This window comes from Alternaria infectoria (genome assembly GCF_024043175.1).
Source record: "Alternaria infectoria strain BMP 0036 chromosome Unknown scaffold_35, whole genome shotgun sequence".
In the NCBI taxonomy this organism is placed as follows: Eukaryota; Fungi; Ascomycota; class Dothideomycetes; order Pleosporales; family Pleosporaceae; genus Alternaria; species Alternaria infectoria.
Window position 1 is genome coordinate 1 of NW_026250724.1, and position 238079 is coordinate 238079.

At 51.6% G+C, this 238079-nt stretch overlaps 43 protein-coding genes across 43 annotated transcripts; 21 read left to right on the forward strand and 22 right to left on the reverse strand.

The window, feature by feature from the left end:
• Positions 1-4562: 4562 nt before the first annotated feature.
• J4E92_010358 (uncharacterized protein) lies at positions 4563-5861 on the reverse strand (the record flags this gene model as incomplete). Its single annotated transcript, XM_051501696.1, has 1 exon — positions 4563-5861. One exon carries the CDS (start codon positions 5859-5861, stop codon positions 4563-4565), a length of 1299 nt encoding a protein of 432 aa, XP_051348045.1.
• Positions 5862-19421: 13560 nt separating this feature from the next.
• On the reverse strand, positions 19422-20096 carry J4E92_010359 (uncharacterized protein; the record flags this gene model as incomplete). The annotated part of the gene is made up of 1 exon (XM_051501697.1): positions 19422-20096. The coding sequence occupies one exon, from the start codon at positions 20094-20096 to the stop codon at positions 19422-19424; it is 675 nt and encodes a 224-aa protein (XP_051348046.1).
• Positions 20097-41619: 21523 nt separating this feature from the next.
• J4E92_010360 (uncharacterized protein) lies at positions 41620-42126 on the forward strand (the record flags this gene model as incomplete). The annotated part of the gene is made up of 2 exons (XM_051501698.1): positions 41620-41626; positions 41648-42126. 2 exons carry the CDS (start codon positions 41620-41622, stop codon positions 42124-42126), a joined length of 486 nt encoding a protein of 161 aa, XP_051348047.1.
• A 2376-nt stretch (positions 42127-44502) lies between these two features.
• On the reverse strand, positions 44503-45099 carry J4E92_010361 (uncharacterized protein; the record flags this gene model as incomplete). Its single annotated transcript, XM_051501699.1, has 1 exon — positions 44503-45099. One exon carries the CDS (start codon positions 45097-45099, stop codon positions 44503-44505), a length of 597 nt encoding a protein of 198 aa, XP_051348048.1.
• Positions 45100-46392: 1293 nt separating this feature from the next.
• Positions 46393-47402, forward strand: J4E92_010362 (uncharacterized protein; the record flags this gene model as incomplete). The annotated part of the gene is made up of 3 exons (XM_051501700.1): positions 46393-46405; positions 46475-47238; positions 47340-47402. The coding sequence occupies 3 exons, from the start codon at positions 46393-46395 to the stop codon at positions 47400-47402; spliced, it is 840 nt and encodes a 279-aa protein (XP_051348049.1).
• A 1857-nt stretch (positions 47403-49259) lies between these two features.
• On the reverse strand, positions 49260-50322 carry J4E92_010363 (uncharacterized protein; the record flags this gene model as incomplete). Its single annotated transcript, XM_051501701.1, has 2 exons — positions 49260-50072; positions 50137-50322. 2 exons carry the CDS (start codon positions 50320-50322, stop codon positions 49260-49262), a joined length of 999 nt encoding a protein of 332 aa, XP_051348050.1.
• A 3667-nt stretch (positions 50323-53989) lies between these two features.
• Positions 53990-55065, reverse strand: J4E92_010364 (uncharacterized protein; the record flags this gene model as incomplete). The annotated part of the gene is made up of 4 exons (XM_051501702.1): positions 53990-54119; positions 54172-54249; positions 54300-54719; positions 54755-55065. The coding sequence occupies 4 exons, from the start codon at positions 55063-55065 to the stop codon at positions 53990-53992; spliced, it is 939 nt and encodes a 312-aa protein (XP_051348051.1).
• A 706-nt stretch (positions 55066-55771) lies between these two features.
• J4E92_010365 (uncharacterized protein) lies at positions 55772-57430 on the reverse strand (the record flags this gene model as incomplete). Its single annotated transcript, XM_051501703.1, has 4 exons — positions 55772-56595; positions 56683-56876; positions 56939-57163; positions 57228-57430. The coding sequence occupies 4 exons, from the start codon at positions 57428-57430 to the stop codon at positions 55772-55774; spliced, it is 1446 nt and encodes a 481-aa protein (XP_051348052.1).
• Positions 57431-58104: 674 nt separating this feature from the next.
• Positions 58105-59159, forward strand: J4E92_010366 (uncharacterized protein; the record flags this gene model as incomplete). The annotated part of the gene is made up of 2 exons (XM_051501704.1): positions 58105-58113; positions 58446-59159. The coding sequence occupies 2 exons, from the start codon at positions 58105-58107 to the stop codon at positions 59157-59159; spliced, it is 723 nt and encodes a 240-aa protein (XP_051348053.1).
• Positions 59160-67205: 8046 nt separating this feature from the next.
• J4E92_010367 (uncharacterized protein) lies at positions 67206-68228 on the reverse strand (the record flags this gene model as incomplete). The annotated part of the gene is made up of 1 exon (XM_051501705.1): positions 67206-68228. One exon carries the CDS (start codon positions 68226-68228, stop codon positions 67206-67208), a length of 1023 nt encoding a protein of 340 aa, XP_051348054.1.
• A 3810-nt stretch (positions 68229-72038) lies between these two features.
• On the forward strand, positions 72039-72842 carry J4E92_010368 (uncharacterized protein; the record flags this gene model as incomplete). The annotated part of the gene is made up of 1 exon (XM_051501706.1): positions 72039-72842. The coding sequence occupies one exon, from the start codon at positions 72039-72041 to the stop codon at positions 72840-72842; it is 804 nt and encodes a 267-aa protein (XP_051348055.1).
• Positions 72843-73252: 410 nt separating this feature from the next.
• Positions 73253-74101, forward strand: J4E92_010369 (uncharacterized protein; the record flags this gene model as incomplete). Its single annotated transcript, XM_051501707.1, has 1 exon — positions 73253-74101. One exon carries the CDS (start codon positions 73253-73255, stop codon positions 74099-74101), a length of 849 nt encoding a protein of 282 aa, XP_051348056.1.
• Positions 74102-74404: 303 nt separating this feature from the next.
• On the reverse strand, positions 74405-75571 carry J4E92_010370 (uncharacterized protein; the record flags this gene model as incomplete). The annotated part of the gene is made up of 1 exon (XM_051501708.1): positions 74405-75571. One exon carries the CDS (start codon positions 75569-75571, stop codon positions 74405-74407), a length of 1167 nt encoding a protein of 388 aa, XP_051348057.1.
• Positions 75572-76117: 546 nt separating this feature from the next.
• Positions 76118-79099, reverse strand: J4E92_010371 (uncharacterized protein; the record flags this gene model as incomplete). Its single annotated transcript, XM_051501709.1, has 1 exon — positions 76118-79099. One exon carries the CDS (start codon positions 79097-79099, stop codon positions 76118-76120), a length of 2982 nt encoding a protein of 993 aa, XP_051348058.1.
• Positions 79100-79809: 710 nt separating this feature from the next.
• Positions 79810-81353, forward strand: J4E92_010372 (uncharacterized protein; the record flags this gene model as incomplete). The annotated part of the gene is made up of 2 exons (XM_051501710.1): positions 79810-80352; positions 80400-81353. 2 exons carry the CDS (start codon positions 79810-79812, stop codon positions 81351-81353), a joined length of 1497 nt encoding a protein of 498 aa, XP_051348059.1.
• A 2142-nt stretch (positions 81354-83495) lies between these two features.
• Positions 83496-84071, reverse strand: J4E92_010373 (uncharacterized protein; the record flags this gene model as incomplete). The annotated part of the gene is made up of 1 exon (XM_051501711.1): positions 83496-84071. One exon carries the CDS (start codon positions 84069-84071, stop codon positions 83496-83498), a length of 576 nt encoding a protein of 191 aa, XP_051348060.1.
• Positions 84072-84648: 577 nt separating this feature from the next.
• Positions 84649-85566, forward strand: J4E92_010374 (uncharacterized protein; the record flags this gene model as incomplete). Its single annotated transcript, XM_051501712.1, has 1 exon — positions 84649-85566. One exon carries the CDS (start codon positions 84649-84651, stop codon positions 85564-85566), a length of 918 nt encoding a protein of 305 aa, XP_051348061.1.
• A 1120-nt stretch (positions 85567-86686) lies between these two features.
• Positions 86687-88179, forward strand: J4E92_010375 (uncharacterized protein; the record flags this gene model as incomplete). The annotated part of the gene is made up of 2 exons (XM_051501713.1): positions 86687-86695; positions 86734-88179. 2 exons carry the CDS (start codon positions 86687-86689, stop codon positions 88177-88179), a joined length of 1455 nt encoding a protein of 484 aa, XP_051348062.1.
• Positions 88180-89888: 1709 nt separating this feature from the next.
• On the forward strand, positions 89889-91661 carry J4E92_010376 (uncharacterized protein; the record flags this gene model as incomplete). The annotated part of the gene is made up of 1 exon (XM_051501714.1): positions 89889-91661. One exon carries the CDS (start codon positions 89889-89891, stop codon positions 91659-91661), a length of 1773 nt encoding a protein of 590 aa, XP_051348063.1.
• A 6016-nt stretch (positions 91662-97677) lies between these two features.
• J4E92_010377 (uncharacterized protein) lies at positions 97678-98376 on the forward strand (the record flags this gene model as incomplete). Its single annotated transcript, XM_051501715.1, has 1 exon — positions 97678-98376. The coding sequence occupies one exon, from the start codon at positions 97678-97680 to the stop codon at positions 98374-98376; it is 699 nt and encodes a 232-aa protein (XP_051348064.1).
• Positions 98377-98821: 445 nt separating this feature from the next.
• Positions 98822-100174, reverse strand: J4E92_010378 (uncharacterized protein; the record flags this gene model as incomplete). The annotated part of the gene is made up of 1 exon (XM_051501716.1): positions 98822-100174. One exon carries the CDS (start codon positions 100172-100174, stop codon positions 98822-98824), a length of 1353 nt encoding a protein of 450 aa, XP_051348065.1.
• A 1766-nt stretch (positions 100175-101940) lies between these two features.
• On the reverse strand, positions 101941-103617 carry J4E92_010379 (uncharacterized protein; the record flags this gene model as incomplete). The annotated part of the gene is made up of 2 exons (XM_051501717.1): positions 101941-103035; positions 103099-103617. 2 exons carry the CDS (start codon positions 103615-103617, stop codon positions 101941-101943), a joined length of 1614 nt encoding a protein of 537 aa, XP_051348066.1.
• Positions 103618-104013: 396 nt separating this feature from the next.
• On the reverse strand, positions 104014-104418 carry HH3V_2 (histone H3-like centromeric protein hH3v; the record flags this gene model as incomplete). Its single annotated transcript, XM_051501718.1, has 1 exon — positions 104014-104418. One exon carries the CDS (start codon positions 104416-104418, stop codon positions 104014-104016), a length of 405 nt encoding a protein of 134 aa, XP_051348067.1.
• Positions 104419-105555: 1137 nt separating this feature from the next.
• On the reverse strand, positions 105556-106728 carry J4E92_010381 (uncharacterized protein; the record flags this gene model as incomplete). Its single annotated transcript, XM_051501719.1, has 1 exon — positions 105556-106728. The coding sequence occupies one exon, from the start codon at positions 106726-106728 to the stop codon at positions 105556-105558; it is 1173 nt and encodes a 390-aa protein (XP_051348068.1).
• Positions 106729-108471: 1743 nt separating this feature from the next.
• J4E92_010382 (uncharacterized protein) lies at positions 108472-110198 on the forward strand (the record flags this gene model as incomplete). Its single annotated transcript, XM_051501720.1, has 3 exons — positions 108472-108843; positions 109008-109424; positions 109473-110198. The coding sequence occupies 3 exons, from the start codon at positions 108472-108474 to the stop codon at positions 110196-110198; spliced, it is 1515 nt and encodes a 504-aa protein (XP_051348069.1).
• Positions 110199-110581: 383 nt separating this feature from the next.
• J4E92_010383 (uncharacterized protein) lies at positions 110582-111205 on the reverse strand (the record flags this gene model as incomplete). Its single annotated transcript, XM_051501721.1, has 1 exon — positions 110582-111205. One exon carries the CDS (start codon positions 111203-111205, stop codon positions 110582-110584), a length of 624 nt encoding a protein of 207 aa, XP_051348070.1.
• Positions 111206-114592: 3387 nt separating this feature from the next.
• On the reverse strand, positions 114593-115703 carry J4E92_010384 (uncharacterized protein; the record flags this gene model as incomplete). The annotated part of the gene is made up of 3 exons (XM_051501722.1): positions 114593-114632; positions 115080-115578; positions 115670-115703. 3 exons carry the CDS (start codon positions 115701-115703, stop codon positions 114593-114595), a joined length of 573 nt encoding a protein of 190 aa, XP_051348071.1.
• Positions 115704-117120: 1417 nt separating this feature from the next.
• On the reverse strand, positions 117121-118322 carry J4E92_010385 (uncharacterized protein; the record flags this gene model as incomplete). Its single annotated transcript, XM_051501723.1, has 2 exons — positions 117121-117802; positions 117853-118322. The coding sequence occupies 2 exons, from the start codon at positions 118320-118322 to the stop codon at positions 117121-117123; spliced, it is 1152 nt and encodes a 383-aa protein (XP_051348072.1).
• A 6320-nt stretch (positions 118323-124642) lies between these two features.
• Positions 124643-126109, reverse strand: J4E92_010386 (uncharacterized protein; the record flags this gene model as incomplete). The annotated part of the gene is made up of 1 exon (XM_051501724.1): positions 124643-126109. One exon carries the CDS (start codon positions 126107-126109, stop codon positions 124643-124645), a length of 1467 nt encoding a protein of 488 aa, XP_051348073.1.
• Positions 126110-131841: 5732 nt separating this feature from the next.
• Positions 131842-133005, forward strand: J4E92_010387 (uncharacterized protein; the record flags this gene model as incomplete). The annotated part of the gene is made up of 1 exon (XM_051501725.1): positions 131842-133005. One exon carries the CDS (start codon positions 131842-131844, stop codon positions 133003-133005), a length of 1164 nt encoding a protein of 387 aa, XP_051348074.1.
• A 10092-nt stretch (positions 133006-143097) lies between these two features.
• Positions 143098-146715, forward strand: J4E92_010388 (uncharacterized protein; the record flags this gene model as incomplete). The annotated part of the gene is made up of 3 exons (XM_051501726.1): positions 143098-144918; positions 145550-146530; positions 146599-146715. The coding sequence occupies 3 exons, from the start codon at positions 143098-143100 to the stop codon at positions 146713-146715; spliced, it is 2919 nt and encodes a 972-aa protein (XP_051348075.1).
• A 3130-nt stretch (positions 146716-149845) lies between these two features.
• On the reverse strand, positions 149846-151468 carry J4E92_010389 (uncharacterized protein; the record flags this gene model as incomplete). Its single annotated transcript, XM_051501727.1, has 3 exons — positions 149846-150710; positions 150758-151100; positions 151159-151468. The coding sequence occupies 3 exons, from the start codon at positions 151466-151468 to the stop codon at positions 149846-149848; spliced, it is 1518 nt and encodes a 505-aa protein (XP_051348076.1).
• A 2312-nt stretch (positions 151469-153780) lies between these two features.
• J4E92_010390 (uncharacterized protein) lies at positions 153781-154903 on the reverse strand (the record flags this gene model as incomplete). Its single annotated transcript, XM_051501728.1, has 2 exons — positions 153781-154808; positions 154864-154903. 2 exons carry the CDS (start codon positions 154901-154903, stop codon positions 153781-153783), a joined length of 1068 nt encoding a protein of 355 aa, XP_051348077.1.
• Positions 154904-159064: 4161 nt separating this feature from the next.
• On the forward strand, positions 159065-159823 carry J4E92_010391 (uncharacterized protein; the record flags this gene model as incomplete). The annotated part of the gene is made up of 1 exon (XM_051501729.1): positions 159065-159823. The coding sequence occupies one exon, from the start codon at positions 159065-159067 to the stop codon at positions 159821-159823; it is 759 nt and encodes a 252-aa protein (XP_051348078.1).
• A 424-nt stretch (positions 159824-160247) lies between these two features.
• On the reverse strand, positions 160248-161174 carry J4E92_010392 (uncharacterized protein; the record flags this gene model as incomplete). Its single annotated transcript, XM_051501730.1, has 1 exon — positions 160248-161174. One exon carries the CDS (start codon positions 161172-161174, stop codon positions 160248-160250), a length of 927 nt encoding a protein of 308 aa, XP_051348079.1.
• Positions 161175-168983: 7809 nt separating this feature from the next.
• J4E92_010393 (uncharacterized protein) lies at positions 168984-170360 on the forward strand (the record flags this gene model as incomplete). The annotated part of the gene is made up of 2 exons (XM_051501731.1): positions 168984-169662; positions 169822-170360. The coding sequence occupies 2 exons, from the start codon at positions 168984-168986 to the stop codon at positions 170358-170360; spliced, it is 1218 nt and encodes a 405-aa protein (XP_051348080.1).
• Positions 170361-178029: 7669 nt separating this feature from the next.
• Positions 178030-179073, forward strand: J4E92_010394 (uncharacterized protein; the record flags this gene model as incomplete). The annotated part of the gene is made up of 1 exon (XM_051501732.1): positions 178030-179073. One exon carries the CDS (start codon positions 178030-178032, stop codon positions 179071-179073), a length of 1044 nt encoding a protein of 347 aa, XP_051348081.1.
• A 5599-nt stretch (positions 179074-184672) lies between these two features.
• On the forward strand, positions 184673-185581 carry J4E92_010395 (uncharacterized protein; the record flags this gene model as incomplete). The annotated part of the gene is made up of 1 exon (XM_051501733.1): positions 184673-185581. The coding sequence occupies one exon, from the start codon at positions 184673-184675 to the stop codon at positions 185579-185581; it is 909 nt and encodes a 302-aa protein (XP_051348082.1).
• Positions 185582-191154: 5573 nt separating this feature from the next.
• J4E92_010396 (uncharacterized protein) lies at positions 191155-191586 on the reverse strand (the record flags this gene model as incomplete). The annotated part of the gene is made up of 1 exon (XM_051501734.1): positions 191155-191586. One exon carries the CDS (start codon positions 191584-191586, stop codon positions 191155-191157), a length of 432 nt encoding a protein of 143 aa, XP_051348083.1.
• Positions 191587-194020: 2434 nt separating this feature from the next.
• On the forward strand, positions 194021-195712 carry J4E92_010397 (uncharacterized protein; the record flags this gene model as incomplete). The annotated part of the gene is made up of 2 exons (XM_051501735.1): positions 194021-194165; positions 194217-195712. 2 exons carry the CDS (start codon positions 194021-194023, stop codon positions 195710-195712), a joined length of 1641 nt encoding a protein of 546 aa, XP_051348084.1.
• Positions 195713-203249: 7537 nt separating this feature from the next.
• On the forward strand, positions 203250-204187 carry J4E92_010398 (uncharacterized protein; the record flags this gene model as incomplete). The annotated part of the gene is made up of 2 exons (XM_051501736.1): positions 203250-203581; positions 203980-204187. The coding sequence occupies 2 exons, from the start codon at positions 203250-203252 to the stop codon at positions 204185-204187; spliced, it is 540 nt and encodes a 179-aa protein (XP_051348085.1).
• A 10753-nt stretch (positions 204188-214940) lies between these two features.
• Positions 214941-215274, forward strand: J4E92_010399 (uncharacterized protein; the record flags this gene model as incomplete). The annotated part of the gene is made up of 2 exons (XM_051501737.1): positions 214941-215037; positions 215174-215274. 2 exons carry the CDS (start codon positions 214941-214943, stop codon positions 215272-215274), a joined length of 198 nt encoding a protein of 65 aa, XP_051348086.1.
• Positions 215275-215399: 125 nt separating this feature from the next.
• Positions 215400-215828, forward strand: J4E92_010400 (uncharacterized protein; the record flags this gene model as incomplete). Its single annotated transcript, XM_051501738.1, has 2 exons — positions 215400-215753; positions 215808-215828. 2 exons carry the CDS (start codon positions 215400-215402, stop codon positions 215826-215828), a joined length of 375 nt encoding a protein of 124 aa, XP_051348087.1.
• Between the last annotated feature and the right edge of the window lie 22251 nt (positions 215829-238079).

The window sequence follows — 238079 nt, forward strand, 5'->3', positions numbered from 1 at the left end:
CCCTAACCCTAACCCTAACCCTAACCCTAACCCTAACCCTAACCCTAACCCTAACCCTAACCCTAACCCTAACCCTAAACGACACACAGCGGTTACGGGTCCACGGGTTTTTTCACTAAGTCCACTTCAAAAATTCTTCTTTCGGATATATCTCGGGACCCAGACTAGCTATGACTAAGCGAGGCACACCGTTGAAATCGCAACACTTTTCTCTACAATATAGCTATTTATAATTTCTTCTCTTACTTACAAATACTAAGTGCAGCGCTGTTCTCTTGTCTTGCTGCTTTGTTTGCGCAATATCTCGCTTATCTTACGCGCTAGAGCTAAGCGAGGCGCGGCGTTGGATTCGCGCCACAATTCTGATCAAAATGGTGTGGCTGGAATCTTTCTGCAGTGGCTGTGCGGCTGCAGTCACGTGAGGAACACCAAAACCAACCCCCCAACTTCGCGCCCACATAACTCTTCATCCCGACTAGCTACGGATGATCCGAGGGCAGATTTGGAATCGCACGGCAATTCTGCACAAAATGGCCTCTTCAGAATGTCTGATATCACTTCGGATGGCTGCCGGCAACGGCTTGGGGCCAGGCCTTTGGTTCTACCCTTCGTTCCTTATCAGTTCTTATCGGTACCACCAAAAATCGCTTGGGGCTAGTGGGCCCAAGTACGTTCTCGCGGGTAGTGTCTATTCTAAATTTATTTATAGAGTAGAAGCTAATTCTAAGACTAGAAAACTAGATAGAGATAGTTACTTAATATAATAATAATATTAGTAGTTTTTATAAAGTAGTAGAACTATTACTTATAAGCTATATATAGAAGAAACTCTTTTCTAAGTAGCTATTTCTTAAGATAATTTATAAAAGTAATCTAGAAAACTATCTAGTAGAGTTACTAATATAGCTAGTAGAGAATAAGTTATAGTTTTTTTAAATAGTAGAAGTATATAATTTAGATAATTATAAAAGCGTAGATAGTATAGATATAGCTAGTAATAGTAATAAAAGTAGAAAGTAGAGTATAGATAGAGACTAAAAAAGATAACTATATAATAAAAAGTACTCTATAATATAATATTATACGTAATATACACTACGTAGAGTAGACTTAAAAATATAATATATATAAAGAATAAAAAGTAATAGACTATAATATAAGTACTATTATTAGAACTAGTATAGTATAGTTAATAGAGCGCTATATAAGCTAGCGCTATAAAATAGACTATAAAAGTTATAAACTAAAGAATATAAGTAGATAATACTAATAAGACTAGTATTACTAGTAATAATATATTATAGTATATAGAACTATAGAAGTAGAATAGATCTAACTTAAACTCTAAGCTTTTATTTAAGTAGATAAGTTAAGCTATCTAAGTCTAAGATTATCTAAGATAAAAGATAATAGATATAAAATAGCTATTTTATATATCTTTAGAATAAAATAGACTATATATAATATTATATATCTAGCTTCTTAAGTAGAAAAGAGATTTACTATACTATATAAAAGAAAATCTATAAGTAATAAACTTTTACTAGTATCTTTTTAGGTAAACTATTAGATTATTAGTTACTATTATATTTTTTATTATATAGTGTAGCTATATCTTAGATACTTTTTACTTAAATATAGTAGCTTTCTAATATAGCTTTTTAATATAGTCTTTTAGTATAGTCTTTTAGTATATTCTATCTATCTTTTACTAGAATATAAAAGCCTTTTACTAAAGCTTTATACTATATAGTATATATTTAGAGCCTTTTTATAGCTTATTATAATATTATTATATAGTCTAATACTATAATTTAGAAGTCTTTTACTAGTAGAGTAGAGTCTTTTACTATACGCTATACTATTTTAGATCTAGTATAGAATAAATACTTTAACTAGTTTTTATAGCCTTTAGGTATAGAAGTTAGAATTCTAATATAGTTAGAGAATAAGAAGTAATAGACTATAATATAAGTACTATTATAAAAACTAGTATAGTATAGTTAATAGAGTATAATATAAGCTAGTACTATAGAATAAACTATAAAGGTTATAAGCTAAAGAATATAAATAGATAATACTAATAAGTTAGATATTACTAGTAATAATATATTATAGTGTATAGAACTATAGAAGTAGAATAAATCTAATTTAAACTTTAAGCTTTTATTTAAGTAAATAGATTAAGCTATCTAAGCCTAGAGTTATCTAAGATAAGAAATAATAAATAAAAAATAGCTATTTTATATATTTCTAGAATAGAATAAACTATATATAATATTATATACTTAGCTTCTTAAGTAAAAGAGAGATTTACTATATTATATAGAAGAAAACCTATATATAATAAGTCTTTTACTAGTATCTTTTTAGATAAACTATTAGGTTATTAGTTACTATTATATTCTTTATTATATAGCGTAGCTATACCTTAAATACTTTTTACTTAAATATAGTAGCTTTTTAATATAGCTTTTTAATATAGCCTTTTAGTATAGCTTTTTAGTATATTTTATTTATTTTTTACTAAAATATAAAAGTCTTTTACTAAAGTCTTATACTATATAGTATATATTTAAAGCTTTTTAGTAACTTATTACTATATTATTATATAGTCTAACGCTGTAATTTAGAAGCCTTTTACTAGTAGAGTAGAGCCTTTTACTATACGCTATACTATTTTAGGTCTAGTGTAGAATAAATGCTTTAACTAGTTTTCGCAGCCTTTAGGTGCAGAAATTAGAATTCTAATATAGTTAGTATCGAGCCTCGTAGCTGTTGTCGGCATCGCGTTCCTTGTCGCCGGCCGGTTGCTGCCTCTTGCTGCAAGCGTTGCCTGCTGTGCCTATTGCGTCTTCTTAGCCCCGAGCGTCACCACGGTTGTAGTTGTCGCTATGCTCGCAGCAGTCGCGTTCCTCGCGCTGGTCGTCTCGGCGGTCGCGTTGACGAAAGATGGTTTGTCTGGTCTCTTGCTGAAGACTAGACCGACAATCGTGCTTGCCTTAACAATGGGTATTGGCTATGGCTTCCGAAGCGCAGGCCGAAGATGTGGGTTCGAAAACGTTGCTGACGAGCATGACGGGGCGGAAGTTGTGGAGAAGGCTTTATGGCCATTCGCGGTTGTCTCTTCCGGCAGGACAGTTCGGCGGGCGACGTTGCGGCAGCGGTAGTACTTGGGGACTACACCCTCGATCTTGAGGTCCATCGTCGTCACGTTCTGTCGCTGAAGTCGTGGCGTCCTCGTAGGATTCCCGTTCGCTGGGGTTCATGTGGATCATGAGGCTCTGTCGTGTATCTGCCCAAGAGCGGGCGCGTGCGACGAAGAGTCGGGAGTCACACTGGGGCTGGTCGCGATGATAGCTTGGACTTGAAGCGCGTGCTAGCAAGTCGACGTATCGGAGGCCGCAGAGGACATGCCAATCAATGTCGAGGCTTGATCAGTGTTCATCGCGAGAAGGCCATTGGTGAGAGGCTTGGGCCCTGACGCTGCGGGGACTTTGGTGCGTGAGAAGGCAGCAACGAGGGAAGCTGGCGGTCCCTGAGGCCAATGCGCTCGAACATCATGAGCGCATGATCCAGCTGCCAATGACGTCGCGTGCGAAAGCGTGATGAAACGCGCAGTGAGGAAGCCGGTTGCTGTAGAGGGGAAACGTGTGCGCAGCGGCCGCGCCCAGGGCAGGGCTGCCGACACATGCGCATCCCGCACCTGGGGAAGAGCATGTGACCAGGCAACACCTTCGCGACTGCGTCCGCGTCCGCAGAACGTCTTTGCGGCATACGTTCGCGCCGCCGTTACAACATCCCACCCATATAAGGCGGAGGGCTCTGAACGCAGGCGAATTGCTATATCTCAGCACGCTTGTACTATAGCCCTGGTGCGCTTGAAGGGTGGATGCTGGTGGTCCGACTCGCGTGTTCGGCTGATTTTGGTAGTGGCACTTTCCTTCTCGGTGCGAATCGTGAGGACAGCGTCCCGAAACCAGCCGTTTGGGCAATCGCGAACATTATCAGGCAGTGAAGATTGGATTACTCAGGTACATCAAGCAATAAGACTTATCTCTCCATTCAGTTCGTTCACAGGCGCACGAGGCCAGAGTGTGATGAACCTCCAATGATCTTCGGATCATCTTCCTAGCAGTGAAAGGATGAAACCTTCGAGCACAAAGCTGTCTCGTCGTCCCAAGAGCACCTGCGCGCCTCCATTCCGGCACAAGATATGGAGGTGTTATGATGCTGGAACCGCGGCAACTAGTAGTGTGAGCGCAAATGCCTTGAGTAAGTCGGGTAGCACATAATCGTCGCGTCATGGTCGCGATGCAGTTGACGCGTCGCCTGAGACTCGATTGCATGTTGCCATATTGTGCGGTAATGTTGTCGTACTTCTTCTACAATATGTAATGCGCTTGTGATACAAGAAACATTCCAAATGGTAATCGTCGATGCGCAACAATACAGTTGTGCCCTATCCTTTCGCTGACTGACGAATGCATTCTCCAGAGTACGCGTGTATGGGCCTTCAGCATTGGCACTTTGTGCATGCTGCTGGACGCAAACTTCTCGCATCAACCTTCAACATTTCCGTCTATGTGTGGCCGCTTGATAGGCCGCTTAGTCGAACCGAGCTTGTCAGGTCGCGATGAGGGCGTGGGTGACACGGAGTCCAAGGCGGAGTTATTGATGGTACTGAAGTTGGAACGAGCAGAAGCTCTGGAGGAGGTGGGGGTTCTGAAATTCTTGGAGTTGCGTTTAGCAAAATGAATGCGGAAAGAAGGAAGTGCTTCTTTCAACGAGCGCAGGCGGCCGTCCAGCGCATAGTCGACATGGTTCCATAGCAGCTCTCGCGCTTCGAGAAGGGCCGCCTCATGACGCAAGGTGCAGTCGTAGATGCTCTGCATGTAGTATGTTGCGACGCCGGTATGGTCCAGCTCGCGCCAGTGCAGCCAAATGTTGAGCATCTGGCAATCGCAGGTGAAGGAGATGTGCGCGCATTCGAGCGTTGTCGCAGGTCGATCGTAGGCGATGTTGTAGAACTGCTCGAGGTAGCGGACGATCGCAGTGCCATCGCGTGCGCTCCGTAAATGGGCAATTACCGGCGCTTCGCCAGTAGCGGATGTCCATTGTGAACTGAGGAAAGGGAAGAGGAGTTCAGGGTTGAGCGTGAAGTCGACGAGTGCAGCTTCTTCGTCGGATGCAAAGGCGGCCCTCATGGAGAGACTGATGGCCTGCATAGTAGACATATATCCGATGCAGGTATCGGCCTGAGGCGTCGTCAATGGATCCATGTTGGTGTTGGGAGGCGGAGGGGGCAGGAAGTCTTGGGACAGGTTGAAGTCGAGCTTGCTGGAAACCCTAGCCACTCCATTCCTGACGTTCGAGTTATCTTTGCCAGCGAAGAGCAACAGCGGCTCGAGGATACGTATCGCCGTTGTCTTATTGTCGTACGTGACGGCGAGACGATGCTCTTTGGTGAGGCGGGCGTTGGGTGAGCGAGGGCCGACTCTCTTGCTCTTCAGTACGTTGTTCACATGACTCTTCAGATCTTCCGGCAGGTCGCGTCCTGTATCGACATTGATACCGAAAGCCTGGAGCTTGACGCGCGAGTCCCATTGGAGGCGCGGCGAATATGAAGAGCAGTCAGACGTCGAGTCTTGTGTGGCTGTGCTGGCTGTGCTGAGCGTGTGTTGGCCGAGATTGTCGCTCGTGAGCGGCAGAATAAGCCCTGGGGCATCGAAGTCAGTGTTGACAGGCGACAGCGGGAGACGGCGAGGCGGTATCAGAGGAGCGCGGCGCTTTGCTAGACAGACGTTGTCGTAACAGTCCGACAGAGCAGTGCTGCTTTCGGCGCGCGCGCGCTTTTGCATGTTGACAATCCGGCTAGACCCGAAGGAGGCTCACAGCGCCTACGTCATTCGCGATCGACGGCGTGGTAACTTGACGCTCTCTAGACGGATCCGAGTGTGTTGCGGCGAACCCTGGGGATTGGTGAACCCAACCACTAAAGGTTAAGCTACCTAGGCAGGCAGGACGGTTAGTGAATGGAGATAGCGTCACAGCAGAGTCCCAGGATAACTCCAGCCATGCGCCGAAGAAGCCCTCATCGTTGAACGAGCTCTTTGTCTCTGTCAATTCGTAGGCGTTAGAAGTGTATTGGCTTTTGTTTTGGCGTGCATTAGGCCTCCGCAGGCCACAGATAACGTAGCCTCGCCACGCAAGGAATGCAAGCGGCCAGTTCGCGAACTCCAAGAGACCCAAATTCCAATTTCAAGCTGCTGCCACTTCTTAAGCACATGGCTTAATGACGGGATCTTTATAACCGTTGATCTCCACTATGAAATCTACCGATCTTTGCGCTTGGAGCGATAGAAACAGTGCTTAAGATACCTCGTGTTGATCGAGTTTGGAGCGTAGTCTTTGAGGACTCCAAAGTGGCGCTTCCTAACCGCATTTTCAACAAGACTCAGCACGAATAGATCGATATCGCCTTTCGTTACCTTACAGTGAAGGACACGACTCATAGGTACGCGAGAGGACATCTTCGCCGGCCGCGGGATAATTTTACTACTGCAGCCAACCTTTGCAATCTACTGCGCGAGCTACGTATAGGGACCGACATCTCTTTGGGCTGTGAGTGTGCCGGGGAGGGCTGGAGCGAGAGCTGTAGTATGTGCTATGGCTTGATAGGAACTAGGTCGTTCTGGTGCAAAGTCGCCATCGTCGGTATCAGGTTGGGCATGGTTGTCGTCGAGGTCACGATGTGCCTGCGTGGACTGTGATAAGTCCGTGGCAGTCGCCAAGGTGGGTGAGTGATGGCAGCCCAGCGATTAGACTTTGCAGTCGATCTCGCTGGAGCCTGGTATGAGTAATTGAGGGTGGAGGGACACGGATAGGGTCGCGGTGCAAGGACGACAAGCGGGTGATGTAACGAGCGTTGGGTGCTGTCGGTGAACAGCAGGCGGATGGAAATGGTCCGCAGCCGTGGCAGTCGTTCCAGTTGTAGTAGTCACCGAAGAAGAGGGAACACAATGAACATCGTTCCGGCCGGGGGCGACTGATGTTTCGCTCTCGGGGTGACGAATTTAGACCATGAGGCCGATAGCGCGGTCGCGCGATCACGCGCTCCATCGTCGGAAGGTATGTTTTGATCCAAGGGAAAGAACCTGTTCCCATCCTACTCAACAATAATGGGCTTCGACTAAATTGTTGATACCGGCATTCGGCTTGACGGGAGTGGTGGCGGGCTTGAGGATATATAGGCGATGGAAGATTTAGCAATAGCAAGGTCTCGAGAACTCCTGATCAGCCATTTCCACGTCAGCTGGGCCCTTTCCTCTGGGCCCGTTGGACTCATATCCTGTCGGTCCTTTCCTTTCAGAGTCTGTATCAATACTCTCCCCTTACCCGTCGTCCGTCTCACGTTTATACCCTCATACTCGAACTCCCACCTATGACGACAACTTCCACGATCTTGCTCTTTCATTGCCCGAGAGCGAATGAACCTTCCGCTTGCGGCATTGGAGAAGGAAGCCGACTTGAGCAACATCGAAGTAGGCCTTTAAGTCGCATCCAACTTCTGAACCGCGTCCCTCATCCCGAGATTCTATTCATGAAACCAAGTCGAAGGGAAGTCGTCCCTCCATTGTGCAGTCGCGGCTTGCGAGTTCGAAAGATATCGGCTGGGTAGGTGAATGTGACGGAGGTGGTACGTGCAAGATCCCCACAGAGTATGGCCTCGATGGGAGGACTTTTCGAGGAAAGATGGCATCGCGGCTGGCGTGGAGGTCTGAAGGTCTGTGACGTCAACAACCTGATCATGGGCTCCCTGATGACTCACGGGTGAGTACCGAGAGCGCAATGGCACAATTCAGTCGGTGGAATACGGACGAGACGACCTGCCACAGAAGCGAGCGCGGGGGGGAAGCCCTGAGGAGAATGGGGGCATCTCCTTGGGGAATTGTGACCTGCAATAATCAGAGATCATGGTTGGGGGATACCACTACCAACGACAGCGGGCTGGTCGCACCACCGAGGACGTTGTCGCACCGCTCCCCACACTGCTGCATCCTCGTCATCACAGTACAGCCGGACGTGTGACAAGTCACATCGGCGAGGAGACCAGAGCCCGCGTCCGTCCGCTTATGACATGGCCTTTTGGTCGTCGTGCTCGTTCCGCACTTGTTGCATGGATTGCGATAGAGAGGCTCCCCAAAGCGCAGTCGACTCCATGAAACCGTAGGAAGATTGATAAACGACGAGAAGTTTCAAAGGATCCGTGGCCTACGAGTGTGATGGACTTGCGAAAGCGGCTTACATCCTCATCTCCAAGCGTGCGGAGGATACGGTCGTGATTGTCACCCACAGCGTCTTGAGCGGCGATATCTTAAGAGCTCTGAACGGTAGCAAGCTCGAGAGCATCTTCGTCACCAAGACTATACCCCGTGAGCTCACAAGCTGAACGGCATACGACGAGTCCTCTTTGGAGGTGGTGCCACTGCGAGCTCCAACGCTCATCCATATCTTGCTTCGGCGGACAGCCCACACCTCTCTGTAGGCGCAGCGATGCCGCCAGTAGCTGGTTTGCTCCAGACTGGGTATACGCGTCACTCATGAGGAAACACCGACGTCTGCGCAGAGTGTCCTCCTCACACCAACATAACCATATGCTCCAGCACGAACCGCCCACAGATGACGATGCGCGACTGGTTCTGGGGATCAAAATGTCGTGTTCGCCGCCGATGAAGCTGATGAGCACTGAGGGATGTGCTTGGTAAGTGTCTAAACAGTTAGCATAGAATATTCAAAAGACTGCTCGCGTGTCGTACTCCTCGAAGACATCTCCATTTCACATCACATCAGCAGCACACCACACCCCTTGTCACTCAAGACGTTCAAGTCGTGTTTCCCAAATTTGCCTACCGGTGGTAACCGCCTCGCCATGAGAGTCCTCTAGTTGGTCATCAGCATTGCCTACCCTTCGAATGGCTGAAAACACTGTTTGCAGTCGTGATGCCGAACAGTAGACGAAGCAAGAGGCTTCCGTCGTCCCAAGGTGTTATATAACTCTCTGTGCAACCCTCAAGGCCTCGTCCTTGGTACTAACGTTACCGGTCTTGCTCGTTGACCATTCTCGTCGAGGGCTGAGAGCCCATGATCTTGTAGAAGCCGTAATGCCTAAGGATGACTTGACGCCTTTTAGGATTGCTTGGGTTGTAGGGATTCTTACAAATATCTGGTGACGATAGTAATGGTGCGATGCTCCACCAGGCGCGAATGCATCGTTCTGGGGCGATAGAGCTTGCTTTCCCCGGCGAGAGTATAACCTCCTCCTGGCTTGTTGTCGTTTCAGGGTGCCACGGAGGGGTCGCGATAAGGAGAATTGATGGCAGAAACGCGTGGCCGGGGGTAGTCGAGGGGTATGTGTTGAGACTCTTCACTCATTGTAAGGGCCAGCTGGTTACTGCGCGGCCGGTCCTGGCCTCGAGCGTTGCTGCAGGCGATCACGAACCGTCGTATCGCCATTCAAGTGTCTGAGGGTCCTGCTCCAGGTATAGAGCGTTGGTCGCGAGGAACACAAGGTGTCGGTGACATGGCTGTATGTTGTGTGGGAACGGAAGGACAATGGCGATTGCTGCTGCCGCCGGAGGTTCTGGCGCAGTGCTCAGCGCCTGCCGCCCCGACAGCATTGCCGGACGCTCCAACGTCCGCGCCATGCCGAGAACTCGTACCTGCGCGCCCCGATCGCTAACCTCCAGGGCTGGCTCCCGAATTGCTGTTGGTGTTGGCAGAGAGGGCGGCGTGCTGGCGCGAGAAGATTAAATTGTCGATGAAGGCGTTATGAGGTGCCCCAAAAGCTCTTGCCCGGCTGCTTGGAGCCGGCACCCGGTCTCACTCGAACGCCACACCCAGACGCCACATTATCTCCACGGCGGATACTTCGTTGATTGCAGCGCGCGGGCCATCTTGCACGCAACTGAGCAGGGAGATGACTACCTCATCAACATCTGTGATCGCCTTAACAGTCACCAAGCTTCAGATCGGCGAGCAGAGGTTGACCCTAGAGAAAAAAAAATGAACGAACCGAGGACGACCCGGTTCCTGCAACGAACAAATTCATCGTCTTGCAGGACGCGGATTCTCTTCACACATTCTTCTTCGCTTGCATTCATGGTGCTCTCGTCATCGCAAATGTACGCATGTTTCCTGAAAGTGAGCCGGGAGGTCGACGAGGGGGTCCAGATCACAGGATGGCGAAAGAAGCACAGCCTAGTGTCGACGAGCCCTTCCTCTTCGGCTTGTTAGGCCTCTGCGAAACCGCCTATTCCGATCACTGAATTGTATACATCGCAAACACAAACGACTTTAGCCTCAGCATTGAACTTGGGGTTCACGGGACCGGCACTCGCGTGGACTCGGGAGCTGAGATCGACGAAGCAGGGTCGGTCCAAGCAGAGATCCGTGCGACTCTACCACGCCACCTGACGACATGCTCCAGGCTCTGCAATATGCAATGTGGAGAGCTTAGCTGCAGGACGGTCTGCCTCGCTCAGGTCACCCGTTCGCCGCACGGGATTCAACACATCTCAATGGGGAAGGAAACACATCCGTTGGCAGGCACGAAGTTCGTTGATATAGCAATGACGTCACGGGTCTTTGGAGCCCGTCGCTTGGGGAGCAACGACGCAACGGCGCCACGGCGCGGATGCATGGTTCCAGCTGTGCCGGCACGCCAAAGGCCTACACAAAGCTGAATAGACTATGCAACGGGACATGCGCAGTCGTCACTGCCTGTCGAAGCTATCACCCCGGCATTGGATGAGGACTGAAAGACAAGCTGACCTCTTTCTCATCCCTTCCATTATCCAATGGGCGGATGAGACGAGTTGGACCGCGTCGCAAGAGAATTAGTACGAACAACCAGGACTGCGGGCGCTGCTCGAGGAGTTCACAAGCCTCCGGTGCGACATCAGTCCACATGCAGAAGGATATGTTGCGTGCTCTTATTTTACGACCTTTTTGATGCTGGTAGAGGGCTATACCAGACTTTGACACCTTTTTGATGATACCCACTTGCTTATGTATTCATCTTGATCCAGCAGCGCGATCAGAGAGACGCGTTTGAAGGCACCGCCAACGGTCTGAAATGTGGTTAATGGGACGCTCTCCGATTCTCGTCGTCGTGCTGACCGAAGTAAATCCCTCAGCTTGGCGGGTGTAGAGTCTTCTTCGGTTTCCCCTTCTAGAGGAATGGGAGGATGGTCTTTACTCTCGCGCCCCCTTTGCTGAAGTTGGACAGCAATTGAGCGAAGACGCGGCGTCGAAGCGGGACGGCCAGTCGACATGGAAGTTTGGCAGCCCGTCGAGAAGGCATCGAGCCTGCGAAAGTCCTGCTCATTAACTCCTGTAGATAATCCCGTCCATTCTTTGGAGACTACAACATCATCGGTCCCGTTGCGAGCTTGTTCGTAGCGGATGCTGTCTGAAGGTGGTCTGAGACGAGACCGCGCAATTGCACCTGGCGCACTTGCCTCCAGGAAGTGTGACAGCGACAGTCTTATCCACGGTCGATATACAAGACATTCTGATTGACATGTACAGTAACTCAGACTCCTTGCATGAAGCAGTCACAGCTGCTGACTGGATCCGTGGCATTCATACGCCCTTCTGTTCGGGATACATAGATACAAAGTCGTAATAGGCGACCTGCTACTGAAACGCACTTACAGACGAGTTCTCAACCTGCAGTTCTGGCGAGCTGGGTCTGAAATGAGGAGATCGCATAAAGCTGGATGAATAAGCATCGAACTGGATCAGCATAACGACGGCTCTAGCTAATAGCTGATCTTGGACAACGAACATTGTATGCAGAATGCGGTCAGTCTTCACCTCGCCCACAATGCCCAAATCTGCGCTATCCTGTCCTATGCGCAACTCGGCGCAGTGTATGAACCTGAACAATACACTCACTCTAATACCGAGCGCCTAGACATCCACGCTGGGCACCAGGACATTTGGCTCTGGCCAAGCCTACGGTGGCTACCAGTGACATTGCCGCTACGGCCAGCCAACTGCCCATATCGCTTCAAGAGCGTTTCCACCTTCCCACCAGTGGAACGACAGCATTGAATTGGAGGCGGTTTCAGGAGAGCGTGATACAGGAGTAGTCTACGGTCTATTGCTCGTGTCTTCGTTTCTCTCCGCGGCAGAGCCTAGTAGATTCGGTCAATGTGAGCCTGAAATCCAACTCCGTCAAATGGGCTTGCAGTGAGCGAGGCTTCATATGCCTGACCATCCACTCGGGCGCTTCGAAGTCGCACATCATCTTCATCTTTGTGGGCTTGGTGTACGCGTACATATACAAAGCATCTAGATACGGACGCGAATCGTATCCATGTGAAGAAGGTCATACGCCGATGTCAAAGGCAGAAAGCTCCGCATTTGTGACATCCACCTCCCCGAGACCCTGAATAGACTCTCTCATTGTCGCTTGCGAGTGGTTGCGACATCCAAATAATCAACAATGATGAACATGAAGCTCACATGTGCGTCCATGCCGAACACACGTACGGAAAGGCTGCAGAAGACCGAAGCGAAGCTCCGACTGGGCGCAGCTGCGGGCGGCATTGCTTGAACATGAAGGCGTCTGCTAGACTTGTCTGAAGTATTGATAGCATCTGCGTAGTCTTCATGGACTCGCCGTTGCATGCGGTATGGGGCCAGGGTCGCGAACGGTCAAGAGGAGCCCTTTGTTGGTGGATCAGTTTTGTATCTGCATTGCGCCTGCCCGAATACAGAGCACCGTTTGGATGATGAGAGGGATATTGCATTAGCGACGCGCTTGACGAAGTATCTGGGGTCAATCAGCGAGGCTCGCATCATCTGCTTGTTCCATTGCTCGTACGTCGAAATGCTATACGCCGTGTCAATGAGACTATTGACTGTAGTAGACTACGACAATATAACGGATGGCCTCGCACCAACATGGATTGAGTGCATAGGACTGCGACAGGATGGTGAAAGTCACCTGGCTCTTCGTTGAGCAAGCACGTGCTTGTGTCGTTCATTCCATCTGGTGTACTGCGTCCATGATCCATCGCGTGGAGATTGCGCGTGCATCTTTCACTTATCTAGAATACTTCCTTTCCATGGTGCCAGTGACTTGAAGGCTCCGACACACCCATGCTGTTAGTGACACCGGACGGAAGTTCCTTGGCCGCGGGCTGGGATGCACATACTTCACTCCGAAGTAGATTGACAACGCCGTTGTCACGGAGGAATGAAGCTGTAATTTCCTTAGGTATATACTATCGTACCGCGATGAGCTCATCGACCTCGCGTAGTTCCTGGTCGCTGTGGTTAGGGCAGAGGCAGGGCGTGACGATGTCGTCGTTCCACCCATGTATAGCCAGCTCGGTAGCGAATGTCGGAGCGCGAGCTGTTTACGTCCATCAAAAGCTCGATGAGAGGCTCTCGTATTGGTGATGCGAAAATTCCTCCCGTGGCCGTTCATGTGACCTGCGTCTCGGGCAGCTCAATATTTGGCCCAAAACCTGCTAGCCCAGCTCATTGCGTAAGGTCATTCTTCAGGTCGGAACAGAAAAGATCATCCACAGCAGTCGGCATGTGAGAACGAGCTGGCCGTCATGGCCCTATGATCACTGTTGGTTCTAGTAACTCATCAGGTGGAAATAGGAATCATGGTCTTGAGTGCGGGGTCAAAGACATCTTCACATGACACCAAATTCGGAGAAAAGAGCGGTACATCTCGGACACAGTGGTCGTATCAGAGTGCCAGTGTTGGGTTTGATGGGCCGGCTGATGGGAGTGGCTTTGCCGATTGATGACCCATCGCAACGAGCGACTCACAACATCCGAAATCCATATGTACTCATGCAATCAGGCTACCTCGAAACAAAGAGAAGCATCGTCAAATCAAGAGCTTGTGACTTTGCCGAAGCATCTACCGACGCGCTGTCACCGGCCTCAATTTGATGTCTTACAACAACATCGTCCTAATAGACGGACGGCGCGTCCAGCACTATTCAAGAAAGAACAGGACAGATTGGATGGCACAGATAGTGTCGCGGTCTGAAGCATGAAGACATGTAATAAATCCGGCGCGTACGAGTTCGACGAGGGTGTTGGTGTCGCATGGCTCGAAACGGATGGCGAAATGACGACCCACGACTCCGGGCCAGTGTTGGATCTTTCTACAAGAAGATCCTCTCCAGTGAGGACTGTGGGCGAATCATGCGGTAGAGATATTCTGTGGAGTGAATGAAGATTACACAGCTTGATCTTTGATCTTCTCAAGCATTAAAGGATACTCGGGCTTGCGTTTGGGGCCACGTTGACAGCCCACAACAAGTCACCATCGGTGGCCCAGCGTGGGCTGTGGCTTGTCAGCAATGCTAGTAGCTTACCGAAGTATAACAAGAGGCATCTGGCCCGCAGCATCAACCTTGTCCAGCTGGCTGCCTGTAATACGTAGTGTGACCGACGCTGTTCTTCTGCTGTTAGAAACACGTCTTGCGCTACGGTGATCCGCTAAAGCCCATACAGCGGGTGTCGTGTTGCTATCAGTCGCTGGTGAGTTGTTCGGGATAGTAGCGGCGTATCCGAGTGTTTCTTTGAGGGGAACCCGATATGAGGACGTGTATCAGCGAAAGATCCATTTTGGTGAGCTGCAACCTTGCTGCTATAGCGATGCAGTATGGTGAATAAGGCATGCTGCAATTGTACCCATTGAAGCGCCATTCGGTAGCTCTTTGCGGCGTATTGTACTTGGGTGTGCATGTGAAAACCCACTCTGATTCCCGCAATACTTTCAAGACGGCGACCCTCATTGCACTTACTGACCTATGATGGTGGAAGTAGCGCTGGGATGTTGACTATATCTGCAATATTGAAAGCTTGGTGAGAAGAGCAGGAACTTCGGTATCGAGATGGGGAACATCTACGATACCCATGTTGTCCAGTCACCCAGGCCAGCCGGGGTCAATCTGGTATCTCGAGCGGCGCATTACAACACGTCGACATGACCAAGAAGTTGAGCGTCTGTTACGTTCTTGTCGGGTAGTTCTGCTCTCGTCGACCAATCGAAAAAGGACTCTTCGCTGCTCACATCCATGACACAAATTGCGAATAGTGCTCAGCGATCAGTTGACGTCGCAGCTTCACTTTCAGTCCCAGTCAAGCATATGCTTGCCCATCTTTTAATTGAGAAGCGTGAGTATAAAGAGGCAATCTTGACCCGATTTCTGTGATTACAACGTCGTATACAGGGCATCTTTGCTGGTAGTAGCGAGATGACGCAAGGCGTTCTGCGACTTCTAGTCTGGTAAGGAAAGCAATGGGCAACTCAGGGTAGAGGGATGCAAGACCCCCTTTCGGACCAGATTTTCGCTGCGACTGCTCATATGAAAGCGTAGGTGCGTAGTGTGAGTTCAACTTTGAAGAACATGCGAACGTATCAAGAGATCCTGATCTGCTCTTGATGCAATTAATGGAACCGGTGCGCGAGGTGTCGATGATGAAGGATGATGTTGCCAAGATGGGCGAAGAGGACTCGGCTCGGGAGTGCGGCGGCAACCAATCAGCAACTGGGAAAGTCCGCAGCACTAAGTTACGTGCGCCTTGGCGGCAAGCCCTAGTGCCCGAGTTACGCGGACGCACCTCAACTACCCCACCGTCGCCATTCCTTATACACCGTGCCTTATCCATCTCATTGTGGCAGCAACATGCTCGGCTGCTACATTCGCGCATTTCGCAGTGTCTCTCACGGCGCAGCCAAGAAGATCAGGCTCAGGGCCACGACTATGCCCAGATTTACCCGTCATGAGGATAGCTGGGAGCACCGCTAGCCCAGGCAGTCATTCGCGTCGCATCGCATCGCTCGCAACAACCCAATCCCACCATTTCTACACACCAAGTTCATCCGCAACACGTCCAGTAACGATCGAGGTGGTCAGCGCGACACCCGAGGCCCATGGTCTTCGCGCACCGCTGATCCCTTTGCTGAGTGACTTTGGTCGCGAGGATGTCCACAGCAGTCTCGATCAGCGGTCAGTCACTTCTACAACACTACTTTCAACTCCCTCAGGATTATCTCTAACAGTTGCAGATATGCGCAACAAATCTACATGCTCGCCTCAAAATGCGGCTCTCCACCAACAACACCCACGATCGCGACGCTTCTCCTCCGCACGCACTCTCCTACCACCTCAAAACGACCTGCCCCACCTGCTCGTCGTAACGCAGGATAGATGCGCTGCAGCCGCTACGCCATGTGACGTCTTCCAGATGGAACCTGTGTCACTCTGCCATGGAGTCTGGATGGCAGGCCCGTCAACCACGTCTGCGACCACTACCGCCACCATACAAAAACGGTAGTTCCTCCACGAGAAGCGGGTAGTACCCATAAACGATGCGACGAAATCATTCGGGGCGATTTGGCGTCCCACGCGACAAACACATGGGGGTCATCGGCGGTCGGACCGAGGAGGTGAGCATCTTCGAGATGTTGGCCCATGACGGATTACATGTGCGCGCCATGGCTGCTCGTGTCGGTGTAGACACCTGAGCAGGAAGAACCCAGGCATTGAGTGCGGTCAAAAAAGTGGAACTACTCCCTGTCTCCCGCGTCGCGATCGCTGCAATGCGCACCGGTCCATCGGATAGCCCGGGTGGCCAGGCCAACATCCCCGTCCATCCACCCGCTACAATATCAAACTCCAGAACTCAGGAAGGCGATCACCAAGTGGGCGACTGCCCCAGCAGGTGGCGACTCTTCGACGGTAGAAGGCGGTATCTTGGCTTTCGCAATCTCCGGCGAGGCGGCAGCGCCAGAGAGATTTGGGCGGTGCTTCATGCTGAGACCCCGGCTGACCCCATTGTAGGTTTCGACACATTTGCCGGTGGCCCAGCGACCCAGCGACCAGAACGACTACGCAATGACAAGCCTGCGACTACTCGCTCTCCAACCATGACTTCATCGACCGGAGAGCAATTGCCTTTTAATCTCGATCGCAACCGATGCTCAGAGTCGCCGTCAACAACACACAGCACGCGGAGATGATGTGAGGGCATACGAGGCGACTGCCCCTCGGTGTGCCAATTGCCTGCAGCTGCCACCGGTCCAGCGCAGTCCAGCCATACGCAACCACAGACGACGAGGACAAGGTACACACGGCTCCCGGTGCATGGCCTGATGAGGACTGAACCGGAGCCAGACAGCTAGAGGCTAGCTCATTTGGCCCATACTATCAGGAACACATCTCAGTTTGCTTGTTGCGACAAGATCGGTTGCGCCGTAGCGACTACAATATTGACATCCGGCAGCACGATAGCACGATACGTATGCGACCGCCTTTTACATAACCCCATAGCACCGACAGACCACCGTTCTTGTACGCTCGATCTCGCATACGATTGCGACACTAAGCCTCTTTCCTGAGCCTCCCTCGCCCGAGCCACGACGAACACCTCACCTAGCTGGTCGACACTAGACGTACAAGGATGAGGGATATGACTGTTGGGCTGGAATGGACATTCGTACGTGATCCGGATAGCGAGAGACGACAGTCTCGTCACGATGCAAGCATGGCAGGTCAGCCTTTTGAACGCAAGTGGCACTTGTGCGGCATTTGAGGCTGGACTTCGTTCGACCGCACCACCAGGGAGGGGGTTGGAAGAAGTCCTTGCTTCCGCTGCTGCTGTAGGGGGATGACATGTTCTGCGGGGGTAGTGGCGGGTGGTTGTGCTGCAGCTATGGTGGATGTAGAGTATGCGCGCGTCTGGCAGACTGGATATACGCCCCGTAGCGTAGACTAATTCGGAACCACTGCTGCGTGTCATATTCCTTTCCGACGCCCGCTCTGCTTTCGTCCATTGCGTCCAAAGCTTTGACCCTGTCATTTGCGAGCGTTTATAGCCACGCTGCTGTGCCACATCAACGTCTTTCTTCCTGCTGGCACCAAGTCTGACTGAAGAGCATGCTATCAGGCCTGCTCTCCATCCTCGCATCTCGTCCTCGAACAATCCACATCAGTCTGAATATGCCTCGGTCTCTGTGTCCAGGGCGCGGCATCACACCATCGTCTTTGCGAGCGCGTCAAGTCCCCATCGCAGACGTGTCATGTACTCCGCGTCGAGCCAGTATATCTCCTGCAAAGTTCTTGCACGTTACCAGGAAAATTAAAACTTCAATGGGTACTCGGGCGCTATGCGGAGAGCGTGGTTGCGGGTGAAGGGCAATATCATGAGCGCTTTACATCGACTTCATCTTGGATGTCAAGCTTGGCTTTCGGGTTCGCAGTAATGCAGTGGTTCTCCGCAAGAGCACAATGAGGTGCTTTGTGGTATTTCGCATATGCTCTATAGCATTTGTGAAGACATTGAATTAGTTAGAAAAGGATGCGTTATCGAATTCGAACAAACTTTCAGGGCTGCGTGAGAAAGGCTGAAAGCTTGTAATTAAGTAACTGCAAGGATTGACGACAAAGCTTGAATGCATGCTCCCCGGGTAGACTGTTTCATCAATCCAGGGCACGCTGTTCTTGCTATTCTTGATTTCAGGATCGAGCCAGAGAAGCGCACCAAATGAGAAATATGTCGACATCGGATAATTAAAATGTCTATACACAAATGTTCCGACGATTATGTCACGCGACACACAACGAAACTGTGCGCAGATTAGTTCCTCTCATTTGTCATCGTCGCATTTGTAGTTGCATCAACCTTTTGCGCGGCTTCACGCCAGATGGCTGAGAGAGACTTCGCCACATGTCTGCAGCCTCTACAAGATGCCGGAGCAGATATCGCGCTCGCTTCCGCAACTCCAAATTAACGACTTAAATTGTTCCTTCTTTATATTGGGCTTTTTTATGCTTAGGTCACAGCTCGAATGGTTTCGCGGACTCGGCCACCTCCTCAAGAATATATCAGAGCATCGCGTTCAGCGCAACTTTGTAATCGCATCGTGAGGCCAATGTTCCGTTCCTGCCGACAATATCTTACTGATCAACTTTGATCGACTGCACCAAGACAAACTAGGTGATCTGAGTGTCATCAAGCGCAAGGCTTAGGAGTTTACGGGCGAAGAGTCGATAACGCCGCCACACACCATGCTGCAGATCAAGGCTTCGATATCCTATGCCGGGATATTCTTGCGCGAGAGCTGGGGGGGGACCAACTTAGAACGAGGGTAATCAATGAAGAGTGTGATGTCCACTGATCGTTTTTGCGCATCGGATTCGCAGCCGTCCAGTCAATCACGTACCATCCTTGAGCGGTCAGGGTAAGGACGAGGAAGTGATGTAAGATACGACTCAGCCCGAGAAGCAGTTGGCAGGAACTAATAATAACATCAACATGCGTGAGGTGTCAATATGTCAGGAGGAAGTGTCGTTCATTCATGTTCTTCTGGCTCAACGGCGACGGCGTCGCTTTCCAACACCCTTCGCCAGATCTTCGCCCACCCTCTTCACCCGAGTCTCAGCAGCGCCATCATGACCAACCCACTTCCTCAAGTCCAGCGTGGCTAAACCCCTGTCGACGTTGCTGCGCGTCGCTTTGGTGACATCCGCAGCATCCTGCTTTGCTTTCCACAGCGCAACCTTCTCTGCGGCCGTCTTGCGCTTCTTCGGCTTGCGCTTCTTGGGTGATGGTGATGATGGTGATGGCGATGACATTGAGAGTGGTGGAGACGAGAGACCTGATGAGGTTTCATCCTCATCATCGGGTGGTAGTGGTGTATCGGAGGGTGGGAGGGGAAGCTCTTCATCCCCATCCTCATCCTCAAACGTGCGCCGGATCGGCGAGAGAAGTGAAGGCTCCATGCCCGTAGGCCAATCAACAAATGCAGATGAAGACTCTTCCTGTGGTGGTGTTGAGGCTCGTCGTGCGCGCTCAACGTCGGCTTCGGTCTCACCCTCAGCCCCAGACATCGGCACGCTGCTGCTGCTTGGGTGCGGCGCTGATGACATACGTAATGGCGGGGTCGGCGGTCTTGATGATGGCTTGCGCTTGGCAGCGGTGGAGAGGGTTTGCTGGGCGTGGGAGGGGACTGGTGGACGTGATGGGGTGGAGAGAGAGCTGCCCATCGTGAAGAATTGTGATGAAGGTGAAGTGAAGTGTAGTGCTGGAGAATGCGTACGTCCCGCGGAAATTGCTCATTATATGGTGACGTGTGGGCTCATGCGTCACGCCATAATCTGCTTCGTTGAGGAAGGAAGTGACGCCCTCCTGCCTCAGACTCTGAACGCTGCGTCCTGGAGGCAGGAGGCAACCACCACACAACTGTCTTTGAAGGCACGGAAGACATCTTCAAATTGCACGTCCACACTAAACTCCAATGGATAAGGCAAAACAGGAGAGATGCAGCCTGTGGTCATGCAGCAAAAAGTGCAAAACAGAGAAGACCAAACTGAATCTGCAACTCACTGCCTACCGCCACAAGACTACCTACCAACATCTTAACCCCTACTCTGGTTCGGGTGAAAGACCACAAGACGCAAGCCCGCCATCATGTGTTATCGGCCCAGCAAGCTGGAGTAGATCAAATAGCAGTAGACAGGAGCATTACACCATTACGCGGACAACCCTGCTCCCCAACGCTGACCAGAGCGAAGAGGCCATCAATAGACATTCGAAACTCCACAATGGTCGAACACGAGGCTCGAACAGGGTGCGTCGCTTCTAGCGCCGTCAGTCTGACTGGACATGTTTGAACATGTTCGATGACCGACTCGAGAATTGTTCGGACCATATGCAGCCACCTGTGCACAGGTACCCCGTTCGCACGCAATGCACTGCGAGCTGGTATAACTGTCTGCCCGCTTGCCCTTGCACACATCTCTGCCCGAGTAATATTCCCGTTGAGCTGGAAAGAGGTGGGTGGCTCAAAGCTGTGGCCTGATCTGATGCAGCAGGAGCAGGGTGTGGGCGCGACCTCAACGTCCAGCGGGGCAAGAGCAACGCCATCACCAACATCACAATTTCTGGCCGCTCCGGTGAGTTCGCGTGTCCGGGAAGACCACCATTATGGCCAAAACGGAGAGCTTGATGCGATATTGAGTGATTGTCCAATCACAAACGTATGGCATCTTCTCCTACTGGATCGTGCTGGTGTCGCGAGTGCAGCAAGACGAACTTGGGGTATGCGAACAGCTTTCGTTCGATCACTTGCGCGCTCGCATAGTCCTTCAACAACGTTCATGCTTACGCTGTAACCAAGGCTTCAGCCGCTCGCACCAAGCCGCTTAACGCGTGACATTGCGGCGGGCGGCGTTCAGTACCTGGCGTCATGCGACATCAGATGAGCTAGCGACAATCGCATCCGCCGATGCTTTCGGTTGGTGTTGAGTACGTCCAAGCGGATCATGTCGCTCTCTATGCATTTTTGAACTAACATAAATCCATTGGAGATGCAGCCGCTGATCAAGCCGGAGAAGTCGCACTCGGTCCAGTCTGATATCGTGGAAGATGGCCCAAACGAGTGGCAACCTGCGATCAGGGCTTCATGACCTTGCTAATGGCCTATCATGCGCGGCGATATTGTATCGCCCTTGGAGCTCGATATTGGAGATGCGCACATTCCACGATGCGTTGTGTTCTCGACGTTCGAGGCCTGCGCCAGCCTCAACCACCGGTGAGCAAGTAGCCGAGCTGATGTATTGCAGCACTATGACAAGAGAGAGAATGTACCTGCAGTGTACTTGCACCATTACAGACCGTTCTTGAGCGCTCTTACCAGCTTGTACTGGTCGTCGAAAGCAAATGGCGGTATGTGTAGAGCCATCTTCGCTCCAATGGCTGGTACCACCTCACCAACTACTTTGCTTAGTGTTGCAACACTCAACGTAGGATCAATTCGACTGCAGAGATCAGCCAGGATTGGAGGCCATGGCAGTCCTGCTGTTGCGCGTTTGCACTACGTCCGGCCACGAACCCACCGTCGCTTACATCCTTTTCCGATCTGGGTTCTAGCTCTCGAAGGCAAGGAAGCGATGCAACTTATCTGGGGAGGACATGCATTGGTGCTTGGTTTCTCAACTTTGCAATGGCCAGGTAATTGGATGAACGTTCCTTGTCGGTGGCTAGATGCAGCGTCCGGCGACATCAAGCTGCGGGCAGCCATGAGGAAAGCCGGCAGCCATGAGGAAAGCCGGCAGCCGATCGAAACGACGTGGAAATAAAAGTATCGTCGGCGCAGCTTTTACATGGAAGTAGCGCAAGCGACAGGCGCTTCGGCAACGCGGCGCCTGCTGGTAGGCAGTCATAGAGAGTACGCGACTCCACAGCGAAAGGCCGTCGAAACAGGTGCACTACTCTAGTCTGCCGCCCGGCGGTAGGTGAATGTAGTGACTTGAGGCCTGCGTAGACGTCCTCGTGTGCGTTGGCGGACTGCGAGAGGTGATCTTGGACCATGGCGGTGCGAGGGAAGAGCATGCGTTGACAGGGGGAAGCATCCGGAGACTTCAGTGGCTTCATGTTCGCGTCGCTGCGAGACAAATGCAAGACATCGCGCCGAGGCTCCCAGCTTCTTGAGCCTGAAGCCCATGATGATCTGATGCCTGACCAATCGGCTTTCGACCACCACAAACGCATCTCATACGCGCTGCGCAACTACCCGCATATGAGTTTTGCGTAATGAGTCCATTGCTCGTGTGGCTTGCTCGCTGGTGAGCAGCGTTTTGCCCGGGTAATTCAGAAACTGAGCGTTGAGGACCATTGGTAGCGCAAGCTCGTGAATCGGGCGCAGTGAAAACCCCAACAATATCCCCGCGGTATCACCGCCCCAGGCTCATTCTTTCCATCGTCGACAGATAAGAGGCGGATTCATGATATCGCTACTCCAGGGGATCTGAACGCTCTCCGATTGTAGGTTGTGCGCGCGCGGCAACGTGAGCGGCAATGAGGTGCCTCTGGGTTCTTACGGGGCGCTGCCAAGTCCTATCGCCACAGCCCCTTCATGACGCCGTTGGAACGTCCGCGCTTCGTCGACTCGTGGAGTTACGTCGCCTTCTCTGGGATGCAAAGACGCGATGTTGCTTCCGGGGTGCTGAACTTGCGCTGGTGGTGGTTGGTATGGCACATTATTTTGGACTTGGAAAGTCAAAGTCCTCCAATATGCAGGGTCATCGCGCGAGTCTCGAAACGGCCAAGTCGCTCGCGTGATCAGGTGTCGCGCTCGTGTTCTCGCGTTTCTCGACCGAGGCACCAAGACGTCCTACTCACATCCCAGCGCCTTCAGTGGCGGAGCGATACCACCACACCAGTCGGATCAGGTTGGCCATCTCGAGCGCGCTGCTGTATTGACGAGAAATCTCATTTGCGGTCTACAAGGCTAGTGGTCCACTGTCCAGATGGTCGATCCCAAATCCACCGCTTCGTGGGATACCATGTCAAGCCGAAGTAGTGACTATCGGTACACACCACCTTGCACCGTTGTTGTAACACAGCAAATCTAAAGGTGTCCTCCAAGAACATATGGATATTGGGAAGTAGTGCGGTTAGTTTTTCCATGATGTGCTATGCCGTCGCGCTCTTGCCCGCAATCACCAGGTCTATACAAAGTACCGTGAGACCCATAGCGATTATGTCCGGGCAGAAACAGACTAAGTCAATCTTGCTAAGCGTAATTCATCTACAGATGTTCTTCAGAAGCCGCTCCACGCAGCTGCAGTCTTCAATGTCGACTCTTAACTCCTGCAACTTCATGCCGCACTTGTTAACCAGCGCGCGGCAGAGAAGGCTAAGACAGTATTTAATTCAAGCCATAAATGCTGCATGTTGTGATGTTCATCGCTTCAAGGGGATTTCCGCTAGTAGTGACTAAGTCTTTACTATTCAAGAGACGTTAATCTACTATTGACGTAATAGTAAAAGGCAGTGTATGGAGGCGCATGTCAAACCTCACCACATCAGGAGAAGTTATATCAGAACATTCCGCAAACGAGAAAGGATGTTTCAATACAAGCTCTAATTCTACCTTCTCCCAACATCATCATGACTACCATGCAACAAACTTCGCTCTCCCGAGCAAACTTTCCCCATGTCTCAGACCCGCGTTCAAATCGTGTTAACGCGGGCCTCATACCCCGACTCCAGCGGTTTGACATACTCTACATTACTGTACGAACACCCTGCCACCAGCTCATCCCCTTCGAATGTCGCTTCTTAACGGGCGTCATGTACCTAGGGAGCGGCGGATCGATCCTTTTGCGACAAAAGCCCCTTGAGACATCAGGTGGAGCAGAACCATGGCGTCGTCTACGATCGGTATTGGATGAATGTTCAAGGTTGCTTTCAATGGAGCGCAGGGCGATAGTGCGCTGATAAGTTTGTGTGGCTGGCTGGTAGTCCAAGTAGATGACTATGTCAGAAGATGATGACGATATTGTGGCTATAGATTCATCTTGAGACGGAGTCGCAAAGTACTGCGCTGGTTTGCGTCGAGCTGGCAGGGCATCGGTGACAGATGGAGATGGGCCGGGGCGGATGCTGGCTGGTAGTGGGCTAGATGAGCCAAGTCCGAAGGTACTGGGTATAAGATCGACTTTATTGGGCAATGGAATGGGTGGCGGCTTGTGTGGAGCTTCTGGTCTTCCTTGCGTCGTGGGAGGTGATGGATTAGAAGAAGATGCCTTTGCGCTTGGTGGAGCCGCGGCCGCCCTTCGTCGGGAAGTCGATGGTGGAGTCGGTCGAACGCTTCGTACATTGGTAGATGTTTGAGTACTGGCAGTTTGGCTTGGAGAATGGAGAATGGGGCGATCTGGTTCAGTCTCGTTGGTTGTAGCCTGACTTTCCTTGCCCTCCACAGGCGAACCTGAGAAGTCGTTCAATTGCTCCATGTGGTGCCTGCAACGATTCAGCAGTTCAGAATTCCCCCCGACTTTCGCGCGGCTAGCTGGTAGGCGACAGCGGTGGCCTTTTGCCGTGGTTGCGCGACAGGATGGCATGTTAGGTATCGCGAGCCCGTGAACTTGGCGTTGATGTATAGTCTAAGTATGGAATTGACGTGGCGTCATGTCACATCGTATGCGTTGGCCCTTCCAGAGACATGCGTCCGGTTCATACGATGGTTGTTGGGCATGAAGGCGGATCGAATCGATAGAGACGGATCTCTTTGTTCGAAGTATGCCCTTCCTGTGCGCATGATGGTCGTTTTCGTTATCACCCCGTTTCAGCTCTCTTTGTTTCCCTTGGCTGACCACAGCCAGGAGCTCTCGCATCACCCTGGCGAAGAAAGTCAGTTGGGTATTTGGCACGGTCGAGTGAGAACGCCGACAAAGCAGGTAAGTCAGATGTTGTCCTGCCCCTTGGCGCCGAGCTGATACTCGTGAGATCCTGACGACTTTGCGACGCGGAGGCGGCAGTTCGACTCTACCGACACATAAAAAGAAGGTGTGCGCATAGCTGACTGTAATGATTCATCTATGCTGCTTCATGCGCGACTGATTTGAGCACAACGTAGACCGACCGACGGCTTTGGCCCATGCCCTAACCCTGTTCAGCTGCTGCCCACTCCATCGAGTCCAGCATCGAGAAGATGGTCGACCCAGAAACTCCCCCCAGGCGCCTTGTAAGCCAGTCATTGCTCTAAACGCTCTCGATGGGTGAGCATCTCCGTGACGTCGCGAGACAAGGGCGTCGCATGCCGCAAACTGAAAGGGGCCTTCAAACCCTGGGCCGTCCGTTGAAGAGGCGGGACGCTCGTCGCACGCGGGAAGCTGCTGGACTTCGTTCATGAGATGGTAAGCTGTCCGACCGCCCAGACGCCGCCATCAGCTCAGGGCAGTACATCGGAATTGCAAGCACTCTTCCTCCGGTGCCATCCTCTCCTTGTGACCGCTCTTGTGTACCCCAGGCCTGGTGTCTTCTTCCACCCAGCCGTCCTCCGATCGTATGCGTAAGCGTGAATGTTGCGACGGCGTTGCACCAACGAGATCGGACTTGTACAGGGAGCATGAGGAAACTGAAGTATAGTGTGTTGCGAAGCACTGCGAACTGTTAGCAAGGGTTTGCTCCGCAGGGGAAGGAAGAGACCTACCGGCCATTCTCGCGCCTCTCTCAGCGCATCGCGTTTCTTCTCATCGCAAGGGGAAGACCGTAGAGGGCAACGGCTCTAGTGTGATGTGGCCAATCGCTCGTGCAGCTCCCGGGCGGCGTCACGATCAGGAATTCTTCGAACACGTCGGGCGCCAGATCGAGTGGTTATCCGTATGCTGAACTCCTCTCGACCTGCCACGGCGTCTCCCCGTTGTGCAACTATCACTTTGCCCTGACTACCGGCCGCTGGACATATATGTCGGTAGAAGTGGCGTTGCAGGCCGGTGTACTGACCGTCTCGCAGACAGCCGGGGCGAATGGGACGGAGGGACGATCCGGTGGAGCTGCATCCGCGCTCGTGCAAAGTACGCTCTCCGATGTTGAAGCCCACCGGTTCTGGGATTGTCGACGTTGTTGCTCGTGAACAGCTCCGGCCCGGGAACGGGGCAAAGAAGGGCGTGACCGCCACAAGAAGCATCAGCTCTTGGGAGGGGACCTGTTCCAGGTGGAAGGTGGCAAGCAGCGCTGAACTCATTGCGTACTCATTCCGGATATACGGCCTCTACCCATAGCAGCGAGTCAATTGGTTATCTTCGTGTGCGTATGCTGGCCGTGTGCCATCAGTCGAGGCGACGGGTGAGGCGCGATGATTCGGTGATGCGGCGGACTGGAGGAATTGGACGACGTGTCGTTGCGCATGGTACAGCAGCTCCGTGATGTTATCCCATCGCCGAGTCTCTCCTTGTATCAAGTCTCCATATCTTTGTCGTCGATGTTGGCCATGTGGTGCAAGGAGCTCAATCGCATGGCTGACATTGGCTTCGTACAAACGCCCGGAAACTCGGCACATGCTGGTTCCATACATACATGCACCGAGCGTTCGATCCGACTGATGTTCCGTGGGTGGTCAAGACGTAGCCGTTGCAGACTGCATAGGGTTGCTGAGGGCAGGTCCGGTCAAGGGCAGCCCGCGGGGGTCCTCTCAACCAATGCCTCCTCCCATGGTGAGCGGCATATAGCGATGACGTTGCGCATGGTTCTTGAGATGAATGCCGAAGTCTTCAGGTCCTCAACGGCGTGCGAAGTGGGCGCCAGACCTCGGCGGCGGCAAGGGGTCTGAGGGAGTGGTAGTGTTGACGTCGGCGTATGCGAGGGTGACTTCGCATCGCAGCGAGGGTCTGCGCCAGATGTGATCGTGGCGTATCTCGCGCTTTGCAGCCGCTGTGGAGTCGTGTCGTCAGCCTAGGTGGTGGCAATGGGTGTCGCGTGGAGTGCAGGTGGTCCCCGACAAGCTGGAGGCCTGCAAGATTGCAGGTGTCGATAAGCTAGCCTAGCACGTGACGTTATCGCGGGTTCGCCTACCTAGGTAAGTCCTCGTCTCCAGCCCTGGAAACCTCGATTCTCCCATAACCCCTCCCCACCGTCAAGGAAGGGTCGACAAGCAAGCCAGAGTATACTGCTTCTGTTCGGAATGACGCCCAGTTCCTCGCGCACTGGTCATGGACATCGCACTTGAACTACGCGTCACTTCCCAGTTGAGGAACGAGCATTCAGACTCTACATGTCAGGCACCGCGATCGACTCTACCCGGGCCAAAACCCATTCCAACACATGCTTCTTTACTTCACTAATTGATGTGATAACGCAGCATGCAGATTCCCCGGGGTCGTGGAGGTCCAGCTTGCGTAATGGACAGTGATCAGACTGCGACATTAGAAGTTCCATAGCCACGCGCTGCTGAGCCTGGCATACCGATATGAAGAGTTGTAACCTTACATAGCATACTGACAGTGCGCAATCAAGCTCCCTCCAACAAAGACTTCTCTGCGACGTTGGTGGCGCTCCTTGCACTTTTGCGCGTTACGGCATACTTATTTACCAGCACAGCGGTTCCTGCGTGTGAAGCCTTGCGTCAACTTCTGCATCATCGTCGATTTACCTGGAAAGAATCTCGCTGCAAGTAGTCTAACACTCACGCGAGACAATGCGACAATGCGCTACCAAGATGCACAGAAATGGCGAGTCAGTCGATGTAGTCGGGAGTGCTTGAAGTTGAAAGTGGAACATGCGACATCCCAATCCTGGGCGGCAAAAGGTGACCTTTGGTGGTGTTGTCCAGCCAGCCAGACGACGACAAAGTATACCCGGGCAAAACCATGGCTATCATCACATGTCTTAAAGCTGCGGTATCTTGCGGTGGGGAAGTGACCAGGGCACTGTTCATTGCGGGAACTAGTAGGGGAGGATGTGGGAGAGTTGCAGCGGTTCGGTGTTCTTCGCGACACCTCCCCTTTCTCCGATTGGCTCATTCAGCAAGCGCGTGGCAAGCTAGGCCCCCGAAGCAACCATGACGAGAACACCATCGCGGTAACACCGTCACATTTGATTCTACGCATACTGGAGCTCGTCGTGTCCACTGCTCACTTGATCTATGATATGTTCCGATGATTTCGGTCTGCTTGTACGGCAGCGGCATCTTCTCTAGTGCACAAATCCATGGAGAACCTGACTACCGACCGCCAGTCTACTATACTGAGGGACATCGCAAAACGAAGTCAACGCTTCGAAACGGATGCCAGGACGGGTTCTCGCTACGGACTTACAGATCGAAAGTGTAGAGTAGAAAAAGACGAAGCCTTACCGGATGCGACAAGTGGCTTCTTCAGATTCCACCTTTGAAGCTGGGTACGATGGAAGAAGCCTCCCAGGCAACTCAGCCTCGTCCTCCCATCGAGAGTGCATCATTCCACAATCAATCCAACCACGGGCATCTTCCAGGCCATAGGATCCCGTCCACGCAATCAGTAGATGCCGGCCCATTACTGGATCGCACTTTAGTCCTTGGCATGAGACGGATAGTAATCTGATGATATCCTGTCATCACCATCACGTCAACACCATCGCATCCTTGGATACCGCTGTGGAAGACAGCAGCGATGACATTAGCGTAATGAATACAGGCGGAATTGAGCAGGAAGTGATATGGAATGCCCGTAGAGCAGTTCTGATGGCAAGTTAAGAAGTAGACTGAACGAAAGACATTGCAAGCATCGCAGCAGCACCACACTCGGAGAGCGTTTCGTTTACCACCGCCCTTATCATGTAGCTCCTGGGCTTAGGCTCACAGCACTACGTCATTGCAAACGCATCTCCTCGCTCACCACGATAAACGAAAGCAACGACCAGACTTTGCAACGAAGCGACCGTCTGCTTGATCTCGTTCGACCTTTAGACCTTTCACTAGCGACAACATGATGCGCTGCTCACCAAATATGGCAATCTGGCGTCCTCAAGACAACAGACCACTCAACGACGGCGAGATAACAAAGGTAAATGACTGTTTCCAGTCGTTCATGACCCATCACAACGTAAGGTACTTGCTGACAATCGCAGCGTCGCGATTCCGCCAACATTACTGGGCCCACTCCCCCGTTCCACCGATATAGCCCCATTCATCTAGAAGGGCCTCTCACGTCGCACGCGTCTTCGAAAGGTCCAGACACGCGCCAACCTGTAGCGACACCAAGCTACCAGATCTTGAGCGACGAGGAACACGTGAACAGTGAGGTCGTGAGTGCAGTCGAGCGAGGAGCATCCAGCGAATGTGGCCACCAGCAAGCTCACCATCACCCTTAGGACCGCGAGCTGGAAAATGCCAAAGTGCTAGCTCGCAATGTATCTTGTTCATCACTGAGTAATGCGATCGGTTTGCGCGACAAAGCGAATACCTCGGTCAACGTTTACGGGACTCGGAAGACCGGTATCAATCCCTTTCTGCGCCGACAAGATGGCCGTCGCCTCCGTCAGCATCAACACACTCCACCCTATCTCCGAGAAACGTGGTATACAGTCATACTAGGCGAAGATGGGGACCGAGGAGATAACAATGCTGCTAAACTAGAAAGATCGACTGAGTTGGGTGGTCGCACATTAGAGATGCGCTGGTACAAGAGACGGGGTGCGAATGACGATCTGGCCCAAGACCCGCCCAATTTCCACGCGAGCGGCCACAATATCAAGAAAGAGATGGGTTGATGACCGGAGATTAGGAATATCGTCGGACTCCTCCATTCTAGAGTTGCATCGGCTTCTTGCTGACGAATGGCTCTTCGTTATGTATTCCTTTGTTGGATTTGGAAACAGCTCTCACTGGTCGTTGATTCGACGAGAGACGAGAAGGGCGCGGGCTTTGGAGGATGTCGGGTTGGTGATGAGGCTCACCTCCGGGAAGGGTCCGCGGATGGGCTCGCGGAAGGGCTCGCGGAAGGGCATCCATCGCCAAACTCAGTCTTCTGACATATATGGCGGAGGTACATTTGACCAGCTTATCGTCCATTCCATCACGTCCGAGACGCGCGACATCATCCGTCCATGCCCGGAAGGAGCTGATGTCTTCAGTAACGGAGGTCGTGTGAAACTGTAAACTGTAGCCCAGGCTCCACCTAGAGCCTATTTGTCGTAATATCGTCAATCCGCAATCAATATCCGATCTGTTCCGTGTAGCCCATCATCTCATCAGCGTCGCCCTTCTTTCAATTCGCCTTTTAGCTCTTTCTCCATTTATTATCGCTACTCTTTTAGTACCGCCCTTCTTCTTACTAACACCACTCTTCTTTCGATCTTCTCGCTAGTTTCTCCTACTGACACTAGCGTTCTTCCTTTCGACTTCCAGCTCTTCCTCCCATCAGCATCACCCTTCTTCTCACCAGGACTACTCTGCGTCCGACCAGCACTGGGTTTCTTTCCATTCGACATCTGACCCTTCTCTTCACCAGCGTGTCTCACACCATGTCTTTGCACTACTCACCCGCAATGACTTCCGTTCCTTCTCTCCACCAGCAGCCTCATCTTGCTTTCGCTACCCTTCTTTTCACTCAAACTCTCACCACTCTCTTTACTATCTCTCTTCTTTATCTTCAGCCTCTCCCTGTACTCCGAGGCCTACACTCTTCCTCTTCAACCTCTACCCATCTCCATCTTCTCCTACCATTCTGCTTCATCCTCTGTCTTTCTGCTTCATCCTTCATCCTTCTACACCCAGCTTCCCCAACCCTGCTCTATCCTTCCTGCTCGGCGGCCTCAGTCCGACATAGGTATTTCCGTTCACCTTCCCGCTTTGGCCTGCATGAGCATACAATCCGGTTGCAACGCCCACAGCCCACATGGCGTTAAGAGATGGAGGCATCGAATCGTGCATCCGATACGCCGTCACTTGAAGTGACAGAAACCGGATCCCGATGTGGCATCGTCGTACACGCCCGAGCATCAGCAGCAGGGGCGTTCAGGATACTCTCGTGCGTACATGCTGGTGGATATGATGATGTGTGCGGCTTGGTAGATGATGGCGATGAGGTTCGTTGGTGGGAGCAATAGGACAGGAGTCTAGGCTTGATGCCTGCTTCACTTCGAAATGTGTAAACCGATGACGGATGTTCAAGGGCGTTGGTACTGAGCGAATGTGATCCAGGTGCTTGGTCTGCTCCTTTCCCTTTGCTGCAGCCAGATTGCTCATACCATTCTGAGGAGCGACGAAGTAATAGGCTTGGGCGGTTGATGACTCCTCTCATCGCGTATATGGTGTGCTTCGGAATGCGTCGTTCTCGGTCGACCCGGATGTGTGTTATGTGGCTGCAGCAGCGAGCAGCGGGACAAGGTCGGCGAACTCGTATACGAATGTTGTATGCCTGTCTCCCTGATACTGACATGAGTGAGCAGGAGACGGCGCGTCCAGAGCGTTGGCCACGAAGTATAGGGGCGCCCGGTAAACCGCGATATCGGTACGTGATTGCGCCACACGGCGTGTTGAGAGCTTTAGTCGCAAAGCCATCAGCTATCCAATCAGACCCTCTTCCTTTGCCGCAACCAGGTTGCTCATCAAGGGACGGGGGACTGTCGCGCACAACCTCCAACAGTCCAAGGTGATGAAGTTGTGGGCACCATAGGATGCGACACCTTCCACGGTGGGAAGGAGACCACACTTTGTCTTGTGCATGTTCGTGAGGAGCGCCCACATGCCCGGTGGCTTCTAATCAGCTGCCTTGTTGAGATTGGGGGACGACGCGGACTGGACGGATGGGCGCGTCGAACGATATCGGAAGGGTAGTTGAGGGTGACGCCGGCAATTCACCACACAGTAGTCGCCGGTAGGCATTGACGTGCCCGGTGTCTTGTGTGAACCGCCGTACGGGCTGCCGTGTAGACTGTGGTGTATACCGCTCCGTGATAATCAAGCTCGTTCGTTGCGCTGGTTGAGGGAGAAAGCGAGGCAGATCTGCGCAAACATCAGGAAAGTACTTGATCAGATATGCGATGATTGTGGACATAGCAACCCACGTCACGACTCTCACAATGCGGCCCATACGAGGAATAGGCAGATGACGCAACGATCTTTCGTTGCTCGCATCCTGCCCATTACGCACGGCGTGCTTGCTCGAAATGCCGTCCGCCGTCCGCACGCAGCCCTTGGACTTGTGTAGCTTGCGGGCCACTCTCGAGTACCGCCCCGGCCACCCTGACGGCCGGTTGTCTGTCTGAGGGCCCCGAGGCGCCACTCGACGCGTCGGCGGCGCGTAGCTTCGGGCAGGGAACGTGTTCAAGCCTGAGACATGCGCATCGCTATGTGCCGCATCTTCCGGGGTCTGTTCGCGGTGGGAAGTGGGTGGCTGCGCTGGGCTGGTGGGGAGTGAAGAGGCTTTCGTTCTCCGCAATTCGTATGCGCATTGTAGGCAGCTGGATGTGTGTCGCCGGTGTCCGCTTAAGAACGCTCCAGGGCGCCGGTGCGTCTTCATGGTCATGGTCGATCGGGTGGTGTAGCAAAGTCGTAAGTTTCGTCATGCGGCGCGTTTTCGTGGGTTGCTACATCGTTGGCTTGGCGGTTGGACGCGCCAACGACCCGCCGAAATCCATTGATCAGCGAGGTTTATCCGAGCAGAGAAGCGTTCGTACTTCGAGGAGTGTTTTCACGAGGCCGAGAAGTTTGGCTGGTGTTGGGTCGGGTGAAGTGGAAGAGTACTGCAGACATTTGGTTTGGTGGGGGTAGGTTGGAGCAAGGCTTGGCGCCTCTGCGTGCATCACCATCTCATTCCACCTCCTGCTTCCTACGACATCGTCACCCACTCTCGGCCTTCCGACACGAGTACCAAAAGATACATCTCGATCGAAAATTGTTATCTTCGCCTCGTTATTAGTTGATGGCCGCCCGCGACACAGCACAACGCTGCAGACCGCGGCCCCCAGTTCGAGCAGTGCGCATATGCGGCCACCCACTCCGGCATCTTTGGCAACGATCTCTTTCCATTACAGTTTCATCATACTATCGCATATTTGGGTCGCATACGGTAGGCAGACCGAAAGCCAAAGCAGAGTCCATTTGAACGGTCCCGCTTCATCATGATGAGCCAGAGACAAGCTCATGTGACTGCTATGGCATTCCTATCGCCATCATCAACGACATCATTATATACCGAGAGCCCAGACTGGCTTTTTAGATCGATGCAAGACTTCTGTGCCACGACCGACAGCTTACATTCGTCCGTCAGTTATGATTCTGGAATACTTATACTCGCCACATACAGTGTCACGTCTTAATCTACATGACGGTTGGTAGACTTGTATCCTTTATAATGGTCATCTGCAGCATGTACCCTCTCAGATTATCACCGCTAGTTGCCAAATTCCCCGGACCCCCAAGCAGAAGCAACAAAGTCGACATACTTATCGGCATTATCATCGCTACCCTCATCGAAGTTGTTCTGAACTCACTCAGCATCTACTCACCCAAATAGCTATGCGGGTATCGTGTCGGGTATGCGCTCCAAGGCTTCTCACTACGAGCAGAGGCTAGCCAGAGAGGCGAGGATTGCGTCGATACTAAGAAGATTGCACACCAATAAACGTCACCGCCCTTCCCGCCAAATCCCCAAACACGCCTCAGCAAGCCCGACATCACCGGCCCACAGCGCTTTTACCAGGAATTTGCGCAGCAGTCCTCTTGTCGTTCGTAGCTGGCGGCATAGCTGGCGTAGGCTTACGTCCTGTCGTGTCGAAGAGCCGATCCCGAATGCAACCAAGGAAAGGTGGTGAAGGCTTCTAGCCTTTAACCGCTCGACCACGAAAGAAACGTTTCTATCGAACTTCCTAACCGCCGAAGTGCTGTTCCCGGACCTGACAAAGAAAACATATGGCAAAGTACGTTGGGCACTACTGCTGCTATCGTTGACCGCTCTCCACTCCTCCGCCATGTCGAATTGCCCCTCTTATAGCTTCTCCAGCGTCTCCAGCGTCTTCATCGTCTCCATGAGTCTCTGAACAGTGGGCTTTGTCTTGTTCCATCGAGTTGTGCAATCTTTTGGTGACATTCAGCCTCGGCCAACCATGCCACTTGTACACTGCTCTGGCCCTCGATGTGGGCTGATTGAAGGGGAAGTAGATAATATCCATATCTGGGCTATTAGAGTCACCGCATACCAGGCCTCGGGCGTCTGCTGGTTTGGGAAGTGAGTGGCTGCGTTGGGTCGGCTGACCAATGAACGACAGCGAGGCACTGATTGAGGGTTGGAAAAGCTTCACCGCGCAGCCATACCCATGGACACATTCCCATCGAGCGGACATATTCGAAGTGAGGGTTCTGCTTCGTTCCGTTTTAAGAGGCTCATGGCGCATTGAAGGCGTCTCTGTGTAACCCTCGCTTCTACCAATCCCAGTGTCATATGCTGTCCCATAGCGGCGGGTACCCAGTTCCAAGTACAAGGCCACCTTTCACCCGCTGTGCTCAGCCGTGATTAAGACGACTTGTGTAGCGTAAGTCCTGTTGCTAGTTGGGACTCCTCTCTCACACCACTCATCATCCTCGTGCCAACGTGCCATCTTTCGCGTGCGGCGCATGCCTTGTCACTCAGCACACAACTCGGAAAAACCTACAACTTTCTCCGAAACTCTCTATCTGCTATTTCCTATCGAAGTGGTCATTGAAGCGACCTCAGACACAAGCTGCATGTCTTCACCATGCTCGTCCCCCGTGGCTTGCTAATGCGACCCTCCAGCGACCGAGAATCCTAAGAGCTCAAGAACGCGGCCCGCCTCTATTATTCCACCAAGCTCGACAATAGAAGGCGATCCACTCAAGCAAGCCTGCGCGCCCGTCGGAAAGCTGTCACGATGCAGCAAGATCAGCCCGAAAGGGACAGACAGCGGCGAGCTCCCAACTCGTCGAGCTCACCTGTCCTCGCACCACTCGGTTCCAGACAACACCTTTGCCACCGGTAGTATAGTGCTGCCCGCGCGACGGGCGAGGCTGCGAGCGGCAAGGTCGTGACAGCCACCACGAAGGACGCAACGCGCAAGCGGGCCGACAGGGTCGACCAGAAGGACAGCAAGACCCCCGGCGACCCGCGTATGGCAGTCACAGATCCCCGCTACCACCATGCTACCCAGGCAGACGATGATTACGAGATGCGAGACGATGCAGTAGTCCTTATGGAAATGACAGCCGAAACATCAGCAAGGGTAGCTTCGATCACAGGGATGAAGAGATGGAGACTACTGAACGCGTCCGTCGTTGGATAAACGAGATGCTGCTAGGTGGGTACGACCAAGCGCCTGCTGAGCCACCGCCTGGCTTACTAGCGTAGTGGTGGGCATACGGAGAGTTTCAATATCGATGCCATAGAGCAAGTAATTTTACGAGTGCATGGAACTGAAGAGCGACGGGGCGATGAAATGCACAAAGGGCATCGACTTAGGTCTATCACGGCGATCGATCCTGGTTGGTGACATCCACCGCATTCCACTTTGTTGAGCAGTACACAGAATTCAACGAAAGGTGCATTTCTGGAGCTTTCATGGTAATCGTGGTGGGGGTGGATTGGGCACGAGATGCAGATTGAGCAATTGCTTGAACCTATGGGAGCTTCGATAGTAGTACATAACTCACATTACCTTATCTCACGTACCAAAAGCAGTCAAACAGCGTTGTCCAAGCCCTGAGTTTTGTCGACTAAGTTGACTTGCCGCATGCGCATGTTTACTCTGAGCGAGAACAATGTGTTCTTCGCACTCACAACAAGACACGCAGCGGATCGTGCAACGGAGGATTCGACTGCCCAAATAAACTGACGTCGTTTTTCTCACCATCTGCCTTGATCGACCCTAGAGACGGTCTCCCGCGTGCGAGATACATCTCATATATATATGTATATATGTCGAAGTACTCATCTTACCTCTAACCTCTACCATCCAATCGAATTACGTTTCTACGCCTGTAATGTCCGTGTTACAACCATTTGGTCTCAATCAACCACACCTTCGGCGAGAACTGCCACCTCGCTATCCCCATAAAGCTTTGTCAACTACTGAGGGTATGTTGCTTCCATTCATTCATCAATTCACATAAGCTCATCTTATTGTAGCGCATAGTTCCAGCGGCCGCCGCTCACCTCGACTTTGCTTTCGGTAGGTGCGTGACCACGTGAAACGTAAAGACGCGCTCACCTCACCCGATCTGGGTGGCTAACGTGCGCATTCAGCGTTTGCAATTGCCCAAGTTGCCTCGTCTCCACCGTCTGTACTCGTCGCGGCGTGACAAAGCGGGAATTATGGGTGATGATTACATGAAAACGTGGAGCGTCCAAGCCGACCATGCGAGTCGGGACGCACGCGGCACGCTCTCACAACTACAAGGGCAAGATGCGTAAAATACACGTCCTCAGCCATTCGAAAGCACACCCACCAGACGTTGTCATTCAAACGTCTTCGATCGTGTCGTGATATCAACTGAAGCAGCCGCAAGAGCATACGTTGTCGGCTCGTTTGCAAGAAGTACGCTTCGACCAAGGATAAGCACCAGGTGCCCAGCAAATCATCAGCACACTTGACAGTATGGAACCGCCGGAAACGAAGCCAGCGTAGGACTCTCAGGCATTGGACCAGCTATGCAGATCGGCATTATGAGGCCAGGGCCTAGTCAAGGAAACCAAGACTCGAAAGGTATACGCCAATCCCGCCACCGCCGCTCGACTCATGGCGACCAGAGTCGAAACAACACCGCTATCCCAAGCCGTAATATCGCCCGAATGATCCGCGAGAGTAGCCTTGATAGCGGAGAAGAGAAGATGAAGAAGAGCTTCGAAGTCATCCACGAATGGCTCGATGGCATGGGGTTGGGTGGTGCAAATGACGCGCCTTTACATCCCCCCGATGGTCTATTTGATGAATGGTCGTCATGCGGAGAAGTTCGATACCGGATCTGAGGAGCGCCTTGAGATGAGGTGAACAGTGTGCAGTCCCAACCGGCATGAAATAAACAGTCCATGGACTCGGGTGTCCTATAATTATATTTTCAGGCTAGTGAAGACAGCCGAGAAGCATCAGACAGTGGAGGATGGGTGAGGACTCGTGCGGTTCTCGGTGGATATCGTAGCGTAGCACGTGGAGCACAAATGCTCCAAAAGTTCTAGGCAAATTGGGGTACCTTAGTGCACCAAAAGTAGTTCAACGAATATTTCCAAAATCCTCCGATTAAGTTATTATGCCTCACATCCACAATGGCCTAACAACAAGGATGCCGTTAGTCACCCCGAGTATACGTGCGTTCTAGTCATGGGACACGACAGTGCGGCTGCGGTTTTGTGATGCAATCAGCTCATATCAACAACACATGATTGCTGAGGTTTCCACGAGCTAGCCTAGAGTCATGGCATTTCGTAGATCTCTACCTTTGGCAAGCCACAGCGAAGTCTTCCAAATGTCGACAGCCAGGCACCTTCTAGCATTCATCTTTTGGTGGTTCCCAAAAATGAAGCGCCTCGTTTACGTTCGCACCTCCGTCATGTTGGAGTAAACGCAAACATCAGTAGAGGGCCGACAGCCAAAGGATATAGACTGCGAAGCATGTGAAAGCACTTGAATGAGCTGTCCATTCTGACGGACATCAACACTGCAGAAGAATCAAGACAAGCACGAAGGTCGGCTGGAGTGAAAGTCGGCGCCGGTGAAAGCGCGATCGGTGATCGATTGGTCGCAGGGAGGAGAGCCTCGACCTCGACGTGTTGGTGGATGTGAGTGGAGAGAAGAGACGACAGGCTGAGGTTGGTCTCGACGGCAACTCAAGACATTCATAGCCCGGGAAGAGTAGTTCAGATAGCTTGTACCAAGCGGAGTACCAAGATCCGGCACCACATCCTTAGCCCCTTCTCCAACTCTTGTTTCTACTTCTTCACCAGCTTGCCTGAGTTCTGGTGATTACCGCCAAAAGTTCTTTGCGACCACAAAATCAACACGGCGCAACATTCTAGAGTGGATCTACTACAGGCGCTGGGTCCGAAAGTTCGCGGCTTTGTTTGGCGGCCGAATCCGAGATATCGGATGGTTGTGGGGGAGAGAGGATCTCTTGGGCGGGGGAATCCAACGTTGGAGCGCTGGCACCCTTGGCAGGCTTCGCGCGTCCGGCGTCCGGCGCAGGCCTAATTCAACGACAATGTTGCCCTCCAACTCGGATGGCCCTTTTGCCCTAGGCCTTTTCTACACGACTAAAGTGCGTCGAGACGACATGCTCAGCTGACCTGGACGACACCCGACCTTCATCAGGAACGCGACAGCCAGCACCACGCCCAACCACCCACACCCTTGTGTTCCCACGTCGCTGTCCTAGGGGGATGTTTCGTCGACACCACAACCGCCTCCTCCATGATGACTTGCCTTCGCCCTTACCGCAGCCAGAGCTCGGGCAGTCCTTCTACTATGTACGCCTGCCCGCCCGTCTGACGTAGCCGCCAAGGCCCCGCGCGCGCCAACCCGCTAGCCTTACGATACATTCACACACGCCGAAGAGACAGCCAGTGCGCAATCGCCCTGCAATACACGCATTACATCACCATATAATGCGAGCGACATCGCGATATTCTGGACGTACGAATGGGTACATGCTTACCGCCTTATCCCCAAAGCTACTTCTGTCGCGACTGACACGACACCGTAGGACACATGCCGCGTGTCTTTGGCAAGGCAGTGACAAAGAGCACCGTCAATATGTTGTCGGTATCGTCTCTGACCTCAAGCCCGCCGACTAGACGCCCTCGCTACACATGAACGCCCATGCCGATACTACACTCCACCTCCACCCCGCCCACCTCAGCGCTGCTCAAGCGACGACAACTTGACGCTTCCACCTTATCGCAAGCAGACCGCTCCCCGTCAGCCAATTATCCCTTTCCAGTCCCTGGGCACCTTCGCCCCGTACAAGATGGAACCATCAACACGTAGCCGCAGGCGAGATAGACGGAATCACGAGCACACGCTCGAACGTCATTGCCGGACGCTCTCATCGATTAACCACGTGTATGATCAAGCCTGGTCCGCAGTCGTTACCCAACACTCACACTTCTTTTACGGTCATTCTGCATCTCCTTCCTCGAACAAGAACATATACAAGTGGCGTTTGGAGGGTTTCACCACGTAACGGTGCATGGAAGACTGGACGGTCATGGCAACCTCAATGGACGTGATATACGTGGGCTCACCAAACGTCGTCATCACGGATGTGATGGAGACCTTGCCGTCGCACTTTGGCATCGCGGCCATGGGCGGTACACCAACTCGACCAGGTCCCGACCTAAGTCGGTTGTCCATTCCACCATGAATACCATCGCATCCCTCTCCGTCGCAGCCCTCGACCATCAACACGCCTCACAACGCAGGCCTGCCATCCCGTGGTCCTGCCAACCATGAAGTATGTCGCATCCGTGTCCGCCGCCAAGTCATTCTATCCGGCTTCGCCAATGCCTTCTCAGGTCATCGTGGACGTAGTCGCGGCTAGATGTCCCTATGCCACTCATGGACGACGTGAAGATGACGTCGATGTGGTACGGCGCCGCGATGTTGCTAGCAGCACAGAGGCCGTGAGGAACGACAACAAAAGGGGTATATATGTCCAGCTGCGTCTCCAGTAGCACTACGAACTTGCACTTGACAGATCGAGGTCTTCTCCTTCTCCACGATTGAGTGACCAGCTTAGGCTTAGTGCTGACGGATGCGAAGTTAAATCTGAGTAATGCTTGCCTCTCTTAGAACCTGTTCGGTCTCATGAATATGATCAACTCCTCAATTGGCGAACTTCTGCTAGCGTCTCCTGCGCATGGATATTCGAGATGCTCAAACCATCCACAGCCTAACGCGCAGGTACACCACGACGAACTGATACGTCTCTCATATCGATAAGATCAATGGAACGACTGTTCTGAGCGTCGGGAGTTCTCCGCAACCTCCCGGCATCGTCGCGGACGGTTCTTCAGTCAAGCTATGCTCACTCTTTACTGCCCGTGTAACAACATTCCACTTAACCCACGAACGCTCAAGTTCTCTATAGTCTCGTCTGCTTCTATCACGGCATACTTTAAACCCTATCGTAGAAGAACAGCGTTGCGGCCGCTCTTAGGGACGATACGCCTCTGCGTTCTCCATTTGTCAAGAAAGCGACAAGGATAGTATTAATCAGCAATGCCGTTATAGCCAGTGTTGTATCAAGGGTCTAAGTATTAATTACTGTGCGCAGACGTTGTACTGGGGTTTTACAACAAGTTCGCATGATTATATAGTCAAATACAAGTCTATCCGTTAGCGGAACAAGTATATCTATGCTTCAATCCGATCTATAGCCATGGAAAACGTATTAAAGACAATTACAGACCTAGCGGACGATGTACGCAAGGATTACCCACCACTAGCTTTTTCCTGTCCGGATGCGTATCAGCGCAAGGAACTTTATCTCCGCGCACGTGGGTGCGTTGCTTGTTTCGGTCTTGACAGCGCCCCCGCGGACAACGATCACGGGAAGGATCTGGTACCCGGTCTCGCACGAAATGAAGTCGGCGAGGCTAGCGGCAGCGGCGTCTGGTGTAACTTCGTTGTGTCTGTGCCGCATGAGCCCCAAACGCTGCAACTTGCGCGAACAACAATGGTCGCCGCATCGTACCCTGGTCTTTGCAAACAATGAACGAAGAAATACTAATAATGCAAGGTGCTAGATGAAAGTCGACCTGAGTTTGCGCAGCTTCGATGATACTAGCGAAGGTGCCAAGGTCCGGTACCTGGACGCTTTGCTTCTTATGATGGAGACGGGAGCGAATCCTTCATGTCTCGGCTAGCAGATTGGGCCAAAGGTCGATTGAAGAAGTTCCAGAACACGGACAGTGCTGAGCGTAGCCATACGTTACCCAAAATATGGGTGTCTCTAAGCACAATCGCTGGTTCGATTTGAACGAATGCCGAACGTGCAGCGATATCTGGATAAGAAGTCAGCTCCTGTCCCCCTTCTTCAAGCACGACATCAAAAATATATTCGCCGCTCTTCTCTCCTCACAATCGAGCATTCATCCTGTTAGCCGATCGCACGCGCCCACTATACCAGATCGAAGACAATCTATCAACTGACTGTCATGTCGGGCGTCGACAACGTCGACAGCTCACGCCACGAGGTCTATGAGTTGCAACCTCTCTTCAAACTCGGTGATCCTGACCGGCTGTTCGATAGCCCGCTTGCCGAACGTATCAGCACGCTCTTCACCATGCATGCTTCCAGCAATGGTATGTGACAATTCCGATGCGACAGCCGTACGTGATGGCGAAACTGATGTTGGACCAGAAACTGAAGGAGACCCATACGATGACCTACTGCTCGCAGGCAAGGCAAAACACCCATCGTCGAACCCGTGTGAGAATGATGGCGAGAAGGTGCCCTCTGCGGTCGAAGCCCCAAAGGTAGCGCCGGTGGAAGGTACGATATATCAGCACTTTTACATACGTTTGCTTACATCCGAACTCTCAGCCGCCAGTCAGCACGACCATGCAGAGGCGCAAGTCCCCTCTAAGCGGGTCGAATGTCTTGACAAAGAGGTGAACGTGGCTCTCGCGAAAGCCAAAGCCAAGGTCGTCATCACGATGTTCTGCAGCGTGGTTATCAGTCAGGGTCTCGCCACGATTGTCGCCATGGTCATGGCTGCCGTGGCGATCGGACAGGCCCTGCTTCTCATGTTCTTCTCGCTCATTGTCATGATGTGGTTCATGGAGAGCATCATCAAAGACTTGTAGGTGGTGGACTACGGCTGGCTTTGGAATCGGGATGGTATGCTGCGCTCCGGACCTTCCTCTTCTCTGCGTACGGTTTGGGGTGATAAATGGGCTAGCATCCAGCTCTTTCTCAAACATTTGATGCCGGAATATGGCTTGACTCTTTTGACTTCGTTCCAGCGCATGTGAATTGGCATCGTTGAGTTCATCGTCTTCCGTGCCGTTTACTTCTCTACCGCCGGGGCTGACTAGTCGATTTTATCCGGGCAGAATGTTGAGCAAACATCAATTCTACTATACTTCTATCTTCCCCCGAAATCTTAGACGGAAAAACGAGCTTGGTATAGTGCTGTCGCCCTTCGTTGAAGTTCAGCGCGAACTCTCTAGCGCGGAAGTCAGCTGCCTTGCCTCCGGGGCGGCGCCCAACAAGAATGCAATGGCTCCCGTTTGTGGGTGACAGCGCCGTCATTGGCAGATTAGGTGTTCTTCTATGTGCCGATGGGGTACGAGGATGCGAAAGCACCTGGCACAGGCGCTGAGCCTCGATTGCGGGGAGCCTGGACTCTGCCAAGCTGTCATCATCACGTGCCGACTAGTCAGCTTCCACCCGGGCAAGATCACAGGCCACCGCGCCCCGAGTGCAGATACCGCGTACGTCCGTATGCGCATCTGGTACCTGTGACCCCAGACTGAAATCTCGCTCTACACTACCATCACTGCGTCTCTCTCGAATCGTAACATTGCGATGCGCCATTCGTGATGCGACGTCACTAGCCATGTACGCGCGTATCGCAACACCAAACCACGACACCCAGCAGTGCCAACGGCGCCACAGCCTCTAGTCGTGTTCTCAAATGGGCAAAATGGCATTGTAAGTATTGAGGCGCTTATGAAGGCGCATCAACTGCCATGAGGAGGGTATTGCTATTCGAAGAGCTCGTGCTGCAATGCCATATCACCGCCATATCACCGCCATCCACGGGTACGAACTGCCCAGGCTTCTTTCATCTAGATTGGCTTAACACTGACTCGTGATTTCCAGAAGCGTACCAAGCTGCGACTGTCTTTCATCGTCCGTCAACATGCCCTCTACCGCATACGCACACGCACCTGTCTTCGATTCCACCCCGCATCAACACCCCTTCGACGCGGCTGAGATTAGACAAGCCGACGAAGTGAGAGGGAGAAAGCACGGCTACTGGCGTTGGAACATTTGGCCAGTCTTTCTCGATTGGTCGGTGCAGGAGCTTGAGCCGACACCACAAGATGACAAGATATCGGAGCAGTGCCGGGCAAAGCTAATGCCATCAGATGAGATGTAGAACACAGCGAGTTGGCATCTATCTTCGCGTTCGAAGATCTTGGCGGTTTCACTGCGCTACGCGTTGGTGGTCGAGGCTGATGCTCCCGCCCTCTGCACATCGCTCGCCTCCAATCTTCATCCGCGCCTCCTCCCAGTCGATCCGGGCCAGCCATGCGATTGTCTGCAGCACCTGTTCCAGCCCGCGATGCGCCCACAATGACCCTCTTCAAAATCTGTCCCCTCGACGACGTCCGAATAAGCGAAGCCGCTCTTTGCTATGCCGGCGGGTTGGTGATACACGAGGAGGACGGCACATACATACACCCGGTCACACGGTGTTGGCCTCGCTGGGGTGATGGGCCCGGGAGCTTGATCGTGGATTGTGTCGGGTAGCGGGGAGAGGCGGAGAGGAATGCGCACAACCCGATGGCCCCTCGACGAGCTCAGATGTGGCCCGCATTCCGCACTGGTCCCAAGGTTGCAATACCGGTGCCGCGCCTTAGCAGGCAACAATATCAATGTCAAACCATGTGGGAGGAAGCCGACATGATGTCTCATTGTCAAATGGTAGCGGCCCGAGCTGCTCGTCATACCAGTGTTGGCGTGAATTTCCCGCATTGCTCGACCGATCGACATGTCGGTAGTCTTAATGTACTTGCATTCACATGCGCTTCTTAGACTACAGATCCGGGTTGGGAGTGAGGTTGAAGACCATTGGACTTTCCATTTCCCATGAGGAATGAGGGTCTCGTGTATCACCCTTGGCAGAGAAGACGATGCATCGCAATGAAAACATGTTTGTTGGCTTACTCCCATTCTTTCCGCAACAACTTCGGGTGAAGACAAGCCCAGTATGGAGAAAGCAGTACACTAGCTATAGCTGAATCTTATCTATGACAAATCGCAAAACAAGAGACATTCATTCATTCCGGAAGGAGAACTGACAAGACGCTGGCAGAATCTCTGATGTGCTAGCTAAGTTCCTTCGCAGTGGCTAGTAAGATCTTGGACAGTGATACATGTATAGAGGGAACGTATTCTCCTCCTCGCCAACATCGCCAACAAAGTCCGGGTAGAAGAACATGGTACGTATCCTAGGTGTCTCGTTGCCTGAAAGCCGAGCGGATAGTGTCCAAGCGAGCAATGTACAACTCGAACTCATCGCCACTCTTCCTCCTCAGCTCTTCGATGGTGGTTCTGACCTCGAGCACACTCCTGATGGAAGCCATATCGGGGTCCTTGCGACCATGCATTCTGTCCAGAATCGCCATGATGTCGTTATTGGCGTCGACATAGGCTCGGAGTGCGTTCAGGTTTGCCTGCACCGTATCGGTAGTAGCGTCCGATAGGATGAGCTCGAATTCCTCGTCCTCTTCCTCCCTTAGCGACTCTCGACGATGACGCTCGGCGACAGCCAGCTTATGACTGGCTAGCAACATGCTAGACTTGAGCTTCTCCACGTCTCTGATGACCGATTGTGCCCTCCTCATGATAATGTTGGCAATCAGGATCATGACGAACCCGCTCAGAAGCAACACGCGAGCATCTGTGTCCGACCCCGAGACATAGTGGGCATCCAAGTAGCCGAAACTGTGAAGGATGATCTTGGAGTTACAGACAATGACAGTTGCGAGGTTCGTAAACAATATGATATTGAGCCAGATAGGTAGAGGCGAAGGGCGGCAGTCCATTACGCCTGATCTTGGGAGTCAGCGGAGAAGCACAGGGAAAAAGGGTACGCGGTTGGGTATGATAGACTTACGGATGAGTTACAGGGCAGGTCTGATTGAGGTTTAGCGATATGGAAACCTTGCAACGGTTCTCGCCCGATGGGTAAAGGTAATGTTATAGGGGTTGCGCAATATGTCACGATGAGGAAATCCGGGAGGAAACACGCGATATTTATCATGCCGTCTGGAACGGCCTTCGCTCTATAATCTGGTTGAAACCTTGATGAGGCGTGAAGCAATGATTCCTGGTCTTTGGCTTCGCTCGCAGTGCACTGTGGATGGCATAAATGGCCTCGACATGAGTAGACAATCAGGATATTGGTAGTGCTCTCGATGCCGGCGGACCGTTAGCCAATAGAGAAAGCGATACATCAGGTGCGATGCGAGCACTTGCTTGACCTCGCAACTGCGCTGGCCCTGAACTGATGGGGTGAGAGTAAGGGCGTTGAAACAGTGTCTCATATTTGCCTCGCAGCGACACAAATTCGGAATGACGACAAGAGTTCAGGGAAGTCCAAAGGAAACATAAGCTGAAACCAATGTCTCTGTTTATGCAACCCTCACGCGGTTTCGGCCTCTCGAGCAGCTTTGTGGACGACGGACGGATTGAACAAATGTCATCGACGAACACCTATGCAGACGAGTACACGGTACATTCATCATAATATCGTGCTTCTATCACGAAGATTTAGCGGGTGCGACATCTTATCTCGGTCGACCTGAACATGATCGTGTCGTCGGGTGGAACGAGATGCGTTGCGCGTGGGCTTGCTGGTGAGCTGCGAAACTGTGCCACACGACACCACAACCACGACGGGTAGATATCAGCATCAAAAAAGGGCCAGTACTTCGAGATGACCAATGCGACAAAGAATCCAATTTATGACGGAGACTGGATCGCTTTGCGGCTCTGGAGAGATGTGCGCAGCCAGGGGACTTGGGGCGGGCGTCCCGCAGCCAGAACCGCCGCAGCTCACCAAGACCTCTGCGTGCAGACAGGAACCCAACTCCAAACGACGTCAGCCTTTCTCAATGAATGAATGTGCAAAACTGTACTTAAGTCGACATGCTCTTGCTACCGCGAGAAAATAAACGCTGCTTTCGCGCTTTCCCATGTCGTCGTTGAAAGAAGGTGCTGCGCATCCCTGCCATCTGACATCAGCTTGGCTACATAGCGCTCAGGCAAACTCTCCGGCCCAACCACGATCACTCCTGGCCAGACCAGCAGCGTAGCGCCCACGCTACCCCGCCATCATGACACGCGACAGTATGACCCTTGCTCTGACCCGCTACCGCCATCCGCGTTGTACCTGATCGTCGTACTAACGTCGTGTAGGTGACAACTCCACCACGCCCACGCGCCGCTTGTCCCACCACTCAGCCGCTCGTGGCATGAACTTCTATGAGCCGCGCACTTATCGCACTCGCGCGAAGCTTCGAATCCCGGCGGGTCACACCAAAGAAACTTACGAAGTCGACTGCCTTACCAACAAACGATTCTCAGAGAACTTCGACGAACCGGAGTATCGTGTGCGATGGGCCGGGCTGGACGAGAACGGCAACAAGTGGCCGTCAACCTGGCAGATTGCGAGCGTGATAGAAGATGTCTCGATCGGGCAGTATGAGGCTAGCCACGCGCAGCCTGGGCATGAGGAGATGGACGTCGATACTGCAGCTGAGGCCTCCCCCGAGACTGGTCGCTCTACCATCAACACCGTCCGCGCACTGGCGCTTCCAGCCACGTTAGCTGTGCAGGCAAAGAAGAAGAACAATGCAAAGCACAAAGAGAAGCAGAAAGTGATGATGAGGGCAGTGCAAGACGATAACGGCATGCGGTCAGTTCTGGGAGAGGGTCAAGACAAACAGAAGAAAGGAAAGGGCAAGGAGAAGAAGAAGGCTCAGAAGAGCGCAGGGCCACGTTACAGCGTCTTCGACATGATGCAGAGAAAGGACAAGCGCGACAGTGGAAAAGGCAAAGCCAAGGTGCCGGGCGGAGGGCTGTACGCACATGGGTATACTGCTGAGGACTCCGACGATAGTCTCTCCAGTCCTACATTCAGTTCCTTATACGATTCCGTCAAGCGACGCAGAGCCAAAAGAGTAGGGCGCTTCGCAGCGCTGACTCGCCGGCTAGCTCAACAATGTCGACATCGGCATGCCCCCCTGGTGTCTTTGGACTTTGCTGCTGCTGACTCCCTGAGACGCAGGCTCATGGTCGTATCGATATGGAGGCCGCTCCCGGTGCGCAGATTGGATCATACTAGAGGACAGACGGAAGAAAAAAACACGAATAATGACTACCATGATGATACCCATTCATATCTAGCCATATTGAAAGAGTTAATGAAAACCTTGCTTGACATCATCTGTCCCATCGTGCATTTTGGCCATGATGCATCTGCGATGTGATACGCCGTTCCGTCCTTGATCACAAGGTTGTAACTTCCTAAGTCAGATATAGGTAACAAGAAGCGATGGAAGTGCTCATCATAGCATTTTCTCAACCCAATACTTCGTGGTCGTTTCGTACCATGGCTGCCTTTCTACACACATGAGTTATCAGTTCCGGGACGGGATGTATGCATCGGCTTTGAGTGTTCTTCCGGCTAGAATTCCAATAAGAGGGACCTTTAACAGGTTAACGATGGCGTTTTGCCCGGGTAAACCGAGTGGTAGCCATCCAAAGTCCATTGCCCGTCTGGTGTATTGAAGGTTGGAGGGAAGGAGCGCGGCAGCACGCCACATGTGATGCAGTCTTGCTACCGCTCATCAGGCTGATTCCGTCTTAACACGAACAAATCCAAGCTTTGTGAACACGGTCGTTACACCATCGCGATGTGCCGCACTCCATGTATTGCCGGCACAAGTGCAAAAACTCCTACATGCGACGTGGTGCTTCTCCTATCGCCAGACGCCGGACAAGATTCATGCCAATATCTTGATCAGAGATGTAGGGGGTGCAACATCACTTCGACAGAAAAGCTCCTTCTGGTCCGAGATCGTTGGTTGAGAAGGCATGGCGGCTGTGGGAAACGTCAGACCCCGTGGGTGATGGGTTGTGAAGTTCCCGGGCTGACTCGCGCTCCGCCAATAGCGCTCAAGAGAGCGCCGCGGGAGTGGTCATGTCGCGATAGCTCCGTTTTGGGATCGCCAGCCGCGTCAAAACTCGTAACATTCAACAACACGCGCATCTTCTTCCCTTACGCAAGATCTTCCAACTCAAAGACAGCTCATCAGTATAGGCGCGACGCGATGACAACATTAACAGATCTAGTTGGGCCCCGCGTCCTCGTCTAGGAGAGATGAGCTGGGCATGAAGGTGCGCGTCGCTCGGTGAGGGCAGGAGGCAACTGCGCGTCAAACCCGCTCAACGCGCGCGCGCTTCAGCAGCTGAGTATCGCAATACGTGGAGCTCACTCTTACAATGCGTGTATCGTCAGCAAAATGGAGCATGTGGACGTTGGACTTCGATTCGTTCGTGTACCCTGCTGGATATGACTATCTTTTGGACCAGTGCCGACAACGTCACAAGGACAATGTGCAACCCACGCTTTCAAAAGCCATACGTCTCACATCAGGCAATATCCCTTCCAGGGAGATACATCACCAGCTCAAGCGACCAAACTAGCGAGATCACAATGGGCTGGAAGATACACCTACTTTTCCCATGGACCGAGGTAACACCCAAAGCTTGACTGGCGCCGACAAGGCATGCAGCACTGGAACTTCTCGCTACACCTACTCAGGACCAAGGCACGACTGACAAGATTGGGTGAGCTGTTCATTAATGGAGTGTATCTGTATCCCTCAAACCATCGCGTGCATCAAAGTCATCACCTTCTCGCTACCGCTTAAAACCGCCATCACCAACTCGACCACGCTGATCGCAGCGGATACAGCCAGCTGGGAGTAGTGTCGAGTAGTGATGGGTCGTGCGAGAAGAACAAAATAACATCAAGCCTTTTGACCTCGCCAGACTCCGACATCACCTCACGACAGAACTCAACGCCACGCAACATCAGACCCATAAGACTACATCCTCGACACCATAGCCACACTTCTGATGGGGATTAGTATGTCTCCTTCGCGCTCCATGCAACAAAGGCCGGATAGTTCACTCACTACTCGTCCACCGGTATGTGGATGACTTCGACCGGGCCGTCAGACACCAACTCCCACTTGTTGTTCCTGCACTCTTCGAGCGTCTTGCCGAGATAGTAGACACCAACCGTGTCTGGCTTCCAGAGGTCGTTTAGATCGTACCACCTCGACGGCGACATTTCGTTTTCTTCTTCGTCGTCCTTCAGATCCAGAGGAATGGCGTAGATCCCACTGATGAAACCGTTATCTCCAACCTGCCCTACGGCGGCGTATGGTGTTTGTTGCGTGTTGATGCCGCGGTCCTTGGTGCCCTCCTCGGCGTTGATGATCCCGATATGTACCAACTTTGATTTGTACAGGTTTGGAGATTGCGCGTTCCCGGTTGCATTCGGGTTAGCTTCGAACCGCATCGACTTCGTTTGGTTTAAGGGTCCAAAAGATCCTCCAGACTGTGTTGGTTGGGCGACATCGTCACTGCCGTGTGGCTTTCCCAGATGATGTTTGGCGTATATGAACGGGGTGGAGACCGCGTTGGAGTAATGATTAATCTCGCTCATAGCTGAAGGAGCGTAATGAGCGGTGAGCTCAGCCGGAAGAATCTCTAGATAAAGACGAACGTTGTTGTGGTGGCCCATGGCGTAGATGTGTCGGCTGGGTGGCTGCATTTCAACATCCCGCATACGAGTGACTGTCGACTCTCGGTTGAAGTTCATGCGAAGCACTTTGTCCAGATCGGTCTCTCCGCCCAACTGAGACATCCGTAGTTCCGCGTATTCATCCCATCTCTTCATGTATTCGTCCAAGATGTCACCAAATTTCTGTTCATCTTCAATCTGAGGTGTTGACACATGAAGTCAGTAAGTTTCTTCAAAGCAGCGCATACAAGGTAGTTCTTACATCGACCTTAAAGAACTCGCAGATCTGTTGCTTGAAGGGAAGCGCGTGCTTTTCGTTGCTAGATCGCCACCGCGAGAAATCTGCATACTGTTGGGCCCCAACGTGACGTGCTTTCTCGTTCATGTCAGCCATCCTGCCAAAACCTAGAGTAGGTAGGTGTGGACGTGCGTTCTTGTTTGTCGACATTCGATGATGGTTAAGAAGGCGGGCGGGGAGTGAGAAAGGTGCTGCACGTCGAAGGAGACGGGAGGATGCCATGAGCGCGAAGATTGTTCGGGCTGAGTTGAGGTTTAATACCTAAGCAGGTGAGATACGTGGGCACTAGTGGAGGCAGGCAGGTGCCCAGGGTAAGAGGGGTTCTAATAGGCTAGATGTGAGACTAGCGAAGGGTCTAGCGCGTTGACTGTGATAGCAAAGGTCACGCCCGAATCATCAACGTCGCGATATTATCGTTGAAATCTCGGTAGTGAAGTCATTTCGCACAGATGTTGATCAAATAGTAGACTATTTTGGACAAACTGATCTGCCCAGGCTTCCGAGCGGAGAAATTCATTGTGTTGTGCATAGCGGCTGCAACACCAAACATGGTTCCTGTGCGACTACGTCAAAGCGGCGAACGGTTGTGGAAGCAAATTCACCAGACTGTGGAGTCTACAACATACAACTTAGATGATTGCGCATTCTCTCCCAGTGGCAAGACGGTGGCAAACGCCGCGACAACCTGCGGGTTTCTCCACCACACATGAGCAAAGTCAACACCAGTCTGCATGTGTCTTTGAAGGAATACCAAGTGTTTAGAACCCAGGCAAAGAAAGCACCGGTGTCAACATGTTTTCGCGATGGTAGCCTCACAAACATGCTGAACAAAGCGGTACCAAAACGAATCACGAACAAAGACACCTTTCACGGACGCGCGTGTGTCAACATGTCAAACTCAAGCAAAGTCAATCGTCGCCCAAAGAATGCGTTCAGATCTGACGAGGGCAATCATGCTGAGCGCAGGCGGGTCTACCACTGGCACAAGGAATGCTCCCAGACAAGACGCGTAGCAAGCATGTCGATTCGACGAAGTTCCAACGTCGCAAATCGACAGCGCAAGTTGCTTCTCGCCAGAGCTCATCAAAGAGCCAGTAGCAGGTGTAGCAAGCGGTATCAGGTATTTGGGTCACAGCAAAGTACCTGTAGCAGAGAGTTGGGTTGTATACGCATCTTGAACGGTTCACGATAAGTTTATTGCCAATGGCGCTCATGCAAAGATTGAATTCTGTATCAATCCATCGAAGATACTGCGCATCAATGCTGCTACCCTATCGACCATATCGCTCGTTGCCTGCTGTCAGATGCAAATCTACACTTCCAACGCCCCCAATCGTTGCTCTATCTCCCGATTGCCCTTTGTCCTCGCTGCATCCTAAACCTATTGTACCTTTCATACACCCTACTGGCAGAGCAGTATGTCCAGTTTGTGAACGTATCGCCTCAGTACATTTGGATCAATTTTTTCCGGGCAACAATACTACAAATGACCGCATACCATGCAAGTGCAGAGCAAGTCTTGGTATTGATGCTGTGCGGGATCTGCCATCATGGACGGCGAGTGTCAACCTCGGTTCAATGCCACACGATCCGAAAGATAGTGCCGGAGGATTCGCGCGAGACGCACATACGCTTCTTTCAGTTGGGAGGGCCATCCAGACGCTCGTAAAAGAGAAGGGCTATCTAGATCTATCGCCATCTACCACTCATCTCAACGCCGAATGGGCCAAAAGCGACCCGAATTCCAGCGTTGGAAGACAGTGGTACCCATACATTGACGACGTATCTAGAGCGCTTCGATGGCAAACGTATGGACTCCTCCGTCCGAGGTTTGTCAGTCTCAGGTCCAATGTCATATTCAGGAAAGATGTGCCGAAGATGAATGCGACGATGCAAGCGCTACGGGGGGTGATCAATTCGCTGCGAAAGCTGTTACCAAGGGAGATCCGCCTTCAAGGTGTGGCTCATTGGCATGAGGTGCGAGCATCGCCTCCGGAGATTGCCCTCGAACTTGTTGCTCAAACTGTACATGCCGAAACCGTACATGCCGAAACCCGTCCTAATCTAGAGACACCGGAAGGATGCAAGGCATTTCGTAAGTTCACCATAGCACCCTCCGAAGAACACTGGCTAACAACAAACCTAGTTGGGTCGTTGAAGAAGACTGTGCAAGACCTTGGCCTAGAAAAGAGAGTACTTCCCCGATGTTCTTATGTGGTCTTTCCTCCCAAGGTCGCCCAGCCTAAGCGAGAACTGCATTGGGTCACCGTCCGCTCCACGTTCATGGGGTGGAATCATGAAGGCCAACAAGCATTGTTGAAAGAACGCCGGGACGGCCTCGCAAAGTCGTTCGCTCACCTACCTGCTATGCAGCGCGCCAAACAAGAGCTCATCAACGACTCCATGGAGCAGGACATTCCGCAGGGTACGAGCGCACCCCACCGAAAAGGTCTCCCATACATGAGTCCTGGAATTGCGTTCAATAACAACATCAACCCCCGGCTGCCTTGCCAGATATGCGGGTACTTCCATGACTTTCATCGCTCGCATGAGGTTGATAAGACGAAAAGGATGGACGAGCGCCTTTGGAAGAAGGAAAGGGCGATCTTTTCGTGCGCCGAGCTGGGTGTAGCTGCAGTCATGCATTGCGTTGACGAGTTCGACCGAAGGCGCGAGGGGTCGTAAACATGCTGCAGCCGTGAAAGACGGGCTCTGGCTGTACGGAGCGGGCAGGACTTCAGAGTTGGTAGGAGAAGGTATGGTTTCTCGCCCATCGTCGGGTATGGTGCACTGGTGGATGCTTCTTTTGTGGCTTCTTGTTCAACGTCGTTTGTATGTGGTTTTGATGTCGCTCCTTTCGTCTTTTCTCAAGGTTGGCCTCAATGCGTGCTTCTTCTTTTGCAAGTTAATGTATACATTGTCTTAGTGAGTATTTATCTGCGTATATTTAGATGTGTGTATGGAGCAAAATGCGACGCATATTCTGGCGACACCGAGTGTTGTGTTGCATAAACGCCATGTTGCTCATCGTCCACAGGTTATTGTGGTACTGCGCAATAAGCAGGCTGGAGGACAATGAAGATAGATTGTGAAGGTTGAGGAGCCGAGACGATTAATATACTTAGAAACACACGTGCCGTTCACCGCTACCATGTCCTGTATTAATATGCATACTCTCCAAAGTTCGTTGCGTTCGGCTTACTCTCCATGGCATAGTCGCACTTTGCGTGGTTAATTTCGAATGGGCATGTCGTGGGAAGCTGGCATTATGGAGATGACAGTACCACGCACGAACATCCATCACTATACAACCATGTCGGAGGAGGGTACGACACTCAAGGTCTGTGGCGATGGCTATGCGGGCGCAGTCGGGCTGCGCGGTGACGTGTTGAAGCTACAAAGGTATGATCGACTTCAGCACATCAAAGCACTTTCGGTGTCGTTCGGTGGTGCAAGACGAGTCGCTGAGGGCGAAGCTTCTTAGCCAGGGAAGTGCTGGAAGTTGCGAAGGAGAAGGCGAGGGGGTGACGCGGCGTTCAATGAGCCTTGGGCTCGGGGCTTTCTCGGCCGCGCTAGCACCCGAAAAGGAAGACTTCCGCGGCGATTTCGAACTTCATGAGTCCATCACAGATGCGTTTTCGGGCAGTGTCTTTATGCGATCGAAATTGTATGGATCAGCTTACATACGTGAGTATTTATCACGATCAAAGATATGTGCTGAAGACCAAACTCCTTGTACAACGGCCCGATGTCTGACCCCGTTTACCACGGGCGCTCCCCCAGTCGACCACTGACCAACGCAAGAAGATCGATCATCCTAGTACGCCAAATACTCTGCGACTTCATCTTCATTAGGTATCCACATGTCCAGCTCGTCATCCCCAAGGCTGGGAGCGCTCATTTCGTTCGCGCGAAGCTTGTCAACCTCTTCGAAGTCAACAAGGTAACTACAATGCGAGCGTTAGCATTTTACTCATGGAAAACAGGGAGCTTACTTACCACTTGCAAGTCTCCTGATCCCACATGATATTGTGCAGGCCACGATCGATTGGCATAACCCCACATTTCACCACGGCACTGTTGAAAGGTCAGCACGATAGGCCCGGGATTGGTGGAAGAAAACTTACAGCCATGCAACTTTGAAGGCTTCTCGGACAACCTTCCTCTTCTCAGGAGCCATCTCACAGAACATGTCCATTGACAAAGTCACCCCAGGCAACTTGTTCATGAGCATAAGGACACGATAGCCTCCATCTATGGCTTCATAATGGAAACCCGGGCGCACCGTGCCTTCAGACGTACCACAGAGCCAGGGAGAATGCTGACATTTTTCATGCCCAAGACGGTCAAGAGCTTCTATCTCATTTCTTGTCGCGGGACTCGAAAGTGAAGTGGTAGGTGTGGTGCACAGCTTGAGGTGATCCTTGTATGCAGGCAATCTGGTGCCTCTGGTGTCGTTTTGATCACGTAGCTCCGCCTCGCCATCATCGATCATTTCCTGGTACTCCTCAACTGTACGCCTACTTGCGCGAATTCTGATACTGTTACTAACATGTCTAGGACATTAAGGATTGTTACTTACTGGAACTTGACTTTGACTACACACTCGCCGATGGCTTTCCAGGGCTCATCTAGGCAGACACATGTGTAGACCTGGCGCGCTTCGCAGGGACTGTGGTCATCCTGGAACTCCAGCGTTGATAGCGGTGCGAGTATCTTCCATCGCGCATCCTTGGTGGTGCGGAAGATTTTGCCGACGTATGGATTGTCGCGCAGCCACTTGGGTGACGGCCTTGGCTTGCGGGCTTTCGCACGACTGGGAGCAACATCACTCTCGGGCTTGTGAGAGTCGCTGGAGGAGCTCGAAGTGTTGGAGATGGAACGAGAGGTCATCCTGGAGAGATATCAACGGAGAATACTGCAGCGTGTACAATGATGCGGAGGTGGATCGATGTTAGGGCTTCAGTGTGTTGTTGCACCGGCCGACTACCTGTGCTCCAGTCGGAAATGCGCTAACTCGGGTACTAGCTCAGTCCGACTTAGCGCCATCTTGGATCAGTGATCATTGGCCAATTCAAGGCTCCGCTTTCGAGCTTGAAGTCGAGACGTCTCGCAGTTGATATTGAATGTATTAAACGAAGAGTTATTATTGCATTTTCGAGAAACGTACTACTTCACTTAGAAACCAATTAGTGATTATCATGCCGGGCCGCAATTGAGTAAGCCGGAACAGCGGATTTCAAAAGTGCCGTCCATACACATGAGAGCCGATCAGATCTACTTATAAACTCCGTGGTCCCGCTGCCCATACTTTGAGCTTTTTAGATGTACTGTTGGGTATACACCACTAACATCCCCGAAAATCCGTCTACACACATCAATACGAAGACAGAACTTTTAAGAATGCAAAGTATTACCGACCCTTTCTGACGAACCGTCATTCAATGTTCCAAAGCTGACTACAATATCCCAGATCAGTGTCACCTACTGCGGCCGTGCTGACTTCCAGCCCTGAAAATGGCTGGGGCATCTCTGATCTCTTCTCCGTGCCCGAAATACATTCAGAGCTGCCTTACTGGGCTCAGCTATGATAAACTCTTCACCTTCTACTCAGTGGCGTTGGTGTACTCGGGTCCAGTCTATGCAGCCGAACAAGGTTCTCAGCCTGCGCTCCCGCTTCATCAAACTCATCAGGTCCATCAGTATCGTCAGACGGGTCAAAACCATCATCGATGTATTCGCTATCATCGCCATCGTCGATATCAGCCACCTCAGAACTGCGCCCTGACTCTGTAGCCTCGGAGTTCACGGCACTTTGGGGAGGAGTCTTTGCAAAGCTGACGTTGCGCGGAGACCTGGGCTTCGGTGACGGGCTCTTGTTTGTGTTCTGTGCCCTGGACCGCTTCAAGTTGTCTTTCAGCCCTTTTACCGTCTTTTTGATCGCGTTCGCAGCTTTCATGGGCGATTCTTTGATAGGTGTTAGAACTTTTGAGAGCTGATTCCCGGAACGCAGTCGCCGAATCATGGATTCGGAGGGTAAGGGTGGTGATTCGGAGGGTATTAGTGGTGTTTTGCCGAGGTAGGGCGACCCTACAGCTGCTGAGGGAGTGTCGGCGGCAACCGTCCGAGAGTACCAATCATCTTGCTTCGGAATATCGCTCGCCTTCAACCTCCAGCCTTCACCTCCATCGTCGACGACCTTGTGTAACATAAAGAGAGTTGTGAAGCGAGTACCGAATGTGTGTACGTTGGTCCCCTCGTCCACACAAGTCGGGGTATCGTAGCGGAAGATGGGCGAGTAGTAAAGACCATACTCTTTCGGATTGGATCTGCGCGGTTCGATCCTGAGAAAGATGGTTTCGTTGTAAGTCGAGACGATGCCGTACTTGATCTTGTATTTGTACATGTACTTGGCGGGCTGCCCTGTGATGGGGAGTTAGCGCGATCGAGGACGTTCAATGCTTGGTGTGGCAATGCTGTGCGGACTCGCAGAGACATGTCATAACTCACCAAGAAGGTTGCGCAACGATCCTGCGTTTTTAGAGGCGGGATCCTTGATCATCTTGGCTAGATTATGAGTCGTGCACATCTTGAATTCTCCTATGATGCGCACTGTCTCATCGCCGCCGTTCGAGTCGGAAACATTGAGGATGAGGTCGGGCTCCTGGTCTTTCGGGCGTGATTTGACATCCTCACCTTTAGAGCTGGGAACCGGCGGGTACAACGTCAGTGAATGTTTCACATGCATGTCGCGCAGTGGGCTTACCTGGAGTATTCAATGCGAATGGGCAGGAGCATTGCATCAGCTTCGGATCTGCATTCTGCAAGCGCATGTAAAACCGTTCGCACTGGCGTTGCCAGATTTTGCTTGATGCGCCCATCGACGTCGATTTCTGCCGCCGTTGTTCCCCCCTCGTCTGTGACGAAGTTTGGATGATATACGAGAATCACCGGAGTGTTCACGTTCGTCATGGCTGGGCAGTTATCGAAACTATACGCGGGTGTAGATGGTCAGTGTTTGTCCCCAATGCTGCTCATACAGGGTTACTACTCACCTTGGCTTGATAGCAGCTAAGAAGTCCTCCAGCTCGTCTTGGATGTTCCACTCCCCCAAATGACCCTCGAACATGTGGCGCATGCTGCTCTTTGTCGTGCCCTTTCCTCCATTCTTTACTAACAGGAGCCTTGGAAGCGACGCACAGATAGTCTCCCATGCACTCTCGAAGATATCCGAGAGCTCCAAGGTTTTGGGCGTCATGATTTGCGTGAGCGAATTTGGCTTGTCGATCGTGAGGTCGTAGTACGTGATTCGCAATAAGGACGCGTGCTAAGGAATCACAGCGCAGAGCCGTGTCGCCGTGGATGGTGCGTATAGAATTGTTGCCTAGACAATTTTGACTCCTAGGCGCTCATGATTTGCCCCACCGGTGTTTCCCTCTTCTCCCTCTCTCGCTATACCAATCTCCGCACCTTGATCCGTGCGCGCTTTCTCGCTCCAGAGGAAACCACAGTGACCGCTCCAAGAACGCTTCTCTTGAAAAACTGTGCGGAAGAGATCCACTATGACTTCCACGTCAACCGTTTGATATACTGAGAACACTGCATATATTCTTTATCATTACCCCGTGCACGCGAGCGTGCAGTTCATATGTCGGGCGGTATTGACAATATCCTAACTGTGTGGAGTATCAAAAGCCCGTCGCTCTAGTTCATCTGAACATTCCTCTTCACCTTGCGCTCTCCCTATCGCCCTGCGAGTCCGACCCGCGTTCACTTTTTCCGCGGCCTTTACACCCGGGGCGACAGCAGGGGTATCTCTGCTTGGCGTGTTCACTTCCACAATAAAATGGCGTTCCAGCAAATTCTTTCGTTGTCCTTTCTCTTGCGATTAGAATCGAGAGTATCGTTGCTTGATATACCCCATCAGTCAGCATGGCGCTGGTACGTTGACCCCTCGTGCGCCATTAGTCCACTCGATGTTAACAGGTTGAGTAGAGCAAGTACGGGTTCAGAATCCGAAAACCGGTATGCAGACAGCTTCATCGGCTTCAATGAGTTCTGATCCATGAAATAGTCCTTGTTGCCAAATGCGAAAGCTGCGGCTGGATCTGCAAAGGGGAGTAAGGAGAAGAGCACACCCGGTGCGCGATCCGGACACGGGGCGCCACGCAGTCGAAGAGGCCAGATCAAGAATCGTCCACTGCCCAAGAAAGTGAGAACCATGTGTCAAGGACATGAGCGTTGCCGGTAGCATGGCGCTGATGTAAATGTAGGCAGCACCGTCCGTGGTGCCGAAGGGAAAGAAGACCGCTGGCTTCCGGACTAATGGCCAGCTTCGTATCACGCCGACCTCTCTGAAGTCGCGAGTAACTCTCGATAATATTGCTGAGGGTACGCAAGCCGCGCCCATCTGCATTGACGACGATGGCGATGGTGACATCGGGATCGCCCAACATCGAAGGAGCCCGGTTTCGGTCAACAACGACGCAAAGAGTCAACAGAGTCTTGTAAGAGCGTTTACGCCTCTCTCCATGATCGATCAAAATCGCGAAACCGAAGTTCCGTCTCTTCCCACATCTACACCCGAAGGCGCCGAGCTGAATGAAGACGTGCCTTCCGGTGCTTCGCGCGGCAGCAGCCCCATCGAGATTGCCAGCGAAGATGACGAGCAAGCCTCGGACACGGAGCCTTCTTCCCCCATCGATGGGTATAAGTCTCCGCGGAGAAAGTGCTTGGTCAAACCAGGGCGCTACAGGGCTTTTCGCACGGGTCTGTACACGTTGTTCGCGATTACGAAACCGAAGGCGCGACAGATACCGTTCGACAAAGTCCTCAGAGTCATCAACAACAACCTTTCAGTCGAGAAGCAGTTCTCTCCTCTGGAAGCAAAGCAGGTCCTCAAATATATGAGGGAGAAATTGTTCGACTCGCTGTGCGCCGATCGGGTAGTGGACGTGAATCTGGAGGGGATCAAGTTGTATGCGTAAAGGGGGTGAACGATTTGCCGGAGCAGGGGCGTTAGCTCTATCTTTGAAGCTTTGTATAAGACAAGTTGAGAGCGCGTTCACTTGGAGTCGATTGGATGGTCGGGGCGATTCCGAATTCGTCTTTAATGTACCATTGCCCGATGGCATAACCATGGCGAAACTTCATTCGAATGCGTCATAGCGATGATTGTTGCGTCCCGGTTATCTTGCAAGACACTACCGTCCTCTTGCGCTGATCTGGAGCCACGGTCCGACCTGAACAGCTCATCTTGTGAAGACTTTCTCACTCTGCGTGAAGTCAAGCCATATTCTTATGGTACAGCACATAGCTTGGCCGCAGTTACACTCCACGCCTTCCCGTGTGTATGGTGACGCTGTGTACGTTGGAATATGCGTCGTCTCGTCCGTCGGGCGACCATTGAGGTGTGGGTGGTAATGACATGGGCGCGGGATTGGTGGCTAATCGAGCTCAGCTGCGTCGCGATATAAAAGAGCGTAACCCTGTCGTTGTTAGCATGGCGGAGTGGGAGATGCAAACAGTGACCTGCTTCGTGCCGTCGGAATGGGATATCGCTAGATATCCGATGGCTACTCGAACAGGCGCCATGCAGGGGAGACTGGAGATGCGCGTCCGTTATGATGCATACAGACCCCAACATCATCCATATCCAGCCTACGACGGCGTTCCACCAAGGCGCGATGTGGTCCAGCGTTCCAGACTTCTCAGCACTCCGGGCCAATCCTGCGGCTCCGCATCCCTTGAAAGCTCCACTGGCTTCTCCTCCTCATCCTCAGCCGCCGTAGTATATAGTCGGGCTCGTCCCGATTGCGCGTGCTAGCGTGCGCCATGGGATGTCGGGCTTGGTGTTCGTGTCGTGGATTACGGTGGCTGGCGTGTGGTTCGTCTTGGAGAATATCGATGCGGAGATATAAAGTGAGAGGAAAGTGATTTTGATATCAGTTATCAACTTGATGTCCTACTCATGGTCAGTGATGGTGCATTGGAGGTATCTTGTACGTTCTTACACTGGTGGTGGTCATGTCGATGATGCCCACGAGGGTGCCGGCACGGCTGCACAGGACGACGACCGTTTCATACCGGCTTCGGCCTGGGTGATGCACCTGTTGATTCAATCGCGACGAGTTGAAGCTTTCGCAGGGCGGCAATGTTGCGAATTGCTGGGAAAACGGCTTTATGATGCATCGGACGAGACTGCCCAGGTGGTGAGCAAGGAGCAAGTGACGTCGCGCGATTAGCCCCGCTTATCGCTTATCGCGCTGTCACGTGGATCCTGTGCCGACCACCGGCAACGATCATGGCTGACTTTCAGGCAATCTTATCCGGGCAGAAGCTGTGTCGTCTTGTTTCAAAGTACGTCAATGCACGATTGAACGCAGTGAAATGAGGAAATTCCCCACACTATCTTTTCTGAAAGCTGTGCAGTGGTCCCCACTCATGCGAGATAAAGACGACCGCATCATGATATGGATTTAGGGCTGTAGAAATAGGGTCGCTCCAACACACAGAAGTAACAGCATGCAGCAAGCTATGAGTATATTGAAATGTCTAGGTTCATCCTGGACTAAAGTTCTACGCCATAGATGGCATCTTGGCCGCTGAGCCATCTGCGGTGTGATCGGTACCGGAAAGGTTACAAAAGAGTACAACGCCCAGAGATACCTTTTGGCCGTACATAACCACAGCAGGATGTGTCTAAGAAGTCCTCGTAATGTGTCCACGTAGCTTCTCCATCCAAACTCGTCATGCTTTGACGAACAAGGCGAAGTATGAGCACACGTTCGATTTGAATGAAGTAAATACAGCAGCCTAATCACGTCTGGCATATCGCATGAGGTTAGCGCATGTCTGGCTAGACGACCATTCCAGTGAATGAGAGCTTGGTCGATGACAGAGTTGCAGGAATGAGTCGAGAGTTCCGCGGGAGTCGTCAAGCTGCATTGGAGTTTCGGATGGGTGGCTCATTGATATGAAGTAGACGTCGTAACAAATACTAATTGATGGTCGAATGGCTACACTCCCTATAGTGTGATATTGTTCGGTAGATTCAGACTGAACGTAAACATGGTTGACGGCTATCGCGCAGCAGACATGGAGCTGCCGATTGATGGAGAACCTGATCCTGCATTCATCTTCGGTAAGTTGTCGTTCATGACGAACGCGCAATGCCTGCTGCAAAGCCATAAAGACGACACAGTAGAGCAAGAAGGCCTGCTCATACTACCTCGTGCGTGCCGAGTTTCACCACTTCCTTACCTTCCGTCTACGCCTACGTGATGAGCCCGAAGTCGCGCTGTAGATGCATTCTTGGAGACTATGGCCGAGCTGAGCGTGGCGCAATGCACCCTTATACCGGAGGGCCTCGTCCACGTTTCGGAAAGCGGTGGCCGGGCTTCGGCGTGATATGCCCAGGAGCGGAAGGGTAATCCAACCTGCATTCGACCTCCGAGCGATGGCCAGCACCATGCGACAGCCCAAGTCGCAGCTACAACCGCAAGTCCTCCAAGATTCCTCTGATGTTTGTCCTTGCACCCGTCACATCCGAGCGTCGCAATCGATATCGCAACCTGTCTAGCTTTGCGTCATCATGAAGACAAGCCTGGTTATTCGCAGAGGGTGGAGACATGGTGGTGTCCGTAATTCGCGGTCGCATCGCCTTCGATAGCGTTCCATGCGAAAGAGAGAGGATGAGGAGAGCTGAGAGCTGCGCCAAACAGCATGGTCAGTATATGACTTCGGAGAGAGACGGCGGGGTAACTTACCAGCCAAGCAAGGTGCCATCTCCTTGAGTCAGGCCTTTCCCGAGGCGTTGCGCATCCTGTGTCTGCGCTCCGGCAAAGTCCGCTTCATGCTGTGGGAGTACGACCGTGTCAGCTTTCTTGGTGTGGTGTAGTCTCTTCAGTTGGAATGCCCAGACGCAGCGACAAATGCGAGCTGCGCTTCAGGACGGCTCATGCACTCGTTCGCGTTTCGGAAAGTAGATGCGGGGCGTGGGCTTGAGGTGGTCCGGCCGGTTGACGTCGATGCTTGATGAGAGGCATAGATTCCACAGGAGAGTGGAATGCCAGCGAAGAGCCAACGGGTTGCATCTGGGAGTCAGCGCTCGTTCGTATGGCGACTCCCTTTTGTCGGCAGGGCGTTGTGCAGTTGTCCAACGCAGCCTGTGGTGCGCCAAATGAGCTTTCGTCACTCTGGTATAGCGGGTCCGAGTGCTGAACGTGTGAAGACCTGGCGATGTGCCCGAGGAGCCAGTTCTCGTTACATGAAGCTTACAGTAGATTCTACTACAGCCCCGGTCGAAGTCCTCGCTGGTGCTGTTATTCTGATATTGGGGATCATCGTGAGTATCAATCGGTGCCGCCGGATGCAGCGCAGCGCTGACTCCTGCGTAAACCGTTATACGCGGAGATATAAATGGACTCTTCGCACGTTTGCGACTGGCGCGCAAGAGCTGGATACCCGCAGCCTTGGACTGGTTCAGCCCTGTGGGGTCGTGATGCGCGCAAAGTACTGTGCTAAGGTATGCATTGGTGACAGTGATAATAGGACAATGTGAGAACAGAGTCCGAAGAGCGCGGTTCCAGTGATGTGGTTGGAGAAGTTGTGGTGAGCACGTCTAGGTCGAATCTCCGGGGATGACGTCGGGCCACCGCGGGCTTGGCATCTCCCTATTGGCTGTGAGGAACTGACCACAACAACACCACTTCCGTCTCGTCTTCTTTCGCGAGCCTTTCAATCGTGCATCATCTGTTGCGCAAGTGTCCAGCAACTGCCAGTGTGATGAGGGACGATCTCACTTTTGGATGTCGGGCGCCACCGCGATTCAGTCGTTGACGTTCCTGCGCCCCTTCTGGAAACCGCGAACATAAACTCCGTTTCGGCCAGTCTACTCACCCTCGGGATTCATGAAATCGGCGAACGCTCTTCAGCGGCTGCGACTCAACCATCGGAGCCTGACAATAATGTTGCTGGTTTTTGGACCGATTGGTTAGTTGCGGGATAGCTCATCTTTCGCTTGGCTATCAGCCGTCCTCTGATGAAGAGGTTACCTGTACTGCGCACACTATACACATCCACCCGGCGATCGATATGGAGTATCCGCATTGTGATATCGGCACATCATGTACAAGGTCGCTGGCCAGTGAGTCCCATATCTCAGGCCTCCACGGATCACAGTCAAGGCTATGCCGCGGTGGCTGACTGTATCAGCAGATCTGTTAAGCTCGTACAACCCGATGAAGCGACTGGACTTACTCCCACTAGCCGATGAATGTACTTACAAAATCCACGAATCAACTCATTTCTAGCCCTGGCCGCATTTCACTTCCTTGCGTCGTAAGCCTGGTGCTACGCACGCTGCTGCGGAGCTCTGCGGACTGTTTGCAGCGGATTTGTGGACATGATAATAGCTCCGATGAAGCATTATATCCTAGTTTCGACCTCTTCGTACGTCAAGACGAACTGCAATCGACAGTCTTGAACTTCAGTCACGGGGCTGGGTCGTATCGTCTTATCTCGTCCTTCTAATTTTCATGTTTTTGATGCTGCGACACGAGCTCGTTAGCTTCTTTCTATAACCTTGGTAAGCATTCGCTCCAAGCTTCTAGTCGATTGCAACATGAGTGATCCATCCGCTAATGGGTTTGGTATACGTACTTCACATGTGCTTGAATTGGGGGCTTGATGCATCTGCTAAAGGTTTAGTGATAGCCTACAGCAGTGAAGGATTGAAACCTCGATTGGCGCTAAGGGGCTCAGCAGATATTCGACAACCGCTTCTTCATTACTTTGTCAACACCAAAGATACTGCACGAGCGGTCTTTCCCAGCACGCGCTTATCATACAAGCTGCACCGACGTCACTTCACACATACGCATTGCAACACGCAAACCACTCTGGGCCATGTCTGCCGCATTGAGTAGTCAAAGATCACTTCTTCTGGAGATGCGAGAGATCAAGCGGGAAACCGTACATAGCAATGAAGCCTACGGTGCATATCCAAGAAGCTCCAACCTTTCGATCTCAAGCAGTCAAACCAACAGTCTCGGTCGACGCTACGCATTCGATTGGTCGCAAAGCGTGAGCATCGGTATGCTCTTTTCAACACCAGTTTCACATCAGCCTAACATGACGAAAGGGCAGCTCATGGATACGGCCTTTCGCGACAAGAAAATAGATCTCGAGAGCTTCAGCCGCCTCGTCGTGGAGGTCAAGCAATCCTCGAAAGTCATCCCATCGAGAGCCGACATCAGTCGCAACGGGTCAGAAGTGCAAGTCCCCTGCACTCCATCGTCCTTCGTTCAAGTTCTCTGCACCCCAGACCTGGCAACCACCTGCACTTCGAAGTCTCTGGACGGAAAAGTCAAAGTACTCTGTACACCGTCATTCGTGGAGTATTGTATGAGTAAAGCTACACAAGGTATAGGGAAGACTCCGACATCGGAACAGTAAGTATCAACATTTTTTGGTGGAAATATCATAGCTTACACCGTTAGTAGACCCACTAGCTACTATGAATGGGATTACGTCGGTACCCATGAAAAGCAATACGCAACATTCTCGTTCGTCGAAGATCCAAGGGGCGAGTAGTTTATCGACTATCATCGAATATCCCGTCACTGACAGTCAAATAGTAGTCGGCGCCCCGTCCGTAGCCCCGGCGATGACTGAGCAGTTATGCTCGCTCGATACAGTCCACTGCGATGGGATAGCAACATCCAACGGTTTCGTATTGCCCCTCCCAAGGGGAAACCACGATGAGTTTGATGAATTTCACGACGACACGCTTTCGGACGAAGACTTCCTGGCTCTTTGATAATTCACTGTGTGTCTCGTTCTACATACTACGGTCAGAAAGCATCCTCACTCAAACGTATACCAGGGCAGATCCTTGGACTGCCGACTCGTATCCTGACTTGCACTTTCGTCGTCGCACATTGTAGACAGTACTTGCTTTTGTCCCACAAATGGGGCAGTTCGCCGATAGCGGTGCCGCTGCTGGCGCCCCGGACTTGAGTTGGAGACGAGGAAACATCAATGAAGTGCTTCCACACACACACTTCAAGAAATCCAGGTGGTGTTTATTCCAAGGGCATGAAGTCATCAAGATCAGTGGTTGCGAAGCACGGGAACCCAACAGCAACCAGAGCTACTTACTTTTGCTATTGTAGCCCGTTAATCCGTATGAGAGCCTGATACTGAGTGACGTGACGGCTTCTCCGATGGGATCGATGTGGGCTCGATGTGGGCGAATCTGCTGCGATATGGGCCACATAGCTTCGCAAACACCAAAGCGTTGGAGGTAATATAGTCTGTAAACATGGTGACATGCGCTTTCTTTGCGCACCCCCGCATTGATTATTACCTGATGTTCGATCAACTACATAATATATATCATAAAGAGCGGTCACAAAATTAGCTGTATCCACGGTCAAGGGCACAGCTCATCTTTAATCAAGGGCGCAACGGCAAGTCTATAGATTACTTCTCTCGAGAGGCGAGCGATTGCTGGTATACTCCTCTCAGGTAGCATCAATATCAACACCACGCAACATAGTCAATGCAAATTATGCCGAAGATGAAAAAAAAAACATTGGGTACTAAATTCATATGGTCCCTTCGGACCTGCTATCTAAGTAATGCGCGTGTGGATACAATTTGGTGTCTGCTAGAGCTCAGAACAGCCAATTACATGCGTAACACCGGTGGAATGCCCAGAGTTGCGCGTCATGTCTACTCCGTTGGTGGGATATCTACCGTGATAGTGCTGCTAGCGGGCGCGGTGTTCATTGTCGAAACCCGCAATTGGCGCATTTCGTTGGTTCAAATGGGAAAGTTGGGCTGAGATCTACGATAACAGGTAGTGGACGGCCGGCTCGCTCACCGTCCTTGTAAAGCTTCAGCGGTATTTTTCCTCCGGACTTCGACGACTTGTCTTCCTTACCTTCCAGGGATGGTCCGCTGTATCTTGGCAGCGCAATAGTCATATTCTTGATGTTTCGGTCAAACTCCTGGAACTCCCGAACTTTAACAACGCATTCCGCGCGAATTGTTTTCAGCTTTTCGATATCTAGGAGTATGTCTTCGTAAGCAGTAACGCTTTTCTTTATGTCGTCAACGCTTCCCAAGGAGGTACTGTTGGCCGAAGCTGCATCTAGAGCATTCACTCCAGATCCTAAATGCTCCTTGGCTGTGAGTAGCTCAGCCTTTTTTCCTGCAATATCTTCGTCAGATTCCCGGATCTTGGCAGCTAGAGCAAGATATTGGTGGCGGCGATTATCGCACGCGGCGAAAAGGACATCTTTCAACTGTGCGTCTTCAGCAGTGGTATCCCATTGAGATATAGGTGTGGTGGCGAATCCATTAGCTGGAGATTCGGGGCGACATTCTGGATCCATCGAAATGTTGTTGTATGCGTCGATGGGGAATGTTGAATTGTTGGTGGAAGATAATAAGAGATTACTACTGCACCTTACAGCTTTTATAATATGGGAGGTACTTTGTGAAGTGGTCGGACGGAATTACACATTGAGCTAGATTGTACGGTCACATTTGCGATGTATATCCACACTACGTTGTTTCTCGATCGGCACTTACTTTCGGCCTACGCTGGAAGAAGTTACATTGTGGCTGCATGTTGAATGCAGCGACTCTCCCAGACACCCCAATCTGGATGTTGAGGGCAAGGCGTTGTAAGCGGAGAGCTATAGCAGAAACCACCCTCGGCTTTAGCGCTCGCAATATCTTCAGTTGTCTTAGAGTGTTTCGGGGCTGGTCGCTTGAGCGATTTGAAGCGCGCCGCTGACCCCTAGCGTTGGGTCTTATCCTTGACGTTGACATTACTGTTTACTGGTCTGAGTACATTCAAGCCGTAGGGATGTTATTAGTAGGGTATGGTTTTCGCCTTATATGAAGATAGTAAAGGCGAAATTAGCCTGGGGTTCAAACACATTTTAGGAATATCCTGCATTACATTACGACACAGGCTGGAGTGCCAACCCAGTCGCGCGCTTTTGTTCACTTTGGAGTTACGTAACTAAGCACAGTAGATGTGGATCCTGATGTAGATCAGGCCCACCGCTCTGATATGCTCGCAGGATGCCGGCGTTGCGTTCTTTGACGTTATTGATCATGTGCTCGATGGCATCAGTAGCGTGCTCTTCCAGGCGCTCTTCGTGGGCGGCGTGTGCCTCATCCCGAATCTCATGCAGACGCTTCAGCCAGTACATCCATCGCCACGGCGTAAACCCAATTGGCGAACGCATTCCTAGCTCAGATTCAACAAACTTTTGACCACCCTGACTAAGCGTGCCCGGGCAGTCGTTCCAGAAAGCGTCCGATAACTGGATGAGGCAGTAGTTGGCCTCTTTGATCCATGCGCAAGCAGCTGGCAGCAAATCCGCAACGGTGAGGCTGCGGATGTCACGAGATAGATCTTCCTCGTCTGGCGTCTCTGGGCTGCAAAGGGCTCGTGTCTCCTCAAATGTGGATCGAAACAGGACGAGAGCGATCTGACAGATCTTGTGGTTGGTCACGCGGGTTGACGCCAGCTTGGCCAAGAAGGAGGCAAAGTTGAGGCGATGAACACCGGACATGGGCGCGCAATTGGTGATCCAGAAATCCGTCATGTCCGCGGCCAGGAAGGGAAGGTCATTCCACAGCGTGCCTTGCACTGTTCGTGCGATATCGATGCCGTAGTTTCCTGACACAGGCCTAGTTAGGGGACCAAGTCCCTGGATGCGGATGATATCCAGGACCAGGCGGTCTTGATCAGCGCTTTCGTGAGACGCCAGCCGACCGAGCTGATAGTAGATGTGCCATATAGAATGCAGGTAGCCTTCAAGAGAATCGACTCCGTCGCCCACAGCACAATACCGGTCACTGATGATCCAAGTTCGGTTGGTAAAGGCTCCGAGGCGAAGCTGCTCGATCTCCCCGCGGGCGATGCATTCACGGACGTTCTGCCGGTCGTGGGTGCTGTCGTCTAACTTTGTGATGTCCGATGGGCCTTTGGGAAACGGGCTTAGCAGTGCATCGCGGAAGGTTTCCATGCTAAAAGGGCTGTAGCGTAACTGAATTCGCCGAACAGATGCAGTAGAGAGTTGGAAAGGACAAGCGAAGAAGGCAGGCAGATATGTAGTCCACGTCGATGTTTGTGTTGTCCTCTCATATAGAGCTAGGAGTACTGACGTGTCAAGTCACAAGAGTCATTTGTGAACCCTCTCCTGTAGATAATGCTACGGCACAGTTGTAGACGCGCAGGGTTTGTGGAGTAAGCTACCCAATGTGACCTTGTAAGTCGCGAGTTGGAGCCGGAATGGTGCCGAAGCTAGCTCAGGCTGGGATGTCTCCTCTTCGTGTGGCAGTGCGCAGCCACTAAATCGCCAATAATTCGTGGGGTAGCTGTTAGAGCGACGGTTTTGTTGGTGGGGTTGTGCAGTTAAGGTTTCGTGCACAATGAGGCCACCGCCATCCAAGCGGAGATCGTCAGGCGCGCCGCCACGGTGGCAGCAACATGCCCAGCTACAGGTGCCACCTGCCTCTCTGCGCCATTCGTAGACGCCGGCACGACACGGCACGGCATGCCAGGGCACAGAGTCGCCCGGCCGGTCACGGTAGCACTGGCATCTTTTCCAAAACTGCGAGCAACTAGGGGCGCAGTTGTTGATCAAGCGCTCTTCTGCAGCTCGCTTGCGCGAGGACTTCATAACTCGCCTAGGATAGGATGCGCAGGCGGTGACGATGCACCAGCGGATTCAGGCGTTGTCCTTCGAGGACTTGGATCGCACCCGCGAGCCCAAACAAAGCAACCCCCATTTTGGTGTGGCGGGAGAGTTTCTGCGGCACAAGGCAATTCAGTGCCCACCGAGCTTCCCTGTTCATACCCCACCTCCACCCATATGCAGCTTGTATTCTCCGTGACCTTCACGGTTGACTGTGTAGCGCGGGGCTCTTCGACGTCGCCTGCGGGCGGGGTTATGCGGATGATGGATCGTTCGAGGGGTAAGTTATCGATGAGCGTGTTCACGGGGGACGATGCACGACCTCGGAGGCGGTACGAGCAAGTGAGAATGGAGTGGATGCTGAGACGATGTTAATAAAGAATGTGCCTAGAGAGAACGAGACGACATACCATGCCATGAGACCGACACAGCGGCATGCAGCGCTCGAGTGTTGTCTGGGCAAGCCATCTGATCCCGAACGCTTTCCACTGCATGCAGAAGACACAGTCTGATCGCTCTCCAACTATCAACCGGGGTCGTCAAGCTCAGCCTGTTCAGCGCAGTGACAAAATGTGTGTATGCCTCTGACCCTGAACATGATCAGGCCGCGTGGTGAGACGCGCCGACTTGCATTGTAAGTCTCATGATACGCGATGCCGTCATTGGGCGCGTTGAACGTCTGCAGTTGCTTTTGGAGGGCTCCTTCAGACTGCGGCAGAGTCCTGCTTGCCGAGGCAGCTCGTGGTTGGTATCGTATTCGCGATACGACGTCGGTTGGCGTGGGATGACTGTCGGGTGCATGGCTGGAGTCATTATGGCGTCTGAGTGGGTGGATAGGTCGCAAGCCCGCTCGAAGGCTGGTATGATGTCGGCGTTGCTCGGGGAATGATTAAGCTCTGATTGTTAGCAGATGGTTGGTGAGTTCGCACGTTAGTTGTTGTCACGTATCAGCAATACGATGGGCCTCTTCGGAGATGTGCGGGCAAGAGTCGGCATTATCAATTTTACGTCAATAATACCTGCACGACAAAGAGCAGCATGCTTCAGGTGCGACGACTTTGCGAATCTGATAATCGATCTGAGATGGATATCTTACATGATGGCGCGCGGCTACCTTGCGGCGGGAACGTCGGAGCTTCGGTGGGCCGATGCCCGATGGCACGTCACGTGCCAGCGGACTGGCATCCATGGATACGGACTCGATCTCGTCAGTCTGTACGAACCAGCCGCGACCTCAGCGACCCCTCTACAACCGCATCGTTGTGTGTCCGAGATTCTCCCAATCGCCGATGAAATGCCAATACTTAATGTCGGTATACACAACCCAGCCCTTGCCAAACTCGCCCAAGGCTTGGATTTTCTCGTCTGCCCAGTATCTCGGTTCCGGGAACATTGCCGGCCACAATTTGATCAGCCAGTCATGCCTCGGCAAGATCCACGAAGGGTATCTGCAGCGGCGGCCCAGCGCGCGGAGAAATCGTAATGGAATCCCTGGTTTAGTCTTGTCCATCCCTTTGATGTTCGAAATCTTGCCATAGTATCGGTCTACGCAGGCAGGCGGGATGCGCGACGGAGCGTACGGCTGCAGGTACATTCGCAAGGTCCAGGGGCATGCCTCCTGCAGTGCTGCAAGAGTAGTGTCTTGTGGCCCCGTTGTCCTACCCATGGCAGCGCTCCATGCTCTGGAGGCGTCGTTGGTCAACGCCTGCAGCAGAGTCCTCTTGCCGACACAGGTATCCGCCAACAGTGCTCTTGCGCTTTTATATGCCGGGTCTCGCGTAAGGACAGAGTGCAGCGTACCGCCTGCCTGCCCATAAAGGTCCGTTCTCAATCTGGGGTCCTCCCAATACGACTCGAAGCGCTCGAAAGCCTCTCGCATGAGCTCCCATACCCGCTGGCCTGTCTCTGCGTCTGGCAGTCCGCGTGCCTGCCACATCCGCGGGTTCCACGAGCGGTTCGCTTCTCTCCAATACTTGCGTACCTGCACCAGCGGAGGAACCCATCGGTCGTCAAGAGGCTCCGGCATACTCAGCAGAGTGTAGGCGTTCTTTGCGATAGGTGCTATCGCGGGCTGTGCAGCAGTCAAATAAGAGTAAAGACCCCAGCCGATGCAGCCGATGCAGCCGACGCCGCCGACCACTGCTGCTGCTGCTGCCACCTTCCGCCCGTGGCGTTTGACCACATTTCTTATCCGTCTTCCCAGCTTATGTCTGCGCCGCTCCTCCGAAGGCCTCGCGCCCGATACACTGCGTGTGGCTTCGTGAATATCTCGAGAGGGTAAGCTTGGCTCGCTTCTCGTGCGGCGGCGGTATTTGGAGGATGGCCGAGCAGCTGGAGCATCTGCGCGGTGTACGATGCTGTCCAAGCAGAAGCGCTCCACTGGAATGGAGAAGTCAGTACTCGTTCGATCCGAGATTAGACGTGGGTATGGAGCCAGACGCACCGTTGCTGAGCCTCATGAATCGTCGCGTTTCGCTCATCACCTTGCCAGCCTCATCTCGCGTGACAACTGTCACCCAGGCTCTACTCGACGTTCGATGCGCCATTTCAAAAGATTGCTCGATAGATGTCTTCCGACTCGATAAGTTCAGAAGCTCGCTCCTCACGCCAATGTAACAACGGTCGATGGTTGCCAAAGTTCGCGTAGGGTTGAGAGAGCAAACAAACCTCGGAATGTTACACAAAGAAAAGCTTTATGCCCACACCCCAGAAACCAAAGCTCTTTAATCTTCCTCCTTCCCTTTGTTCCATCACGTTTCGACCTTCCTCGTTCTCGGTTGCCCGAACGAGTGCAGCCGCTCCAATCAAGTACAGCCAACGCGTCGCGCGAGACATCGATCATGGACACAGGTCTACGTCCACGCGAGAGCCACATGTGAATAAAGACAACTACGACTCGGGAAGGCGGGCTAATAGGTACACAGGGCGAGGGGCAAGACGCCAAACTTTTCGCGACGTCGCTCGACCGGGTGGTGTAGCAGGGTCCTCATCTTCCTCGTCTGCCTCTTGGGCGTGGGCATTGCAGTCCTTGCACAGCCCATGTGGTCAATAGGCAAGCCGTCTTGTACTTGCCCTCTCATCGCATGCCCCGACGTATCTCTCCCTAGCGATCAATGCACCGATCCTGCAAGTTTCACAATGCTTAATATACGGAGCAGCCACATCCCGCCTCTGACAGTCAAGCTGTCCATTGAGCTACGCTCAGATGGCCCAGCGTTTGGTGCCAAAGCTATCGACAGACGTCTTGGCCTTATCAACTCCCGCGCTCTATCACTACACGACCTGACTCTTCACCACACCGCACAGTTTCATCGCCTCCAGACTACGATCATTACTGCTATGTCTGATACTTGCTCCAGGATTTGCCGCCCATACCGCTCATGGAAGTTCTGGAGGAACCACAACATGTCCACATTCCTATCGCCTGACGTGCATAACGCCCACCAAGACCAGGCCGTGTTGGATCATCTCCACAAGACCGTCCGCGACGCTGCACGGATCTACCACGACAATGTCGCCTCCAGTCTCGTTTCCGGTATTCACCCTCTCAACGATTCACTCGGCAATGCAATCTTCGAAGCGTACGAAGCTTGGACAAAACCACTGCCGTCGGAAGTGTGCCACGAGATCTTTGCAGCATCCTGTGATGCTACCGACTACTACAAAGAGAAACCTCAGATAACTTGGATGAATCAGTTATTTGTAGCTCTGAAGGGAGAGCAAGACGCACTGAGCATGTCGAAGCACGATCTAGATCATTACTTGGCGGCGGTCGACCCCCAGGCATGGACCACCACACTTCCGGCGCACACCAAAGATATGGATGTAGAGGACAAGAAGCAATGGATATGGAAGGTCGGCAAGCAAGTTCGTCAAGGCGTCAGTATCGGGTCTGCAGACATGAAGCCCCACTTCGATGATGCCAACGACGTTCTGCCATGAGGCCTGATTCACGTGCCCATGCGACCGACTTGAGACCCTTTCAAGTCTCCGGGACTAGTGTGTCCTCGGTTCTTGCTTGTCGAAGGATGGGTGTATGGCGGCATGTCACTTGCCATGGGCAAGGTCTGTCTCATGTGGTCGAACATTACTGTACGTATCTCGAACATGACACACAATGGAAGCTGTTGTCCGATATATCTCCTCATTGTCGGACACATGTCGCAGTCATCCAGCACCACGGTCTTCGACTCATTCATGCTTCCAGCATGTGACAAGGCCTTCGACGTGACGTGAACAAAGAACAGCAAACCCGCTAGAGCAAGCGCAAGCTCGACATATAACAAGGCTCAATGTCTTCCCACTTACACTTCGACGTTTCCCGATATTGGATAATCCCCACGTCTCCGAACATGGAAGCGTACATGGCATGGACGTCCGACAACTTACGACGAGAGATCAACAGGCGCAACCTGAAGCCTACACCAATGCCCTCCAAGAAGGTCGATCGAGCGATTCTTTTGGTCGCTCACGATGAGCGAAAAGCCCAGGTAGGGGCGAGTGGGTTGATTGGAGCGGAAGAGGAGGAGGAGGATCCGGACGATGATGACGATGAATTCCTCGATGCGAATGAAGATGCCGGGGCGGATCATAAGAGCGAGGACGAAGTGGGGGCGGCAACACACCCAGCTAAAGGCGGAGAAGTAAGCAATGACGACACGGAACAAGACGCTGCTCCAACGTCATCCCCGCACCCAAGTCATGGCAAAAAGCGCAAGCAACCACAAACAGGACCGGATGACCGCGGCACCAAACGTCAGCACTACAACAACCCGCCTACAGGTGCAATCCCCAAACCACCATCACCGTCTCCACCAAAATCACCACCGCCATCACCGTCTCCACCAGAATCATCACCGCCATCACCGTCACGCCAGCAGCAAGACGCCGTCATCGCGCTAGACCAAGAGAACATGACCGCTCGCGCCGAACGTGCCTTGCGCCCTGTTGACCGCTCTCTCACCAACCTCAACGCCTGGATAAACGATGTCGTCGGCTTAGGCAACCCTGCACCCGAGGACCCGACCCCAGGCCAGATTTTCAGTGAGGTGGCTGAAGATGTTGGACGCTGGGTGGGGCGGTGGAGTCGTGGGATGGATGCGAGAATAAGGCTGGTGGGTAGAGAAGTCGAGGACATGGCAGATCACCAGCATGAGGAATTTGAAGGAGATGGAGGGGCCGTCAATGGCAATGAGCTGTGAGGCTAAGCGAAAGACGGATGGATCTTCTTTAAGATATGGTATTTGTGAGTACCATGTTGCTATTGTTCATCGCTAATGTTCCGCGAGGGTACGTTGGCATACACGGTTGATGTCAAGTCCAGTTTTCGATCTTTCATATCATCTACTGCGCTGTTTAATACACGTGCCCGAAGTCGCATCCATCCTTTCAGCAATACATCGTTTCCCAAGCTATCCCAAACGCCCAGTTTCATGCCCTACCAGCAACCGCCCCTTCTCACTCGGACCCTCCCCATTCCCGTCTCTCCTACCACCATGGCAACATCAAGTGAAGATGAACTCGTCTTCAATGTTCTTCTCTTTGCCTTTCTCCCTCTTTCTCTGCTCACGCTTCTGATGCTTCGGCTCATCCGCCCCAGCCACGATCTCCAGCGCCTTCTCCAATACCTCAACTCGGAGCAGCAACTCACGTATATCCTCGGCATTCTGAAGACCGGATCGACGTACACTCTCGATTTGCGCAGCAAGAGTAGGATCATTAGGAAGAAGAGGAACTGGTGCCCCATCGAGAACCCGGAGTTCGGGCTGAATGTAGCGCGTACGGGGTGACTTTCGGGTAGGGATGGCGGCGGTACGTGGACGGGTTGGGGGCGAGATGCCGGCTCTTTCGGTTGATGGGATCGGATGCGACGACGATTCTCCCACCTCCGGGCTTCGTACTCGGCTCACAGTCTTGGTGGCTGGCTTCTTGGCGGCGGACTGCTTCCCGGGTTTTGTCGTAGGAGTTGGAGGTCGGGAGGACGAAGCAACTACTGGGATATCCTTTTTGCCATCATTCGAAGGCGGAGGGAAAGATTTCTGGAGTGCGTTGCTGATGGCTTGGTTTGTCGGCTTCTTGCCTTTGGTCGAGAAAGATGCGGTGGTGATGGGCTTCGCAAGCTTGGAAGGCGTGGTGGCAAGGGCTTCTCGGATCGCGTTCGGTTTAGCGGCATTAGCAGTATCATCGACAACAGCTTTGAGCCGGTCGGAGACGGTGCCATATCGGGATGGGGTTGGACTTGGGAACTGGACTCGTTTGCGCGATGAAGGCTGAGGTGGGGCCTCGTCTTCATCTCCAGAGTCAAGTACTACGGGGCGCTTGGATGCAAGGCGTCTAGTACTGACAGATTCATTGGGCTTGACGGTATCTTTCTCTGGCTTTGGTGTATAACGCTTCATGATTCCCTTCGGTTTTGGCGTATCCACGGCTTCGAAGGCTAGTTCATCGTCGCTGCTGGTGTCGCTGATGATGGAGGTACTTGTCGATGGTTTGCGTCTCCTTTGCTCGGTTGTCGCCTTGTTCTTATTGCCGGGAGAAGACGGCATGAAGCTGGATGAGCTTGATGCTGCGACGGGCTTCTTGGAACCTGATGGTGTTGGCTTTTTGGTCGGGGTCTTGTAGTCGTTCTTTTGGTCGACATGCTTTGCGCAACGGTTTGGGGTTGTGTCCATCGCCTTTGACGAGCCGATATCTTCCATGCCAGCAACCCGCGTTGCATGGTTACCGCATGGTGTTCCGTTCTTGCAAGTTCCACGGCAATGGTGGGTAGCCATGAGGGTCGCTCAGAGGAGGTGAACGTTGCAGTTCACTGGAGAGACGTCGAAACTTAGCTGGGCTGGAGCAGGCCTGTTTATATAGCATTTGGTAAGCAGTACAGAATGCGAACATATGCATGCGACGTCGCTCTTCAGGTGTGTGCACGAAGGGGTCACGAGGAGATAGATACGACAGGACTGTGTGCAACACCGACTTCTCATGGATACGCCTCACGTCATGCTCGCACTCATGCATCTTGGTCTGGACTTATTAAGGTGCAATGATGCAATGAAGTCTGTGCTAGGTCTACGGAAATTATCCGCAATGCATGAGCTACTCACGTGATATCAAGAACTTTTGGGGGCTGAATCGCATTTCGTCGTATGGCGAAAGGAATACTTGACGTTCTATACACTACTCGTAGCTATGATAAGGACTTGCTACAGCTATCGCTCAATCTATCACGTGTCGACAGTGCTCTCAAGGCTCAGCTCCCCCATCAAATTGTCGCTGTTCCACTCCCTCCCCGCTTGCAAATTCTCTATCGCTCTCTTCAACAATACCAGATCACTTCGCCCATGAAGCATGGATAGATACTTCCGCATACCCTCGAGACCTTTGAAAAGACGTGCAGAGTCTTCTTCGCGAACCTTCTCTGCTGCTGTCCGCACAGCGTTCTGAGCTTGTAACGTGAAGAGATCAGTAGCAAGGTCCAGCGCGGAAGAAAGATCTCGTCCAAGGGCGCCTGCACGAAGCACAGATGGAAGGGTATGCCCCAAAGCATCAACAGGGAGTGTGATCGACGTATCTTCCGCAGGGCAAATCGGGATATGATTCGAGAGGAGCCGGATATACTCGGCTTGCGACTCGACGAGTTCAAGATTCCAGTCGATGGCTATATCGATCCGCTTGGGCATGAACTGCAATCGCGTTTCTCTCAAGGCATTGCGGCGTCTTTCACAGTGAAGCTCATGTGCCAGGTGCCGTCGATCAGATTCGGCAAAGAGAGCGTCAGCTTCCGCCATTACCCCGGAGATTGCTTCCCACGGGCGAAGCCATGAGCCATCATCTTCACAGAACTGCTCCGCTGGCGCTACATCAACTAAGGAGATCCTGTTGCGACCACGTTGGACTGCTGCGTTGACCAGATACTTCGTGTTGACGGCCCGTTCGTGGGCTAGCTGGGCTTCTAGGTCTCCGATGATGTGAAGTTCAATCTGGCTCTCAACACGACGAGCATCTTCGATCTGGACGAGTAGAAAATCGATCTCTTCGACGCCACTTTGACTAGATTCGGGGCGGGTGAAAGCTACTTGCTGCCCGAGAAGCTCAAACCGCTCGAGCACAGCCATATGATGTTGTTCCATCATTCGGACAACTTCTGGTGAGAGAGACTGAGCACCAGTGGACTGAGCAAGCTGATCTTTTGGCGCATCCAAAGTCATAACATTCGATTCCTCAACAAGGCTGTCGCCCCTGGCCAACTGACTGTGAATCTGCTCCACCATTGTTAAGATCTTGTCGGATACCCCACTTCGAGCCAGTCCTGACGCTTGCTCAGTGACATCTTCCGAGGTTGGTATCCAATGAGTTTCGAGTCTCTCCACTGTCTTTTCGATCATGCTAAGGGTCTGGTAGAGCGTGCGTTCATCTGCCGGCGTATCTCCAAGAGCCGAACTAGGGTTTAGCTGGCTGTAGATACCCTGTATCATGGTCATCATGGTACTTGGATTGACCCCCAGACTAGATACGGTGGGCAGAGATCTGTCGTGGATGTCTTGCAGCTGTTGTGTCGAGGTTTCCTGGCCTTTCTGGACCAGCCTCAGTTCTTGTGCCAACATGGATGAATTGGACAAAATGCCAGCCTGAATTTGACTTCCTTGATGCTGAATGGTTGCCTCGACTCTTTGCAACTCACCCCGTAATCCTTTTAGGCGAGATCTTACATCCATGAACTGAACGTTCTGACGCTTCTGGTTCTTTCGTAACCGCGACTGGATATGGCCACTTGCCGCCTTGATCGAAGTGTTGAGTTTGTTGGTCTGCGCCATGCGTATATCCGATTGGTTCTGGGACTGGGTCGAGATGTGTGCATACAGACTGGTGAGATTCTGGTTAGCTGGCACGACCTGATCACGTAACCATGCACAGTTCTCTCGAACCTGCGTGCTGATCTGGGATTGGAAGTCGCGTATCTGGCCATGGATCTCGGTGGTTGCCGTTTCGACTTTAGTCTCCAATTTTGATGCAGCGCGCGTGACTGAGTCGTCTGTCTTTTGGAACAGCCAGCCACCGGTAGACTGAAGCTGGATCTGCAAATTACTGACATGGCGGTGAATGTCTTCGACGGCTTCCAAGCTGGTCATTCGACGTTTCTTTCTCGGTTCCACCTCGTGAGTGTCATGTCTTGCTCGTCGCAGGCCTACAGGTGATACCGTTGGCTCTCGGTTGATGACGTTGACACTTTCAGCTTCTTGCCAAATCGGGTGGCCAGTAACACTAACGTCGCATGACTGCATAGGGTCAGCTCTGTCGACTGACTGCGCCTTTGTTCGTCGAGTATTGTAGTCGTCAATTCCAATGGGAGGATCAGCATCGGATGTCTGTGAAGGCCTAGACAGCATCGAATCACAGTGTTCTTCGGTAATCGGATGGTCGGTCGACTTGGCGCTACCTTTCGGTGATCTGACCCGCTCCTCCATGGAAGACCAGGCAGACGAAGAACGGGCGAATTTTGGCTGCTTCGTAACGTGGGAAGGACCTGACGTCGCCTGGATCGGAATTGACTTCTTTTGCGCGTCTCTTCCATGCGGTAAGTCATCGTCTATTGTTGGAAACGCACCAGGAACGGGTAGAGATGCGGTGACCGACGAATGTGGACCCTTTTGGTTGACCATTTCTGGACATTCGGGGCATTTCGATCCTGCCCGCTCTGGGTTGATAGTGACAGTGGCGGACGATGGCTTGGTCACCGAACATTTCGAAGTGCTGGCTTGTGTGGGTGTGTTCCGCCTTTGGGTTATACGAGAGCTCGATTGGCGTTGTTCTTGCTGAGCAATCTTGTACGGATGAACTGTTTCGTTGGACCGCGCGTTGATCTCAGGAGCAGTAGCAATACATGATGTTGGCGTGCGAACAGAGGGGCGAAGTATACTCTTGGGCAGACATGACGATCCAGTCACTACGGTATGAATGTCTTCGAGAGCCGATCGTGTTTGGGGTGGTTGACGCTTGGTGTTTTCTTTGTCGTTATCATGCTGCCGAACTTTGATCCCTGATATAATCCGATGAAGTTCGGGCCACGGTCGAAGATCGTCCACAGTGTTCATGAGCTGGCGAATGTAGTTTGAGTCGGATTGATAGATCTGGTCCAGCGTTTGGTTCTGGTAGGGACCGAATGGGATAACGCAGTCCTTAGGACGTAATTGTCGTGTGCTCTCCATCGCTGGTCAGGAGAAGTGAACCTTGTACGCGAATGCGCAAAGCGCGTACATCTAGAAGATTTGTAGGACTTGAAAAGGGCTGTACAAACCTGCGTCATCCTCGCAGGAAACGAATGTATCTGATATGAGTCGAGGCCCAAGCGCGCTCTGTCTCACCACAGCACACAACCTTCACAGATGCACGCATATCGCCACGTGACTCGTCTTTCTTCCGTTGCGTGAACAGATCCATCGCAGCCGATATATGCGCAATGTCTCGGATTTGCTGCGCAGCGACGCAAAATTCCTGATCATCCGCTTCCTGTTGACGGTATGACAAAGATCATGGTTCGCAAGACGGTCCGGCAGACCTTGTCCCAGCTTTGATCACGCACCCCATCACAAACCTCGTCCACAAAAGCGTTTCCACGGATTCCAGGCCGCAGCGAAATCGGCTTTATGTCTTGCGCCAGCTGTTCCACGAGATGGCTCTTCAGGAGTTGCGTCCATGGAGTGCCTTCCTCCGTCGCCAAAGCCCGTCCAGCTCTTCTTGCATCCGGGGTTGCCCATCTTTGTGAAGCCTTCACCACCGTATCTCAACATCCTCTATCTGCTTCCATAATCATTGAATCCGCGAATGGTATTGCTGCCTCAATCATCCGGCGCTTTTCACGACTGCGATAGGCTACACACACACGACATCCACGATGACTGAATGCCCCCATGGAATAATGGAAGGAGTGGAAAAGAATTCGATAGGCTGCAACCCGCATACCTCGAACGACTTGGAAGCGGACCCGACTATGGGTCCACCCTTTGACATCATCACTCCAAAGGATACGGCCGAGATTCACAGCTTTATGAATGAACATGGGGTTCTGGACACCTTCTCGCAACTAGTGGAACTGGCTTCTGGCGGATCATCGTCCACGGGCGACCAGTCCTTCCTTTCCGATCTTGACAGAACTGGATACTCCACGAACGCGGATACAAGCATAGTCGGCTGTGGTGGCCCAATCATACCACCATTCGAACATTGCCAATCAGGAGACGACGTGCAAAACACGCTATCTATCGATCAACAAGTATACCCGAATGACCTCATGGAGCTAAATCTCAGCTCCACGGTCGACGACTTGAGCATGGCTATTTGCCGAAGAATGCCGTCTGTTAGCCCGGGTGTGGACGACCACGCCACGTCATTTCTACTCGACAATACCCCATGTGGTGTTAAAATCAGAGTTGAACAATTCTTCGAAATGTTCGCTGTGGATGTAAGTTCGCATCTCTTGCAGTGATTGATGCTCGCTGATCCACATAGGACGTACTCAATCTTAAACATCTCAACTCGAACGACGAGTGGGACCCGCACACGGTGCAGATCGTGACAGCCTTGATGCCATTTGTGCTTCCAACGTGCGACCAAGGACCAAAGCGAAAGCGTGGCAGCAATGATGACGTTACGTCCCGACCTTCGAAGAAGAGAGACAAGAAGTCAATTGAATGGTGGAGAAGGTGGTCGAGGCTGACGCGCGAAGACATCGCACTCGACTCCGAGCAAGTGACTGTCGTGAACATGGGTCTAGGCGTCCTGCGAGACACCGGCGCTCTGGGTAAGCGAAACAAAGGTACTACCTTTATGGACGTCTACGCCGCGCATGTGGGCAATATGCTCGCTACAGAGCGTGTTACTGCGCTGACCAGCGTCCAATATGTGGTATACGCCATCTTTTTCCACATAGCCTCTACGATGGACCCTGCCAACTGGGTAGCGAGGGGTAACGCTGGTCAAGTAAGAGGGAAGTTCTGTCCCTCTGCGGTACGACGCTTGTTCTCCCATTGTGGCGGTTATGTGCCTGGTGGTATGACGCCGGCTGTTTTCGAGGAGAAGTTACGCGGTTGGCAAGATCATGGGAGAAAGTACGAGTTCATCGGTGTGCACCTTGGCCTTGGAAGCATTGTGCATCTGGGATCGGTATTACACCACACGCAGCTCAAGACGATGACGAAGGGTGGCGAGCAAGCAGTCGATGGTATCAAATCGAGCGAGGTGGCCTTCCGTCATCTGCGAAAACTGGGATTACCGGAACTAGCGAAACATTCAGGTGCTGATGCGCTGATGCATGATCTCCTCTGGGAGATCTTTGGGAGCTTCCTCGACTTCCCGAAGCGAGTGGGTGATTCGCAGTTTCCCGCATTCGTCGAACACGCCCCAGCGCAGCTAAGTGCAAGCATCATCAGTGACAGCGGCAGCGATGATGGCCAATGTGATTGAGGGTCGGCGATCAAAGTGCGCGGAGAGAATTCTTGGGCGATGTTATAAGGGCATGAGGGGTATGTCTACGAGGGAGCGAAAAGACGGAGGGGCGAGAAGACCGTCGGCAGTATTGAAGTACTCAAAATACCAAGTCGTGGCACCGAGAAGCGAAGATATCTTTGCTCCCCAGGACCCTGAGGCATTGTTTCGGTACTGTGGAGAATGTTCTCGACGTCCTCGAAACGTCCACTTGTGTGTCCGAGCAAGCATCATAAACGCCAGCAAACTTCTCTTTGTTCACGACCCCATACTCATCGCCTGAAAGTCGCATTCTTCCCGGCCATACTTCCACCTCTTCTTTCAACTCCCCTGGAAAATAACAACTTTCGTCAATAAAAGAAGCCAACCAATAGGACTTAGCAGATATCTGTCTAGCATGTTGGAATCCGTACTTGAACACGTCGGGAGCAAGGCCGCCATAGGCTCGGCCGTAGCTATAGCCGGAGGTTGGTGGGCGTATACGTCATCTGGCCGTCTTCGGGGATTCCTACGGGCCCTCTTACGAACGAGCTACGCCAAAGTCGCAGTCATCGTGGTGATTGTTCTAGTCGTGTTATGCTGCTCGGCTGATCCAGTCTCGAACCGCACCACGTCGCCGTCTCAGCCACGCGCTCCTATGAATCTGCATGATCGGCATCCCCGGTACAGACCTTACTGGGTGCCAGAGAAGTATTCCGACGAACCTGACGAACCTGACAAAACCAATGCGACCAATGCAACCAATGCAACCAATGCAACCGTCAAACCCAACGAGCGCGACGATACTGAAAGGGCGTAAATTGCGTAAAAGTAGCTTCCAACAAAAAAGGCAAGATGCGAGAAGAGAGTTAACAAGATGCGCGCATGGTAGGAGGTTGCGCGATCTTACTCGGGCAATAAGGGCATAAATAGGAGAGAGGAAACCACTGAAGCTCGTATGTAGTATAGCAGGTAGCAAAAGTGCAGCTCAAAATCGTTTTTGCCCGGGTAATGTCGCGTATATTGCTGGAAAGAAGATATATGCGGAACGCAATCGTTGGCGAAGACTGGTTCCTGCTTCACACGTGAATAGCTGTGCTGTGAACACAATGAGCAGTAAGGCCTCTAGAGTCTCGGCATCTATCGCCATGTTTGTCATCATAGAGACAAGCCTGGGCTGCACGTGTCTGTATTGTAGCGTCATTCGTTGCCACCGTGGTCACGAAGATTGTCACAAACGAATTGCCATTTCTGCCGTACGGAGGGGACGTGGCGAGCTAGACGTTTTCTTTTCGACGGGCGATTCCGTACGCGATCATTGGGTATTTCGTTCGTGGTTTGAGGGATGTGTGTCGAGAGCAAATTTGGAGGAAGGCGAGCTCGACGCCACCTGTAAGCTGAAGCTGTCTGGTTCGGGGATAGCGCATGGGCTGCCCCTCGATATCACGTGTCCCCGGCGATTCTCGAGGTCCCGAGGTTTGTCCTCACCAACCTTAATACCACGCCCAACACCGCTCTCCGACCAGCCCCTTCCTAACGACAACATCACTGGCTTGAGTTCGCCATCAGCGATGACTCAAGTTCTTATGAAGTCTGCCATATTTGACGTGGCAGAGGAGAGCGTGGTGGTTGTCTACTTTCGATGAGTGTCGCGTTCATCCAGATCGGCAAACTCTACGCCGCGCAAGCCATTCCTCTTAGGGGCACCGCGACCCTCGGCAATAAGATTCACTCACTGCGCAATGAATGGTTTGAGAACATTACGGATTCGACGAAGATAAACTTTCTCAGTCTTCCGGAATGGCGCGCCCGAACGCCGTTGGTATCGCGATCCGCCTGCATGGACCAGTAGCTCCGCGGGAGACCTTGATGGCGCTACACCCGCGAATTGCAACGCCGTCTTGAGGTGCAGGCCGCGCCAATGACCGATGTCGCTGAAGAACACGATTCTTGCCAGCACTGCGCATTAAATTTAGGCACAATGTCAGTTGAACTGACGCTTATCGCTCAAATCAAACTTCATCGTTTCACAATACGAACATCGCGGCTTCCGAATACATGCGCCACTATCGAGCCTACCAGAAACTGACTACTACCTAAGAGGTTTTTCCAGCTGACTTTTCTACTGCCCGAATCTCACTCTCAGTCCCTGCCTATCCACGTCAAACCGTGTCTTCCACCGTAACCGCTACCATATTCTCCTACTCCAGGTGGCATCGGCGGCAAAGAGCCTCCCATGCCGAGCCAGCCTACCGAACCCTCTTGGAACCACATGAACTGCCTTGCCAACCTTTTTCCATACGCCCTCTTCTCCTCGTCCGTCATGGCATCCGCAGCGTCATGCAGTCGTCCGAACAACTCTTCGATATACGCTGCGCGAGCGACTTCCGACATACCAGACATCCCTTCGCTACGCTCTCGTACAAAGATGACACCGAATCTTGCCAGCTCACCGCGCAACCTGGTGATCCAAGTCTCACGGTCAGAGGGCTTCATGTCCGCTGGTATGGGCACGCCACGGAGGTACCAGTGAGGACAATTGAACGAGGCGCCATTACGGCCGAAGAAGTAGCCAAGAACGAGGACTAGGCCGAAGAGTAGGGTGTTTTGGATGCCAAGGTAGAGACCGACAGTAGTCGCCAGAAGACTGAACAAGCCAAAGAGAGTATTGGGGTGCATGAGCCACCACAGGCTATCGATAAGGCGGAGATAATCCATGGCTGAAGTCAAGTCTGAAGGGATGACCAAGGACGCGGGACGGAGGCTTCGACGTACAAGAGGCAGGATTCTGCAATCCGAGGTGTGAAATTCCGTTCAGAGATCGTTCGCAAGCTAGCAGGGTTGATGCCGTCCTAATTCAAGAGAAATAACGATGCTTTATGTTCTTGTAGGTCGTATAGAAAGCGTCCACGATGGAAGCAGTGGAGCTCTCGGACAGCGCTCACAGCAAAGAAAAATTTGCATCAGGCAAAATCGACGAGGCCGCGAGTCTTTCTGTTTCACATTTGCGTCGCAGCGAAGCAAATTTTCTAACGTCACGCGTGCCCCTTAGACGACGCTCCTGTTTTTATTCAGAGTGATAATATGTAATGCGGAACTACACGATACTTGAAGCGTTGTTTGACAGACCAAGCTCCTGCTTTCTATCAGCGTGACTATATATTCCCGGGTCGAGGCACCCACGTCGCACTAATCCAATATTCAATTCGTGATCATCAACTATACCACATCCATCACATTAGTCTGAAACAAAAATACCATCCCTTTCATTGCGCGCATCGCCTCCACCAAAGATATGGCATCATCAGGTTCCAAATCTTTCCAGGACCTCCAAAAGGATTTCCTGGAAAGCGAAGCCAGACGTCCCGCGAACGACACCCTTCATTATTACCGGCAACAAAACCAAGCCATCACCACACGCCTGAGCCAGGCTCTCGACAAGTTGAGCGAGTACGACGAGCGCACTAAGGAGGCTCAAGCCAAAGAGCTCGAGCTTATCGATGCCAACGGGCGCATCCAGTTGCTGGAAGAAAACTTCAAAGAGGTCATTCGTCACATCGATCCGATGGTCAAGTGGGAGTCGATGAATAAGGCTGTGCAAGACTTTGTAACTGGAGTTCTTCACGACAACCTGTCAGCCGACGAGGCACACGCAGCAGCGAGTCCTCGTGAGCCGGATCTGGGACGATTCGTCCGCGTCATGTTGACCAAGATTTCGGAATACGAGCATCTTCTTGAACAACAAAATGTCGAGATCGCGAACTTGAAGCTCCAACACGGTCGGGTCAGCCCCAGGACCACGGAAATCATCGAAACCAGGGACTACAAAGACGCCTTTGATCGAATGCACAACATGGGCTTTGTGATGCAGTCTGTATTTGAGTACGCCTACAAGGGCTTCCACCACCGAGAAAACGTCAGTCCCGAGGAAGAAAACTACATGAAATATCTCTGCACACTGTACGCGCGTATCGCACAGGTCATAGAGTTGGGCTGGAAAGACGACAAAAAGAGGAATCTGGGAGAACGCCCTTTGCGATCCGACTTCCACACTAACCATGTTGAGTTCAACGGGGAGGACGGTATGTATTTGACGACGGTGATCGAGGTAGCGCAGGAGGTAAAGGACGATGAAAGATGCGTGGACACTTGGAAGAACCCGCATGGGATCACCGCAGGTCTGGAGGAATTGATGAAGGTCGCGCAGCTGTAGGGCGACTTGAAGGGGGAGAAGACGAGGTCGTATGGATGATCGCGGGATTGAGTCGTTGGAGAGACCGTTCGTAGTTGATCTGGAAGCCGTAGTTGAATGAGAAGAGCACCCTTGCTACTCCCATGCTCCAACCGAAAGTTGCTTCAACGCAAGGTACCAGTTGTCCGCTTGCGTCTTGGAGCCTGCTGTTATGTAGACCCTGTGAATGGAGTCTTTAGCCGGCGATTTATGTCGTAAGGCCACAACCCAATCCGACTGCCATGAGACGAGCATGTCTTTTAACAATAGCTGTGAGGGTATTGTCTTCCCTCGTTCGTCGTCATCCTCCCCTCGCAAGACCAGTCGCTGGTGTGATGCGTCCAGTGAGGCGAGCACTTGAATCGATAGAGCGCGGTCGACGACCGGTGACTTCGAAGCATACAAGCGATGATGAGATGGCGATGCCGATAGTATCGGAAGAAGAGTCTTTGGGTCGGTATGACGTTCCATCAGGTCAACTGGGCGCGGCAACTCTGCGCAGGCCTGCCAGATTATCGATTGACTGCGAGCTATAGGTAGCCAGTCTGGTGGATCGTCTAATATCTGCCTGTGCGAAGAGGGTTTCAGTGTGATGGTAGGATCGATTGCTTGAACAGCTAATGGTGGTATGGCTTCCTTCAAGTGCTTTAGAAATCCAGCGGTTGTTTGCGCGGTCATAATCACAACACGATGGCAGCAACAAGTGGGTGGTATGCAGATTTTATATGAAGTGTGAAGTGTGAACTGTGTAGATAGCTCAACACTAGGCAGATGGCGGAAAGAAGCGTGACCAGTGTCGCCCTTCAACGTTGGGATGGTTTTGAGGCGGCGGAGGTAGCTGTGCGGTGTGAGCACGCTAAGCCGGTAGTGGCTAGACACCTGCAGGGACCAATACCGGCTGTGAGCGTCACGACACGTAACAAAGGCCCTCTAAATTGGATGCAAGACCAGCTACTTACAACGAGGAAACAGCTATTAAAGCGCTCTCGTTCCTGACCGTGATTATGGCATTTCCATGTGCTTTTCGACATGGCCCTCTCCCGAGCCGACGCGTTCAGAGTTGCCAGGAGGGCCACGCAGCTCACGTGTGACGCGATTGAAGATGAGCTCTGTCGACGCGACGTGCTTGGAAAAGATTTGCAAGATCAGTTGGAGGGTCTCGAAAGACGTAAAAAAGAGTTGGAACGTAGGGTTGAAGAGAGCAATGCACATATCATGAGACTGGAAGAGGACAACCGACAGCTAGGGCATGAGCTCGGCGAATTACCTATCCAACTCGACGCAGCCAGAAAAGACGCCACTACCGAGATGAACGAGTCTTTGAAGAAAGCCCGCCAGGCACTCTTCCGTCACGTCAATCCGGTGCTGCTTTACTGCCGCGTGCGGCCCAAATTGCCCGCCCAAGGAGTCGCCAGCAAAGCACCGCCGCAGCCCATCGCGAAATGGACGTGGAACGACTTCTCTATCATCAACGGAACCGGCGAAGCCTACACCTTCTGGCGTGTCTTTGGTCCCCATTGCCCTACTGCCAACGTCTTCGATGAACTCGAACCGATGATCCAGACCGCTTTACACGGACAGCACATCATGCTCATCACTTATGGCGAAACGCAATCTGGCAAAACCCACACTACCATAGAGCCCAATGCAGCTGATCCCTCACTCCTCGATCGCTTTGCTATTCTCGCTTTCCCTCAATTCCAGATCCATGTCTCTTTCGTGGAGGTGTGCTGCAACACGCCCCATGATCTACTGAAACGTGAGGAAGGCAAGCTTGTCGTAGGAAACAGCGAGTCCTCGCGGGCCGATATATTTCTGTATTCCAGCACGGGCCTCTACTTCCGCTACCAAGGAAAAGGCGGCGGGTACATGACACCCACGGTGTGCGACTCCTCCGAAGAACTCAAGAAGCTACGAAGTGAATCTATCCGGCGCCGCGCCAAACACCATGACAAACCTACGTCTTCTCGTGGTCCTTCCTGGCTCGAGCTTCGGGTACACGATCGCAACGACGGCACGCTTAGGGGCATCCTTACCATCGTCGACCTCATGGGCGCGGAAGACTCTGCCAACCAGCTAGGTAAACACAAGAAAGAAGCAGAGACAGGCCGAACGGTCAACTACAAGGTGTCAGAGTATCTGAAGAGTCTGCGCGACCAGCATCGAGTTGCCCGACCTTCCACACTACCCGACCGTACCCCCACACGCAGAAGCAACGCTCATCGTGAGCATCCTGACAACTTCATGCGTATTCTGATCCCCAGTTTCGAGGGTCAAATACTCGACTCGCCAGACCTGCCGCGCGTAGCTGTTCTGGCGCATATATACGAAGCTGCAGAACATGAGAAGCAAAACCAGACCACCATGGACGTGATGGAGGAATGGCGGACCAACCTGTTGGATGAAAAAAGGAGAGGTGGGACGCATGAAGCATGCAACGAATGTGAGGCAAAGGATAGAGAGAATGCGCTTCTGAAGCAACAGATTCATGAGTCGGATGTGGAGAGAGAATCTTGCAGCGAGCTGGAGGATGTGCCGCGCGATGTGAAGGAAGAGAAGTCTTTGAGGGAACGCTTCGCCGAGCAGGCGAAGTAGAATCGAGTTCATCGCCGCCTTTCCCGCTTGTATGACAAAATGAGACCCGTCGTCGTGGCCATACTCCTTTGTAGCCGTCTGGTGTTGTAGTACTTTGGAAGTTCTCGACAGGAGGACAGTCCTCGGATCATGTGATTCGATCGATGCCGATGATTCACTCGCTCAATGTGCACTAACAAGTCCAAATATCCAACATCAAACTTTTTATGCTTGATAACTTCTTTTGTATGTAAACAGTGATGAGAGCCCGGCAAGCACAGTGGAGAAGGGCGGTACCTACAAAAGCTAACGTACTGCTTCCAGCCAGAACTCAAGACAACATCTCTCGAATACACACAACCAACTTGATCGTACCAAGGACCAGGAAAGCACGATGAACCAAACAAACTATACATCCCTATGGAGCCAGGTGCTCTACGACACTCACGAGCAGGGCAGGCAGTTCGCATTACTCATTGACATTCTTCTTTTGGTCAACATGCTATGTTGTACTTCACACCACACATCACGAACCCTGTCTTACTTCAGGATATCCCTACATGAATATCTCATACAAACTGCTAGAGGCCTGAATGACTGGATCAATAAAAAGACAGGACTAGACAAACCAGCGGAGGGTTATAAGAAATACTCGGGGATCGAAGGGTTGGCGCTGGACATCTGCAAGGGTGTGGAAGTTCTGGCGCACATGAGCAATTTTTGTTTTGTTGTTGCCGGTATTGCCTTGGGGCTTGGCATCGACGTCGACCGCGGTACTGTACGCATGTGCATAGTGTGTAGCTGCATGGCTATTATGGTCTACGCAATGGTCGAAGCATCCGTGTTGCGTCGTCTCAATCTCCCGGAAGAGATACGCATTGAAGGAAGTAGGATCGAGCGCTCCATGCTTTTGCCAGCGCTTCGGCTGGACGAGCATTCAACCCGTTCACAGGATGATACCTCTTCCACCACGATCTCCAAATCACAAGCCGAGACGAAAGGGAAGACGGAAGCGCAATGGATACCTGTAGAAGCGGAATTCGGCACAGCTTGGGGTGGACGTCCTAGAGGATCGCAATGATTCAGAACCGGGCGTTACGTCAAGGAAAGTGCTGAAGTTTCTCTGATGCCCGTGTAGCTGATCATGGGTCAGAGCGATGACGGAGAAATCGCGTAGTAGATCTACGCTATCTTACTCATCGGCAGCTCTTCTTGACCTGTTACCCAGTTTGTCCGCTGTTGAGGCCATACACGACGGTTGCCGTTCCGAATTTCCGGAAGGGTGTTATACCGCACAACTTACATTCACGTAGCATTCTCAATTAGTATAGCATCAAATCAAATTACCTACTGCAATAGCTTTCCTTGATCGTAATCGTATGCCGTGTGAATCCTGGTCGTAATTGATCCGTCAGATATTGACGACCTCGGGATGTTGAAGGTTTGTTCAGCTTTCTTGGGTTCATTCATGTGCGCCGCACCATGCCCATGGTGGTGATAAGAATTTCGCAGTCGGCATTAACAGGTATGCCAGTGAATTTCCAGGCAGCAATGTGCTGGAACAATGTGGGCCGTGGTCGCTTTCTTCGTCGCAGTAACTGGCGCGCGCAAGTCGCGTAAATGTCTTGGCACGATCAGTCGAGCTTGTGCAACCTGAACCCCACCCTTCGCTCCCACCACGGTCGCATTGTGCAATCTCTACTGTCACAACTCTTTCGAAAACACTCACGATGCCCCCAAAGAAGAACGCTGGGCTTCAACGGCACACTGCCGACATTGATGTCACCGCCGTCCCGGCGCGAAGGCAGCGCGGGCGACCACGAAAGATCATGGAGGATGCGCCCATAGCTTCGCCCAGCTCTCATCTACCCAAGCGACGTGGGCGTCCGCCCAAAGTCATGTCAGTCGAGCAATCGCCTGCTGCAGTCCCTGCAGTCCCGGAGAAGCGTGATCGATCCCAGGAGAAGGCCCAAGACGACTCGTCAATTATCTTGTTAGGCTACTCCAGGCCACCGAATCCGCAGATGCAACCGGCAGAGAGCGCCCCAGAGAAACAAAGTAGAGGTTTACCAGTCATTCCAGCCCCCGCGGTTCCCAAGAAGCGAGGCCGACCGCCGAAAGTTGCGCCAGAATCGGAAACTTCACCAGCTGATTCGACTCCCCTGATACCGCGAAAACAAGGTCGTCCGCGGAAAGCCATCGCCGAGAAGGAAGCCGCTGCTCCAGCCATTGCAATCGCGACGATACCAAAGAAGCGCGGCCGCCCTCCGAATGTCGCCAAGGCTGAAGCATTTGGAATTACTGCGGCCGTCCCAGTATCCACGGGCGCAAAGAAGAGAGGCCGGCCTCAGAAGCTCGTCCCGGCAGGTGAGCAACTTCCGCCAGTTGCGCTAGCTCGGAAGCGCGGGCGGCCGCCCAAGGTACCGATGCAAACTGAGCAGCCGGTCGATCCGATACAGAATTTAGATCCGGTGGCAGGGGAGCCTACTGATAAGGGTGCAGTGTCTTCCATGATCATTGCTGATCCATTCTCTGACAACGAGGATGGGCAGCCTGCGAAGCGCAGAAGAATGCATCATAGGCAGAGACCAGGCGTTGTCGAGCCTGTTCCCGAAGACGAGCGGCCAAGCTGGGGTACCAGATTCGTTGATGAACTCGGAGAGCATGCTAAGATAAGCGATCAGCGCGGTTCGCCGTCACGGAAGGAGACCGATACGGGAGGTGATGAGGTGCAGGCGGATGTCGAGGTCGATGAAGATCTCGTAATGGGCGAAGATCAAGTCGTGAATATTCCCGGGGGCATTCGTGCGGAGTTTGAGGACAGCGAGGACGAGACGTATCATACTCCAAAGTCGAGTGGAGTGAACCCTCGGCACTACCATGAAGACTCCGTCGTCAGCTTCTTCGATCCGGACGTTGTAAATGATGGAAGCTCACAGGCCGTGATTTATGAGGATGTTGATATGGGCGCCATCGATGTTGCCGAGCAGGACGTCGATGGGATGCGACTCGCAGAAGAAGCGGGGAAGTTGTCGCAAGAAGAGGTCGTTAACCCGAGAGGCGCCCGTCGCGACCATTGGCCAAACAAAATCGAATGCGAGAAGCGTCCCATTTCCACCCCGCAAAGATCCCGCGGATTTCCAGAGACTCAAGAAGAACAGATATCGCCCAGAAACATCCACCAGCTTGCGGAGGTCAGCCAAACTGTGCCAGATACAGCGCGAACAGCGCAAACCGCCACGACCAGCGTCCAAGCAATTTCAATGCCCCCAGAAACCTTGCTAAACGACATCGACCGCCAGACTGCCTTTTTGTCAGTCCCAACGGCACCACTCCATCCAGTATACTTAAGATCTCCGCAGTACCTCCAGATCGCCGTACCAGACATTGATGCCGCAGCTCATCGGGGGACGCTGATCGGGCCTTTGGTTGTTCAGCACGAAGAGTCTCGATATCGCATTACAGTGCATGTAGTGCGAGAGAAGAGACCTGATATCGCGTAGTCGTGGCATGGTAGAAGGGGCGCTTGTGGTTCAGAGAGGGGGACAATGGTGCGAGTGAATGTGACGAGCTAGTTGCGGGACTGGCGTTGAGGGTTTCGGGTCGCGGAGGAGGTGTGGATCCTTAGTATAGAAGACAAAGTCGAAAGGGTTGGGGAAAGGTCAATCGGGATATCGTATTCGGCCGCTGGAAGTGGTATATCGTCTGTCGTACGCTCTTCGTTTAGAATAGAGAGACCTATCAAACACGAGATAATGGGTGCGTCCAATGTCCTCTCTTATTGCCTATGTGAAGGATGAAGTGACAGTGAGTGAAGAGAACTCGTCTTTGGGTACCTTTAGAGAGGAGCGAGATATCCTGAAAACCGGAGGTTTCCACCAAAGAACTCCTGCACTCACTCGCCATTGCGCCGAAGTATGAGACAGAAGACCATGGTATCAGAAGAGGAACATCCAGCCAGCGGCGGTATCCCGCGACCAGATACATTCCGGCGTGCCAACTCCTGTCTCCACGTTGCACCTCGCCGCCATGTGCCTACACACTCCAATCTCGATGCGCCTCAGTATCAGAGCAACGGCATGATGCTCGGCGTATCGATCGCGCGTTGTCGGTCGCGTTCGTGGTCCTCCGCCGTGGGCTCGAGCTGCGCTGCGCGCAAGTATTGGAAGAGAGTGCTGATAAGGACTGTCAGCATAGCTTGACTGACAATGCGCGAGAACTTACTCACAGAAATGGTGGAACCTCGAACATTGCTGGCATCCTACGAGCCAAGGACGCATGCTGAAGTCTGAACAGCGGGAGGTGCACGCGCCCAAGGATGGTGTATTGTGCGGCTGTCTCCACTTGTGCCAACACCACCAGATCATGCAACGTCTGGATCCTGCGCGACTTGGGTTTATCACTCCCAGATCTTCCATCTCGTCGCACCCGTGGTGTGTTACTAGCACATCTCCTTGCTGGATGCACGCCTCTTCATCGGCGCATCTCCATGTCCAAGTCAACAAGTGTCTTGTGCCATCCAAAAGCTCTTGCGCCCCTCATCGTATGACTTCGCTCGCGATTCCAAACAGTCCGACAACTTCGAACATGCTGCCTCTCGTGTTCCACCACCAGCTGCAATCGAAGAAGTATACACCGGGGCATTGCGGCCGAAAGCCGATGTTGACGCGGTAACGTTGCGTTATAGCTTCGGCTCATGCGTGCGTTCATGCGGTAACCCAATGCGTATGAGGGGTATGGGACTCCCGCAAGGTGTATCGGTGTGTATCGCTCGCGCGGAGCTTTGTTGCGAAGGGGCCGGAGGGCATGGCGTCGGGTCTTGACAGTGTTATTGCGACAGGCTCGTGGTGGACGGGGATGCTCTCATCGAGTCACAGCATGCGGTATCGCGAGTGGTCTCCGAGTGAGTGAGGATGTTGTATGAGGGGTGCTGGGTTCGACGATGCGAAGGATGCCTCGAATGGGGGCTTGCATGCTGTCATTCCCAACATCGCTTGTGGTGGCTACTGACCCGTCATGCGGATTGCGGACGTCATGTAGACTTTGACCGGGCAAGACGTAAGGTGTTTGGAAAAGAAGGCCAGTTCTGTTGTGTCAAGGAAGACTCGTTGGCGTGGCTGGAGTAGTTGACGATGACGATGATGCCGTCTGAGGGACGCTAGATCTGGGGATCCTTGGCGCGGGAGCTGTCATGTCCGTTGACGCCGGTGATGACAGCGAACGCCATGCAGATATCACCCGGGCGGAATTGGTGTACATCATACATTAGAGATTGTAGATTGTCTTGAAGCCACTCTAGATGCTGTGGTATCTCGTCGCAGATCGCCCTGATGTTTCCCCAATATGGTGTCTTCAGGCAGTGGGAGAAGGAGGGAATTGAGACGTAACAGCAATGTCGGATATCGGATGTGAAAACTTGCATGATAATATGAACGAGCGTCAGATTTGGGTTAGTCGGAAGCATCAAGAAGAAAAGCCATTTGGTTGTGGTAGTGCGTATGCTCATGCCCTAGTAAGCATGACCGCGCATCTGATGTTTATTCCCAACTTAGCCGTTCTACACACAGCAGCCTTCCTCCGCACACGATCTAATCTAGCCACTTGACTTAACCTAATCTCTAGTTCTTCCTGTACTTGTGTGTCCATGCCCACGTTTATGCGAAATACCGGTTGGGTGGAATGCCCGACGATCGTTTTACACCAGGAGCTGCCGCCCGTGACGGCCCTCTCCTACATCCGGTCGTATCACATCCGCGTTCCGTTGTATATAAGAATGTGTTCTTCGTCGCAGCCTCATCGTTTATATCATTGGGGCTGTTGGCCATATACGTGGACAGAGAGTACGTGTACGGAAGCGTTCGGTGAATATCGCGCGGTATCGACTGCGTTTGAGTGGGGAGGAGAAGACCGCAGGATCTATATGGCCACTTCTATTGCGCATTAGCTCGTGGAATGGTAAGAGGGGATGAAAGGAGTGTACCGGCCACTTGGCCCCACATCATCGCCTCCCCGTTGAGAATCTCGGCTTCACCATGGCTCGCTTGGGTGACATGTCGCGGTTGTAGTATTGGTGGACAGACGTGCTCAGGACTAGCTGATGTGAATGGGACGATGAAGTGGAGTTGTTCTGCGTTCGTGTATGTATGACGCCAATACCGCGTGTGGATGTGACGATTCACCCTCAAGATGGGATATCGGATGCAGTTGTCGCGATTACCCGCGTGGCGCAAGTCTGGTAGGAGGCCTACTGTGCGTTCGACGACTGAGAGAAGGGGTCGAGTTGGGAATGTGAGTTGCACAGCGCCTCCTCATTTCCCCTTTCCCAATGTCATCCAGAGCGAGGTACGCCACCGGCATAACCTGGTCTAGTGAAGAAGTCGCGCTTGAGGTGGGTCGCGGCGTTGAATTATGTATCTTCAGCCGGTGTCAATGTCGTGGGAGATCAGGTTGTTCGGTGTTGATTTTACATCTGCTCCTAGGCAGGATCGATTGGAAGAGGCGTATTGGAGCAACGAAGGCATCTGAGTGGGCGGGACCTTCGTCTTTTTGTCGTGGTGGTGGATCTTCACTGGCCTGATTTGCCGGGGTCAAGACGATGGAGTCAGCCGTATCGATGGCTACCGAAGATGGCAATAGAGGATGGTACCGCGCGCGTCTGCAATGGCTGCTGGGGGAGTGGAGTGATAGAGAGATACTATGGTGTATTGGTGGAGGGACAGAACACAGCGGCGTTGTTATCGCCGGGCGGGTGGGCCATCTTAACTCCGGGCGCCCTCACCATCAGCCTGCGCTGGCTCGGTACGCGATCCACGACCTCACGCGAATTCAGCTGCGCATCGCTTTTGTGGTGTCGCAATAGCTGAGCTGGCATCGCAATGGAGTTGCCATCACGTGCAGCCATGATTTCCAAGACGCCGCCCAGAATGCGGCACCGGGAGGTGAGGCCCGCGATGTGCTGTGCGACCTTCCGTATTGGCCGTATAGTTTCGTTAAGGGTCGCCCTTTGACAGCAGACACGCAGACTCTCAACCACGCCGCTGTGGAGCCCCGACGCTCTCCATGCACGCCACGACTGCACATTCCTGATATTCAGACTCCTGCACTCTGCGCATATGTGCTGCTTCGGTCGCAAGCGCTCTGCGACTACCAAAGACAGACCACGGTACCAAACATGCGCTTCGTCGGCCTTCTTCCGGACTGACAGCTTCAGGACCGCGTCGTCCACCGCAGACTGCAATGTACGCCTCGATACCCCGAAATCAGGCCAGCCCAATCCCTCCTTCTCGACCGAATCACACCTCACCGACACGCCGGAGCAAATCATAGAGCGGGTGGGTGGCCGACTCGTCATCCCATACCCCGAACAGGACGGCTGGCACGAAGGACTGGATTGGCGCGACAAACAAGACACCGAAGATATGGTGACGCCCGACTACCAGAGAGACCTGGGGGCGGACTGGGACAAGGAGTATGAGGCCCTGGCGGGATACAGAGAGCCGGAGCGGCAGCCATCAGGCGGCAAGAAGACGGCGCCGACGGACAGCCTTGCGACGCTCAACCCGCCCGGACGCGCTGAAGGGAGCCAAACGGTGCGGCTAGGGGCAACAGTGAGATCTCTTGTCCCCTCTTGATCTGGCATCCAAGTTGACCATCTCTTTCCAGCCAGCGCACCAGCTCGCGCCCTCCGCCTTCGGCGCATCGACCGCACACTTTAGTCATGACTCGAGCATGACCACATCAACACCAGCTCAACACAGAACGGGCTGAGGTATGATACGCAGAGGGGGAGGACGTGGCGCGGCATACGCTCGATCAGGGCATCTGCTCGATGCGAATTTTTTCGCGTAGAGTACTGCAGTAGAGGGGCGGCGGATCTATAGACGTGGCAGCAATAATGCAAAGTTTAGAGGGATCAAGGCAGTAATGGGCTCACGGATATATCTCGGGGCTATCGAAATCTGTTCTTCACGCGGCGCTTCGTTACCACAACGGGCTACAGTGCAATGCAGAGCATCCTGAATAGGTACGCGGACCGGTCCGAGGTTGCGGGACTCCTCTCGCTCGCGCAGGCTGCAGTAGTGTAACTGGTGGCATCTTGTGTTGCTCGTCGTCCAATCCTCGCTCGTGATGTCAGCATTTTGGGTGGGTGCGGCCACGCTAGATCCATCATCCACGTGGCTTCCAAGGTTGGATCTTCAAGCCTCACGTCATCACCCAACTACACCTCACCACAGCTTTGTTGAGTCTCCTGTCTTCTGCGTATCGTACCACACTCAATATCACAGCACACGTCTGTAACTCGGGTAGCTAGCCTTTTAGATGTTTGTGTCGAGGTGGTCAAATCGGGTGCCATGCCACCAGCCACTGCCTACAAATGGCTGCAGAAGTTGTCCGAGCAGATTTACCTGGGCAGAAACGTCACGAGTACCAAGCTGAGAGGATATGAGCTTATCACCGGCACGAAGAGGTCTGTTTAGCGAGCTTTGATACATACTGATCGCCGTCGGCCGGCATTTTGGCTGGCTGGCTGAGTAGGTGCATACGTTCCATCGGCCATCGAAACTCTCGAAACTACAGGAGTGCCACACACTCCCGACCCTTGAGGCTCGCTCATCCGCTAGACTGCGCGCCCTTTCTCATCAGCTAGGAGCTTCACAACAGCCGTATAGCGCGATAACGAAGCACACGGGTCTCTAGTTCGGACATCTGATTCATCATGCCTGAAGGATCTCAAGACTCCCACATTATTCGCATCTCCCTTCCTGCTTGCCATCAACGGATTGTGTAACAAATCATCGATCTATTTCGGGTCACATTATAATACCATCGCCATCTGCATGCCAGACCAGAACCTAGTGCGAGAGAAGACATTTTTGGACATCTTGGAAGGCGCTCACTCGTGAGTAGAAGTACTGTCTTCTTATTGACAACATCAAGGGCTTTGCGCAGCTTATCGCCGCCCTCTTCACAACATGCTTCGTCATTCTGACTGCATCTTCCAGTGGCGATGAGCTGAGCAGGAACATCGAGCACGGAACGATGGAGATTTCCCCAAGTACCATGACAGGGAGCTCTGCAGGTGTTATCATGTCCAGTCTTCCTTTTCGCAACTCTGTCTTCTTGGCCTGAACCTATAGCTGTCGAACCTGGCATATGCTACCTGAGTGTTGCTTCACTCAACTCGCCCGATCTGGTTAATCGTTCGCGCCAACACGAGCCACACCAATCGCTCGTCTACAAAATTGCTAGACCACCCAACAAAGCTCATACTACGACGTCGTATGTCGATCGTGATCAAATTTGCTAGACGATTAGTCCTCAAAGAGGGTAGTACTGCAGCACGCCGACTTGGTTCTCGAACCGCGACATTCCATCCGCCCGCCGCGCCGACCGATATCCTCGTACGTTCATTCCATCTACCCCGACTTCCGACACACCCACTCACAGTATTACAGGCAAACCGATCGCATCAACAGATAGAAGTAACCGTCCTCTCGATCTTCTCCCTCCTCGTTCGCCATGTCAGCCAACACCACCCCAAAGCGTGCCCCCAAAACCGCGAAACCTCTCCTACCCGCCCCTTCTTCGCCCCTGAGCTTCGCCGCCTCTCCGTCCTCCAGTCCAACCAAGATGACCTGGGACGCCGCCAACGACCGCAAGCTCTTCCTCCTCATCTTCGGCCGCACCGTCACCCCCGCCGAATACCCGCAGCTATCCAAGGTCTTCCCCGGCTCCAGCGTCGGTAGTATCAGGAACCGCATCACCGCTCTTCGGGCTGAGGCGCGCAAGATGCAGGAGGGCTTGGGCTATGAAGTAGGCGCAGGCGCGGCGGCCAAGAAGGTCGCTACTGCTACCCCCAAGAAGCGAGGTGCAGTGGTGGTCAAGAGGGAGGCGGATGATATGGATCTGGATGAGGAAGACGAAGATGAGGATATCGTCCGTGACCCGAGCAAGAGGATCAAGGCCGCTGTGCGCAAGCCACAGGCTAAGAAGGACGGTAGCTCTCGGAAGAAGGGTCGTGGAGGCGCCGGTTCTAGCATTCTTCACCATGGATCGTATGACAGCGAGGATGAGCTTGCCTTGATGGGTGAGGACAAAGTCAAGCGCAGGCCTGTGCCCGCTGGCGTCCCGTACAGGGTGGTCGGAGAGTCAGTCATCAGAGATCCCAGGACTGGCGATGTCATCGTTAATGACGAGGATGTCGAGGATGAAGTCTAGCTATGTACTGACGCAGACCAAACATGCGCTCGTGGACATTGATGAGGGGGATAAGGTGGAATACGTGACGGGGTAATGGAATAGATGCTTTGACGCAAGTCACCCCATCGTAGCTTACTATAGCACTGTTTTCCAAATACATCACCTGTTTCATGTGGTGTCTTCTCTTGAACTATCCGTCTGACACCCGTCAATTTTCTCTGCAGCTCTATCACACGTCTTCACACAAAAGAGGTTTTGCCAAATACAACTGCGTCGGGGGGTGTTCAGGACGATAGAAACCTTGTACGTATGCTCATGGGCTCATGCATCGGGATGAGATGACATGGTACTATCGTGGTCATTTCGTTCATTATCTATCGTTCATCAGAGGGCTGCGCCCGGGGTATCAAGTCTATAGAAGAATATGCGAAGGCCGCTTTCATGGCGAGCCAACCGCGGGGTATCATCTTCGCCTCTTGTGCGGACGAGCCTCCTCCTCGTCGTCCTCCTCGTCTTCAACATCATCCTCCTGGCCTTCAACACTATCCTCCTCGTCCTCAGCATCATTCTCCTCGTTCTCGTCTTCCTCGCTGGTCTCTTCGCTGGTCTCTCCCCCGGCCGACGAACCCCCCCTCTTATCACTGCGACGAGTGACCCGCGAGCCAACCGACGTTGCTTCATCGCTACTAACTCTGCTTTTCCTACCGGAAAAAGTGCCAGTATCATCGGTATCCTGTTCCGGACTCGAGCTGGGCTCCTCTGGCTCTGGAGATGGCGACTCAGAACCAACGTATTTGAGAGGTACTGGAAGTATGTATACGTTCTTGGTCTGCTGTGCCCGCTCTGCTGACGCTACCACGTTGTAGAGATCTTGATGAGTGATGTGTACCGGAAAGTTCAAGAGAACGGGATCATCGGATGTCACAAAGTCGGCCAGAGTCAACCGCACCTTGAAATGCGAGTTGATCACTCCGTTGGCGTTCTTGAATCTCACGGGCTTCTTGCCAGTGGAGATGATTTTGAAGTCATCGCCCATGATCTTGCAGCGGAAGAATTGGTAGGTAGCCCATCGCGGGAGTTCGTTGACTCCATTTCGCCGCACGGGATATTCGAAGTCGATGCCGAGCAGGGTTTTGGTAACACCTCTGGTGCCACTCATGTAGTCTTTGGCTTTGCCTTTGAAATTGCGTTTGCCATGCTCGCCATTCGCAATCTCGGCAATGAAGATTGGTGGCCACTGTCCCAAGGAGAAGGCGATATCTGGGGCGCGGAATGAGCCACTGGCAAGAGGGGTCATTGTATGAGCCCAGTCCTTGAGTGTTTCGAGACTCAAATTTGGTGGAAGACCTTGCCTGATGATTCCTGTTGTGTATGGGGCCATTCTTGCTTCCAGGAGTTTGACGAGGGCGCTCTTGCAACTTTCGTGAATTGCGTCGGCCATCTTGACTTCGAATGTTCCCGCCTCAGCGTCGTAGTTGTAGCGCAGCTTAATATTCGCCCAAGCTCTGGTCTCGCTGCTGAACCTGTCGCCTTTCACGAAGATTTCATCCTTCAGTTCGAGCCAATCGGATGGGGAGACGGTGAACTTGTTCTGGATGTCTTCTTCGACGCTCTCGCCCTCGCTGAGACGCAGGAGAAGGTCGTAGATCTTGGCGAACTCCGTCTTGCGCACGGGAGGGGACGAATCGGGCGAGAGATACGCCTTAGGGGGTCGAACAGAGTCCGCCCGAGGGCAGGGAGAAGGAGGAGATGTAGCAAAAGAGGGACGGAGAGACGAGCGCTCGCTGTCGCTGGAGATGGGCATAGTAGAGTGCATGGTGGGGTGTCGCGCGGAGGAAGTGCGAATTTGCGGTATATAGTCGGTGGTGCGATGCGTACTAGCCGGAATAGTGCATAAGTCGTGAAAGGCAGCAATGTTCATGGGTGGCGTTTTGTACTTGAGCGGCTAGCGTGTGCGTGCCTGGCGTAAACGACCCCACCCCATATTCACTGAGCGTCGCACCCACCTTATGCGAAAATAAGGATAAAATCGTACTGTGCGGTCTACATTAGGACGAGACTAAAGGTTTCACCAACTCTTGAGACAATTTAGCCTCCCCACCTCTGCAGGTCGTGCTCACTGGCAATGAATACACTGGCGTTCACGAAGAGATCAAGGACGTATATCCTCGTTTCGTCGCTGTTGATTGGGGCCCAGTTTCTTCGTTCAGTCTCCGCATTTGCTATTCGACCCACTCGCATTCATGCAGCCCCCAAAACTATCGCAATTGTACCTTATACCAAAGTAGCCAACTAAAATCTCTATGATCCGGCCCGAAGCAGGACCAGACCGCATTCTTGGGCAAAGGAGCACTCCCTTCTTTTTAAACTCATGCAGTATAATGTATGGATACGTGGCACACTCATCCCAGAGATGCCAAAGAAGCAATGTGTACTTTGAGAGCATAACATGGTCTAGTACTTCACTTCATGTCGCGTGGAAACAGTACCTACTTCACTAAGACAACAGAACAAGTTTTGTCAAACGACAGCTTTAAGGTACATACAGTATCTACACCTGAATCTGATAGGATAGTATCTCATGCGCATCGAATGGCAAAGAATAGTGGAATAATGTTCAGCGCTGGGGATATCTGTCTCTTGTATCACAAGCCATACCACGTCATACACAGGACACTATGCGGTCAACGACAGTGTAAAGAGCGTGTAGAACACTCAGTCATCGCTACAAAACTCTCAAGATTTACGAGACGTTGAGTCTTTACGATTTCGATCATGATATCAATAAGAGCTGTTCTGACCCATCAAAGTACCTCAGATTGCCTCCGTGTATGCATGCGGGAAGGAATGATACGTGTAGTCAATGCGGAAGCGCACATCAATGACCTCGACGGTCCTCTCCACTGCGTAGCCCCTGTCTTTACAACATCAAACAAGGCGGAACTGCTCACCACGTCCTACGCTTGTTAATATATACACCAGCGTACGCCTGTAACAATAGAGACCCGACTCCGCACTAGATATAGACACCATATAGCATGCGGTATTGTAGGGACGTTTCAATAGGTAACACGCTATCACATTGTTGTAATACGCGAAATCTATTTCCTGATCATGATCTTACAGCCAAGTGTCGCGCCTGGAGATCGCGACGACCCATCGCAATAGTGTTGATAATGATATTGGTCTAACGCCTATATGTAACCTTCCAGGGGGCATTCTAGCGGGCACCGCCGAGGGTTTATAGCGGTAGCACGCTACCTCCTAGGCCTGTTCAGGGTGAATTAAATACATGTCAAAGGGACGAGGAAGACCTCCGGGTGTCTCTCATGCCCGTTATCGCAATGGTGTTGAACACCAATTTTATCGTTCCGTTGTGCTTGACAGAAATTTCCCTTTTGAAGGCGTTTACGGCATCTGGCGAAGGGGAAAATTGGTTATTGATATCGATGTCAATCGCAGGGAGCACCTAGAGGCTGCCTACTGTGAACGAGTGGGAATTATGGTCTAGATTGCTGAGCAAGGGGTATAAACATGACGAAATCGAAACAACAGGCTTGACGTCTAACACGAAGTCATGATCTACTCTCCTTCCAGCGGTTCCTTGAGAAGATCTTCCAGTACTTCAATGGAGAGTTTAGCGCTTGGTTTGCCCAGCCACAGCTCCGCTATTCGCATCATATCATCCACTGTCAAGAGGACTTGATTTGCCTTTCGAGAACATTCCTTCGCCTCCTCTACCTCCCTCGTTGCGGCGCCCATCTTCTCAGCCCACGCTCCATATTGTGTGACACGATGCTCCATCTGCCTGATTTCCGCTTCGCACGCATCTTTCATGGCTTCTAGTTTGGTCACGTCCTGGGTCGCCGAGGCTACTCCTAAGCTGGCGAAGTTGGTGATCGCCGTGATGTCTCCTGCGAGATGCTCATTGTAGTCCTGGGTAGCCTTGAGCTTAGCGGAGAATTCCGTTTTGATTTGTTCCAGGCTATCTTCGCTTGGCAGTGTACTCAGCTGCAGTGCTTTCTGCGCTTCCAAAGCATGACTACGAGCGGTCTCTTGCGCCTGAGCAAGATGGACTGTAGCTTGGAGGTTGTCTTCCTTGGCTGACCGGATTTCTTTCTTCTTCCTGACAATGATGTGCATAACCGCGCGGAAGTCCGGATCCTGTGCGAGCATTTTGAGTGACATGAGGTCTATACTATGAACCGGGGTGAATGGCTGGATGTTATCGTCGTCCCCAAATGATGGGCCGTCCTCTGTGACACGAGGAGTGTCCAGGTCAGTGATGCTGTTACGCCGGAAGGGACTCTCCTGATCGTTGAGTGTGTCCTGAAGGTCTTCTTCTTGGAGTGTGCTGTCCTGGAATGACAGTGAGTCCCGACGGCCTTCGAAGAGGCTAGTGTCGTCGTCTGGTAATTCCGATGGGCCCCGTCTAGGTCGCTCGACTGATTGCGAACGCGAGTGATCCCGAGGATTAGCTGGTGTCCTTCGTGTCACCGCACGCCGTTTGCGATTCTTCTTCTTGTCAGGTGAGTTGGATGGGCGATTCTGGCGTTTCTCAAGGCGGCGCGCCCGCTCAGAAGACACGTCCGCGGCCAGGGTGGCGTTCAATCGCTTGTCCCTCCACGCGATGAGGTCCTGGAAATATCGCCACGACTTGCAGTCCAGACGCTGAGCCTGTGAAGGTGAGAACGCGCCGTCAGTTTATGTAGCAGGTCCAAGTGCGGCTCAAATACGTACGGTTTGGCCGAAGTGGGTCGGATTCCTAGGATCGTATCTTCGCTGGACACTGATGATATCTTGACGCCTGACCTTGTCGAATGTCTGGAGCTCGGCGACAACGTCCGAGAGCGGTTGCGCAGCTTTCGAGTACTTGTTCAGGTAAACGGCGAGGTTGAACGACGGTACTTGCTGGATCCGGATTTGGTGTCGCTGGAGGACGGTCCACCAGTCTGCCCCCCAGTGTTCGGTGACACCCTTGATATTGTGCCAGACGTCTTGGAAGCTCTTGCAGCCACCTGTCTCTCCGAGTGAAGTTTGAACGCGCTTCTCGAAAGCCTCAAGGTCCTCGCAGTAGTAGTCCTGGAATCCCAGCACGAGCGCGGCAACGCAGACAGCCTCTTTGGTCCATACAAGGTCGTCGAGGGTCCGCAGATCAGCCAGCGGCGTGGGCGCGGCGGTTCGGTCGTGCGGGCTCAGCGCACTCTGGGCAAGGCGAAGCTCAAACACACGGCGGGCGTTGCTGGGTGTGTTCGGCATGATAACGCATGTTGTTCGTGTTGTGAGATGAGGTCGCGTCGCGGCCGATGGCGACCAATGAGAAATACACGCTAACTGAAAGCGGACTAAAGTACGAAACAAGAAGAACAACGCAAAGAAGAAGTGATTTTGGCTGCTAAGGAGCCTGTAGCTGGGCAGACATTACAGCAAGAGTCTCTAGCGCTCGAATGAGGAATGTTGAATGCATAGTCAAACCAGTCTGGGGTGCGGGGCGATAAACATCAGTCGCACCGCCCATTTCCTCGCCTCACCCTATAATCAAGATACTCCCGACAACTACAGCACACGTACCACTCCCCACCACTCGGTCGGTCATCCCGAATTTACTGCGACGCTCTTCGCAGATCGTATGGCCACGGCCGCCTATGCCAACTCTCATACAGGCGCGCCCCAGGCCGCCCTCAACCGCCTCGCAAGCTGAATGTCCTTCTGCTGAATCGTGACGCGCTTGGCGTGAATAGCGCAAAGGTTGGCATCGTGGAACAGGCCTACTAGGAAGGCTTCGCTCGCTTCTTGCAATGCCACGATAGCTTGACTCTGCCAGCGCAATGGGCCATCGATACGCGAGACGCTTAGGGCAACCTCGCGGACTACCCGCTGGAAGGGCAACTTCAGCAGCAGAAGGTCGGTAGATTTCTGGTATCGTTTGATCTCGCGCAGGGCGACAGTGCCGGGCTTGTAGCGTCTCTTTGGCTTGGGAGCGGGTGGAATACCGTGATGATTCCGTGGTTCTACGCGGGCTCCTCGGGCTCCTCGGGCAGGCCTCCTGCTTCCCGTCATTTTATAGATAAGCGTTTGGCGTATTTGATAGCAAGGTATGGGTGACAAGAGAAAGAACGGCCTGGGTGTCTGTATCCGTTATGCCGTGCAAGCAAAAGATCAAGTGCATGGGATCATTCTGGGCGTAAAGTAGACATGGTTCGTGGTCCAAGTACTGTCGCGTTCTTTGTATCTGCATGCGTCCATGGTGTAGCCAAGGCTGGATGTATACCAGGGATGTGCGGATGCGGAGGCCACTGGTCCTCGTGAAACAAGGTATTGTGACAATGGCGGCGGTATCATATGCATCTGCCATGTTGAGCCGACCCATGCTATAGGTTGTGCAGACATGGCCTTAGAAGCGCGCATCGCGAATGAAGGTCGTGGAGGCTGGTAGAAGAGACCCTGCCGTAAGATTAGAGCTCGAGATTGAGCGTGTCGCAGCGGTGCAGTATTTGAGGAGATGTTCTCGCAGCACAGCGCTCCGACGGAGAGACGCTTGTGTTGATCTTGCGGTCGTGCGCGACGGCACAAAGCAAAAACGGGATGGATGTCAAGACGTGGCTGGGCCGGCGAAGTGACGCGCTGAGGTGGGAGCTGGAGTTGCTCCGCGCTAGCTCAAATGCGGCGGCTGCTCGGCTGAGCCGAGGCCCTTCCATCACCTCGCGTGCGCGTTGATTCTCCTGCTCCTTGGAACCATCTCATCACGGCTTTGACCAGATGCCAGGTGGAGCATCTACGAACTAGCGCTCAGGAGTGACATAGACACGTCAAGTTCCGCGTGTCGGGTAAACCTGGGGCGGGCTGAAGAGTATGCCTGGAGGCATCCTCTCATGCCACGCGCGTTGTGGAAGAATGGACAGGTAGCGCTGGAGGTTCTCACCAAGGCTTCCAGCGTCTTGGAAAATCTCACAGATAACCCTGGAGGTATTTGATGATGCTGCGATAGTCACGGAAAAGTTAGTATGAAGGCCTGAGGGTATTTACTGCCTTGTCGAATGTGGGATAGGTGCTGTAAACATTGTGGTATTCTTCAAGTGCTCCTTTCATTCATACTAAAACATCAAGATCATATAGGGTATCATCCAGTCCAACGCCTTCCTCACCAGGTTTATCCTTGCACCATCTCCCAAGTCCGAGATCTATTTCCCTAACCATTCACTCACCCAGATACCTCTTAGTCTTCACCAGAGGCCTTCCCGACCTTCCCACTGGTGCGGGCACAGGTTGGGAAACTACAGGCGGCGTCGAGGACGAGGTCGGCTGACGCTTCTGCTTCTTTGACGGTTGAAGAGGTTTACCGGGACTGAGAGACGCCCTGTCCACATCTTGCTGCCGCTCATCACCTTGTTCCAGGATATCGCGGAGTTCCTCGGCAGTAATCTCGATGGCAGGGAACTTGAAGTCCTTCGGAAACTTCTTGATCTCCTCTATAGGAAGGAAGTCGGCCAAAGTAAGGCGAAGGGTTCGCGTGATTTGCTTGCCTTTTGCTGAGTCGAAGAAAGTGAATGTCTTCTTGTCGTACGAGTCTTTGGTGACGCGGTAGATGGATATAGCCGCCTTCGGTGTACGGGGATTGTCGGCTCTCGTGGCTGGGTTTTGGTATTGCAGATCAACGGTGATGACCGTCTTTGTCTTGCGGCTGCTGTCTTTCATCCAAGATTCCGCCAACTCTGTGAGCTCCTCGCCAACTTGAGAATTGCCGACTTCGATGACGATGGGCATGTTGGAACGATGGCGAAAGTAGAAAGAATTGTCGGGCTGTCGATTGCTCGTCAGTAGGATGTCGACATTGGGGTCACCGGACTTTTCTGTAGCATGAACGATCGCAGGCGATGCAAGATTTGCATATGGACCCTTGATGTTCGCCACGAGAGCTTTGATCTCAGCGGACACGTTCCTCATCCGTTTCAGGGCGACGATCTGGTCGCGAAAGGCTAGGCCTATCTCTGCGGCGACAACGTCGTGAAGGTTGCTAGGCGACATCCTGCGCAGAATGATCTCTCCGGTGAGGGCGTTCCAATCGTATGTCAAATGGTTCACTAGCCACCGGCACAGCTCGTCGTCGAAGGATTTGATGAGATCAACGAACTCAGAGGGAGTCACAACGGCTCGGTACCTTTCCAAGTCGCGGAGAGTAGGATCTTCGAAACGACCGGTATATTGACCGCGAATGAGATCCTCGACAACGGCGATCTTAGACACAGGCTTGCGGCAGTCGCTTTCGTCAGTCGACCTGGATCGCTTGCGCGACTTGGGCAGCGGGAGAAGAGGAGAGGTAGAAGGGTCAGTCGCCATGAGTGCGAGTTTGGCGGGGTTGGTGACGGGCATGGAGAGAAGATATGCTCGACAAACGCTGCGAGCGGTGGGAGAGCGGCGGTGAGGCTGTCACAAGATTCTGTCCGGGTGAGACCCGCGGGACGGATGTGTTGGGCTCGCAAGCTTGCGATCGCTGAGTATGGGCTGTATGTAGACGTGAAGTGTCTGTTTGCGCTTAGAAATTGGTATAGCGTGCGGCCGATATTCGATGCGATTGCGACGTTGGTAGTCGGTGCCGCAGTCTGGGGTTGGTGTGGGTAGTAAATACACCAGCGGCGGCAAAGGCCCGTTACCGAATGCGGCTAGTGCGCCGGCTCCGTTCGCGGTGGGCAGGATCATCGATACCAGCCCAACCCGCAACCTCACCGTTTTACCTGGGCAGAGATTGAGTTGAGTAGATAAGAGAAATGACAGGTCTGTCGTGAGATAGTTCTGCATTGCGCACGCGCCAAAACGCGCGAGTACGCGCGATGATGACTCTCAAGATCCTTCCCAAGACGTAACCCTGCCATCTCAGAAAGTCCTGCGCGGCTGCTCAAACGCAAGTAACTAATCCCAGAAACCTAGTCACGACCTGACCCAACTTTGTCATCATCTTCATCCTCACGCCTGCCGAGCAAACATCTCCGCTCATCCCTATTCAAATAATCTCCGACTCAACCCACGCTCCAATGCATCGCGTCGTGCGTACTTTGTCTCGCTCGGGAGTGAACTCAACGCTTCATTGCTGTTGAAGGTGATACCGCATCCACCTTCAGACACTGACGTGATCGCGGTAGTGGTTCTGGAGGTATATTCAAATCCCTTACACGTTCCACCGCAAGCCCAGACCATCATGTCTACTTCAGAGCCTCCGAGTCTCGTGACAGCAGGATGAAGCAGCCAACGATATAGCAGAAGCTGTAGACTGCGTGCAACGAAGCGTACCGTCGGTATGAGTTCAGTAAAGATTTCCGCCCGGGTAACATGGTCTGCATCGAAGATTACCCAACCTCCTCATGCATGCTGTCCGTTGATCCTGCTCATGCGTGCTATTGTGTCTTGTAGTACCGTCATCACTGTGATGCTCATCCACCTACGACGCGCTTGGCTCTCCGCCCCGACGCATCCAGTTCCCAAAACTGCCTCTCCGTAGCTCGACTTTCTCTGGCTCGCGAGCGGCGGAGCATCGTGGAAGATGGTTGTATGGATGATGACGATTTTCTGCGGCGGGATTTGCGAGCAGCAGCGGTGGGCTTGATAGGCGATGCGGAGGTCGAGTCCCGGCGCTGGGGTGACGTATCGGGCGGAGTCGGAAAGGATGGCGGACTGCGATAGGAGCGTTTGGGCGGTGGTGAGGGCGATGGAGTAGGTGTAAGTTGTGGGGATAGTCGGCCCCAGGCGAGTTCGGGGGTTTTGGCATAGGGCGCCCGTTTGGGTGGTGCCTCGGTGGTGCCGGCCGCCTGCAGCTGGTCTTGCAGCTTCTTCAGTGCCGCCAGCAGGGGTTTCGTGATGTACTGTTCCTCGTAGATTCTAAGCACCGCATCGGGTATCGCCGGCGAGCGCGGCGGCGATGCCAGGTCGTGCTGTAGCGACGCCATGCACAAGCGGTCGGTGGCAGGGTGTTGAAGGGGCGTGTCGAAGTCGTCCCAACACTCCAGGGCTGGCGGCTATTTCACTGGCCGGTCTAACCGTATCGGGTAACCCCCGCCCGCATTACCCAACTCCATACATTCCGAGGCCGCCCCTGACCTCTCCTCTCCTCTCATCACACCAATGTCTTCGCCAGGGGATACTCTGCCAGACGTAACTTCATGGGAGAACGTGCATCACGGAGTGTCCAATGGTGATTTCGCGCGATTGGTGCCGCATTCTCCAGCGGCACGCAGACTCTTTGACCAAGTCGTCCGCCTTCTGGAGTCCGATAGCAGCAAGCTGCATCATGTGCGCCAGTACATTCACTACGAAGTCACGCTGTCCAGCGAAAGTACTGCTGAAAGCAGTTTTGCTGCTTCTACCCCGTCACCTCAGCGCGAAGCCCTCCAAGAATTTTGCGGTTACTACCGCCTCAACATGTCCATTCCTCCTGCGAGTCAAGGCTTAGGCTGGGTTGTGGGAAGCTCAAGACTGAACAAGCCAGATCACTTTGTAGACTTTCTTCTTGCTCCATTCACCACTGAAAATTCTCTTCATTCGCGTCATTGCAGATTGAGACGTCAGCTTGAAACTGGCGTCATGGTTGCCGTGTCTGACGGCAGAAAGGTATTGCACTGTGTCTCTTCAGGGGCGCGTTTTGCTCATGATGGTTGCAGATCACTGTGGACAGCAGAACCTTTCAACGCGACGACATAAAGCAGCAGCACGAACGAGATTTCCAAGCTACCCTTCAACATGGCACCAGCGTCCGGCTGGGTGATCTCACTTACGTACTCGTGTACACCGACTTGAGCCAGGAGCAGAAACAACGAGAACTCGAAGAAGCCCTAGCACAGGTCAACGCTATGCCTCCGAATTCCGTGATGCTGCTTTCGCCAACACCATCCAAGCCAACTATCGACTACCACGGCTACAGCATCTATGATGCTGATCACCATGGCGCCACGAGTTCTGTATCTTTGGGCTTTGACAAGTCTAACGGCAAGCCAGTCGCAGTCAAGATGGTCAAATGCACCGCCTCGCAGTTCGGTGACTTAAGAAGAGAGATTGGCATCTTGAGCCGTATCAGTCATGTATGTCATGCGCTGGATTTGATGAAACGAAACTAAACTTTTGTCTAGGAGAACGTATGCAAGCTTCTTGAGGTCGTAAACTGGGACGCGTCAGCCAATCCACACGAATGGCGACAGAATGAGTGTCTGACTGTGGGTCTCATTATGTCACCACCGGCAACTTCTTCCGCGCTGCAATTACTCCCAATCTGGAAACGTCTTCCGGAGTCTACTACTTTCCTTCGCGAGTCCATACGCCAGATTGGATCCGGTCTTGCACATATTCACAGCCTCAATATACTTCATCGGGACATCAAACCTGAAAACATAGGCTATCGCTCCGAAAGCCCAGTGCACGTCATCATCCTCGACTTTGGTTGCAGCGATCAGGGCCCGCACAGCACTCGCCACAATCGAGGGACGATGACATATCTCGCTCCTGAGGTCATGCGAATAAAGGAAGAAGAGTCTTCGGAGCCCTTCTCGTTTCCATCAGACGTGTGGAGTCTCGGTGTCACTCTGGTCGACTTTCTCACAGGAAAACAAGTTCATCGAAAACTAGGCCAGGCGTCAGTCTACAAATCCTTTAGAGATATCATGGACACAACCGCAGCCAGAGTAGACTACCGAGAATTCTGGGATATTGCGATCGAACTCTTAGCATGGGAGGCAGAGCTCCGACCGACGGCGGAGCAACTAGCTCAACGCTTTTCCCACGAGAAACAAAACGAATCGGAAGTCTCACGTCAACCGTCCCAGAGCGAAGAACAATTGGCCAAGCGTGTGAAGGTATAGAAGTAGAGAGTTGACCCTCTTTCGTTCGCATTGAGAAGTACCTCCTGTCTAATGAGCTGTTTCTGACTTGGGCATGTTTCAGTCTTCCATACAGCTTGGACAGAATCGTTACTCTGAACCACTCTGTCAGCCTCCTAGCTGGATATTCCGTGTTGCACCGCCAGCTCCGTCATAACACATGTCTAATGCATCGTTAGGCGACGACCGGAGACTCGTATGATCCTTGCGCCGGTGACGAACGATGATCGTCGGGAGTGCCAAAGAGGAAACAGAACTAAACAACCACAGTACGCCGCAACGGGGAGCAGCTTCATATCTAACCTTCATGGGCCGCAATCATCGCCTGCACCGCTCGCTGTAGCATGAAAGACCCACCCGCCCGTTCATCCACAGCCAATGCCCCTGTCAGATCCGTTCTCATCTTCGCAGACCGTCATGCACGTGTTCGGGTCGATCAAGCAGAATTCCTCCAGCAAATACAGGGTAGCGTTGACAACAATCTTCGTCTTCTTGCTAATGCTGACGGAGGCTTCGTCCGAGGCGCGTAAGTAATCAATATGACCTTCGAGAGTCTCCGAACCGACACTACTAGGGGCATTCCTCTCGATTACTGCAGTGAAGCACTGGAGAAGATGGATGGCGGCTGCGCGGACTATGCTTATCTTCTCTGCATTCGGAAGCTCCTTCGCACCAAAGACGGCATTGATGTGACTCTTCGTACGCATACGATGGTGGGGACGCTTCCTCGCGCATTCAGGGCCATCGAGCGTCCAGAAGCGCTGTAGAAGATGAGCCACGGCTTCACGGACCGCAGCGATCTTATCCCCAATTGAAAGCTTCTTCGCCTCGACCATGGTGTTGATGTAAACGACCGTTGCATCTTCGGGTGGGATCTTACGATCGGAGGGCCAGTCGTAGAAGAGCTCTACAGTGGAAGGGTGGGAGTGGGTGTCAGAAGATTCGTCGGGCGACTTGCGCTTTCCGGGAGTGACTGGAAGTATCTCCATTTTCGAGGATGACGATATCGGATGCTCGAAGTCGGCGTTAGAGGAAATCGAATTGAGAGAGATGGAAGAGATGATGGCAACAGTATACGGGAAGTATATTGCAGGAGTCACGAACACGACTGCAAATGGAAGGTCATGCCACCTTTATCAAATCTGTGGGAAACCCATCTCGTACGATCGCCTGCACGTCCCTTTCCAACCAACGACAGCGTCAAATCCAGCTTACCCATGCCACATCGTCACGTCACCCGTGTGCCGGATGACAGATATTGGTCGCATTGTCGTATCGCACATGCAAGTCGCCGTAGCACTTCTGGATCCGCGAATGGGGATCTCCATCACTCGCCACAGCGGGAGATACGATATCATATTGCTTGGCGTAGCAAAGCGTCCTGGGTTGCTCACTGCTCGCACGCGCCTGTGTCGCTGCGGGTAGCATAGTCTCAGGTACCGCCCCAACGCGTCGCTCCTACCTATGTACCACACACGACGATCATTGTCTACACAATCGGCATGGTGGTCACGAACTTCACGCCGCATCATCATGTCCATTTCTTCAGGCGTTGCGCTCATTATGTTGTTTCTAGTGTTATTGCGACGAGCAGGCTTCCTTATTCCACGGGCTATCACCCCATCATGATTGTGGTCGAAGCTTTGCGCAAGTGCGGCTCATGTCTCAATCTCATCTCCACGTACCGGCCACGGATATTCTTGTCGTGCGCGTTTCTCCGCAGCGCGGAACTTGACACCCATTACATTCGCTCACCATCCATACGTGCATGGTACCTTTGTCAGGCGCATTATACAACTTGGAAACTGGATGGACGATTTGTGCGTGCAGATAGCATAGTGGTAGTGCGCCAATACCTTGGTGCTGTGAACCACCTGCAATTCCTTTCAATAACAGCTACAGTTTCCTCGTATCCCATGTATTTGCGACCACCCACGTTACTTCTTTTGAAAAGTGCTCATATTTGCCAATGCGCGTTTCCTTGTTCGGATTTGCGATTAGCTCTACCCAGCCATGCTGCCAAGGTAGTCTGTGACAAGCATCGTGATCCGGACTGACGAAGGGTATCTGCGGCGATTGCAACGGCCGTGTTCTCGCCCACCCAGCGGAGTTCTTCAAGCGGCGACATCTCTCATCTGAGGAACTTGGCTGTATAAGAGTGGCATAATATGGAAGTTGTGAGTTGCTGGTTGGCCAAAGGTTGGTCCCACACATCCACACGTACCAATTCTTCTTCCTTATCGATACGTTCCGGTCGAATTAAGTCAGCCTAGCACCAACCGGAACTCACCCATGAATCCACCTAAGAGAGATGATTTATTCAGACGTCGCACTACCATGGTAGGACTGGATCACAACGACCGTATGCTTCTGCGACGCGCACACAACAAAAAAGATTCGCGGCTTATGACCAGATCAAAGACATCCCATTTTCTATCGATACTGGAACTGTCACTGCACACGAACCGCAACGTCGACCATCCTCGTCAACCCACACAAACAAGCCAGCTCTTCGATCAACACATCGCATTTTATACTTGGGGTGCAATAGCCATACCCGCGCATCGAAATGATGGCGTTCCAGGTCTCACCTCTCCAGCAGGGCCGTCGGCAACCACTCCGTCTTATAAACCCAGTCATGGTCGCACAGGAAGCCATTGATCGTTTGAAAAGGTCATTCCAGAAGATGTGCGGTCCGTCAACGTGTGCCCTCGATCTTTCCGCAGAGATTATCTTAATGATCGTAGCGCATCTCGATGAATGCTCTCTAGCGTCTCTTTCGTTGACCTGCAAGAGTCTCCATGGTCTCTGGGATACATGCGATATGCCCCTGATACTATCAGACAAGGAGAAGCTCTTGCTGTCGCTTGAAAGAGACATTCCATACATCTATTACTGTCACCACTGTACGAAGCTGCATCGCTGGCATGGGCGCTGGAGTAGATCGATAGCTCCGTTCTACTTGGAGCGTCTACCATGCAAGCAAAATTCGGACAACCACTTCTACATCCCGGTTACCTGCCAGATTCCTTACCATCATGCGCGCTTGGTCATGAACCGACATCTCTACGGACGCAATCACGGTTTGCCTCTTGACGTGCTTAACGAACGAGCCCAGTCCTCCCATCACCCAGATGGAGTCATAGACTCGAGGCCCCAGCACGCACGCATCTTCAACCAACAACTCCTGATACTATCGACCATATCCATGACTCATCGCCGAGGTGACTCGTTAGCACTCCGAGACCACATCGACCGCGCTGGACACCTAGTGTGCAAACATCTTACTCTTCGGCGAGGATATCCTGATTCATATCCCACACCACTTCCCCAGCTGGCTAAAGGAACCGGTCCAGACGCGTTTCTGGCCTGCAGCCTTGTAAATGGATCATGTAACTCTTGTCTAACAGACTACACCATTGACATAGTCTGGCAAGGTGCAAAGAAAGGGTACAAGATCGAGGTGCTTGTTTATCGCGGGTTGGGTGATTGCCGCACACCGTTCAGCTGGCACTGGCGTACCGCGTCGCGGCTCTTTAGAGATGAACAGCCACGGCTGGCATATTCGTCAGAGTATAGGCTCGGGGGGGTTCGAGAGCAATGGGATAAAGCTGGTTATATCGCGTAGATTACTGGTCGCGCATGACAAAGTACCTATGATGGATATTTTCCTCATTTTTGCGGTACTTCTGGCTGGTGAGCACCTTCGTGCACGTTTCTGTATGTGCCGTGGAAAGACCAAGCAGCTGGCTGACCACTTCCGCGTCACGATTCCATTGAGAGTGCAGGAACGCATGGCACACTTCTTCTCATTTTGTTTCGAGCGTACTACACGATACGAAAAAGCCAAATTCATCTTCAGTATGAAGCGAGGCTGAAAGCCAGGATCGTACTTCCACCCCATTCAAGGGAAAAACCGAACACCCAAGAGCCTACATCAAGATAAAAGCTTGCGAAGGTGGTGGCCTAACGGCGACGTAGGCTCCTGGGTGTTCAGGTTTTCCCCTTGTATCAGGTGCTTCTGCACAACAGGCTCGAAGATCGCCTGCTTTCACCAGATGGCACATGATGTTGCTATCAAATGTTATTGTATTGCTCTTCCTATATGCTTGTGCCTCGCCAGACATGTTTGTCAAGCTTTATAACTGCCGCAAAACCGGTTGCATGCCTGGGCTACATGCTCTGAGTATATGCGATGCCGTTTGGTGTGTTCGATGGATTGGAGTCGTCAAGGTCGTGTCAGTGGTCGTAATCGTCGTGTATGTGTCGGCGAGGGCGTCTCGCTCATAGCTGAAGGTTCGCGAGTGGTTGGTTGCAGTTCGAACTCTTCGAGAGGCTGTCGGCAGTGCGCACACACGTCCGGTTTGTCTGCGCGCTCAAGCCAACTCCGTAAGCAGTTGTGGCAGCTGAGCTTCCCTGGTACAGTCAGTCAAGGTGTTGGTGAGTAGACGAATGGGATACATACCGCAGCAACGTAGCCTCTGGTAGTGAATACCATCCGCTTCAAAAGTCTCGACGCTATCGAAACATATGAAGCATTGACGGTCCAATTCCGTGTTTGCAGCGTTTCGCGCCGACTCCGCCATTACCTCCGCCATTAGCCGATGTAATGACTCAGGCCGTCGTATAGGTGGTGAGCCAGGTCGTCTGCTGGATGGGTAGGGCTGATAACGGTAGACAGCGGAGCGCGGCGTAGGTGTGAAGATGGGTGCCGTCGTCTGCCTAGCACTGAGTGTATAGGGGTGTTCGGTTGAAGGAAGAGGTCGATCGCAGGAGGGTTGGCGAGTACGACGCAAGGACTCGTAAGGTTGATGTAGAAGGCGCATCGCGCGCTCTTCACGCCGGGGAGTTATTGGTTGATACTCGCGCGCAAGTGTGAATTCGTCGTCATCAGAGGCTTCGAGTGTTGCGGCCGAACGAGCAGCCCCGGCGGCGGGAGCATTGGCAGTGTGGGCGACGCGACCATCTCGGACCTCCAGAGCAGCTTCATCGGCCCAAACGCCTTCCACAATGCGACCGGCCTCGGCGGTGCGCTCGGCTTGAGCTCGACGGGTAGCTCCAGATTGACGGGCAGTACGAGCTACGGCAGCATCTCGAGCCCTACGGAGTCTCTTCAGTCTTTCCCAGTCCTTCTTCAACGCGTTGTTTGCTCCGTCGGCCGGGATCCAGCTGGGCTCGTAGTGCAAACCGGTCTTCGGATCGGTGCCAGCCCATTTGACCTCATACCACAGTACGCCATCTTCCCGACGCTCCTCTTGAAGGACGCACTCGGCAAGGTGTTCTTCGTCTTCCGATTCTGGCGACGGTTCGGCGTAGTCGAAGCGTGTGGATGTGCGTGTGGAGCGGCGTGGCTTGCCCGAAGCTGGTGTATGTTAGCAAACACGATTGCGCGCCAACAATGAAGACAAGAAATGCGGAAGGGCTCGTAGATGACGGGAGGGGTAGCGGGCTACGTGCAAGGGCGGTCATACCAGGCAGGGTCGCCATAATGCGATGGGGCTGGCGCCGGCGCTACTTTGTTGGTGTGGGACGATTCTCGTGTTGGTTGGTTCGGAGCTTTGCTAGTCAGGGCGCGTGCCGTCATCGCCAGGGGTTAAGCAAGCTTGGATCCGAGATGCACGTGACTACGCGTTCCGCCAATTAAACAAGGCACATCCGCGGGGTATGCGATCTTCGACGGTTGCATCCTTTGCGACGACAACGTTGCTGCAGTATGCCTTCGTGCCCTCCCCCGATCCTCCATGTAGTCGGTAGCGCAATGAAGTGGATGTACTGGTCGAGAACTGAGTGACGTACCAATTTTCGCTGTGTCGGTAATGAAGACAGATTGCCGTACGAGCAGCACCCGTGCGTCTGCAGTACAACAAGTAGTCAAAAGGCTGTCTATCGATCGAGATTTTATGGGCTGTTGTCGCGTTCGCGAATTCCACCAGGGGAGCTGACGATGTCAGACGTGTTGCAATGTTGAGAGTCCATGTGGTCGGTCGAGAGGATATCTCACTGCTGGGTGTGCGTGTAGAGTCACTCTTTCGGCCGATACCGCGACGAAAAGGTCTATCACAGCTTTCGAGCGAGTGTCAGAAGCTGCGTTGCTCCGCATGATGGCCAAGCGCGAAGCACCCCGAGCTAGATCCGCGCCGTTGAGCTTGAAGATCAACATACGGCCCGCACCGCGACTGCGGCCCCGCCCAGCCCAGGGCAGTGATCCCAATAAGTCCACCAGTGAGGGCGAAGGTTGAGGGGAGCCGTGCAGATCTCTATCGCATACGATCTTGCTAGATCTATTCCGGTTTCTGCCCGAGTAAAATGTAGACGCGAAGGTTCTATGGGAGAGACGAATGGGGCGGGTGGCATGCTGTCTCCGATCTTCCGAGCCTGACCCAATTTTGGCAGCTGCATCCTCGCTCGCCACATGTTCAGCCCCACGAACAAATGTCATAAAGAGACACGATAATGTAAGGAAGGATATGCGCAATGAATCTAGATAGACTTGGGTTATTGCATGCTAGTCAACGAAGGGCGCATACGTCACCTTCATCTGTGCGGACTGCGGTCAGGGCATCTTGAGAAGAAACGGAGAGAAGCTCGGTGCATTGTGTGCTGATATCCATCTTTACATAGTATGAAGACTTAACCAACAACGATGCCATATAACACATTGCTGGGACCTCAAATCGCGTACTCCAAGGCATGAGCTGAAGAGGAGCTCACAATCGAGCGGCGTTCGTGCTTCTCACGATGAGCAGGAGGGCAAAGTCTGCTACAACTTGCGCGACCCCCTTCGTCTCCATCACCTCCACCACTGGTTTGGTGGTCGCTGTCTTCTTGCCTCCGATGGCGGTCGCGCTACCACTGGCACCCGCGTTTCCAGGCGATCTGTGGCGCCCGTGATCTTGAACCTTCTCTAGGACTGTGAGAGCTCGTCAATCTGATCTTGCGGAACATAACTCTCAGCGGAATCTCTCTGCCTCTTTCGGGTTCGTGGTAATGATGTGTGGTTGCTGTTGGTTGCCTTTGACTTCGAGGTCGACTTGGGTGTTGCCACACTCCTACGAGGCGTCTTTGGATTTGCCGTGGCTTGGGTGGTGTGAGAACGGACAAAAACCGATCCGCGAATAGCGAGTGCTGACATGCGTCTAGCCTCTTTCAATTCGTGACTCGCCTTCTCTATAGCGCGAGCCTTTTGCCAAAGGGGAAGTGCGTCCTTGATAGCTTGAAGCCGATCCGCAAGCGCCCAGTCCAGGTGGCTCTTCAGGATCGCTTGGGCCTTCGCGATCTGCTCCTCCATAGACATACTGCACGAGTACAGTTCTTTCATAAAGTATTTTCCATTGTCACCCCCTTCGCTCCAATGTAGCCAGAGCTGTAGCAGCATCATATCGCATGTAACGGACATGTGCATCGTGTAGGCGGAAGTCGCAGGTATGGTATCGCCGTACGCGGACTCGAAGTATTGCCGATGGTAATTTACGATCGTCGCGCCGTGGAGAGCAGACTTCTTCATGGCGTTAAGGATGGAATGTCCGTCTGCTGCTTCCCACTCGGCAGTGAGGAACGGGAAGGATAGTTCGGGGTTCAGCGCGAAACTAGCAATCTAACGTCAGCATGGGAATCTGGCGAGTGATCGTCAACTCACTTCTCCAGGAACTCGTCATCCTTTTCCGTCAACCCTGAGTCTACACGGGTCACGGTATCGCGGGGATTCAAGTACCCAATGGCGAGATCCGGTTTATATCTCAAGGCTTCCGAATCGGAACTTGGTGGGATTGGGACAAAGTCTGTCGTCAGGGTATAGTCGTGGCTGATATCGATGTTGGGTATGCCACGTGCGTAGCCGGTTCGCTCTCCCTGGAAGAGCAACAGCGGCTCCACCATGTCGACGGCACTCTTCTTGTCCCTGGAGCGGGCCTCTCGATGCTGACAGACGATTTCTCGTGCGCTATGAGCCTGTTCGGGCATGACCGGCGTGTTCAGCATTTGCTCCACACGCTCATTCAGCTCTTGTGGGAAGGCCTTGTCGGCACAGTCGACGATCAGATTGTGTTCGACTAGCTCGTCGATCGTGCGCCGGAACCTTTGGGAGGACGGTGTAGTCGGGGGTGCCATGCTGAGCGAAAACGAAGAAATGAGTTGGGCGGGTGGAAAGATCAATGACTGGCTGGCGATGGTCGAGGAGGCGCTTGTCTAGCAGTCACGTCGAGCATTTTGAGCTCAAGGTCGCGAAATGCAATTTGTTTGCGCGATCGCGAGAGATGTGAGCGATACATGGCGCTAACCCCATGATGGACGATGTCTGCAGCTTTCCGCAAGGCGCCCCGTCGTTCTCGCAAGCCTGACCGAATCTTCTGGTGTGGATGGACGAAGGAGCAAGTGTGCCTGTGATTTATATCGTAGCAAGCGAACATGGACGGCAGTGATCTGAGATGCGAGAGTGGTGGCTGAGAATGGAGACGTGGGGTGGAGGAGGACGCGCTGCGCGCCAACCCTGAGAGCCGCCGGCGCACGCCAAGCGAGCTAGTGCGCGTCACCTGTACACTACCACACCACTCGAGATGAACGACATTGACCCGGGCAAGATTGTACGACATGCACCACCAACATATGTGTGGACACTTACGCCGGAATGTGGACAGTGAGCGAAGTGCATCGCCTACGCAAGTCACCATCGCACCTTCCAACAGGCGCCAGATAGCTGGTTGACATGCAGGCATCGATGGAGCCGGAACCAGCTCTCTCGGCGTCAAATCCACGCCGCTTGCCACTTCACAGACCTACGGGCACTCGGCATACCATCACAATAGCTCTGCTGTCAACAAGCTTCATTTATCAGCACTTCCATTCACGACACTGGCGCCACAAGTACCTTTAGCTGCGACACGGCCGAGGCGGACGCTAAAATCAACACTTTCGTCCCATGTTAGAGGCCGACATGACCGGACTGTGAGGCTTCAGCACCTCCGAATATTGAACCCCATCTTTCACACCCAGACGACTACAAAGCGACCAAGAAGGTCATGAGACGTGCTGAAGTGTGTTTCAGAGCAGACAAGCGGTGTAGACGCAAACATTGCTTCTGGGTTGGGTCAACGTCGTCTCCATGGTCGTGGATCGCAAGACCGCACACTCGAACATGGCAAACGGTTGTCAGAGCCTTGCACTGAATGTCAGGGATCGCATCATCAACCGCAACGATATCTTTCCTGGGATTGGAAAAGTATGGGCCTGCATGACATCGGGAGAGGCCTGAGGCCGACCACCTGCGCGTTCGCTATCCTGATCCGCTAAACAAGATGGCCAGAGAAGTGGGAATCCTCAAAGTTCAGAACGACGACAAGCACAAGGTCGAGGCCGCTTTACCACGGGTGAATTTCCACTACTACGAAGCCAACGGGCATTCGCGAGAATTTGATATGGAGAGGGAGGCCACGCGTGACTTCCAAATAAACAGCCTGATACAGCAGAGATCAGGCATCCGCGTGTACAAGGAGGGTTTTACGACTGGCAAAACCTTCGGTATTTTGACGAACATACACTTCAGCATGAAAGGTGCCTAGTATGCACCAGTGAAGCAGGAGGTCAGAGACAAACCCGACGAAAAGCTCAAGATCAAGGATCTCGGTATTTCCTTGGAGAAATTATGGCGGCACGACATGCACAAGTGGGCCGGCATCGTTAGCTGGATCGCTGAATGCACCCCGTTCGCCGCCCCAGGCGACAGTGGTGCTCTGATATATGCAGTGGAAGAGAGTCAAACGGTGCCCTTGCATACACATTGATCGCCTGATGTTCCAGGAAAACCGCAGCATTTTCTTCGGCCTCGAAGCCTGGTTCGTCGAGGGGGAATGCCATCAGCTCAAGTTGCACTTCTGACCAGCTTGCTCGTCGTCGACATCAAACATCATCCCCAAAATTGCACGACGCCCATCATTCCCCAGATTGTGCGACACCCATCATCCCCCAAATTGTGCGACACCCATCATTCCCCAATTGTACGACACCCAAATACCCGTTCATAGACTTAAATAGATGATGTAATAGCACCGGCTGAGCGGCAGACGAGAATGCCACTAATGTTTCCCACACTGAGTCTCAACTTCGCGTGACCCACGTTTGGCCGTCACGCCAGTATCGTACTGATATGAACCCGATTTCGAACAGATGTCCAAACAAGGCTTTTGCGAGTACTGGGCTTGCCTTTACACAAGCGTGACGCCACATGGCGAGTCCGATAAGGGGCTGGCCGCGTGTCTGAGCCTCCTCGTCTACACTGGCGATAAGGAATTTAACATTGCAGGTCGTAGCATGGTATTAGATGCTTCTCCTAATTAAAGCTCAAGGTGGGAGAAGGCTCCATACGCGCACAGGTAGGCAATGCACTTCACTGGGCCCGATACAACGAAGACTCCTACACTCCACTTCCTACCCCACCAATCCATAACTCTTATTTCACACCCACAAACCATATCCAGCCCTGGAGTTATGGTCAACGACAACTCCCTCGAGAAGCTCATCGATGGCTTCTATGGAGTGCCGCTGCCGCCACGACTTCCGCCCGCACCAACCAAGCGTATCTCCGACATCGCATGGAGAGGTGACGTAGTGGATCCGTTTTCCTCGGAAGGTGGATAGTCAACAGAAGCGCCAGACCAGATGCAGTCCATGAAGATTCGTCGTCGTTGCGCAGACCTCAAATACCTTCGCTATAGGCACCTAGACTACTTAGACCCTAGGTTGTTCCTTCGCGTTTAGCCTACATAAGACATCTATAAGACTATATTTACTTAAATATAAATTTTATTACTTAATAGCTACTACTATTTTTATTTTTCTTTATTTTTTAAACTCTTAGTTAACTTATAAACTATAACTATAAAAATAGTTATTAGTATAAACTTTCTAAAGTAAGTAGCTATAAGTATTACTTATAAAGTATAACTTTTTAAAATTTATTAATATATAGCTAAGCTATTTAAGTTAATAAAGAAGATTTTTTACTATATTTTTTTTTTAAAAAAGTCTTTAGCTTAAAAAGTATTACTTATATAGTTAGCTATATTTATAGTAAATAGTAATACTATATACTTTATAAATAGCTATAGTAAATAAAGTTTTTTTAAATTTACTATATATATTAACTAATACTACTAGTATTTTTAAACTTACTATATTTTTAACTTAAATTTTTAATACTTTTTAAAGTACTAAGTATAGTAAAAGTAGTAAAAATACTAAAAGTTAGTACTAGTACTTTATAAAATACTATTATAGTACTTTAAAAAGTAGCTTAAAATATAAAAATTTAAAATACTAATATAGTTATATAAGTTATATAAGTAATAAAAATACTAAAATATATATTTTATATTTTTTTATAGTTAACTTACTTTAGTATATAATTTTAAAGTTTAGTTCTTTTATTTTATTTATAGTACTATAATAATATAAAGTAAAATAAGTTACTTATAATTTTTAAATTATATAACTACTATATATATAAAAGTACTTCTTATTAAATAAAAGAGATTATAATTTTTAGAGTCTACTTAGACTTTACTATTATAATTAGTCTAAAGTCTAACTAAAAAAACTATTTTAAGTTTTAAAAAATAATAAAGTAGAAAGTATTTATTATATATAGTAAGCTAGCTAGTAAGTAGTTTTTTATTACTATAACTTTTAAGACTAATATTTTACTTTATAATATTAAGATAAGTACTTATAATTACTACTAGAGAGACCTAGAACTTAAAATCTCTCTACTACTTATAAAGCTATCTATCTCTTCTTTTTTAAAGTATATTTATAAAGATATTAAGTTTAGTATTAGTATTAATAAAGAGGTTATATTTAATTATTATATAAAGTATAGAGTAATTTACTATCTTATTAAATCTAGAGATTACTTAGAAGTAGACTAAGAATTAGAATATTAGAATATACTAGGTCTATTTTTTCTCTAGAAAAGATATAGTTAAAATAGTAGATATAGCTTATAAGTAGATTATTTTATAATAGCTCTAATATTACTTTTTATTTATTTAAGTCTATAATATATATTTATATACTCTTATATCTACTTTTACTATTTTTTTATATCTAGTTTTATAGTTTTTAAATTTTCTTTAGTATATAATCTAAGTTAAGATATTACTTTTTATAGTTAGTTTAAGCTTTATTTTTTTTTAATAGCTTACTTAGCTTTATTAAATAAGCTTAAAAAAGATTTTAGCTAAAACTATTATTTAAAGCTATACTTATTAACTTAGTTTTATAGCTTTTAAAGTAGTACTTACTATTTTAAAAGTTTTTTTACTTTTTAGTAATAAAAAGTATAAACTAAACTTTAGTCTTTTAAATAAAATTAGAAAAAGTAAAGTTTAACTTTTTATAAATAAAAATTTACTTTTTTTATAATATAGTTAAGAAATTAATTATAGTACTTTTAGTAGCTTTACTATTAATAAGTAAAATAATATAATTATTAAAAGTAGTTATTTATTAGTAAACTAATAATTCTATAGTAAAAGCTAGTCTAAAAAGAGTAAGGTCTATTACTAGTATATAAAAAGACATATTTCTAAAAAGATTAAAATCTTATATTTAGAAGTATAGGTATTAGGTAGACTAAGGCTTAGGTTCTTAGCGCTACTATCTCTAGTGTAGTAGTTAAAGCTTTTAAAATTTAGAGTAGTAAGATAACTATTCTATAAATACTAATATCTACTTATAGTAGAGAGAATTATAATATAATTATATATTTTTAATAGCTTATAACTAATAAAGCTATAAATTACAAAGTAATAAAATACTAAAATATTTAGTAAGTAAAATTATACTTTTACTACACCTATACTCTTTATTTTCTATTTCTATCTCTATTTTTATTCTTATTCTTATTTTATAGCTTATAGTAAATTAGAGATCTAAAGACTTATTAAAGTAAATAGTAGCTTAAATCTAATACTAAAGCTATACTAGTACACTAAATAAGCTCTTAACTATGTTGCTAATACCTCTTTTATAAGTTCTTCTAGTATTAGTAAGTTTATCTAAAGCTAATCTTATTACTAGTTATATTACTTTTATTAATTATATTTTTATACTATATTACGTTACTTATTAAAGCTTCTATAGACTACTCTAAAACTACTACTAAAAAGAAAGCTTTTAGCTAGACTATTTTAAAAATTATTATATAAACTATTATTAAAGCTATTATAAACGCTATTATTAGAGCTTTTAAAGTTTACTTAACTTATTTTATATTATATTTTAAGACTACTAATACTATTAATACTATTAATACTATTAAGATTATTATACTACTACTATAAAAGCTCTTAATAAGTAAACTAAGATTTTTTATAGTTCTCTATTATAGCTAAGCCTTTAAGTAACTTACTAGTAATATATAAAAGTTTTTTTATAAGCTATACTTACTTTAAAAAAAGTAATAGAATAGTTATTATATTACTAGTATTACTTTTTTTACCTAGAGTAATCTATTAATTATTTACACTATTTATACTTATAACTTTATATATAAAATTAAACTATAGTTAGCTCTACTTATAGAGATAAAAGTAGCTATTATATACTAGTATAAGGTATTTATTAGAATTCTTAGCTAAAGTAATAATAAATAGACTAAAAAAAATAAAGTATTTAAAGTCTACTTCTAGTATAATAATACTATTAAATAGATAGTAGCTATATTAGTATTCTACTATTATAGTTACTCTTAAGAACTAAGCTATAATAGAGTAGTTATCTTTATTAGCTACTTAAGTTATATTATATTAATAGCTAAAGATTAAATATAGTAAGGTATTAATAATATAAATATTACTTAATATAAAGTTTACTCTCTTAGTAAGACCTTAAAAGTAATATATTATTAGTTAGAAGCCTTAGTACTAATAGTAATATATACTAAATATATTAAAATTTTAAAATCTTTTAGTAGTTCTAGAATAACTTTAAAAGCTAGGCGTTTTTTAATATCTTTTTACTAAATAGAGTCTATAAAATTAGGTATAAGGTACTGTAAAAGTAGTTATAACTAAGTAATATAATAAATAGAAAGAAGAAGATTAGTTTAGTATATTACTTTTATACTTACTACTACTTATATAACTATAATATAGCTAAAAAAGCTCTATAGTTTATAAAAATATACTTAAAGTACTATTAACTAAACTATAGTTCTACTTTATAAAAAAAGAATAGCCTATATACTTAAATATTAAGGTTAGAATAGGCTAGAATAGACCTAGTAGTAGTAGTACCTATATATAATTGTACGGTTCTACAGCCACCACTAATCTACTTAATAACTTCTCTTCATTCTTGTCCAATGTATACTGTCTGTCCTCGGATGAACCTGCTGCCCATGGAGCGAGCTAAGGGAATTGAACTAGTTCCGCTTAGCCCAGAAACCCGCGAGGATGGTATGCAGTATATGATGTTGGCTCTGGGCTGACATCGCGGAAACTTGCGGCAGTCGACGAAGGGCGAAGACGGTGCCCTTCCCTGTAGTCGGGATTCGAGGAAGACTCGCAAGATGTTTCATCCAGGAAAGGATTTGTCGGGCTGACGGCATAACGACCTCCGGCACTCTTCGGTACGGGGTGCATTTCCTGGTTGTCTTCCAGATCCGAGTCGTCTCCTAGGCGTTGATGATAAGGTCCAGCGTGGCCAAGCTTACCATTGCAGTCGTCGCAACGACGTTTGCCACAGCAGCAGCAAAGATGACGTGACAGCCACGAACGCGGCATGTTGGCGTCCGGGCCGCGGATAAAGCGACCAGGATGGACTACGTTCCACACGAAGATGGCCAACCACATTGGAGCTGACTCCAGAACGTACAGGAGAGGCTCGTTGCTCGGAAGAGGGTTGCTTGCGCCAAGACCAGCGGAGAACTCGGTGAGACGATAGATAATGCGAATAGTGATAGCCAACAAGCATGCGTACAGCGCATACAGCAACCATTTCCAGCCACCAATCTTGTCCGCGGGCAAGCGTCCCACCCTCTCCGCCTGGAGCTGGTCACGGTGAAACTTGACAACCAACCCCAGAAACAGAACAATGAAGCCTTCCTGCATACCGATACCGCCCATGTATATGTTCAAGCCCTTCTTTTGTGCTTCTAGACTCGCGCCTGGACCTGCCATTCCCCCGCCGACGAGCTGGATGACAAACGAGACAATGTCGAGGGTGACGAAGATGAGTGCGAGGATGGAGGGGGAGAAGAACCGGACCTTGCGAGTGGCCGAGTAGAAGTGAACAATGCGGGCGAAGACCATGTAGGCGAAGGCGTTCACCCAGATAGGCGCTACCAACACCAAGATCTGAGCGACCGTTGCGATGCCGGAGGATTGTTGGTCCTTGGAACCAAGAGCGCGAAACGCATATGCGCCAGTTTCCCAAAGAGCTGCGATGATGATAACCCAGCAGAAGCCGTTGCGGTACACGATTGCTTGAACCAGATGTGCGATCGTGAGCATGCCAAACAGCACGGAGAAAGCTACTGCCGCGGCGAAGTTGGGAAAGTATACCCACAACGCATTGCATGCCTCCGCAGGGACGTAGCCATCGAGCCCGGGAGTCGCGTATGAGCTGAAACCAGGCGTGCAGGTCTCAGGTGGAAGGTCGAGTGAGAGAGATGGTATGGACGGTTCTGCGATCGATAATGTAGGAAGGTCTAATGAGAACGGCGCAATGCTTGGTGCGAAGTCGTCATCGCGACGAGAAGGCGGCGCGGTTGCTGATGGCAGCGAGCTGATGGCATCTCTAGCGGCAACGGCTGAGGAGGGGATGGATGTGGGTGTGGGTGAACCGATGCAGTTAGGAAGCAGCAGGAAGGCGCTGAGAAGCGCAAGTGTATATCTCATGATATGAGCAGCACAGGGGGCGAATTTGAATGTCTATGATTCGTTTTGTGGGCGATGAACACACGGGGCATTACACTGTTTATACATGTTGGCAAAAGGAAGCTGTTGTTGATACATACGTAGGCAGTGCTGGTCTAAGTTTGTGGCGAGGCTGAGGATGAAAGACGTACGCACCTCGCAAGCCTGTCTCAATCGGGCGGCTGAGACATGTACTGTAGATGTTGCTTGCGGATGGGGCGTAAATGGCTTGCATAGCGTGGCTGGCGGCTGTAAGCAGCCACCTCCCCATATTTGATGCTGGAGAGTCGCTTGGCCCCTGGTAGGGATCGCGCGTGCAAGAGATTTTGGGTGATAAGATGCAGCTCGTGCTGGAGAATGAATTGCCGTGGACATGGTGGTACAATGGGGTCCGGTGGTGAGAGACGCTGACCGTACAACCACTCCGAACCGATGTGCGTGTTGAGCGCGACACCAGGGTAGCACCCCTTGGAGGAAATCTCCCAACTAACCTGGGAACGAGGCGGAGCGCTACGGTTAATGCGTAGGGCGCCTTACCAGTTGGGCGACGTTCGCAACTCCCGCTCAGTCTTCTGCCCCACGTTTGAACGTGTCCCTCCTCCTGGAAATAGAGCGTCGCAGACGTATCAGCGTGGAAGGTAGGATCTAGAAGCCGTTATGCGGACACCGGTTGCGCGGCCGTTGAACTTGGCAAGGCAGGGACAGGAATACGGCGCGGACAGGGGCGAGCGAGACGGACGCCCAGGTGAAAGCCAGCGCAATTCGAATGAAGAGCGCCGCGAGCCGCGGAGACCGAGCATGAGGGATAGATGAAGATGAGGGTAGGGCCTGGAGGACGAGACGAGGGGCATCGTCCACGCTAGTCCGGTTCTGGCAAAGTCTGTACCGAAAAAAAACCATGGTGTAAACAGTGGTTGCAGAACACATCCGAATGCCACCCTCCGACCGAATACCATGAGATATCCTGGATGTACTTGCAGACACCGATTGACGCCACAATAGAACGCCAATTCGGCGGTAGCGTTGACTGCTGTCAATGTCGCAAGTGGTGCCATGATGTTTGTGTTGCGCCCTTGAACATGGGAAGAGCCACCTGCGCGTACTGAAGCTATCGTGCCTCACTCGGACAGAAGTCGCAGTTTCGATCAAAAATTGAGCGTTTGCAGCGGCCACCTGACTCCACCCACGGCCCCACTCCATGATTCACATTCGGGAGCTGGAGCGGCGGCCTAGACGACATCAATCTCTACACGACCAATGCTTCAATTCGCAACCACCCATAGCTTCCCCACGATGTCCCTCGGCAGCCTCGATACCGATGCGGTATACATGGCAGCGCAGGTAGTTGAAAGACAAGGCCGCTGCCTCATCACTCGACCGGCTACACCGGACTGGGCCGGGTCATACGACTTTGACTTCGTCCTGGATCTTGACGAGAGCCTACGTTTGCTCCTTGATCAAATGGAACATAGAAGAGACCACTACGGCCGTGATGCTATCGAGTCGCGTCCTGCCCATACACCGGAGGCGATTTTGGCGAAGCATTGCGGCACCGAACATGGGAAGGCGCATCGCGAGGGCAGAATGACCATGGGCGCTTCTACACCGGAGGCAGACTACATGCGGGATCTTTGGGAAGGCGTACCTACCAGATACAAAGAAAAGATTCCCTTGCCACAGCTCTACCCCGACTACACCAGGAGCGTCGGCGTCGCAGCCACGGCGCCGCCTTCTCACCAAACCAGCGAATCCACTGTCATCCAAAAGCACTCTCGCGGTTCAAGCAGCAGCGACACCGATGATCAAGACGCCGTCTTCTCTCGGCCACAGCGAGGCGACTGGACCGTACTGACCAGGCCACCCGAAACCCCCAGTCAAGGTACCCTTCTGCACGACTCCACCTGCGTCCCGAGATTCCCCGCGCCTAGGGTCAAAGATGCGTCTCCATGGATGACATCTGGATGAAGCGAGCAAAATCAGAGTCTGAGTTTCCAGCGCACACGATATCGATACTTGCCGAGCTTCCGACATCTGTGGCTGATTACGTCAAGAACACCGGAGAACGATGCGCCGAACGGTTCACAGGCATTTGGGCAAAGAGTGGTACGCGGCACTTGTTTTCACAATGCTATCATGCTCTTACCTCCCTATGTCTCCATTTCCAAGACCAGCATGCGGCGGACGTCAAGTGCCAGGCGCGATCTTTCGATACAGTCGAGATACAGCATGTCATTGGGTCTGGCTCACATGTGTGCGAAGAAAATGAAGTTATCCTCTTTCTACGACACTCTCAGCTAGTAGTTGCGCTTCCTACGCGCTGCTATGATGAGCTGTATCGCTTCATAGCCTTATCACTTGGAAATAATTGGCAGTGGAGATAACGCAAAGACCTCGCCAGTACAACGCACAAAATTGTCATATGCTATGGATACAAGAGATCCAACAAGCTCAAAGCCACAGAGCTATTCAAACCATGAACATGACACACATGCACGTTAGCTAAGAAAAAAACTGAACAGGCCTGCAGCCTACATTAACATGTAAGCGTACAAAACAGATGACCTAGCGTCGATGTAGGCTCTAGACCTGTTCAGTTTTTTCTTGTATGAGGTGCATGTCTCAGCTTCGTGAACTCCTGGTGCGTCATTGTGGCCATTAAATATCAATAGAACCGGACAACCTCACACAATGTATACGGGATCGCGATCTTAGCTCAATAGTGAAGGTCAACTAGACTGTTCTCGTTTGAGGAATACGAGAAAGCGTAATACTTTCGGCATCATCTGATACGGTATTGTATCCAGGAACCGTCTTTCCATGTACGGGTGGTGGTTGTGCCCTCAAGATGCGACCAACTCCCATTCTCGATCCTTTTCAGCTTCTCTTGCATGTCCGTTCACACTCGCATCCATGGACCTGTTCACAGCATCTGTGCTAGCCGCCTGGGCACTGCCACTATGCGCCGACGCCCTCACCGCTTTTCCATCCAACTCCCCACCGCGTCGCCCCACATCCGCGGTGTCAAAGGCGCCGAGCATCCGCGCGTACTTGTTGGCTCCCTCTGCTGTCTTCTTCTACCCTCTGGGTCAGCGCATAGAAGATTTTGGGTGGACCAAGTTCTTACGACAATGGACTCCACCCTGCGTCGGATAGGTAAGCGCTGGTTATGTTCCCCCAACGATTGCTTGCAGTCCATGTGAAAGATGAATTCCTCTGCATCTCGCTGAACGACCCGCAGTTCTTGCCTGATACGCAGCGCGCGTTCGTCAAACTCGTGTAAGAAGGCGCGATCGCGCAGAGTCGCGGCCTGCAGTGCCGCTTCTTCTGCTTCACACTTGGTTTCCAGTGTCGCAAAATGGTCCTCGAGCTTGCGGTAAGAGACACTGGGGTCGGAAGCTGTCGCCATATCCTCGCGATGCACTTGCAGAACGCTCGTGTGTGCAAGTCCGGGGTGTTTGGGGAATGATGTGTCGTGAAGAGAGGGAGAAAAATATGGTCGATGCTAATGGCAATGAGAGTTCAGGAGGATAGAACGATGTAGCTCTTTGATCCCATCGTTCAGATTAGATGTGTGTGAGGTGAGTGAGGATGGAGAATGCCGCGTAACGCTTGTCGTTGTGTAGCAGGTGAAGGTGATGAGTGAGCCGTGAAGGTACCATCAACTACGGTTCCACCCCGTGGAGCAAGGATAGACTGCATACTCAAGTACTGGGGTCAGAACAGGCTGGAATAGACGCAGTAGTAGTAGTGATAGGAGAGAAGAGCACAGTATTTATTCTTCGTAGCTACAACTACCAGAGATATGCGAAAAGAAAAAATAGCATTTCAGAATGAGATCGAGAGTATACGGTTGACGCATGAGATGATGAGGATGAAGATGTCAAGGTCTGGTCAGTCGATGATGTCGCCGATGTGGAGCTAGTCCTTTTACGGCCAAGCTTCAATTTTGCACGTGAGGACGTACGCGAGCGCGAATCTGCCCGGGTGGTCCAACGCGACCCCGCATCGACATCTCGCCACAGCGCTCCCACCTCATACAAGGGATAAATTGAACACGTCTGCAGACTACATCAACATGAGTACATGCAAATCGGGTGTGTTAACATCGATGTAGACCCCACCCAGGGTGTTCACTTTTTCCCTAGGTTGACGTGCTCCTCGTGTGTGCGTGTCCGCCGTCCAAACATCTTTCCCCATCTCACGAATCAAACCGAAGGAAAAATCGCGTCATCGCGGTTCCTCTCCATCAGTCTCGTCGCGCCATGATTATTCGAGCTCGAGCGCGACCCAAGCGAACCGCTGTCGAGCTCCTCCAAAGGAGCCGGAGTGGCTGAATCATGCGCGGATGACTTCATTCATCTACGTAAAGGTGCCGTCTCTACAACTGGTCTTCGAGAGCAATGGCGCTGGTACGACATCTTCCCACCCCAAAAGTGGAATGGCAGCTGCTGACATCCTCACCTAGACGATCTCCACGACTGATGCGATGGCCACAGCCGAGCCGCTTTCCTGAGGACCAGCCTGCAGTAAGTACGACGCGCATGCTTGACGTCTTGCCCCTCGTCGCACACTCGCCTACTTCTCTGCCACGTAACCGCGAACAAGAAATCCGTCAAGAGAGAAATCCGCTATGACCGAGAACGCGCAACAACGAGAACCGATCGGCGACGCGGCGCTTGAGATTGCTGTACGGAGGACAGGCCGTATGAGCTGGAAGGTCATGGCTAGGTGGAATCTGCGTCGCCCTCGTCGAAAGTCTTCCCGCCTTCAGCGACGACGCCCGTCGGCTCCCTGCGATACCTCCTCCCCCACCACAGAAGCAGCCCCTTTTCACGACATACAACACTTTACGGATGCGCCGAAACAAAAGTGGCCGGAGGAATAGAAACATGAGTCGGGTTGGAGTAGTCTTTGGCGGCAGTAGAAGCTCTCAACCATGGCTTCAGCCAGGTCTCGAATGTCGTGGTGCAGGGGCTCAGCGAAGGGATAGGTATGAGCCGCCAGCAGCTCCATGTGATTTTCTCCTCATGTCCCGATCAACACTCTTTCCCTACTCATGCAGCCTGAAAAGCAGCAATCCTGTTCTTGAAGACGTTGACATCTCCATGTATCCTGTTCCCGTGCTTCTGCTTCCACAGGTTGCATGACCTTCTGCCTGGCTAGCATAGTATCAACTACCCTCCTGTCTGGCCTGGATGATGATGAAGGTCGTAATCTGACATCGAATCGTCTTCGATCGCTCCCGCGCGATTACTACTTGTTGCTTCCCTTGAACCTTGTCATAGTGCCGAATCTCATACGATAAGAAACGAGACAATGGTTGACAGTTCGATTAGTGGCGACGTCGCATTCGCGCAAGGGCTGTGCGTTGCTGCCTTCACATGATAGCAGCATCTATTCGAAGAGGTTCTTGCATTTCACCGAAGCCGAGCGTAGTAAGCGTATCAAATCGCTTGTCGGGATCTTCTCATTATGTCGTTCATTTCGGTAGGCACCCAAGAAGATGCACTCACTGCCCAGATGTCGGAGGTCGACCAGATGACGCTGACCCAAAGCAGCCTAGCCTGGGTTGTCGTCACTGCCCTCCATGGCTTTCGTCGTGGCCGTGAGTTCCTTCCCACTCATCCAAGCACGCGGCTCTTCTCTCACTTTTCACCCCACATCATCCAAGCCGCCAACAATGGGCATTCACGGTCCACCTTCTCGCGTATAGCATGGGTACCTCGTTAGCGAAGGATGCCCGAGCACTACAACGCCAGATCTCTACCTTGCACGCAGACTCGGAAGCCACGCTGATTACATACTCCAAGCTACTGCACAAGTACCCCGAAGACCGTCGCGCCTTGCTCGGACTGCTCGACGCGACCGCACACAGCATCATCGAGGGGTGGAGGCTACGAGCGCTGGATGACCACACGAACGCACGAGGAGCCTTCAATAGCCTGGAGAAGGGACGGTGGGTAGAGTTCGGCTGGCTTGAACTTGACATCGCCTTCGCATCGGTCTGGATCGACCGACCGACCTTTCTAGTGCAACTGCGAGCACTGCACGACAAGACCAAGCTCGACTGGAACACAGCTGTTGGCCTCATCGCAACTGCTAAGGGCAACGCTCGCGACGTCAAACCAACACACCTTAAACGCGCACTAGAAGAAGCGCGAGCAACAGAGAGAAGCGCGACAGCCACGCACGCAAAGACAGCCAATCAAGGCGATCAGAGGGAGGAGGACAGATCGGCAACTGACGATTGGGAGGTACAGGAAAGCAGCGCAGAGCGAGACGGAGACGGAGACGTAACGCTCGTAGATCACGACCCACCGACGCAGGAGAGCCTCGATCACCCACCCATCACCCAGTCTGATCCCCCAAGCTGGGGCGACGACGACACGTGCTTAGACGACGGCATCGTGCCGGTACACGAGACCGGAAGGCAGCATCTCAAACGTCAAAATCTCGACGAGCAGCGTATCGGCCCGCAACAGCTCGACCGAACACGCCTTATCACGATGGCCACAGGTAATACCCAAAGCGCACAGCCTGAAACCCGGGTCGAGACGGTGAGACGGTGGAAGCAAGAACTTGAGGACAGTCGCGCGAAGGCAAGACAGTCACGAGAAGCAAATGTCGCTGCTGGACTACATCTCGAGGAAACGACCGATGTGACGAATCTCAACGCTCGCAAAAGGGTCGCGCGTGTTGCGTTTGGCATCCCAGATGATGACAGCCAGATGGGTGATCAAGCTGCTCGAAAGGCCGTGGCGGATGCGACGACCGAGCTGGAACGGACATCAAGTGCGTGGAAGGCCGATCGAGAGGAAACTGCACGGAGGGAAGCAGAATTCGTCGATATCACGCGTGTAGTGCTCGAGGGGGTATGAGGGCTGTAGGATGACGGCACGACACTACGATTGTGCTGGCTATGAATATGAACAAAGCGAATCTAGGGGTATGAGTTCGCACGATTCGCATATGTAGCGCACTTACCGTCATAAAATGGACATGATGCAAAAGCTGGTGTAATGATGTGATCTCGTTTGTCACGCAAGGCTCAGCCTTCGTTGTGCCCCTTCGGTGTCACATCGCCACAACCCTTACCGCAACGACTAACAGTCTGACTTACTCCGAGCCGGACTGTCTAGGTACGCGTAGCGAAATCTATATGACAGGTCGCTACGTTCATACATTGTCGTGGTGACCCTTATAACCTCCACGGTCTCGGGTCCTTAGTATGCTGACAACGTACTACCAGCACCCGATACAAAAGACGTACTGAATGGGATTCATGTTTACTGTCGACTGAGACACGTCTCAGCGCACGCACGATAAGCTGGTTGCCGTCATCACCATGCCTATCCATACCGCGCAGGAGATGATCGTAGCGTAAGACGCCGCTGGCTTCGCCAAACGGAAAGTATTCTTTGAGCACCATCATTGCTATGGACATGTGTTTCCCCTGGTGACGTCAATCGATATTGAGGGCGAATGGCTGGGTCGGCGCAATGTCGTTGCTTCTGATATATTCGCATCGCTCCGTCCGCTGTATAGTATATCTGCTGAGAGCTAAAGTTAGCGTCGGTGCCTGGGGGTGTCTTCATGAACTGGAAATACGCACCGGAATAAGCTCGCTACTCAAACAGCTCTCGGCAGTCCATCGGCTTGGCTCTCACGCATCCTAAGCGCAACGAGGCGCACATATCTGCGACTGCTTCAATGGACACAAGGACGTAGGTGTTGGCTACCGCATCCAGGAATGACCCATCGTGAACAAGATGGGGCGACCGGCGATGCGCTCCACGCGATAGGCACGTCCTCGGCCGTGGTCTGTTGTTGGATATGTCGAGTGATCGGCATTGGTGCCTGGAGACGTCTGCACACCCGCTAACGCATGGCCGTACTTCTGTCGGCACCGTGCCTTTCGCACCCGTGGTTCTCGTGGCGCAGTATAGTGGACTTCAATCGCGGCGCCTGCGGGAGCGTGTGTGTCCATGCGTGAGTGTGCGTCAAGTCACAAGGTGGGGGTAAGTTGGGTCTAGGATGAGGTGCGGCCGAGGTCGACAAATTAGACAGGGATCCTCGATATCGGTGGGGAGCACGCGGAAAGCACGTGGTAGCGCCATCAAATTAAGCAGGTGGTGCTCATGTATACTTTCGTCCCAATACTTCGTCGTAGCATGCGATGCAGAATGCGATTACCCCTAGTGACGCTTCTGTCGAAGCCGAGTGGCTTGCACCCATGACCGTAGCCATGACCAGATCATCGCCTGGTCTGCGATCCATGGCGGTTCGCATGTGAAATGGAATGCAAGAAGTTGCCCTGCGGCGTGTGATCGAGGGAGTCATCAGTATCGACTGAAGGATAGTGAAAGCTTGTGACATCGGCCATGTCACCCATATTGCTCACCCTCGACCCGATCAAGTGTCCATCTTGGATATTCTACGTCCGCCATGCGCGCGACAATGTCTATGCTAAGGTCCCAGAAGTTGGCTCTTACTCCCATCATCGGTTTCCAATGCCTTCCGGTTGTCCTCACCGCCATCTTTTCCGAGGATATGGCATTGGTGCAGGTGCTGGTCATGTTTCCTCTCGGATCTATTGGAAAGGTCTGCTGCCGTCGCGGCGCATGTCAAAAGTTGCCGTCCTTCCGTTGTCGTGCGATTGGTCATCGCCGCTGGTGAAGTCGCACAACAGCGTTGCGGATGGCCAGAATGGACTTTGGCAGATTGTGGCGGCCAGCGATGGCTTCCGGTCGGGACGGCTTCCGGTCGCAAAGGCTTCAGGTCAGGATTGTAATGTTATTCTGGTTGAATATGGCGAGTCTCGGCTGGCAGCGACGCCTATCGCTTGTGATTGAAGATGCTGTGTCGCGATGAGGTTGACGCGTAGCGGGGAGGCTCACGCGTCATCGGGCATGGTCCACTCTCATTGGCTGATCAGCGGGAGTGCGATCCTGCCGACCCCGCGAAACTCGAAGCCGCCACATCTCCTCCACCTCACATATGCATCCTCGTTCCACTGGTCACTCCCAGTAATTCTCGTAGCACGCACGATGCCTTTGCTTTAGTCTCCGGGGCAGAAATCCATCAACCTATTGCGCATACGTGGCCCGCGCGATGCCCATGTGTGACAGGGAAGTTCCACCCACGTCCGTTACCCTGTCTAGTTTCTGCATCCGTCCAGCGTTATGTTGATTCTCTCTGTCATTTCCTATCGGTCGACTGTCGCGGATTCCATGTTTCGAGCCAGTCTCCACGGCCTTCTTGGTGTCCCCAGGAACGGAACACGTTCACGGTACTGGTCTCGTCAATGACGGGTTTCGATACATGCGCCTCAAAATGAGTCTTCCTGCGACATTGATATTCTCTGCATCACTTCCCTATGGTATAGAAAACATCTAATTCGTGTGTCGACTCCGCATATTGCCATGTATCACCGTACTTTAGCCTGTTACCACATTTGACCTCACACTTGCTTTAAACGCAACGAGAAGAAGCCACGTATGACGCCGATCGGTGGAATATCTGCGTCTGTATTCATTGGTAGACGGCCGCCTCTTTGCTATAATGTCGCGGGTGGAGCTTCGTCGGATGCGGGTCGTTGCGGCGCTAGCGCCAAGGATGTTAGGGCATGATGCAGGTACACAAACAGTTCGAACGCGCACTTGAATCAAAGTGAAAAGTACATGCGAGCCACCCGACACTCGCTTCCTCTCGCGCTTCAAACCGTTCACTGTCATCGTAAAAGACACTAGTCAACGACACGACTAGTTCCTTTCCAAGGTCATTGACATGGAGCGACCGCGTCCGCAACAATCACGTCCAGTCAACGATACATCGCCCCAATCCGGCAAACGAGCGGTCAAGTGCGCAGAACATGAGAAGCTTGAGAGACGTATCATGGTGAAATCTGAGCAACTAGAAAGTGCGTCAATACCAACCCACTTTCTCTTCCCCAATGCTGACCTTTGGCCAAATTAAAGTCGAAGACTGTCCCTCATCACCGCCCGTATCGTGTCACGCGCATATCAACTCCTCGTCTTCGGAAGCTAAATTGAGCTCCCCGTTATATTCAAGAGATCTCAGCACTCGTGCGTCTCTACAGTCTTCAATTCGGCCAATCATCCCCACCTCCTACACAACATCTCTGAACAAGGGCGATACTTGCATCCCCACTGCCCAAAGTCTTCGAGCTGCCGGATTCATTCACCCCTCATGGCCCGAAGCTCGATCGCGGGCACCCTACGTCCTGCCCAGGGGCTGGTACCGAGCATCAGATGAGAACGGCAATACGTACTTCTACAATGGCTTGGGCGTTGCGACCTGGCTGCGACCGACGGAGGTACCAGGTTTGCTTCCGGTCACTCAAGACATGGTAGACCGATACAATAATCCACGAGCCTGGACAGAGGCTTCACTGCACACCACCAAGCCGACTGAGACACTGAATACCCCTCCGATCACCCAAGGTCTGGTGAATAAGTACAATAGTCGAGCCGAGACAGAAGAGGCAGAGAGGTTACCGCAGACCCCCGAGCAGGCTGACGTGCCAACTGACCAGCCCGAACCTGAGGAAATCCCTTACGCGCAGCAGCCCACACCTTCGGGCTCTAAAGGCGCCGTTCCATACAACGCGAGCTCAATGCCATGGGCACCCCGCCGCCCTTCGCTGCTCCGCTATGAAGCCTCTGCCAGATTTCCAGAAAATGGAAACCGTCACGCGCCACCGGAATTACGTCGCTCAAGATCCCCACGCTCCCCACCGCCAGCCCTTCGTAGACCTCGCTCCGTCGAACGTGGTCGTGGAAGAGTTCGTTTCGCCCTTGATGAAGATGAAACCACCACCACCTCCACTACCATTGCTGCAGAGACGAGGCCAAAGTTCTACAGCAAAGAACCATTCAGCCACCAAAAGGGCAAGGAACACATCCAAACCTGTTATTTCTGGAACCATCCGACCATTCCTCGCTGCACTAACGGCAATCGCTGTCGATTTGTGCACGAATGTAGTCATTGCCATAGTATGGATCACGGGCGCGCTCACTGCGACAGTGATCTTGGTGAAGGTTATCGTCGTGGTCCACGTCGAGAGGGGAACGCATACTCACGTCGCTGAGATACGTCATGCGACCGCGCGTCTAACAAGAGAAAACGGAGGAGGCGAAGAGGCTTTGTCGCCGAGCGCAAAGGAAGGAGTGTACCGACGTGGATGCGGATCATGGGAGTCAGCGAGAGGATATGGTGGTCACCTTGAGAAGATACGCGGTGTGGCTTCATAACTGCGAGTCTGTAAGAAAGCCGAGGATGTATTCACGATTTTGCCCGGTGCAATGATGAATGAACTATAATCATGTAGAACAAACTTCCTGATTTGTCTCAAGGCAAAGCGGATACAACGCTTGTCGATCGTTGCTCTAATGTGCTGCGCTCTTGCAGGCCGCCCTTCTCCGCGTGTTCTCGTCACGAAGGCCTCCTGTCACTTCCAAGGTTGGTGTTCTGACCGACACGTCATTTGTGTTGTTCCTTTGATGGCGCGGCTGTGTTTTGATGTCGAGATTCCATAGGGAGTGTGGGAGCCTGAAGGTTGAAGTTCGAAGTTCCCAGGTCTGCCGCCCATCAGGGTTCAGTGCAGCAACCTCGGCTGATTAGTAAGGCTCCATCCCGCCCACGATGTTGTCTTCCAACAGCACCGGGGCAACTTCCAAAGTCATTAGCAACATTTTGCCACAAATGCTACCACTCAGAATGTCGCATTCAATTTACCCGAGCACACACGCGACAGAAGTTGAATGAGCTCTGTACATGATAAGTGACATGTTGCTAGTGGATAGCACCGGCCAGCCTGACGCGACGCGTTTGCGCTGAAAGCGCGCCATCACGTGATGGCGACGCGCCGCATGCTGCACTCTCAACTCTTGTCTTAGAGGTACATGCCAGTTGTCATCATATCGCGTATTACATCTGTCGGGTTTTCAGCTTCAGAGAGTATAAAACAGCTCCGACTTCGGCATACGGGACCACAACAGGTTATGTACCGGCTTGCTACGACACTGATGCGGAGATGCGGAGATGGGGCAAGACCAGAAGCTATGCTGATCGCATACTGCAACGTAGATGAACTCAACACGAATGTAACCCTTTCACCAGTCAAGCTCACCCTGAGTTGCGCACTATTTGTTTTGCCCGGGTAAACCTGATGGATGGCGTTCTGTAGACGTTGTCCGCAAGCGGTTAGACTGTTGAAGCTGCCTCGGCAATGTGGGAAGACGCGTCCGACTTCCTCAAGCGAGCCGAAACTCAACCACACCGCGACCACTTCTCCGCAGCGCTTCGCATCGCGCCATTGCATCTCAAGCTCTCATGTCGCGCTCTATCAACTTCTTAATGTCGCGTCACTCGCGGTTACTTCGTATAAAGCCTTCGCCATTGTTGACCACATGGTCTTCACAATCATGTCTACCGTACATCATGCCGTAGCGCGCTCCACTGTAGACTTCGTATGGATCGGTTTTGGTTCCCCTGATAGGAAGTGCCTCATAGCCGGGGACACATGAAGGTGGTAGGGGTGGCAATGGTTCGCAGTCAAGATCAAGGCGCTCATGAAGAAGATCATCGATTGATACGTATTAGCAGAAGCCCAAAACGCTTCTCGCGGAAGGATATCGTAAGGGCAAAGTCGTCTCGCTAGCGACAGTGGTCGTGATCAGACCGGCCTAAGAAGACACACCCGTCCTCTTCCAGCCGCGTCGAACGAATAAAAACGTCCCATTCGCTTGTTCCCTGCAGTCGCGTGTATGCATAACCCCTCCCAGGACTGCACTATCACTGGCCACCATGCTACCGTAACATAGGCGATGGTAGAGCTATTGACACTACACTGGTCTCAACTATATCGTCAGCCCAGAGCAAGCCCATAAGGTATCGAATGTACTTACGACCGCCCCGACCGCTTGTAGCTCGATTGTATCCACACGAACAAGCTCGAGCATGACTCAACAATCAATGAGCACTAACAATGCGACGATGAGCCAGTGGCGATGAAACGGCTCCGGAGCTTCTGCGAGCGTGTCTTGAGTCCGTTCTGGAAGACGGCGAGCGTGGTGAGAAAGCCGGACCACCGAAGCCTTAGCCACTTCCTGAGATTGCCTATGGCGGACGAGCTTTTGGATTCCGTAGCGTGGATAGTCTTTTCGTTCATGATAGCGATGTTGCGCCTTGGAGAATTCGTTGTTTTGGAAGTGTTCGGTGACAGCGGAAGAAGTGGATAAGAAATTGGCCGACCTCCTTTGAACGCTGAGCGATAACACGTTGATGGCCGGTCTGGTAGGGATGGAGATTGAATGTGCGGTGAGGATCGTGCGTATGTGTGATATGGAGTGAGCGTTGGACGAGCAAGGCAAACGAGCGCAGATTAGAAAGCTTTACCGTTGCCTTTTACTAAAGCGGGCTCTTGCCGGTTGTGTCAGATAGGTCAGCTGTTCGACTGGCTCGTTTATGTGTGCACTTGATCGTCCTGATTCCAGAAAATTGGCACAGTGAAAGATGCATGTCATGTGTGAGGGAAAAAGTACATGGTGCATCGCCAAGGAGCCCCTCGCTCGTGAGGTGTGGTGAAATGGTGTTACAGGAACACAACGACGAGATGGAATTCGCGATTCGACAGTGTCGCCCGATAAAATCTTAGAATATCTGTATTATGAGTTGATGCGACGTTGCGAGATGTGAGTGGGAATGTCGGTCATGACGCGTCGCTTGTCGTTGCGGCCAGCCCTGTGCGACGTCACAACCCACATGATAATGGGGCACCTTCTACGAGACCTTCAAGCCTTGGTGAGATCTCGACCTTAGATGCGCGTGTCAAACCTCAATGCTTCGGACATCTCGCCGCAGAAATCTTACGACTAACAAGCCCTCTGTTGTTACACCAAAACCTCAAATCTCGTATGCTGTTGGCAGAAGTTGCTGATGACGCTCTTTTCCCGCCTATAGATGTCAAGCTCCTGGCATTTGCCCGCGATCGTGTGCAAAAGATCTTATCGAAGTGCGATTACTTTCGTTTAGGAGGATCGCTGGCTGTCTATTACGCTGAGGGCGACATCACTAGCGAGTGTCGAAAGTCCAACACTTACTAGCCACTTGCGGCATTGACCGCGCTTTCGGCTATGTACTAAGAGATTACACCTCTGCGCTTCCAAACGAATTTTGAGTACAGTTTATTGAGATTATAATTAGATGATCAATCTATATCTCGGCAAGATATTGTAATAATGGTACAAAACGTGTTGCATGCGCTTCTGGCTCTTTTCTATCGAAGTAGGAGGGCTCTTCTAATATTTCGCACATCTGACGTCCTTCTATGTTTATCTGGGCAATTGTTGTTATGGTAATTATTTCTAGTAGACCTTGGGAGCAAGGGAACGATCTTGGGTTGTCTAACTTGGTCGGCGCAAATAGGACATGAAGGCTGGACCTTAACACGCCTCTATTTTGTGGCGATGGAGTGTTTCTCTACATCGCTCTACCGTCTGCAGCATGATGAGCTATATCCAGGCAATGCTAGGAAGTAAATGCAGCCTGCTGAAGCTGTTTTGAGACCTAGCGAAGCGTATTCGACTTCGCGGAAGTGTCGCACTTTCCACGCGTTAAGCCCGCTTCTCTAGAATCCTCTACTACGTTTAGGGTCGGGCGCCTGAAGCAACTAAGATAGCAGCGAAGGAGCAGAGGAGTAGAGTGGGCATACTCAGCTGGAGAAAGTCCCACGTATAGTCTAGCACGAGGGCGCGAGGACAGCGATCAAGCTTGATCGATCGCGGCAGGCTAGATAGGTCCAGTCGCGAAGACACTCGATGATGAGTAATGTGATCTAGAGGCTGAGTGCTGCAAGCGCGCGGTATTGCAATGACGGAGGTATATCGGCTTGAATCTTTGCCGAGATGATCCATGCGAGAGCCTAGAACTTCGCGTAGTGCTCACGGGAAAGTATCTTACGCGCGATATCTACTTTCCCGTCATGTACAACGAGACGCGAACGGTACATGCGGCGCAGGGCGTACCCATGGCCGCAGTTCCAAGTTTCCAGACGCTCACGTCGACATTGCGTTCAGAATCCTCACGACTTGTGTTTTTTATTTGTATAGACGGCAGCGCATCTGCTCAACCTCTTGCTGGAATGATACGATAGAGGTGTGTATGACGTGAAAACTCTTCCCCCCTCAGGTACCGAGCAAGCTGGGTACTCCAATGGGGTACTGACCGAGGTCCATACGTCGATGAATTGACGAGCAGTAGTAGCTCCGAGCCCGCGCACATGAGCGAAAAAGAGTGCGTGAGGCTGTAGTCCACCCCAAACGAAAAGGGGACGGACCGTACTCGCTCCATTGTGTGTTGTTGCGATGTGCATGGCTCCAACCCTTTCCACTGTTCGGATAGCTGATTTACAGCGTCTATTGTCAACATCGAGAGACGCTCAATGAGCTTTGAGTGAGGCGCGCTTGTGACATTGTGTATGCATCGTCGGGCCGCCGTTGCTTGGAGCTGTCGCATCATCCCCTCGCTGCGGGGTCCACCAGATGGTGCTCTGGTTGCAGTGACACGCAAGTGATCCGCTCGCGTCTTCTCCCGCGCGTATAGGGGTTGTATCGATTGTTGGAGGCGATCGGAGGCGATCGAGGGTGGCTGATGATAGGTTGTATGGCGTTGAGGAGGCTCTGTGGCGTGACTGGAGCACAACAGCGTGGTTTCCTCCGGTACGAGTTGGTCTCGTTCATGTCTGTAATCGCGTAAGCCAGTAGCTGCCCTTGATCAAATGTGCGCGCCATCGGCGACATGCCGCCCTTCCCTGGAGACGGACATGCCAAGTGGGCATATGGTGACCTCGGCCGCGCAGCCACGGCAGAGTGCGATGTGGACTTGCCGATTCAGTGGGCGTGGATGGGTTGGCCAGCCGATGACGTGATGCGCGATGCCGCTGTTGAGATTCCAGGATGTCGACTGCTGGTGGCAATGGTAGAGGGCAATGCGGTGCAGAGACACCTGGGCAGCTTGGCACGGCGCACAGACCCCCTCGGCCATCGTCGTCATCGCCAATCGCCTCGCCCTCCCCATCTCAATCACCACAGAAGATTCTCTCCACCGGCGCGCCAAACCCATCTGTTCCTGCAAATGTGTTGGAGTGCGACAGATCTTTCATCTCATATAACCAAGAGCTGACCCTTCGCCACCCTTAGGTGCAGTGCTGTCCTCTTCTTCACAATGGCCATGAACCATCCAGTTATCTGGTCTCGATCCGGGCATCATTCGATACGCCTCACACGATGAATGTTCCTTCCATCACAAGGACAGCTATTGCTGCGCCGCGCTTGCGGATAGAGCAGTGCTTTCACCCCGCTACCTGTCGCTTTTCACTTCCCATGTTACACGACTGATGGCAGGCTGCATGTTTCAGTCTCAACCACGCAATGGCATCTTCGCACCGGCGCGTTCATCAAGCAAGCAAATCCGTCATCTCCTCGATCGTTTCTTTCTACCCGTGAGCCCGCGATTCGCACGGCCTTTTTTTCTCTCATATACTGTGTCGCTTTCTCCACACTCTTGAACTACTATCCAACAGCGTTTGTCTGGCTTCCAGACGATTCACGCCCTTCTGGTGAGCCTACGAGAGCTTCCAAGTCATGTCTGGTGCTGTAAACGCATCCGTCAGACACATTAAGCATTGCCTGTTACGATGCGACCAGTCAATGAGATGTACTAACAACCATCAATGTAGCAGTGCCAGCGCCGACCGCTTCCGCCATCGACATCGATGCGTATCAGCGCGCAAGCATCGACAAGCCGCAGCCGACCACCGACAATCGAGTATCGTCTCCTCTCCCGCACGCTTGGTGCCTCTGCAAACCCCTCGCCTCTCTACCTCCACCGTTTCCATCCCTTGGACTACCGCTACATATCGATAGTACTGCATCTCCACCTTCAGAAACATGCGTGCGTATCCGCGATTGTCACTGGAACCTCCGGCAGATACGGTGTCGATACCCGAAGTCACGGCGCATCCGATCGATTCTCAGACATCTAGCTTTCTCAACCTCTCGGGTGAGGCACGTAACATAGTCTACGAGCTGCTCTTCGAATTTGAGCAGCCGATAGCACTCTCTAACCCGCCATCTGTGCATGCATCTCAGAATTCTGTACCTCCGGTAGCGCTACTTTCGACATGCCGGCAAATATATCATGAAGCTGTCGGCATCTTGTACACCCGCAACCGTTTCCTTGCCGCGACCGCATCGGGTTCCACATGGTTATCTGCCCTGAACCACACAACTAGTTGGCTTTTGGGACTGGGATCACAAGCAAGGCATCTTCGCCACCTCACCGTACACGTCGTTCACCGCAGTCGCGACCTGAACGAGCTGCAATCGTTTCATCCGGATACCACATCAAACGCACGGCTTTTCGAGGTCCTACCCCTACTGCGTGCGCTCTGGGAACTTCGCTTGGACCGGTGTCACATCAAATACGCTCTTGCCCACCAGGATTATGCCAATGATCTCGATGTAGACCGGTCAGACGCGCTGTATGCAGCAGACGCCGCCTTTGCTGCTATTGCCTATGGACCAGTCGCTCTGACTACACCACGAAAGCTGCTCGCTAGCGTCCAAATTTCTTCATCCGGCACTTGCCTTCTTCGATTCAAGAGCTCAACAGAAGGGCTCGTGAGCTCCATCGAGTGTCTTACGCCAACAGGTGCATGTGCCATGTCCACCGCATGCCTCCCTGCGGAGCTTCATCCTCACCCTCATCTCGTCAGACACCCAGCAAAGAAGAGCCAGGCGAGATTGGCGGGTCTTCCCTTCAGCGTACAAGGTCGCATCGTCTCGGCGTACATGGCGGCTGCGAAAGAGCCGTCTTCGGCAATTGAAGTAGACCTTGGTATGCGCCGGATACGTGGCCTCGAGCACCTACACGCCTTGCTCGCTCTGAACCGCTCCTTTCGGCTGAAAGCGCTATCCTCCATCACAATGCTGGCCGAGCCAGTAACGGTGCGCATTCCGATGAATACCACCTCTAAGGATAAGTCGGGTTTCTGGGACCTCCTTCGCTATGTACGCGAAGATGCCGGAGGTCCAGATCGCTTCGATTGTTTGCACTGGGCATTGTTACGTAACAGGCATCTGAGCATTTCTGTTACCTTTCAGCTCACCCCCACGACGACCCTGCGCAACGTCGAAATGGATGTGCATGGCTTACTTCAGATCGAGATGCGTCGCGAGTGGTCGTGGCCTGTGGACTTTCCTCGACCGGATATCCCCATCCGTGTGCAACTTGTGCATGTACCTGGCAAACACTCCGGCCTCCAGACAGTTCACACACGTCAATTTCTCCTTGGCCAGTTGAATCAGAAAATGCTGTTGCTTCTGCGCGACGCCATCCAGACATCGACAATTCATTACCGCCACTGGATCAAAGTCAGCACCGATGGCCACGGATCAACTCCGCCAGTCAATCCCGCAATGTCGGAATACTGCAAGAAGTTTGGAGTAACGGCGCCCGACTGGCTTCTCACGAGAGGCGTTCTGATCTTCTGGATGGACGGATTCGGCGAGCCTTTGCGTGCAGACTTTGCTACCTCTGCTGGTGATGTTGGGTTCTCGGTGCCCTACTCGCATCCTGGACTAGCCAATAAGGCGCTGCGCAACCAGGTAGACCGCCACTTGGACGAGGAGTGGAGTCACTTTGCCAGAGATTATCAAGAGGGCGTGCACGCAGGTCTCTACAAGTTGTATCACGCACAGGTTGAATGGGTACGTCTTCACTGTCCTCGAATTGGCCGTGATCAACGTCACCAGTAGCTACACCCTATTGCAGTCGGCTTGAACGGGTCTCATTCGTATTACCTTTCCTTCTCTTTCGTCTTCTTTTCCCATCTCTACCTTCTTCTTGACTTTCTTTCCAGTTGGAGGTTGGATTAGCTCAAAAGCCGCAACCGATCAGACTGCATGTATCAACTGGTATGTGTACGCATAGTTTACTTATCATAGACCGATGACACGGCGACGACCATCAGACTGCCACCATCATGGCCCGCGCGAGATTTGGAGTCAATTTGAATGCGCAGCGCGAGATGAAACCCGACCTCAGCCTGGGTCGAAAACCATGTTCTGCCTGCCCCAGCTCTGGTACTTTGTGAACGTATTTGGTCAAAAGTTCTTTGTTTTCATGACAACAGCCATGTCTTTGGCTGACATCGGGACTTCGCTTGCGCGCATGGGGGTCAAGTGTGAACACACACGCTAGTCATGACCGTCTCACAATCTAGCGTCACGACCAAGGCAATACCGTGCCGCGGACTTCCCTGGCCTTAATCTGGATATTTGACAAGTATAAGTATCTATATAGACGCACATAGGGACAGAGTTAGCGTAACTCCTCAAGATCCTGAAGGGCCAACTCTCGCCTGCGTTCACCAGCGATTCCATAGAGCAAGCATCAACATTGCCAGTCCACTCCATCGCTGACACAGGTACGAAAGATCTCATGGATCTGGCTGGCCATGACCCTTTCGCGCCCGCTACGAGCACCCGTTCCATGCAGACAATGGAGCCAACGAAACCTTCCACCAGTCCGCAAAACGACACTGAAGACTTCGATGACATCGCAGCAGCGATCAGTCTGATGATGATGCAGACTGCCGACTCGGCCAAAGACAAGTTCTCCTTGGACAACGATCACTCCGGTACCCTTGAAGCTCCCAAAATTCCCTCCATACGGGTGACAGAACCGAACAAGAATGACATATCGTTGGAGACAAAAGACTTTGGTAGTTTTATCGCAGCTACAACAACAAGGAGAGCGCTCCCAATTCGCATTCCTTCCATATTCACCAGTCATCGCGTTGCTGCTGGCTCTCCCACTCTCAGCTTTGCGCAACAATCCACTGTGGTTGATGAACAGCTGCCACTGGCCTGGCTCCAAGACATGTCCAACGGCCCTGAGTTCGGTGGCGGCGATGTGACCAATTGGGATGACCCCACACCGGAATGCTTTTTCGCACCGCCGCCTTTACTGGAGCGGACTCCAATGTTGCCAACGCAAGCGGCCATGAACTCAACTCACGACATATGTCTTCCATTGGACAACGCCATTTCCATAAGCCTGTGGCTCGACGATATCAGCACTGCGTTCACACCTGAGTCCTTGAGTTCTTCTCTACCATCACCGGAGGAGCGCGCAGCCCCATGTTCGAACCGAGAGTACGACTCGCCAGGGCTATCCCAATTATGCGAATTGCCTACGATTCCACCGAAGAAGCGCAAGCGCTCGTCATCCGTCTTATCAGATGTCCAGTGCGCACAACGCCCGTCCTGGAACCAACCTTGGCCCTCATCATCCATCTTACCGGACCATGACGTTCCAGTAAGTCACAGCACAGTCAGCTGGCATCTCCTTCTCCCATTATGGGTCATTGCTAACGCAGCTTGCAGCAGCTTGCCTATCCCGATATGGAAATCGATATGCATGCGATAGAGAGCCTATGGGAGGGCCCAACGTGCGTGGAGCAGGCCGACGACGACAACAACCCTGTGAACGAAGCCTTGTGAAACCATGCGACAGTTACGGTGCTGTACGTATCAGAAATCCAGCTTCAGCTTAGGAACGATGGCTGCTATACGCTAGTCAAGTGATTAGTTAAGAAGGGGAGCGGACTCCTTGCTGAACGGTCTCATATATTTTCTATAGAAATCAATATCGTCAGATCGTATCCGGAATGCTTGCAACAAATGACGCCAAATTATAGGTTTCGTACTAATCTACCTGCTCCACCTTCATTTGTGTGCCATATGCGAGACGGTCATCAGTAAAGCGCCGACAATCTGGGGAATGAAGAACTCGGCCGTATCCTCGAACTACGATACGATCTCACGGTGACAAATTGGCAGAAGTCCGGAGGTTCTAGCCGGCACTGAACCTAGAAGCTCTCATCAAAGCGTCGAGACCATCGGGGACGAACGCGGGCATTGCTGCGCTGCTCCACACCCAGCTAGACTAGATGCATCAACACCTTCTTCCTTTGCAGGAGCCTTTCATCGCAGCTATCGTGTTCATAGGCGGATTTCTGGCTGGCTGGCGCGATAGAACTACTGTCAAACCCGATAGATGCTCAAAGTAGTCAGGTAACGGGCTAGACCAGCATCGTCGTTCTTTGCAGGCTGTCTACGTCACCAACGATTGCAAAGAGCACGTGGCATGCATTATGCTATACCGTAGTCGTTACGTACTAGTATACCTAGATTATCTGCTCTTAATGTCTCGCATTGTCGTCGCAGCGACGCAAATTCTGAGTCGCTACAGCCACCTGTAAAGTCGTCCCCAATATCCCCTGGTTCTCACTGAACCGACCCTGGGTATGCGGGGTGTTTGTCAAAGTCACTCTCGATGGGTCGGGGAGATCTGATGTCTTTGTGCAGAGCGCACACGATCGCATAGAACCAGGATGCGCAACAGTAAAACCCCTTACACGCAGTTTTCAAAGTTGTCGGGCTCATATTCGGGTCAGGTTTCAGCGCGTGCCAACGCCACATCCGCCATCGTCAACAGAAAACCCAAACTCGTCACATGTTCCTCATTGATCAAAATACAGGCAGTCTGCCAGCCGTATTGATTGCTTCGATAGACAACTTCGTTGTTGCTACTGCTCAGGCTTGAGTGCGTGAATCTCGGTGATGTGTTGGACGCCATCATGTGGCGCAGCCATGACCGGGGTAGCAGCGCGCGACCCACTTAATTGCCGAAGTGAACCTGAGCACCCGTGCTTTTCCGGGCGCGCCTTAGCGGTCAGCCGCCAGCTGCTTCTCCAACGTCGTCTCACGATCTTCACCGAAGCTCACGCCGTATCCTTTCCAAGATGTCTTCAACACGCTCAACCTGTGATCAGTTCCCGGTCCCCAACAGCGATACTCCAACGATGCGACATACAGCTCCTCTGTCTCCTGATCTGACGAAGCACATACAACAACACACGCGAATTTGCGGCGAGGAGGCGAGGCTCACATCTATACGACTGGGCAGCACTAGTCCTTGAATACATCCATATCTCGGCTGCGTTGCCAATTATGTGCCTTGTTCAGGCTTACAATTGCTCTTCGCTGTCCATTGTAAGCTGCAGGGCTGTCTAGTTTCTGCCTTGAATCAGGTATCTAGATCTTCCACGGATGCACTAGCTTCCACATCGGGCGCCTTGACCACGATGAGAATGGGATGTGGCTCAAAGGGTACACTACGGAGACTTCGACATGCAGGTGGATCAAGATCTCAAAGAGCGCTTCTGGTTCAGCGCGAGAGGGTGAACCAGGCCCTAAAGCGCGCCATTAACCTTTGGTCTTTCATTCTGGGCATTTCAAAGTGACCTAGAAAGATACCAGAAAGGACCGATCATATTCCATATGCGACGCTGATCGTGACTACTTAAGCTTCTACTAATCATCTCGTCACCAAAACCTTTAGCAACATCATGGGCACCACCACTACCATCACAATGCAGGCGTCTGCGCAACATCATCCTGTAACCACCCCAGATTCCACTTCAACCACTATCAATTGCGCAATCTTAAATTCACAACGTTGTCTACGAACACCCCACAGAGCGAGAAGACACAAACCCAACTTCGTCATCTACGCCGACAACTCCACGACGAATTTTCGGAGACCGTTGCCGCGAAACAAGGGTGTACGCGTCCCGCTGCGCGAAAAGACCAACCTTGCGAATGCGGTGATGGTACCTGCGTGTCGCCGCGCCGACATTCCTTTCGCATTTAATGCTGTCGATCCCTTGTGGGAAGATAATGAGAACTACATGAGAGATTACAGAACGAGTCTTCCTACATCCTCGCTTCATCGCATATACGAAACGCTACCGGCGACCGTCTCGGATCGCTCCAGGTCATCACGACGGGTGAGGAGATTAGCGCCTTTGCATCCCCCAGCTTCCACCCGTCATCGCCGCACGACACGACGTCAGATATCTACGCTAGAGTCACCAGCCGTACCGATATCCATACCGATTCGAACTGCGATGCACGGCCAAGTCAATGCTTCATCGCTTGACTGCACAGCCCCGTTCACACAACCATACATTCTGCCGGTGCAACGCGTTCATCATCCCATCAGCCCCTCGAAGCCGGTATCCAATGGTACATCAACCACTCTTGGCTCATAAAGCTACGTCGTCATCAACACATGTTTCGATGTACGAGCTTGCTGGCGATCGCGCGTTCCGCCCGCTAATTGTCTCTTCGCCGATCGGATCTGTTCACGAAGCGCCGGCGACGTATACTCGGGGGTACAACTAGCTCGGCGCAAATCAAGCATAAGAGGACGAGTGTATAGCCGCGGTTCTAGTTCGTAAAGTCGCAATCGCAACGCGAAGGGGACAGGAAGAGTTGGGGGATCAGGGATGTAATAGATTTCTTATCGACGTAGGTCAATTGCGGGCATGTCTCTAATGCCTGCGTAAAGTTTCTTTGCGATGAGACCATTTATGATGATATTCGCGCTATAGCAAGGTCTTGTACTGGGAGTTGTGATGTAAATTGGCCAAATTCTCGTCATTTTGATACGTCGCCAACTTCATTACGTCTATACTATTCACTCGTATCGATGCTAATCTCCTCACAACAAAGACACTGGGTGCTTTGTATTTGTAAGAGCTAACTTCCCTGCCTGGAAAACTACTCAAATTCTCTCAAACTCTGCATGTTCACTGGCCATTCGCATCATGTCCACCCATTCCTCTTTCGTCTTGCCCTGAAACCAGCGTTCCTGTGGCAAAAACCTCATTCCGCCATCCATATTTCGTTGAATCTCATCATCCATCTCGTTTTGAAAAGCGGCATCATTGAGTCGCCAACCTGATGTAGCCGGCATATCGTCTTGGAACGGTAAGAATTTCTTGATGTGGTTGTACGCTGCGGGCGAGTCTGGCCCCCACTTTTCGTGCCCACTGTTACCAATATATAGTCGGTTGCACGATGACGGCAATTTTTCGGCGACATCGCTCCACTTATACCCCACGGTAGCGAGATAGATGTACTCAAAGCGGGCATATCGCAATCGCGGCTGTCGGGATAGAAAGGTGATGAGAGACGGTGTGTCCAGGACCAAACTTCGTAGCTTCAAAGTTGTGAAGGTCGGAAAGACTAGCGGTGTGATATCCGCTGATTCGGTGGCACTGACGCTACCAAGGAGCCTTGCGATGTAGTGCTCGCCCACATCCGGTAGTTGTGGATGTGATGTAGTCATGTTGCGGAACTCGAGTGTTTGTAACGTTTCCGATGAGCAGCGAATCAAGGCAGCGAGGGATTCAGCTTGGTTGCTGGATGAGTCAAGCATGAAGTCAACATTCTCGACGTTGAAAGAAAGTGCAGTGAGAGAGCTGAACATGTGTTCCAAGGCGGCACTTGTCGTGATTGAAGATGGATCAATCTTGGGGAGAACCAGACTCTGGATGCGACTGTTCGACGCTTGAACGGCGGAGCAAAGGAGTTCAAGGTGCTTCCAGGTTGTGCCGCATCCAGAGAACTGCTCGTCCACTTCATCGCTGACTGCGTTAGTTTGGTGTCATGCAAATCATGTGGCCATACTCACTCGCCGCCCTCTTCGAATCCATAATCACCCAAGTCACAATGCCACTCTTGGACTTCGATAGCTTTCAGGCACGGCATATGTGCGAAGAGCTTGACCATTGCTGCTAGAATCGCGTCTGCCCTTACGCGCTGCTCCTCCACCTTGGCGGCCCAGATCGCTTCCGCCTGCTCGATCAATTCGCGCTCTCTATCGGGTCTTGCTAGTCGTTCCGCGGCGAGACGACGAATTCCGGCATACTCACCTTCAGAATCAGTTTCAAAGTCTTCTTCATCATACATTCGATGGAAGTCCTCCTCGTAATCTTGCCCACGCTCTAGCCAATGGCGATACCTCGACCAGAACCCTGGGAGAACAGTCAGTATCCGTCTGGCTATGGATAAATATCCATCGGCTGAGCTTACCATCTACGTAGTATTTGGGACTAAACTTGAGCTTCCGAACATGCCGCGCAATGTCGTGCGCAATGAGCTCATCCACGGTACTTTCCAAAGAAACCAACTCCACCGTGCGTGAACGACCCGGGTACATGACACACTCGTTATTCTCCATCCTGCCAAATCTGCTCTGGGGAGAGCCATCCAGATGAATGGTGGCGAAGATCAGCGGCCTCACAATGGTCGCAAAAGCGCGACATGTTTGAGATACTGAGCGCAGGTGGTGCTGGGGCAAATGTGAGAAGATCTCGAGGTAAAGTTCATCGGGCAGTTCCATGGTGATATGTGGTACTAGAGACTAGGGAAAGACAAACGAGCGCTATATGTAGAAAAAGCGTGCGATCGGCAGCAGCGCGGGCGTGACTGCGCGATGGTTTCGCGATATTAGCCTGTTCGCGCAAGGCACCAAGCAGCAAGGCAGCAATCTCAAATTGGGACACTTAATTTGACGACGCAGGCCGATTTTCATGAGTGCGTGTGCAGAGACACAATTATTGGTGGGTGGTGCATTCAGTGTTGGTGATGAGGACATGGTGCCAGGCAACAGCAGCGCCTAAGACTCGGCGACAAGGTGCGGGGCGTTGGTGGCGCATCGCGATAGTACCTAGGTAGCGGCAATTCATGCAGCAAGTCGAACACGTGCCTGCTTCAAAATACTGTGACAACGATTCAAGACCTTGGTAGATAATCCAGAAGCTTGCAGTGCTCAATAGGATCGTGGAATGTTTTTCCATGGTCTTTCAAGCTACAGAGTAGAAGAAAATGTGCTCACACCTCTTCAACTTCCTCTTGTCACAGCCCAGCTGCCCTTGACGCTCGATCGCCCCCCCGCAATCGCAACAATCTGCATGTAGTGGAATGCGACAAGCCGCGGAACGATTGCGGCACTCCCTTCCCGATGAGTGCAGAAAGTCTGCTGTCGAGATGTTGTTCGCGCGCCCAACCCACACCCGCAACTGACCACAGCCCCTCGATGAAGCACAGGAGAGTCCATGTACACAAGAGTCAAGCAGAGCTGGCACTTGCACTGCGGTGGGAAGCGTGACCTTCGGAAAGAAATGGCCGGGCTTCGGGGGCATGATTCAACGCTTCTGATCCAAGTTGTACGCGACGTCCTCCCGACTCCAATCTGTCGTGATTGCTGAAGGCGTTTTGGCCATTTTGTTGTCGCCAGACCCATGTCCACGGCGCATGCCATCTTCCGTGGAAGCAATGTGATCGCGACATGCTCTCGCCGCGCCGTCCTGATTGTCTGCAGGTTGAAGGAACGTGTCGAACGTTAGGGTAGTACAGTGCGATCGTCTAGCGCGCGGATGTCTGTGTAGGCTTGAAAGGTGCTTCAGTCGCGGTAGCAGTTTGTCGCCTACACCATGTCAGCAATCTTGCAGCGTCGTTGACGCAAGACATGTACTTACGGGGTGGAGCATCTTCCTTCGCGTCCAGACTATCCGAGCTTTGCGCAGCGTGTTCGTCGTAAGCGGTCTTTTGCGAGCCGGCTTTTGCGCGCCCGGGTACCCACGGTGGAAGTGTTGGCGCTCAATGTACGAACGGGGCGGGCAGCGCTGTGTGGCCACTCACGCCAGTTTCGAGCTCGAGAGCGACGGGCGAAGTAAATCGTATTGTTGAAACCACCACAGTCATATTGGCGTGACGATGTCGTCACCCAGAGCAGGAGGTTGGGTGCCAAGGAGGCGTCCGAGGGCCGAGAAGCAAGAGTGCCGCCTGAGAGAAAGGAGGGAAAGGCCCTGTGTACGCCAAATTGTTGTCCAAGAAGGTGTACAGTATAGCAACGCCAATTCGATGTCGGTGTTCAAGAGACAAGTGTTGTTGATGTTGAACATGTTGCCGGGGCTAAAGTGTCGGATACTGCGACCTCGCAGTCAGGCGTTGGAGACCGCAAAGATTTCAGAGCCATCAATAAGGTATGGGGTATGGCGTCCAATCTGCACTGAAGCGTCGAAGGGAAGCGTGGGCCATGGTCATGGAGACAATATGCTGAGGTCGAGTGTCGAGCGACGCGACTCAATCTGTCCAATCGGAGCTCATGGAGATCTCTAGCGCGGCCCTAAATGACACCAGAACACCACCCTCCCGGGGTCGGCTCAAACATCAACGGCGCTACGTGAGTGACATGTCTGCATCTCTCCGGCAAAGGTCCATCAACGGCGCGCCTCATCTGAATTGCCTAGCAGCTAATGCATCGCTGCAAAGCCCTCGTGTTGGTCTTCGCTTCACGTTCCAGCCTCCCGAGGTCTCTTAGCCGGCCTTGCGGACTTGACGCCAGCAGTAAGGGGCACTGGCCCCATTTTGTCGACGGTACCTAGGTATTGATCCGCACGGAGACATATCACAGACAAGCCACCTGCTGCGACATGGTGAGTATGCAACGGAATAACATCAGAAACCGACATGCATGTCATGCAAATCGTGAGGCATGTGACATGGCCAAAGTGAGAAGAGATTGTACCATGTATTAGACTACCGATGACTACCTTCGCCGCGTTCTCATTAGATCCACCAATTCACACGAACGTACAAAATTATTCAAAGTTTCCACTGATGCGACAGTCTGCCCCAACATACGAAACGTTACTCCTTCTTAGCCTTCTTCATCATTGGTCCTTGGTTGGCAGAGCCCACACGAGGACCATTGTCACGAACCGAACCCCCCGATGCCGAGGGCGCCTCCTTCGCCGGCGCGGATGAGGTAGCTGTTGTACTTTTTACCTCCTCTGCCAGCTCCTCGCGCCATCCCTGGAGGAAACCCCGAAGGTTCGCCTCGCCGCTGTTCACCTCGTTGACATGAACGCTCGGAAGCATCACGTCCGGTACGGTCGCTGTAGTAGCTGTCCTGCCTGCGTCGACATTGGAGCAACTCCCAGCAGCCTCTGGGCAGCGACGTGGGTCGAGAAGTGTTCCCGGTCCTTTCAGAGGCGACTCCGCAGCTCCTCCCTCGTCGGCCACTGCCTTGTCCGGTTCTTCCACCATCTCATCTAGCGCCTGGAGTAGTAGACCATCGACCTCTTTCTGACCGTCTGTATTGTTGGCTCCTACTACTTCCTTTGTGCCTTCTTCCATAATATCTCGCCGGGATTTCTCTTCACATATACCGCCCATCTCATTGCTCGTACCAACATCTTCATCCTTATCATCTGTGTTGTCCCCTTCCATGGTCTTTTTGCCCATCGCCTCATCGAAGCTCTGGTCTCCATCCTCGTCGTCATCTTGTCTCTTTCTCTTTACACCTAGATCGCCACCAGTTTCGACAGTGTCAATTGGGTCGTCTTCGCCAAGATCAATGTTGAGATCATCTTCCGGCAACACAAGGTTCTGGTAGGGTGCTGGGGTTTTGACAAGAAAGGTGGTATGGTCCCATGTTGTTGCCGAGGAGCTCGACGCCTCCGGTATGTTGAATTGGATCAGCGGGTCCGCCATGGGGTAGAGAAGTGACCCAGACAAATCCAAATATCCGCCTTTGGGCATGGAACGGTTGAGCGGCAGCAGTTGTGGGCCCGCTGGGAGATCGGAAGACGTCGCGACTGGTGGTATGGGGTGAGATGCGGTAGTAGCAGGCGCAGGTTGCGGGCTCGGACTCGGTGTCAGTGGTTTGTAGCGCCCTGTGGACAGGTCAGCATGAGCAGTATTATCGAGCATTACTGATCCGGCACTTACTTCTATTGCTGCTACCCTGCGTGGGTGTCTCGTCCGCCATAGTCAGGCGTGTGTTGAGGGTTGACTGGGCGGCGTTGGATTCCAAGGTGCGGTCGGCCGGATTGCAAAGAGAGGGAAAGTGTCAAGGTCTTTGCACGCGCAGCTCAGGGGAATTTTCTGTTTATGTGTCGTGCGCAGTGCGCGTCACTTCGTATGCAGGTAGCCATGCAGCAAACGCTCACCGCGACGCGTCGAGAGAGCGCAAGTCGACATGTCATCTTCACTCTCACTTTCACCTTCACCTTCATTGCGTCGGCATCCACGCTGTATACAGCAAAGCAAATCTTGTGGAGAGCATTACTCGGGAGCATCCACAAATCTGCAGTCGCTTCTTCCTCTGCGTGCTATCAATGCGGTGAGTGGAGAAGCACGAGTGGTGACCAAGTTGGGGTTAGCGTAAGATCGGTACCCGCTAGCGCGCGGGAAGGGGAGAGATTCACGTGGGTGTCTCTGGGACATGAGAAATTAGCTCATGTGCTGCATTGACGACGTGATTGAGGGGAGGTTTTCGTTCGGCTTCGTGATGAAGCTTCCCTGGTTCGGCTGAAGTGGACGTAGTCCAGTGTGCGCCATTGCGCCCCATCAGGTTGTAGAAGCTGTCAAGTCGATCGGGATGCGGGTATGTCTGCACAACAAATGCCTCAACACAGCGCATCATGATATAGTGGCTTCTTCTGAAAGCTGCAACTGCGATCTCGGATTGAGGTCGCCTTCCAATGGTTCAACGCATGAGTGGTCTCATGGAGGCGCGTGAGTGGTACCTGAGAGCATCAGAAAGGACGAATCAGGCCCAACGTCAGCATAATGATAACGGCAACTAGCCTGGTAGGGATTGCAAAGATACTGAGTTCCTGCAGTATGCAGTACCTGATGATAGTCGGTCCGGAATGTGATGCAGCTGAAAGCAACGACGTCTGGAAGGAGGAAGCGAAGCACATCTGCTACCACCGATGTCGCCACTACTGTGTGTAAATCGTGGCGCCACCCTAAGCTTGCGTGGACGTCGCACGATCGCAGGTAACGGGCGAAGACCTCCGTAGAAATATGGCAGTGACGTCGCATACTGTCTCATGCATCTAGCATCTTCGCGATCGGTGTTTGGCAGCCCTTTCGTGGTGACGAGAACAAGTGGATTTCCTCGGAAGGATTGTCATGGACGGTTAGGCAGATGTGGATAAGTTCGCGAACGAAGATGTAAACAGCGGCCACTCGGGTGGTGGTCGCAGCGCTCCACTCGTTGACCAGCTCATGACAGTTTAAGGCCGCTCAGGTTGCCATCATATGCATGTTCAGGCGGGCATAGAATGGTGTCAGAGGGAGGAAAGGGGAAAGCAAGGGGAGCAAATAGAAGCAGATTAAAGCACACAGGGAAGACACGAAAGGGTGGAAATGAAGACAAAGAAAAGCCAGAGTGTGTGAAAGGCACGACAGAGAGCAAGGGAAGAGCAAGAAGAGGTTAGATATAGTGTCTGGCGTTCAGTGCACAACGAGAGTGCGCACGCCGGACAGGCCGCTCGAGAAGAGACAGCCGATCTCAAGATGCTGTTTTTCTGGTTTCGTTTGAAGCGATGTACAGCTGCTGTGAGTTCTAGTGCACTATCGCACTATCCGGCGGGTCCGTTTCAAGCACCAACAGCATGGTGAAGTATCTACACGGGACATGTCGTATCACATCAAATTTTCCCAGGAACACCCCTCCCTGCTTACCATTGCAACCTAGATCTTCCTAAACATGGCAAGATACACTGTACCTTTGGCGATGCCGTACTGACAAACGCCTGCACTATTCCGCCACCAGGATTCAGGATTATGCCTATGCATTGCGATATTGCCCGGAGTCGCAAAGGCGCGATGCCCGATCATGTATGTGCCAAAGTGACTTTGTCCGGTGGTTGACGGCTCTTCCGCTCGGTTCTTCAGAGCCCAGATCTAAATCGCTTCGTGGCCAGTCCATTATAAGACCCATGTGGTATGGCGGCAGAATATCTTGTCAGACGAGCAGCGGGACGAGTTGCCCATGCCACAATGGACGAAAACACGTGCTCCCATAAGGATGCCAGCCGTCAAGGCTCGTGTCTGCAACTAGGCCGTTGCTCAAAGTGGTGCCGGCCTGCGCCGCTTTGTTGTTCTTCAACCACGTTGTTCGTATCCCGGTTACGACTCCCTCTTGCTTCCTCCACCAGTGCTTCTTAATACGCTCTGGGTATCATTGGACCAGACCCTGTCGAGTCGTATACGGTGTGGATGGGAGTGAATGGTATGTGACGCGTTGTGTAGGGAGGCCGATAGCGGGATAGTTTCGTGGGGGTGAGGCTCTGCACCGTACCTGTAGTTAGCGGAATGTATACAAATCTTCGATCCTGTTCGTACGAAGCTCACATTGACTTCCATCGTTAGAACCGATGGGCGGCGTCAAAGCTTGTAGGTCGCAGGCCCTGACTGCCGAAGTGCGAACCCTGGGGTGAGCACATGTGCTAGGCGCGGGGCGAGGCGCGAATGCGCATGCATTGTTACCACGCGCGCAAAAATTGCAGTGGTAGCATCGTTAATACATCGTGTTTGTTGGGTGCACACTGCGTAAGCCCTGCCCGGGTAAGTTGTTCAGCGCGGGCACAAGCTCGACGGGGGACCTGCCCTCGTGATCTTTTGTGGGGTGCATGACGCTATGCCTGTCATGGACTAGACCACGAGGCAGTCAGCGCCCCACTGGGCACCGAAAGTTAGAAGAAAGCGCCTAACTAAGTTAACAATGCGAAGCTCAAAGAAATGGTCAAAGCCAGGCATATTCGCACGACGTTGACCATTTGGTGGAATTGGGTGATGTTGCGACACCCCAGCAGGGATGTTTCCTCCTCAGCCGAGTTGGCCCCGTCGCTTCTTGTGCCAAGCGCAGCATCGTCGTCGAACATATAGCGTTGGCTTTTACTGGTCAGGCTTGGTAGGGCTTCTTTATGGAGTCTTCACCATCTCGACAAGCCTGGTCTTGTCGTTGGAAGTTGGCACTCGGACAGCCAGCGGAGGAGAACGTACGACTGCGTGGTGGGCTGCTATATGATGGCTCTGGAGTGATGCGATCTTGTTCAATACGTCACTCTCCCAGTGGACATACCCCAAAGCATACGGCATAGTGAAGGTCAGCTGTCTGACTTTGTCACATCAGAGGCGTGCGCATCATATCGATCGGCTTCGCGTCTAGTCGACCTTGGACGGAAGTCGCGTTAGCATCGCAGCCATCAAGACAGACGAGGCGTGCGTGGGTTGGCTCATGCAGAGGATTGGTGCCCAGGTGGGGAGCGGCATGAAGTATGAGGGCTCGCGTTGGCTCCGCGTCTCGAGTAAAGCATCTTGCCGTCTGCGTGATTTGGCCATGATAACGGCAGAGGCGGTATGGCTCGAAACGCGTCGGTGATGGCCACGGGCTGAGTTTCCGTATGAAGTCGGAGCTGCGCGGCACCGACGCGTCGTTACGTAATCACTCCGTCACCACGTAAGCAGCCGCCTATGGCTGCCAGTGACCAACACCATCATCGACCATCACACTTCGCGTCGCATCACAAGCACGTCTTTCGTTGGAATCTACTTGCGATGGCTCAGGCCCGGAATCCCTGACACTCTCCTCCCTTGATAGGATCGCAGCCCAGAGCAGGCTATCTAGGTATCTCTGAGCCGTTGTCAAGAACATTCCTCGAAATGCTAGTGATGATTTAATTATCTTGAGGTTGCACTTGATACACTACCCTCCAGTCAAAGCAATGCACATGTTCAGGGTCGTCGAGCCGTTCCAATGGATTAGCAATCTTGGCGGGACTGACGTGGTCATGCAATCTAGCTGTGTAGCTCAGGACCCAATTCCGTCAAGCTAAATCGAAGCGACATCGTGCACTTAGCGGCTCTAATAATTTCGATGAATGAACAGCAATTGCTGTAGGGTAGTTATTTCAATACAATGCCCATGGGGTCGTTCCCACTCGCCTTGCTAGCCTCCTCCTTTGCCAACCATGATTCACACTGTTCGTAAGTTTCGAATTCATTATGCGAGCGTTCTGTGTCGTAAGGTACACAACGATTGCATTGGACCAGGTATAGCATTGACGGTTTCTTCCTCTTTCGTTCACTCAACGAGTTGTCAACCACGAGATCCACACAACACACACAACATACAATGGACACAGCAAGTTGCCCACTCGAGAGCGGCTCCACCGAGATCGAGCATCCTACTGACCGCGTTGCCGCTCTGGAAAAGCTAACCTTAGAGCTTCAGACCACCATTGCGTCTCTGACAACTGAGGTCCAGACACTCCAGGCCGAGAATCGCCGTCAGCACAAGTTGAGACTAGACGCAAAACAATGGTGCTGCCAGACCTACGATCAGTGGATGGAATCTCTGAAGGAGCTTACTGGCATAGAATCCGAAGCTAAGAAAGACAAGTCTGTGCTCCGAGAGAAGATACTCGAGCTTAAGGCCAAAAATGCTTATCTCACGACTGAGATCCAGACGCTTCAGGCCGAGAATCGCCCTCAGACCGAGTTGAAAATAGACGGAGCACAATGGTGCTGCCGGACCTACGATGAGTGGATAGAATCTTTGAAGGATCTTGATGCCGTGGAATCCGAAGCTGAGGAAGACAAGTCGGTGCTCCAAGAGAAGATATCCCAGCTTGAAGCCAAAAATGCTTCTCTCGCGAGTGAAATCCAGACACTCACGGCTAGTCTTCGCGATATTTGCGGACAGAACTCTTTGTGCACACAAGTTGCAAAGGAACTCGATGATCAGGTTATGCAGCTTGCACGCGCAGAAGCCGAAGCTCAGCAAGAATTGTCGGCGCTTCGACTCAGAATATCCGAACTCGAGCAAGTCATCTCAAAGCACGACAAAGACAACACTCCATCCGCGGAGCAGGAAGAAAGTGTTAAGAAGTAAGCAGATGGAACAAAAGCCTGTCGTGAAGTCAGGGCAAATCCACAAGATTTAGGACGCATCCACAGTCACACTGATGGCAAATATGGAATGCTTGATTTCGCCTTGATACGATCTATATTCCAGCGTAAGGGTCTCATGATTGGATGCTACTCTCTTTATGTGTTGATCTTCGGCAACTCCGGTGTTTGAACAGATCGGGCATTTGTATGAATGCTCCTACTACAATAGTCTAGTGAATACATGCAAGACACAACTTATGCCAAGGAAATAACTGTGATACATAAGGAGATCCTCCCGCTGACACCCAATAGATGATACCATTACGCACCTTCGCGTCCTGGCCGCTCTTGACAACGTGTCTGAGCAGCATGACAACCAAGGATGCTTGGCTGCAACAGTACCACCATCATGACCCGCTGCGCCATCAACGGGTCATGACGACAGCAGTCACAGGTTTCGTAGTGATAGTATTCTTCTTTCCTTGAACCACGGGTTTCTTCCCCACTTGCAGATCATCCTCTTGTTGCGCCCCCGATCGCCTTCCCTCTTCATGCCCGGTAACATCAGCCTGCATCATCTGCTCCCGATGCACTGCGACTGCATCTCGAACTTTCGCATCAAACTCCTCAGACGCGAAATAGCCTTCACACCTTGCTGCGGTTGCGTACTCGCAGGATGGTGGCTGCCAGGAGATGAGCTGCAACCTGAGCATGTCCAGGTCCTGAATGTCACGTCTCTGCATGTCACACACAGTCAATAGCAGTATATTGACGGCGAGGAGGATGGCGATGCTGATGCGAACATATTGCCATGACAAAACCGTGAACATGATCGTGAAGAATATGCCGAATGTGCGCCATAGTTTGACGTAGGAGTCGAGAAAAGCGTAGATGTTGTCAAGCATGTTGGGAAGCTCGGCGACGAGACACGAGGCATGATCTGATCCAATACTGAGTGGACGAAGAGGAAGACAGAGCAGCACGTTGTATAGGTCGTAGGAGATGTTTGGAACGCTGGAGACGGATTTCCAGACCGCGCGTAATCCGTGTTCAAGGGGAGGTGGATCGAACAGTGCGGCGAGGGCGATGGGCAAGAAGAGCAGGAGGTATTTGAATCGCCGGAAGTACGAAGAGGGTATAGTTGCATCGTGGTTGATCCCTTGTGAGCTTGCAGCTACGTGGCTCACTCTCTGCAACTCAATGGGGTTCTCTTTGTCCATCGATTCGCGCGGGGACGTCTCGCCGGAACGCACAGGCCTTCCAGTGAGGCCTCCGGTCGTTGCAACCACTTCTTCATCGGATTTGGTCGGCTTAGTCGTGTCATGTTCCGTAGTGTCGAACTTCAGTGGCATGGCAGGGTTGTAGAGGCGTGGCTGCGGCGTGCCGGATGTTGGTGAGATAATTCGTATAGTTGAGGCTTTTGACACTGGGTAGTATGGACGTGAGTGGGATCCGTGAAACTAGCGAATCCAAGGCACATACCTTGCGCCTGACCATCGATCGGAGTGCCATGACCAAGCTTGCGTACACTTGGGCAAGATGGGCTACTAATCTCATCACATGCTATACGGCTTGACTCGATAGTGTTCTAGGAAGAGAGTTGATTAGACAGCATGAGAAGCTGTCGCAAGTATACTGACCTTGGCTGGTCGTGGAGTTTCAAATGATGACATCGTAGAGAGGGTAATGCGACAACACGAGATGCGTGAGCTTTGACAAGAGACGGAAGAACAAAAGTGGATGATTAGTTGTAATGCGATGAGGAGTAAACCCAGGATACAATCTTAACGTGGTTGGTGGGAGGAAGCCAGCGCAGTATGGAGGAAGCGGGGGCTTATGTACCGTATTGTTCAGAGGCCGGCCTTGGCCATTTGTTCTGATTGTTGACTTGGGCGATAAGAAATGAACATGAGACAGCTCGGAAGCCTTTCGCCGCATAATGTGACGGCCTGGTTTGGCTGAGACAATGAGCGGACTTTAGTTGACCTGGAAAGCTACGCTCGAAAGTCGTGACGATGAACAGCATGTGTGACATGCGTGATCAGCCGGCCCTGATGCATGTTGCGACATGTAGGCTGAGTAAGACAGCCACATCCTCACCCTTCACGGACCGTTACTGGGCCTGACAAACTTTTGCCTACGCCATGATGAAGTGAATCACGACACGAAGCGTACGCCAGCGAAACCCACGTCGTGGTTTCTGAGACCGCGCAAGCCAGTGTGCGCCATGCTCTGCACTAAAGAGGTGCCCACGTACGCTTGGTCTACCTGAATGCACCCAGACCATGCACGCGGCTGGGTCCATGTGGTAGGCAAGGCCTGGGGAAGCGCTCACTGGCATTCCATAGCGGAGAGTATATGGACCGCCGGCTCTTGAGCTGTGAGCAATGAGGTTATGCTGTTGGAGGACATGGGCGGACGTCGTGGCGTTCTGGGTCGCTATCGCGCATGCTCCGGTACTGCACCGCTCAGTGCCACCGGCCTCTTTGTTCGTGCTCATCGTTGTGCAGGAATCGCTCGATCGAGTGTGGCTTCTTCCGAATGCCAGAGGACGGTACGTGCGTGTTCGCGCCGGTGGCCATTGTGATGCGCCCGAGTGTCTGGAGTTGGGCGGAGGACAAAGCGAAGTGAAGGGACGGGTTGTGGTCGGATTGCGATGTGTCTAGGTAGCCATGCTGGGCGATGACGACACGGCGGTGGACAGGGTTGCGCATAAGGAACGGGCCTAGAGGCATACAGAAACCAGGTGAATCTCGCGACGCAGCAAAAATAGTGCCTCTACCTGGCCACGTTGCTGCGAGCAGTGAAAGTGGAAGAGGAAGGCTCGGCGCGTCGGCCACAACAGCTAGCGGCAGGATGAGAAGTGCCCAGGTGGGTTCGGGCTCAGAGTGCACTAGCGTCCCCTTCGCGTCGAGTCTGCCCATCGACTCCATCATTATCATCCCTGGCCGAGACTTCGATACACATGTCTACTGCGAATACTCTCCTCCGCTTTCACTGTCAAGTCTGCTCGAGCACGACCTAGCCCGCATGGACAAATCTTCCGCTTCGAAGCCCTTGGAAGCCGCGCATCATCTTCGACCCTGCCACGACATGCATCGCCGCACCCCCATGTATGCTCCAGCACGCCGGCCCTTTTTCTGCTGTCGCCCTTGAACTGCCGTGCTATTCGCAGTCTCTTTGGCGCCGTTTGATATACACGCAGGTCAGATGGCTCTGCGCTCGTCACGCCCCTTGAAGGTTCCGTCAGACTTGTCGTCACGGGATGACTCATCAAGCGCACGAAAAGGTGTACCATATCAATAGCCGGTGGTGTCGCGAGCCCTATCCTGACCTCCCAATTGCGTCGCACACGCTCATTTCCGAGGGGCTATCTCCTGAGACTCGCACATCATCCGGCTCTTTTCGGCTGGCACATAACTGCTTTATTGCCAGGCCCTGTGGTATTCTTCTGCGGTCCCATCTTTGCAGAATCTCTGAGAAACGAACAACTCCCGCATCCATGGGGACAGCATTGAACCGCGTCCTGTGATATGGAGAAGTGCGGTTGTCCAAAAGAGTGGACAGTCTGAGCGCTCGTCGCTGACCCAGTCATGGGGGCCAGCTCATCGGCCATGCGGCAGTCATTTCAACACCTAAGCCCAATCGTACCTTACAGCATACTCTTGTATTCGAAGAAGGAAAGGTGAATACCTCGATTCTCGAATGTCGCTAGCCGTGCACATTTGAAACTCTCACCTGGTATGCCCACGGAAGATGTCAACATGACTGCCTTTGTCTGGGTAGTGATTGTGGTCCAGTAAACATGCAGGGGAAGATTCATCGAGGTCTGTCTCCTACGGGCGCCTATCTTAGTCGCTTCGGCATCATCCACTAGGCGAACGAGTTCCGGTCCCGGTTGTATCTAGCGTGGCTTCGGGGTTTGTAGCTTCCATGCATTGTCGCGTGATGACTTTCACGTTGTCATCGCGCCTGCCAGTGACGTGTTATTGGCATCGCCAAGTATATCACAGAAGGGGAAGTGCGATGCCTACGACCACATTGCGCGCTCTGATCGAAGTCCGGTTGCAAGCCATCACCTGGCTTTTGGATGCTATCGCGCGATGAATACCGGCCCGCTATGAGGTGGGTCTTTTCCCTAGCACGCAATGCGCGAGCACCGTGTCTGTCGCATATTCAGCCAGTCTTCTGCATCGCAATGGTTTGGTTTTACTTCGTCGTATAGTGACCTATTGTAGGCATCGACACTCTCTCCCGGAATTCGACGCTGGACCGGCCACGGCGGTGATGGTAGTGACGTACAGGCGCAGGTGGGCTAGTGGAGGATGATCGTCACGGTTTCTGCGGTCTTGCTAGATCCGTGGGTGACAAGTCGGAGTTCTGTTGAAGTACATATCATGTCGGTAGAAGGCGTATCTGGTCTAGTGGACAGCGACCGAACCTTTTAGGTAGTCTATCGATAAACACATACTTTGCGGCGCGTGGGACATGTGTAGTTGGGGTTCTGTTTAGCAGTAGCTGATAATCGTCCTGGTAAAAGCATACGCATGGCATGCCTAACGACTCGCACCTTCTACATCTGTCGCCTGTAACTTGCAGGCAATTAACGTTGACATCTCTGCAATTGTTACCCTAAAGTCTGGTAGAACTTATAATAATATAAAAACTTACAGCGTTATAGTCAACGTAATTCTTATAACAAGCACCTATATGCATACGGAGGTGTTTGATGTTGTTATACCCAAATCTAATGCACTTTGTGTATCTGCATAGTAGCTATCTTGTGCCTGTGCGATCTCGTGCTGTGTTGCGATTTTGTGCTAGGACAATAGTTCGCAAGAAACTTCTCTTCTGCGTCTCTCGAACTGGGTCTCTGGTTAACATCGTCTTCTCTGTGCCTGGATTTGTGCACATCGGCCTCTACTGTAGCTCGCGAAATGTTGGTGTTGGTGTTGGGAGACATTCTTGGGATGATATCTGGCATGTAGAGTTGAGTGAGTTTGAGTGAGTGAGTTTGAATTGAACTTGAAGTGCTATCGATTGTCACGATCTTGTCGTCCTTCAGATTGGAAGTTGGGGTTGATGACATGATGGCATGGTCGCTCCTTCCTTCCTTCTTCAGGATCGGTGCTACGGCCCCGGGGAGCTCTCTGGTGGCCGTCCGGCTGCGCTGCAACCTACATCGACTGCCAACGTCTTCTCGACACTGCACGTCCGCATCTCGCTACGTTGTTAACGCTCTGCGCAGCATGAAGCCGCTTCTCAGGCCATAGCAGCATGTGGTCTCGCAATGTGAACGGTTCCCCCATGTTTCTGCCCGGGGAAGGTTTCGTGTTCCCGAGGTCGAGATCATGATGCGCTACTCTCCGTTCCATCTAGCGTCTTGGCGCGGACATCTAACGTCGTGGCGCGGGGCACCGTGTGCACGACAATATTGCTCATCAACACCAGAAAAAATAGAGTGCGCCTTTGACTCAGACTGCGGTCCAGCCCATTCATCAACACCAATGCTTGCGCCGATAGCGACCTTGTGATTACGATGCAGTAAGCACAGCGTAGTTGTCTGGAACAGTGAAAACGTCTTCATGTAGCATGACCTGCGACGCTTCCGGCCAACTCGGTAAGCCAGTCGCTCTCTGTACGGCATGACGACAGAGTCGTCCTTGCTAATTCGCGTTGCGGTTCCTTGTCCAGGTGTGCAACGTCGATATTGTACCTTCTCGTATTGCGTTCTACGAAGTCCATGGCTTCTGATTGCGAATCGGCAAGGCTGATCCCTTCATCGAAGAGTCTCGACTCTGGCGTCGGTTTGTACACGTCTGGCATAGTAGGCGAGGCTTCTGTATCCATCACCGGGATCGCTGGTTTCACTTACGGATCCTCTCCGCCACCATGAGCAGACTGGCAGAAAAGTGAAGGCATAGCCTCATCGGTGCGATTGCGAGAGTATGGCGATCCAGGCTACATCATAGGCCGTGAGTAATCGGGAACGCAACACCACATTGACCGAGCCGCTAAATCACACGCGGAGCTCTCAATGTTAGACGGCCCACGCACACTGTACGTCGCGCTCATTGCGGGGTACGCTAATGCAGGCACTCCCGAGGTCGCGCTCCTTGGGTGCCCCTCGGTCCTCCGCGACGACACCACCAACATTAGATCACGACGCATCACCACCAACGTCACCCTCCACATCTTCTGCAGAAATCGCGCTGCTCGTCTTGTCCGGCTTGCGCGATGAACCATCAGACGCGACGATCATCGGCTAGCCCTTCCACCACGCACGTCACGACCACCATTCCATCAACTACGGGCGACGGCAGCCGCTGATCAACGCGTCGCAGGCGCCATATCTCGTCCGAAGTGGACATGCTTGTATAAACCGGGACATGCACCACGCTTCGCTATTAGTGAAAGACGTGGCCAGCTCGCTTGGGTCCGACACGCCGTCGCGTCTGCCGTTATGGGCCGAAGCGGGAGCCACTTCAATGGTTTGTATGCCTCCGGAAGGGACGCTTCAGACCTGGGCGGGCAACGACGCGCTCCGGTAGCTTGAATCACCCCGGCGCATCGCAAGACACAACGCTACTTCCTCTTTAGTCTCACAGCACACAGGCTTGTTTCCCTTGATATACCTAGCGTCATTCCCGTCCTATTCAGAGGGCGCGTCGCTCCGAAGACCCCAAGCATGCCCACCAGCGCACGGCATGTCCTAGAGTCCACGCTACCCCTCGCGAAAGACCACGCCACTTCGCGTTATTGACAACATCGAGAACACCCGACGGTGCACATTCGTGTCTGCGACGAGATGGACGGCTCAGACACACGGTCGCTCTCGTAGCCCGTCAGACATCCGCTGCTACGGCATGGCGGTCCACTGCGATAACTTCGGGTCGCCCGACCACTCTTTCCGGTATATTGGCCTTCATCCATCGCAACATGGAGTTGATGACGCCCAGTTGGCCACGAGCCTTTGGCGTGGAGCTACTCGATCGGTCGCTCAGCTACAGGTCTTGACTAAAGCCTCACGGTAGCGGATGACTGTGTACCCAGAACGCGGCCTGATGTACACTGACTCTGCCACTCTCACCAAGCCATTCACAACGAGTCCCAATGAACCAGACAAACACGCACAATGTCGGCGGCTTGAAGGCTTTCCGGCGCATCGCCCCCACCAACGGAGCAGCCTTCATTGTTGCTATCGCTCTTCACGCGCCCAGGGTCGAAGCACATCATGGAACAGGGCAGCATTGCTAGCGGACATTACCGGTGAGGAGGCATGGATCTGACGCTGTTGCTCTGCCCGACTGGCCAGCCACAAGGGTGTCGGGGCTACTGTGTGCTCCTGCAAACAGTCCGACGACACATGCGACAGCTCAAGCTCAAACTCGCGACCGTATCAGCAGCATGTGTCGGTCGCGACCATGTACATAACACCGCCCTCCTTTCCGCACATCCCCGGGACGCCGACTCGCGCACGAAACACATTCGCCGCCGCCAGCCCAACGGGGGAACACGGGAACATGGAGAGGGAGGAGCCCGGGGCCATACCTTTTACGCGTCTAGACCCTGCCATTGCGTGGACGCGATCTAGGGGGACTGTCACAGGTGAAGCAACCAAACACCGGTCTCGCGATTAACGCATAGCCAGCACCTGTGCCGCAGCAATCATAGTGTTGGATTCTGAAAGACACGAATGACCTGCATCTGAGCCTCGAGAGTGAGCGACTCCTTCAGCAACACGGTCGCCCTGGACATTGCAGCTCGATAGGTGCGCGAGAACATCGCCAGAGGCATCGAGCGGCCCGGCGTACGTCTCACCACGAATGCTCTCGAACGGGATGCTGACCTCTCCAGCCTTGAGCACCACTCCGTCTCCAGCACCACTTCGCGATACCCCCGCCCCATCGCTTCACCATTCAACGCACGTCTCCTTATCGCCCACACTCCAGACACATCATGAGCGAGTCGCGCCGTGGTGAATATCTGGTCACAACCTCGACTGGCATGAGCAGCAGGAAGGCCTTGCCGAGATTCCAGCGGCCCCGGTCCGAGTGGACCCTATGCCAGCTCTTGAATACGGTTGTCGCACTACAACGGCCCCGTGTCCAGGCGCGTCGTTCCAGCTCGTTGGCGGTCACAGATGACAGCAGGGCTATGAGGATACCCTGAAAAGTCTTTGCGAAGTACTAGCAAGCACCGGCTAGCGGAACGCGATCTCGCTTTCTCTTGTGAGTCTATGCGTGGAACCAAGCACGACATGTCACTCCGCCACTCGCCTCAACCAATCTCACCGAGCCGCGAACAATGAGCACGAGCCTGCTTGGACCCAAACTTCTACGGCAACACCAGATCGTGTGTTCCACTTCACACCGGATCCGGCGGTAGCTAGTTGGATTACATCATCATCAAAGCTCGAGCAGCGCCAGGCTCTGTAGCCGATGACACGGCAGAAGGCCTTCGTGGAGCTCCAGCAACCGAGCGTCGTGGTTCTGTTCGCGAAAAGGCTAGCTAGCAACATGGTCGTCAGACGAGCCATTTTCTCTCTGGGGTAGCCGACAGCTTATTGCACCATGGTCGGGCTCATCCCTCCACATCTACAGCTTGTCGTCGCATGGCGGCAGCTCAGGCTCATTGCGACAGTGGCGGCCCCACTATATGGCGCGATGATAACACAAGTCCAGCCGAACGTTGAAGGATCTAGGAGCTCATCTGTTGCCTCCTGCAACTGGAATCTGTAATGCTACGGGCTCGAAGCCGTCAATTGCATGGATCCGCGCCGTGCCACAATCTTTTGCAGCTGGTGCAGCTGCAAGAACAGCCCTAGAGCTCTCGAACGCGCTGAACCCTCCCATCCTCTTCTACATACATCTCACTACTCTTCATTTCTCTCCTTTGCGTCGCTGTAGTTTTCTCCGTGACTGTGTGAACTGGCTTCTGATTAATCTCACTTGCCTCCAAATGGCTTCCTGAGGCTCACACATTACATTCGCTGCCCGTCAACCGGGGTTAGCCCTAGAGGGCCTCGCGGGCGCGCTAGCCCACCGACAGGGCGCGGCGCTGTTGCCTAGCACCGGAACTGGGAGTGCTGCTATTCCCAAGCCACCGACTACACAATCTGCGATTGCGAACTGAACCTTGACTCCGCGACACTCTCCGCCATGCGCGTGACAGGGTCTATGGCGAGCAGCGAGCAGCTGTTACCTTCCTCTGCATCCAACCGGCCCCTCGATCAACCCTCCTCACACACCCCGACGCTACCGGTGCCACACCTCTTGCCCAAACCGAGATACCATGAGATTTACGACTTCATCCAGGGACTTCACGACGGCAAAGAATCGGTCAAGTACGGGGATCATAAGTTCGCCGTCGCAGTTCGACGTCGAGACTGGCCTTCACTGGAGAATGAGCTGTTCGAACCAGGAGTGGAGAGCAAGAACCTGAACCGGGACACTGCTGGTTGGGCAGGCGACAAAGTCTACTACAACTACGATGACCGCACAAGATCTCTTACCATCAAAATGCGCGGTTACGCGGTTTACGAGTTGGTCAAGGGAAACCTTGGTTCCCGGCTGTGTGAGAAATTGGACGGTGTGAAGAAAGACGTGGAACTGGGTGTAAGCATACTTGATCCAGATTATAGAACGCTCGCATGCTCGATCCTCAACGATATCAACTTTTTCGGCCGGATTCACACACATATTCGCCCTCAGACCCTTCGCACGCCTTGTATCTCTTTCAACTACGCACACAAGAATCTTCCAGGATTCGTCATTGAGATTTCGCATGGTCACATGGATCTCAGACGAGCAGCGCATGATTATATAGCTCGCAGGAAGGGTAAGTGACATCGCTTGTAAACTACGTGTGGGATATACACTGACATCAAACGCCGAGTTGCAGGCAATACTAAGACATTCGTCGGGATTGAGTTTGAACATCGTACGCCTGAGCAACAACGCGTGTTGCGCGAACAGCCTCACTGGGCCACCTATCAAGTGTTTCGTTTCCGTGTCAAGGACAAGAACCTGGCGGTTATAGACGCCGGCACTCGTGTCAAGTTCCGAGATGCTAATGGTGTCATCTCGCCAAACGCCAAAATCCCGTTCTCTGTAGCCGACTTTGTAGCCGATTCTGCGCAGCCAGATACAGTCGATCTTCATACTCTACAGCTGGACGTTACGCACCAAGAGCTTCACGACATCTTCTCAGACGCAGAAAATTGTTCACGCATCGTAGACGAGTATAGCGACAAGATGCGTTCTGAAAGGAGGCTGGAGTATAAATCCTCGGAACTGAGCGATGCGGATAGTGATTCCAACACTTCTGATTCTAAGGATGTCGGCACCGATGGGAACAACAAGGACCAGGGCGATTCTGATATCCTCAGCCATGTCGATGAGAATCTCAGCGAGCATGGCAGCCCCAGCGCCACGATTGCCACTTCACCGCCCCCTGCACGTGGCTCACCCCCTCTCAAGAAGCGGAGGCGCGATGGTCCTGGCAACATACAGATTGGCGAGATCAGAAAGAGCTGAAGGGTGGTTGGACCCTCTGGGTCGGGCGTACAGCCTCTCGCGCGTGGGTGATAATCACGCTTATCACCCTACTGGCTCGTCATCAAGGCGGCCTGGCACACGCTTCTTTCTGTTACACGATACCCAGAGTTCGACTTGAGCTCAAAAGGCGCGACTCGCGGATCATGAGGTACCTGATACCATGACGGGATTGTCACAGAAGTTTAACTTTCATATGATATCGCGGTGTCCAAATACGATGGGTGACTTCCACAACGCAGTCCATGACGTGCGCATCAAGTGACAACCTCTTTCTCATCCCTTCCATTATTTAAACGGCGGATTCAGTCATCGTGTATCTCGGGTGTGTTGCGGGAGTCATTGCGACACCGACTTCTACGAACAAGTCTCCTCTTCAACGATAAATTGCTCATGACATTTAGATGTGAGCCTGGCACGATCTTTGCCCCGTTACCAAGATGTGAAGGCTGAGCTGTCACATGCTTATCGGTAACGGCAGTGGAGACGATGTTGATCAACGCCATCATATTGTTTACGCTCTACTCATAGACAAGTCTTTATAATTGGTGACAAAGAAGTAGATGCATAGACTGAAGGAGATCTTGAGCTAGAGGGAGAAATTCGACAGAGAGCCTACGTTCCAGGAGAGTACTGGAGCAACGACAAGAACCTGAATCGAGTTCTGCGCTTGCACGACAGAAGACGCGATAGTATCACAAGAGTGGCTCGATGGAAGGCGACGCCAATCGGAGGAAGGAGCTGATCGGATCAAAGAGTCATAACGCCACGAATTCACGAATGCTTCACTGATAGGGACTGAGAAGGTACTAGGATCTTAGTCATCGCCATCAGCGGTTGGTGAGCTCTCCAGTGCGCGTACAAAAGCGACTGCACATAGGCCAGCATCATACACGACAGATGTTACACGACATGTATCGAGGACCCTGTGTCGCGGTCGGCGACAGCGTGTCGACACGCAAACCGTAGATATCTCCTCCGTGCCTCCATATGAACAGAGTCGACTTTGCCTTGCTAGCATACTTGAAGCGTAAAAAAGAAAGGGGTTTGCTGCATTAAGCAGCACTAGGACGTGGTGGTTGGCTTTTGAACAAACAGTCCTGCGACGGGACGAAGAGCTTACCGCGCGCCCCATCGTTACTTGCGCATCCAGCCGACGTCGTTTGAGAGCGCTGTCCGGAACGAGAGCACACCTTTCAAGCCAGACACCCCGCTTCCCAAGCGTCACGAACTCTCTCCAGATGTCTGATGAGCTGCCCAGACTCTGCTTCACCTACAGGCTTTGCACCCATCCTGCCACGGCTCCCGTGATATGCACAAAGATGGGGCATGACATGGTCGTGCTCATATCGTGGTCGTGATGAGGGCATACCGTGCGTCGCAGTGCTTGAAGCGGAGGTATCATGTAGTCTTTGTCGGGTGCGGCAATCGAGAGGGCAAAGGTTATTGAGCTGGGTTAAAAAGTTATTCCACTAGGCAGATCTTTAGGCTAGATATCTACACAACACAATAATAAAAGGAAATAAAAGAAATTTTAAAAGGCAGAGTTATAGAGCTCTCTTTTCTCTATAATTCTACTATTTTAGATTTTTCTAATCTCTTCTTAATGTAAAGATATATAAGAAAGAAAGAAAAAGAGAGATTAATATTCTTGCTAAGACTCTTACTAAGCAAGGTGCGTCTTTCTTCTAAGATTCTAAGCTTTAAAGAAGAGAATAAAAAATCTAAAAAGGCAGAGTTGTAGAAAGAAGAGAGCTCTACAAAACTAGCTTTTTAGAATTTTTTAATCTTGTTGTGTTGTTGTGTTGTGGTAGATCTACCTAGTGGAATAACTTTCTGACCCAGGAGAATAACCGTCGCCATCGAGAGCTGGCTGCGGGGATACGGACGGGCATGTAGGGATACTCGTGTTGGCATATAAGCACGCAGCGGCGTGTGATGTGAATGCGGGCAAAGCGGCGGGTTGTATGTGACAGCAGTCGGTCGGCTGAGTATGCGTTCGTTGGTGTATTGGGTCGTGTGCGCGGTCGGGTGGGGGGTCCTGGCTGGGGGCGGCGCGCGAGTTCAGGACCCTCTGGCCATCGCAATCCTGTTGGTGCACAAGCAGACATACGAGGCTGCGAAGGGTGAGTGAATGCACATTGACGACCATGGCGATGGGGTCGTCGCTAATTCTGGAGCTTGCGTTGGATTCGGGGGGGATGGCGTCGTTCCAACGCGGCCCGGCACGAACCGGCGACATGAATGGGCTAGGCGCAGCTGCGGGTACACTACACTTCGCCAGTTACCGTGCGCGTTGCATCGCCCTCCGAAACGTGCAGGATTGATCACATTTCGTTGTTCTCCCGCCCTGGTGCACGAAACATGCGAAGCAGGACGAGAGCGCCTGTTGATCAGCCCAGCAGTTAGATAAAGTTCTCGTATAGAGTTGTGTTACAATAGCATACTACCTCACAAGGCCAGAGAATGAGCGTGCACGTACTTTGTCATCACTCAAAAGGAATTCTCACACGTCTTTACTCACTGGTGGACCGAAAATGTGCACATGGGTCGGAGAACGACGTAGAAATCAGGGAAATGTAGATGAACACTGATGTCTGCATACCGCGGCAGATCGTGGAATATGTTGGCCTAGACTTGATATCGCGTTGAACCTTTTCTTGAGTTTCCAATTTCGAGGCTGTCTTGTCAGTCCCAGCCAATACAACATAACAGCTGGACCCATTCGCTCCATGCCATGTAGTACATAAGCAACCAACAAGGCTTACATTAGATGCGAGAATCCTGTTGCAGGCGCGACATGACAGGACTCGAGAACCAGCGCGCAAGATCCGGATACTGAGGATCTCCTAGGTAGATTGAGAAGGGCGGTCAAGAGGGGAAATGCATGGGAGTTGTGGAGAGTAGGTCTTGTGAAGTCAAGCCAAGTGCATACGATCCTGGGACGATGAACTCCCGGCTGGGAAGATCTTTTGGTGCAACTAAAGACTTAACCGTTGAGGTGGCAAGCATGTGCGGATTTGACTGGATGTCAAAGAGCTACGTCGCCCAGTGTTCGCTTCCAGAGTCCAATTTGAGGAAAAAAGTGCGATTCGAAGAGCACATACACCGTGATCAAGATCAACGCCCTCTCAATCCAAGAACCCCCATGCTGTTTGACACCGCGTCCTGACTAGACTTCTGCATCCGACCTTGTTGTTTGACCTTTTTGGATCAACGATATAGATCGCAAGATACTCTTAGACCAAGCCCAACCTAGGACTAGACCGAAGTCTGAGTTAAAGGCGCACTCTATCCTTTCTCTCACGGATGAGAGAGATCGCAAGTATGATGAACTGTACCCCAAGACGTCATTCGCTCTATTCAGGTAATAGAGGGAGTCATAACAAGCCCACAGCGCGTGCTAGTTCGTACTGAAGTCTCATTGCCCGCGTGAAGACCGAATTGTTGAAGTAGTGCATGTTTTGTTTGTCGCTCGCTTCCACTCGCGCATGATGCCCCTCGCACAGCACGTGGGGTCGCTCGTGATGCGATAAAGCGAAGCTGATAGGGTAGCCTGCTCAAACACTCGATGTCAGAGGACCGAGATAGTCGAGTGTCTGCCCAGGTGCCGCTCGCAACAACTCGGTTGTCTTCCGTAAAGGTGGCAAGAATTTGCGGCGACTCATGTGCGAAACGATATGCAGGGCAGACTCGGTTTCATTAGGTCAGTGCGCCAATTGAATGCGAGGTGTTTTACTTGCATTTTTGGTATCCTTCGGTAGTTACAGCGATTTCAAGGGATTGTCTGGCATTTTGCTCGTTGGTGTTACCTGATTGGCTTGTGGTCTGTGCTAATGTTTGCGACAACCCCAAGGCTTGCTACAGTGCTTCGAGCGAAGCACCGTCTTATTGTCATCCGTTGCACTCCTACCATGTCTAGTCAGTCGGCAGAGCGGCCAACGAAACGTGTTCGTCTTCCTGAATGGCATTACGAAAAGTGCCCCTGCCATGACGAGAAGCCGTCAGTTGCGACTACGAAACACTGCGGTCGTTGCGAGAAGTATTTGTGGACCGTTTGTCCATCACACGAGGAACCTCCATCCATCAAAACGAGAGAAAGCTGTGAGATGTGCAGGGATCACTACTGGACTCCTGGGCAATGCTCACGTCACGAGCGAGCCCCATCTAAAGCGACTACGACGTCATGTTACTTATGCAGCTACTACTTGTGCTCTACATGTTGGAGGAACGAGGCCTGCCATACCGGGTATGGCCGGGCGTGTACGGAGTGCAAGAGGGATGCCAAGCGGAAAGAAAAGAGCAAGAAACAAGGCGGCTTGGCCGGGACGAAGCTTTGCGCAAACTGTAAGGGAAAGCAGCTACATGGAGCATCCGTCGGCGAAGACGAGACCGAACACAATACGTGTTCCTGCGATCCCAACGACAGACCTCTACCTGAGCGAAGGGCTGCCGAGTCCAGCGTCCCAGAGTCCATCTCTTATGACCGCCAGTTTCTCCAAGGTGTGCTCCGACAACTACTGTGCGCCCCTTACACCGATCGCGAAGGCGAGAATCTCGCTCATTGGAAGACTGGGATCGATATGCTGCGAGCAGTATTTCCAGCTCTACAAAGCTTTGCAGCAGATCAGCCACATGACATCGGCGAGAAACCGGCTTCCCTAGATAGCGCCTCGAACCTCTCTCGCAACCATTGGGTTTCCACCTCTGCTCAAGAACTCGGTACTTTCCTCAAACAAGGTCGTGCTCTGAACGCGCATACATCGACTTTGCGGATCTCCAATACCTTTGAATGTTTCCAAGATGCTGAAGCAGCTTTCCCTCGCTTCGCACAGCACCGCGAAGTGAGTTTGATGTACCAGAATTGGGAGATTTTTTGGCGGTAGTACCTCAGAGATGACCGCTCAAGACTTTTGCAAGCGATACGAAGATCGCATGTCAAAGGAGAAGCGCGCGACCTCCGACGAGTTTAGAAACTTTTTGAGCATCCCCGGAGCAGCTCTGGAGCACGTCGTACCAGGGCCAGACTGTCTTCGGGACTTTGGATACAGCTTGCTCAATGATCTCAAGGTTCAGGTTCATCTCGACGAATAATCTCAGTTTGGACCAGCCGGAGGCAAAGAGACAAAGACGCGAACAATCGACTGCAAGGCCTGCCTTCAGTTCGTGTTGTATGGAGAGCGGTTTTCATTCTCTGGGTGGCACCTGGATGTACTAAATGGAACGTGGCTGACAACCATGACCGGCTTCCGTGCCTGGTTCATATATACTGGACCATGGACCGAGAAGGAACAGAAGGAACTAGAAACCTCGGGGGCACAGTGGAGACCAGCTGCTGAACATGTTGAAATTATTCTTCTCCGCCCCGGCAACACCCTCATCATGAGACCTGGTCATCCGGTAGTACACTGCGTCCTTACATTGGACGACTCTATTGCACGAGGAGGCATGATTTGGTCAGCAGCCGACATCGGCAGAACTATCAAGAACATCAATTACATCATCCAGTCGCCAATGGCCACAAATGAAGACATACCTCGGCAATTCTGCAATTACCTGGATGCGCTGCATCGTCATGTTCAGGAGGGGACACCGGCAAATACGAGCGCGGAATACGCACGTCGATTACAACATCCGGGGTACTCTTCTAGCGACCTGGAAAGCATCGCAAACCTCATCAAGCAGCTAAAGAACAGCAAAGTTCTATCTTGCGCTTGTGCAAAGACATGTAAAATCCCGTCGCAGAAAGACTTTGACCGTTGGGAGAAGCTTGTGAAGCAGGGCAATGACGAGAAACGGAAAGAGGATCGGAACAGATTCTGTCCGTGCTAGTGTTCTAGAGAACGTGTTCATGCTCGGGGCTGCAATAGGTAGTGTCATGCAAAGAAGAAGCTTGCTTGCATAGTGTAACGGAATGCATTCGAATCAGTGCGCGAATGCTCGTAGAAAAAGATGCTCAAACCACTAGACTCATCGGGTAAAACATACTCAGATTCCCTTCATCCCTCTTTAGTGCAATCTTAAAGTGCCCTATCTAGCTTCGTTCTTGCTCATCGCGACACGTCCTCTTCTAAGCTTACTTTTAAGTGCTTGCGCTCCAACACGTCCGCTATCAACACGACCGCTCGTTGTAAAGGTGCTTCGTTGCCGGCCTAGTGCCTGTCAGAACCTTGGAACGCTTCCACGTCACGATATTTGCCATTCGACCGTTGGCGCCACTGAGCTCGTCGCCTGCAACTTCCCTGTCCGTTCGCACCTGTCTCTGCCTCACGCGTAACCATGTGGAAGGTGATGGAATCTTCGTCTCCCGAAATTTTGGTGTGGTGTAGAAGCTCATCTTCACTCTCATCGCCAAGGTCGATGTTTCGCGGATCAAAAGTACTAACGTAGACGAGTAGTACGGACTAATCAGCCTCATATCTTTCGAAACAACGTACTGGTTGCGGACGAGCGTTTCCCTGCCCCCGATCTTCCTGACCCGCCATTGTCTGCTACTCTCCACATTGGCGAGGCCTGAATCTCGATAGACCGCCGTTGCGATGTTGCGCGGGTCGGCGTCGACGCTTGGCGGTTGCATCAGCGCCGAAGCCTGCTGACCACAGCTTGGTTGTAGCCCGGACTTGCGTCGACTCGAGTGTCTGAGATGCCGCTGCCATGGGCGTTCTGAACACGCTCGTGCTTGACCATGGTAGCGGGTCATCCTTAGACGCTGTGAGTGTGCGCGCGCCCGTCGTCTGCCATCAAAGAGCTTGAGAGGTGGGGTGAAGTCAACCAATAGGAGCCAAGCTAACCTCCGGGGTCCATCTGGGTGGGCTACCAGTGCGGAACCCCCCCACGCCTGATTTGTTCTCTGTCTTTCGCGCTCGAGCCTGAGGCATCTTTTCGCCACATGTTGGACGGCAAGGTGTATTTGCTACGATGCTCATGTGTTGGCGTTCGAGCGCTGCGCAGCATCTACCCCATTCTGAAGACTCCGATTTACAGTTTAGCGGCTGGCCCGCGCGGCCCCGCGCTGACCGCGAACGCCCCAAGCCCGGACACAGGTCCAGGCACTCGCCTGATATCCATCATCCGTCCATTGTTTTGCTACTTCACAGCGTCCTTTATCATATGGCACAACCTGCTCGCGACGCGTCAGATTGCGAAAATTCCATCTGGTCAAAGACCCACTCACAGCTGACACGATAAGGCGATCACACGGCGCTGCGATAGACTCTCGTGCGTCTGTCCTAGCCCACACAGGTTTCGCATGAAGAGTATTATCATCTGTTGGTAAACTGGTCTCGCTTTTTTGGGTATGGTAATGTCGTATGCCGAATTGAACTCTCGATCCACTACGCAGAATTTCTATTCTCAACGCTAATCGCAGTCCCAGGCACGAGCCCTCTCTATGAACGGCTGCAGTCTCAAGCCCCGAGTCTCCCCACAACGATCACCGGGTTCGTACACCCACAAGCGAGGATGCGGCAAAGCGGACATCCCGCATGGGCGGTCATTGTGGAACCAGTGCTGGGGGGCTCTTTGCCTAGGATAAGCCGCGATTCGATACCCCTTGATGTCATGAACGTATCTCGCTGTGGAGACATATCTTGCTGGGTGATTAGTTTATGAGCTGTTCACGCTGTCCAACGAAGGTGGTTCTCGGTGTCATATGCCACCACATGACGAGGACGAACGACGCCCGCCCTTCACTCTTTGGGGTTGTCATCCGCGGTTTGAGGACCTTGTACAAAACATCGATGCCGGCACATGGGTCGCTCCTGGCGACTGGGCCGGTGGCTGTTCTGTTACCAACGACCTGATCGAACACTACCCCCGGGCGAGCATCTCGCATTTCATGCAGGATGGCACCACTCGGTACCCCACCTTTGATTTGGTCTCGCTCGAGATCATTCATACGAACCTAGAGGATATCGCGGTACAGCTGCGCGCTTCGTGCCCGCAGGCCATCATGGATGAATTGTCCGCGACCCTGGAGCACCTTGACCGATTGATCCATGGAAACCAGGAGACAGAGACTGTCAACGACGGGGCCAGCATCGGCTCCCTCAATCTGAGTGACCTTATTCGGGAGCCGTTACCCGATCTAGAGGTTGCCGACAATGCCAGCATGCACGCCTCGGATGACGAGGAAGTTACTCTTTACGAGGGCGAAACCCAATACCTTCAAGCAGTAAACGGTGGGGCCACCAATGAAACCTACAATCTCGAGGACGTACTCATACAGTCAGATTTTGAAGACAATGCCAGGATCCTCGAGCTTGGTGATGCGGAGATGGCTGCGTACGAGGGCGACACGGACGAGCCTTCAACGCTTTCACTTGATTACGACTTCATCTACGCCGACGACATGGACGCCCCACCAGTCCAAAACCAAGTCGATGCCAGCGCGGCGCCTACACCATCCAACACCGGCCTTCTTCAGCAATTCGAATCAATGAACATTAACGACTATGGAGAAGAGGTCTCGTCCCCGACTAATGGCCCACTTACCCCTCATGACCATCACGGCCCATCCGTAAATCAGTCCCTCGGTACCGACAGCACCGAGTCTGAACTTGGGCCTGGATCTGGCGACGATGAAGCCGTCATGTCGCGCTCTGACCTCAACCATGACCCTCAGCGGAGGCATCTTCCCGTGTACGACATCCGCCACCATGTGTGCACATCAAGGAACGGGTGGACGTGGGACTAGTAACCTTCTACCCACCACGTTGGTGGGTTGTTTGTCCAGAAGCCTGCAGTACGAGCTAGATTGGATGAGAGGTTGACATGCCATGCGCGAGTTCGGGTAGTACCTAAGCTGGAAGGGGTGAGGGGTTTGAAAGGTATACAAATTGCGAATGGGGACGAATTCGACGGCAGAGACGGCGTTGGGTGCTCATCGGCGTTGGCGTTGGCGTTTTTGCTTTCTCGATCAGAAGACATGTAGCGTGCGACGAAACAGGAAAATGATTGTCATGGTACTCAAGTACAAATGTAGCATGTGATCTCCTGATACCTCTTGCGTTGGTGAACCAGCCAACGTCATCTCGTTGATTTGCTCGGAAGCAAGCCGCACTTCCGCATCTATCGCCTACCCCGTCCTCGCAAGACTATCTTCATCACTTTGCGCAAAGCATGACTCTTATTTAAGCAAGCTTTTATAGAAGTTCCGTCCTGCTCTTCTGACTAAGACTTGGAAGATGTCGAGCAATATGGACCAAATGAGATACGCCCTCTTATGTTCTGGATGGCTGATACCAAGAAACTCTCCTGAATCAAGATGCCCTACACTGAATAGTCGACCGTGTTTCTGCGCACAAGTCGCTGCAACCTTTTGGTGGCGAATATTGACTACACAATGCAGACGGCGAGGACCATGTAAGCGCGACGAGCTCATTGAGCTAGAATCCGAAAGTCAGGCATGGAGAAGAAATTGATGGTCGAAACAGCCAAGTATCATCATGATAGAACCTGATGCCTATGGATGAAAGGAAAGCACATGGTAAAGTTAGGACAGAAAGCTGACAGCATGACGGGGACGGGAATGGCGTTCAGATGCTCAACTGTATTCGTGCTAGATCTAGAGGCTAGGCTCATCACTCGAACGGTCTCTGGAAGCCCCACGCAAGATTCTGGCATTGGAACTGTTCCCATTTTTAGCCAGTAAACCTCATGTTGCTAGCTCGTCACCCTGCGTTTTCCGTGTACTGCATCATGAGATGGTCGGCACAAGAGAGCGGCCGTGGATCCAAATCCAGAAGGATGCGTGAGAGTAGCATGGTAAGTTCAGTAAGCGTTGAAGCACTTGTCGGCTCCAGGTTATCGGCCCCTGAATATGCGGCTACCCGCACGTGGTGTGATGGCACAACACAACCTCTGCCCTAGGGGGTGAGAGACTGGATCGGTTTGGCTACGTGACATGCGCAATGGGCAAGGTTAAGCAATCCTACGACTTACTTGCTGTATCGAATCTACAATGGCTCCCTCCGTTTCCTATGGAGGCAAACCCAGACGGTGCGATTGGATCGTGAAGGCCTTCAAAGACTTGGGCACAAACGCGTCCTGATACCACAAGGGCGTCTATAACCGGAAGAAGGCGCTTCTTAAGGGCAAGGTGAACACACGGTCGAAAGCGCTAGGCTGGAAGAGACAGGCTGGTCGTCCTTCTCATTACCTCCACTTGCCAGTGTACTGTGCCAATAGCCTTTTAATTAGCGCCCCTAATCAACGTACTAGAGATGACGTATGGGGCTGCTGACAAGCCTTTATGCTTTTCTAAACCTCGGAAGACATCGGCCTACCTACCTTAGGATGGCATTGGTCGTCTCGAAGCTTTTATATTGAGGCGAAGTAAAGAGTCCTTAGGCAGATATAGCGTACGTACTCCCTTTGTAAGGCCTACAAGGAGAAGATGGCTATGTTTGCGTGTGTCGAGAGATACCCATAGTGCGACGGCAGACACTACGGCACCTGTTAGTCGAGACGGCGCAACCTACCGCGCCTTTAGAGACAGATTAGAGGGTCTCGACCATCGTTACACCATCTTCCTTTCCTGTTTCTCTATCCTAAGTTGAATCGGAGGGCGCTTAGTTGTCGACGCTTGATGCCGCCACACGCATTATGAATCGCTGAGAAGCAGCTTGAGCTGTAAAAGGGCCACAGTCAAATTTCAACCAGTTATAGTCCTACTTTTCGCTTTTCGTAGCCCCGATTAGGGACACGTGAAGACACTGGCCTGTGGTCAGGCTAACAGTTTGCCCAGTCGGTGCGCATGCAAGGTTGTCCATGGAGAGAACGGTCAGCGCTCAGCCTGTTCGCAGCTAGCTTTGTGCATATCAGTTTATAACGACGCCAGCAGTCGTGTTGTTCCTCGGAGAAGTTGGAGTTGTCGGTGTGTGTCTGAAGCCTGATGTCGGTCTCGTGCTGGGTTCACCGAGAATGGCAGCAGTTGAGATCGTCTTCGCCGGTGGGCACATTTGGCGCGCGGTCGCTGTTCAGGTACATTGCGCTCGATACGTGTACGATATAGCTACATAAGATGGCGTCACTCATACGCGGTTCGCAAACCAGTGGCGGCTGTGGCTATCAGCGCAAGCACTGCATGTACCGCTCTCGTCCCGACGCGATAGAAATCTCACACGGGCACAGCCTTACAGCATTCAAACAGCCACTTGTCCGAGAAGGGTCGCGTATACCGGCACAAGCGCTCCAGCTGCCCTGCTAGCCCCGGGTGTGGTCGCACCTCCTCATCTGCTCATGACGGCCGAAGGCTCAATTGCTGCCGATGGGTGAATGTGCCAGGTGTATGTGCATGCTGTTTTCGAGGTTGGGGCCGTGTGGTGACAGGTGTGGCGGGCTGCATGGGCAATGGTGGTGGTGGTGGTGCTGGTGGTGGTGCTGGTGCTGATGCCGCGGAGCCAGGAGCCTGCAGCTGATCTGGGCCTCGGCGCGGGGAAGGCCACTAGTCTGCATCGGAAGCGTGCTCGAGCCCTAGAGGTCGCGAGTTCGCAAGCATGCGGTGTCTTACCAGCAGTCTTTCCATGGCAAAAGCAAACAAAGCGGGAAACGTTCCAAACAATCGCCTCCTCGGACTTCCCGTCGCAAGGTCAGAGATCAATTCCACTGAGTACAATTACGTTAGATCGCTAGGGAGAAATCCCTGGATTTCCGACCTAGAAGATAGAACAGGGTGAGATGTATCTGAGTGACATGTTAGACGAAGGGAACCTTGGAAGTGCTGGTGTTGGGGTTGCGCGGCGGATGCGGGGCAAGCCGTGATGCGAGCTGTCACGCTACTCCTAGAGCGGCATGGCCTTGATCATCCATGATTCACACGGGCTTCGAGAGCGATAGCCATGCCTTTTCTCTCGTGAGTCCATACGTCTTAGTGACATCCGCCACATCTCACCCTTTCTCTTGTAGGCGCGCTTCGTACTCGCCAGGCTCTCCGTAACCTTCATACCCCCTCGCCGACGACGACGACGACGACGACGACGACGACAGTGTCCAACGCTTAACCGCCCCTACAGCAATACGCTCCGCCCGATAATTCGTCGCACCCAATAATGCACTGTCTGGGAGAACTCTCCATGCCCACATCGTGTCCAGGTACTGGCAGCCATGAATCCCTTGCCAATGATGATGGCGGGGTGCAGGATCCCCTTCTTCCATGACCACCTCGGCACGCGTCCTGCCATCTTTGGCCAATCCGTATGACTCGGGCTGTAAACCCCACACAACACAATACGTCGCACTGGTCTGGTCGCTCCCAAGAAGCCCTGCTCAGTCCTTTCGGCCAGCCCCTCTTGCTCGGTTCTGCATTCCAACTCGGTGTCTGAGTGTTTAAGACAAGCATCTTCCTAGGCTCCATATTGCCAGATGCGCCTCGGTCGAGATGGCTTCGGGCCCAAGAGGGAGACGACAGAAAAGCAGCAGATGAAGACGGTGCTCGCTCCAACGATGCCGCTTGACAGCACTACTTGTACAAGTATCCGTGTACGGCCACCGACCCATCTCGAGTCCACCTTGCTGACGATCCAGCCTAGGCCTCACCACCAACCGCACACGCTCCCGAACGGCTGCACGAAAGCCATACGACTTTCCCATCACCCGCAGAGCTCCCGCACACCAATAACACCAGCGCCCATAACTCCTCCGACAGCGCCGATCGAAGGCACAGCCAACGCCCTTCACACAAGCCTTGTCGCGCGTCGACTGTCTTACGACTTGGCACGATTGGCTGGCACACTGAACATGGAGGTGAACGGTGCGGCGTGGTGACTCAACGAGGGCGAGGATACCCGCGCCGACGTGTGGTCCTGGAGCGCACCGGGTCATACAATCACGAAGACGCGAAGTCGGCCAGCGTAGACGCATCTTAAGCTTCCCAAGGAGATCAACCATAACATGTCGAAGCAACGCGTACTGATAGAGTAGCCTGCTTCAGTCCAAATCGAAAGCACAGTCCCCTGATCGGTGAGGCCAGAAGAGCAAGGCCAGCATGCACGACTACTTCGTCTCGCACCACCCTGTTCGCCAAACCCGACGCCGAGTGGAAGGTCGTCTCTGTTTCTTTGAGAAGAGCACACCGGCCACATCAACTTTCACGACTCATACGAGACGTGAAAGGCCTGCTTTCCCTCCTCCGCATCTTGCTCGCCAAACCCGACAGCCGGTGTAGTATCTTCTTCCGCTTGCTAGAGGAGTAGCGGACCGGCTGCATCAACTTGGATACCTCACAAGAGACATACTGGGCTGGTTTGGCAGTCGGCTCTTCGCTTTCGACTCGCGCAGCTTCAACGACCATGTGATTGAGCTTCTCGTCGTCGGTTGCACGTGAGTCACGGGCGAAAAGCTATCATTGGCAGCCCTGGGGCGACAGGAATTTTTGTTCAGACATGGAAAGAAAAGCGTGCGCATCACGCTCGACCGCACCAACGGGAACGACTTTCGGGCCCTCCTGCCAGGGCATCTCAATGTTGCTTCGAACCCGATGCGTCCCTCGCGCCTTGAGCGTATGCTCGATGGCATTCGCGCCTTCGAATGATCGAATAGCTGTAGCACGAGTGTTCTGCGAATCGGCCCACATGGTTGCGGTCGTGGCTTAGGCACAGCCAGGTGTTGGCTAGCTCTCGTGGGCACTTCATGAAGGCTTTTAGGACTCGTGTCGAGCTTTCTTTGGCGGGTTGACCTCGCGTGTTTCGCGCGTCGCATCTCTTAGTCGGCTCTGGTAACGGATCAAAAACCGCGATATCGAATTGACGTGATCGACCGCCACTTCACTACGCATGAAGGCGACTGAGGTCTCAGAGTGAAACGTTGGGGCGGAGAGCACGGCGCGTTATGAGCTGAGATGCTTCTTTCATACAGGTGCAAATGGTCACATCGTCTGTCGGAACGCGCCCTGGGTGATAAGGGCGACTTTTCGGGCTTCTGGATCACCAATCAAGACAAGCAACGAGCAATGTCCCATTATTTACTTATTTATTGCAGTCATGTCGTAGATGCTGTGACATATGCTCTCAAAGCCGATGCAACAAATCGTCGTAGCGTTGGTAGATACGCTGTCTGTTTCCGTCTTCACCAGGGCATCCCGCAATTGAAATTAACCTTGGTTGCTCCGACCCGCGCACTCACCGACTGACGTTGTCTGCCGACCCTTTCTAGTACGCTCACTAACTACGCTAAGCCTTCCTGGTTGCCAGTTATCCTCTGTCACCTCACGCGCTGGTCTCTTCTCACCATTATGCGCCCTCATTTCGCTGTGCCACCACTCGCGACCTGAACCATTGCGAAAGCCCTACCGCATCATGAAGCAAGAAAATGCGACCAGCAATCTCAGACACCAAGGGTACATGCGCAACAGGCTAAAACATCTGATGAAGGGATTCAAGTCGACCGCCCGGAGGCAGATCAGCTTATCCAATCGGGTTCCGGCCTTCCTTGCAACGAACGAGACTACAGTCAAGGAACCCGAGCGTGACACTGGGGATATTATGGATATGAGTCCAGACCGGCTCTTGATGGAGGCAATCAACAAGGTGACTCGTGGCTACGATCATGGTGAAGTCTACAAGAACATGACATACGGCTTGGCCGGCGAAAAGCGCTACCAGTTTGCTCGCGCTACTTCAGGCCTCTACAAGATCGAGAGCGACCACCAAAAGGACTACAAGTGCGGTGGTCAGCTCCCGGTCTGCGGCACCCCCCAGCGTGACCGCTACGAGGAGCGCGATCCTTCGGCCCACCAACAGGACACGCTTCAGCGCGAACAGCCTATCAATTTCGATGAAGAGACGAAGAACTTCGACCGCTTGCGCGGATGGCTGGATAGTGTTCCGCTGGATCATGCCGCCTTGAGCACGGACACGGAAGAAGATGGAGAGAATGAGAAGCCCAGCGATTTAATCAAGAGGCATCTGAACGATGACATCAATCGAGTGACGAGAGACTACAGACCTGGTGAGACTATTGCCCGGATCAAGGATGTCATAGATGGAGGCCACCGATACCATTGCGCTCGCCAAAGCGAAGAGAACAATCGTGCCACGGGCAATGATCAGGCTGCGGTCAACTATTCAGTAAACAGCAACCACCAAGGTTCAAGAGACAGTCATTGCGCATTTCAATATGGCCACGAGACTTGGGTCAACAGCAGCAGCGATCAGCGTGCAGCCTACGAGCATCAACATCATGAGTTGTACTACCATGCTCGGTAAGCGATGCGCACGCGAACACATCATGTCTACGGTTTCGACTACGATAAGAATAAGGAGGGTTATGGGGAGGCCGTCTCGAATGAATGTAGGTAAGGCTTGCAGAAACGCTTCGATAATACAAAACTGACTCCAGACTAGCCTGTTCATTGCCTCCGTCTCGTCTACATCTGTTCTTCCAACGTCTCTTCTCCCGGCTAGACCCCAACATGTACGGGACGACGGAACTTTGGCTTCATCGAGAACACGGCAGCGCATATCGGAGGAGACGAAATGCGAGACAAAATTAGGAACGCTTTCTGTCATCTGTTAAAGTAGCTCAAGTTGCACGGGGTTTGATGCAGACTTGGAGCAGCGATAGAGTCGCGCTCACCTTGGTGGTTGCTGGAAACGTTGTCAACAGAGACGGAGGTGTCGCAACTGCGAGGGACTTCAAACTTGACAAGGCAGCGCATGCACATCTTTGAGGCGAAGAAGCCCACGATCTCACAGTAAAGAGTCACTTGATTGGTCACACTCGCCATTCCAGAAGGGAAGCTCTGAGTTCACTGTCCGTGATGTCGCTCTCGCAAAGCGCATTCTTGAGCTTCTTCTCCTGGTTGTCATAATAGGCGTGTCACTGGCAGCATGTCTAGGTGGCTCCAATGGCGCGCTCCGGTAGCCAGACAAACGTGCTCGGTGTAATAGTCCCGGTCAAGTTGATCGCGAAGGCTCCAAGACGCATGCATCGATGTAAGTTTCCTGTCAAACAACCCGCTCATGTCACGATGTCAGACTCATACCAATCCGCTTAAGGTTCGTAGAACCAGTATAGGGCATCACGGTCATTGGTGTATGCTTGGGCACGGCAGTATTTGAAGTTCCTCTCGCTCTTCCGGGTCGAGGTCGAGTCGTGTGTGAGCACTCAGTCATATGACAGCCAGTCGCTTGGCGTTGTCGGAGTAAAGGAGCTCGATGGGACAGGTGACGTCGGGTCGAAAGTGAGTAGCGGCTGCCGGCTCATGTTCGAGAGCAAGTGGAGTGGTGTCTGCCCCCAAGTTGAGAGTACCTAGGTACTTGGAGGCTTGTGGTGAGTCGGATGGTGGAAGCAGTGGTGACCCAGTCACCGGATGTCGCGACGAGCCATAGCTCATATCCGGCCGGAAATGTTGTTGCGCGTGTAAGTTTGGTCGAGGTGGGGAGTCGCGGAGTGTTGGGCGGTTGCGCCCGATCGAGTGAGCCGTCCACGCTAACGGCATAGCGTTCTCAGGGTTGCGCCCGCAAGCCGAGGTGAGGGGGTGAGACCGCGCAGGCCTGAGAACACACATCGCTAATCCTGACTCCGATGCACCCGTAGACGTCGGCCTTGCTGGAATGCGCAGCACCATCTGAGACGAAGACACTGCAGCCATATCTCTGCACGCCTTTATGCGACGCATACATCAATGGCCATCACCACTGCGGCACCCAGCTGTGCTATTTACGGGGGAAAAGCTTCTCAAACGCCAGCCTACCCGAGCGGGGTTCAGCCTCGCAACCCAGAGAATAGCCCCACAGGAGACGACCCGTGGAGGTGCAAGAATGTGAATGGGTTCCAGCGAAGGAGGCGTTAAGCGCCACTATTGGGGTCTTGCACGCAACGGTGGTGTCTGCGGCAGCTGCTTCGAAAGACAGGCTGCCATAACTACGTTGTGACTTTCACGAAACGAGGCGTGAGGGGAAATTATGTGAATGTCTCCTACGATCGCATGTGCCAATCGAATTAGATGCACGTAGTGACCGCAGTGCTATCGTTTGCCAGGGACAGCCAGGGCTCCGCCAATACCAAATCTGCTTCAAGTGTCGGTACTAGCGGCGCATTATGGCTCGTGTAGCTGCTCAGTGAGCGACATGTGTATAGGCAAGGCTTCCAGTCGCATTGCAACGCAAAGTTAGAGTCTCTTCCCCAAAGCTCGCGAGTGCTGGGTGTGTAGCAGGATGCCATTGGTATGCAGATCGAGTAATCGAACTACCTATGCCACATCCACAGCACCTACGCATGAAGGACTACAAACACATAGACCAAGAAGGCCGTGAGGACTGCACAGATGAAGGTTGAGTACGACTGCATCCCTGGCTCAATAATCCGCCCCCAATGAGAATGAAGACAGCGGTGGCAATTGTATATTGTTGCAGAAGCTTTGTGCAGCCGTGGTCACCCTGCGCGAGCGAACAAAGCAGACTGTGAGGCGGCTCCAAACGCCCAAGATCGACCCTGAATACGAGAATAGATGGTCTTTGACGCGCCACATGAAGAGCTCAGAGCGTGTGTAGCTCTGGTAGCGGTGGACGCCTCATCCCGCCCAAGGCAAGGCAGACACCACCTCTAGGACGGCAGGCGCGGTTAAAACTTCCGGTGTGGTTGAAGGTGGTGTTGGCAGAGCGGGGCTGTCCGCCAGGCGCAAGGTGATGAACGTTGTGCAGCGAGACAAGAAATACTTTGACAGTTTGACATCTGCGTCGACTGTGAAGATGAACACCGCCTGCTTCATCGCAGTCAAGCGTGTAAAAGAATGATGGGTCGTGTCCTCAATGTGCTTGTAATGTTAGCTACGTCTGCTCTCTTCCTAGCGTGTGCTTACATGAGAGGTAAGGATGCCGTTCAAAAACGCTTGGTAGGGCGCTACCGTGTGAACGTCGTTCCCGATCACTATGGTGAGGTGATCTGGCGAGTACTGGAGCTTTGTAAGGCGAGCAGATAGATCCCTTCCATGAGCTTCGGATCCAGTGACCGAGAGGCAGGTGGTCAACCTTCCGTTCGACGCGGCCATGGTAGCGAGCCGGTTTGCGAGAACCTTTGTGTACGTCCCAGCCTCAGTTCCTCTTTCCGCTCGTACTACTGCCACCATTCCGTCATGAGGCTCCATGGCGGCCAAAGTACTGTCCTGGATGTTATGTGTGGTACCAGCCCAGATGGGATCTGGTAGCACCTTCTCCTGGTAGAACGGTCGGGGCGGTGGGAGTGGGGACGACCTTGGCATCGCAATTGATGTGATGGAGTATGCTCGGCAAGCTGTTTCGAACCGACTGGATACGATGAAAGACCTGCCCGCTTCAGTATAGCTCCGTAAGACGTCTTTGAAGTGGACAAAAACGCAGAGAAAACTCACTCGCTAGTATGTCGACATCTAACCGTCCAGATGAGAAATGAAACGTGGACGAAATGGTCACAGAATAGCTGATCCAGAGTAGCCTAGGTCGGTATCAGGCAATAAGAGGTGCCGCATTCAAAGATCATGCGTTAAAGAATGGAGTGGCAACTCGCGATATGAGGTTATCGAGGGTTCTTTTGGTCGTGATAGAACGTTACGTGTCTTAATTCCTACCTTTTATAGGAGTGAAGGATGCGGTCACGTAGCAACAAGTCTGGGCGGGGTGCTGATGGGTCCAGTCCGAGAGACAAACAATACCAAATGAAGCCAAACAAATCTACTGCCACACAGTCACGGCACCTACTTCCAATTCCTTTGACTTCATCAATTACTATGGCAGATCAAAAGACTCCACCCCGCTTTGAGAATCTCCTGACAAGATTACCTCACCAGCGGTAACAACTGGTGGCAGCGGGGCCTTGCGCGAACGATGGAATTGATGGAAAGATGGGCTCGCGCCGCGTTCGCAAATTCTGTGGGAGGTAAGGCGGAATACTCGTAACACGTGTCGCTGAAAGACATGTGCCCGTGCAAACACCGTCTTCCACCGTACCATTGGGCCTTTCCTCAGGACTGTCTATTGTCGAAAGGTGGTGTCATATATGACACTACCGATCATATGCTTGCGGATACGTCATCCAGTACACGTGCGTTTGCTCTCTTTCGGGAAAGCAGCAAAATACGTCCCGGGTGCTCTTCATCACAGAGAAGACGCGTACATCTCTGACCATACATCCTATAGCGCAATGTTCAAGATTAGTGACTTAAAATAACAGATGCATTCTCGTATTGGAAGAAGCGTTCTCACTATGAGAATTGGCTGTCCGCGAAAAGTCCCGGAGAATACCGGCAAAACTGAAAAGTACCTGGAGGTCGCTACCAGATTTGGGAACACTCGACTCGCACTATTACGTCTAGGGCTACCTTTCACGACTCAATTGCGTTCATATACTTGCTTACTCGAGGAGCCGAACGCCAACTGTGAACGCGCAGCTTGATCTCGGATGTCTGGGCAGCCGCAGCCAGAGAGCATTGGTGAACCTCTACGCCATGTGTGTTAGCAGATTGCATGGGCGATGAGGCCTGCAGCCTAGACAGGCGCGAACGAAGCTTCTTTCGATGAATGCGTGGCAGCCCAAGCAGAAATGCTGCAGACTTCGCTCGAGATAGCAGCATTGAGCCCGACGTCAACCGGCGGGGACGCTCATGCATCTAAGTACCAGGACGACGCTGAAGGTTCAGCTTGCAGCCGGTGCAGGGATAGTACAGCGCTGGAGTGCATGAAAAGCGACGTGGTGCATATGCGATCAGTGAGACGTTGGGCAAGCACAGGGTGGTGGACGTTGCCATGGCGTGGGCGACGGTGGGATGGGTGTTGGTGTTGGCGTGATGTGGGGTACCGTGGGGCGGCAGGACGGGCCAATCGGCGGCATCCGAGTCGCGCCTGCCATGTCGCGTACGAAGACGCGTTGGCCTGTCCTCCATGTCCACAACGACCGACCATGTATCGCCCGCGGCTCATTGCCGGTCGAGTCTATCAAATGACTAGGTCGCCGTTAACGATGTAACACCAAAAGGTCGCTGAGCTCTCACAGGCATCTCAGCGTCTGCCGTGATGTCACATCACCTGACCATCATGCGATAGCCGGTACACCTGAGGTACGCGCACAGCTCTGGCGATACTGCGAAGAACGCAAAGCTAACTGATGGCGCAGTAAATTCCTATGGATTGCATGCCGGCACCTCGCTTTGTCTCTAGCCACGACGATCCAGAGTACGATGCGGAGGCCGGCAAAGAGAATGCCTCGCCCAGACGACCGTCACGAAAGAAGTACGCGAGATGCCGCGCACCCCCACCGAGGCAGAATGCAGCGAGGCCTGTGTCGTACCCGTTCCACGAGCCCCCATCATTGCCAGCGTCGCTTGCGCCATGCGCACCCGAGTTGATGCGACCCCCGCTGGCGTCCCGGGTTCTCCGCTGTTCACGTAGCGACCTCGATGCTGGTTTCCCTCACGACGCACCTATCTACCCCAACACCCTCACATTCACTAGCAACAGGGCGGACGAAGAAAGCAGCACAGAGTAAAGATTGGAAATACTCATGTCATTTGTTACATACATTGCCTGGAACTCCATCACCACCCGCGCCTCACTAGCACCCGCCCGTCTATCCCAGTGAGCGCATTTCTCTTGTAATCCCCGCCCATTCCAAATCATCAAGGTCGCTCTCATCTGCAAAGATGCCATGGTAGCCCTCGTCTCCAGAGACCTCTGATCCGTCGTGGTTACCCTCGTCTTTAGGGTGCTCTGATTCCCATCTCTCTTCCTCCAAGACGGAAAGGGTGCTCGGGCCTTGAAAGGTCGACGTACGAGATTAGCATGGGTCTTATACGCACTTTGTAGATTTAGGACTTACCATCGATCGTTCTCTTGGACAGGCCGCCAATCTGCAGGAGGGCGTCCCTGTGTGTGGCCAGCTTTGCCAACAACTGGGCGCAGCGACGCTCCGCGTCTTGCTGTGCGTTTTGCGCCGCGAGCCTCTCACGCTTCTCGTCCACCACAGCAGCATCACTTTTGCTAGCCCTGTCGCTCCATCGCTCGCACTCCTTCTTCCAGTGATCGATCTCGGCATTGGCTTCCTTGGCGGCAATCTTCCAGTACTTCGTTGCGGCGTTGGTGTAGTCCAGCGCGCGGTTCATAACATCAATAACGCCTGGTTCAACCGCAGATATGCTCGAATGCGTTGCTTTTTGGACACTGTCGGAGGTCCTCATGCGCTTGGGGGGAGGGGTCTGCGGTGAGGCGGATCGTGGAGCAGGTCGCTTCGTAGAAGGCATGTTAACGAAGGGAGGCGTTGCGAATACTTCGCAATCTGTTGGGACCCGAGAAAGTACAGTGCAGATGGTTGAGAGGTGGACTGAACGACTGAGGACGAGCACAACGGTATCAAACGCCTTGGGTAGGGGAGGCTCTATGTCTTGCGTCTCCTCAGCGCGCCCTTCTTGTAGGACGGATCGGACACCCACTACAGTCGCCCATCGTTTTGAAACCTACTGGGGCGCAATATCTCAGAGTTCATGAGCACGTCCCGTGCTGTGACCGCATTTTCCACTGTCACCCCAATATCCGTGCGACGCCCGCATGTCTCTGGTCTGACACCGACGCCTCACCCAACATTACTCTGCATATTCAGCCAAACTGGCTATACATCACATCTGAAGAGGCTACACCATGAGTTGCCATCGCTGTCGTCATGTCTCGGTTCGCTATTGGCCACGCCCTCAGTCCCAGGAACATGACCGAGATAGCGCTGAATGGCTCGATTGGAAGAAGACGAAGGATCAAGATCCACCAAACAGCTTGCATGGTACCCACTCGTTGCCATGATGCTTCTCGCGTAGCGGTGGCCTGGTGGCGTTGATGGGCATGCCTACGCCGATTATTAGCGGACCTTGTGCTACTGTCCGTGCCACTTCCCGTGGTGGAGACAACTTTCCCAGTGGGTCGATTTTACGGTTGGGATGAGCGTCGGAGGGTGCGAGATGCGGGAAAGTCCCGTCGCTTCCTCACTTTGGTCACGGCTCAGACGCGCTTTCCATCTGCGTCCAACGTCGCCTCTCCAGTACACTTCGCCCTTTACCTTCACTCCCCAATAATGCACTCGGGCAGAATGATCATGGGTCTTTTCTCTGTACTGCCAACACACTAATGAACACGGCGTAATCCGCAAGCTTACTCCACACGTCTCAGTCCGCTCCCGTCTTTGGCTTCGAAACATCCAGACACAAGACGCAGTTCACGACGTAGTCGCCAGGCTGCATGCTTGTCACATTGGCACTTTAGCTGCAGTCCCGGCAGACCAAAAGAAGCTTTACCAGAACGCTAGCTCGCCATACCATCCCGACATTTTCACCACGTTCCCATTACGCGAGCGGCATTGTCGCTTTACCATGTTCACTCGCAAGTACTGCGCACGGATGTGGCCATTTGGCTCACTTTGCACGACCCATCACTTGGAACATATGCCATTCGGACTCATCACGCAATTTCCAGCCGCCTGGTCTCTGAGTCACAGTCCCCACTGTTGCTTCTGCTCACCGCGTCATTAACAAGCTCCACCGCTGTTTCTGCGAGCGCGCGACGTATCACTTCACGGCCCGCCGTGTGTAAATGGGCTCAGAATGCTGTGTAACGTTTCCTTTCAAGCCGCACAGACTCTTGCATGGGTTCGGTCGACCCTAGAACTCGCCGACTGGCTGTCTTCCCGGGTACCCGAGAGCCGGCCCAGGGTTTGGGCGAGTAACACTCGCCATGATCTCTGCTTTCCAGCCACTCCAACCCGTGCCCCGACTGCCGCACCCCCACATCCGTGCCTGAATAGCAGACACCCAGCCACCACCCCAGGAACCGACGCCTTGCATATCGAACAAACGACAACTTCAAGCCCAGCGCCCTTGTCAACATAGTAGTGACACCTACATCCTGATGCAGGTGGAGGTGGCGCAAGTCGGATCCGGAAGAGACGGCAACGCTGCTTCCATCACAGTCACTCCCCACAATGTATGAGCCCCAGCGCCCACGGCACCCACGTCTATCACCGTCAACGTTCACGTGGCTATGCATGGTAGCTGCATGTCACCCGCAGATGGCAAACCCGAGGCGAATCTTCGGCACGACATGGCTGAACGCGTTGGTAGTCAAAGACAAAGTCACTGCGCAGCTGATTATGGTAGCGGGAACCCGTCACACAGACCAACCAGTCCATTGGAGAGGGCAACGAGGCTATACCCAGTAAGATTGCGGCGGAGAAACGCAATGGATTTGACAACTCCTGGACGTCGAGGAATCACACGCAAGCATCGTCATAGTAGACCGTTATCCTTTGCTTACCTGGCCGTGCGGAACGTCAGTATTGACGTCCAATATCTTTTCCGTCGGCACATCCGCAGTTGCAAACGCCGGTGCCGGACGCTGTCCGCGTGGTATCGGGCGCTCGCGCAATGGTCATCTCGAAGAGACGGCACTCCTTGTCTAGATATGTTTGGAGAGTCAATTGTGTTGTTCCAATATCATGGCCTCTGCAACGGCGTGGGCTTATGATGTCTCGCAAGCCCCTGGCATCTTCACGACGAGCTTATCTTCGGACTCAGGTAATGAACAACTATCACTCCATACGCAGATACCTTCTTTACCATTGTCCAAACGTCCCGTCCATCTTTAATCATCATCCAACCAGCCACTGTTTTCATACCCTTCGACTAGGCACCGAACATGTACCGAGCCAACGAACTCAAGCGCTCGTCTTACGAATGCCCTTCCACCACTCAACACACTTTGCCCCGCGAGGATTTTTTGGAACGTGGTCAGCAACTGGCGCAAGACCCTGTGGAGAGGCTCGTCCTTCGCACCGACAATGGTACGTCTTCCACAACCTTTGGCACTTTCATCCCATCTAATAGCGCTTCAGGCTCGGTATCGACGGCTCCACCCGCACGAATTCTCGATCGCAGGCCGATAGAACTCCCAGACCACGTAGTCATCGCATGTCCCCGGCGCCTCCACTCTTCCGCGCGCACATTTCACAACGATCCAAGCGAGAAACAAGAGAAGATCAATCGATACCTGGATGAGCTGGACGCAGCGGTAACCGGAATCGACCAAGAGCTAAGGGGCTTTTACAAGGTGCGGCCTGACGGGCAGGTAGCTCCATGGCGTCTCTCTCACAATGGCGGATCGAGCTTGAGGTGGGGTTTCCGGACCGAGGAGATGCAGCCCCTCGAAGACCTCACGGCCGTTTCTGGTGGGCTTCTAGTGCTTCTCCGCAACGGGACCGAGTACTGGGAGCCTAGATTTGGGGGCACCATTGAGGCCGGCCACACCGTCTGCCCAATGGGCCAACCTGGAGTGTCGCAATCGATTCATAATCGCCACCGAGACACGAATTCGAGCCTCACCCGACCGGTCGCTCATCGCCCGTGGGGGAACAACGTCACCGACCGCCCCAGCTCCGACCCGAAGCGCTCAGTCGGCGCTTCCTATGGGCCGCCATATGGTGAGCTGCCGAAGCATTGGGTGGACAAGATCAGTCACTCAGCTGGGTCGCATTCTCGCGCTGATGGAGACGACCTGTACCGTCGGGACTCTTTCGGCGAGAGGTCACATGCGCACGAGGGATTGGTCCACCCCCAGGAGAATGACTACGAGCTTGCCCAGTTGAGTCTCAACTCATGCAAGCTTGTCCAGACACGCCACGAAGAAGGTGAGCTTGAACAAATGTACCGTCGGGAACACATTCTCACCGGCACAGCTGCGGCCACCGTTGCGCTTCCACCTAGTCCCTCTGGCGGCTCCGACGACGTTGGCTATGAGGCAGATGATGAGCCCCTAGCTGGTTTACCCTTTGACGAGAAGTCTTTCTCAGATCCGGCTGTACCTGGGTTAAATATGGATTGGGTCTTCCCGATAGAATCCTCCACACGGACCTTTGAAGATCCAGTGAAGCACGATCAAGGCCAATCCGTCGCCCATGTCTACGGCGATGCTTCGGTAAGCCCCTTCACCTCTGCACCCAGTCTGAGGTACGTGGAGAGGGCCACTGTTGAGGCGTCTTTCTCGGACTTGTACCCTTGCAAGAAGGTCGATGCTTCATCCAACACCATCGCCTCAGACTTCCCCGACAAGATCCAACCGACACACGATGTAGTCGGCCCTCAGCCTACCTGGCCTCAGATTCCGACACGCCAAGAGGCCAGCAACGACCTCGTCGTAGACATGTGCGAAGGTGCGGAGCAGGCGCGCGAGGGAGCCAACTGTCGGCCGAAGGATGTCTTCTCTGTCATCCCCTTTGTCAAGTCCATCGGCAATCGTTTTGTCAACTTTGTTGTCGCGCGTCTTTATCACCGCCCTCGGGACCGTTCTTTTCGATCAAGGAGAGATGATAGTGCCAACATGAGCGGTTGCTGAGGATTATGGCACTTTGAAGACTTGGTGAGTCTATTCAGCACGACATGGGTTCGGTGTTTCGGTGGTCTCTGGCATATTCACGGGGATGGTGTTCATGGTGAATCAAAGTCACTTCTTATTCAGGGCATATACATTGTTATCATGTAATGTATAAGTTGGCGCGCGATGTCATTCATTTCCTAGCTTGGGTCATCACCTAAAGCCTTTACGTTCCTTTCTTTCAGCGCATCGTCAATGTAGAGTATATTGCCCTCGCTATTGAGCTTGAACTTCGCATGGCATTGTACGGTTTCCCGCTTCAGTATGTCCTACTCATAGAGGCACCGACGCATTTACCTCACGAGGTCCCGCTTCCCGCTTCCTGCACACAGTAACGACCGTTTATGGTCGAATAATCAGCACACCGTGGTGATGTCTATCTCGGCGGGTGGGAGGCGAGGGTCCGAAAGCAATAGCTTCAGTCAACTCCACGTCAGAACCACTCCTGCATTGTTGAGTTTTGTTCGTTAGCTACAACGTCACGTCGCTAGACCACCTTCACTACGGGCGTACGCCCTCCGTGGTGCGCAGGTTCGACAATTTGCCAGTAGCCTGCCGTGACACCTGACTCAGCACGTCGCGTTCCATTACTGCTGAAGAATATTCATTTTGCAAATCCTTCTTTGCTCAGGTGACGCATCATGCTCATCGACTCGCTCCCGCGGTCGTACCAAGGAGTGTGCGTTGTCTTCTCCGTCGATGCAGGGTTTGCAGCCGTATGGGTGACTAAACCAACGGCGCCATCGTCGTCAGCGCGCGGAAACAGCGGACCGCTTATCAAGGCCCGTCTCGTCACGACGGGCGCGTGGTTGTGGTTGTGGTTGTGCTGGGCTTGTTGGCGAGCGTCGTCGCGGGTCGCGTCATCGCTCTTCGCTTCGTGATAGGACGTACGTGCATGCCGGGTCCGAATCGGTATATCGCTAGCACGTTTACTTGACGGTGCGCGTTGTGGGCCGAGAAATTGTCGAAGCTAAGCACCGTCACGGCCAGCGTCGAAAGTGAGGTGGTGTTGAAGGTGACGTCATTGGTGCCATAATGGGCCGTCGACAGGAGGACTGTCGCGTGTAAGGTGATTGCAGCGAGGCGGTCGTGACTGGGGCAACGTGCTAATATGTAAGATGAGCGACATTGGCCAGGCAACGGATAAGAAGGGAAGGGGTAGATGTCAAAAGAGGGATCAGAATGTATCGGGAGACTAACCAGTGCAGAAGGGCGAGGCGCCATGGCTGCCAGAAGCTCGGTCCTGACTAGCTCACTCTGCCCGCGCGCTTGTGGCGCCCGCCAAAACTAGATCCCGCTAGCGGTGCTCACTCCACACATCTGCAGCGCTCCTCTGTCAGTGTGGGGGCGCTCGAGTTCAAGGTTTATGCACCCTACCAGACATCGCTCTCGGGCCTGGAACAAATACGTACATCGTGGAAGTTCTTCTCCGTATGAAACATGAGGTAAACTCTTCATCGGGTCAGGCTTCACTGTAACAAACGCGCAAACCCCTCCAGGCAGATTCTTCATCTCCTTCTTTGCTTCTCGTCGCGGAGGTTTTCCCTTGACCATATGTTCGCGCAGTTTGTAGACGCTACTATCCGTATACTGGCTTCTGATACGACTTGATTCGTAGTCGTTTCGACCAACCGGCTGATCAAGTGCCTACAATGTCTCGTCCACCTTTTCTTCGATATGTGTAGTTCTGTGTTTGATGCGTCTTTCCTCTTCGTCATTTCGGCAATCACTAAATCGAACTTCCGCTTTACCCGCCTTGAATCTCAAATCCTGTGCTTCTCGTACCGCCATTCCTGGGGTCTGTAACGATGTTCTGGTTGCAGACACCCACTATGCATCGTTTGGTTCGGGAAATACATTAGACTACACGATGGGTAAAATTTGATTCATCTTCCCAGATATCTTGAGCGATGTGTAACTGTACATTTACTCCCGTAGTTTCAGCCCCAGTTCAGACATGTGATAACGTGGAATCTAGCTGTCAGTTCGGTCTACACGTACTCGTGACAAAAGCAGGGACAACTATCAAACTTCACCACCCGGACGGTCGAAAGCTCACGAGCTGCTTGTTACCTCTACACTATGCACTTCCTAACTCCCTTCGTCATCGCCCAAGTTATGCCTACTAGAGCCAGCACTGAACGACGGACTCTTCGCGTATCGCTCGAGACGGCGAGTGACGTTGTCAACATTCTTCTGAAGATCAGCGGTATCCTCCCCGATCCTACGCACCACCGAATCGGCCCTACACTTGAGTGATACCAGTGTCGGGCTGGGCGTCCATGATGCGGTAACATCAGTCATCGTATGGGGTCTGATGTGCGACGTTGTCAGAAGATCTTCACGGCTGACGCAATGTTGAGGCTCAGGGTTGTCAATGCGACATCCGTTCCTACGACCAAGGTGACAAACACTGGGCGCAGGTGCTGCTGGCCTCGTATCACCGTCCACGGAATCGCTATGCGTGTGATCGTCGCTGGTAGGGGTATTGGCGCGATCCGCACCCTCGACTGAAAGATGGATTGAGTGGCAGCGACTCTCGCGTGCCGCTCGCATCATGGCCGTTCCGTACTCGCTCAGTTCAGCCTCGGATAGGTCTTCTGCATGGCGGCAAGGGCTGTGCGTAGTTGGTTGAATGTTGCCTGAGTTGGGGCAATCCGCCATGGCCACCGTTTGACTTGCGGGAGATCTTGGTTCACGCCCGCGAGCTGCTGGGGAAAGCGGGTGTCGGCGGGCAGTATTTCAGCTAGAAGGTTACGGTGATGAATCGCTAGAGACTGATCATCTAGCATATTAACGCGATTGTCTGGGACAATCATGTGTATGATTGTGTAATTGGCAATCGCACGGTACAGCACGCGACATGTCGCGTACATGACCGTATGCGAGCGCGTTGGCAAGTGAAGATGAGCAAGACGAGCTTCAAAGGTCTAGCAAATGATTGACATCCCAGGACAGGTACATAAAGCCATCATAGAAAGGCAATCGTATCTGGAGAATCCCATGGCGAAAGACCCGAACAGTCCATGGTGCACAGCCTCGACGTTTGCGTCGCGAAACTGGTGAACAAAGGGAATGACAATTTAGCGAAATGCCTAAGGAGTGAGCATCTTGCAGAGTTGGATGCGCGCGAGATGGCAAGAGTGTTGATGGTTGAATGTGCTGTGGTGAAGGTGTGGGGTTCTACTCGAGCGGGCCGGGCCCCGGGGGGTGGAGCTGCGACGCTACGCCCTAAAACGATCAAGCGGCGCCCCAGAACCTTCAAACCGTCGAGATGTCACGACGTGCGACATCCTACCTACATCTCATGTCTCCGAATTCTGCGCGACTCATGCGCCCGTCGCGCCCACGGCCGCAACGTCACCTCAATTCTCGTTGCTGACTCCAATGTTCACACGAACGTGACATGGTGTCTCGAAATCGAAACACGTCATCTTCGGCAAGGTAGTGTTTGCGTCGGCACTTACAACACGTACCACACTTTATGCACCAACGGCATCAGCACCGAGCTATATATCCTCACGCCGTTCAAGACTCGTTTTCGGGACATCATTTCCCCTTCGTCACGCCGCACATGTGGCCATTGTTTCCTAGCACGTCCAGGAAGCGCGTCATTGCCACAACGGAGATGTACGACAACAACAGCGACCTTCCCTGCGCCTAATCTCGGAGCCGCTGTCGACTTTCTCACATCTCCTGCAACCTCGCGATCGAGCACAGGTCCACGTCACACGTGGTGCCTTCCACAAGCGGCCTCTTCAGTGCTCTAGCCTACCGGCGCGGCAACAACTTTGTCCACCGCGACTTGACGCAAAGTCACCTGCAGCGCATACATTCGATGGGCCTCCATCACGAACTTCTCGTTTCCGTGACGACTTCGCCAATCAAACACGACGCCGATGCGAGCGAACAGCAGCCTGGCTGGCACCAGGAGATCGACGCCCTCACCCTGGTCATCGACAGCTACGCTATCAACGGCGTCACCTCACGCCAGCATCGATCCAGTCTGACTTCCTGGGAGCGACCGCAGCACCGGCACGGACTTGGCCACCGTCAAGCTTCCCCCAACGCTCGAAGCTGGCAAAGACACAAACGATGAAATCGGCGACAGAGCGCACAAAAGCGCAGCAATGGTTGGTATACGACATGTCGTATTTTTGGCCACGACAGATCCCTGACACTTGCGCAGATACTGCTTACCTCCTCCTTCGCGAAAAACGACTCCGTGACGAATGCACACGCGCAGACCACCGATATGGCCCTCCATACCGACCAGTCCGCAGAACACGACGTACACATACCCGGGGAGTGTCTGCCAACGGGTCATGCAAATAATCAACTTGCTCTTCGTTTATGGATGAGGAACTTGGCTGGCATAGGGAAGAAGAGCTGGCTTACTCTCTATTCTTCCTATTGAAGGCCCGACCCGCGCCTTGCCCGCCGACCACGCGTCCGAAGTCGATGATATTCTGCGCGTGTCCTCCAACACATGGGTGTCTATTCCGCTTCCAACGTCCGTCCTTGTTCACCATACTTTCTCCGGCATATACTGGGTATCAGGAACCGCGAGGTGATAGCGGGACCTCCCGCGGCAGGGCGCGCTTTCAAGAACATGAGGGCAGGATGCGTTTACGGGCTGGCAACAACCGCGTACCTTTCAAGCTTGCGGTACCCGCGGGTGTGTGGGCGACCTAAGTCGCAAGGCTTCCGCTGCCAAGATTGGACGTTCAGCGGGCAGCAACGCAGGCGGGGCGTTTCTCGCGCATCAAGCTTGAGTTTCGCGTCCGTTGCAATCGTCCAGAGTCTAGCTAACACTCTTCACAGCATCGCCCTTCACCTCGAACATTCAGACCTTAGCGCCTTCCCCGTCCATCTCCGCGTCCTCGCCACATTCAGTTACTCTGCCCTGATCATGCAAACTTCTTCACCGACTTCAACCTTCATGCGCCGACGAACATGATAACGCTATGGTCTATCGTGCGATACCACCCGTACAACGTGGAGCATACACAACAAAACGATGGAATCGCAGTACAATTTGGTCAAGCATATGCGAAAAGCCCCTCGTTCCTTGATGAGCAGCCAGGCTGCGGCAAGGGAAGTGGAGCTGGTGAGGTAGAGCGTGTCTTTGCGACTAGTACTACTCATCGCTTGCAGTGCGGACACCTTGCCAGTTGGTCGGCACCACGACGCTGAAAATGAAGGCTGAGGACTCTGCGTTCCGCTCACGCTTCACATACGGCACATGGAAAGACCAAAAGCAACATGGAAGCATGGAGGATGAAAGTTGACGGATTCAAGGCTTCGGTACATGAGCTAGGCGTTGTCGTTGAGGGAGAGGTCTTGCAGGTCGTCGAGCCCCCTAAGAAAACCAATACCAGTCAGGTCGCGAGAGCCGACAGCAATACCAACTGTTGCCGTAGCGAAACAGCGATCTGCGACGTGGAAGAGAGAGATCGGGCGGATCAGATTATCAAAGCCGCAGCAAGCCACTCGTGAGTCTGACTATTGCGACAGTACCTTCTTCTTTGACTTACATCTACTCGCAGAATGAACGCAGGCCCATTGAAGGGTTTCATCATACGTACTAGGGCTCTGGCGACCCGATTGCGCACTCCCCGGACGCCCGCCATGCCACTTGCGATGAGGGAGTCTCCCGCGCATACCACGTTCGAGGCCGCCACCATGAACTACGTCTACCCTCGCAACGCTCCTCAGGATACAACGATCTCTTCCGTAGTTACACCCGCGGTGTCGTCACTGCTGGTAGCGCAGTCACGTTTCGAGGCTGAACCACCCGTCTGGCTCAACTGGGATTTCTGCAAAGACTAAGCGCGAAGACTAGTCAACAGCTGACTCAAATTCAAACCTGAAGTTTCCAATTTCACTGGTTTAAAAAGTACCTTTGCGCAGGGTAGGGTCGTGGATTGGGGTAATCGTGAACGGCTCGTTGGACTCGGCATCGAACTCGCACTGAGAGAAGTGGTCTCCTACACATTGGAGAACAATCCCGGTGAGGAGAGCTTTGCGGTTGTCTCGTTGCAGACAACGTTCACTCGCTACGCGTATTCAACCTTGTCTGCTCACGACTCTATCGAAAGAGCTTGGGAACTCCGGAACACGGCTTACTGGCGCTGCCCCATTTGGACATTGTTAACCATGTACACATCTGGATTGGATTATACATTAACGGGCCTTCATGATCTGCCACCCTGCGCTTGACATCAGCGATGAAGGTGAACGTGGGAGCGATTTGAGGTTCATCGTCTTTCCTGACGCGTCGTCTGTCCACACTACCTTTTCCTTGATTGCTGCAACCATCGTCTTCGCCCCGCAACGAATCCACAAAGACGTCCGCTAAGCGTGACACGCGCAAAGATCGGTGCTTCAACACACAGCCTAGTCAACTCACTCTCACACCATAGAGCATGATTCCGCTTCTAGAAAGAGCGCACACCAAAGCGCCTGGCGACATGTATGTGCAGAGGGAGTAGATGAAAAAGGTCGATCGTCGAGTGCCTGTGCTTGGTATGGTCACCGAGACCAGTGACGAGCGCCATACCGACGAGACTGATGAGAACAGTGGTGAGACGCGTGAGGTCGATGGAGAATGCAAAGTGAATGACTGGAAGAGCAGGGTCGGTACAAACGACTGTCCATGAAACGAGCTGGATTCCTAGACGGGCGTCGGGAAGCTCTCGGTCAACGATGCGCAAGTACTGAAGACAAGGACCAGCTAGAGAACAAAGACAAGGACCAGCAAGAAGTCTTTGTGATAACGCCGCGCAGTAGACGTCTTGCATTCAGTAGCCCTTCACGACCTCCGTACCTGGGTATCGGACGATGTACGCTCCAGGCTCCTACCGAGTAGTTGTACTTGCGACGCAGGTCCGGACAGCATTTATCGCTGAATCAAGCCATGTACCACGCGTCGAGACTTATAATGCCGTCGACTCATAGAACTAACCATTCGATCCAAAGCCTTCCCACTGATCGTCCTCATCTACCTCTCAGGCCCTAGGCCTTCGCCACACTTCCAATCGATCCAGATATCTCTCATATACCACCGAGACTTCCGTTATCCGACATGCTAGCAGAAGGCGACCCGCTCTCGTTCTCTGCCCCGCGGTGGCCATGAGAAACGTGTCGCTAGGATCCGCCCTCGGCGTTTGCAGCTCCACCATGGTGAGCGTGAACGTGGGACCAGAGGTGACTGAGGAAGCGCGTCTTGGCGTACAAGAAGTCTCCCACTTCTCGCAACCAGTTGTTTGCTCATTCTTATTCCACCGTACACCAACGCATGCAAGCCCGTAATCCTGCGAACGACGAGACCGCCGCGATGAGTTCCGAAAGCGAGGACACCGTGATAAATTCTAAGAACGAGCCCGCTAAGATGCAACGCGCAACCACAGCGTAACAATTTGCGTTGACCGTTAGACACCGCGTTCAAAAAGATGCGGCGCAATACGACCATCCCAAAGACTTACCGACGTGGATAATGGGGCTCATGGCTATTGTCGAGGTCGAAGAGATCGATCCTCCCAGTCGAATCGGATCGGAGGATAAGGCTGACCCCTCTGCCCAAGTTGAGTTGAGTGACGACGCTTCAACCTGTAGTGATGCCGACTCCTGGAACGAGCCAGCCTTTTACTACGACGAGATCGAATGGAAGCACGAAGAGGCAGCCTACAGCTACGGCGCTGATATCCGTGACGAAGCCAAGACCATCGTATCCACAGGCGACGGAACGGACTTCAAGGACCGCGTTGCAACGGATATCATAGCACAAGCTGTGTACGAAAAGGGTGATAGCGATATGGTGAATTGCGGGTAAGTACAGCTGCCGACTCACTGCGTCATTGGCGTGGCTAGTGACCCCCCTCAGAGATTCGATTTAGATCACGCAGACGATCTACCACAATGCTTGGGAGCCGCAGCTCTAAGGCGAATCCAGGCTAAGGTCCTCGCGTGTCTTCTATCCTCCCGCAAACGCACATGTCCAACGGCGCCTGCCTCAACAACAAAGGCCCCCGTGTCGATCAATCTGACGTGGTGGACACAATACTGAGAGTCCAGACTGGCCTTTTGAGACCACATACGACTAAGACTGCGCGGAGACCACAGGAAGATATATCAGCAAGGAGGCTTTGCTGTTCACCATTCCAGACCATATCCGTTCCCAGGTTGACTGCCAAACCTGCGTTTGCCATTTGCGTGTTCAGCTCCAGGTCATCATGGGACCAAGAAAAACTCGAGCCAGAGATGATGAAACTGAACAAGCGCGAAGACCTCGCTTCGTTCTCCCCCCTAAAACTATACTCGATACCAATGAAGAGGAGAGAGAGGTATGAAAGCTCAAGGCGTGGGAGCATGATGCTATTGGGTTGGAGGAGTACGAAACAGTGCGATGCCAAGAGCAAGCAGCTGCTCAGGTAGAAGGAATTGACTTTGTCAAGGCTAGAGGTCTCGGTGTGATCAAAGCTCGGGAAATCAAGGTTGCCAGGGTCAGTCTTAGCCAAGAGGGACTACGCCCGCGGCACGTATATGTTGTTTACTTGCTTACATGATCTATAAAACTTGATCTCAGTCCTTTCTCCACGCTTGCCATGGACCCCGAAGCTTTGAAACAGCGATCTCCAACGTTAGCTACCGTTACAGCAGCACCCACCAAGGCTCTTTTCCCTAGATTAGGAAGCTATAAGCGGATCACGCCGAAGAACCAACGTACCGAGGACCCAAAGACCGCCGGAATACGTCGTACCAGCGACTTGACGACCTTGATTACGACACAATCAACGACTTCTCGCATTAAGTTCTTTCAAGAGTTCTTAGTAATAATCCGAGTTCTTTCCACGGCTTGCACTACCCCATAGATCTGTCGTGGTCCACACGGATCCATATGCCGCCTGAAGACAACCAAAGGTCCGCGCCATCGTCACGCAGGCTTTCTCAGACTGTCAGAATCTAGAGAACTCGAAGAAATATCGCGTAAACATACCCATCTTGCCTACGCCCTCACTCTCCATAGCAAGTCAAAAGCCTGTTCATCTGAACTGGGGGTATTGCAAGGAATGATGGGTGTAAACATCTCGAACGACTTCGCACCAACAGCGCAGCCTCAATTGTATGCTCGAATATAGGACACTATATCCGTTGGATATTCCACGCAAAGAGATCAGAAGAAGGCATAAGGTGTCATTTTGGAAAGAAAGCGACGGATGTTCCACGGGCCGAAGCCGATATCTTGCGTGGGCTTCCTTGCTGCAGACAGAACGCAGACACCTAGACAGTAGATTAAGACAAAGGCCTCTGGAATAAACGTCGCGGGCAAAGCCTCAAGTGTCGTATATGTGGACCTTTCGTGGCGGCTATTGCACTTTCGAGCAGACCTTTCCTCACCAGATAAGAGTGGTAAATTATCAAATGTGTTCTTACCTCCACATAAGATGTCTTCTCCCCAAAAGCAACGAGACCGCCGCACTCCAAGTGATGGAATTGGGATGATATCTGGGAGATAGCCTGCGAAGATCAGCTGGGCAATAGAGTAGAGGCAACAGTGGACATACTTACGAGGTATCAACACCATCGCCCTCGTGGTCATGGCCTTTCGTCTTGATGGGAATGCTTTCACAGTCAGTGCTGCCCTCCTCGTCTGCCTCAATGATAGTGCCGAGCTTCTTGAGACGGCGCTTGGGGTGGCGCGTCTTCTTGTACCACCGACATTTCATCTTTCGGGGAGTTCTCGGATGGCACTTGGGGGTGAGGAGATGTATCCTGATCTGCAGGGTAATGGTGAACAGCCTCGCGGATTCGGTGCATTCTATGCTGACGTCGCGCGATGTCTTCTGAGCTGTATATCGGTAGTAGGGGAAATGACTTTCCGTGAAACTAGGACAGCAGCGCTTGGGCACAAGGAACAGATTTCCGGGTGTGGAAGACCTCGGTTGGTGGTCGCTTCCACAGTCACTCTCACCCTGTGTACGCACCAAGCGGTGAACACCGGCGGCTGACCGTATTGGCCCCAGTGGGTCTCACTTCCTGGGGTTCGAAGCGGGTGTGATTAGATTCGCGCTGAGATAGTATTCCGCTGAGAAATTTGGTGGAACTCAATCGTGATGCACGTGGGCATTTGAATGTCGAAGGAGGAGAGAGACGGGCGTCGTGAGATGGGAGACATGAACTTTCCGATATTCCATCTACCTGCCGGCTTACGTGAACGTCACAGACCGCGGGACATCTTCCAACATTTGTACGGCTAATGCCGCAACTGCTTCAGATTTGATGCAGCCTCCCAAGTCGACATAAATCGTGATGGCGACCCGTTTGTCTCGGCCGACCCGATCGCAGGTGCCAGGGAAGCTTCTGGTACTCGATCTTGGATGGCGAGACTAATTTCGAACTTTTCGTTCCTAACCAGCGATACCAAGCGATCCAGGCCGCTGTCAATGAGGCGCTAATTTTCTCTGCCCCGATCTCACAGGTAGTAGTGAAGGTGGAAGGGACAGTGAGCGTGGAGAAGTGTATGTCGTAACGATCTTTTGCCAACCCGTACTAGCCAACATTTCGCACTACTCCGACTACTCCGACTTACTACCACCCTCACCATTCTCGCGCGACGCGTCGCAATCCCCTCGGCCAGTCATCGTCATCTTTTTGATCGCCCACCAAAGCGCAGCACTTCCGAGACTCTGACATCGAAGTTCACAAGGCCTCAACCTAAGCGACCGTTCGCGATGAGATGGTCGTTTGCGCAGGAGTTTTTCGGTCCGTAAACGACCGATTGATCCATCTCGTCCATGCTCCACAAGCGATGAACAGGCGTTGGGACCAGTGTGTCCGCCATCTGGAGCGTTGATTCAGAGAGCTCACCACGAGAGACGCGGCGGATGAGGGCAAAGAAGGCGGGGGCAGCTACGTCGAAGAGGTCCAAGAAGGTATCGATCCAGGCAAAGTAAGCGACAGTAGTATCGACGATATGAGCGATGGCGACCACGTGGTCATGACCATTAAGCTCGAGTGAGCATATCCGCCGCGTGTTTGCAACCTGCCTAAATGACCTTCATAGGGCATTCATCGAGTGGTTGGAAAGCATTCCGTTTGAGCTCGCCGCAATTCATCGCGAACGAGATTAACAAGCCAGGGCGAGACTTTGTATAGACCCTCCAGCGCTATGAGTGACGCGACGAGAGCTGCTTCGGCAACGCGCGACCTATCGAGATGCGAAGTCGTGTTGGGTCTGGAAAAGGAGCTGGATATGCTGGCGTAAGCGCGTTGCTGGGCGGGGTTCCTGTACAAGACTAGAGGGTATTCGTGGTTGGAGCGATCTGACGATTGGGAGTCGTATATCAAAGAAGGCGTCGCAACAATCACAACGGCACACTTACGGGCAGGGCTCCATGGCGGTAAGGACACATGATGCTTGTGTTAATCTGACCCTCATTTGCCCATGCGCACTTGTACAGAGTTGACTAATGAAAGGCTTCGTGGCTGACCTACATTTCCTTGCAGAGTTGTTGAGAGACCGACTTGATGATCTTACCCGGAGATTCATCCTACCTGAGTACCAACGGCGCAGCTGAGGATGGCATGCATCTTGCGAATGCAGGTGCGAGGCCACAGTCTGAGCCGATGGCCCATCATCTTCCTCGTTGAGATGAGACTAGCAGAAGAGCGCAGCGTCTACTCTTGTTCGATTGCCGAAGGGCGAGGTGCGCATGATGGGGACCTGGCTTGACACAGTGGCAGCTTTGAGGGTCGTAGCCACCGATAGTGGCCGATGATGAGTATACGGACGATGCATGTTGGAGCGTGTCTCGATGGAGTTCGTAGGTAGTCGTCTCTGGTGCCGGCGCCTCGTCGTGGCCATACTGATGCAAGGGCGGGCGATCAATGCATAGCCCGACTTCCAGGCGTGAATGCGCTTGCGAGAAGGTCCGAGGTGTTGTTGGGTGGGCGGCATGTCGTGTTTCCGATGTCCGCCCAGAGCCGAGGTCCAGTCTTGCGCATGCCGCCCTTGTGTCCTCCGCGTACACACGTCAATCGCGCAGCAGACCTCACTCAGCGCACTGCTCATTCCAGCCTAAGATGTTCGATATGAGGGCTATCTTGTTACCACTTTATGGGACTCTGGCGGTGATACGCGGCGTGGGCACGATGGTAGCTTACGGGCTGCATGTGACTGATTTAGCGCGGAAGCTTAATTGCACAACACATCTTCTCCACGTTTGAGAAAGGGATATTGGCTATACTGGTGCGCGCAGATTCATCGCATGCACAATGATTTGTCGCCTTCTTTGCATTCAGATGGCTGCAGCTTCGCTGATTGGACGACACGACCTTCCCCATCGATCCGCCACATCCTTCCCACGCTCGAATGCTTACACTGAATCAGTTCGGCGCTCTGATGAGATAGCTCCTGGACTACTCATCACTGACTTGGCAGAGAAAATCTTTATCAGGATTGACACAAGCTCCCTACGAAGAGCGTTGGGCCTGGGACACAACTCGAGCTTCGCCTCTTCAGCACGGAAGGGCATCCTGTAGCTCTTTAGTATCGCTCCCCGTGAAACGAGAGTATTCCCGGGCTCATCTTGATGATGCGCGTTCTCATCTAGGAATAAGGCAAGCCTCTATGGAGGTTCCGGACTTCACAAACATTGAGTTGTGGTCACCGCGCACAGCCCCCCGCACAGCCACCCGCACAGCCACTAACGCCACCACACTATCCCCCGCGGGGATATCTGGATATCTGTGCAGCAATCGCGCACGAACCACCGCACCGAATCAATTGGTGACATCTGCCACTTCGCCGGCGATGAAACGTGGCTACCACCTCCTTCCAAATTTCTTTTCACAGTGCATAACCCGTATTGCGCACCAGCGTATAGTTTGATACGTACGTATGGCATGCTATGCTTGCCGTGCGGGATTTGAACGCCTGGCTAAGAATCCCCCTTGATGCAGTCGCCGACCAACATCAGCAGGAACTTTGCTGATGCTCACATGCACATTACCGCACCCAAATCGACCCATCAAGGGTGTGGCAGTCATTTTTGAGCTGGTATAGTCGAATCAGCCATTATACCCTCCCTTCCAGTGCCGATGTTTTGGCTTTTCGTCAACGCAAACACTCAGCAAGCTGGGGGATTCCGCCCCGTCTCGAATATTTGCCATGAATTTGGCATGCTCTGGTTTAGTAGAACATATGGCCATCGGCTCTCATACACTAGTCAATATGTAAGCTTCAAGTGTCGCAAAGTCTTCTCGTAAGGGGCCAAGATAGTAATAGGCTGTTTTAGATTGATAGTCACAGGAACCATGTCCTCATCGTAGCCAATTTAGTGTTCGGTCTCAAAAGTAAGACTTTTGAGAAACTTGCACGTCGAAAACAAATTTCTCCCATGTTAGCATTTCAGACTGCGAGCACGCGCAGACTAATGAGAAGAGGATCTATGTTCATATGTCAGCCTGGCTGTCAGCAGATTGTGTTTCGCGCTATGAACTCCGAGTGCTATGAGGTACGCAGAGGGATGTTGCTTGAGTAACACGACAGACAGTCGAGGTGCGATCCTGAACTAGTCTTGGGCGCAATTGCATCATGTGCGGGCTTGTACATCATGGTGTATGATTTCATTCTTGACTACTTACTGAATGAGTGTTGATGTAGAATTAAAAAGTCGCTAAGAGAGAGTCGACAAAGTTACGCAACGCGAAACGAGCGTCGGTTCTTTGTACTCAGAGTCACAGATGAAACGCGAATGGAGAAGGGCTCGCCTATGCTAAACGAGTCACAAGAAAGCAGCACTCTCGCATCCACTCTCATAGCTGCTGTGATATGTACCGTGTCGCAGGCTCAGCTCCCCAGGGCTGCGCTAATACCGGGATACCTTCTGTTCGCTTCGGCGTTCGAGGAAGGAGATCGACAATCCCGTGTTGAGACAACGCCTAAACATGTATGGGGAAGACAGCATGCGCACATCTGGAGACTATGGGGTGCAGACCAGCACACCCTGGTTGCAGTCATCCGGATGTGTAGCGAAGATTGGCAGAACGTCTAGAGGAGAACGCGACAACTCGAGAACCTGCTTGGGGCGCTGATGAACGCGCTGATGTTCATGTCAGCAGAGTTATCGCAGACCAGCGGCTTCAATTCAGGCTGCCAAGGAAGGCGAGAAAACCGCCAAAAATTACGGAGACGAAGACGAAACGGAACGACCACATGCGCAGTGGTAAACGCATTTCGATGGTTTTTGTTACACAGCTGGAAGTGAAAGTCTTTCATGGAGGATCTGATACAGATAGAGTGGTTTTGTCCGGAAGAGCAGCTAGGGTTGAACAAGGCCTGAGTGACTAGTACAAATGTGGCCGTGTTTCCAGTTGGCTCGTGAGCTTGTCAGCCGGATGAGCATGTATGTGTATTACTCTACGTCTATAGTCATGCTTTCCCAACGACATACACTTCGAGGGCTCACTGCGCTCTGTGATTGTCGCTACCCGCAAGTTGCTTCTGCTTCGAATTAGGATGGGAAATGTGTGCGGAACGCAACCAATGTAATATAAGATATGGCGGCCAGCGCATAGCCAAGTTCCTTGGAGCAGCGGGAAACCGTACTCATCTACACCTATCCGCGGGAGTGCGGTGCAGTTACTTCACAGAACATGCGGATCACTGTGAGGCATTTGCGTGTGAGCACCTTCGGCTATGTGCGGTCAGTGATACTAAGCGACTGGCCCGATTGCAACAAAGCCAGCCCAAACTAGGTAGCCGTCTCCTTCCTCGTTGACAGCAGAGGCGGTTTGTCGCGCCACCCCACATCTGGACCAAATGCATGTTGGCTGGCGTTCATGATGATGGGCAGCTGAGTGAGTCAAGCACAATACTGGCACCCGGCATTGGCCAGGCAGCAATGGCGACAGTAGACAACATGGCTGGTCTCGAGTGGCGAAAAGTGACAACGACGATGGGAGCCTTCGAGACCCGTCTGTGCTGAGGTGTCGTTCTTTCGAGCATCGCGGGATAGACGGCTGTGACCAGTCCGTCTCCCCTTGCCGCAACAAGGTTTCTCATCGAGGGACGAAGGACGCTTCAGCAAGATACTTGCCCAGCTCGTATGTCATTCCACCAAGCACCAGCTGCAGTAGAGGATATGCGTTTTTGTGTGTGCGGTGCTCTGTCCGCGCTCCGTCCATGCGCCACTGCGAATGTGTCGCGCGAGGTGAGCCACTTCGCAAGTACCATTTCGTATGCGCCAGTTGCAGGCTCGCGTGCTTCGATCGCTTCATCATACAAGCGCAGTCGCAACCATACTCTGTGCGCGCACGTTTGCGGGTATCTTTCAATCGCCGCCATGAAGTCATGGACAAGTGTCTGCATAGTTGTCAGCGGGTAGTCGAATCCAACATCGTGTCCGGGAATGTCTCGCGGCGCACCGAAGCCATGGAAGGCTCCGAGCCAGCCTATACCAACGCTTAATTGGTCATCAGGGAAGACGAGCAGGTTCGGCATGCGTGTGCCAGCTGACCTCTTCCCTCGCATCACCAGAGGGCCACATGACACAGATCTAGCCACCAACCAAAAGCGACACCAGGAGCGGCGACTGCCGCTTGCGATGGACACATGTGCTAACGCTACCTAGGTAGCCTTGCCGAGATTCGAGGCCAGTCACCAAGAAGTCTCTGAGTACAGTATTCTGGTTCCTTTGATGGGGTCGCTTCTTTATTGAGATGGAATGATTACCGACTACGTCCCAGTCAACTGCAAGCAGCGTCGTCTGGGTTGATGCGATGGCGGCGCCAGTTGCAAGCATCCATGAAGAAAGGGATGCGGGAACTAGTATGGTGAAAGCTTGGTGTTTGTGTCCGTCGATAGGCAAGCAATGCGTGACCGGCGACTTGATCTCGATATTGCCGTTATTAATGCAGTCATATGATATGGCGGTGCCCCACTTAGGGTTCCATTGCGCGCATTCCCACTGCCCTCTTCAACCCGATTGTCATCACCACACGATCATTGGCAGGATTTTCTGTAACGTACGCCTGCGGACAAGATGGGAGACAAGAGAGAATGGACATCCTGGAATAGAAAGCAAGACATGGAACCAAAAGCTGCAAAACAGAAAGTTGGGACTATTGTGAAGTCGTGAAGTCCCTTTTCGCATCAAGTACGACTACTGACACCCGTCAAGCCCCATCATGGAGTCCTTAGGGCATCGCATGATGTCTCGGAGAGATAGACTTTGCCGAAGCGAGCATCGTGCTTCGAGTGGAGTTTCGCGGTCGCCGGCGCGCAGGTACGTAGACATGACGACCTTTGACGATGATGTTGTTCCACAACGAAGGTGATATATCGGGATGAGGTGTCTGACCTATGATCATGTCAGCCGCTCCACTCATTCAGGCCAGGAAAAAGGCTAGGTTCGGAGATGAGCATTGCTCCATTCTGTAAAGGTTGTCGAAATCGCAGGCAAACGACAGGGTCAAGAGCGCTGCCGAACAGTGTCGCCGGGGATGTTGTCTATCCCATCTACTGCAACACCGGCGCTAGCGTACTCTTTCGCGTGGTCCAGTATGACCGATTGAAAGCATCAGGGTGAGCGCGGAGCACACACCGAGTGCAGAGAAGAGACATTCCAGCGTTGGGAGTTCGTAGAGCAGAGGCAAGACTTGTGCAAGCAGCGGTCAAAGAACTGGCGAAGTGCGGACGGAGGAATAGTGCATTTAGCAAACGCGTCTTGGTGACAGCGGAGATTCTATAGGTTTGCAGCGGATATCCATCAGGGGATGTAGCGGAGATGGTAGAGAATGTCGGATCGCTCTCGTCGGGGCAGCATACTCAATGACACACGTCAGCCAAGTGGAGGATCTCGAGTCGTGAGAAGAAATTACCGGAACGGTAGCACGACGAGCGCGCGGAATTATAGCAATCAGCCAGTGATTGAGGCCTATTATGGCGGCGTCAGAGGTGTGGAGACGCATGAGTAGCTACTACATCCAGCGCCCTTGACCTCCGAAGCAGCCACCGAGAGATTTTAGAGCTTGTAGATCAGACAGCGGCCTGGGCCAAAGTCGACGATGGCTGACCCGAAAGTTGACCGTGGTCCGAGAGGCGCATTCGTGATCGCAAAGCTACCAGAACGCGGCTGTAGTTGAGCAGGATGTGATACCAAGGTCCGCGTGCTTGAGGCGGTGGGGCGATAGATTTGAGAAGGGCATACACTCTCTCTTAAGGCTGACACTGACGCCCAGTAGACGTGGCGCAGCAGAGGGTAAGGGAATTGACGGAAGACCTGATCCATGGTAGAGTAATCTTTTAGCATGCCTTCGCTGTTGTGGTACACTCGCTCGGTGGTCTGATCAGTGTTCTGGCCCCATACAGATTTGCGTCAGTGGTAGTAGGCAGAGGGAACCTAAGTTTCCAAAAGTGGTACGAGAGAAGCATCCCAAGCAACGTTCGATATGACGGTACGTTCATCTTTCACCATTGGTAAGAGACTACGGTCTGCCAGGTGCGGCAGAGACCTCGTTGTCGACGTCTATAGGATTGAGCTGCATTATCTCGAGGCACTGGACACTCGCTGACCAGACCTGTGGTGGTATTCTTGCATGGTGATACGCCCGGTACTGCATCAGCCCGGTCGAATACGCCGCCCTCGAGCATGGGGATCGAGTCGTGCCGTTTCATCCCGAGACGAACATCGCAATCGTAACATGGTCCCGTCCGCGCCACTGGAGCGTGGTCTCAGCATTGATGTTGCAATATTGGTGCAGGGAAGCTTCTTGTTCGACATAAACTTGATGTCGTCCTTCTCGGGGCCTAGGCGGGTTCGAGTTCACGGCTGGGGTGCACAAGTTCGATAACGGAAGCACCCTTGATGTCGACAGTGAATGGGCAATCAACTCTACGGTTCTGCTGAAGTTGAACGTAGCTATTCTATGAGGCGTAGCATGCTCGATGCGCATGACATACGCTTTCAGCACTCGTGCGGTTCCCGCACGGTTAAGCTTTGCGCACGCGCTTCAGCATGCAGCCGAGCGCGGAGGTACCGGAGGGCGGGGATGACGCCGACTGTAGAAGGGGATGACCAAGTTCCTCTGACGCGTGTTATCGCTGGTGCGCTTGACTTCGTACGGAGTTGGGAAATGGACGGCCTCTGCGTGGAGGGGGTGTGTTTGCCGCAATCGCAACGATATGCCCGCCGTGCTGGAGTGTGTCGAGATTCGACGTGAGGACTGTATGTTGGGAGTATGACGTGGCCAAGGTCGGCGAGAGACGTTGCGGAGCCAGTAGGTGCCGTGACAAATGTGAGAGCCTCAGTAGCACTGGGTATGTGAGTTGAGCTGAAGTATGTCCAAGTTGGGGTGGAGTAACCTAATCCAAGTCCAGGATCAGGTTTGTGGGATACAGGCGGACCACGCCTGCGCGTTCGCGATGCTCGATAGTTGTTGATGACCAATCCAAGGTCGGTGGTGCCGTGAGCGGAAAGGAAATGGCGAGTGCGAGAGACTCTGGGATGCGTGAGTTAGCATGAACAGCTGCTTCGCTCTGCGTATCACCGGGTTTGGACGGAGTGGTGTTGGCTGACGTGCAGTCGATTCGAGCTGGCCATCATGCTGGCGCCTCATCACGTAGCGTGACCCGGTGGCCCGACTGAGCATTTCGTTGCATCGCGCACAGGTTGAGCCATTCCGAGATGCGATCCGCCATGTGTGACTCGGTGTGTTGATCTACAAATCGCCGTGTGCCGTGTATTTCAGTCGGCGCATCGGGGCAGTTGCTGCCTCGCCGCGCTCGTGGGAGGCTGAAACAATCTGCGCAAGCCTCTGTCAGCCAGGCCCATACATGTCATGCCCAGATCACGACTGACCTTTGTGGGAGTCCGTGCTCTTGGCGCGTCATCGTGGCGCTGCCCGTGGGCATTCAATGGGCCGTGGCTACTGGATTGAGCGAATCTGGAAAGTGCGCGTGTTTGGTCGCTGCAGTGGGAAGGAGGAGAGCTGTGTCGGTGCTCTTGGGCATGGCGAGGGCGGGCAAGTTGGCTGCGGCGTCGGCAGTGTTGTGCTGGGAGTCGGCACGGCATAACCGCGTCTCACGGGCGGGGCTCGGGCGGGGCTCGGGTGACATCAGACGACAGACCATCTCAACCTCTTGATGCACTCCCTGGCCTCCCTTGCAGCGTCGCAATCGTTGGCAATGCCCTCTTCGCACATGCTCGCCAACCCATCGGTGGTTGACGAAGACCAAGACAACGGTCCTCGTATGGTCAACATTTCCCCAGTGTGCAACTTCCGTAGGTTACGCGTGTACACATTCCACGTTGATTCCTTCTATGTGTACTTCAATACTCTTTCCTCATCATCCTGTGATTCTCAACTAACCTTTTTAGCAAGGTTATCTCTTAGACTTCAGCTTACAGATGTCGCTAGGTAGACTGATCAAAAAGAACCCCAAGCAGTTTAAGATTAATGGTTTGTTAGTAGTGCTGGCTCGATTTGTGGATGCTGCGGAAGGAGAACCATGGTTCTAGAGGCACATGGTCACTGCACTTAAAAACCTCCGTTCTGCTACACAGTCGCAAACATACTCTCACGCGCATACACACCATCACGCACAATACCCGCGCACACGCTTACAGTTCGCGTATACTCCACGATGTCATCCTCCCAGCAGCAGTTCGTCCCAAGAATTAGACGGGTTCGAGAGCTGCAAGCGTACAAGGACTGGGTCGAGGCAGGGGGATTAGAAAGATTCGCGGCAGAGCATAATGTCAAACCAGACTTCGCTGACCGTCTTTGCGACGTCAAGCCGGACGTAGCCATCGCGTTTTACCTCAAACTCGCGACTATACCTGGCCTAGAAACTACAATGGCACCCCCGAGCAATGAAGTGTATGCCCCCGCCTCTTATGGGCTACAAATCATACAGGACACGGAGAACGGATGGAGCAGCGAACATGAGACGGATGATAAGAAGGCCAGGGAACAGAAAGGCGGAGAGAGCAAGGACGTAAGTCGCAACACTTAGTCCTTGCATCTTATAGTAGGGCTGACAAATGACAAGATCAAGGACGAATCCGATTAGGACTTCTTGTTCCTCGCAGTTTTGAGCAGCCCAAGGAAACGAGGCGCGCCCGATTAAGCCTTAAGTAGCCTGGCAAAGCGCTACAAGGAGGCATGAATACGCGTGCGCTTAGGTATGTACGTGGAACTGAGGAGAGTCCAACGGAGGACACATCGATTGGAGGGGGCTTTGCAACGACATACAGTAACTTATTACCTACCGAATGGAGACGCAAAACCTGCCTTGCTGTTGAAGCTGGGCGGCAATGAAGCTGACGGCTGAGTGTTGGTGGTCTTGGTGAAGATGGCGATGACGTTGATGACAAAGCGTCGCTAGCGACCGTGTAGGCTTAGCGGCATCCGGCCTCGGCCAGCGTTCGCTCTGCGCCGGTGCCAGCTCTCACTGCCACACGCCCGATGCATCCGCCATAGTCCACCATGTCTTCGCAACAGCGCATCGCAGTCATGTCATTCCTCGACCCTATATCGCCGACGTGACATATTTCGCTGCCCTCCACGACACGACTCGCCGTGCGACTCGCCTTCGTTGACCGGCTCATCACCTTGCTGCATGCGACACCGCCCATATTACACACGGAAGCACGTTGGCAGCCGCACCTTGGACACGTCCAGTATCGCGACGGCCCTGCTCTCGAGCGACGTAGTGCACACATCTCCCCACATACTGCATATCCCCCAATCATCGCCCATGTCTAGTCGCAACCAATGGGCAGCCGCTGCCGTCGTCTTCACAACAAGACACGACTAGTCGGAAACTAGGAGGACGGATGCATAGCAGGACAGTGGATGATGGGCCCGGTAGGATCTGCTGCGTAGGAGCGCGCTCAACGCAGCCGACGACAGCCTAGTTGAATCCGACGGCATGATTCCAGGCCACCACCTCTGCTCGACACCCAACATGGACCCCGTGGCCCATCCTTCACGGTACCTGTCGCGCGCAGATTCGGCAGAACCTTGGACTATCTGACCACTGCGCACGCCCGGCTACTGTCCGGAGCAGCGACTTGCAGCCACCTCCACTGAGGACGTTACTTCGGCCATGGAATTTGGCGGAGCTGGTGCTGGGCAAGATAACATGTCTCAGCGTCACCTTCACTGATGAGCATCTCAGGCTGAAGCACACCACTGCGTCTTGGTCAAGAGGTTGCGGAAAAAAGAATCGTTTCATGCCACCTGCGAAGACTACAACCTCATCCATGATCGCCAAATTCACTCCGCAGCCCCCACTGTCGGCGCGAGCCCATTCCAACGGCCGCCGCCTCGCCGAGGACCAGCACCCCGTCATCGCCTGCCCCGCCCTCACATTGACCGCGCGAAGCTTGTCGTCAGTTACGAACGCGTGCTTGTGTACCATGCTGCAGCAGAACGTTATCATCCTCACGATGGACCGAGTCCGCACGACGCCATGTTGCCAGATCACGTATCGCCCGTTAACGGAACGTCAATCGAGGCTCCAGCGGGTTGCCCTTACGCCATCCCTCCGGCCTCTCCACATTGCGAGGACGCGTTCTACACCTGGCCACACGATATCATACGCGTCGCGATAGGTATTCGTCTCCACGACACACATGGCGATCTCGATAGAAGATGGACTCGACAACAAGGGTGGAGTACAACAAGATGGCTGTCACGGGGAATGGCGGTCGCTCCCCGACTGTGGGAGTTTAGGAATTCGACTGGATTGGCACGAGCAGGCTGCAGGTCAACGAAGGGTGAAAAGGCTGACGGCTTCTTACTCAAAGATCGAGTACATGTTGTGCATGGGCAGATCTGCTGCAAGAGTTTGGATAACCCGACGCCTGCTGGTGACTACTCTGAGATGGTTAGGTGTTCATATAGCAGTTCACAATGTTCTATTTGCAATAATAATAGTCTGTCAAGGCAACATACCCCTATTTACCACGCAGTCAAGCACCCTGACCGGAATCTAAAGAATCTATCCTGCCTATCTCCTCCGCGTCAACACGACTATTGGTTGTATGCGCGAACTCCGAACGAAAGAATGGTATCGTTGTTGCTACGAAAGACTGTCTAGTTCCCATCAGTAAATGAGACTTGGCCGATGATCGTCCAAACGGAATGCCAGCAAGTCAGCGACTGTTGGTGGGGATGGATCAGGTCCGAGAGGAAAGCAGTATTCACAGTGGTAGTCCGTTGGGCTGATCCTGATGACCCGTCCGTTCACTCGGTTGCGTCCAAAAGCTTGAACCCGTCCACAAGCTACCCTCGTCACACATGTGGTACATACCGGATGTCCACACGGAGTGTCGAGCAACCCATCGTCTCCATTGCACATGCAGCATTCAGTATGGCTGGACCGGAGGGGATGAAGCTGCTGAGGGCCTAAAGCGAGGTGCTGGGGACAGTAGACTCGTTGGTCGCTGTCGCGACAGGCATTGAAGCATTGCCGGCAGCAGATGCTCTTGCATGTGCTGAGAACGAGTGGGTCCGTGTCTGGGTCTGTGTCGTGTTCGTGGACGCACTGCGAGATATTATTGATGCTATCTTGAGGAGTATCCATGCTCTCTTGAGTATCAATGCTCTCTTGAGTATCAATGCTCTCTTGAGGAGTATCCATGCTTCCTTGTAGATCAATGCTCTCTTGAGGAGTATCAATGCTGTCTTGAGGAGTATCCATGCTCTCTTGGGGATCAATGCTGTCTTGGGGATCAATGCTCTCTTGAGGAGTATCCATGCTGTCATGAGGAGTATCCATGCTCTCTTGAGGAGTATCCATGCTGTCTTGAGGATTAATGCTGTCTTGAGGAGTATCAATCCTGTCTTGAGGAGTATCAATCCTGTCTTGAGGAGTATCGGAAATGCTCCAAAGCTGTCGCCAGCTTTGCTTCGTAATGATTATGCAGCTCCTGAAGAAATCTCCATTCCCCAAAGAAGGCCAGCTCTCGATGGTGAAGATGTAGACGGCCACAAAACAAAAGAAGAGAATGAGACGAACGGATGTCTCGACGACAGCATCGTGGTCGCAGGCTTTGCGAAACGTTACTGGCCAGAAGTAGGTACCGAGCGCGAGATACATGAGCGATTCGACAGACCAAAATTTGGCGGAGTGATATTGCGTGCGGAATAACGCTCGTTCAAAGTAAGCCAATAAGTCCGCGCCTGCTACTAGCACCCACCAAATACTGAAGATGATAAAAAGTCCTTGACCGACGCTTGAACGACAGTAGCATCCCTGATGTACTGTCTCCCAATCAGAGGCTCTGGGCGTTCTTACAGAATCTCTGGTAACCAGCATGCCTATGTATACGGCATCAGTAAGGGATTTTCGTAGGGCAGGACCGATGAACGCAACCGCCCCAGAGTGGTCAAGATAGTATCGTTGGCACTTCCAAACCCCTTCCGCAACCATGCGCCTTGATTCATGCATGATTGATACGATCAGACGCCAGCCCTCGGATAGAATTCCAACAAGAAGACACACTCCTACCATGATGAGGTAGATAGTGAGGCAGGTAGCGATCATAATTCCGCACACAGGCAGGAACATGAACAGGATACTGAAGTTCTTTATAACGGGACCATCGTATAGTAGCATCAGGAACCCCGTGATCGTGAACAGCAAAAGTCCATAGAGGCCATTAAGGAATTTTCCGTCAATCTCTTCATAGTCCCGAGATCTATCGTAGTCCTCAGAGCTAGACATGGTGTCGATGTAGCTTTTAATCAAGCTTACAGTGGCGAATGCGATATCGAAAGGTACCCAGGAGGTGATGTAATGTGACAAGAACTTTGTGTGTATACAGAGTGACGGATCGTTTGTGTAGATATTTGTAGGTGTGCTGAGTACGCGTAGATAGTTGTAATGTGTTGTAAGTCTTTGTATTAAGTCGATAGCTGTACTAGAAGGTTTACAGACTATATACAGATAAGCGAGCATAACTTCAAGAGAACGGCATACGGTGTTCTCCGACAGAGATTTCTCCTCAGGAGTAATGACAATGCATTGTGTAAAAATAGAGACCAAGCGATGTCTCGAAAGAAGTCGACGACTTTCACTGGAAAGAGTCACCTTAATTGCGCTCTCAACTCGCTTCCAGCGCGAGCAGGCGCTGTGAAATGTATCGCGATGTACACAGATAACCTTGGAACTGAATTAGGTCGGAATGTGGCGAAGACCGTGAGCATGCGCTAACTTTGGTAAGGACGAAGTGTAGTCTTAGTCAAGTTGGACATGTCGAGCATTAGCGTGACTGACATCTTAGAAGAAGATGTTGACGTAGACCTGTCGAGGAGGTGATGCTGTTGCTCGATAACCATGTAGCAGTCAACTTCGCTCGTGCTTCGTCGATAGATAGTAAAGCAAGCGTCGACGCTGGTCGCGCGCGAACTACCCACTGCGTCTGTCTTTTCTTTTCGCCCATAACCACCTCAAAGGTATGCTTGCACATAAGAAGCTATGCCGGTCTCGAGCAAAGAGAAACTCGAACGGCGGCATTGCAGCAATATTGATAAGCAGCACGGCAAAGAAACTCACTATAACCTTACGAACAGTCGACGTGCAATTGAGGCTTGGCTGCATGAATAAATTTGTTCTTGCTTCGCGTCTCAAAAACCCCTTGCAAGATTAAGCCGGACTATCTAGGTAGGATCACGGACAATGGGACGAGTGGTGTAAGGTCGAATGCGCAGTTCGAGATACGTCCGTAGATCTCTTTGACAAACTCGTAGATACATCGACGAGAGAGCCACACCCAATACTTATTGAGTTCCTGGGAAACGTTCAGGCTTGGTAGAAGAGTGACGAACCGGTCCCATCCAACATCACGCTTTGAGATAGCCCCGTGCGCACGTTTGCATCTGGTCCCAAAGATAGGGCAGATGCGCCGGTGCACGCGACATGGCCATGGGCATCTTGTAGCGTGAGCTTATACATCAACCGCTCATCTTTCCCCGTCCTCGCAATGTAGGCGGACCCAGAATTACGTTCGATTACGATAGCCTTTCGATAGAAGTACGATGCAACAACCATGGGCAAGGGGACGGCGAGGGCAATATGCAGTGCTTGACGTACTGCTTAGAAACCATGTGCGAGTAGCAGACGTTGCAACAGTTCCTGGAGATAGCATGGAAAGAGGCGCGAGCATGGTTACTTCAGGATATGTCCTCACTGTTTCGTCCCAGCCTCATAATGCACAGTTAGCAGTTTGTGGGCGAGAGGCATGTAACAAAAGAACAGATACTATCAGCGTTGGATATCGTTCGGTCCAAAAGGGTGGAGGGTAAGGTCCCCAGCTTCCTCCAATCTTCATGGGTGGACATACTCACCCATGGCGACATTAAGAGGCAGTAGACTCTGGAATTACGAACCTTGTGGCAAGATATATCAGGCTTCTACCGCCACCAGCGAACGCGCCAGCGTGCGCATGGGACTGGACTGGCCATCTTGGAGGTTGCGCTGGGCGAGATTGGAAGTCGCACACCATCCAAGTCCTTGAAGGTCACCAGGAACCCAGTGCCCTTCCCACAGGCCAGAGGGATCGTCGGGTGTAGCGATGACTCCGAGAGCCAATCGTCTGAGGCGTTTCACCTGGAATGAGCGACCTACCTCCAGTCCAGACTGGGAAGCAAAGGTACCCCGCGCCATGTTCCCACGAATTTGAGATGGTCTATGCACAGCCACGCTTCCTATCTGCGCATGGCTCAGTTGGGGGCTGACAAACGGGTAGCACAGCAAAGTTGGAGAGGCGGCGGCAGCAGCAGGATCCAGGACTGTGTCTGGTAACGCTCTGACCTGCTGGTGAGGCGCTGACTAGACCAAGATAGCTCTAGTCGCAGGTCAGCGAGGGCGGGCCGCGGAATCCTTGGATGCTCTCGGGCCGCGTGCCGTATTCTTCGCCTCCGCGTCAAGGCGACAAACACAGCGAGTTACCGCGCTTGGGTTTCTGCTGCCCGGTCGTCGGAATGACTAGTGAGCGTCACACTCCACGCCGACCGTACTGAAGCTCGAGCATGACGTTCCCGGCTATTGCGCCCCATTTGCAACGGGACGTCCGCGCGAGGAAAAAGTGGGAGGCCGCATTTCGACGCTGGAAAATCGTAGTGGATGAGGTTATCGTGTAACCATCTCCGCAATAAAAAGGAGTACCGAGCCCGCCATTTTCAGGTAGAGAGTTGCATCTGCGCACACAGCGCGAGAACGGACCCCCTGACGCCTGTACTCCACGAAGCGGTGAAGGCATCTACGCAGCAAAGTGGACGAAAACGGATATGATGCGCCATTGAGGGTCAAAGTTTTCCCTGAAGCCGGTCTTTGGTACCGGCCCCGAAAGGTGCGATGATGGACGTGTTCAAGTTGAACTTATTCAGGTATTTAGTCACGTTTCATGCTAAGGGACATACTCTTTTTGGCTACTCTGAACTTGCTCGCATGGTCTGTGACCACTATCGATGGGTGAACCCATGAACTGTACCCAATACAATCGCGATGCGAAGCCCCGATGCATGTCCTGCCACATCCTTTCCCACCTTCTTTCTAGTCTTTGCTCAGCTTGTTGCAGAGTGCATCACTTGCTATCGGAAGATGCAGGCCAGGCCGCCAACGCACGACGTAGGACATGAGCTGCATGTGCAACGCTTCAATTCATCCAGACATAGTGCTTTGTAGCATTGCGCACGCCAGATCTGTGAAAAATCCATATTGATCTCACCGCATCTTGACCCTCCCTTCATACTAAACGGCATATCACCCAAATTCCATTCTGATGCATGCTGGGATAGCTATCAGTGCACTCTCGTCCCCACAGCGAAGCATCGGACCTACGTCAGCTCTTCAGTGCTCCACAATCAAGACTGTATCTCAGAAAAACAACATCCAACGTCGTGTCCACCGCGTTTCACCCTACCGCCTGGATTGTCAGCGATGCGGTCGCGTTGCTAGCGCGGTAGAGATACTTACGGGAGGAGCTCAAGTGCCGTTGTATCGAGCTTGACATCTCCTCATGCTTACACCCTAGTCACAAGTTTGGCGAAGCAGAGCACTGTACCACGTGGTTCATCCATACCTAGGTAATCCCGATAGCATTACATCCTCCGAGATTCTCCCCAGCGCCGCTACCCAACCCACCATCCATCTCTCCATCTACGAGGAAAGCCAAACGTCTCAACAAGAGGAAGATGTTCTCGAAGTCACTACGACATTACCAGACGACGTGAGCTGAGTGCCTCTGCCGCCGTCACCAGCCCACCCCTCGCACACTTTCTACTACCACAGAGGCTAGTCGCCTCGCTCTAGCGTGGGACATCAATTGTCACTCTAAAACCCTTGTGTCTCTCGTACGGACTTTCAATGTACCCATGAACCCACGCATAGCAGATTCGGCACGATCATCGCGCACATGATCCACGCGGAGACGGCTTCTATCCAGACAAGTTAAGCCCAGAATGCCACTACTAGGACATCTAGTTCAGCACTCGTTAAACTTAGTTAGGGTTAAAAGAGATGGTGACGGTTATGGAGTGGTTCCAAACTCAAAGGACTCGCTAGATGCGACTAGTTCGACCTTCTTGTCTTGTATCTCGTCTTTCTCATGTCACTTCAAGATCGGTAGCTATGTCACGTAAGAGCGAACTCACTGCTGGCAATGGGTTTTGAGAGAACTAAGTCACAAGACAAGACATTGTCACATTGTCTTTCGGTGTATCATTCAGTATCAAAAACGAAAAGCCTCGTTCACCCCTACTGCATTACTACCGCAAAAGTAGATCAAGAACCAGTGACTGCAGACTGCATGTGCACCTGGGGCTCAAAGCTTGGGCAGAAAGTACCGCGACATTGCACGGGTCTCGGACCTGTGACCGAAGAATGCATGTTTGGAGAACCTAGATCGTATATAGACCTATATCAAAACCTCGTGAGGGCACGTGAGGGGGATTCAAACAAGCCTACTACTTTGCAGTTGCCACCCCTTCACTGTGATTAGATCACACACTCCAACGCGTGTAATGTTCTTGGCCTCCATGACAGCCAAATGAGCGGCTACACTACAATGCGAAGCCATTTCCAAACTACAAACGACCCCCAATTCAATATTGCTCTCTTACGAAAACTGCCCAATGAAAGACGGAAAGCCGAGTTCAGACATGCTCACTACTCCGCATACCACGTTCTTCCCGCCCATTGAAGCCATTGATGGAACAGGTAATCTTCTCGTCGCTTCGGAGTTCGCACTGGCAGGGTGCGCGGCGTCCTGGCGTGCGTCCCGTTGAATACGGACCTATAGATAGAGGTAACATCCCCGGGAAGCACCCACCTAGGCGTTCGGGTACGCATAGTAGGCGTAAATATTGCCGCGCGGACTGCTCGATGCTGCCTTAATCAAAGGTATGATACTCAGGCGCCGAAGACAAAGAGGGCTGTACAGATAAGGAGCGTATACATTGCGAGACACGGCAGCAAAAGCACACGTCCTTCGTGAAGCTCTGGTGGCTGTTAGGGCGTGGGTTGTCCGGGTGGAGATGTCTTACGCGGTTATGATTGGATTAGCACACGTGTCTCGGAAGGGACAGAAGAAGCTCTACATTTTCGGCGAGCTCCTTGATAAGTAGCTGGAGACTGAGGGTCTTGTTCACAATGGCGGCCAATGATTAGCGTCGACCCCATGAGAATCTATGAACTCTTCTGCAGCATCTACTTCGCACCGTCTTCCGCATTATCATTGGGGGGAGCGTATTGCTGTTGGCTGCCTCTTGCTCGCCGTGGGCCAGCCCACAAAGTTGATCTGGGCCGAAAAAGTACATCGACGCCCCCACGAATACCGATATATCAATGACAATGCTAACCAAGAGCCACCAGTTCAGTGAAGAGTAGTACGTTGCCACCATCATGCAAGCCCATGTAAGTTGAACGTTGCTCCCGATAGCGCTGTAGCGTATTGCCAGGGGTCTTGAAAGTAGTCTGGCCGACGAGATAATCGCTCCGCCAGCCACTTGGAAGGAGCTAACCATAGGAACAGACGATGCGTTGCGATGAATCTTGCGAGGAGTAGCGCGATGAATGCGATAATGATCGTAATGATGATACTAAGCACCTTGGAGAATCGGAGAGACATTAAGATACCTTTTGTCGAGGTTCAGGCCGGAGTCTGCGTTTAGCGCGGTGGGTTGTGTAGGTGAGGACAATGCAAGCACGATCAAGATGAGAGTTGATTTCGGGGTTGTGGATTGCAAGCGCGCAATGAACTGGAATGGGTTGGCGTGATGTAATAGTTGGAAGACGACCCCAGACTCGATCGATATCGTGAAGATGGTCGGACGGCAGAACTAGAGATGATGGACTGATGCTGCAAGTGCAGTGTTGGCTGCGAAGAGGCCAGCAAGGGTTACGATAAGAGTGTATGTACTGGCCTAGCGAGCGAATGGTGCGAAGATGTGTGAAGAGATCAACAGAAGCTGCTCTTGTTCGCGGCGACGGAGGAAAAGACTGGTGTGCAGGCAGCCAGCTGCGTACGTATCTTACAACGGAGAGAGCGCGACAAAGAGCGGAAGTCAATAGATCGACGCAAAGACAAACGTGGGAAACGGGTGTGAGCAAGCATAGCGGCATTGTATTAGTATTGCCGCCAAGTCCCGCGTTGAGGTCGGCTGTTTCGACTTCACCTATTTCATAACCGGCAAGATCGCTAAATACGATGGCATCACAAGGATCATCAATATCGTCTAGAAGTAGCTCCCTATTCTCGCCCATGGCAACAAAGTCGAAGTAGATAAACCGATGCGAACGTGACGAGCTGGGAAGGTTGCGTGGGGTCGTTCTGCATCGGCGGGCTTTAACGCATCGATGTACGAGTCTCGAGTTTAGTGTGTGATAATGCCTGGTGAAATCTACTTCCCTTCCACTTGTCACGACGCTTTGCTACCGTTGCTCGACCTTTCTTAAGAGTATATACTTTAATCTGCTAATTCTTGCTTGGACGTATCTCTATTGATCGTCTAACAACACTATCCTCTAGTGGCTTGTGCTCGAAGAGAAGTTGGGATATGCAGCCGATCACAGACGTGTTTAAGGTGAACGGGCTACCTGCAGCGTCGCCCGTTATTACCCGCGTCTTGCCTAGACTCGAGAATTTAAAGGCAAGAAGAACAAGGCAGTGGTACTTGCGCTCTGCTAGCTTCGAAGAGAGATGGAGAACCCATGGCTCCAGCTCAGCGAAGATGTCGCCCGGTGTGGCGTCGTGGGAGAATAAGCGATTGAGTTAAAGGGACTCGTCATCTAGCGTGGCCTTGTGCGTACGGAGGTCAGGGACAAAGCGCTTGTGCGGCGTAGGGTTCGTCTGGCGCCAGATGCCCTAATGCGCGACAGGACATAAGGGTTTCTTCAGCCCATCGTAGCGCGCTTGTATCGTTTTGGCTGTCTCTTTCGGGAGATCGGGTTCCTCGCATCTGTCCTCTGCGCCGAGGTTGTGGTCCAGCGTCGAGACGTTTGATGCAGGGGCCTGGGGCTCTGGACGGAAGGCTTGCTGGCCCTCGCCCGGAGACTGTTGTTCGTGGTCCTGTTGGGTTTTGAACCTATCCCGGAGGCTGTAATTCGTGATGGTGGGGGGTCATAGGAGACCTCGTTGCAATCGGCTTAGTCAGGAGAACGAAGGTTCCTGGGCCTCTTCCGAAAACTGCTGTGCGCGGTCATGTTGGGTCGTCGGAAAACTCGGTGCAGGCGGCTGCGGATGTAGTTCGAAGGCTCGATGCGCGGTCAAGCGCTCTTGGGTTCGGAGGAGGTCATCTACACGCGTAGTCGTTTCTGGAATCTGTTTCGGTCAATCGCTGTGTCCATATTGCCGTACAAGCACATACCTGTCTGTCGTCGGCATACGCGGAATGGTCACTCTCTTTGGTTCAAACGAGACTTGCCGTGTCCGGCCCTCGGCAAAGACGTCCCGAAGCCTGGCCTATGTGATGGCAGTATAAGCAAGGCGGGCCAGGGCGATAGCAGCCAGCTGCTCGACAGAAGGTAGGCCCTGGGGCACGTTGCTGTCTTGGTCGATCATCGCGGTGGGCGGTGGACAGCCTGAGCGGCGAAGAGCGGGCTGTCTGGGAGGCTCTACATACAGCAGGGCCCGCCTGAGAAGCGCTGCGCAGGCCGAGGGATGCAGCAGCACGCACGTTGCCGGCGCCGTTGTCGCGGCGGCCTGGGCTGCTGCATCCGGCCTTGGAGGTGACGAGAAGGCATGTCGAGCATGGCATGTGTGGGTTGAGCTCCATGGTCTCGTGCTGCGCCTGGCCTTCACGCGCGTGTCGCGACCCGTCGACGTCGGGCGATGACGCACTAGTGGAAGCGAGACTGCGCCACGCTGATTTGGTACTGGCGTCAAACCTCCATGCATGCTCGATATAGCACCCCTACACTCACTCGTGACGAACCAGTCCATGGGCTACGTAGGCTCAGCAACGGCTCCGTCGGCCTACCGAGTGCGTCCACAAGATTGGGCATTTCTTCTGTAAAACACTATATATCCACAACATCCTTTTTTATCAGAGCAAGGTCGCGATAGTCGCTGATCATAGCTCCCGACTCTTTCCTCGTCGTCGGCGTCAATATATTACGTGCGTATCTTTGTGCGACTCTGCGGTTGCGGAGCAATTAGGCCCTCCTTTTCCCACTTTCCCTATGCTTTCTACCATCCTCCAATGCTGGGCTTGCGTGATAAATTCTTCGATATCGTCAAGATTGAATTTTATGTCGCGCAGGATTTGAAGCAAAGATTCGTTCGGCTTGCGGGCTTGTCGTAGACTCACTGCAGTGCTGTCTTCTTCCCCGGGCTTGTGGGAATCGCACATTCGTGGTGTAATGCTGCTCGATGGACACGGTTAGAAGAATGTTGTGATTCAGATGGAACAGGTTGAAGTTTACGATCAGAAGTGAGAGAGCCTTGGAAACATGTCGTTTGCCCGCTGGGGCCATTGTCATGCGGGTACGGACGTGGTTGCTGTCGTGCCACCCAGCAACACCGCAATCATGTCACACGGCTATGGATTGCTCACCGTCGATCTCTTCACCTTCCCTCCGCCCAGTTTTACTTCAGGTTACTTCTCCCCACCTTCCACAACACGCACTTGGATATCAGTCTTGCAGTCACGGTAGCTTTTGACGGTCACAGTTGTATTCATCAAGCTTAGATCATCCAAGTCATAATTTCCGGCTGCTACTCATCACACTCTGGCAGGATAACTGTTGATCACTGCTTCTACTCGACTTGCTTCCAATAGTGGTGTGGCAGTTCGCGACTAACGCGCTCACCTTCAACGTGCCTGTCCAGGCCGACAGCGACAGTGTCAGATGTCTCCTGGGCTTCCCATCGGCGGCATACGTCGAGGGGTAACTGACCAGCGCCCACCATGAACATTTTCCGTATCCTGCCTTGAGCTGGGAGAAACAATAAGCTAGCCATGTACGGGCTTGCGATCGAGTGAGCTACTGCGACAAGCACAAGTGCCGACATCGACAATCCGATCTGCCAGGTTGTCAAGGCCCTAGTATTGAGTACAGATCTGCACATGAGTGAAAAGGCATCTTAGATCACCTGTATTCCACACGTAAGGCAATCAGGATTCACCCAGGATTCACCCAACACTTTCGTCAGTCACGTTCAGCGCAGGTGAGCTCAAGTAGTCTGCGTCTTTTGTCACAGATTCTACGTATATCAACCTTCTTGAATTCTCTTGAGAGGAATACATTGTTCCTACGTAGCTTAAAACAAGATCCAGAACGGTGCTGTGCTCTATCGATTCACTTGAAAAGCTTCGGTGGAATTGCTTGATTGACCTTCACAACTGTTATAACCGTGATATCGTTGACCTAAATAAAGGGGAGCTTGTCGTCTGGGAAGAGGAAGTTTGCTGCGACAAAGACGATAACGGCTCCAACGATGATGTAAATCAAGATCGTGATGACAAGTAGGCATAATCGTACAGGGTCGAACTCGGGCTCGAGATTGTGAGGAGGATAATCTAGAGGCCTATAGGACTCGCTCCGCATGGACTGAGGTCGAGCATCTTGTCTATCGTGCCCAAGCGGCCTGTCCATCCCGCTCTCCATGTACGGAGCTGGCTCTCTTTGCGCATCAGGTTGAAGCGGCCCGTCTGCGCCGGTCATTTCGTACGGATCTAGCTCTCTTTGCGCATCAGGTTGAAGCGGCCCGTCTGCGCCGGTCATTTCGTACGTATCTTCTCTTTCCGCATCAGGTTGAAGCGGCCCGTCTGCGCCGGTCATTTCGTACGTATCTTCTCTTTCCGCATCAGGTTGAAGCGGCCCGTCTGCGCCAGTCATTGCGTACGGATCTGGGTCTCTTTGCGCATCAGGTTGAAGTGACCCGTGAACGCCGCTCTCCATAGACTGCGCCAGTAAGTCCCCTGGATTTTGCTCCGGGTCTGGCCCTGGCGGCTCGTGGAACTCGTTGTCGTTAAGGGCAAGAGGACGAGTTACGTTATGGTGAAAGTCGTTATCGTGGATGTCAACAATATTTGGAACCCGATCGAGATGATCTTGGCGTTGTTGATGTAGTGTCTCTTGACTAAACGGAACAGGCGCACTTGCGAGAGATCGAGAAGACAACAGACCCTGTGCTGGGTGTCTAGCTCTCGATCGTTCTGTCGACTCGATCAATAGTTCTAGGCGATCAAGTCTAGTCATTAACAGGTCTGCGGCCTCTTGAAAGGGGCAGTCGGATACGGGTGGAGTCATTCCAGTCGTCGACGGAAGAGGTTGTTGAGTAGCAAGATTAGACTCTTGCCTTCCCAAGTTGCTTTGTGTGCCCGTGTAACGATCGGTGGTAGTTTGGGTGCCGTCTTCAGATCTGGCTCCTCCAGGTAATCCGGGTCCACCAGTAGTACCCACATGACCGGCACTGAAGTTACCCGATTCGTGATGCGATGTCGCATGTGCGGAGGTGCAAGGCAGGCCTTCTATATAGACACCACCATTGTCGTCGAGCTCGCTGACGTCGATGGTGGTGTTGATTGTAATGCGAACCATTGTGTGTAAAAGTCTTCAGGTGCGGTAGGCGATTCAATGTCAACAACTTTGCGGGGTTGTAATTGAGATGAGTTGTAAGTTTATGGCTACTGCTAAGCGGGCAGTTCTTTATACAGTCTGCTCCCGCCGCCGCTAAATAAATTTTGCTGGTACCTGATTGCCTTCGACGCTGTTCGGAAACTCAAGGTGAATGTCTCCAGTAGTTCCATCATTGTTATCGACATTGTTTGTACCCTCGGCGTGCGCGTTTCCAGCGATGTATTCACTATTCCCGGCGTGATAGGTGTGGTCAACATGAGCCTTTCTGACGACACTGCTGTACTGCACAGCATGCGTATTATCTGTGAATTTGAACACGGGGTCTCTACGGAGGGGCTGATTGAGATTCGCTCGATCAATGGGCCACGTCCAGAGCTGTCTTTCATTCTCTCGACGGTTGAGTTCAGACAACTTATTGGCATCAGCTTCTTTCCTGCAGAGATCATGAATCAGGAATTACTGCTCGTCAATTGCTGCGCCATGAGAGACGGCGTATCCTACACCTGAATGCTGCAACCATGTAGAATCGTGTCAAAGTCCGACGTGTGTTTGTCTTGCCACTCCGTCTGGATAGTGAGAAGCTTGGAATATAGGTTCTGTGCCCTTCCGTCATGCTGTTGCACACCTGAAGCAGGCTGGCCTTTCGTATCTGAGCGAAGTTAGCAATCAGATTGGTCAGGAACAGGTCGTCTACTATGCTGTCTAGGCTTCGGCGGTCCCGCTGAGCGGAGGAAGCTATTTCTACATGCAAGAGACGCTGAGCTCCTCTGCGCCCTTGCATCGCCGTGTTTAGACTTGTCTTCTCTCTTGACGAGCTCTGGGGAATCGATACCCTCGCGCAATGAAGGTGCACATAGATGACCACTTCTGATACCACTTTCTCTGGAACACTGGGCAAAGAGCAGTTTCTTCCTAGCAATGTCAGTACGTGAGCGAAAGAAACGCTTTATACTCGCCTTCGGGCTTGGTTGAAGAACTCAGGATAGGCGCAATGCATACGCTGCTGGTCCTCAGCGTAAAAGAAGGGTATTCTGGTGAATGCAGATGTTATATGATAGTGTGAAAGGATTGAGAGACTGAAAGAGGGAGCAGGCAGTAGTATTGTGATTGCAGCTAAAAGCGTGTGTGCTGCTGCTCAAGCTGGCGAAACATGGTGAGAAGGCAAGGTGCACAGTGACCTCTCATGCCTCTTAATCCGGTCCAAGGTACTTTACCAGCGTTGTCGCTCCACGAATCTTGTAATAATGAAGGGTTCCCGTCCATAGGCTTTCCTCCCTCGTGTTTGTCCTTTCCCAACGACAGAGCGATGCAACAGCGACTATCTAGCAGGACGAGACTGTACGAGTATAGGCACCCATAGACTTGCCGGCGATGGGTGGGAATGACCAAGAGACATCTGCATGTGATGGTGAATATCATGTACGCATCACACCGCTACCTAGGTTGTGATGGTGGCCCACGTGAGCGACGCTGGACCTGAACCACCCGGGCTGCTGCTCTTACACGGGACGGTGCATGAGGAATTATGGCGGTCTTCCTGAGTTGCTTTCCCGCTTTCTGTTGCCCCAAGCCAATGGTTAGACTGTGTTGGCCAGACGGTGTGAAATAACAGGGGCGCGCAGCTTTGGTGTGCGTGGCCGTGCACGCGTAGCGGCCCTGAAACTGCGCAGCGCTGGTGGTGGCCGCAGGCGCATCAAAAGACGTGCCTCCGCTGATTTCGCCAAGTGCGGGATTATCGCAGGTGCAAACGTGGCCCGGGGCACAATCCGTGCACTACCAGAACGCGTGCGTCGTTATGGCACCTGACCTGCCACAGTACAGCGCCTGCACACGGAACCTGTACCACACACGGCACAGCTCTGCATCGCCCTCGCCACAAAACCATCGACCACATCGCCCGGTCGAAGGAACAAACGTGTGCCAACATGACCGCATGGCAATATCCGGTGTCTCAGCCACTAGCAAAATGCGCCCAATCGACCTTGGAGAAGATGCCACAATGGTACGCGATGCGCAGGCTAGGGCTTTACACGGGCTTGACATGTCAGATAGGCGTTAACACAAGTTCCTTGCTATTACTCCTATTGCAAACTTCCCCCCATTAAGCTTCGTGTGAAAGCTCTTAACTACAACAAGGCCTACACAAGTGCGATAAGTATGTAGTGCATTTCTGTAACGGTAATTAGCTGACAGGCAAATGATGCATCGTGTGTAGCATGCGGTTCTTTCCGACAAAGCCCGTGGTAAGCTACCGATTCCTGAAGCTGGGCCCGAAGACTAGGAAAAGCCTATGGCCTAAGACAGCGAGGGAAGCGAGGAAGCCGCAGCGAATAACAGCGACTCTTTTGGCGAAGATAGCTTTTATAATAGTAGTTACACTATTTAAAGAAATAGAGAAGAGAAAGTTTCTATAGAAGGTATTACTAGTACTATAGTCTATTATATATATATTTATTATATAACTAAGTTAATTAGAGCTACTTTAGTATCTATAAGTCTTATCTTAAAGATAGCTATAGAGAATCTACTATAAATTTATAATATCTAATCTTCTATAGTTCTAGATTAACTCTTTTCTAGCTAGATAAGTATACTTAGCTAGCTCTCTATATATTATATTAAGTAAATATCTAAAAAATAATATTAGTAGTAGTAACTAATTTAAATAACTTAGATATAAGTATATAAGTATATATATAATAGTATAACTTAAATATAAGTATATAAGTATATAGATAATAGTATAACTTAGATAGCTACTCTAAGACTAAAGTTCTTAGTAAGACTATTCTAGTTAGAACTTTAATATATTTATATACTTTGTAGTTCTACTTTATAGATTTAAAAATAATAATAGTAGTATTCTTTTAGACTTTACTTCTCTCTATATAATAGTTAATCTACTTTCTAAGTAATAATATTATACTAAAGTAGAAGTAGCTATATAGTAGTGTCTAGTTAAAAGAAACTCTAGAGAATAAATTAATACTTATTTAATAGTTTTAATTAACTAATAACACTATTACTAATATTCTTTTACTTATTTTAGTATAATATACACTATTTACTTATTTCTACTTATAACTTAGGTATACTAATATAGTACTCTAGCTATCTAAGCTTTATTTTCTTCTCTAAATAGCTTTTTTATAAAGTCTATATCTCTTTTACTTATAATCTTTCTTATACTTTATTTTTATTAGAACTTAGTAAAAGTATTAACTTAATACTTAATAACTTTCTCTAATATACTCTTTCTATTATTATATTAGTAGAAGAAAAAAACTTATCTAAGAATAAGCTAGCTAGTTTATAAAATAATATAAGCTTTTTTAATATTAATCTAAGCTATAACTTTATTAGTACTTATACTTTATTTAATACTAGTATTATTTTCTATAAACTTTTAGGCTAGATTACTACTAATATTATAGCTATAGAGCTTTTTAATTTTATTTTATAGCTATAGAAAAAGTATTTTATTATTAAGAAAAAGAGTAAAAGTAGATAAGTTAGAGTTATTAAGAATTTAATCTAGAAGAAAAGTTTTATAGCTATTAAAGCGTATAAATATCTATTTAGTTAGTAATATATAGTAGTAGTAGTAGTAGAGATAGAAGAGTACTTACTAATATAGTAGGTAAAGTAGGTATTAGAGAATAGAAGAATATTCTTAAAAAGCCTTTTTATTATATCTAGTATACACAGCACTATTAAAAGTATCTTAGTATTAACTTTCTATACGTAGAGATCTTAATAGATACTTATAAATAAACATTATATTAATAGTATATAGTACTAAAGTATTTTTTAAGTAAAAAATTAAAAATATTAAAATATTAGCTAGAGACTTAGAGCGCTAAGCTCTATAAAATTTAATCTATCTAATTATAAGTAGACTATAAAAGCTTAATATCTTATACTTATCTCTATATTATATATACTATTACTTATAATATAAACATAATAAATTTAATTACGTAGAAGTAGCTATTCTTTATTATAGTATATTCTTATTAAAAGTAGATAAGTACTACTATAATCTTAACTCTATATTAGTATCTAGTACCTTAAGTCTAATTTAGAGTTATCTTTATAGTAAAAAGATATTAGAAAACTCTAAGCTAGTCTCTTTTAGAACTATAAGAATAATTTTAATATTAATTTAAAATATATTACTATTAGTAATAAGGTTATTACTAGTCTATAGTATAAACTAACTCTATACTTACTTATATAATAGTCTAGTTTATACTATAGCTAGAAGTAACTAAAGATATAGTAATAGAAATTCTACTAATAGAACTTATAATATCTATTCTTTATTAACTCTAATCTTATCTTAATTTTCTAAGTAGCTAGTAATATTAATATAATAGCTACTACGTTTAAAATAAATCTTACTTAAGATAATAATAATATATAACTATTATATCTATCTAAGTAAAGATACTAAGTAAAAAAAGATAAGCTATAAATACTTTATTTCTAGTATTTTATTTCTTATTTTTTATACTTAGAATTCTAGTAATAGTTTTATACTACTAGTATATAGTCTACTTTAAGTATTAAATTAGTATAGACTTTATATTAAGTTTTATAATATATATAAAGTTATAAATATTATTAGTTATAGTTATAAAGAATAAAGAGGTAATAGAAACTATTCTCTAAATAATAGAATATAGCTTTATTAGAATAAAGTAGTTAAATACTATAATAAATAGTATAACTAATAAAGATTATAATAAAATAATTACAAAGTAGATAATAGGTAAAAAGTAATAATATTATTACTAAGTAAAGAATAACTATAAAGAATTACTACTTTTTTTATAGAAAATAGCTTTTAGAATAACTATATAAATATCTACTTCTTTCTACCTAAAGATAAGAATTTATAATTAAATCTACTTAATTTTTAGATTTATAATCTAAGTCTGCTAAATATCTTTTATCTCTTAGATTTATAATACTAGACTAGTACTAATTATATTAGTCTATATATTATATTATATTAACTAATAATTAGCTTATTACTAGATCTTTTAGTAATTATAGAAAGAGAGATAAGAAAGATAAAAGTTATTATTTTATGTAATAATTCTAATAATAGCTAGGCTAAGATAAATAGAAGTGTTTTAGATTTATTTAGTATAGTAGATTAAAACTAGCTACTAAAATCTTAATTACGTAAGTAATTAGATTTACTAGAAATTTTTCTAATTTGTTAAGAAATAATAATAAGTGCAATCTTAATAAAGCTTAATAATAATAAAAAGATAATAATAACTAAGTTATTATAATCTTTATAATTTTTAAGTCTAATTTAAAGTTAATCTTTTAGTAAAGAAATATTTAAAAATTTTAAAAAGTATTAAAAACCTCTAAGCTACTTCTCTTTATAACTACTAGAATAATTCTAATATTAATTTAGAATATATAAGTATTAGTAATAAGATTATTACTTATTTAAAGACTAACTCTATACTTATCTATATTACTTTCTAGTTAGTAGTATAACTAGAAATAACTAGAAAGATCTAGTAATTATATAATATATATAGTAATTAGAATACTACTAATAGAACTTAGAATATCTATCTACTATTTACTATTCTTATATTCTTATTCTTTAAATCTTATATTAGATAACTATAATATATAACTATAGTGTCTATCTAAGTAATAGTACTAAAAAAGAAAAGATATACTATAAATCTCTTATTAGTTATAATTTATATCTTTATATCTTCTATATCTAGAATTCTAGAACTAGTTTTATATTACTAGTATAGAGCTTACTCTAGATATAAAGATAGTAAAGACTTTTTATAAGCTACTCTTTTCTAGTTAGCTTACTAACTTGATAATTTTCTATCTAGTCTATAGAATTAAGATTTTACTTACTATTCTAGAATATATATCTTATTAGTAAGCTTCTTAAATAGAAGAAAAAAAGAATAAATTAATAAAACCGTAACTTAAATAACAAAAACTTTTAGAATATTTAAAGTCTTAATTTAACTTTTAATAAAACTTTCTATAGCTCTAGAATAATATATAAAAGTCTAATTATAGCTTTATATTATTATTTTAATAAATAGATAGTATATTACTCTATAGTTACTAGAATAGCTTTAAAAAGAGCTTCTTTAATAAACTCTTTTCTAGTAGAAAGAAAGTAGCTTATATAAACTTTAAACTAGTAATATAGTTATATAAAAAGTAAATATTCTAGTAATAATAGAGTAACTTAGTAAAGCTTCTTAGTAGAATAGTAAGATAACTTAGAAGTAAAAAATTAGTTATATACTTATAATTACTTAGAAGGCTTATAAATAGTTTAAAGTCTAAATATAGTATTTAGTATTAGATTTAAGCTACTTTAATATATTTTTAGATTTCTAAAAGTAACTTATAGATTAGAAAGAGTATATCTTAATTAAGAAAGATCTTAGTAGATATATTCTAACTATAAACTTTAAGAATATATTACTTTATTAGTTTTAAGTTAATACGTATATATAACTATACTACTAATCTTTTAGAAGTTAATATTTAAAATAATTTATAAAGTAGTTTTATATTAAAATAGCTTTATAGCTTATCTAGATTTTAAAGCTTTAACTACTATTAAGATAGTAGTACTAAGACTCTAAGCTTTACCTTACTTAATATAATATCTCTATAAGTAGATAAAACCTTAAGTTATATATTCTTTAGTACTAGTAGTAAACTTTACTCTTTTAGAACTAGCTTATTAACTATAGAATTAATAGCTTACTTATAAGCTCTACTATATTTGTCTACTTATACTATATATAAAGATTACTAAAGTAACTATTTTTTTCTAGTTCTCTAACTTAAGATAGTAGCTTAGAATAAACTATTAGTATAATTAAAAATATCTAAGTATAACTTATATATCTATAAAACTTTATAGTTTTAGCTCTAAACTATTATTAACTAATAGCTACTTTTTCTCTATTTCTAATTATATAAGTATGTTATAAATTTCTTTATTTTTAAATAGATATTAGAAGCTTTAGACTTATATAATATAAGCTTAGATAAAATTATACTAAAATTAGAAGTATTAACTACTATAAGACTAATTATAGTATAGTAAAAAGATTTATAAGAAAAGAACTATATTAAAGAAAAATTATTATTACTAGCTTACTACTAAATATACTAATATACTTAATAATATTAAACTTGTTATATATCTTAATTTCTTTTTCTTAAGCTACTAGTACTTATTTTAACTTATAGTATCTTTCTAGAGTATATAAAACTTCTATAAAGAATTCTAATTATATTTAAAATTTACTTTTATACTTGTAAAGAATAGAGAGGTAATAATAACTATTCTCTAATAATAGAATATAGCTTTGTTAGAACAAAGTAGTTAAATACTATAATAAATAGTATTAACTAATAAAGATTACAATATAATTGCAAAGTAGATAATAGGTAAAAGGTAATAATATTGTTGCTAGGTAAAGAATAACTATAGAGAATTGCTATTTCTTTTATAGAAAATAGCTATTAGAATAATTACGTAAATATCTGCCTATTTCTGCCTAAAGATAAGAATTTATAATTAAATCTGCTTAATTTCTATTAATTTCTAGATTTATAATCTAAGTCTGCTAAATTCTTCTTATTTTCTAGATTTATAATCTAGACTAGTACTAATTATATTAGTCTATGCGTTATATTGCATAGACTAATAATTAGTTTATTACTAGATCTTTTAGTAATTGCAAAAAGAGAGATAAGAAGATAAGAGTAATTAAATTACGTAATAACTCTAATATTAACTAGGCTAAGACAAATAGAGGTGTTTTAGAATCTTCTAGTATAGTAGATTAAAACTAGCTACTAAAATCTTAATTACGTAAGCAATTAGATTTACTAGAAATTTTTCTAATTTGTTAAGAAATTACAATAAGTGCAATCTTAACAAAGCTTAATAATAAAAAGATAATAATAACTAAGTTATTATAATCTTTACACACTCTCTTAAGCTGTAGTTTATAATAACTAAATAATAAGAAAATATAAGTAGTTTTTATAACTAACTTATTAATAATAATTTATATAAGAAGTTTTAATAACTATCTTAAAACTAAAAACCTATTTCTATTTCTATTTCTATTTCTATTTGCTAATATAAATAGTTATATAATAATAGCTAAATATAAAGCCTAGACTAGAATC